A 288,358-nucleotide genomic window follows, 5' to 3' on the forward strand; every position below is an offset into this window, starting at 1 on the left:
CTCATGCTCACCATATGTTAAAGCTATATAAAGCACATAAAACTGATATAATATAAAATAATTAAATATTGTGAAATATTACATTTCAAAAAACACTTTTTTAAATTTATTCCAGTGATCAAAGCTGAATTTTCAGCATCATTACTCCAGTCTTCAGTGTCACATGATCCTTCAGAAATCAGTCTAATATGATGATTTGGTTTGGTGCTCAAGTAAAATTTCTTATGTTAAATATTGTTGAAAACAGCTGTGCTTATATATGTGACCCTAGACCTCAAAACCAGTCATATGGGTAAATTTCTCGAAACTGAGATTTATACATCATCTGAAAGTTATAATAAATAAGCTTTCCATTGATGTATGGTTTGTTATGATAGGACAATATTTGGTCGAGATACAACTATTTGAAAATCTGGAATCTGAGGGTGCAAAAAAATCGAAATATTGAGAAAATCACCTTTAAAGTTGTCCAGATGAAGTTCTTAGCAATGCATATTACTAATCAAAAATTAGGTTTTGATATATTTATGGTAGGAAATTTACAAAATATCTTCATAGACGGGATCTTTACTTAATATCCTAATGATTTTTGGCATAAAAGAAAAATCGATAATTTTGACCCATACAAGGTTTTTTTGGCTATATACCCCAGTGACTTAAGACTGGTTTTGTTGTCCAGGATCACATATGTTTGTGTGTGTGTGTGTGTGTGTGTGTGTGTGTGTGTGTGTGTGTGTGTGTGTATATATATATATATATATAATATATATATATATATATATATATTATAATATATATATATATATATATATATATATAGTGGGGAATTCTTTGTTGAATAGAAGATTTGAAAGAACAGCATTTATTTAGAAAAGTTTTTATAGCAATGTAAGCATCTTCACTGTCACTTTTGATCATTTTAAACTAAAATGCCAAAGGAAATTATTCAGTTATCAACAGACAGGGAAATATTTAGGTTGTATTAATCTTTTATTCCCATTGTTAGAGTACAGAGATGTATAAAAAAAAGTTTTATATAAATAATTACATTTGTGTAACATTCAAGCATTTTAAACCATTGAAGCACATAAAAAAAAAGTGAAAAAAAAAAGTTAAAGTGATGTGACATACAGCCAAGTATGGTGACCCATACGCAGAATTCGTGCTCTGCATTTAACCCATCCGAAGTGCACACACACAGCAGTGAACACACAAACACACACCGTGAACACACACCCGGAGCAGTGGGCAGCCATTTATGCTGCGGCGCCCGGGGAGCAGTGGGGGGTTCGGTGCCTTGCTCAAGGGCACCTCAGTCGTGGTATTGCCGGCCCGAGACTCGAACCCACAACCTTAGGGTTAGGAGGCAAACTCTCTAACCACTAGGCTACGACTTCCCCAAAGAGGTGAAGAGGTGACTAAAGAAGTGAAGTAGAACTTAATTCGCTTCTCGTTTTCTACGTTTCATACAACGTGCGAATACAGAATTGATTCCTCTTTTGCATCTTATTGAGCTTGAACGGACAAATAAACACAAAATTCTCTCAAGATAGCCGTCTCAGCAAGTATTCTGGTAAAAACAGTTGGTTATGTCTTACGTGAACGTAAACAATGGAGAAAGAAATTGCATGTGTATAGAGATGAGATCCGTGCAAATGTTCTTAAATGGACAGAAGCCTTTAAAAACCTGCTGCTGTCTGTGTCACTAATGTTAATCAAACAACAAAGATTTAATAAAGATTAAACTATATCTATTTTATACAGTGAACACTGCAGTGTTATTTTACACTTAATTATTATATTTCTGTACCTGAAAAAAACTAATGGCCTTTGTTCTATTTTATCTATGCTTGAAATTTGTTTAATTGATCATATTTTATTACTGACAGTTCACTTGTCTTTAAAAATGTTTTTTATTAGTTATGCTACTAGTTTTTGATGTGGTATCAAAGAAGAATGTAAAGTGTTATTTAGATAACAAGTGTTAATAAATAATAAATAATAAATAATAAAGAAACATTTTTTTTCTCATCCAAAAAAAAAAAAAAAAGAAAAAGACCCAATCTGTGACTCAATACGATCTGAAACATGAGTTGTGTAATCTGTTGCAGCCCTACTCTCTCGACTAGTTATTTGAAGGAAAAATACAATCACTGAAGTTTTTGATCATGCTGATTTGTCTGCAGTAAAGTGAAATCTGAAGAATGCCTGCCCGAAAGGCTACCAGGGAGTTTGAAATTTTGTGAGCACTGCATCAGGATTTTGTTGGGGTTTAATTCACTCCTAATCAGGGTTATTAATAACCTCCTCCCGGACTAAAACAGAAGCGACATCCACTTCCCAAACTCTGCCATCAAACCACATCCACACCTGAGTGACAAACCCCATTACCGCCAATGGAGATGAATCACTGTGGGTGTGGAGTGGGACAGAGATCATTGTAATTGATCATGAAAGCACACAAGCGGGGTCAGTCTGAGGTCAGCCACATACATCACCTGGATGTACACCACCACCACTCATTACTGTTGACTATGCACCTGTGAAGCACAAACACAAAGATGAGGGTTAACATACAAAGTAATTTCATGAAGTTGATTTTCTTCCATTGTAGCCATCTAATGAAATCTCTCTCCATAGACATCCGATTACTCGGCTATGGCATCTTTGACTGGTGGATTGGAGGAGATGAAGAACAGCTTGGCCAATCAGACGGGAGCAGAGCTGGGTTCCACTGTTGCAGGTCCTCAATCGTATCCACTTGTGTCTGGTAAGCAAACTACCTACTGCATACGGGGGTGAAAAAAACCTATGTAGTTTTCACAGTAGTTTTCCCAGATGCTTGCGTGATGACCTTCAGTGCTGAAATGTGTTTGAAATAATATCGCAACTCTGAAAAGAAAAGTCTAAATTGTGAGAGAAAATGTTGTAAAATGAGTAGAATGAGAAAAGTAACTTTTTTTATTCCATGGCACCAATAAAGACTTCAGAAGAAAAAAAAATCAGAAAAGTAAGACATGATCTTGTAATTGCAAGACAATGTCAGAATACTTTTTATTTTTTTTATTCCGTGGCAGAAACAAGCTTTGTTAAGTGGATAAAAAGCAAAAAAAAAAAAAAAATGCAAATAAAACATACAAGTAAAAAGTGTAAGGCTTAAACTATCAAATCTCACTGAAATGGACATTTTTTACATTTTGGAACTAAAAGGCAGACATTTTTGTCTTGCTAAGACCTTTTCATAGCTAGCAAAATAAACGCAATTAAATAATATATAAACACATAATGCATAATTTGATATCTATGTAAAAGGATTTTGAAACTAGAAAAAAAATCTAAAGTAAGGTAAAAGGTTTCCAAAACAATGTTATTGTGACCTTCTTATAGAAAAGAAAGAGAGAGAGAGAGAAATAAAAATCAGTCTCTGGAACATAAAAAAAGCCAAAGTTGATGAAACATACAATTACTATTATACATAAACCCACAAACCATTACTGTGATAAGACTTTTATTATAAAATGAAGATATCAGATGCATACTAGATTCTTTCCAGTCTGCTAACAACTGAAGTGCTGATCTGAGATCTGCTAGGCTTTCTCTGTATCATAGCTGTGCTGAATATGAATTAGAACCACCTGATTGTAGATCAGCTTGCTGTGGGCAGCTCAGAGGTGAGATGAGAGTGTTATTATCAGACGTGTTAAACAGTGCTCAGTGATTCAGATTCAGACTCTATCTCCTAAGGGACAGAGGGAGTGGATGGAGACCTGTAATTACTATAGACACGTCTCCCCCTCTCCCTTACTCGCTCACTCCATTTGGGAGCAAGGGAGTGCTAATTAAGAGCTGCTTGGACAGGGGCCCTAACGAGGGAATCATGGAATTGGGATTTGTGCACCATCTGACAAGGTAGAGCGAAACCTGTACGTCTTTACTGTGTGTGTGTGTGTGTGTGTGTGTGTGTGTGTGAGTGAGGAGAGAAAGCCAGAATGAATTACAGACAGAGCTGGTGTCATAATGGACCATGTGTAAAGACTATGGAACGGGTACCTCATGTTTGCATAATGGCGCCCCCTATTGGCAAATCACAAATTTAACATTTTATACTTTACATTTATGATGACTATCAATTTTTATCAGTTAACAAACGATATCATGCAAATCATGAATGCAGAAATGATTAAAAATATATATAAAGAGAATGATAAAACAATAACAACAACAAACATTATTTTGGGCAGTCTCTTTTGTTTAGTTTTTAGAAAATAAACCCCACCCCCCCCACACGTCCCAATAATTTTATCTCTTTTTTGAGCAAAATCTTTTCCTGTCTACCGTCTTTCATTCTTCTCTTTTCTGACAACGTCTCTCTGAGGACTAGGCCTTGTCTGTTCTTCCTCTGAAGAGTCCATCTCTCTCTCTGTCCCTCGCTGTTGCCCTGTCCACTGACCCAGAGTGGATTAGTATCCAGTCTTCACTAATGTCTTCCTGTCACCTAACATGGACAACCCCCTAACAAGGCAACCAGCAGAACAGAGAGTGTGAGACTGTGTGTGTAACTGTGTCAGGTCCGGGCAAGGTACATTTTCATTGGGGTAAGTGATCATATATATGCTTTAAATGGTATGTTATTTTTTTATATTTTTGCTGCTTCATGCATTGTCCTAACATATTCCTGAAAAGTTTAAAGGTAAGTTCAAGTGTGACAACTTGCCTCAATGCTTGTGACAGCATGCCCCTTTTTTTATATTAAGCAATATAACTGCATTTTGGCTAAAGGCATTGTATTCGAAAAATGGCAAGATTGCGAGTATCACATTGTTTTCATACAACGGTTCAATGAACAAGGTTAATATTCAATAACTTGAATTTTAGAGTACAGAGTAGACATGATGTACTTTGTCTGTTATTCCTGCACAAAGTAAAATAGTTCCAAACAGCAGAACTAACCATTGTGTGTGTCTGAACAACTTACATAAGTGATGTTTCGTTTATGAAAGAATCGGTGTTTATGGGAGAAACAGTGGCTGGAATTATGAAAATCTGCTTTAGAGAGAAGTTAACAGTATTTCTAAAACCATTGCTAGATTGTTCTCAAAGAATTCAGATAACACAGAAGTCTGTTCTTTTAAAAAAATTAAAATAAAATATATATATATATATTATATGTAGCCAGTGTTTTGTTGTAATGTTTACCAATAAATTCATCAAACATCTTACCTTTGGGAAGTGAAGACAAGTTGTATGTTGTATCCTAACTTCAAGAGGTTATTTACGATGACTTTTAAGAGCATTCTTTTTAGGAATTCAAGTTTAGTCTTTAGAACAAACTATAAGAACATTCTTAAGAAATATTTTTGGGAATACAAAATATTCTTAACCTTATTCTTAATTTAGAAAATAAGAAGAAAGCTAGCAGTTAAGAAGAACTGTGTTTTTACGAATCCAGCCCAAATTGAGTGAATGATTCAATGACTTAGTCGACATTCATTTTATTGTTCCCGAATTAATTAGCACTTTTGAATAAATCTGTTGATTCACTCAAAGACTCAAAGGTGTTCTGTGTATATATTTATAATATGCATTATAATATGAGTCTTCTTGACTGATATATGACCTATGAACACTCACATCTCATTCACTTTATAACTGCAAACATAGAACCTGCAAATTCTGAATAATGCATTTATGCAAAGTCATACAGTACTTATGTTGCACAACAACTGATGGGTAAATTTTCCTTTCCACTCTTTTCCTTTGTTCCAATCCTAACCCTCCTCTGTACCTGTCCTGAGTTATTCTTCACCCTGCCTCAGTCTCTTATACCTTCTCTTGTCTTCCCTATCGCCCTTTTTGATCTCTGATACAGTATTCAAGTTTGACTCCCTCCCTCTCACAGGCCCTACGGAGGCTTAAGCGGTGTCTGAGTTGAAGGGGGATGGATGAACTGAAGGTGATGGTGTTTATTATGATGAATGGGCTGCAGTCTACAGATCAGCACCATGTGTGGACTGAGAAATGATTCACTCTGACAGCCATGTCATGTAGCCTAATACAGTTATACATCCAAACAACAGAGAGAGAGAAAGAGAGAGAGAAGAGATAAAACGAGAGAGAATTAAATTTAGAAACTGCTAAATATTATTATTAATCCATATTCGTTTTAATGAACTCTAAATCAGCAGTTTAAAGGTACTGACAAGCGGGTCAGTTACCTGTGACTAAAGAGCTAAATTTTTTTAACTTTCAATTTCACTGACCTGATGTTCTTTTCTGTTCCTCTGAATTTGCCCCTTTCTTTAGTGAATCAGGCCTGAGGGAGACGGGCATGTACGTTGTATGCTAACAGTAGAGACAACCAGATCCTGTCATACATCAGTGCATAATTATACCAGAGGTCCTATTACCGGGGCAAAGGCAGATTTGTGATCTGACATAAAGCGAGATGGCTGTATTAATCGGGACGGTTAAACCGGATGTCGCTAGTTTACCAAGCTCATAAGATGTCATTTATCTGATTTAATAAGCTACAGCATAGATTCCTGCTTCATTCACTTTGCTGTGTGAACTACTTCTGTGTCAGCTTTAAAAATACACTAGTCTTTAGTTGAAAATTTGTTAGTAAGGGTCATAAATGTATGCACAATTTAAAAAAAGCTGTTGAGCTTTAGCTATCAAAACCAGAAATTAACATTCCCAGAACATTCTGGGAGCCATAAAAAGTATAAGCTGGGTTACCTTTGTTGGAAACTGTATTTATATACTGTATTCATTTGCAAATCGCCAGTTCTGATTCTAAATAACTGGTAGAAAACCCACATGACATGACTGCTGGCATCTTTTCAGGGAAAAAAATTCTCAGGTCTCAGGTCTAAACTCCATTGTAAGTCAGTAATATTAGTTAATAGTTTAAAGTATCAGTAATAGTTTACTGGGACATAGTGGCATTTCAGTAAAGGTCTAGCAATGCCCCTGGTGGAATATTTAAGTGTTCTGCAGATTACATCGATAAGCCGAAAGGTGACGACAAGTGAATCCTTTTATAAATCATTAATTAAATTATTAATTGTAATTGATTCATTTAAACCACTGATTTATAAGGAACAAACTGGTTTTATGAATAAGTCATTGAATCATTCAGTCTACCAATTTATTCAAAAATTCAAATTCATTCATGAACAGCATTAATTCACGTTGCTTGGAGACGAACAATGGTCAATTATCTTTTGGCTTTCTTTGGGACTTTTTTCATATGTGGAACCAAAATACACAAAACAAATGGTAATACTGGGTATGAATTGCAAACAGGATGTTTAGGCTGTTTATCAGAATCCAGTTGTTAAATCTGATGTCAGTTTCTGGATCCAAACAATTAGATTCCAAAAAAAAAAAAAATAAAAAAAAATCGGTGCTAATATACACTCACAATGTGCTGCAATACTACCAAAAATGATCCTAACCTTTATGACCGTAGCAAAATCTTAGTTGGCCATACAGTGAATAATTTTAAAAAAACATCAAAATATTGGTATCCGAGATACACATTGCAATTTAAGTTTAGCTTAAAAGGATAGTTCACCCAAAGAAATACATTTACCCTATGATTTACTCATCCTCAATCTATCCTAGATGAATACAATCAGAGTTAAATACAAAAAAAAAAAAAAGGAAAGTACTGGCTCTTCCAAGCTTTATAATGGCAGTGAATGGCTGTTGAGATTTTGTAGCAAAATAAAATGCATCCATCCATCATAAAATGTGCTCCACACGGCTCCAGGGGTATAATAAAGGCCTTCTAAAGCAAATCAATGCTTCAACAGCCATTCACTTCCATTATAAAGCTTGGAAGAGCCAGGACATTTTTAAATATAACTCCAAATGCATTCGTCTGAAAGAAGAAAGTCATATACACTGAGGGTGGCTTGAGGGTGAGTAAATCATGGGGTTATTTTCATTTTTGGGTGAACTATCCCTTTAAGGGTGTGCTATAAATGAATAGTGCACATAAATGGCTGCTGAGATCTTGGAGTAAAGGTTTGGACCTGTTAACGTTACGTCACACAACTTAACAAGTGGATAAAAGGTTAAAGCCTAGTTTACTGAACATGTATGGATGAAATTGCTTCATAAGGGGCTGTGGTGATCGGAATGAGTCACTGAGAAGTCAGATCAATAAACTCTTCCCTACGGAGTTGATGCTGTTCATGCTAGAAATGCTCTTTTTATCTTTACAGGTCGCGACCTGGCCAGCACCACGCTCCCTGGTTACCCTCCTCATGTTCCTCCAACTGGGCAGGGTAGTTACTCCACACCCTCCCTCGCAGGAATGGTACCTGGTGAGTCTCACTTGCATACATGCCTGTCAATCAGTTTTCAACTGCATCTACACAAACTTCACATACACAGAGACAGCAGTTTTAACTTCCTATCACAGGTGAGTTCTTTAGTTTTTTTTTTTGGCATATTGCTGAAGAATAGAGTGATGATGAAAATAATAGGCTAATTTTCATACATATGGCACCCTCAATCTTTCTCTCTCACCCTCTCGCTCGTCCTGTGGTAGTCACTCTTCCACCTCTGCTTTATTTCAGTTGAGGTCCCAGTGGGAGGAGGTCTTGTCTTTGCCACTTCCTGTCTCCCCCATCTGCCAGGTTGACAGCACTCCCAGGGGGTTATGGGATGGAGAGGGTGGGGTGTTGGGTGGTTGGCAGAGTGTGGGGCGGGTGGACTGGCTTTGAGTCTTCAGCAGGAGTAGCTGGACTATTAGACCCCAGTCACACAGCTGTCCCTTCTCAACATCAGTAATTTGTTTTTAATGAGAATCATCGGTGACCCTTGACTAATGCATTCATTCTCCAGCAGACTCCCCCGGCCTCCTTTCTTTGAGCTATTTTTTTTTTATCTGCAGGCCACTTCAGAATTACAGAAATACACATGAATTCTCTCACTAGGATATTCCTATTCACAAACACAAAAGCATGTAAATGGCTTTGAATACTGTTCACATGTAGATACATATGGGACTTTAATAATACAACCTGATTTTTTCCCCTTAATCCAACATCATTTGAAATTAACTGAAAAACATTTATATTTCTTATTAAAATAAAAACAGTTAAGGGGAGGGTTGCCAGATCTGTGGTTTTCTCGCTGAAACTGTTGCTGTGGGTTGATTCTTTTATGCGGGTTAAAGCTTTATAAATATAAATTATATTTGACTAACATGCCTGCACTGAAGTATTTCACCAATTTTATATTCTTACCAAAACATTTTATAAAATATAATATAATGTCATATTATTTATGGTCATTGCTCTACAGTATAAGATACTTGAAATAAGCAGGAGAATTGTATTCCAACTTGTTTGACACCCTGCAGTATTTCAGTGTCATGAAATAAGTTGTTAGCTATCAAGTGATTTGTAAAATGTGGCCTAACAAATGTTTTATGATTGGATTTTATTGATTTTATATATATTCTATAGATATATATATATATATATAGATATATATATATATATATATATATATATATATATTCTATATACATATATTACAATGCTTTTCTGAAACAAGATGAAGCACAATATTATTCACAATACACAAAAAAAGTAGAATACACAGTATACACATCCTCAATCTGGTTATCAGGATATTCTAATATTATAATTTTTTTATATACATTTATGTTTTTTTTTTTTATTAACAGTATTGGCCACTAAATGATGGTTTAAAAGGTTTATTTAATACTCATATAGACTGAATATTTAAGATTAATGTTTAACTTAATCATAGCAAAATTTAACTCTTTAAAACAACCCTCTCTTGAAGAGTGCCTTCCCTTTAAGAACATAAACATTTCCTGATAATTTACTCAGCCCCATGTCATCCAAGATGTTCATGTCTTTCTTTCTTTCTTTCTTCGGTCGCAAAGAAATGAAGGTTTTTGAGGAAAACATTCCAGGATTTTTCTCCAAATTTTTCTTCAATGGGGACCAGTGGTTTGAAGGTCCAAATTGCAGTTTCAGTGCAGCTTCAGACGGCTCTACACGATCCCAGCTGAGGAACAAGGGTCTACCCTACCCTACCCTACCTTTCTGAACCGGAGTACACAGACGAAGACCTTACCGTGTGACCTTTCCAATGCGATTACACAATGTGTGAATTTGTGAATGCACATCGCGGACCTAGTGCAAGACGTGCATTTGTGGTTAAAAAGTGCATACGTTTATTTTTTTTTTTTTAGAAAATGACTGATCGTTTCACTAGATAGGACCCTTATTCCTAAGCTGGGATCATGTAGAGTCCTTTCAAGCTGCACTGAAAATGCAGTTTGGACCTTCAGCCCGTTGGTCCTCATTGAAGTCCATTATATGGAGAAAAATCCTGGAATGTTTCTCTCAAAAACCTTAATTTCTTTGCAGCTGAAGGCAGACAGACACGAACATCCTGGATATCATGGGGCTGAGTAAATTATCAAGAAATTTATCAGAAAAGTACATGATCAGAAATGTTTTTGTGCACAGCAGAGCATTTCACAGTCTGCTTTTTGCATTAAAAATAAGCTAAATGCTTAATTCTTGATAAATGTTCTGTAACCTGTATTATGTTTTATGTTTTAGTGTGTTCTCTTTTTTAAAACAAAGTTTAAAATAAGCATCATATCAGCTAGAATTTCAATATTGTCGCATCCCTTATTATAAAATAATTGTAAAAACACTACTGTACGCTGTAAGAAAGAAAGGGGAAAGAAAAATGGAAAATGTACTGGTAATTTTCTGCTAGGATATTATCTCTCAAGTTTATAGACATTTCCTTTAAACATAAAACACAAATCAATGCAATGTGTAATTCAAAAATGGAGAAAACACAAATTCTTCATATTAATATTACATTGCATCCTGTTTTTATATACTTTTCTTATGAGTTTAAAATTTGAAAGAATGAACGCAGTCTAATCAACTAATATTCTCTTGTTTAATGTGGCTTAACCGACTAGCTAAATAACTATGAAGAGAAAAAAAAAACCTACTTGGTAATTTCTCAATATCTCATTAAAGTGTAGGGAACAAATGTGTGCTTGCTTAGCTTCAATATCAAGTGCAAGGAAACACAAGTGGAAACTCTAGTGTAACAAGACAAATAGAGTGGCATAAAAAAGCAAGAACTCTGGGATGAAGGACTGTTCACCAACCCTTGTATCGACTCTCTGAACACAGCAAAACAAACCTGAGCCAAAACAACAACAACAACAACATGTCTCTTGTCTTGTCTTCAGTCTGTCACGCTGGTGTCTCTCCCCGTTGCCACAGTGACTCGTAGGGTCTTGTCGGGTCCCCTCTTTTCAGAGCAAGATCTGTAACCTTGTCTCGTATCTTCCTCTGACTGAATCTCCCATGTCTCACGCACTTCTGGCAAGCATTTATGACCTTGTAACCCATCTCTCTTGCTGGGGAGACCCCATCCCTCTTCTCTTATCCATCCATAAGTCATTCCCCTCGCTTTCACCAGCATCTTCCCTAAACGGAGGAGAGGTAACCATGCCAACGATCCCATCTAAGAGCATGCTGAAGGTTAAGGGTAGGAACAAAGCTTCAGACTGCAATTCAGATTATCCCACTTCATTTACCTTCTACTATTTATTTATTTATTTACATTTTCTGTGTTCATGATGATACTTTGGAATTTATTAAATTCAGAACAAAATTTTAAAATGAAAAACACTTAAAAAATAAAAACTTTACTTTGACAGCTACAATCTTATGAATCATGTATCACTTTACTTTCTTATAATATACAGTATGTGTGAACCTTTTTAAATCCATGTACACAAATCTCATTTTCTGTATAATTATATATTGTATATGAAATATGAAATTACATATAAAGTCCTAAATCAAAGCTAAAAGTAAAGCTAAAATCGAAAAGTTAGAACTAGAGTTAGTAAGTTTTTTTTGTTGTAAGTTTTGGAAGACACTTGTGCACAATTATTTGATCAAAAGTGAACAGTAGAATTGTAATATTGTGAAATATAATTAGAATTTAAAATAACCATTTTGTATTTGAATATGCACATTTTTATTAAAGCTGATTTTTTTTAGCATCATTACTCCAGTCTTCAGTGTCACATGATCTTCAGAAATTAGTGCTGATTTGGATCATCAGTGCTGAAAACAGTTGTGATGTTTATTATTTTTTGTGGAGACTGTCATGCATTTTCCACATATTTTTGTACTTTTGTAATTTATTCAGCATAAAATTACATTAAACTGACAAAAAAGTATTATTAAAAAAAAACAACGTACTGATTGTGTAGCCTCACACACACGATGATGTCTCATTGGTCTAAAACTAGTCCCATTCTGCAGTTTATATATCATATACTGTATGCTCTGAATTGTTGCCTTTTTTCCATATTGTGCTTACAGTGTGAACAGTCCAATTAGAAACTTGGAAATCGTGTTTTGTGTAACTCATTTTGTGAAGTTTTGTGATTACATTTGTTGCTTGCTGAGAAATCTGCACTTTTTCCATCTTTTTCCATTTTCCCTTTATTCGCTGTACAGACAATCAGTACAAACAAAGTCTAAATGAGATAATATTAACTTCTGCTATATAACTAGCTAGCTATTCTAACCTATATATAAGAATAATACATATGGTGTTGTTGCTTTAATTAAAAGAAACTGTTGCTTTAATTTCTTGTAATTGAAAATCAATCAAAATCAATAGTGTAACATTTATGTACTCCTGATATGCTCTTGTTAGCTTGCTTACAATCAAGGTAGCATTTTGAACAGCTACATTCAGTACATTCCGATTATTTTCTTTTAATGATAATCAAAGTACAAAGAAAAATGATAAAGTTATAGTTTGAACTGCCAAGCTAAAAAAAAAAAATGCCTTGTGTGCTTGTTTACAGCTCTCAGTGAGATGGATTTATATACTTCACTGCCACTTTTATGAAAAATTGATTAGTAGTGCTTTTTCGTTTTTCCCTATATCTTCTGGATCCTCTTCCTTCGCTTTATCCCGGAGTGTATTGCTTATTTCTCCTCTCCTTTTCTGTGGTTCTGTTGCTTTCTCTCTTTCAGCAGGGGGCTGACACACAGGGGAGGGGGGCACAAAACCAGCCAGGCAGAACCGACAGAGCCAGAGATGGAGGGAAAGAGAGAGAGAGAGAGAGAGAGAGAGAGAGAGAGCTGGGGCCTCTGATTTTGTGACAGCCAGCAAAGGGAAAGTGTTCCCCAGGGAAAGGGAGAACGAGGGAAAAGAGGGAGAGAAAGAGAGAGGGAGATAAGGGGAAAACTACACTGAAGCAATGGAGGAGAAAAACTGTCACAAATCGACACTTCCACCCAGCCAATTGGACCTTTTAGGCTCCTACACAGATGTACAATCCACTCGCAAATGGAAGAGTTTGTGCAATTCTGCATGCACATCTAATACTTCTACTGTCTTTTCTTGAATTTCAGGAGGAGATTTCTCTGGCAGTCCTTATTCCCATCCGCAGTATTCGACGTACAACGAGTCTTGGAGATTTGCAAACCCCAGTCTACTAGGTAAAAGCTGAAGCACAAACATATGAACAGTGATGCAGAAAATGTGCTCTCTTAATGCTTTTAAATTTTCAATAACATTTATTATAATGTCATTTAAAACAAATAATTCAACTAAAAAGAACATTGTCATTATTTAAAAAACAAATGCTGAAGCAACTTTACATCTCTTCATAATGTTAACAGATACAACTTTATAACTCGACGAAACTTTGACGAAATTAAAATAATTTGTCCTTGTGCAATTTCATGTTACATTCTTACGACCATAGTTCCATAGTTATGATTCGTGCAAGAACCAATGGACGTAAATTTGATTTCAGGGCTTCGGTGAAGAGGGAAATTACTCACAAAGCTTTTGTACAGCTTATATTTACTGTACCATTCAAAAGTTTGTGGTCAGTAATTTTTTTTTTTTTTTTAAGAAACTAATTATTCAGCAAGGATTCATTAAATTGATCAAAAGTGACACTAAAAACATTTATAATGTTACATGAGATTTCTTTTTTAAATAAATTTGTTTCCTTTGAACTTTTTATTTAACGAAGAATCCTGAAAAACTGTATATCCAGATTTCCAAAAAAATAAAGCAGCACAACTGTTTTCAACATTAGTAATAATAATAAAAAAAATATCTTATTGAGCACCAAATCAGCATATTAGAATGATTTCTGAAGGATCATGTGACACTGAAGACTGGAGTAATGATGCTGAAAATTTAGATTTGCATCACAGGAATAAATGACATTTCAAATAAATATTCTAATAAAATACAATAGTTCACAATATTACTGTTTTTAATTAAATAAAAGCACTTTTCACTCTTACATCTTCCAAATGTGGTTTTTCAGAGTGATACCACAGAATAACCATTTTGGGTTTTCCCAAAGAACCTCGCATGTTTTTCTTAGTGTGAAAAACATTTTAATAAATCGAAAGAACATTGTATGTAATGGAAAGTTTCCATGGATGTTAAAATTTCTTCATGGAACCATCAATGCCAAAAAGAACCTTTATTTTTAAGTGTTAGGCTTCTTTCAAAAACATGGAAAAGGTGGATTGGATGTGCATGTGGGGAAAATAATAACAGAATTTTCAATTTCTAGTGGAAAATAAAATGCACTGCTTTAGAGTGCTTTAAAAAGGTTTAATTTATAGACACATTTCTAAAAGACCATCATTTGCTGTGAACTATAATCTTACTGATGTTAAGTTGTTATATATGTGTGTGCACTTTGCTTTTGTCAGTGTTCCAGCAGGAGTACGGTTCTTTACTGGGCTCAGAGAGAGCAGCTTCATCGGGTCTATTCCCTGGCCAAACCCCACAACCTACAGGTACAGAACACCCACGCCTTCCTCGGGTTAGCTTGCCAGATCTGTATGCATGCATGTGTGGTGCACAGAATGAGGGGTTCAGAAGAACCTGCCCCGTTCAGCAAACCTCAGACTGACACATCAGTCCAGAGCAAGGCTTAAAAACAGTTATATGTGTGTGTAAGAGAGAGCCACAGAGCTGACCTTAATGTTCCCAATGGAGAAGGGATTCCTTGGAGATTTCATGAGCTTTTTGCTTTGTGCGTCAAGAAAGAGACCCCGATTTGACAGAAGTTTGACAGTGTTTGTGTGAAGCGCTTGAAGCCAAAGTGTCTGTTAGGGCTACAAACCCCAGTATATGCTTTCAAATTAATTAAAACATTTTCTCAAATGCAATTGTCACTGTAGCCAAATGTAAGTCATAGCAGTAATTCATTTTTACCTACATACAATTAATTGCTGATTCAGGGTGTAAACCTGATTTACAGTATTAGTTAATCAGACCTGCTTCACAAAAACTGAAAATCTAATTATAAATGCTTTTGAAATTTTGAGACAAAGAAATATTGAGAAACTAGTCTAAGTAAGCCCACGGGCCACATACAAAGATAATAAATCTTTGCAATATTCACAATATTGCTTGATTTTACATTACCAGCAAAATAATTGTGAATATACATTATGTTGTGTTCTACTCTTTTGACCCGGAGATGATTTTATTTTTTCTGAAAATGCTAGTTAATGTTTTCACATTGAGCTAAAAACCACAGGGTAAAACAACAATACATTCTTGGGATTCTTTTACCCAAGTTTGTTACACTGGTGGTGTTCACGGTCATAAATCACCGGCCAACAAAAAATTGCTTTCAAATTTTCATTATGCATTAATAGTACCAAATATTGGACTCAATCTTTTTGTTAAATTGTTTTCTGTCAGTTAGCACAGGTTTTTTTTTTTTTTTTTTTTCTGGAACTAACTGGCCTCATTGATTTGGGTTATGCACCTCTTTTTTTAAGTGAACACTGAGAAAACTATAAACAAATAATGATTTTTCACATCTTGATATACTTCACACTCTCAAACTCTGTTTTTACAGCAACACAAAAGCTACTTTATCACACTCACATAATCTTCATTTCAAGTGAAGACAAACACACACATCCACCATATTTCTCACAGTTTCAAACTCTTTACCTCCAACAACAAAGACTAAGCAGTCCCTGCACTTCGTAAAGCCCTCATGAACGATGATAAGAAAGACATTTTATCTTTGAGGGGTCCATCAGCACTTAATGCCAACACAGACTGATCAAGATGGATCATGTGTCTTATAGAGCAGAAATGGTCTCTTCCCAGCAGAACCTGAGCTGATGATGGTGGTGTCATTTCAGATAAGAGGAAGGGTGACATGATTGTCCAGGACTGAGAAACCAAAAGTACACTGAGCTGTACACCCATCATTCTGTAATCAGACGTATTCTCAGTAATTAATTAATGTTTTTTGATTAGCATTTATCTTAATGTTAACACGTTTATATATTTATTTTTCTATCTATTTGTTTATATATATATATATGTATGTATTTTTCTATCTATCTATCTATCTATCTATCTATCTATCTATCTATCTATCTATCTATCTATCTATCTATCTATATGCATACACTACCATTTAAAAGCTTGAAATGACTTAAGATTTTCTATTTCTTTTCTATTTATTATTTATTATTTTTTTTTTTAAAGAAGTTTGTTTTTATTTAGCAAGGATGCATCATTGAAAAGTGACTGTTTTTTTTTAACTTGCACTCATCAAAGAATCTTAAAAAAAAATGAAATCAGACGATGATAAAAAAATTTTTTTTTGAGCATTAAATCAATTGAATGATTTCTGAAGGATCATGTGAGTAAATTGCATTTTTAATATATGTATGTATATGTCTATATATATATATATATATATATATATATATATTATATATATATATATATATATATATATTATTTATATATCATATATATATTTTTTTTTATCAAATAAATGCAGGCTTGGTGAGCAGAAAATATTTCTTTTAATTTTTATCTTTTTAAAAAAATAACTTTTCTAAACTGTAGTGTACAAAAACATTTTTCTTCTATTTTAAAATGAGTTGTGGTGTTTAAATTAGTAATTTAAACTGACTTTCAAAACCTGGATTATTTACATTAGTGGACGATAATGAATTTAGAGGGCCACTCAGGTGGCCTAGCTTGTTGACACGTTTGAGCTATTTAAGTGATAATCTGATGTTTGACAGATGTGTTTTTTGACATCCCATGTAGGATCTCCATACTACTATAGCGCAGCCACACGGGGAGCAGGAACGGTTGCCACAGCAACTGCCACTGCCTATGACCGCCACTGACCAGCCCGACAGAGGAGAGGAAGAACGGGGAAGGAGTGGGCGAAACGAGAAGAAAGAAGAGCGAGAATGGATTGATAGCACCCACACAAGAAAGAAAAGAAGTGTAGGAGGAGCAGGAAGGAGAAAGAAGAAAGAAAGAAGAGGTGACAATGTTTCCCTGCCAATTACAATCAATGGTCCAATCAGTAGCTTCAGCCGACGTGTCTGAATTCTGTTCATTAGTGGAAAGTACACACCCATTCACCTTTATTCCTGTGGTCTCAGCTCACACTAAATCTGTTATCTTCTGTCATTAAAGCCTTGCTTATCCTATCGTCTTTGCATCTCTATGCAGCCTGTTCTTAGAGATGATCAGGTGTGGGGAATTGGTTCCAGACAATCTACTAGTGGCAGCTTGAGATGACCTACATGCTTTCAGTTCATTTTTGAGTCATTTTATTATCTGTGTGAATGTGGCATCATAGTCTGTGGCAGACTAAAACCATGAATTGTTTTGGAGAGAACCTAACGTATCAAGTGAACGGAGATTTAATAGAGTTGGACAGAAAACTCAGGTCGGAATATTGGCATTATTTACATTCAGATTAGCCAGCGTGAAGGACAGACCCATTTTGCTATCGAGCACGGGACGCTTCCACTTGAAAATGTAGCGTACTAATCACGGTAGAGATTTTACTGGAAGGTACTGAAATCTGCCCTGATGAGAAGCACAAGAACATCTGAGCCCTCAGTTCTAATCTTGGAGCCATTTAGACGTAACAGACTCCTTATAAACTGAATTACATGCAAGTTTAGAATTAGCTGCGATCAACAACGGAACTGTTGTGTGATTCAGTCATTGTGTAATATGTTGGAAAATAGCAGCATGATTTAAATGTTTAAGCACTGTTGTCATGAATGAGAGCATCAGTATTTTAAAGACTCCTCTCCTTCCTCTATGTAGATAAATATTATTTACGTATGTACAGAATACCCCTATTCAACTGTACATTAGTAAGATTTATAGCTATTTATGATGGAGAGTAATATATATAAAATTGTGTGTAAAAGTTTACTGCGGACAAATGCTACTGCTAGCTAAAGATGTCGCCGTGGAAGACGAAGCTGGTTCTCTTTTTAAACCCCTGACGTTTCATTCCAAACACAAATCAGTTGCAATCAAAAGAGCTTGCTGGCACTGAAGCACCGACAAACTTTTGTAAATTCGCTCCATTTTAGAAGGGGAAAACCGATGCTAATTCTTCCCTAACGGGAAGTGATGTTGTACTGTCTGTATGTCCTTCAAATGGTCTCCTTAGCCTCCCCAAAGATGCTCTTCAGTAGTCCATAAGACACTCTTAAAAGCACAAAGTGACAAATCTGTTTTCCAGAAATGGCTTTTTTTTATTTTTGTTCACGCTCGTTCTCTCTGAGTGCATTTGTTTTTATTCCCTTCATCCATACTGCGCCAAGACAATGCATGAGACCAAGGTGGAGGCCTTACCAAACTCTATATGTAGCAACATCATGTCTAAGATATCCTGTACATCTATCACTTACCATGACAAGAGCTTTCGATATCATTATTGACCGATATATTGATATCTAACTTTAGATTCTAGTGGATGAGAAAAGACAAAAAGTGTGCTTTATTTAGCTATTGTCTGTGATGAGTGTTCCCAGTTTTTTTTGTTTTTGTTTTTGTTTTTTGCTTTTTATTTCAATACACTGTGCATTGCTGAGTAGCTTTCCAAAAAGGAGAACACTGTAGTTTTAGTAGTGAGTCACAAGCACCAAAACTTTGATGTGAAATAAGTAAAAAAAAAAAAAAAAAAAAAGATAAATCTATGATTATATATATATATATATAGAAGTTGATAGTTTTTATGTTTTTATGTTGTTGCTCTGGACTGTAAAGTAGTACTAGGATTACATTTGTTTGTAGATCATAAGTTGCACCTTATGCAACTCTAAAGAAACCCTTGATGCCGTTCACCACTAATGACTACTGGTGAACTTTGACCTTTTAAACTTTTAGTCAGAGGCATTATGAACCTGAAGTACACCAGCTGAAATCAAGGACAGTGCCTTTATTTTTCTACCGAGTCATCCAGAATGACCGCGAGTCGCTAAATTGCATGCATTTCATAATGAGATCACAGCTTGACCAACCAATCAACAAACCGATGCCACTTCCAGTCATTTTTAACAGCGTTTTTAACATGCTAATTTTACAATCTTATTAAAACTCAGCAAGTAAACTAAAAGTGAAATATGAAATCCATTTAAATCAATTTAATATTTAACATCCAATTAGATATGATTATCACATATATAAGATTCAATAAAAGCAAAATGCACATATTCTGAGACCCAAATGTTTTGTTTAACAGAGTTTCTGGGTATTCCTGTTGGATTAAAGTAGAGAGACACAAAAGAAACACACAATCGCAGTTCTTTTGTCCTTTGGCAGGTTGCGAATATGCCATATCTTTCCATTGACATGATCAAAAACTGCTGCACCAGCAAAATCAAACGCCCCTTTCTCTTTTCCCATCTCTTCTTATTTCAATTTCTTATTTCGACCTGCCCCATCATTGAACTCCATTTGTCTCACTTCAATCTCATTAGATCTTCCTAACCCCTTCCTCCAATGCCATCCAGATTAGAAATTCTACAAGTTGGCCGTTGATCACCTGAGAAGATTAAGGTTATGTGATTAAAATATTAATTATGTTTAATTGCACATTTTAAGTTATAAACAGCTTGCATAAAACAAGTTGATTTAATTAGTCCTATTTTTCTCATTCACTCTCATTCACAAAAAAGTGTCAAAATAAATACCTGGCTTCCAATTATACTTTAAAACAAAGTAGTTTAATCTCTAAATATGGTTTAGTAATGACTCCATATTTCAAATATTTTCAAAGGAAAGGCTGTGCGTCGTAAATGAAATGCATTGATCCACTAAACAACCCTCAATTTGTTTTCAGCGTCCCACTGTTTTCCTCACTTCAAATCAAAATATCAGAATATGTGAATAAAATGCTATTTGACTTCATTTTCCAAATAAGCTAAATTTGGTATTGATTGTATTGATTCTAAAAGTGGCATGTCCACATCAACATTACAGGTTTCCCAACGAGAAAAGCAGACTTTTATAAAACAGAGGACTTGGTTATCACCTTATTGTGGCCTTCTGTGTACAATCGGAAGCTCCTTCTGTTTCTTTCCCAAGGGGTTCATAAGTATTTTTTACTCAGTTTTTGAAGTAAAGATGAAAGATTTTAAGAAAGTTTGAAACCTTTTGACGAATTTGATAACAGCAATCAGTTCAATTCAAAGGAAAAAGAAAGAATAAAAAAAAATAAGACCAGTAACACATCTGTAGCAAAGTATTCTGTGGTGATCATTGCAAAAATATTCAAATTATGAAATAACCAACATGACAGAAAGAGGAAGGCAACAGATATTTGCAACGAGTAAATGAATGAACTGCTTCTTTAAGAAATGTGTATGTTTTTTATTGAATTTTCTAGTAGTAAAAAAATCTTGGTGTTTTTCTCTGCGTGTCGTGTGTTGTCTAAATATTTGAATGTATTTACTGCGGAACAAAATTTGCCAAAGATATCATGCCGCTTGATTTCAATCTTTTTTGTTCTTCGTGACTTATTTCTTAATTTGATTAAAATCTGTCCACAAGCTGGAAATAAGTGTGATTTGATATTGATTTTCTAATGGAATTATATTGCTATTGTTATATTATTATTTTTTTATTATGCTGATGATTTTTGTTTGTTTGTTTTACTGTTGTTCAGGGTTATTCAATTGTCTGGCATTCCTCCTAATCCTTGATACAGGGTCTAGGCTACTCTGTGTATGTGCATATGAGTGAATGTTGTTTGTGAATTATCGATTAACGTATGTTGTAATGTGAAACTAAGAAGTAATTATTTGTAAATATTGGCCATAATTTTATTGGTTCATCAGAATAAAAGTAATTTTTTAAGTTCACACCTTGTATTAGTATTGATCAAAAAAGCTTGACTTTCATCACAAGTCTTATCCTAATTTATATTGTCATTTAACACATAGAGGGAATATTATATATATATACACACTTCTGGGGGAACAACCAGAAGTTTTTATTCTGAAAGTGAACTTATCCTTTAACATGTGGGGATAATGGACCATAAGCTGTGATACAACACACACACACACACACACACACACACACACACACACACACACACACACACACACACACACACACACACACACACACACACACACACACACACAAAAAACAGCTTCAGCCCAGCTGGATACACACTCAGCTCCAGCTGGGATTTGGTCTTGTGCCAGTTTACCATGTCTCACACACTCATTCAGTAACGGTCTTGGGTCACTGCCCGAATACCTAGTTTTCCAGGTTGGCACTTGTGATATTTCGGCTCTTGGGTGCATTCCCAGATTAGGAGCACAGTGGCAGACTATGATTTCTGCAGAGCTTGAGTTTCAGCCAGATAACATGATGAATGAGCACTTCAAAGCAGAGGAGTTCCTCAGGTGTGTACATTTGTGATACAGTGGATCACCCTCTTCTAGCAGCACTTTTAAAAGCTCATTATCATCTGGAAATTACTTGCTTAAATATGCAGTTGTGTCCCACAAAACATTAGACATAACTCCCAAATTGTTTCTCCAAACTGAGCCAACAAACCTTTTATGATTTTGTACAGATATCCACTCAGGGATTACTTCAAATATAATGGGCAATTACCAAAGCAATGTCGTAAAGCAATGTTGTGTTGTGAACGCTGCTCTCCAGCAAGGAATGGTGTCCCCATCAGGCTGAATAAATTACAGATGAATTCCAATTGGTCAAAACAAGCCCGTAAAGACACAAATACTTTATAGTATTTATATAGTATATATAGTATACTTTATAGATTCCATCAAATATAGTAAACTAAAGCTGGAATTCAAGAAATTAGTTTTTGAATAGCTCTAAATGCACTGATCAATGTTTATATGTGCCTAAACTAAACCTATTCATTAAACCGCTTCATTGATATGGATTACTTTTATGATAGCTTTATAAACTTTTTGAAGCTTGAACATTTTGGTTGCTTGTGATATTGTGTTCACACAACAGCTCAAAAACAAGAAATTTATATCGGTCATTACATTTTTAGCCAGTTACCTGCTCTGTCAACTAAAATATTTTTGAACAAAGCAAAAGTGGATCACACCACAGTAGTGATGCTTTGTTCCTGAATGAATCAGTGTTTTAAATGAAAAGGTTGAGTAAATGATTCAATGACTCAATCACTTGTTTGATGCCCCATATTTACATAATGTAACCTGCAGAGTCCCTAAAATGCACGGACAGTCATTTGCACAAATCCGAATAATGTTGGACTGTATACAAGCATATTTGGAATGACACTCGGCCATCCAAATTTGACAACTGGAACTGTTGTATAATGCTGCTAAAGCGGAGTTATTTCAGTATACAGCTTTTTCAGGAACGGTTAAACTTTTCATTACGCAGTTAATCATTACATCACAGTTCCTCAAATGACATGTGCATTTAAAAGTGCTCAGCATGCTTTAGTACACACAGGAAACTGTAATAGAGAGCATACACCAACATGAAGATAAACATAATTCAGAACTGAACTTTAGTCTACAGACTAAAATGAATCATCTGTGTTGGACAAATTTTCTTTCCCTTTATTAGACTAGCTCCTTCAAGCCTGATTAAATAAATAATCATGACATTTTTATTTTTCCTGTCTATTTTATTTGCTCTTGCTCTGCGAGAAGAGTGTGAGCGGGAGAGATAGCCATTAGAGGGCCAAGAAGCCATGCAAATTAACGTCACTCACCGAGCAGCTACTTGTGTGTGAGAGGAAATGGAGGGTGCTGGTAAGGTAATTGCAAGAGTCTTATTAAGACAGAGGAGCTGACGTGCAGGTGAAGACACTTACAGGCACACACATAGACATACACACACGCTTACACGAGGACATGTTCTCTCTCCCTCATACACAAGCAAACACACGCTTGAAGAATCAGAGGCACTTGATTACTAAGAGTATTCACATGCTGACGGTCATGAGTGGGCCTTAGGGGAGACTAAGAGGTGAAAAGTCATTTTCAGCAAAGTGAACTCCCTACAGTAATTAGTTTAGAGAAGTAATAGCTCTTATTTAAAACTTTTTATATTGCTCAAGAAGTTAGCTGGTATTAAAGGTCTTTCCATATATTCTGCAATTGTATGATAAAGACATTTCCTTGGAAATTAGAAAGGATTTTGGTTGAGGGCAAACGATGGTGTTTCTGTAACGTGTTTGCAACATCAAGGTTGTGGGTTTGATTCCCAGGGAGTGCATGCGCTGATTAAAAAAAAGCATTGAATGCTCTTGAATGCACTGTAGCCTGTTTCTACAGCTGAAACAATAACTAAATAAATAAAATAAAAAATGACTAAAGTAAAAAAAAAAAAATTCTTAAAAAACACCTTTTTTGTGGCCACAAAAGTACATACAGTATTGGAATGACATCATGGTGAACATACTATTATATTTATACTATTTTAAGTACTATATTAAATCTTTGTAATGTCCCCAGGCAACTATTTCTAGTCATGCAAGTATAGATCATATCTACATAAGCACAATTCACTGCATTTATGTGAGTATGTGGATGTACTGTATTTGTTTTGTGATTTCTCCTCCTGAAAAGACTGGCAGAAAAATAAAATACCATCTACAAGAATAGGAAAAGACTCAAATACTTAAAATTATTTGTCAGTGTTACCTTTTAATAATATATTTGACAACAATAGCATCACAGATTTATTTTTCATGGTGGTACCATGTATAAAACACATATGCATTCAAGAGTAAAGAAACGGCTCACTGGCTGTCAGAACTGCAGGGCATCTTCATTGAGTGATTCAAGTTCTCCTATGCATTTTTATATGAGTGGATCATAGCCTCCCCTTAAAATGTCTCCTCTTTAAGATGCTGATATAGGTTCTGATGTCAGGTGAACATCAATTGTCAACATCAATTTCAGCCGTGACATAAGGATACGTTTTCTACCTGCATTTATGCTCTGATTTGAATGAAAACACTGCATCCGTGCAGCGTGGCTGACACAGAATAGTATACGCAGTTTAGGTTCAGTGGATATTCTCCAAAATGGCGCTTCTCCGAAGAAGAATGAAGCTTTTACGGGTTTGGAACAACATAGTGATTAATGACAAAATCTTCATTTTGGGGTGGAGTATCCCTTTAACGTCAACCTAATTTTCATTATCAACCAAAATTAAATTCTTTCCAATGGTGGACACACTGACTGTTTGACTATGAAAAAAAAGCTTTTCTGTTTGACTAAATGTAAGACTTGCACAAATGTAGTCTGTGAAATGGGAAGAGTGAGTCATGTGATGCATGATGATTTCTCTGCTCTTATTTCTAAAATGCACTCTAGAGTAAAGGTTTTCCGAACATTTGTGTGCACATTAAAGGGTTAAAACAAATGTTGATCTAATCGTCTAACTAATGCTCCAGTGAGTTGTACAATTTCCTCGTCTTTTCCTATGCCTGTAAAACTGGCACTCATGACGAGTTGGAAAAAAGAAAAGGGGAAAAAAGAGGAGAGAAGTGAGCTGACAGGCAAAGACCCTCTCATCCAGCTGTCTGACCCCCCTCCTTGCTCTCTCTCTCTCCGTCTCTCCCAGAGGGTTTGTCCTTCTGGTCTCGTCCATGATGAATGGACCTGTCGAAAGAAACTCATCCTAGACCCAATTAAAGACAGAGAGAGGAAGAGAGACAGAGAGAGAGAGAGAGCTGGGGGAGAATGAGCAAGAGTGACAGCGAGAGAGAAAGAATCCCAAACACAAGTAAGCTATGCAGGAAAGATCTGTGTTATAATTAGTCTATATTCACTTTCAGGGTATCTAAAGTGTTTCATGCACTGCACTAGACTGCTGGTCTGAATTCATTCACACACGCACACACGCACGCACGCACGCAAGCACGCACGCACGCACGCACACACACACACACACACACACACACACACACACACACACACACACACACACACACACAAACAGATATACCCCAAACAGACAAATCTCATACAATAATGTAACACAGCAACCACAGCTTCTGCCAAAATACCACAGTCACTACAGCAGGGTGTTCAAACTTGATGCCAAGGACTGCTGAAATCTGATGATCTACAGGTGATTTCTCACCAAAAATATAAAGACAATCATATTTTTTAATGCAGCATTCCTTAATGACATAATTAAGTCAGTTACATAATTTAGAAAACAATGCATGAAAATATGTAACTCCCCTTATTTATTTATTTATTTATTTATTTATTTATTTATGGAGGGAGATCACAGTGTGACTTTATTTTGTTTATTTATACTGTACTGAAGATAAAGCAAATTGGCATCATATCTGCACACTGTTTGTTTAACGTTGGATATATAAACCTGGGGAAAAAAACATTTAAATATTTTTAATTTTCATAATAAATGTTTTATTATTGTTACCAGTCTTTGGAAGGTAAAACAAAACAAAAAATAAAAGTAGGACATCAAATTCTGTAAATGTAAAAAAAAAAAAAAAAAACTTTAATAATCATATCTTAAGCTAAAACTAGAACTTTGACCATCCTAAAAATACATCTTTTTAAAAAAGATAAAAATTTCTATTTCACTTCTCAAATTTTCTTGCACTAGCACCGCATTGGGACCCCCAGGGTATCACGGACCCCTTTGTATTTTTTTCTGTTGCATTTTTAGCTAATTAAATGAAATATTAAATAAAACATTTAATAGATATATTTTTACTTTTACCTTTAGATCTCCAAGAGGGAGGTTCTGTCAGACCGAGCTAACCTATTGGAACATTTTCCCCAAAGTATAGCTAAAAGCCACACACACACACACAGACCGGACCCCTGAAATAGTCACCGGGAGCATTTTGTGCCGCTGTGAATAGAGGATTTTTCCTTGATGCTTCTCAATTTCCTCTGGCTTTTGTTGTTTTGGTGTGTTTGTTTCCTGCTTACAAGCGGAGACTGTGTGAGTGTGTGTGAGAGTAGTGTTCTGTAGCTCAAAGGCACACACAAACACACACAGCTCTGAAAGAGGTCTTAGGACTTTAACCTTGTCGGTTTAAGCTCTAATGTTACCGACAAGGAGAGAACAGGAAGTGTGTGTGTGTGTGTGTGTGTGTGTGTGTCTGCGCACATGTGTGTGAGAGAGAGACAGACAGACAGAAAGAAAGAAAGAAAGAAAGAAAGAAAGAAAGAAAGAAAGAAAGAAAGAAAGAAAGAAAGAAAGAAAGAAAGAAAGAAAGAAAGAAAGAAAGAAAGAAAGAAAGAAAGAAACAGATAGAATATGACCCAAAGAATTGGAGGGGATTAAAAGATGCATCCTTTTTAACACATCCAAAATGATTCCCCACTGTTTTTTTTTTAATAATATAAATGCCAGAATATATATAAAGACAAACATGAGAATGTGTAAATAAATTGTCCTATACTCCAAATTTCTATTTTTTTTTTCTCTGTAGGTTCTTACTCTAGCATTGTTACATGTTTTACCGTTATAGTATGCAGAGAGAGAACTACTGCAATCACCTGAGGATTGCAGCCACTAAACAAATACATCAAGATCGAGTGAGATGAAGACCTGGAGAGTACATAAGAAGGACAGATGGAGAGAGAAGAGTGAAGATTAGGGACGGGGCCAGACAGATAATGAAAGAGTGAAAATGGCTGAGATACTGAAAGGGGAAAAGGAGGGAAAGAAAGACGGAAAGTCAGAGCGAGAAATATATAGATATAAAGAGGAGACGTAAAGAGAGAGTGAGAAAGATGAGAGAAATAGAAAACAGACCCAGAAGAGATGGAGGAGATGAATGTGGAAGGTAAAATTAAAGAGAGATGGTCCAGAGGAAATGATCAGACAAAACGGACAGGAAGAGAGGGTGAGAATGAGAATCAGAGACAAGGAGGGAGAGAGAGGATGACAGCACAATTAGGGATTTTAATTCTCTGCTTGACTAAGTCCAGTCTACATGATAATGAGCAGTTTTAATGTAATAAATCTTTATGATACACTGACACACACACACACACACACACACACACACACACACACACTGTATAGCACCCACCAAGTTTACATTGATAATTTCTCTTTTCACAAATATTCCGTGCAACGAGTAAAAAGACTTGTTAAAACTATTTGTAAGTTTCATGGTCATCAAATTTCCTGGTCATATCCCGCATTATTCATTTTTTTGTCTTATATAATGTCAGTCAAAATGTCCACCTTCTCTCTAAGCCCTGGAATAAAATGGAACAATTCAATACAAGTGTGCTTTAGCTACTTGTGAGCTCCGGGTTTGACGTGGGTGCTGCCCCATCCTTCAATAAAATGTTTCACAGAATGTGCTACGCAAACCCTTAAACCCAAAAAAGAAAGTGTGGTCATCATTTCCCACTTGTATGACTGACTTTCATTCTTCAGAAGACTCTCCTGTGCACTATACAGTGCTTCATACTCCATTCCAGTAGGTGGCAGAAAAGTATCCATGCACCAACATGAAAGGGGCAATGGCTGACACAGCTGGGTTTTTTATTTAGCATTGAAATGTACAGGCCTGCTATATACTGACATTTTCACCAAGTTGGATATTTAATAAATGATCTCGTTTTTGTTCTGTCATACAGAGTCATACAGGTTTGGAACAACATGAAGACAGAAACAATCAATAAAAGCAATTTTCCATTTTAGTTTGAGTAACTCTAAGGTTGGACTGAAATGATAAGGGATCTTGTTAAAAATAATCTTTTATAATGCTGGTGCTACACAAGGATTGACAAACTTTCCCACTTATATGATTCCTAAACACTAAGAGAACAAACTATAGAAACCTTGTGACAAAGCAATGCTCTTAACTGTATTAAATGTGCATTAGTAGTGTACAGTACATTAAATCTTAGAAGTAGAATTAAAAAAACAACAACTTGCAGATAATATGAATAAATGAAATGGTGTACTTAAAGAAAGCACTATTTCTTGACTGTTTCTAACACAAAAGTACACGTTTTCTTTTTTTAAAGTGCTCTTTGTAATTATGTCAGATTAAAACTTAAAAGTACTATAAAATGTTTTAATCTTTTGGCATGCTTTCAAAAGTAAACTTGAAATAACACTATGAAATTAAACATTAAGATGCAATTTAAATTAAATAAAACATTTTCACTTTTTTTTTTTTTTCAATTAACACACATTTATGTGTCTAAAAACATTACATTCAATTCAAACTTAAGTATATATTTTTAAAGTATATCATTTCTGTAATGAGTAACTCTTTTTACAAGTATGCTAAAGCATACTGTTTTTTTTTTCCTCAAAAGGGTATCCTACCTGTAAACTCAATGTGACAGAAAAGGTGTCATTGATGTGTGAATATTATTTGTTCATGTATTCATCTATTTGCTGTTAGAAGCTACAGCCTTTGCCTGTTGTTAATATCTCTTAGTCAAGCAAGCACTAAAGATGTCTGACATTTCATCTGTTTAACTAATCTTAATTCTTGCTCTAACAGCTGTTTTTTAAATGGACAAAGATCATGTCATTGTCCTGCACTGCTGGCATATTTGCCAATAGTTGCCTCAGGCTGAAAAGACATTTTGGCATGAGAATCAAACTCTTCATTTGTTCTTCAACCACTGGAACCATTCGCCCGTTAACTAAACAACACAGCGAGTAATTTTTCCCATCGGAGACATCACACGCCGCCATCTACTGTACATGCCCATTAGCTCCGGGTCTCTGCGTGTGTGTGATGGAAACCCACATCTCTGGAATACGAAGTCCCCTAATGAACAGGCATCTGACTGCAAGAGCCATCAGTGAAAAGCAAAATTTGTTAAAACTGAAGGAGGTAATTGGAAAGTGAGCTGTCACAGTGCAGGAGCCTTCTGAATCTGTCAGATTCGTAATGAAGAGAAACATCACTGGCTTCGTTGACCCAAGAAAACACACAAAGACAAGCAGAGGACGGGACAAACACATGTTCAGCTCATTATGTTGAGCTCCTCAATGGTGTGTAAGTGAGAGTAATGCTGGAAAAGACCTGAGGACATGTGTTAGCACACTCTTTAGGGTGGGACATGCACTGATATAAAATCAAATTCAGCTTTTCTCATTTAAAGCCCATTTAAGACAGGCTACATTAAGTTACAAAGTAATTCATAAACACTTTTAGCATTATTTATATACTATTATAGTTGTCAATATTTTGAATTAGCATTTTCAGTTTTCATTTTAATTTTAGTTTTTTTTTTATATATATATATATATATATATATATATATATATATATATATATATATATATGTAGCTGTTATTTTTATTCAGTTTTAGTTTGCTTTAGTAATTTTAAAAAAGTAAAAGTATTTATTTCTGGTAGTAGCATATATATATATATATATATATATATATATATATATATATATATATTATATATATATATATATATATATATATATATATATATATACCGCAATATCAAATGAGTAGTCTTGTGATATTGAGCCATTCTGATATAAAGTGATATCACAGGCTACAGTTTGAGATTGTGTAAATAAATAACTTCCTTCCCACCTTAGGCTGATTTAATTTTTTGTTTGTTTGTTTTTTAAAGCTGATCAATAAATAGAGCTTGAGTATTTAAAAATAAAATAAAATAATAATAATTTTGATCTTTCTTTAAATGAAAATCATCATAGGTCAAGACATGTATAGGCTTCCAAGGAGCTTAGGTTAAACTTCATAAAAGAGATAGGAGATGTCTCTTAAGGAGATGTGAGAGAGATGACAGCGAGCGTCTGTTCCTGCAGCTAACCCCCACCGCCCCCCTTTAAAAAACGCTCAGCAGGACTCATTGTCAGTGTTTGTGAGTTCATCACCATATTACCACCTTACCCCCCATTAACCATCCACCTCTCCAGCAGCACACACACTTCATCTGATGTTAACAATGTAAGCACTCATATCTGTCACACTAATAGCTATTGTTATGCTGATACGCACAGTAGGACTGACACACAGGTTGCTCCCACTTCAATCATAGCAGAACACTTAAAGCAACACTTAATACATGATCTTACCAGCATGTGACATACTGGTTTTACAGACCTATACATATCATAAAATGGTGGGATGGAGGGGTTTACAACACAAATTTTAGCTACTCAACTTTATTAAATTAATATTACACAGTCAGTCTGACAGATTAAAGGGAGGCTTTTCTTGCCAAGGGCTACAGTTTTTGTCTTATTCATATATACATGTACTGGTTTGAGTAAAACGGTCTTGGACCAGTTCACTTCCAGAATAAAAATGTCCTGATAATTTACTCACCCCTATGTCATCCAAGATGTTCATGTCTTTCTGTCTTCAGTCGCAAAGAAATTAAGGTTTTTGAGGAAAACATTTCCGGATTTTTCTCCATATAATGGACTTCAATGGGGACCAACGGGCTGAAGGTCCAAATTGCAGTTTCAGTGCAGCTTCAAAGGGCTCTACATGATCCCAGCCGAGGAATAAGGTTCTTATCTAGCGAAACCATCGGTCATTTACTTTAAAAAAAGAATAAAAAATTATATACTTTTTAACCACAAATGCACATCTTGAACTAGCTCCATGATGCGCTTCCAGAAAATTCACACATTACATAATCACGCTGGAAAGTTCACATGTGGTTAGCTCTTCCTCTATGTACTCCAGTTCAGAAAGGTAGGGTAGGGCCATCTCATTTTCTCCTCCAACTTCAAAATTGTACGACATGTTTTGCCTTGTTTTTTGTAAAGGGCATTTGACTTTCTTTGCACGTTCGCTTTGAAAACACTGAGTTGGTAGTTCTGTCTACGACACAGGTGACCTTTCCAACGAGACGACGTAATGCGTAATTAAAAAATATATAGTTTTCAATTTTTTTTTTTTGAAAATGACTTGATAAGACCCGTATTTCTCAGCTGGGATCGTGTAGAGTCCTTTGAAGCTGCACTGAAACTACAATTTGGACCTTCAGACTGTTGGTCCTCATTGAAGTCCATTATATGGAGAAAAATCTTGGAATGTTTTCCTCAAAAACCTTAATTTCTTTGTGACTGAAGAAAGACAGACATTAAGATCTTGGATGAGATGGAGTCGTACACTAGCCACACACAGGAGCTACTTTTATGTTTACAGATATGTGTGTGTGTGGATTTTCCCACAAAATCAGTCCCGACCTCTCAATTAGGCTTACAGTAGTGATTATTCAGGGTAAAGCAAAAAGACGGCTTGAAAGATGGACTTATCATTTACTGCTCATTATAGTATTTAAATTTAGTTAATTTCAAACAGAGAAAAAACATCTGCAATATGGCAAATTCATTTTGAATTTGTCACAAGTAACGTTACCAACATTCCATTTTGCTTTTATTTAAAATATCGAATATTTCATATGAACTAGACTTGCTTACAGATGAAATTAGATGTAGTTTTTATGTTGCTGTGGGCAGTTGACTAGGATAACGGTAGGGTTAATAAGTCTGAACTGAGGAAAATATCGTATTTGCTATAATATTATTTTGAAATACGCCAGTCATTGATACATTGAAACAAAGATGTATTTATTTACGAGTCAGACAGACATTATCACAAATAAAAACATGAACAAAATGACAAACATTTTAAAAAGGGTAACAGATTAGAAACTTTACACATTAAAAGAAAAAGATAAAGAAACATGACATTGACACTATATCATGGAGACACATAAAAACAAATAAGATGCAATTGCTGCCATAATGCTATACGAGTACTGCTTATTGCTAAATTAGAAGGATGTACAGTATAAAGTGACAAAAATCTTTGTATTTCTATCAAGGGCAGAACATGACAAAATAATACTGTACCACCTCCTGAACATGCCAAATAATAATGGACATGGTCAAATGAAATATAAAGTAGAACTGGAGGTTTTTCTGTAATGGACATCAAACAGACTCCACCCCTTTTAACTCAGGTGGGCAAGAGTCTGCCTCAGGAGTAACATCAGACGCTGGAGGTGGACAGGATGTCCTCTACCAGGTGTTTATACACCCAGGCGTCACCTTTGAGCCGCTGTCGACGGATCCCGACCACCTCAGGCTTCTGCAGGATACAAACCTCCAGCTTGAACTGCATGGTCACCTTTCCAAAGTCTGACTGTGTGTGGCACTTCAGAGTATAGCTAACGGAAAAAGAGGACCTTATGATACCACATAACAGTTTAACTCAGTAAACAAGTTATTTGTTTAGAGCGGTGGTTCTCAACCTCTCTGACTCAAAGGCTCCGTGTTCCAAAACAATATTTGAAGGGCGCCCCTTCAGATTATATTCTACATTCTAGAACTGTTCTTCAATAAAAATAATAGTTATTGAGGGAAAATAAAAATAAATATCGGATATAAGATTTTTTTTTTTTTTTTTTTAGCATTTTAATTTAGATTTTAATATATTAATAAAATTATTAATTAAAATACTCATCATCCTGCTGAGTTGGGTTGAGAACCACTGGTTTAGCAGAAAAAAACAAAAATTTGATTTGCATTTCAGGAATCACTTAATGTAAGAGTTTAACTTACCCCTTCTGAACAAAGTCCACATTTCTCCGGTAAAATGCTGAGAATCTGATTGAGCACTTGGTCAGCATCAGTCTGACTGGTGAGTGTCACGTTGTATTGAGCCTAAAAAAAAAACAGGAAGAGTTTTTATATATATATATATGCTATGGAAGCCAATGGGGAAGCAACTGTTTGGTAACCCATATTCTTCACAATATGTTCTTTTGTGTTCAGCAAAAGAAAGAAACACATACAGGTTTGGAACAACTTGAGAGTGAATTTTCATTTTTTTGGGTGAAATGTCCCTTTAAATTGACAGTTAAACCAAAAAAATAAAACAAATTAATGTTCTATCATTATTTCACACCTTCATTCTTCCACTGACCTCAAATGAAATTCAGTCTGTTCCTCAAACAGAGCACACAATTTGTTAGGTCTAATTCATTCTCTCTCTCTCTCTTTTTTTTTTGTTGTTTCAGCCAGTGGATATGAATCAGGGGCTTTAAGCATTACAAAAAGCTGGGACAACTCAGCATCAAGATATTATTATAATTTAACCGCTCAACAACTACTTGTTTTCTTTGAAGAAATGTGGCTTCCTATGGTCTTGAAAACCTGCATATATGATGAAGTGAGATAAAAGTAGAGTAGAAAAATCATGTATATTAATAAAATCGTATAATATATATGGAATTTATATAAGGTATATACGTTTTTCTAATTATGGCAAGCTCTAAAATATTTTTTGAATTTGGGTGTAAAAAAAATACATATTAAAAAAAAATCCTTATCTTTAATCCTTATCCAGAAAATCATGAAAAACTGGAGATGTCATGGGGCCTTCAAATATTGTTGTGGACAAAGGTTGGGAACAACTACTTTAAAGTTTTTTTTTTTTTTGGAGCTTGACTATATCTGAGCAACATCCACATCCACTATTTGGAAGGGAGCAGCTTGGACATTTTGTTAAACATCTCCTTTTGCATTCCATGAAAGAGTCATCATACAGGTTTACAGCATGACAGCAAATAAATGATGACCTATCCCTTCTGAAAGTTTTTTGGAATATTGAAAAACAAGCACATTTTAGGCAATTCGAGAGAACAACAGACAAACAATACAATCTTAAAGACTAAGCGCAAATGTAAAAACGAGACGAATGACACCTTAATTTTGCGTGGTCCATCTCGAGGTCCTCTCTTTTTGCTGGGTGTGAGCATTGTAATGACTTTATCCAGGCCTCTCTCCAGACTGCCAAACACTTTACCTCCTTTCCGCTTCTGCCCACTGTCCACCTGACAGCCAGCCAGGTCCAGAGATCGAGACCTGGACATGTGGGAAATGCAGTTTAGAACATAATTGCACATTTCTATAACTGCAAATCTATCACAATGAGACAAGATCATATTACAGAATAATAGGGTTTAGTTAAAATGATAAATGACTCAACAGCAATCTGCAAGAGTAAGTGCAGCAAGTGCTGCATCTCATTTCAAATGCAAAGAATGTTTTGACATCAGGTCATACAGATCAAGCAAAAAATGGCCTGTTAACGCTAAGGGTCAAAAGGGACATGAAAAATAAAAATAATTACACTATTGCTCAAGAAAACTGAGGTCAATAAGATGATTGATAATAAAAGATTAAAAAATAAAAGATTACACTTTATTTAAAAAGTGAAAGTGTGAAAGTGAAAGTGAAAAATTTAGCAAGGACAACTGATCAAAAGTGACAGTAAAGACTTTTACACTGTTTAAAAAAATAATATATATTTATATATAATATCAACTAAATGCTGTTCATTTGAAGTTTCTATTCATCAAAAAATGTATTGCAATTTCCACAAAATTAAGCAGCACCACTGTTTCCTGTATTCAGTTTTACTGTATTACATGTGAAATGTGAAAATTTACATCACAGAAATAAATAACATTTTAAAATATATATAGAGTTATTTTAAACTGTAATAATATTTTACACTATTACTGTTTTTACTGCATTTTTGATAAAAACAAATATGCAGCCTTGGTGAACATAAGAGACTAAAAAATAAAAAAATTAGAAAATATATTTAAAAATCTCTTAAAAAAATAAATAAAAAAAACTTTTTTGAAAGTTAATGTATATTTGAGTGTCATTGTCCCAAAAAAGTAAAGTTGAAATGAGAAAAAAAAAAAAAAAAAAAAAAATATAATATATATATATATATATATATATATATATATATATATATATATAGATATATATATATATATATATATATATATATATAAATATATATATATATTTTAAAGGTAAAGTGTCAATGATGTATATAAATTAATTAAAACATGGGGCAGAATTACACACTTCACCTTTAAATCCCACAGTCCTCCTCTACTCCATTATTCCTCTCAAAATACAGAGAGTTCTCTACCTTCTCTCGGGGCTGAAAGCCAGTATATCCAGTTCTCCTTGTTGGCCGCTCTGCTGTTGGTCCATCTCTCTCCTGCGGGACACTTCTTTAGTGGCACTGCCCGCTCCTGCACACACACAGGATAAACACGTGTCACTACATGCTACATGCTGTCGCAGCGCTACTGGGAACCTGTCAGTATGTGCTTCGGGAGTTGTCTCATAGACTATTGCACGCACACACACTCACTCCATCCCCAGTGTGCACCTGTCTGTTCCAGTGCAGGAGGTGGTGTGTGACAGTAACGAGGTGGACACAGTGGATGTAGGGACATGAAGACTTTTCCCCAGACGCACCGTGCCCATATAGAGACACATGCTCAGACTTCAGTCAACTGAATCAAACTATAGATGCTAGATAAAAATGTAGATAGTCCTTAAAACTCCAGATATGCCATTTAAGCATCTGCAGCACAGGGCTGAAAGACTTCAAAAATCCAGTTAGCAGAAAACGAGTGTATCAGTGTGTAAATGAAGTGTAGTCAGCAGTGAGAGCCTCGATTACACCTTATCTCCAGAACCACTATAAATCACTATCAATGCTTTTGTTCAGCTTTCAGCGGTCATATAAATAAATAACAATAATAATAATAAAAAAATCCCAGCCCCTAGGAGTTAATAATTCCAATAATGTTAAAAATGGATCAACTGTTTTATGATTATATAATACAATTATTAAAGCAAGTGGTAAAAATTGTAAGCACATTTTTTTCATTTCTGGGTACTTTGTCAGATGTTAGTGGAACATGTTCATCGTTTTTGCAATGAACTTTGCTTGTGGATACTCTGCTAACACACCCGTGTGAACTTGAGAAGAACTGATTTCACAAAAAAAGTGAAGTTAGTTAAAAATTGTTTGCAGATGGCACTTGCTTTTATATTTTGTGAATGCAATGTCCTTTATTAGGTGTGGCTTAGATCTCCAAATACACCACCGTTTAAAGGTTTGGGATCAGATCTTTTTGAAAGATGTATCTTTCACTAGACGACTCTTTCATTTATTTGAGCACAAATACGGTACAAATAAAAACTGTGAAATATCATTATAATAATTACTTTTATTGCAAATAATTGTTTTCCATTTTCATTTATTTTAAAACATAATTTATTCCTATGATGGCAAAGCAGAATTTTCAGAATTCTTTTACTCCAACCAGCCACTGTAAACATCTTAAGTGTCACTTTTGATAAATTTAATGCATTCCATCCACTAAATAAACATATTAATTTCTTTCAAAGTAAATAAACAAATAAATATCTTATCTTTACTGACCCTTAGCTTTTCAGGCGACCATGTAAGTTAAATTCCAAAAATATGGCATATGTAAATTAATGCAGAAACAAAATAAATAATAATAATAATAAAGACATATACAATAAACAGCTCAACAAAGCATAATCTGGATTATCACAACAGAGGTGTAGACTTGCTGTGATGTTTAAGTGATTCATTATCTAGCTCACCTTTGTTTGCGTTGCTGCTGGTGCTAATGATGTTGTTGTTGGGCGTTGTCGCCACATTTCTGTTGGATTTGGTCTTTCTGCTGCTCATCGGAGTTCGGGGAGCAGGCAGAGCAAAAACATCTCCATCTGTGCCGGTCACAGCAAGATTCTCTTTATTTTCTCTGGTTCTCTCACGTCTCTCTGGCTTCTGTTGACGGGGTCTCCCTTGCTCTATGATGGGGGAGTAACACATTTCATTCCGCCGCTTCTCTGATGTTTCACAGGTGAACTTCTGAAGACGACAAACGTTTTCACAACAATTAGTAAATTAAGTTTTCAACATTATTTTAACATTATCTTTTGAACATTATTTCCTGCTAAACATTTGGTTTCATTTTTGAAACACATCACATTATTGAAGTTAAATGTGCTGAAATTAGTTTCATGTTGCCATAAAATGGATTCATAACGGATTTGGTCTTCTAATACAAAGGTTGCAAGTTCATAAACTTCCCTAAATAAACATTCGCTTCCAGTCAAAAGGAGAAACATAAGGTTTTTAATCATAATAAGTATCTTATGCTCACCAAGGCTGTATTAATTTGATTACACGGTGTTAATATGAAATATTATCACAATTCAAAATAACTGTTTTTTATTTAAATATATTTTAAGATGTATTCCTGTGCTCAAACTGTATTTTCAGCATCATTACTCCAGTCTTCAGTGTCACATGATCTTCAGAAATCATTCTAATATGTTGATTTGGTGATTACACTCTCAGAAAAAAAAAAGGTACAGAAGCTGTCAGTGGGGCGGTACCTTTTCAAAAGGCACAGCTTTGTACCTAGAGAGCCCATATTAGTACCTAAAGTGTACATATTAGTACCTAAAGGTAAAAAATTGTACTTTTTGAAAAGATACCGCCCCAGCGACTTTTGTACCTTTTTTTCTGAGAGTGTAGGTATCAAATATTAAAGGTGTTCAAATATTAATAATGATTCTTACTATTATCCATGTTGAAAGGTTTTTGGTGCTTAATATTTTTGTGGAAACCATGACACATTCTTTGATGAATATAACGTTTAAAAGAACAGCTTTTATATGAGCTTTTGTAACATTATAAATGTATTTTTCTGTCACTTTTGATCAATTTCTTATGTCTTTGCCGAACAGAAGTATTAATTTCTTAAAAAATAATAATAATAAATAAATGAGCCAAAACTTTTAAATGGTAGTATATTATGGTTTCCTCAAAAATATTAAGCAACATGATGGTTTAACATCTATAATAATACTAAGCATCACCAAATCAGCAAATTAGAATGATTTCTGAAGACTGGAATAAATGTGGCTTTGGTTTCTTCCTTAAAAAAAAATAATAATAATTTTTTTAAAAATTATAATAATTCCAACTTTATAACTTTTTAACAGTAGTGCATTTATAAAGTGACCAAACACTATCCAGTTCTATCAACACTGCAACTGGTGTTCTGCACAAAACAAGTAAGAGGCAGTAAGAGAAAAGGAGTGTGTGGAGAAATAAAAAGATTGTGGCTGTATTGGACAAGAGGGAAGAGCAGACAAATAAAGAGAACAAGGGCTAACCATGCGTGGCGTGTTTGTGGTGTGTGTGTTCTTGGGCGTGAGAGGGGTCCAGGGATTCTCGTCATCGTAGCAATCAGGGGGGAAGACCATAGAGCCGAGCACCACTGGGTGAACACCATCATCATCCTCACTGAAGCGTAGACTCTTCTTCAGCTGAGACACATGCACACAATCATACTCCTGTCATCAACTTCAGCTACATAAGCATTTACACAGCAAGCAAAACATAACTACAGTAATATTCATAAATAAACACTTTTTTATAATAAATGTAGCATATGAGCCAGCCGTTGTGCATTCACAATGCTCCTAAATGTGTGAATACTGAACTCACTTGTATGTCCTGTAGAGGAGAGCACAGGGGGTCAATCACGGGGCATTCTGCTCTCAGACGCACAGGACGGCCTTGCCGCTTTTTAGCCAGCAGTGAAAGGTAGATGGCGGTCATTTGATCATACTTCCACTGAAGAAACACACACAGAGTAAAGATATCTCTTCTGAGTGACTGCTGTATAACACTCTTGTTTATGCACTGAGATCTACTGACATCTAGTGGTCATGGCTATTAATGAAGATCACACGGAGTGATTTCATGCCTTTATTTGCAGTGGTTATCTTTATCTACTGGTTATTAAGCACTTATTCCATAAAATTTAATAAAGTTCAACATCTCATTTTATTCTCATTACTCTCACAGTTATAGTTTGTATCATAAAAGGCTATATACAAGTCAAAAAGCATTTTATATTTTTGTACAAAAATAAATACAGTTATCTAATCAGATGCAAACATGGGACAATTCACAACTGTTTGCTTCATGTGCATAATTTATTACTAAAACTGTATGTAAATTATAGTTCAAATTGTTTGGAGTTAGTTTTTTTTTTTTAAAGAGATTAATTTATTTAGCAAGGACACATTAAAGTGATCAAAAGTAAAGATTTTGAAATTGTTCAAAAAGTTAGCTATTTCAAATAAATGTTGTTCTTTTGAACTTTTAATTCATCGAAAAATCTTGAATTGTTCAAAAAGTTTGATATTTATAATTTATGTTGTTATTTTTTTTTTTTTATATTTTAAATTGTAATCACAAATAAATACTTATGAATTCTAATATTAACAAATATAATATTCATTTTAACTCAGTACCTCTGACACAAGTTGGATTGTGCGATGTCTGGATTGTTTAAAAGCCACTGCCATTTCAGTGATACAGTCTTCATCTATATGACCCAACTAAAAAGAACAAACATACAAAGGAAATTATACAGTTTGGAAGTTAAAAACTGGGTATCTGATATGTACAATTACATATGATGCATATACTGTATTCTCTACATCTAATAGCTGTGTTTAAATGTTGAGTGTCCATCAATAAACACAGCTGATCAATAAATGTCCTGATCCACGCTTGTATCATTCATCAAGAGGACTCTAATATTGAATCCATTTGTGACCCTGGAGCACAAAACCAGTCTTAAGTCGCTGGGGTATATTTGTAGCAATAGCCAAAAATACATTGTATGGGTTAAAATTATCGATTTTTCTTTTATGCTAAAAATCATTAGGATATTAAGAAAAGATCATGTTCCATGAAGATATTTTGTAAAATTCCTACTGTAAATATATTAAAACTCTATTTTTGATTAGTAATATGCATGGCTAAGAACTTAATTTGGACGACTTTAAAGATGATTTTCTCAATATTTAGATTTTTTTGCACCCTCGGATTCCAGATTTTCAAATAGTTGTATCTCAGACAAATATTGTCCTCCTAACAAACCATACATCAATGGAAAGCTTATTTATTCATGATTTACACTTAAGACTGGTTTTGTGGTCCAGGCACACATTTAACATAAGGTCATATGGATCTGTAAAGACTTTAAATGAACTAAAGCAGATATAATTTGTTACAGGGAAGAAATCAACAGGAATAACAGCTTTAATGCCCAAAACAAATGTCTAACAAGAACGATATTGGCTTCACTTGACTAACTGGATCTTGGAGGCATATAAGCAGCGTGTTTATAGAGCTGATCTTACAGGATGTTTACTGTGCCACTCCACTGGTGTGCTGTATCCCTTCATAACCCAAGGGTGATCAAGCAACTGTTTCACAGTCAGGCGCCTCTTTGGGTCCACCTGCAGGACAAGAGAATAAACTTACTAAACTTACTTAAAAACATCAAACAGACACATAAACCATGCACAGTACCTGCATCATCTGGTTCAGAAGCAGAATGCTAGCAGGTGAAAGCCAGTGCGGGTTGCTATATTTGCCTCTCTGTCAAAACACAAGCCAATATTGCACAATATGAGATCACGAGCTGTTCAAACTTGCTTATTTCAGTCACCTAGTAAATGCACGGATGATTAAATAGTGCTGGAACACAAATACACTTACAGTAATTTTTCTGTAGAGGACCATATAATTGTCATCATCAAAGGGTAGAAAACCACACAGTAGAGCGTAAAGCAATACACCCATACTCCACACATCAGCCTGAAACACATGTGCCATGAGATCACGAGTAATACACGCTTCACTTGTTGTTGCTTTCAAACATGCAGGAGATGAAACACACACAGCACACTGACCTCAGAGCCGATGTAAGCCTTGCCCTGAATGAGCTCTGGAGCCGCGTAAGCTGGACTGCCACAGCAGGTCAGCAACTCCAAACCCAAACCGCCCTAATTTACAATTATTGAAATGCCAATATTGATTTAAAAGCGCTGATACATATGGACGTATCATTTAAAACAACAAGCTGCTTTACAGCTGAAAATGTTATTATTCCTGTTTACTTTGAAACAATCTGTATTGTATAAAGTGCCACAATAAACGCATGCTACTTGACTTAAAAGAAAATATATGTAATGATAGATAGATACACACCTTAGGTTTGGCACAAAGGCCAAAGTCAATGAGCTTTAGGTTGTGATTTTCATCGATCAGCAGGTTTTCCTAAGAACAGTAAGAAACAGTCGTGTCAAGAAAACACCGTTAACGTAATAATTCACCCCTGAATGAAATACTATCATCATTTATTGTTCCAAACCTGAATATCCTGAGTTATTTTTCTTGAAGTTGTCTTTCTTATAGCTTACTATAAGTTTTGTTATAAAAGTCTTGGGATACAAGTTGGACCACACTCCTGAAGTGCTTTTGTGTCCTTTTCAAAGCCTTAAAGCATCAGTCCCTGTTTGTTGTAATTTAATGAAAAAGAGGAATGCAAACAGTTTTCTGAATTCTTCTTTTGTGTTCCACATAATTAAGTCTTATGTGTTTGAGAGTTCAAACAGCTGATAAAAGCATCACAATTAATCGACACGACTTCAGTTCGATTCAAATTCCTAACTTTTTGTTAAGTGACAACCCGTGTGTTTGTGAGAAACGAGCTCATCATTAGGGCATTTTAACTTTTAACCATTGCTTTTGACCAAGATATGAGTCCATAATGCATAATAACGCTCCCTCCAGTGAAATCTCCTGTTGTCCTCTCACATCAAAATGAACCAACTTTTGTAATTGTAAACAGTGCTTGATCTGAGCACATTTCGTTCTGATGAGGAAATAAACTCATCTACATTTCTGATGGCTTGAAGGTGAGCACATTTTCAGCAAATTTTCATCTTTGGGTGAACTATTGCTTTAAGACCGTTCTCATTTCTGTGTGATCTGTTCCTTTAAATGAAAGAACTCAGTATATGCTTAAACTATTTAAAAATGAAATGCTCTTTTCAACCAACTCACCGGTTTGAGGTCTCGGTGGGCATAACCTTTGCTATGAACATAGGCCAACGCAGAGATGATCTGACGGAAAAACACTCGGGTCTCTTCCTCTGATAACCGGTCTTTAGCAATGATGTAATCAAACAGTTCTCCTCCAGGACAGTACTGAGAGAGGCACGATACATGCATATAAGGGTCAAAGACGAAAAAGTGTTTAAGCATAAAAAAAAGTGTAATACTGCTTTAAACTGTTGTAGTTTCCCCCCCAAAAAAATGCAAAAAGTTTTCTGTTTTATTTAAGTGCATTTTTTTTTTTTTTTTTTTCAGAGCAAAAAATAAATATCATACATTTTCCCCTGATTTACAGAAGACACCCAGTAAAATGTCATTCAGTGTAACAATCTCGTCAGGCATATTTACAAAAAAAATCAATTTATGACATATTAAAAGACTAATTACGTTCACCCCAAATACTAATGAGTTGTAATTTTACATTTTTAACATTCGCCACTATCCTAGGTTTTGCCCATTTGTCAAACTAATTTAAAACACAATAAAATTTAGCATGCTCCATTCTTTTAGATATTTTAATATGTACACGTCAGAATAAGCACATCGTTTGAATTTTTGCATAAATATTGTGTTACACTGAATGACAACGTAACATTATTACAACCAAATTTTGACATTTTATTCTCCAAAAACTTTTTTGAAACCTTAAAAGTAGACATTTTACTTACATTTAATGTGCTTTCTATGGACACAAAATCACTTCTGTACATTTCTTTTGATGTGGACATCTTAACGTCTTTGACCCATAAACATACGAAGCATAATGCACTTTCATTAAGCATCAGAAGCACTTTCAAGGAAACATACCTCAAGCACCATGTAGATCTTGCTTGATGTCTCAATGACATGGTAGAGACGACACACGTGTTGATGACTGAGGTTCTTCATAGCCTCAATCTCTGTCTTAACTCGGGGCAGATCATCCTAGAAAAAGGTAACACACATAATCTTCTCATTTTCAGCATGCCAACAAGATATTTCATCTAAATCTGAAATGAATTAAACAATATCTCCATAATCACTCTTTAATCATGAAAAGGTTTATGTGAATGTAAAATTAAAGGCCAGTCTTAAGGAGAAGATCTTACCCCTAGATCTTTCTTTTCCATTATTTTGATGGCCACTTTCTCTCCTGTCAGTATGTGTCTACCAAGTTTGACTTTGGCAAACCCACCTATAGGTTAGAATGGAAATAAAACTAAATGTATGTTCTTTCTCTCACATGCATCTCAAAAGCATTATATAAAAAAGCATAATTAATGAACGTTACCTGAGCCAATGGTTTCATAAACCTCATAGTGCTTGAGAAGTTCAGAAGTGCTGTCTACAGGCATACTGAGGACACTTACAACTAAATCAAAACAGTATGTTTTTAGTTACTCTGACACATTTAAGGCCACTGATGAAGTGGCACTCATCACGTTTGCAACAAAAACACAAAACAGAAGGTTGAACCACAAGAGTAGCTTTTATATTTACTTTTCACTCTCGATGCGGGATCACTATCTTTAGAAAATCCTTTTTTTTTTTCACTCTCGATTAGGTATATACACATATACATATATACACACACATACATATATAATACTATATATATATATTTACTTTTCACTCTCGATGCGGGATCACTATCTTTAGAAAATCCTTTTTTTAATTTTTAATTTTTTTCACAAAGGTTAACATTTCCAAATATGCTTGCGTCACACAGTTAATAAATGAATTATAGTGAAAGCAGTCATAACAAAGGCTTTTTTTGACCAATATGTTAAACAACAAACTCACCAGCTGTGCTGCAATGATTCACTTTAAAACGCCGATATAAGCGAGTTCAAAACAATAAAAATAAAAGCTTTAATGTAATTTAAAAAGAGGCAAGTTACTCTGTTACTCGAAATTACATGTGTTTATAATGTGATATAAAATTAAAACTGCCGAAGTATCATTCGAACATGTTTTCAAATTTGAATTTCCCACTTGCTACGTCAGAAGAGTTTCTGTTTCCGGTTACGATAAAAGTCCTTCTGCGTTAGCGGAAGATAGTGATCACCTACGAAACGAACCTTCGAATCAGCTTCGCAAAATGAAAAAAATGAGCTCTAAAATAAGTTAACTTACTTATCAGAGCTTAAGCTCACTACATGATGCGTCATGGCATGGGATCGTGATGTGCAAAATGAGATATCGTGTGTGAAAAGTTAGAAAATGCTGGTTATTTAGACTGAATATCCATAAGCTGCGACCTGAATTCACCGCCTCCATGTAAGTTGTGTGTATGGTATATTATATTTGCATTTCATAAATAAATAGTAGCCCTACTTTTGAATTTTATATATATATATTTTTTAAGTAAGACTTCATATTAGTAATATAATAAAACCTCATATGCGCATTGGGAAATGAAAATTCACCCTGTAAAGTCATAACTGCACCTTCCGGTGAAAATGACTGTAGACTCCTCCTCTCTGGCTGAGTATGCAGGAGGACTTCTCCAATCATTTACTCCTCCTAATTTAAACCCCGCCCCTTCACGCCTGCGTTCATCTTTTGAGTGCAGCACCCATGCAGCTAGATGTCAGTGCTAAATCCATTGTCCCATATCAGTCAGCAATATACAAAAACAAAACAATTCTGACTAGTAGCAAAGTAGGCAGTGTTGATGCAGTAGAGGATTTTAAAATGTGTTGGCACTAATGGAAAAGAACGGTGCAAAGTCTAATTAATAAAACATACATTCTCCAGTCATTTAGATGTCATTTTAATTTGGTGAATACTGCATTACAACGCCGATTTTCATTGCTAGAATCATTCATTCACTCACTGGTCATTCTTTCAATCATGCATTCCTTTTTACTATTTCTACTAGTATTTCCAAGGTATACAGTATGCCTATGGCTTACACGGCATGCCTTACAGTAAGAGAGTGGATGGCAGCTTTTTGGTATTCAGACACTTAAATTACTTTGGAGTTAATTTAGTAATTTGATATTTTGTCACACACTCAAATTTGTAATTTTCCATGTCACTCTTGAAACATTTTCTATAATTGCTGTATGATTATGTGAGCAGTGTTTTGTGAATTCTGGAAAATTATAGGGGGAGGAATGACTAAAAAGGAATAACTTATCAGTGAAAAATAAATCCATGGCAGCAAACATTAAACTGTTATTTTCCCACAAAATTATGATCTAAATAAATCCCCCTTCCTGAAGTCATAATTGTAAAGCATGTGCAAAATTCAGTGTAAAATCTTTTAAATGAAATCTGCATTCACTGCAAAATCATTCATCCATAGGCTTTGGTATATTCTTCGAAAGGAACACATAATAACATTACTGGCAACTCAATTAAAAGTTGTTTGTATTTAGTAAACATTTAAAACCCAGGTGATTACTGCAGAAAGGTTTTTATAACATTCCCTAATAGACAATAGGTATAGCAGAGAGAAGAGAATATACTGTATGTGCATAACACTGGTGAAGACGGTAGTAAGAAAACCAGCAAAAGAGTGCAAATATGAGAAAGAAAGCAGAGAAAGAAGATACATTATGCAAAATCCCTGTCTATGCTTTCCTCATGAAGCAGAATAAATTACTGACAACCATAGAACAAAGACAGTTATGGTTTAAAATTACATTCAATACTTAACACGTATAACCAACATATAAATACTGTAAAACAAGCTGTGTAGTACCCTGTTTAGAAATTCTGGTCTCAGTACAGTTTTAATTTTTAGGCTAATCCAAATGGCAGGTTTTATGTTTCAATGTCTGTATATGTGTGAGTGTATAGTGCACGCTTATTACTGGTATGGCTTGGACACTGCCTCAGTGTTGATGTTCTTTACCACAACAGGGGGCTGTTTCATAAAAAAAGTTTACCAAATAAGCCAGGTTTATTTCAGTTAGTCTGACTTCTTGTCAGTTGATTTGGTTCAAAATAAGTCAGACTAACTGAAATAAGCCTGGCTTATTTGGTAAACTTGTTTGAACCACATTTGAGTTATTCTGACAGGTTTCTTACCGTTTTGGTAGGGGGGAAAATACTCAATGTAACTGTTGAAAGGTCAAAGGGCAGTAGTGTTGTCAAATGTAACAATGTTGGTAAAAGTCGGAACTGAAATTTTAAAAATGTGATGATACCAGCATTTTATGCTATTATTTTGAGCGCTGTTGTGTGGATTCTCGAACACCTCTGATTGGCCATTGTGTTCACGTGCTCAACAGATATGTCTGTGATTGGCTACAATAATTATTTTCTTTAAGAATGAACGTTTTAGTGGTTTTAGAACTAATTGTGGAACTACCCACTTTTTGGCGTTTTCGCACCACCGGAACTGGGTATGATTTTATTACCGGACTGCCTTTTTCGAGAACCAAATTAGCTCCTACTCCGGAGCAGGGTCTAAACCAAGCATAACTGGTACTACCCATGACGTAAGTATACATTGATTGGCCAAACGCATACGAAAACGCCCTCACCCGCCATAATTTAAAAAGTTGTGTAAACATACTGTAAACACTGTGTCAACTTAATTAACAAATATGATGAACATGATATGATGATAGATGGACAGACGCTGAAGTGCAGGCACTTGTAGCAAATGTAGCACTGCCAGTTGTCGTTGGAGAATATTAGTCCTCTTTTCCGTTCTTTCAATCGTTTTACGTATACATCGACATTCCATGTCCATTATTGTGAAACCCACGAGACACAACAAAAACACAGCTCTGATAACAGCGTCCTCCATCATCCTGTTGTTAACGTTGTTCTTCTTTGTTTTCGTTGTTGAACCCCACGCACAAATGACGTCGCTGTCGACCGGCTTACGTCACTTCGTAGTACAGATTGTCAGTGCAAATGCAACCCTTTAAATGGTACTGTGAAATAGTTTGCGCAAAATCGTCCCAGTACTTTAGTACTGTACATTTAGTGCTGGAACTAAATCGGTGCGAAAGGCCCTAATGATCATCGCTTCATGCTTTTCACTAATCGCTCACACAGATACTCATGGGAGCATTTGAAAGGCACGTCTATCAGTGGATCCATCTATGAGCTGATATATTAGGGATCCACTGATAGACATGGCTTTCGAACGCTCCTGTGTGTATCTGTGTAAGCGATCTGTGAAGAGCGTGAAGCAGTGATCACTGTAGCCAATTACAGACATATCTGTTGAGCACGTGAACACAATGGCCAATCAAACCTGTTTGAGAATCCACACAACAGCGCTCAAAATGCTAGCGGGAAATGCTGATATCGTCACATTTTTAAAATTTCAGTACCGACTTTTCAGTACCAACTGGTACAGACATCGGTACTTTTGACAACACTAAAGGGCAGTGAGAGTGCGAAAGAGCTGGGTGAGGCAGAAGACTGAGGTTGTTAGCGCAGTGCACTGGCGGGCCAGAAGTTTAATACTGAGATCATGACAAGTCTTTCTTTCGGTAGCACTTCCCACTAGCTCTGCTGCCCGAGCAAATTCCTGATAAGTTTTTGCAACACTTGCTAGTCCTGTAAGTGCTTGGGCATGGCGCTCCATGCACCGCTGGCAGTTAGAGAAACATATACACACACTTGTCAGCTGTACTAGTGAGTGAAAACTTTCAGACAATGATTGAAGTGTTTCCTCTGGTGTTTGCCCAACTCTGACTACGCGTTGGCATCCAGCTAAAAGCCCCCGAGCCTCTGCATGTAATCGCCTTTTGTTCTCTGAAAAGTGAGCCACACAGGTATCCCTGGGGTGCTTGTGGACCCCATCTTGGTTTTTCATAGCGCCAGCAAGAACATTTAAGAGGGTATCCACATCCCTTTGCAAAGAACGGAATCCTGTTGATGGTATGGGATATCGACGAGTCAGCAGGGAAGTGATGATATCTTCATGAGGGTCCGAAAGGAAGCAGTCACGAGCATCCAATGGAGACAGAAGGGGACTGAGCTCTGTAGATGAAGATGCAGGCAGTACTAGATGTGGGAATGAGGGCAATGGAGAAGATGGAGAGAAAGATGCAGGGGATGCAGAGAGGGAGGAAGGAGGGACAGATGTCAGCACAGCATCCCCTGTTTCACCCTGGCTCGTTCTGCGGGAAAACTCATATACAGTAAGTTCATCATCGAAGCTGGCGCTGTCAAGATCTCCACTGAAACAGTTGGTGTATACTGTATGGCAGACCTCTAAAGGTGGCTGAGCACCTTCTATTACAGTGTCACACCCCATAGCCAGTACCGAGCTGCAGCTAAGGTCTGGTTTCTCATGTTGATTTGGGCTGGGCAAGGATTTTGGCTGGGCTATAGTAGGTTTGGACTGGCAGTTTGCGAAAACCCCACAGCTAGAGGTAAAGTTATGGGGTGTTGCGCTTGAGGGTGGGTGGCTACATTCTTGTAACCCACTAGACGTTACCACACTCCAGGGTCCGTTTAAGTTCTGTGTTGTTACCACTAAGGATGAGGGGCTGAATTGGAGAGAGTTGTCTGCCTTGGAGCACATTCCAGAAAACTCTTTAGGTTTAGTTTTGGTTTTCAGCTGTCCACATGCTTTGAGGCCAATGTGACTGACCTCCCTTACCTCCTCAATGACCTCAGTGACCTCTTCAGATACTATGGTAACCACTTTTACCTCTGTAACTTCACGAGAACCTTCATTTGACGTCACATCCTCAGTTGCCTCTTTTGCTACTTCAACTTCATTTTTTTGTAGTTGTGTTTCTGAAAGTCTTCTCACAGGTTTAACATTGCCATTGGAACTGCCATTTAGCATTTCCTGGGAACGTGAAAAGTAGAGGGGAAGGTTCTGGATCTTTCCCCGCAATGTTGAGGAAGAGAGTCGCCCAAGGATGCCGGATGAACAAGGTGTAAGAAGGAACCTTTGGGCTGGTTCATAAGACGGAACACCAGAAGACAGTTCTTGGAGTGAAGGGTCACAATTATTGTCAGTTTCAATATTGTCAGATTCTGGTCCTCTGACTCGCTGGGAAAATAAGTGCCTTGATGGCCCACTACCAAAGGATGCAGACATACTCTGACTCCTGGTCCTCTCTGTTGGCTCCACTGAGTGCTTTCCCATCCCAAATTGTAGATGTACAAAACTGTTGTCTCTGTCTACATCAGGGCTTGTGGTGTATGATATACTCGGGACATGGAAGTAGGGTAAACTTGATGGGGATATCTGGCCTAGTCTTGGCAGTGAGCTGCTCTTTTGAGTCACTGAACTGCCTTGGAAAAAATCTTCCATTTGTTTGGTTCCCTTATAATCTCTTTGACCAAATAAAACACTGCTATCACCCTGTCCTTTAGACATATCAAAGAACAGATGGTCTCCAAACAGTCTCTCAACTAGACCTCCCACTGCACCCTCCTCTTGATCATTACTGCTATGGTTACTGGTGCTTCCTTTATCCTGTAGGTCCATGGGGGAGCGTACTGCTACTATAGATGGCGATGCAGTAGACATTAGTTCATTGACTGATTTGAACTCCATGGAATCTGGTTCCATCTCTATAAGTTGCTGTTTCCGCTGATATGGTTTGTTTGAGTGTGATCCCACTTGTGTATCAGTGGGATTATGTGGTCCTGATCCATTGACTTTGGACGGTTTGATGGGTTTGGATTCCAGTTGCGCTGGTTCTCCTTCAGAATCAGTTAGGGATGAGACTGTTGGACATGGACCTTGATCTGAGCATCCGCCTTCAAAACACATCATTCGGCCAGTACCTTGGTTAATTGCTATAGAACCATAGTTCGGGATGCTATTTCCATACCTGTTTCCTAAATGATCCTGTTCTGGGAATGATACCAGGGATGTGTAATTTGTTTCCATGAATGAGCGACGCTTTTTGGATCTTTTATTGAAATTTGACAATTCAACTTGTGTAACCATTTTATCTTCCTCCTTTTGTTTGTTCTCTTCTGCCTCCTGTTCACTTGCACAAATGCCATTCTCCCTCAGGCTTAGTGTCTGTAATATGGTGCTTGACTCTTCAGAATTTTCTATAAAGAGAAATATCAGCAAATTCATTTGGTGAGTATTTGTTAGCAAAACTCCACATGACTATTTTTCATATGATATACTCAATTCCTTAACTTCTACAATATGTTATAGAAATATTTTGAGAACATTTCATGCAGAATCTCCCCTATGTCATACCTCTAATCAAGGCAGTTGAGGAGGGTTTTTCAGCTGGTGTGAATCTTTCCTGAGCGTCAAAGAACTCTTCATCTGAACTGCTGTCTCCAAACCCTGGTGGGGGTTGAAAAATTGGCACTGTTTCGGTCTGATTCGCTTCCCCTCTTTCCTGATCTGGTTGTGTTTCCATAGGACCTGAAGGAGAGAGAGGTTGTGGAAGGATCCGGGCACTGTCTGGGGTAACATTGGTGCAGATATTGTAATAGTGTCTAGTGTCTCCTTGTTCAAATGTGAACACATAGTCCACAGGAGGAGGTAAGGTGCTTCCAGGACATTTTGCAGGTGACCCCTTTTCATGTTTTTCATCCTCTATTCCCAACTCCTCACAGTCCTCCTCTTCACTGGCTGCAGGGGGACTTGGTAGACATTCAGCAATATTTGAGAGTGCAGGAGAGCAAATGAATTGGTCAATATCAGGTTCACAATGGGAATCAGCAGAGCACAGGTCACTTTGGGAGTGAGAACCTTTGCTGTACGGTTGCCGTGGAGACAATGACGGTGAATAGCGATCTTCACAGCAGTAAGAATCTTTTACTGGTAAATGGCATGGGCGTCTGGTAGAAAAGTAGGTCATGAGGTCGTCCTCCTCTAGGGCATCTATAGAGTCACTGGACATGCTGGTCATGAAATATGACTCAGTTTGGTATGAATCAGATGCTTCAGATAATGGGTCATCGACAATGATGACACACTGAGGTTGTTCAGGCTTTTTCTCTTGCCCTTTGTCTTCCTTTTCTGTGCCCACACTCTCATCGTCTATTTCTACCGTGATTCCATTATTACCATTTATAGACTGATGGCTGGTTTCTTTGTCCTCCTCCCTTTCCTTCTTCTCAACCACCTCCCCTTCTTTGCGTCCTTCCTTCTCCACCTCTTCGTCTTTTTCCATGTAACTTTGTGCTTTTTCAGTTTCTTCTGGTAGCTTATCACTGGGTTTATCTGCTGTGTTGTTGCTTTTGGCAGTGCTAGCAACATGAGCAAGGAGAGCATCCACGTCTGTGTCTGAGTCGTCAGAGTCACTGCCACAGTGTGACACATAACCTGTAAACAATGGCAGAAGCACAGACAAAGTTAAGATAAATCACACTGTGAACATTTTCTTTGTCAACATGCGAACAGTGAAAACATTTTTCACATTTGCTTAGATATACAGTAACAGACAATCCCTTCCTCTGCTGATACTCACTACTCACAGTTAGTTCCAATTGTGTTTGTCACAACAATTTATTTCACACTAATGACATAAATGTCATATACCTTGTGATTTTATAGGCACTGCTAAGATTCAAGCAGTTTCCACTGTTACCTAATAGCACAACTTGCTATTTTTAGAACATTGTTACAACTAGAGTACATGAGCAGTGTGGAGTGGAAGTGGAGCTCTTAGATTCAGCTTGAAGCATGAAGATTTATTTTGTTTAAATCAGAGCAGCAATGTTTTCTCTTGCTTCAAGAGGATTTTCACTATTCAAAATTGATTAAAGCTTTGCCTTTAATCAATCTTGACCAAATCTTTGACCAAATAATTCAGTAATTCAGTACCTTCCTCTGCTGATATTCGGTGGCTCTTTGAATTATCTGACCAGGGGAACACACTGATCTGGGGGTCCACGAGAAGTCTACAGTATCCAGCAACTAGACACAATAAATCTTTAGCTGCCACTGACTCCATCAGCAAGGTTATTGGCTGAAGACAGGAAAAGTGTGACAGTATTAAAGAAAGAGAATGAAAGAATTGTACACATATGTAGATGTGAGTATGAGTATGTACTGTATTATATACCTTTATATCCTGCAGGTAGATCTTGACCAGACTAACTCTGTCAGACTCAGGTAATAGTTCCACTCTGGTAATGGAGCTGAATTCAGTTAGGGTGGTCATGATGCTCAGCTTGTGGTTGATCACCTGACTCACCCCATACTGAGCTCCCACCAACAAACTCACCACTGACTCCCTGTCCTGCAGCTAGTTAAACAGAGAGAGAGAGAGAGAGAGAGAGAGAGACAGGGAGAGTGAAAGAAAGATATGTGATAAACGAAGACTGTGATGTATGAAAGAATGGACAGCAGCAAAAAATGAAGGAAGGATGGGGGATAAACCAAAAGGGTTGTTACGAACATTTGTATTGAAACAAACAATGATCCACTGCATTCCACATCTCACATTCAGTCATCTTTACTTGACTTTTTATGCCAAGCAAACATCACTAAGTCAGAGTTATCTTAATTAACATTTATTTAAAATTATTTATGTGAAATTGCATCATTTATTTGAAATTGTAAGAATTAGTTGTGATGGTCTTTGAAGTATCAGTTAGAATGGGTTTATAAAAAATATGACATTAGTAGCTTTGTGCAATTATTTTCTAGTGAAAGTTTGTTTGTGAATATATAGCATTCTATGTATTCGAGTTTGGGATCAGTGAGAGTTTATTATTTTTTTTAAACAAATGACTGCTGATGTGTGAGTGCGAGTATGTGAAATGGATGAAAGATGTAAAGCCATTGCGTGTGTAAATGCAGGTGGAGTACATTTACTGTCAAACTTTTACTGCAGTTTAATGGATTTCATGTTCGAAAGTGGCTATTAAGACTCAGAATGCATTTCTTACCATCATAGTGGCACTAAAAGCCTTTCCTCCATAGGACTTGACTTCAGACATCTCATTCATGTAGTTCAGTCTAGCTTGATCCACTGAGATCACCTATGAAAACACATTGAAAATAACATAAATACATGTCATACTGTACTTCAATTCCAAAGAATACAAAAATAATTTTTTTTTTTTTTTTTTGGTGTGTACCTTGGGAATACTTCGGATTTTTTCCTCATGATTATTATTCTTTCAAAGTAAAAACCATCATACTGAAACTAGATTTAGTATCATTCAGTAATATGGCATGTATCAAAATACAATTTAAAACCATCACTGGCATATACTGCCACAGGTTTTTAATTTTACAGTTTACTGTATATTATGTACATGATTTACATTCTTGTAAATCATTTAAGGACACACCTTTTGTTTTGGCTCCTGAGACAGAATCTTTTTCATGTGGTAACTGATGGCTTTCTTCAAGTCCTTCTCTCTCATGTTTCGCAGTAAGGTGTGGGACACAAAGCTTTCAATGCCCCACTCCTTTTCAGACAGAAATAGTACAGAATAGAATAGTGTTACACACACTTTAGGGCTGTGCAGTACAGTGGCACTGAAATGTATGTGTTAATGCCAAAATAATTATGAGGATAATAATGAATTATCAGCATTGAATTTTTGAAAATATTGACAACTCTAATTTCATCAGATCCCTAAAGTATCAATTGACTATTAGTACTTTAACTATAATGCATACAATACACTGAAAAAAAAAATCTCTGGAATTTACATACAAAACAAGACAGCTGTGGTTGCCAAATTTTTACCAAAAAAAATATAGTAGCAAAATTTTATGTTTTATGGACTGAACTTAAATTTACATTCAAAAGTATAAATGACAACCGCCTAAAAATACAGGTGTATTTCACAAGCTAAGGTAATAAATACTAACATATAGAAGGTGCATGTAGTCATACACACAAATACAAAACATCATCGTGGTAAAACACAGCACTGAAGTAATGCAATAAACATTACTTTAACAACATATGATGTAACAAATGTACATAACTGATGAGAAGGTAAAAAAACTGAGAAGAAACAATTATTTTAAATCAAATGAAAAAAGCATCAAAAACACAGGGAATTCTGGGAATGTAAATTTTATGTTTTTTATTGTAAATTATAAGACGACCTGCTCACTTGCAAAAACTGTAAATTTAAAATTAGAAAAAGTGTCCTGTTTGATTTATTAATTTTTTTGACTGTACTGTATATAGTAAGGGAATTTACCAATAACCAAATAGTATTTTATCGTTGCATTTTTACATTCTTTTATCGTCAAAATCATGATAATATTTTTTAGTGTACTGTTTAAACATTTGGGGTTGTTAAGACTTTTGTTATGTTTTTGAAATTCTCTGAAAGGCTGCATTTATTTGATCATAAATACATTAAAAACTGTAATATTGTGAAACGTTTACAATTTAAAACAACTGTTTTCTATGTGAATATATGTTAAAATGTAATGTATTGCTGTGATTAAAGCTGAATTTTCATTACACCAGTCTTTAGTGTCAAATGACCCTTCAGATATCATTCTAATATGCTGACTTGATGCTAAAGAAACATTTCTAATTATGATCATGACTGCTGTGGATAATTTCCTTGATTCCATGATAGAAGTTCAATTTTGTTAAATTTAATAAATTTTCATATGCATTTTGATGAAAAGGAAATCCCATACATTTTCATCAAATACTTCTTATTCATATACCTATGAATACATATTTATTTTTTTAAGTAAAAATCTTACTGACCTCAAACGTTTCAATAGTAGTGTATTTACTAAGAACAATAACTAGAAAAATGCAGCAGCAAGCTTTCTTATGTTAGTGGAAACAGTATGGACACTTACAGCACAGTGTTATTGTGTGTGTGTGTGTGTGTGTGTGTGTGTGTGTGTGTGTGTGTGTGTGTGTGTACTCACATGATCGCCTTCAGTGGTGTTTTAAGGGATTGTCCACTGCTGGCTAGTTTTTCCTGAACATGTAGAGCAGCCAGTCTGAGAGCTGTATTACATTTCATCTCCACTGCAAACCTTTCCTGCAATACATCACTTACACTCTACACACAAACACACACACACACACACACACACACACACACACACACACACACACACACACACACACACACACACACACACACACACACACACACACACACACACACACACAGACAGACAGACAGACAGACAGACAAACACATTTATTCAGATGTTTAAATGGGGACATACCATAGACTTCTATTGTTTTATTATAAAAGGTAATTATGACTACTGACTAACCCCCAAAACAATCTTTGCTTTGTTTATGAATTAATTTTCCAATTGAGGCTTTTTTTAGCTCAATAAGCTCACATTTGAGGACAAACGGGTCTACTAACTAAATATACATCACAAAAATGGACTGTACTTTACATATAAAGGAATGGTTCACCCAAAAATGAAAGTTTGCTGAAAATTTTATTCAGGTTCAGGCCATCCAAGATGTAGATGAGTTTGTTTCTTCATCAGATTTGGAGAAAGTTTTGCTCACCAACAGTCCAAACAGTTCAGATATCAATTAACATTAAAGTGACTTGATGGATTTGTTTCTTACAAAACACTCAGCTTTTCTCTTCACAACCATCACTTCTAGTCAAAATACGAGTCCATTGTCTACTGGACTAATAATTGTGGATTATTGTGTTTAGGTACTGTGTAGGATTATTGTTTATAGGTGCTGTAAATTTCGCAAAATCCTTTCCGATAAAGAAAAATCTCATGGCCTGAGGGTGAGGACATTTTTAGCAAAGTTAAATTTTTGGGGTAAACTATTCCTTCAAAAACAATCTAACATCAATCATTGGTGATATTACTTTAAAATATATGCATGTTTATACACAGACACAAGCACGCACCTGTAAGTATAGATACTCAAAGGCCACAGGATCTTCTTTGAGCATGCAGGTAAAGTCTCTAGGTAGAAAGCAGACACGGAACAGACACCTGTAGTTGTGAGTCTCCTTCTTTTCAACCACCTGTCACACATAAAGAGTATTAGATATATACTGTATCTGAGCCATTTAACAATTACAGATGAGTGTAGAAAGAAGGAACTAAAGTCGTTAAAGGAACATTTTCATGCAAAGTGAAGATTCTTTTATTTATAATCACCCTCATGGTGTTCCAAACCTGTATGGAATTGTTTTTTTCTGTCAAACACAGACTCTCAAAAAATAAAGTATCAAAGTGCTCCATATGAAGAAGGATTTCTGCAGCTTCTTATAAGAAAGTCATAATCACTGAAAATCTTTTGGACTACTTTTATGACTTTTTTTAAAATGATAACTTGCATTTTCATGTGATGTTTGTGTGTGCACCTTTTTAATAATCTCTTCCTCATGCAGTAGATATAGTTTGCTGATGCTGTATTGTTGTTCCAGCACCAGAGAGAAGTGTTCAATACGGCTGATTGAGAGTTTCTCCTTCAGAGTCATCACTATGTCCTGATGGAAAACACATTTAATAAGAGAATACATGAAGCATGTGAAATTATATAGAGAACTTTAATGCACAACACTTGTTAAAGATAAGAAGACCTCCGTTGTAGGGCACTGTGACGGTACCATGGTACAGTGATGGTATTAGATGGTTATGTTTGGTACCTTGATATATATCATGGTACTGAATAATTACCATAATCATGTACGGTGATATTTACACTAACACTGAAAATTCTAGGGTTGGTAAGATTTTTAAATGATTTTGTATCAAAAATACAGTAAAATATTGTTATAATTTAAAATAATGGTTCTATTTATGTTTATTGAAAAATAATGGTTCTATTTTAATATATTTTTTAAAAATGTAGTCTATGACTGTGATGCCAAAAAGGACTTTTCTGCAGCCATTACTCTAGTCTTTAGTCTCGCATGATCCTACAGAAATCAAGTTCAAAAGAACAGCATTGATTTGAAATAGAAATCTTTTGTTACCTTTATAAAGGCCTGTACTGTCACTTTTGATCAATTTAATGCATCCCTGCTGAATAAAAGTATTAATTTAATTTTACTGACCCCAAACATCTGAATGGAAGTGAATATACAGTAACACTACCAAAAATCCTCTAGTACGGAACATGCTTGAAAAACATGTTTTTTCCATTCTACTTTCTGCTCTTTTTTTTTCTCTTTGGATGGCAATAAACATTATAAAACAGGCAATATAATTAATGCTGGCTGAAAAATAAACATGTAAGACTATAGTGAATAAATATGCCTACAGTACCTTAACAGTGGTTTTAGATTCAAATTTAAAAGCCTTCGTTTGGCCATTCTCCAGATAGACCTTCAGAACATTTGGCAGGAACAGCAGAGAGTTTCCCTGGAGGTCAGAGGTCAATATAGGATCCAAGGTCAATATAACTATTATATATAAATGTAATAATATATGTAAAATACATACAGTAGCCATGATAGCGCATATGCTATATTCATAAAACAACTGCCTGATTCAACAAAGTGTTAAAATAATTATGGTTAAACCAATTTTATCAATCTCATTATCATATTAAAAAGATTAAGCCCTCCAAAAGCTGCATACAAAAAAAAGATAAACAGTTTTATCACTGCCTTAGTTCTGTGGCGTGCCTGATAATGGGTTTGTTTAATTAGATGTTAATTAAAAACATATCAAGTCGGGGGAAATGAACATCCTCACAGCAATCCACCTAAAGAAACAGTTCATTCAAAAATAATGATAGATAATGATAAAATAATGCATTGTATTATGAAGTAATATTTATGAAGGTGCTCTATCATAAATAGTACTTATGATAAATCCACCACCTACTGTATATATATTGCAGCTATACTATACACCATGTCAGCACAGCTACACAAAGATTTTGATTAACGGTAAATTGAATATTTAATCAATTACTGATAAATTATTGACTAAGGTTTGCCCAAGACTGGGTAGACTGCCAAATGCTCTCCCTCTCAATGCCTCTCTATTGTTCTACATCTTTTGTTCATATTCTCTCTTTCATTTTATGTTTCAGTCATTTTTGTTAATAAGCACATGTGAATACTCCATTATTATCAGCTTGAATGAACATAAATGTGTCAAACCTGTGAGTGACCGTTGACCACCACCTCCTCTGCAAACCTCACTTTAACTGGGTTTGACTTCAGCTTGGCTCTCTTCTCTGGAGTTATGAAGGACGACTTTGGTCCCTATACCACATCCATAATGACAAACAGTACAATGACGGACATGTTTGACCTTCAGTGACATATTCCTTCAACACACATTCATTTCAAAATTGCACTGGCATTGAAAGATGTCTCTGCATTGACTGTGGCATACCTGTCACTGAGAAATAAAGTAAGATTTACAAACAGGGAGGAGTCAAAACTTCCTGAAACTAACTGTATTTCCTCTTTACCTTACAAAAAGATACTGAGGAGGCACCATGCTACAGAAACCGCATCAGATATCAGATAATATATTGGGATGTTATCATGGTACTGAATGATCACCATATTCAAATCATTAACATATCATAGCAATATCATACTATATGTACTAGAAAAATAGGAAAATGCATCATAAAAGTTTTCTTGAACACACACACATACATATATATATATATATATATATATATATATATATATAGATAGATAGATAGATAGATAGATAGATAGATATAGATATATATATATATATAGATAGATAGATAGATAGATAGATATAGATATAGATATGTGTATATGTTGCAAGGATATGAGAATGTTTTCCCTTAAAATATTATTGTACTTCTTATTTCTTACTATTAAAATACATTTTTTTTTTTTTTTTGTTCTCCAGACTGAAATCTTGCATATGCATCTTAATGTTATTTTAAGGCAATTGAGGGAAATCTACAGAATTCTGCTAAATAGATGTACTGTATGTAGTATAAAATGTGTTTAAAAGGGTTATTGGAAGCTGAAAGCATAATAAAATTAAACAAATTATTTAAAATAAGAACAAATAAGGGATGGGAGATGTGCACTTTACCAGGCACTTCAAATTCAGCGGAAATTTAGGGAGCTTTCTGCTGAGCTCTGTAGGCACAGATTTCCTTTGGGCCTGATTATTATAAAAAACTTTTGGTCATCATTTCTTCCTTCTGCCATAATGCAGCACAATACCACATCCTCCTGCCATGCCTCATTCGGACACAACAGAGTGTGTGTGTGTGAGAGAGAGAGAGAGAGAGAGAGAGAGAGAGAGAGAGTCTCTATAACTGTGTGCACATACACTTACCACAGTATTTCTCAGGACAGTCAGTATTATGGTGTTCTGACATTCTCTGTAAATAAATTAAAAAGAGTATGGCAGAATTACTGGTACAAATGCAGACAGAGTGACCAGATGTCCCTTTTTTCCTAATATAGTACATGTTCTGAAGATGCAGATTTATAATAAATTTGGCCCCATGAAAAACTGGACATCTGGGCAGCCAGATTCAGCTCATTTTATAGTTTCACATAAACGCTCACACCTGCAACATACCTGATGATGTCAGCAGCCTGCTCTGTAGATAGATCATCAACAGCAACATTGTTAATTTTAAAAAGCTGGTCACCAGGGACAAGCTTTCCATCAGCAGGGCCACCTATAAAAACAGACAAACATATCATGATACTGTAGTTCTGTTAATCAGTTGTACAAGGTTTAGAATTCAGTTACCAACCTGATTTGATATAGTTATGCTGTTCTGTAAGAATGTTTGTGAAAAAGTGTTAATGCTGTCCTAATTACTGGCTGTGGGGTAACCAGATGGCTTTAGCCATTCCAAGAGTAGAGTTTCCTGTAGATGAAGCTCTATGTGCCAAACGAGTCAGCCAACATGTTGCTCTACATGCAGGCAATACATGCAAATAGCTGCTGGGTCACATTTCAATCATCAAACGTATGTTCAGTCAACATTTAAAAAATGTCTGTATGACTGAATCAGATTTCTTTGCACTATTAAACGAAATAAGCTTTAACACTTTACAATAAGGTCTCATCTCTTAACATTAGTTAATACATGAACTAACTATGAGCAATATATTTTACAGCATTTATGAACTTTCATTAATATTACATATGTTAATATTCAGGTTAGTTCACGTTAGCAGATACAACTTTTGATCTTAGTAAATGAATGTATTAGTAAAATTATTCTATATAATGGATACGCCATAAAAACATACACTAATCGATTCATCTGCAGAATACAACCCAAAATATTTTATATTGAAAATAAAAAGATGGTGATTTTTACGTAACTGTACCTTTAATATGAAATTTTCTAGAAGATATAATATGATTTCACTCGAGTTATTTGAGCAATAAATATATTACCGCAGTATCCTTTTTGTACTAATGGAAGCGTGTTTGGTTGCTAATGCATTGTAGCTGTTTTATCGATTTCCATGCAGGGCTTGTGTGATGTATAATCAAAATTTAACTTCAAAATGTAACAATCTCAGCAGGGCTTTATTCAGCCTGTTTAGAGTGCTGCCTCAGATTGAATGCCTCAACAGACCTGGTCATTTTCTTCATATTATAATGAGATTTGTTCTTAAGTTCACAAGGTGCGCATTTTCCTACCAAAAAGCTAATCTTTCATAGTGGGATAATGTACGGCCAAAGGTCCCCTGCCTGTTACCCCTGTGAGTGTTATTCATAGCTAATTTGGAAGTCCCAAAGTTGCCAAGGCCACCTGGCTGAGACATATATAATGTAATATTTCATTAATAATTGATTGTGAAAGAACCTTACTACACTGTAAAAGATGATTCTTCGAATCTATTTGAGCTGATGAGCATTTTTAGAGATGATGGTGTGTGTAATGTACCTTCTGTCACGTCCAGCACCTGCGGTGGAGTGTGTGTTGAGACAGTAAAGCCATGGGAGTTAAGGGTGGGGTCAAGTGGGATCTTAACAGTGACTCTGATTGGACAGCTTCTCTGCTCCTGGGAGCCATTGTCCGCAACTTGCCCATCTTCTAGCACACGCTCTCTGTGTACAGAGAGAGAGAGAGAGAGGGTGATGCTATTTAAACACAAAAGAAAAAGAAAAGCATATGTACTCTTTCACACAATCATTCTTAGATTTATATAAATGGTACCGGCTGATGGACTCTCTGGAGCGCCGAAGCCAGCGTCCCACCACCAGCTCTACTCTGCTGGTCCTGCGAGATGGTGAGCGACTGCGGTCCCGCTCCTCCATTTAGCTACACACAGGGTGAAAGGTCACCATTGGGGCACTATTTATTGTAATGGAAAAAAAGGTAATAATTAGGGATGCACCAATGAATCGGCTGATTAAAGCAATTATTGGATGGTTGTTAAAAAACAGCTGATGATCAGGGCTGATTGTATCCTGTCAATCAAAAAGGGGCAGAAAACATTGTCAGACTGTAACTCGTACTGTGTGTGAAGAAAACTCTCATGTTGAATTTAGGGATGTTACGTGTTAAGTTAACATGACAATAACACATTAGTTAAAAAATAGCAACGTTAAACCAGGCTCTGTTTGACCATATCAGTCACCCAAAGTTCAAGCCAGGGTTGCCAGATCCACTTTTTCTCTACAACAAACATTATTGTAATGCGCCTCCCATCCAACAATCACAAAGAGCTTTGTGCTTTATTACTTCTGATAAGAAACGAAGTCTCAACTTTCAAATCCTGTACATTTTATCCCAAAATATTTGTAATAGTAGTAATATTTCAAATACCTGCATGTCATGTAACCATTACAGGGATAGTTTACTCAGGTTATAATTTTCAGTTTTAGTTCAGTTTTTGTAAATAATATTCAACTTGCACAGACCAATTGTTTTGCGTCATGACTCTTCAATATTTCGTCAGATGCCACAGGTATTAATTTTCTATTCCTTGATATGCTTTTTTTATTCTCAAAGACGGGCAGCCGCTGACTTGCATTTTATGAATCACTATTTTATGAATCACCAAAGACCACAATTTCAGCTAAAATTCTTCTTTACTGTTCTACTCAAGAAGAAATATATATATATATATATATATATATATATATATATATATATATATATATATATATTAAAAACAATGGCAAATATTCAAGCAAGCACTGTGTCCCGAGCGCTCGTCAGCGTCGCCCTGGCAACACAGCGGAATCACCGGCACTAGCTCGTCACGGGCTGAGCGGCCGCACCTGCAGCTCATGAAGAGGCGTCTACTTCAGCCGGGGAGGAAAGCAGGATGGTGAGCAATGTCTCCCGACACAGAGCCTAACTCTTTCCTCCTCTGTCACAGAGAGCAGCGTGTGACCGTCAGCCCCCACCAGGAGAGCACCGCACGGGATCCACCACTCGAGACCCAGAGAGCACGAGGGAGTTGGAGCACTACGGAGAGCACTGTCTTCACTCAGAGCACTAAGTTATTAATAAATCCACCCTTCGGGGGATTTTCTCATCCATCGGTTGTCGTGTCGTTCCTCACCCCGCCACACTGGTGGAGAATGCGGGCATAGTGTGAGGTGAACACCGACAACCGACCCCTGAGGAAGTCACCGTCACCCATTTTGTTTTCTTTTTTTTTGTTTGTTGACATTGGTTTTTTGTTCCCTCTGCTCTGGTTCCACAGGCGGCCGCTCCTCCCCCCGGCATGGAAGAGCTGCTTAAACACCTCACCGAGGTGAGCATCCGCCAGCAGCAAATAATGGAGCACATGGCCTCACGTCAAGGAGACGCCGAACGCGAGCTCGCCGCTCTCCGCACCGCCGCCCACCGCACGCCGCTGCCTGACCCCCGTGTCCAAGCCGTCCAGCTGATGCCGCGAATGACAGCGCACAACGATGTGGAGATGTATATGCAAATGTTTGAGGCCACCGCGATCCGGGAGGCATGGCCAGAGGACGAGTGGGCCAGACTTCTCGCGCCGCTGCTGACCGGGGAAGCGCAGCGGGCGTATTTCACCATGACGGCGGAGAGAAGCCGGAACTATGAAGAGGTGAAAAAGGAAATCCTGGGCCGAGTAGGCCTCTCCCCAATCTGTGCGGCGCAGCAGTTCCATGAATGGGCATATCGAGCTCGACAGCCCGCTCGCGCCCAAGCGGCAGAACTAACCCGTTTGGCCCACCATTGGCTGTTGACAGGGGGTCCCTCCGCACACAAGGTAGCTGAGCGTGTGGTGATCGACCGACTCCTCCGCGCCCTCCCCCGCGCGTTGAGGCAGGCGGCTGGCATGAGGAATCCCACCGATCTCGACGAGCTCGTGGAGGCCATTGAGCTGGCGGAGGCCGCCCAACACCGGGAGGTAGGGGAGCGAGCGCCGCCTTTTTCCCCGAAGGGTGGTCCAGGAGCGACGCTCGCCGGAGGGCACCCAGCGACCCGTGAGCAGGCCTGCGGTTCCCGGCCCCCAGGACGAACCGATGCCCACCGAGCCGCCGCGCTCCCCAGGACGGATATGGCTAGCAGGCTGTTCAGTGCACGACCCGAGCCGCCGGAGGCACCACGAGCCGAGGTGCATATCAATGGCCGGCCGTTCATCGCCCTCCTCGACTCGGGCAGCGGGGTAAGCCTGATACAACCCACGGTACTTCCGCCCATAACCGGTTCCAGAGCCCGGCTGGCGATAACGTGCGTGCACGGGGATACCAGGCAGGTACCGGCACGCGAGTGACCATCACCGCGACACCTGGTTCCTGGCCCGTCGAAGTGGGAATCTTAAAGGACCTACCGGTACCCGTTCTCCTCGGCCGGGATTGGCCGGGGTTTGATCAGCTCCTCACCTCCAGCACACAGCCTGCTAGCCGGGCCGGGGACCGCCGACGCCGGAGATCAGCAAGGCGCCCTCGACGACGCCCCGCGCTGCTGACATCGGACAGCCCGCGAGGAGGTGAGTCCCCCTCCCAAAACTCTAACCTGTTCTTTGATGTCTTCCAGCAGATAGCGGGAGGGGGAACCCTCGCCAACGAGCAGCGCGGGGACGAACGCCTCAAGCATTGCTGGTCTCAAGTGCGGGTGGCGGAAGGAGAGGATTTACAACCGGCTCCCCACCCCACTCCCCATTTCGTTGTCCAAAACGGCCTGCTTTACTGTGTCGCGCAGCGAAGGGGGGAGGAAAAGACGTTGCTGGTGGTACCGCGAAGCAAAGTCCAAACGGTGTTGGAACTCGCCCATGCCCACCCGATGGCTGGCCACCTCGGCGCTCAAAACACCGCGCAACGGATCCGGGATCGCTTCCACTGGCCAGGACTGGAGGGGGATGTCAAGCGGTACTGCCAAGCTTGCCCGACGTGCCAACGGACATCGCCCCATACTCCTCCCCCCAGCCCGCTGATCCCGCTGCCTATCATCGAGGTGCCCTTCGAGCGCATCGGGATGGACCTGGTAGGGCCGCTGCCGAAGTCCGCCCGGGGGCATGAACACATCCTGGTTATCGTGGATTATGCCACCCGCTACCCAGAGGCCATTCCCCTCCGCAAAGCCACCGCAAAGAACATCGCACAGGAGCTCTTCCTATTGAGTAGTCGGGTTGGCCTACCAGCGGAGATCTTGACCGACCAGGGCACTCCTTTCATGTCCCGGATCATGGCTGACCTCTGCAAGCTCCTCAAAGTCCGGCAGATCCGGACCAGCGTATACCATCCACAAACGGATGGACTCGTGGAACGGTTTTAACAAGACCCTGAAACAAATGCTGCGGCGAGTCGTGGCCGAGGACCAACGCGACTGGGACCAAATGATCCCGTATGTGCTGTTCGGGATCCGGGAGGTGCCCCAGGCTTCCACCGGCTTCACGCCCTTCGAGCTCCTCTTCGGCCGCCAACCCCGAGGGCTTCTAGAGACGTCGCCCGGGAAGCTTGGGAGCAACAGCCGGCGGTAGGTCGGACCACCCTCGAACACATCAAGGCCATGAGAGAGCGGATCGACAGGGTCATGCCATTGGTCCGGGAGCACATGTCCAAGGCCCAGCAAGACCAGCAGCGCCTCTTCAATCGGGCCGCCCAACCACGGGAGTTCCAACCGGGAGACTACGTCATGGTTCTGGTCCCCACATCCGCCTGTAAATTCCTGGCACGCTGGCAGGGCCCATACACGGTCACCGAACGGGTAGGACCCGTCACCTATAAAGTGCGCCAACCAGGTCGCCGAAAAGAGGAGCAGCTCTATCATATAAATCTGTTGAAGCGCTGGGTGGGGACCGGAGACCCCAGCTCTCGGCCCTCGCCACCACCTCTCCCGTGGTTGTAGGCATGGATCCCAATCTCTCCGCGGCCCAGAAGACGGAACTGCAGCACCTGGTCGGTCAGTTCTCGGATGTGTTCTCCCCCCCTGCCAGGGCGGACGACCGTCATCCAGCACGAAGTCCGAACACCACCAGGAGTTATCGTCCGGCAGCGACCCTATCGTGTCCCGGAGGCTCGGCGACACGCCATCGAGACAGAGGTACAGGAGATGTTTAAGTTGGGGGTAATTGAGCCCTCGCGGAGTCCCTGGTCCAGCCCCATCGTAATGGTCCCGAAGCCCGACGGCACCCTCCGGTTCTGCAACGACTTCCGCCGCCTAAATGAGGTCTCGGAATTTGATGGCTACCCCATGCCCCGAGTCGATGAGCTCCTGGAGACAGACTGGGAAGGGCCCGGTTCATATCGACTCTCGACCTCACCAAAGGTTATTGGCAAGTCCCTCTGTCTAAGGATGCCAAGCCCAAGACAGCCTTCTCAACCCCCAGTGGCCACTGGCAATACCGGGTCCTTCCCTTCGGCCTGCACGGGGCACCCGCCACCTTCCAGAGGCTCATGGATGTCCTGCTGAGGCCCCATATGGCCTACGCCGCGGCCTACATTGACGACGTGGTCATCCATTCCGAGACCTGGGGGGGAGCATTTAGAGCGGCTCCGGAGGGTGCTGCTGGAACTCCGCCGGGCGGGGCTCACCGCCAACCCCCGGAAATGTCACCTGGCTCTCTCCGAAGCCAAGTACCTGGGCTTCTGCGTGGGTCGCGGCCTTATCCGGCCCCAGGAAAAGAAGGTGACAGCTATCCCTCTCGGCACCGCGGCCCACTACCAAGACCCAGGTGCGAGCCTTTTTGGGGTTGGCGGGATACTACCGGTGTTTTATCCCTAACTTCTCCTCCTTAGCCTCTTCCCTGACAGATCTGACCAGGAAGGGGCAACCCGAGAAGGTAGCCTGGAGTCCGGAAGCGGAAGAGGCCTTCCAGCAGGTGAAATCAGCCCTCACCACGGAGCCAGTCCTGCGAGCCCCCGATTTTACCTGCCCCTTCCTGGTGCAAACCGACGCCTCAGACACCGGGTTAGGAGCCGTTCTCTCCCAGGTCCAGGACGGCGAGGAACACCCGGTGATCTATATTAGCCGGAAGCTGACCCCGACCGAACAACGGTATGCCGCCGTGGAGAAGGAAGCGTTGGCTGTCAAGTGGGCAGTCCTGGAGCTTCGTTATTACCTCCTCGGCCGCCGGTTCACCCTGTTGACCGATCATGCGCCACTGCAGTGGATGGCCCGCGCAAAGGACACCAATCCCAGGGTGACCCGGTGGTTCCTTGCGCTCCAGGACTTCCACTTCACCGTACAACACCTGGCGGGGACAGCCAACGCCAACGCGGACGGCCTCTCCAGGATAGGGGCAGCTTTCGCAGGTCTGTCAGGCTCCACTCCCCACCCTCCCCATATCTCCCCATTGTTCCGCAGGCGCAGGTCGACGCTTAGGGGGGGGGGAGTGTGACGTGTGTCCCGAGCGCTCGTCAGCGTCGCCCTGGCAACACAATGGAATCACCGGCACTAGCTCGTCACGGGCTGAGCGGCCGCACCTGCAGCTCATGAAGAGGCGTCTACTTCAGCCGGGGAGGAAAGCAGGATGGTGAGCAATGTCTCCCGACACAGAGCCTAACTCTTTCCTCCTCTGTCACAGAGAGCAGCGTGTGACCGTCAGCCCCCACCAGGAGAGCACCGCACGGGATCCACCACTCGAGACCCAGAGAGCACGAGGGAGTTGGAGCACTACGGAGAGCACTGTCTTCACTCAGAGCACTAAGTTATTAATAAATCCACCCTTCGGGGATTTTCTCGTCCATCGGTTGTCGTGTCGTTCCTCACCCCGCCACAATATATATATATATAGATATATATATATACATAATGCTCTACACTATTCATGCTGTTTACAGTACCCTTTAGGCTAAGCATACTGTATACATTTGTAACCCTCATAGCTGTGCAATGCAAAATGGTGTGTACAACAATATACTGGTAATGTGTGGTCAACCTCTCTTCCTCCTACAGTGGTATGAAACGTGCTCTCTTTATACTGTAGGTTCTGCATATTTTGGTGTTGGTGCAGAATTGCTTTTTATGAAGGGTTTTTATGAAGTTTATTGTGCGTCAATATCAAGTATGTCCCACCAGGGAATGTGAGAGACAATCTGGAGCCTCGTGGTCAACAAAGAGAAGGACCAACAAAGACAAAGATATAAATAATATACTGTGACAAAAAAGAGCGAGATCCCTGGAGATCATGACTCATGGTTACATTATGTTCTCAGATTACACAGGATTAGGATCTCACCTTTCATTTATTTTACTGCTGTCAACATTGTTATCAATACTGCATACAGCACATCAAAGTCGTTAGACTGCAATACTCTCCAGCACTTTTCACTTGCACAGTAGTGACCGCCTACTTTTTCCACCAACCCTGTTTATATATAAACATCTTCCCATTCATTAAAAAAAAAACCTCAACAAAGGGTTGAGCCAAACTAACCAGCAACATTACACCCATTAATGTTAAGCAAAAAAATTGTTTATAATTGTACAGTGAACAAAAAGTTTGAATGCATGCCAACTGAAAAATTGCAAAAATTAACAAGACTGATTAGATAATATAGATAATAATAGGAAATGTAACAATGGTTCTGATATACTTTAAAATTATTACTTTTTTCCCCCTGGTCTTCACTTTTTAAAATAACTAACCCATAATTTCTAACCACAACAATTCCCTTACCTAAGCAATTGATGCACAAAAGAAGGATCCCAATAGCAAAAACAACAACATGCTCTCTGAAGAGTTTCCAGAACAGTTTGCACCTCAGGCAGTTTGCATTATGAATAAGGAAAAACACCTCTTGATCATCATGCACCTGCCTTTTTTCCACTCTTCTGCTAGAAATCACTTTCTGTTCTAATCAACTATTCAAGTTATTGCATTATTGTCGCCTGATTAAATATTAATAATTTTAATAATGAATGATAATAACATATTAGCAGCTATTCTGCCTAACCACGTTGTTCACTAAAAACACAGCTCTCTATTTCTTTTTTAAGCACAAAGGCGTTGCAGGTAACATCCATAGATCCCTCTTTCTAAATCTCTCTTTAAAGCTTACACTTAAGGATACCAGATCCCCTCTCACACCCTTCCGTCTTCAAGAGGATTAAGCACCAAATATTGTTGAGTTTTCCCTATACAAATCTCATTACTTTTTCGGCACTATTTAATATATTTTATTCATGATATATGCTTCAGCGCTGTCTTAATCAATATGGATATAATGTACGTATGGCCTTTTTTCACAGCAAAATCAGGAGCCAGTGGAAGACCTTAAGATTATATTATATATATATTAAAGACAGAATTATTCAATTACAGGTAGGAGTCTGTGAACTGCTAGATCATTAGAATGGATCCAGGAATTAAATCTGTGTTATAAAATTGGGATGGGGCGCATAGTCAATGAATTTCTCAGTGAAACATTTCAATTTACTTCTCTGTCTCTGTCTCTCTGCCTCTCTCTCTCTCTCCTTCTCTCTCTCTCTCTCTCTATTAGATTAGTGGCCTGTAGAGTGGGGTTTAATTCCCCCTCACGCCCATGTTCCCTCATAAAAAAGGTCTGCTCATGCTCTCTCTCTGAGAGATAATGGCTGTACTCCATCATTAGCATGGGCAGCTAGCGCTAATGGCTAGGATGAACTACTTAACATAAGAATCGTCTACAATTCATTCACATGGGAGGATTACAGGTAGTGGACCAGTCAGGACAGATTAAGCTTACTATGTTACGTTAACACTGAGCAATGCTAAATAGCTTAAAAACGTACACTCAGTCTATCAGTTATAGGATCCTAGCCAGTAATAGATCTTTCAGCAGGCTAAAATATGCAATTATCTTACAATGTAAGAGAAAAATAAGGGTTTGTGTCTAAGTTGTGGTAAGTTACAAGCCTATTTTTAATGTAAAGGGGCATTCATTTACAACTTACACACTACTAAACATTGTTGCATTGCACCATTAAACACAGCTGAAACTTAACTCTACACATTGGCAAAATTTTGACAGAAGCCTCTGACCAGAAAAAGTTTGAATAAAATAGAAGATTGACTGAATTGCATCAATAAACTCTTGTTATCCCTGACAGTCTTCAATCCTTTGGACATATAGTATATGATAATGTTGACATTTATCCTTTATAGTTTTAAGTACAGTTTCTAAATGGTTTTTAAATATAAAAATACCTATTATGTTATTCATAATCATATAGTATTGTACTTCAATGGAAACATTTTTACCATTAGTAAAATTAATTTAAAGATAACGCAAGATAAGCTGAAATTCACTGCATTTCAACAACTTTTGCTCACGTATTTGAAGAAGACTTCTATTGGACCATTTAGGGTAAACATAATTTTTTTTCCTTAAGAACAAATGATACGTTTTTCCTTAAGAACAAATGATAAAAAGTACAGAATATAGAGCATAGTACTGAATAAAGTACAGAGTAAGTTACAAACCAGTTAGTAGTTACTCTAGTGTAGACTTTGCATTCCAATTTAAGTAAGAACTTGACAGAAACGGAAGAGGTATTGGTAATTTAATGTCTAATTTAATGGACATTTTTTTGTTACAAATTTTAAAATCCTTGGTAGCCCTTCAGGCAGGCATTCTACAGATTTTGGAAGCCCAAAATGAGTTTAAGTTGTAAAATTTAACTAGTAAATAAGAGGAATATAACTAATAAAAAAAAGATATCGGCTGAACCTCCCAGTGGACAAATCAGCATGCTTGAAAACTTCAGTGATTGTATATTTTCTTCAAATAACAAGTCAAGAGTGTAGGGGTGCAACAGATCACAAATCTCACGGTTCGGATCGTATTACGGATCTTGAGTCACAGATCAAATAATTTTTTGGTGAGCTATTATTTATTTTTTAATTATTATTATTATCATTTAAAGAACACCAAGTACTTCTTTGATACCACAGCAAAAACTAGTAGCATAACTAATCAAACATTACTAAAGACAAGTGAACCATCAGTAATAAAATAAGAACACATAAACAAATTACAAGCATAGATAAAATATAACAAAGCTACAAACATTAGCTTTCAGGCACAGAAATGTAATAATTAAATGTAAAATAACACTGCATAGTGTTCACTGTATTGATCACAGATTGATCTTAGTTAAAGTTGTGTTTTGTTGTTTGATTAACATTAATGACACAGACAGTAGCAGGTATTTAGGCTGCTGTCCCTGTAAGACCTAATGCACGGATCTAATAAATGAGGCACATGCGATTTCTTTCTGTTTATGTTCACTTCACATAAGACTTTACTGACTTAAAGCACTTAAATGTTTAAAATGACAAGACTTAGAAGCATGTGCCAATAATCATACGATCCATTTCACCCTTACAAGCAACTGAACGACGCAAATCAAGGAAGGGATTTAATTTCACTATTCAAGATGATTGCATCTTGGCAGTGATGCATTTTGGAAGTAAAACTCAATAGCCCTGGGACGTCGGGGAGCGATTTTGCAAGCCCTGCATTAAGTTTCCTTCAACCCTAAAATACAACACAGCACAATGCATTATTTAAAATCTGGGGAAAATTCCTGTGAATTCAAAAATTAATACAGAAAATTCCTTCAATTAGCACAGTGGACCCTGTTTTCACGTACTTTTTTTAGAGTCTACATACACAGAATGTTACAGGCAGACGGCCTGAGAAGTGTTCTAATTGGATTAGGCATGTAAAGGCTTGGACAGAGAGTTATTGCGTCACACACTGAGCCGATCACTGAGCCATTTACACACATGTAAACATACAACAATATGGACAGACCAGTATACACAAACACACATACACACTCCACACTTACCTTAGAGTCAGATGATAGTGTATGTTTCAATATTAAAAAGAAGAACTTTTCTGTGGACTGCATGTTCTTCACTGCATTCATTTAATCATTTGAGTCTACTCATCAATCTAAAGGACTTTAAGATTCCTCACTCTGTTAGTTTGACAGCTAACATTAAATAAACTCCTTTATTTCATTTGCTAGCTCAGGAAAACTATATGCAGTGTGAGGAATTTTGAAGTTTTTGTCCAATCCGTTTGCACTGCATTTATGTGGATGTTTCGGACCTGGACTTTTGCAGGTTAATATGTGCAAAGAGAAAGATTTAGAAGTCTTGTTTCACCTATAATGAATTCCAGAGTGTGTAGACGCTTTATTTTCTTCTTGATCCAGTGGGCCTCTGCATCAGGACATGCTGCCATGATGAAACTCCAAAGGGTCCTCAGCTCTGTCAAAGTGACACATATAATGTTATCTGATGTTTTTTAAACATTCATTCCTGTTCCTCAGCTCCACCCACGTCCCGCCTCTTTGCCCAATTTCAATTATCCGAAAGTGATGCACTGCCAAGATGGCGATGGCCAGCTCCACCTACTTTAGGCTTCAAAAATGCTCTTCAGAAACCTACGGGTGACGTCACTGACGCTACGTCCATGTTTATATACAGTCTATGGTTACACCTGAGATATTTTATCTATTTAGAATAAAGCAAAGGTGTCAAACTCAATTCCCGGAGGGCCGGAGCCCTGTATAGTTTAGATTCAATCCTAATTAAACACACCTGAACTAATGAAGTCTTTCAGACTTATTTGAAAACTGCATGGCATGTGTGGAGCAGGGTTGGAACTAAACTCTGCAGGGCTCCGGACCTCCAGGAATTGAGTCTGACACTCCTGGAATGAAGCAACTTAAATATACGGTTAGATCAAGTAGAAATAGACCCTTGCAGATTATCAATTAAAATCAAAAGCTAAAAAAATGAATTAGACATGGCCAGCAAGGCCTCATTCAAGATCTGGGGCAAAGGTACCAATGAAATGAATAGTTACATTACGGTGCAATATATTTGATGTTCAAAGCTGTTGTACTACAAAGGATTCAGCTCTTTTGGATTGTTTAAAGGATTAGTTCACTTCCAGAATAAAAAAATTCTGATAATTTGCTTACCCCTCTGTCATCCAAGATGTTTATGTATTTCTTTCTTTAATTGCAAAGAAATTAATGTTTTTGAGAAAAAAAATTCCAGGATTTTTCTCCATATAATGGACTCCAATGGGGACCAACGGGCTGAAGGTCCAAATAGCAGTTTCAGTGCAGCTTCAAAGGGCTCTACACGATCCCAGCCGAGGAATAAGGGTCTTATCTAGTGAAATGATCAGTCATTTTCTAAAAAAACCCGACAAATGCTCATCTTGCACTAGCTCGACTTCATGCATTACATAATCACGCTGGAAAGGTCATGCCACTACATGACGTGCTTGAGTTACATGAAGTAGCTCACTCATGTAGCTCAAACATTATAGCATAGTAACACCAAAGTATTGGGTTTGACTCCCAGGAAAAGAATTAACCGATAAAACTTGAAAAGAGGCAATGTAAGTCACTTTGGATAAAAGTGTCTGCCAAATATATGTACACATACATAAATGTAAATGTAACCAATCGATCAAACTGATTGACTAAAATGAATCTCTGATTAATTTGAAACCCTGTATACAGTACATTCAAGTTAATTTGCAGCATTTTATGTATTTTAATTTGAAACATATTTCATTAAAACGTTGTTGTTCATTACTGATTAAAATGTTTTTAGAAATATTTCTATTTCATTTTCTATTTAAAATTCTGATTTAGTGTAAAAAAATTATTTTGCTTGTAGAAATAAATAATATTATCTTACATTTTAAAAAAGATGTTCCACTCTTGAATAGCCTCAAGTTAGCTTAAATCTTGTAATGTTATGCTTTTTCAAATGGGTAGTTTAACTGTAATATAACTATTTTGAGTTATGGGTAGCTTATAAAGAAGCAGTTACAAAGTAAGTTCCTCAACACTGATAAAATGACAATGAAAGTCTGAGGCAGAGATTAAGAGAGAGAAAGAAAGACAGAACCACCAGGCTTGTCGGAGTCCCCTCTGAACACTTTCAGCTCCCAGCTGCTGAATAATTAATGTACCCAGTGCAAAAACAGAGAACACAGCTCTCTTTCTCCCTCTCACCCGCTTGTTCTCTGCTTTCCTTAGTTTATCCTTCTCTCAGTGCTATCTTCCCTCATAACCACAGCCTGCCTTGTCTTTCAGAGTCTTTCAGTGCCATTACTTCATTTTTGTTACTTTTGTGTCTTTCTCATTTAATCAAGTGAAATCTTTTAAAAGTGCAAAACAAAAGCCCTATTGAAAAAGACGTTGAACAACGAGAGTACAGTTGTACAATGAATGAAAGAAAAAGAGTAAATAAAATGTTTATGATTTTTCTTCCTCATAACAAATTTATCATTCAATTTTATAACGCTCTCGAATGGCAGCTTTTGATGGTTTGTTCGCTGATGTATGAGCAGATGTATATTTATGGAGTTCCCAGCACTGCATGCATCCTTCGAGCTCTTCTTAAACACTTTAGTAATCCTATCATTGCCCTTAAACTCTTCTTTCAGACTTACAGAGTGTGAAAGAGAACCACAGAGTGCACAGGCTTTAATAATGCATCTAGATAATGCTGCCTCACCACTCGCACGCGCACACACACACACACACACACACACACACACACACACACACAAGCACCACAAAACAGAAAGACAGCGAAAGAGTGGCAGAGCAGCTTGATCTTAGATAAAAGGTGAATGGAAGGGGGTTGAGAAAATGAGAAAAAGATATATAGAAGGAAGGGAAAAGAATGAGAGAGAGAAAGCTGGGAAGATGGTGAGGTTGAACAATGAAATGCTAAATAAAGACATTTATTATGATTGTATGTGCATTGCATGATTTGTTCTTTGGATTGTGGCTTAGGAGTCTGCATGGCATGAGGAGAGAGGTGTGGCATAAAACAGGAAATACATCATCTTTTCTTCTCCCTATAAAGAGCTTGAGTTATGAGTTATGGGTCATATTGATGTTCAATTTGGCTAGGTTTATTATTAAAAAAAAAATTTTTTTTTTTTTTAAATATTCATCAAAGAAATCTGATATCATGATTTCCACAAAATAATAACCAGCAAAGCTGTTGTCATCACTGACAATAAGTTTTTAATTATATTTATAATTTTAAAAAAAATAACTGAACATAAAATCAGCACTTTAGAATGATTTTCTAAGGATCACGTGACACTTTAAGACTGGAGTAATGATGCTGAAAATTCAGCTTTGCCATCACAGAAATAAAGGTTAAAATATATTACAATATAAATGCAAAGATTTGTACTTGTGTTTTGAAAAAGGAATTATTTACTGTGACATAAGTTTTATTGTATTAAAACTTACATTACTGAGATTAGTCCACTGAAAACAATCTTTAATTTATTATAGGGTAAGAGTGTTAACACTAAATAAAAGGAAAGCTTTTTTAAAAATCCAGTTTAAATGTGCCAAGTTTTTATAAATGCACTTTTTTTTTTTTTTTTTTTTTTTACAGTATGCTGGTTCCATATGGTTTTAAAAAACTTCCAAATTTTCAAGAAATGTTTCAATTTAATGAAAAAAAAAAATCAAGGTAAAACATATTTATTACAAATACCATGAATTATTAATTCATCAATATCTTTATGTTTTTGAGTAGTCACACCACATGACATTTTACAATCCAAACTAACATTGCCTTGTCGAAGTCAAATTATTTGTTATTCTAAGATGCTCATTGACCTTAACAGACAGTCAGATCACTATATTGACATCAGCGTAAAGACCACTAAACTCTATGTCAGGGGTCTTCAACCTTTTTGCAGGTCAAGGACCCCTTGGTGGATGGAGAGACAGAGCATACATAATGTTTAAAGCTAAGTGTTGCATTTAAAGCCTGGCCTATTATAAAATGTGCGTAGTTTCACACTAATGTATTTACATACTTGATAAGCCATTAAGTTATATATATATGTAGCTTAAACACACACAAACACACACACACACACACACACACACACACTAATGTACACACACAGATGGGTGACAAAATTAAAAGGACGCAAGAATGGTGTTTCATCTTTCAGACTTTGTTGCTCTGGTATATATTGGTTTTTTCATTTTTTTAATTTTATTGAAAATTATATAATATTGTGTAATATTGTTAAATATTTTTAATAATTATTTTTTTTTTTTTTTTATTTTTTTATAATTTTATTTATTCTTGTGATATTAAACCTGAATTTTAAGCATCATTACTCCAATCTTCAGTGTCATGTGTTCTTTTTGATGTCATATGATCTTTTTGTGAATTGTATTGATATTTTTTGGTTAATATTTATTATTTTCAGGATTCTTTGATGAGTTCAAAAGACCATTAATTTGAAATAGAAATATTCTGTAAAAAAACTGTTTGTCTTCACTGTCACTTTTGATTAATTTAATACATCCTTGCTGCATAAAAATATTCATTTCTTTAAAAAAAAAAAAAAAAATTGAATGGTAGTGTGTATATATGACTTACTTGACAATTTTAGTTCGACTTATTTAATATTTCAATATGGTAGGGAGAATGAAACCTGTACTTGACCTTTACCTTCTTAACTTTATATCTTTGGTTGCATGTTTGTGCATGTATGAGTTTATGTGGTTGCTAGAGTATATTCTGATGGAATCAGTACTGGATATAAACAAGCTAAATATATATACTTTATGAGTGCTCAGTCTCTACCTCTCCACAGCAATTTAAGGCCACATTACTGTCTTCGGATAGATGTTTTAATGTACAACTGTATGTGCTGAATTTATGTGTCTGTAATTGGAGCTGTCATTTGCCCTGGGGGCTTCAGTACCTCTCATATGGAGAGCGTAATCAGATCTGTTCCTGTTGGAGATCTCCCTCTCCAAAAGCCACTTAAATGAATATTGGCACAAATTGCCCAATTTCAGCTGTTAGCAGCTTGTAAAATGCTGCTCCATGCCTGAAGGCTAGATGTGCTATGATAAAAGTCTGTGTTATCGTGTAAGGCATGCAAGAGCACAGTCACATGTTTTAAGCATTAGTTTATGTGCTTGTACCCATTATTTAGTCGTAATAAGCATATCATCACTAGATTACCAGGTTTTAAAGAGGGGGCAGACATATAAGCACCGTCTGTTTTGATAAGTTTACGATTACAAGGCATCAAGAATTCACAGTTTTCAGCTGCTCCTAAAAATAACAGCATAAATGAATTATGGCCCTTTCCGAAGCCTGCCGGATCTCCTGCCTGATTTCTCCCCCATCGGTTTTTACTACATATACTAATTATTATTATTACAGGCATGTTTTGTAATGTTTGCACCCGAACAGTAAACATAAATCAAGTATGCATCAATCAAATGAATGAAGTTTGAGAAAACGTGCTGCGGATCTTGCACAATAGCGGTATTTGTACTGAATGCACTAATACCCAACTTCCTTCATGAATCATCCAGGCTGCACTAAATGAAACCTGAACCTCTTGGGCTTGCTATAACTAATGACTAATGACGGGAAATGTAAACATAGGCTAGACTTTATATTAATATGCATTTTTGCATAAGCTCCATCTCTTAAAGGAAACAATGAATTCATCTCTCACTCAGATAAACAAGGTTATCTGGCATTCCCTGAAATGCTGTAAGAAGATAATATAATAATACTGCCTGTGGGGAGAGCCTCTCTATCAAAGACAACAGAAGCGCTATTATTACAGTTTTTAACCAGTTTTTCATGGGTATTTTACAGACATAAACCATGAAATGATCGCATACAAAACGGCTTATGTAAAAAAAAAAAAAAAAAAATCATATTTTTTATGTCTATGATTAGCTACCCACTATCTATCACTTGATGGCAATCTAAAAGACATCTCTAAAAAGCTGATAAAGCGTAGTGAGGCTGAGATGAAGGTGTCATTGACTTAATTCCTTTTAATCTGTCAAATTCACCTCGTCCCGTCCGAGACGCGCCTTCACCTTCATAACGTTAATGAACAACATTTACATGCTCTTTATTACTCACCTTACACCAAGAGTAACATTTTCACGAACTATCCATCGCCTTGCGCCGACAGAAGAGTCACTGGGCCGGTAAATAAATAAAGTGAAGGCGGTTTAGTCCGATGGGAGTTTCACAGAGAGAGACAGTTTACCCGTTTAATCTGCTTTCAGCGCTTGATCAGCTCTCTCTCTCTCTCTCTCTCTCTCTCTCTCTCTCTCTCTCTCTCTCTCTCTCTCTCTCTCTCTCTCTCTCCTACCTTTAAGATTGAGATTCCTGGAGCTTTATACGCTACGTTTGTCAGCCTTTTTACACACAATATTGTCAAAGTATCAGTGCACATTATATGAGAAATACGTTTGTCAGCCTTTTTACACACAATATTGTCAAAGTATCAATGCAGGATTCCTGGAGCTTTACACTGAAACGCTATTCATTGAATTTATAATTCAGCCTTATTTAGCACAAAACTTTATTGTTATAATTAAAATATTTAGCCCTTAAAACTTTAATTTTTTTTTCATGTATCCAATGTTTTTTTTGGAAATTTAACTTTTAATAGTGCCAAGTTTTTATAAATGCACATTCTTTCTTTTTATTTATGCTGGTTCCATATCACTGAAATAAAATGATTCATTGAATTTACTAAATTTTTTTATGGTAAGTGGTTGCAATCAATTTATTTTAGCTATATTTAAATAACCTAATTTAGTTGGTTAACTTTCAACAAAATGTGTTTTTTTAATTGTTTTTTTTTTGATTTGTTTGAATAAACTTATTTTGTTGGTTATTTTTTTTTTTTTTTTAGTAAATTCAGTGAATCATTTTTTTTTTCAGTGTATGGTTTTTACAAACTTTCACATTTTCAAGAAATGTTTCAATTTAATGTCATGTGGTCAAAGCATCACAAAAAAAATTAATAACATTCTTAATCTTAATCTTAATCAGTTACACTTAATCAAAAAGTTTCAACAAATACATTTTTCAAGGTAAAATGTATTTATTACAAATACCATGAATAATTAATTCATTAATATCATTATAGGTTTTGAGTAGTCACACCGCATGACATTTTACAATCCAACCTACCACTGCCTTGTCATGAATAGTCAAAATGTTTGATATTCTAAGATGCTTATTGATCTTGACAGACAGTCAGATCACTATAATGACATCAGCATAAAGGCCTAACTAAACTTTATGTCAGGGGTCTTCAACCTTTTTGCAGGTCAAGGACAAGCACCAGACCACAGGAGCCAGACGAGTCCTCTGCACAATCTGACCTGTGTTGCAGCCTGAAATTAAACCACGCCTTGCTGTTTTCGTCTGGACAGAGGAGAACTGCCCACCCTGACTGAGCCTGGTTTCTCTCAAGGTTTTTTTCTCCATTTCTGTCTCCGATGGAGTGGAGTTTTGGTTCCTTGCCAATGTCTCCTTTGGCTTGCTTAGTTGGGGATGCTTGACTGATTGCACAGACACTATCGGAAGAGAGCCGAACTGGATGATGACATCATTGCATCATCAATGAACTCACTTTAGCTGGAAGAATGACTCTGTCATTGTCTTCTTCTATAACTGACAAAATATTTTCCTGTTTGACACCGTAAAGCTGCTTTGACACAACCAGTATTGTATAAAGTACTATACAAAAAAAAAAACAAAAAAACATTTATTTTATTTTGTATTTATTTATTTATTTTTGAGACAAACATTCCTGACTATACCTGTGCTGCATCTGATTTTATAATTTTTATGACCAAAACTAAACCCCCCCCTCTGAGATTAATAAAGTTACACTGTATTGTACCGCATTGTTTTGTGATGCCTTTGTATCTTAGACATGTAAACCTGTACGCTTTGTATAACATACAGTCCACCAGATGGCGTTGAGCTCTCTTCAAACCCAGAGCGAGAGGAAGAGAAGCAGAAACGGAATCGTGTGAGAGGAGAGAGCTGTCATGAAGTAGAACAGCTGGGCTTTTAAAGGGACTGGACTGCGTGCCCCGATCACACTACACTGAGGTATTTCAAATCTATACACATGACAGAGAACACGCGTGTTTAGCGCACGGGAACAACTTCATCTTCCTATTATAGGCTCAAAGAAGAACTCTACACAACGAAACTAGAAGTGAACATTTAATATGCTCACTCTAGCAGCTAATGAGCTAACTGTAAATAAACCTATCCGAGTAGAGTAAACAGTATAACTTAAACGATAAAAATAACGAAGCGAGTTTACACTATATATATAGGTATTTCAGTTATATCTACTCTGGATTTTCTGTTTGTGTATCATTGTTTATCAGCAGATTATGGGAGTGGGCCTGCGTTGAAAACGTTTGTAAATAACACATTCAGGCTTGCTGCATTGTGCGTTAATAATGAATCACGATACAAAAGAGATAATTTATTTTTACAGATATTGATTATGGTAAATTTCAATAGAATTGTGGATTATATAAATAAACACACTTGTAGGTTTGAGTGTTAGTAATCGCACTGGTGAAATCCTCGTCTGTAAAGTGCATATCTGTATGTATCAGGCGCGAGATCATTATATAAAACAATCACTAGACTGTCAGTCAAATGCATGGGAGAGGAAGCTGTGTTATTTATGATGTGAAGGGGGAGGTCTGATTGCACACGGTGTGCTCTGCAGGTAGAGCCTCTGGGAGGCAGGAGGGAGAGGTCAGGATGGCAGGCGCTGGGGCTAACCCTGCCTGTAAGATCATGACCTTCACACCTACCATGGAGGAGTTTAAGGACTTCAACCAGTACCTGGTTTATATGGAGTCTCAGGGAGCTCATCGTGCAGGACTGGCCAAGGTTGGTATGTTTGTATGTTCATGCATGTGATTGATAGGAAAAGTGTATGAAAAGATAAAAGAGAGATGGGCATTATTTATAAGAGCTCACAACTCTAATAAATAAAATGTAGTCCTCTAACTTTATATCTCAGTTGTAGACTATATAGTGCAAATACAATAAGAGAGTGGCTTAAAGCAGATTTGAATGATTTCCACAGGTCATCCCACCCAAGGGCTGGAAGCCACGGCGCAATTACGATGATATCGACGATTTCATCATCCAAGCACCTATTCAGCAGATGGTCGCTGGCCAATCAGGACTCTTCACTCAGTACAACATCCAGAAGAAACCGCTCACTGTGCAAGAGTTCCGCAGACTGGCCAACAGTGACATGTAAGTGACGACACGCAGAAGTGCATGCACATATCAGGCTTTTAATCTACTCCAATGGCATTTAAACACAGTTTGTGCATGCAGTGTATATTCTGTTCTTCTTTTTACAGTACTCCACCACAACCTACAGTCTAGGTTATTATTTCACATTACCCAGAAAGCAAAGCAGCGCATAGAGGACAGTGGATGTATTAACTAAATAAACAAAATAGTTTTGAAATGTTGTATTCTGGATTTCTATTGCACGCTGTAATACGATTCCTTTAAATGATAGATTGACCTATATTCGTTAAGGCCATCTGGAAATGTGTGATTTACCTACTAGTACTGCACACCTCGCTACCTGAACTATGAAGATCTGGAGAGGAAGTACTGGAAGAATCTGACATTCGTCTCGCCCATCTATGGTGCTGATGTGAGCGGCACGCTCTATGATGAGGTGAGGATGCAGGCGGAGCACAGCTCTTGTCCTCTGGACATCCAGAGTAACATACCTCAGAAGATCATGTTTGCCTCTTATTTCAGGACATTGAAGAGTGGAACATCGGGCACTTGAACTCAATCTTGGATGTGATTGAGGAGGATTGTGGAGTGTCCATTCAGGGTGTAAACACACCCTATCTGTACTTTGGAATGTGGAAGACCAGCTTCTCCTGGCACACGGAGGACATGGACCTCTACAGCATTAACTACCTGCACTTTGGGGAGCCCAAATCCTGGTAGGGTCTGCTGTGGTTTTCTGTGTTTCTCGAGTATGCATAGATCTTGTTGGACTTCTTTTTTCATCTACCTTTGAGGACCTGGAATTCTGCCATTTTTAAAAAATAAATAAATAAATATACCAATTTTACAGGTATGCCATCCCTCCAGAACATGGGAAGAGATTGGAGCGTGGAGCGTAGGTGCTATAGGAATTTTAAAGGACACCTACAGTGACTTCTTAGAATTTTAAATAGGTATATATATAATATATATTGACTTCTATAAATATATATAATCTTAATATTTATATAAAAATTTTTTTTTTTTGCATACTTGCTTGTATCCAGTATATCTAGGATGACCGTACATCCTCTTTTTTTGGAAATGTACTGGCCAGGATTTCTAAACTGCCTAAAATGTCCAGGTTTTGGCTTTGTTTATCTGTGGTTTTCATGCTTGCTGAGGGTAATGATGACTGAAAAGTAGTTTGACCGATAGCGTGCAGGCATTGTACATAATCATCCAGTTGTGGTGTTCGGGAAGGTGGGAACTACAGAGACACACATAATGTGCACATATACTTTAAAAATGAATTTTAATAGGAAAACAAACCCCGGACATTTTGGGCAATTTAAAAATACCGTCCAGAACATGTCCGGGAAAAAGAGGGCTTGTGGTCACCCTAAGTATATCTAGCTAATCTACATATCAATATTTCCTCTGTGTTGTACTGGGTGTGATGAATGTGTCTTTGTCTTTAGGTTTCTTTCCTAACAGCTTTAAAAGCTGCGAGGCCTTCCTGAGACACAAGATGACACTGATATCCCCGTCTGTACTGAAGAAATACAGCATACCATTTGACAAGGCAATTTTCAATTTTCTAAACTTTTTTAGTTTTGAGTATAATGTTGTGTCTCAGTTCTCCTTGTATGTAAATTTGATAATAAACCAATATATTATTACAGATAACACAGGAAGCGGGGGAGTTTATGATCACATTTCCGTATGGTTACCACGCTGGCTTCAACCATGGCTTTAACTGTGCTGAATCCACCAATTTTGCAAGTATCCGGTGGATCGATTATGGAAAAGTTGCTACGCAGGTACTAAGCTTTTCCTAATATATATCTGGCACCTTCATGTTGCCGTCATCTACAGCTGGTGAACATTTGACACTCTTTGTTTTTTTGTTTTTTTTTTGTGGGAAATCTGTCCTCTTGCAGTGTACATGCAGTAAGGACATGGTGAAGATCTCCATGGATCCGTTTGTCAGACGATTCCAGCCGGATCGCTATCAGGCTTGGACACAAGGCAAAGACTCATGTCCATTGGATCACACCCTGGCCACACCCAGCACCACACCAGAGCTGCAGAGCTGGCTTCAGAGGCGGCGCAGGAAAGCTCCCGCCACCACAAGGTGTTAGCACGGTTTAACAAGGGGGGCCTTCAACGGTCAGTTTCCTCTTTTAGGTCAACTGCTGTCATGAAGGAGCAACAGTGTGAAGACATTTCAATTTATTTAAGACCCTTCACCCAGAGACAGATGTTTGGAGACTGACTCTATCGCCATTTGAAGTACTGACCAGTGTTGTTATTGTTAACTAAAACTATTAAAACTTTTTTTTTTTTAATTGGAATGAAGTTGAAATAAAATAAAATAAAATATACATATTAGATTTAAAAAAGTTTGAACTTAAAAACTTATTTTTTTTTAATGTTGCCTTGGAAACGAACTGAAATATAATACCCTGAAGTAACTAAAACTGAAATAAAATAATGCTAAATAGAAATATTTAAAAGAATGACAAAACCACAACAAAATTACTAAAACTTAAGCTAAAATGGAAACTATATAAAGGCTAATTCAAAATATTAATATTATAATAGTATATTACTAATACTATAATAACACTGGTACAGACATTTTTTATTGTCGTAGTAATGTATTAAGGCACAGCAAGTAGTCTCCGTCTGAGCAAAATATTACAAAATATTTAAAACCTTTACATTATAGTTTGAAACATAGAGAGCCATGTGATGCCAAATATCCAAATGTCTTCTCTATTAGCATAAATGTTTTATTTTTAATAATAAAAAAATATATTTTATGCAGATGTAAATCACTATAAGAGATTAGGAGGGAAAAAATGCTGTTTACTGTGGAAACCCATTTCTGCCAGTGAATATAAAATAAAAAAGGTTTTTGTGACTTAACTCACAATTATGACTTTTTCTCACAATTGCGTGACAGAAACTCTCAGTTGCATGTTAAAAAGTCAGAATTGCGAGATGTAAACTCACCATTATGACTTAGTTAAATGTGATATGACTAGTTATAAATGTGAGATATAAGCTTGCAAAAGACTTTTTGTCTGAACTGGACTTAACACTCAACTTCTAGTTTATGTTTCACAATTTCTCAGAATTGTGAGATGTTAACTCACAAATGCGAGATAAAAAGTTGCAATTACCTTTTTTTATCCTGTGGCAGAAACAGGCTTCCGTAGTTAACTGACAGGCTTAGTTTCACAATCTTGGAAAGTGCGTGATTCATCTTTATGTATCAACAGTTTCCATTATCCACGCACATCCTCCAAGCGACTGAAGACTGTGGACACTGCACCAGTGAAGGGGGGCAGTCGGAGGAGTAGAGGGGCAGCTTTAACATCAAAAGACAAGGATAAGGAAGACCCTGTGAAACACCAGAAAGAATCACAGAACTCAGGCCAATTAAAAGGCTAGTATCTGTGTTATTTTTGTAAGCTCACAATACATTCCACAAATAAGCACTGCTGCAAATAAGCATTTGCATTTGTTCTCTAATTCAGAAATACATGTAAATGCATTTTCATATTTATTTTATGTGGCATTAATTTCTTGAATGCAATATGTAATTTGATAACACACTCACATTAAGGATAGATAACATTTCTGTTAAGCCATATCAATATCAGACTGCATTTTGTTTTAAATAAGTCCTAGTTCATCAAAGCACTGCATTTTTGCTGAATGCAAATGAACACTTGTGATATATTTCAGTTCTGATATAATTTTTGATTGGTCTGTCAGAAAAATTAAAAAATAATTCTATGCATAAATAAAAATAAATTGCACACTATCGTTAAGGCCAGTATAATATATTTTTAAAGAAATTAAAACTATTATTAAGCAGCGATGGATTTAATTGATTAGATTTGATTGATTGAAGTAAAGGTAAACACATTCATAATTTTACAAAATATTTATATTTCAAATAAATTCTAATCAATCCTGAAAAAAAAGTATCATGGTTTCCACAAAATTATTAAGCAGCAGCACAAATGTTTTCAACATTGATAATAATAATTTCAAGTGGACCAAATCAGCTTATTAGAATGATTCATGGCTGCTGAAAATTAAGCTTTGACAAAACTGGTATAAATAACATTTTAACATAATAATATTTCACAGTATTACTGTTTTACTGTATTTTTGGTCACATATCCTATCGGAAATGTATGTGCAATACCTGTGTGTTTATATCTCAGAAAGCCTGTTTTATTATTTCATGACACTTGTTTTGTCTTATTAGGGCTCACTGGTCCATGTCGACAAATGTGTGTTGTTAAAGTAACAAGAGTGGAGAATGACTTGCTTGCCCACTCCTCTAGACAAGTCAAAGATGCTTCCCCCGAGCGACTCTCAAGCCCTGCCACATCCAGGCAGAGTGACCCCGACCCAGGTCACTCAAGCTCCCAGACGTCTTCAGATTTCGATGAAGGTCAGGTATCCACAAACACAAGCTCTACCGAACAGCCTGGACCTGAACCAACCTCAGAGAGTGATGTCACTGAGGATGTGACTCTGAACTCAGAAAGAACTACTGAAAGCCCTAATCAAACATTAAACTGTGAATCTGTCCCGGAAACAAGTGCTCCTTCTATTCCTGTGACCCACTGGTCGAGACTTAACTCCACTGGTGCTGCGGTTTTATTTCCGGAAGCTGATTTCCGACGAGATAAAATTGAAACAGAAGAGACAGTCACCGATATCTTGACTGAAAGCAGCATCGATTGCGGCACATCAGCACTTTACAAGGAGCAAAGCTCGATCCGTCTAGACTCGGCTCAGGATTCAGAAACCTCAGAGAACAGAACAAACCCTGAAATCCAGACTGCTCAGTTTAGTGAGATGCCTCTTTTAATGCCCGAGCTCACAGAAGAGAGAGTCAGTCCTCAATCCCTCGCACCTGAAATGCCCTCGCTGACTCTCGCTGTCCGACCCGACACTACAAATCACAGTCCGAGCGACAGTGCACCTGTTCTCCATCTGGAAAACTCGCCTCCTGTTATAACACATGATGCGGCGACTTGCTCTGAAAGAGCTTGTCACGACTTGCCCTTCGTTGCACTCCAAGAAGGCGTAAACCAATCACAAAACACAACCTCAGACAGCTTTATAGCAAAACCAGCATGTCCTTTCTTAGTTCCGGAATGGGGGGCACCAGACGAGTCCAAACGGGAAGGACATGAACACATCTGCCCATCCACAGACCAGAACACTCAAAATGAGTCCATTTCGCAGTTTAAAATCACCACTCACGTAGCAGACGTGGATTTAATGGACGCTCGGGACTCTGAAATGACTGATAACTCAGCAGAAAGAAGTCTTGAAGAGCAGCCAGGCTCTCTCACATCCTTCCAGGGCTCCTTCATGGAGTCCAAAACCTTCACCATTTGGAAAAACCTCAGCTCCCAGAATCCCGCAGTGCTCATTGAGAGCCTGCAGCCCGAGCTGGTGGTGGGTCTTACCACATGTGGGAGCAGTCTCACAGACTATGCTCACGACTCGCCGCCCTACACCATGTGGTCCGAATCAGGGTGCCAACAAGAAAAGTTCCCTGACTCTCCAAACTCTTCATCATGCACTCAGACCTGGACCAACCTGGAGCCCATTCCCATGCAGTGCTCTGGTGCAGACATAGCTGCAAACGCACCCCCAGATCTGAAGCAGCAGAACGTGGAGTTGGAACCGGCTAAAGCGTATGTGCTCGGTCAGCAGGCGGGCTCTCAGGAACCTCAGGAGGAAGAGTTCAAAGGTCAGGAGTATTACGAATGTGCAAAGTCAGAGCATGATGGGTCTGTGAGCGACTCTGATTCGTGTGAATCAGGAGATAAAGGTGCTGACAGCAGCAGCGAATCCAGCGAGGAGAATGCCATGAGTGACCCTGAGTATGTGGAAACGGGCCTGGAGCCTGGGGAAGTCTGTACAGTGAGTTCTGGTGCTACACCATGACAAGCAGTACATCCTATTCTATATAGTTCTGAACTTCCGTCATAAACAACATTTGACCGGGGTGACAAGACATTTTTTGCTGATCACTTGGTTTCCATTTTAATCATCTGATACTTGGATGTACTTCCCTGCAGTAAAATCACTATGGTCAAAAATTTGACTTGAATGTTAAATAACAAATGTGTTCTGATTGGCTTTTGTTTTGTTTTCTTGTTGTTTTTCTACGCTTAACTAAACCTAAACGAAATTTTGCATAAACATTTTAAGCAACTCGTATACAATCACATATACAAAAAACATGGACACCAATTTTTTTATATACAGAACAGGTCAAAAGTTTGGAAACATTACTATTTTTAATGTTTTTGAAAGAAGTTTCTTCTGCTCATCAAGCCTGCATTTATTTGATCAAAAATACAGAAAATTTTTTTAAAATAATTGTTTTTAAATTTATTATACTTTAAATTATCATTTATTTCTGTGATGCAAAGCTGAATTTTTAGGATCATTATCACATGATCCTTTAGAAATCATTCTAATATGATGATTCATTATCAAAGTTGGAAACAGTTCTGCTGCTTAATATTTTTTCAGAACATGTGATACTTTTTTAGGATACTTTGATGAATAAAAAGTAAAAAAAAAAAAAAAAAGAAAGCTATGTTTTTAAAGAATAAATATTTTGTAATAACAATATACACTACTGGTCAGTAATTTGGGGTCAGTAATTTTTTTTTCTTTCGTTTTTTTTTTAAATAAAATCAATACTTTTATTCAGCAAGGATGTGTTAAATTGATAAAAAGTGATAGTAAAAAAAATATATTAGAATATATATTATTAGAGTTTTTTTTTTTTTTGAATAAATGCAGTTCTTTTTAACTTTTTATTCATCAAATATATTAGACAGCAGAACTGTTTCCAACACTCATAATAAATCAGAATATTAGAATGATTTCTAAATGATCATGTGATAGACTGGATGTTACATGTGACACTGAAGGCTGGAGTAATGATGCTGAAAATTCAGCTTTGTATCACAGGAATAAATTATTTTTTTAAAGTATATTCAAATAGAAAACTATTATTTTAAGTTGTAATAATATTTCACAATATTACTGTTTTTCTGTATTTTTGATCAAATAAATGCAGGCTTGATGAGCAGAAGAGACTTCTTTCAAAAACATTAAAAATAGGAATGTTTCCAAACTTTTGACCTGTACTGTATATATATAATTTTCATATTTATTGTTTTTTTATTATTGTTTGTGTATATTTTATTATTTATGTTATGTTTATTTATATTTAATCTATAGAAAGTTCAAACAGAACAGCATTTGTTTGAAATACACTTCTTTTGTAACAATGTGAGCCTCTACTGTGACTTGATCATTTTAATGCATCCTTGCTGAATAAAATTATCAATTCAAATTTTTTTTTCAATCTTACTGACCACAGACTTTTGAATGGTAATGTATATTAATTTCCACCTGTTGTGAATCCAGTGAAAATTTCTGTACACATAAATCAGAGCACTCACTCACTTAATTGCTGTTCACCTTGTTAAAGCATTAATAAATGTTCACATACTATATATACGCACACACACATGCACAATAAAGGTAGCAACAGTTTTTATATTAAGTGCATCTCTCTCACTGACCACCTCTTTGTCTCTCTCTTATTTTTGCTCTCACAGTATCAAATGCAAACTGTTAAGAAGACAACAAAGAGCTGGCGTCACCCCCTCAGAAAGCCCACAGCAAGAGCAGTGCCAAGTGCTGTTAAACAGCAGGCTGCCAGCGATGATGGTGAATATTTAACCGCTTTCATTTCATTATGAGCAATAGACACTTAAGATTAGGAATCATTAGAGTAAATATTTATTTGTGTTTGTGTCTCAGAGACTATAGAGGAGTGTGCGACTGAAGAAGAGGAGCCGGAAACTGAGGAATGGGCAAAGCCTTTAGTGCATCTGTGGCAACACAGAAAAGCTCATCTTCAGTACGAACGAGAGTACAACACGACGGCAGCTAAAACCACTCCACACTGTGCTGTCTGCACCCTTTTCATGCCATACTGTCAGGTAGACAGATACTATGTACTGATTTGTGCGTGTGTGCTTTGTGACACACACGTAATTCAGACTCTTGTTTTTGCTCTCACAGCCTGATAATTTAGAGGAGCGAAGGCATGATGTCTCGACGAGTGCTGCCACAGAGTCTCAGGGGTCATGTTCTCAGGAGGCGAGCTTTAGATCACGACCTCTGATCCCTGAAATTTGCTTTGCGTACCAGGAGGGCCCATGTCCCTTGAACACACTGTTGGAGGAGGATGGATCCAGTCCTCTTGTGAGCTGCAATAGCTGCTGTGTTCAAGTTCATGCCAGTACGTCACTGAGATCACTCAACAACATACATAACACATGAAAAAAAGACAAATATGATGATTGCTTGGCAGTGGACCACCTTTATAAAATATTATTAAAAATGTAATATTAAATTACACTACCATTCAACATTTTTAAAGAATTCTTTTATTTTATTTATTAATGCTCTACTTAATACATTTGTGGTGATGCTTGTTTTAAGATTCTTAAAATTCAAAAAGTTCAAAAGAACAAAACTTATTCAAAACAGAAATATTCTGTAATAATTTAAGTCATTACTCTTACTTTTTTTTTTTAATTAATTTAATATATCCTTGCTAAATAAAGTGTTAATTTCTTAAAATAAAAAAAAACTTTCAAACACAAGTAAATATATTTTAAGATATTATTGAGTTATACATTTTAATTATTTAATAATTAATCATTTAATAATTATAAATTATTAATTTCCTGTATAAAGAACCATTTGTGCTATATGACAAAAATATTGGTCATTCATTTACTTTTTCTTTTTTTAGTTTGACTATGATTTTAACCTAAATTGAACCTAAATTAATTGCTAAATTAAATAATTGTCTTTTGAATTTCCATTGTACTGTAAGTTATTTTTTTTTTATTGTATTATTTTTACTTTTTTTTTTTTTGTATTAAGTTGTTTTTTTTTTCTGTTACCATGTTAGATGTATAAGCTGGAGGAGAAACATTTTTATCTATTTATTTATTTTTTGTATCATGCCTTTTACAATAAATATTGTTACAAATCAATTTAAAAAAGGGCTGTTAATTTAATAAAAGAGTTGCAACTAATCTCATGATTTATGACTTTTAGAAAGCATAATTAGGTAAATGTGTTGATACATTTAAAAATTAATATGTTAAGTAAACATACACACACACACACACACACAAAACAGTTTGTCATAATATAAAATGTAACAGATTGTTTTGATTGGTCCACAGGTTGCTACGGTGTTGCTGCTCATGATGTCGGTCCAGTGTGGACATGTGACCGATGTGTGAGCGGAGACCTGGCAGCTGTATGTAATAATGCAAACATTCACCGTTTCTGCATCAGCATTATTTATGGACTAGTTAAATTTTCACTTGCCTGTCTGTTTGTGTGTTATATACCAGGGCTGCTGTTTGTGTAACCTGAGGGGAGGTGCATTAAAAAGAACCTCAGATGACAGGTAATCTCCTGACTGAGTAGGGTTTTTTTTTAACACACATTCTCTGGTGTTTCAAATACCGAAAAAGAGTTTGGTCAAGCTAGTGTTCTTAGTAATAGTATAATGTATTATGTATTATACATGCTATAGATGGGCCCATGTGATGTGTGCTGTGGGTCTGCCTGAGGTGAAGTTCATTGATGTGGTGAAGAGAGCTCCTGTTGACATCAGTGCCATACCTGTACAGAGATATAAACTGGTCAGTAATAAACACACACACACACACACACACACACACACACACACACACACACACACACACACACACACACACACACACACACACACACACACACACACTCGTAGATAGTAGAAAGTGCAGAAGTCTTAAAAGCCCATCAAAGCTGAGCAGTTTAATGTCTTTTGACACACCAGTGAAGTACTAAAACTAAAATGAAAAATGTTTAGACAAAGTCTTGACATTCTGTTATGTGTTATCATCTGTGTACACTATCGTTCTCTCTCTCTCTCTCTCTGTAGAAGTGTATATATTGCCGGAACAGGATAAAGAAGCTGTCTGGCGCGTGTATTCAGTGCTCATGTGGTCGTTGCCCGACCTCTTTCCATGTCACCTGTGCACACGCAGCTGGAGTTCCCATGGAGCCTGATGATTGGCCGTATGTGGTTTTCATCACCTGTCACAGGCACCAGTCTCGGAGCTCCAGTGCTGTGCGTATATTTTAATAGGTTGTGTTTAACCATCAAACTAAAAACAAGAACACCTAATAATACACTATGAATAGATATTTTTCAAAAAAAGGCTTGTTTTTTTTTTTTTTGTTTATTAAAATAGATTTTGATTGTTTTTTTTTTTTCAGGGTTATATTATTTGACATTTGAAAACCTTGCCATCTCATTAAAAGTCTCATAAAGATATACTTGGCACTTGACATAGACTACAGTCATGGGATTCTGCAGCGGTCCTGACTTTGCTATGCAATTTTGTTTTATGGTGGTCTTGTCACGTGACAAACTGACTTAGATTATAGTTAGTTACTGCGATTTCATTTTAAAGATTTTGTCTTTTGAAAAAATGATACCAAACTACTTACACTACCTTTCAAAAGTTTGAGGTAGGTAAGATATTTTAAATGTTTTTTGGAAGAATTATCTAATGCTCATCAAGGATGCATTTACTTACAAAACAAAAAACAAAAACAACATAAATACTGTGAAATATTATTGCAGTTTAAAATAACTGTTTTCTGTTTGAATATATTTTAAATGTAGTTTATTCCAGTAATGACAAAGTTGTATTTTCAGCATCATTACTCCAGTCTTCAGTGTCACATGATCCTTCAGAAATCATTCTCATATGTTGATTTGCTGCTCAAGAAACATTTGGAATTGCAATTACATTTGTTTTTTAGGATTATTTGCTGAATAGAAAGTCTTCACAGTCACTTAAAACAAATCTTGCTGACCCTAAACTTTTGAACAGTAGTGTAAGCACAACTTTTTGACTTTAATAAAATCTGAAAACTTTGAAAAGTGGCATGCCCATGACGATATGAATTGCATGTAATTTTGTTTTTCAATTAATAAAAATCCAGACAGAGAAAATGTCATACAATTGACCCACTACCATCAACATTTCTTTCTCCTCCCAGAAATCGAAAGTTAGCAAAAGTGAATTAGAAGTGGGCCAGACGGTGATCTCCAAACACAAAAATCTTCGTTACTACAGCTCACGTGTCACTCAGGTCACGGCCCACACATTCTATGAGGTCATGTTCGATGATGGCTCGTTCAGCAACGATACATTCCCTGAAGACATTGTGGTGAGTGTTTCTATCACTGCTAGCCATTAGTTGTTCTAATTAATATCTTGTGGCATGTTTGCAGTAAACTGAAGCATGAAAACTACATACAAAAAATACAATATATGCTTGCAAAGTTGTCAAGCTCTTATTTTTCACAAAGTTTGGTGTATATAAGCACTATGTTTTTAGTCTCCCATTCAGAGATTTGAGAAAAATCTGTTCTTTTTTACCCCGCAGAGCAGAGATTGTGCCCAGCTTGGGCCTCCTGAAGTGGGGGAGGCTGTTCAGGTGAAGTGGCCCGATGGGCTTTTTTATGGAGCCAAGTACCTTGGCTCTAACACTTCATATATGTACCAGGTGAACACACACTCATAATCTCATTCTCTCAAGTACTGCTGCTCTACTGCTACCCTAATAATCAGCCATGGTTTGTCCTGTGTTCTTGTTTGGAGGTGGAATTTGAAGATGGATCCCAAGTATTGGCGAAGAGAGAGGATATTTACACACTGGATGAAGACCTGCCCAAAAAGGTCAAAGGTCGTTTGGTGAGTACTGGTTTGTAAGTTTTTTTTAATTGGATAATTCTTTATTTGTTTAAAACTCTTGTCATCATTTATACACTCTTTTACGTCATTCCAAATCAATAAGACTCGTTGTCTTCAGAACACAAATAAAGATATTTGTACATTTCTCTTCAGAATTTTTAATGTTCTCTTCAGAATCCTTGGATTAAACCGCTCGATTCATGTGAATAACTTGTACGACTCTTTGAAGCTTGAAAATTGTGATTTCTTGGACTTTCAATCGATGAACAAAAATGAGGAGAAAATATTAAAAATACCTTTATTTGCGTTCTGAAGATGAATGAAAGATGTTTGGAATGATGTGAGGGTAAGGAAAAGATGACAGATTTTTTAGTTTTAGGTGAACTATTCCTTTAATACCTTCTACGCTACATATTTGATTGATTTACATATTTTGAATTGTGTTTATATGTTGGTTGAATGCGAATCCGTAGTTGGCAAATACTTGACCTTTTGTGGTTTTCTTCAAGAGTGTTGTTTTTTTTTATGTGTGCTTTGCAGTCCACGGCGTCCAGCATGCGTTTCCAGGATGCATTCTTCACCACACAAGGCGAGAGGAAAAGGCGACGCACACCGAATTCTCGCTTCCAGACGGATTACATCGCCAATATTAGCCCTCGAACCTTCACCAGGATCTCAGAGACACGCAGTAAAGCAAACTAATGGAGGAATGCAGAGCTCTTAAATAACAGAGGGGTTTGAAGATTGTACATCAGCGAGATCATGATTTTTAAAAGTGACAGAAATACTGTGGTCTCATATGTCAGGGACAAGAATGTTTTTCTAAATTAGAAGATTTTCCTGTTATATTTCAGAGGTTTTTCTAGCCTCAAATGATATTCTGTAGCATCGTAATCTTGTAATTTCCTCCCCAACACAGCTGAGACTAATTTCACCTGCATGCTTGTTTTGTAAATGATTTGTCTTGTGTCATGCACCATTCCTAGTCACTGACACTATTAGCATTGAGCTTAAAATGGTATAAATACCAAATAAAAAAAAAAGTTGCTACTGATGTCCAGCAAAGCACATGTCACCTTTTACTTTAAATCTCGATCTTTTTATTTATTTGGGCGTTTATTCTTTCTTTTCTATGTGATGCTTACAGCTGTTGAAAAGATTAAAGAGATTGCTTTGTGATCTGTGCCTCGACTTCAATTGATGAAATGCTTTACACTTTATTTTTTATTTATATAGCTGATATGGATTTATGCAAATGTACTGAATATAGCTCACAATATCAATAGGATAGTTTTTTGGATAATCTTGCATGATCTTGTGTCAGATGCATAAACACAGCCACAATGTTAAGACTGTGTCTTGAGTTAACCAAGATGTAATCAGTCGTCTTACTTTTCTTATTCAAACTGTGCCAATCTACCTTTTTGTAACTGGCTTTAAAAAGTTATGATCAGTCTCGAAGAAAACAAATTAGATGACTAACTTTTTACGACTAGTCCAAGCAGTTTATGCAGTTATATGTATATTAATAACAATTAATTACATAAAGTATATATATTTCTGATGGTTAAACTGTAAAGATTCATGCGTAATAACTTCAAGCCTATCTTTGCCTGAGTTTGATACAGAAGAGACGTTTTCTCATTTATTATTATTTGTATTCTTTCTGTGTGAATGTAAAACTTTTAGGTGTTTCTCGATGACAGTATAGTCAATGTGGCCACAGTTGCATCAGCCCCATCAAAGCCAGAGGTGATCATGAAAAACAAAAGCACAATTTTATTTACATCCGATGGTTTTATTAGATTTTTTTGTTTTTGTTTTTGTTTTGTTTCTCTGACTGTGTTCCTAGGATGAGTGGTTGGCATGTCAGAGAATCTGGCTTTATCTTGAGAGTATTTTCAGTGCATCCAGAGGCACTTGCCTGCTGAGTCTAAGATGTTCCTGCAAGTGGACAAGTCCTGGAAAGAGATCATGAGGAAGGTCAACCGTCTGCCACACAAACAGGTCTGACAGCGTGTAGCTCAGGAAATGCACATAAAAAATAAGCAATGTAATGTCTGCATTAGATGAGCACATTTATATTTAAAAAATAAAATTCAGGTTTAGTGGCAAAATAATTTTATCTGCAATTTAGTGCATCATAAAAATGAAAGCTGTAGGTAAAATGCAACAATGAATGCAATGACAAATGACTTTCATCAGTGTTGCCCCCTACTCTGTCTCCTCAGGGCTTCTGGATATTTTCCAAAATAATAACGCACTCCTGGAGCGGATACAGAAATGCCGAGGCTTACCTGGAGTCCAAAAGAGTTATCTTCCCAGGGCTCCTATGCACACGCACACACTCACAGCAGTTTCTCATCAGAATGCTGATTTCTCTCAGTGCAGTGCTATGACTTCACTTGCTTCTCTGGGTGGCTCAGGTTCTACTTCCTGTTTAATGATGAACTGTTGGAGATTTTGGCTCAGACGCAGAACCCTCAGGCTGTGCAGCCTCATCTGAGGAAGTGTTTTGATGCAATATCCCAGCTGGAGTTCGCCCTGCTTTCCCCTGGAGAGGGTGAGACTGGTGAAAAAATACAGTACACTAATGACATCTTAACCATGGTGTTGCCTGAAGGAGAAAAGGTGAATTTCTTTTAGTTTAGTTTAGTTTCTTTCGTATATGACAAATTCAATACCAATAGAGTCAGTGTACCTTTGGCTACTTTGTTTGGTAACACTTTATTTTAAGGACCAGTTCTCACTATTAACTAGTTGCTTATTAGCATGCACATTACTAGCATATTGGCTGTTTATCAGTACTTATAACACTCATATTAATGCCTTATTCTGCATGAGCATATGTTAGATCCTTAATCCCAAAACCTAAACTTACCAGCTACCTTACTAACTGTTAATAAGCAGCAAATTAAGAGTTTGTTCAGGGACACTCTTAGTTAATAGTGAATATGTGCTCCCTGTGTTACAATTTGTTTACTCATTTTTATATATATATATAAAAAAAAAACTAGACCCTTCTTGTGGTCAGTGAATATTATGACCATTTAATTACCTATTTGGAAAGGAATAGCATAACAGGAAAAGACGGCTCGTTTTTTTTTTTTTTTTTTTTTTTTTGGAATTAGATTTTTAATTTTCCTTTTTTTTTTCCAGTTTATGGCTTCAGTATTTTTTTTTTTTTTTTAAGTTTGACATTTGTCAAGTATGGTAACCCATACTCAAAAGTGAAAAGTGAAAGTGGTGACATTTGGTGGCACACACACAGCAGTGAGAAGTGAACACACCGTGTACACACACCCGGAGCAGTGGGCAGCTATATCACACACACAGCAGTGAGAAGTGAACACACCTTCGGGTTACAAGTCCAAGTCTCTAACCATTAGGCCACAGCTGCCCCATTTCTCCTTTATGTACACACCAGTTTATGGCTTCAGTATGTACAGCATTAATTCATAAAGAGTTGATATGACACTGCCAATGTCTTTGTACTTTAATAAAATATTGTTATTTTGTGCAGGTGGAGTTGACCATCTCTCAGCTCAAGTGGTGCAGGGACATGGACAGCTGCCTAGAGGGAGATCATGACCACTATCAAGCATTACAAGAATTTGAGCTCACCAATTTTGAGGTGACAACATATAGTTTTCATAGACCAAATGATGTATCTTCATATAGATGTCTTCATTCCCTTGCAAGTCTATTACAGTTTAGTATGCCTAGTACATTCATTTTGTTTTTACATACTGTATGTGTGTGTCTGTCTCTATTTATCTCTGGGTATGTGTATAAATAGAGACTGAATGCTCTTGCTGCTTTGGTCTGTGGGAATTTGCCCAGTCTTCATCGGAACATCATCACAGCTCTCATCAGCATATATGTGAATGCCAGAGACATCATCACAGAGCTTGTCAAAGAGAAGGTTTGTGTTTAACATTCATCTTATCACACAGGGACCAAGAAAAATGTGGTCTTTAACTGCTCAGATGGACTCGACTATAAGGTAATCTGTCTCTCTGCCAGTTCAGCTTCTGTTTTCTTTTTTCCTCATTAATGTTTTTAAGCATCTAGACAACCAATATGAGATAAAGATACTTGTGTTTTCCTGTAATATTAGAGTGAATTCATTGTATCTGTCACTAGGGGGCAGCAGAGCCTCAATGCAGCTCTCTGTACAGTACATGAAAAACACTGTAGACATCTATCTAAGAGCTTTACCCAGCAGGCCTGCTTTATTTATGGCCAGTGTTAAGTGTTTGCTGGAGGAGTCATATGTCAGAAAGATTCTTACTAGGCCTTAAAAACAGTCATAGTCATTGTTCACTGTTTGTCTTTTTTTATTACTGTATATCACTGGAACATTATTTTACCATAATAGCTCTTTCTGTAAATCATTCCTTTGCCTACGGGTTTGCTGTGGTTCAGTACATGGGGGGCATGTGAGAATGACATACTGTGGAGCAGTATACTGTTTTTAAACAGTATGATATCAATTAATCACTACTGCTTCATATTTTCATCTGCCATTTATCTACAGGGGTTGGACAAAATAATGTGAACACCAGGGGAAAAGGCAATCTTACTTCATTAAGTGTTTTACCATTTGCCTTTAATACAGTTTCCAGCCTTCTTCGAATAGATTCATACAACTTTTGAATAGTCTCCATTGGAACGTTGTATATCAGAGCATTTGCCAATTCCTGCAGAGATGTTGGAGGAGGGAATCTTCTTATTCCTCTCTCTAAAACTGCCCACAGTGGTTTGATCATATTCAAGTCACAGTTCAAGTGATTGAATTGTGGCCTATGTCAATATTTAAGGAGCAGAGTGACCAGAGGCCAATATATATAATACAGTTTCTTAATATGTACAATATGTACACTTGTATAATGAAATATCTACTCAAAGGGTTACTCTAAAATATCTGAAAAAAGGAAATTTAGGCAGCTGATTTGAATTTTCAGTCATGTTATAGTACATTTGAAACTATAAAAAAAAAAATTTAAAAAAAAACTTTTCCCCCTCTGGGGAAACCTTGAAAGGATTTATCAGCCTGACCATTTTATCAATGTAGCAGATTTATCATAGTCATTGTGCTAAAGACAATCATATATCGTGGTTTAAGGGGTTCACACAGGATTTGTGTTTAAAAATGTGAGGCACCTGGCAGTGGAATTTGTCAGATTTGTCAGTATTTTTAAAGATTTCGTGTATACGAAACACTGTTACGCAAGAAAGATTTCAGACATTGTCTGACAATAAAGTATATATCTATCTTATATATATATATCTATCGAACTTGAATGCCGTGTTTTTAGAACACTGTGTTATGTATGAAACACTTCAAAAGGAAACACAAAAGAAAATACTGCACAACTCTCATGCATTACCTTTATGTTGTAAAGTAATTTTATGTTAAGAGGGTTCAATATTCAGTTTGCTGCAAGTGTTATATTGCACTTGTGTGTTTAGATGATGGGGACGTTCTTCAGCGGTTTGGCTCAGTCTGGTCACTGGTGCTGCTTTGACGAATTCAATCGCATCAACATCGAGGTTCTGTCAGTCATCGCTCAACAACTCATCAGTATCAGAAACACAGAGGCAGCCAGGGTATTGCACACACAAGCACACACACACATGCATTGTCATCAGGTATACAGGATATGTGCAGCTGCATGTGTTTAGATTGTGTTTGTGTTCTGCAGCTACCTCGGTTCATGTTTGAGGGGAGAGAGATAAAATTGGTGATGACGTGTGCTGCTTTCATTACTATGAACCCCTGTTACGCTGGCAGAACTGAACTCCCTGACAACCTGAAAGCCCTCTTCCGACCCATAGCCATGATGGTGCCCAACTATGCTCTTATCGCTGAGGTGTGTGATTAAACTACCTGGTCTGATCCCAGTAATGATGATAAATCACACTAGGTGAGAAGTAGAGGGGTCAGAGATGCCGCATCTCATCTAATACGTGTACTCATTAAAAGCTTTCGTTTGTTCATGTGTGTGTGTGTAACTATGAGGAAACTAGTGTCATACCTATGAGATTACAAGTTTGTGAATTTCCACGATTGGTCGTAAAAATTCATTTAAAAATGTGTAAAGTGATGAAATGATTGAATTATTAGAAGTAGAGCAGAGCAGAGGTAGACATGTAGAGCAGAGGTGCCAAACCTTTTACTATGAAGGGCCAAAATCCAGCTTGATTGGCCGAAAGTAAATATTGTATTAAATCCAACTGTATATCTGTCTAGCCCATGTTACATAGAAAAACAGTGAAAATGGAATGCTTTGGAAACTGGTGTGCTATTACTGCAATATGCTATTTGTAAATTTTCACAACTAGTTGGTTGGAAAATGTACTTTTTACTTCAAAACAAACTTACAAAATACAAAATGACTGAATAATTTGGCTCATTTAGAGCAGAGGTGACCAAACCATTAACTACAAAGGTCCAAAAATACATGTTACTTGGTAGAAAGTAAATATTGCATTATATCCAACTATAATTGAATTTTCCTGTCTTTCTTTTAAGTATTATTTTGTATGGTACTATAATTGAATTTTCCTGTACATTTTTTGTTTTTTTTTAATTGTCTATATTTATGTAAAAAAAAAATAATAAATATATAAAATATATATCTAAAAAAATAATTTTATATATATATATAATTATTATTAATTTTAATTTTTAGTTGATTAATGATTTTAATAAATTTTGTAAGATGAATAAGTTCACTTTTTTTTGTAGAATGAAAAAACAATTTTTTTTAGTTAGGGAAGTGCGCTGTATTCCCCAAACAATACACTATCCAACAGTGGGAAGTGGTTTGGAAAGAAGAGTTACATGAGTCCTATGAAGTCTTTCAATATTAGCATGTCTTATCTGACAGCCGTGGCAATTCTCCAATATCTTTAACCTTAAAACCTCTCTCTCTCTCTCTCTCTCTCTCTCTCTCTCTCTCTTTCCCTCCCTCCCTCCCTCCCTCTCTGTCTCTCCCTGAAGGTGATCTTGTACTCTGAGGGCTTTGAGTCTAGTAAGACTCTTGCGAGAAAGATGACTCAGATGTACAAGCTCTCTCAGCAGGATCACTATGACTTTGGCATTAGAGCCGTCAAATCTGTGCTGGTCACGACTGGGTAAGGTAGATCTCTGTTCTGTTTCTACAGGACAAACACATTTTTACATTACTAGCATTAAAGATTTTGGGGTTGGTACAATTTTTTTTTAAAAAGTTTTTGAAACAACTATCACCAAGACTGTTTTTATTCAGTCAAAAACAACAGTATTCATGCTGTGAAATACAATTACAATTGAAAATAGTGTAATTTAAAATGTAATTTATTCCTGTGATGACAAAGCTTGTATTTTCAGCATCATTACTCCAGTCTTCAGTGTCACATGATCTTCAGAAATCATTCTAATATGCTGATTTGCTGCTCAATAATTATTTCTGATGTTGAAAACAGTTTATTTGAAATCATTTTGAAATATTTTGTAAAATTATATAATATATAATCAATTAAATGCATCCTACTGAATTGATTTTTTATTTATTTTTTTTTTTTATTTTTTTTTTTCTTGTTGATGACATTTGTTTGATTGTTTGTTAATGACATAAAACAGTCCTGCAGGCTTGGGGTGTGTTCATTTAGGGTTTTTTTTTTTTTTTTTTTTTGGTCACTGTTGTTTTCTGACATGTTTATTGTCTTTGCTTTATAAACAAGTCAGATTGAGCGTTGATTTGCACATGCTCAGTCACTGTCATGAATGAGCCAGTTGGAGTAAAGGCCAATAAAATACAGCCATGTAACACTAAGCAGATAATTTAGGCCCATTTGGCACGACTGTCATGGCCAACAGCCAATTAGCCCTGGTCTCAGATCAGCGGCTGTACAGCTGGAACTCATTTGTATTTTCTTAAGTGCGTGCGTGTGTCAGCATCACGCCACTGGCACATTTTATTAGTTCTCAAGTTTTATATATGCAGCATAAATTCTCTTTAGAGTCTCTTTATTTCATTGTGTGCTTCAGTGATTCAAAATGTCTGTCTTTAAATCAGTGTGATTTAGGCTGACAAGAATATATGAACAGCTAGGCAAGTGTGTTTAAAAGAGAGAGCAAATGTGAGATCCATATTCTGTGTAAAGCACTGATACAGATTGTTTAATATTCTTTATGATTCATACTCATTAGTGGTGCTTACCAAGGTATTAATAAGAACTCAAATCTTGTGTCTTGTTGCGAGATGTGAAGTGATCAGCCCTATGATTTTTGGATGGTAGACATTATAATGTGTGAAAAAAAGCCTTAAGACAGGAAGCAGCCACATAGCAACCATCTAGAAATGCCTTAGCAACCACCCTAGCAAAACCACCTGTGACATCCTAATACTGTGGTGGGCAAGCGCCACTTACCTCACATTTTCCACCCTAGCAACCACATAGCATTGCACTAAAAGCACTCACACAGAGCACTCACAGAACACAACTCCCATTTTCTTCAGAAAATGTAAAATTCTTGTTTGATTTGTGAATTCCATCTATACTAAGATCTATTGTGTGATTACCTGTGTGTATGCGGTGTAAAATACAGAGAGTACAATTTTTTGTGCCGCTGGCAGAGGTGGAAAGAGTACAAAAATATTCTACTCAAGTAAAAGTACCATTACATTAATGAAATTTTACTTAAGTACAAGTAAAAGTACCAGTCTAAAAAATCTACTCAAGTAAAAGTAAAAAGTAGCTCGTTTAAAATTTTACTCAGAGTAGTAAATTACTTAGTTACATTTTAACAGTGGGAGGGAGGCAAAAATGGGACAGGCCAAGGGTGTCGAATTCAGTTCCTGGAAAGCCACAGTCCTGCACAGTTTAGATATAACCTTAATTAAACACACCTGATCCAGCTAATCTAATAATTTAGGCTTATTTGAAAACTACATGTGTGCTGGAGCAGGGATAGAACTAAACTCTGCAGGGCTACAGCCCTCCAGGAACTGAGTTCCTGGGATAGGCCTAATTGTTTTTAATTAAAGGAATCAGTTATTTAGAATAATAAGACATTTGGGCTGTTACCAGGCAAATCAGTATCAACAAACTCATCTTTTCAATGCAGAGGAAATGCAGAAGCTTCATCAGAAGTGGCATTTAGGTGTATTTACACACTGTTTAGAGCAGGACAAGAATGCATTTAACCTGCAGTTACAAATGCATGAATAATGTTTTGATATACAAGACCATAAAATGTTGAATACTCATTGATGATAAGAAATGATAAGAAATTATAAAAAAAAAAAAATCGAAAGATACTTTAAAATGTGAAATTAAAATGGCCAGTATGTGTCAGCAAAGTTACTGTTACTAATAAGTGAGTCATTGCGATTGAACCGAATCATTTAAACGGTTGTTGATTCATTCAGGAACGAAAAACACTGTCATGTTACTCAGAGACGCCAAAAACTGTGCTTTGGTGGCTGTGTTTGGAATAATTTTTTTTTTTGTTGTAGAAATAGAGCAAAAACAGGCAATATGGTGTCTAAAACGCAAGTCTCTTAATGAACTTGTTTACTGACCTGTTGTAAAAAAAAAAAAAAAAAAAAAAAAAAATTAATATATATATATATATATATATATATATATATATATATTATATATATATAATCATGATGATTTTTGGAGGAAAACGACGGCATTCTTTGTGTGATTTTGATTTGTACTATATGAAATGAAATAAATATGTACATTTTCTGCCCCTATATCTTCAATTTTGTGATCATTCTAAATGCATTTTACAAGACTGAATCACACAGTGAAAGAACGCACTATAATGCGCGAGCACATCATTAAAACAACAATTATGATATTATCGCAGACGATATATATCGCACTCCGAGCACAACTGTCTTTTTGGCTAATTTGTGCAAAACCTCTTGCTAAAATGTCAAAGCTGCCATTTTTAACCACCACTGCAATGACGCAAGTATTTAGCTTACCTCTATATGCTTGCGAAGGGTTGATGTCGAGATTTTAGAAGCTGCTAGTTTGGTCTTCCTATAAGCACAGCTTACACTGCATAATAAAGCATAAATATGGCCAGGGGTTTCACTTCATTTCCTTCGAGTTCAACTTCAGAATATGATGGGGGTTTTCGTTTTTAGCGGTGTCTGCACCACACTAACGCCTGTTTTGTCTTCTGCATCTTTCTTGTGATTTTAGCGCCAGTTTGCCCTCCTGCCCATTATTTACTGCAGTAGTTTCCAGGGGGCGATTTTTTTTTTTTTATTATTCAGTAATTAATGTTTTAAAATGTAGCGAAGTACAATACTTCAAACAAAATATACTTAAGTAAAAGTAAAATTACAGATTTTAAAAATTACTTGAAAAAGTAGAAGTACACAAAAAAGCTACTCAATTACAGTAACGCGAGTAAATGTAATTCGTTACTTTCCACCTCTGGCCGCTGGTTGTGTGTTCATGCTCACATTTTCTGAACTACAATTAATATATTATGTGTGTGTGTGTGTGTGTGTGTGTGTGTGTGTGTGTGTGTGTGTGTGTGTGTGTGTGTGTACCTGTTTAACCATATTTTGTGGACAAATTTGTACTCAAAAGTGAGCAAAACCTGACAAAATAACCAAAAACCTCCATTTGGGGATGTCCTCATCTGTAAAACTGGTATAAAAATAAAGTAAACAAAGTTTCTTTGAAATTGAGGGGTAGAGTTAGGGGTGGGTTTAGGTTAAAAAGTGTATAACTATCTGTATTTAAAAACAATAGAAGTCTATGTAATGTCCCCATTTAGATTAAGTAAACGTGTGTGTGTGTGTGTGTGTGTGTGTGTGTGTGTGTGTGTGTGTGTGTGTGTGTGTGTGTGTGTGTGTGTGTTCAGGTCATTAAAAAGAGAAAACCCTCACTTGAGTGAGGATGTTGTGCTGATCAGAGCTCTGCGAGACTCAAACCTGCCCAAATTCCTCAAAGATGATGCAGTGCTTTTCAGGAGAGCACTCCCTGTGTTTACAACACGTACAGCTTTTAAAATGTTTTTGAAAGAAGTCTCTCATGAAGTCTCTTATTAAACTTTTGTAACATTATAAAATTACTTTACTATTACTTTTGATCAATTTCGATCAATATTTTCTTACTGAATAAGTGAGAATGAGTATACATGTGCCCAGATGTGAGCTAAATCTGCCAAAACCTCATTTCGGGATGTCCTCATTTGTAAAAACAGCATAGAAATAAAGTAAATAGGGTCTGTTTAAAAATGGCATGTGGAAAGTTTTCTGTAAGGGTTATGGTTAGCACTGTTATTTTAGTATCAGTGAGATGCTACTATATTTTTTTTATTAATATTTTGAATCAGTTTTTATTTTAATATTTTCCATTTTCATTTTTTTATTGTATTTTTTGTGTTTTTGTTATTTTTAGTATTTTGCTTTTTTTTTTTTTTTTTTTTGCAAAAATACGTCTATATAGTTTTTATTTATTTGATTTCAGTTTTAGTTGTAACAGTTTTATTACATCAAAATGAACTAAATGAAAATGAGAAGTGTTGCCTTGGCAAATTTTATTTTTCATTTTATTTTATTTCACATTTATTTCAAGTAGCAAAAATGTTTTTATAGCTTTGGTTTTATTTTCAGTTTAAGAGGTTATCCATAATAACTCTGTTGTCTTTGAAATATACTCATTTAGATGTGTGTGTAAAATAGCTTTATTTAAATTTTCTACTGAGTAGTGTAGTCATTTCACATGAACTTATGATCTCCACCATGAGGGGGAGCCACCATTATGTAAAATATCTTTATCCATCTCATCTGAGCGTGTATTATTTGTTAAAGCAACATTCATTTCTTTAGCTATTAACATCTGGACAGGTGTTTTTACTATCGAAAAATTTATATTTTAAGAGCTAATTCAGTTCAATTCAGTTCAAGTCCAAATACTGTATATGTATGTGAATCCCTGACTCCCTCTTTTTCTTCCCTAAGTGGCATCTTGACAGACTTCTTTCCCGGCGTCACCATCCCAGAACATGACTACAGTGTCCTGCAGTCCACCATTCACTCATCCCTGTGCCAGCGTTCCCTTCAGCATCTCCCAAGCATCATAAGCAAGGTCATCCAACTCTATGAGACCATGCTGGTCCGCCATGGAGTAATGCTAGTGGGGCCCACTGGAAGTGGCAAAACCACTGTCTACTGTGTGCTGGCAGACACCTTGGATACCCTGTATCATGCTGGCCACCAAAATCCCTTCTACATAGTTAAGACCTATATGCTCAACCCAAGGTCAGTAAGCATGGGCGAGCTTTACGGGGAGGTGAACCCACTGACGCTTGAATGGCGGGACGGTCTTATGGCGATTTGTGTGCGTGCAGCAGGACTTCAGTGACGACCACAAATGGGTGATCAGTGGCGGCCCGGTGGATGCACTGTGGATCGAGAACATGAACACAGTGCTGGATGATAATAAGATGCTCTGCTTGGCCAACAGTGAAAGGATCAAGCTCACGTCTTCCATAGACATGATGTTTGAGGTGAGATGCTCAAATGTGCTCATGCTCTCCCTGTTTGTTAAATTCAACAAGCACTTTCTAATTTTAATTAGAGGCTAGTCACACACGCTTACATGCTATGCCTTCTCAATCAGGTTCAAGTTGTGGCAGTGGTGTCTCCTCCCACAGTAAGCCATTGTGGGATGGTGTACATTGACCCAGAGGAGCTTAAGTGGATGCCGTATGCTCAGAGTGTTCACACTCCTTTACAATCACTGTAGCATTAGAAAGAGTTTTAATTAATAGTTTTATAGGAGGTGCACATTTTGTATGTGGTTGGATGTAGAATGTCTTTTAGGTTGGTTTTTAGACCTGTAGAGCTATTACCATCTCAGAAATGTATTTTTTAGGTTACAGAGCCTATTCGTGCATATCTGATAGAGCTGTTTGAATGATATGATGTGAAGGGCCTGCAGTTTGTATCAAAGTACTGTGTGCAGGCCATTGCACAGGTGGACATCAATAAAGTCATAACCCTCTGCTGCCTGTTGGAAGCATTACTGTTCAGTGTTGGAGCTCCTAACCTTAAAATGGTATACTGCATATCAGCTTTCATCAAAATGAATCAGACACAGGATTCTAACATATTTTAGAAAGCTTCGTCAGGATGTCTAATTGATAATGTGATCATGTGAAAAGAAAGCTGACAATGTGCAACAACGCAAAAGAAAACCCAGCAGATCTACACTACTGTTATTATTATTATTATTATTAATATTATTATTATTATTATTATTATTATTATTGTTGTTGTTATTATTTTATTGCTTTTTGTTTTTTGTTTTTTGAAAGAAAGAAATTAATTTTATTTAGCTAGGAAACATTAAATTGATCAAAAGAGACAGTCAATCAAAAATATATATAATGTTACAAAATATTTCTGTTTCAGTTTAATGTTGTTCTTTTAAACCTTTTATTAATCAGAAACCTCTCATGGTTTTCAAAAAAATAAAAATAAATAAATAAATAAATAAATAAAATATGAAGCACCACAACCATTTTCAACATACTGTAGATAATAAGAAATATTTCAAATAAGCATTATCATGATTTCTGAAGGATCATGTGACACTGAAGACTGGAGTTATGATGCTGAATATTCAGCTTTGCCATCATCAGAATAAATTATATTTAAAATATATTAAAATAGAAAACAGTTATTCCAAATTGTAATAATGTTTCACAATATTACTGTTTTTACTCTGTTTTTAGTAAGCATTGGTGAGCATCAGAGACTTCTTAAAAAAACAAACAAATAAACAAACAAACAAAAAAATCATTTTGACCTTAAATTTAGATGCTACTATGTATTCACTGGTACAAAGACCCTTTTATATTGTGTGAGAAAAAAAGTGTTATAATTACAATCTTATTTAGGAAAAAAAAAAACTAATAGAGTAATGTTACATATATAAACCTGAGAAGAAATTTGTAAAAGTGCAAACATACATTCTTTTCTAGTCCATTACTCCATTCCCACTTGTCCCTGAATGTTTTGTTTCTCTGAAATATAAGGATTCAGAGAGGATTTTGAACTTGAGTTGCTAAGAGTGCCAATTTCAAGTTGGATCCCATCTTTGCAGTGTGATGGTATCCATCTGTTTGCTTTGTCTACTTGCTTTTGTGTGCTTTGTTGTGTATGTATTTTGCAGGAGGCCAGTAAGTTGAACAGTATGTTGTGTCAGACATTTGTGTTCTGCTGCCTGTGAGCACTGGGGGGAAATTTGATTGACAGCCACTGGGACACATTTGACACCTTCGTCAGGCAGCAGTTTGAGGGCAACAGTGATGCAAAGGTACACTTTATATACAGTACATTAAAATACATCTGAGATCATTTTGATTAAACTGTGAATTATGCTTACATTTATCGAGTAATGTATCAATAAACATAATGGGGACTTTCTGTTTCATTCCCTTAATTTATGACAGTCATATCAGCTTCCTAATAGTATTTTGTTCAAGAAAAAACAACATTATGTGCTACAGGATTTAGAGGAACATGTTCGGTTCTTTACAGATCTACAGCCATAATGTTTCAGATTTTTACATAATCCAAAAGGTAATGATTTATTTATTTTTTGCCTAATCCATCATAATGCTTTCTCAGTGGCCATACAGTAGCTATTCCTGTTAAATAACTGACGTGGAACACTGAAGACACTGCAAACCTCCTCTAGGCTTTGACCCTGAAAAGAGCACATTAACCTGACTGAGAGGTCATCGTAAATTACTGGTTCAGTTCTTTTTATAAAGACAGCTATGTCTTCTCTGTCTTCAGTGTCTGTTACATTCGTAAATATGACTGTGGAATATTTCATGAGAAATAGATTGAAGGAAAACAATATGTCCCAGCCATTTATATAAGGATGAAGGGAAGGTGTGGTATTTATTTCAGAAGGTCAGAATGCAGTGGAGAGTGTCATTATTAGTATTCCACAGAGTGAGACAGAAGGGAGGAGGGGAGGAGTGGAAGAAAAGGAGGTGGTGAATTTGTGATGAACCTGGGTGCTAGAACCAGCTCTTATAATAAAGGCTCCAGAAGAAACCTTTATTAGACTCTAGTGGGTTGGCAGCATTGCTATTTCTGTTGATCATACTTATTTAAAATAAAAACTTTTGATTGTTACATTGAAGGACCCAAGCTATGTTTAGAGACCAGAATATCATAGAGTGATCTTTTGACTTTGGCCACTACATAGCGACCAGCCAGAAGACCCCTAGCAACCACCTTACTATCTATCTATCTATCTATCTATCTATCTATCTATCTATCTATCTTTTTTGATTTTTGGCGATAAGTAGGGAGAAGCCTGATGTGTCTTTCTCCGTCCGTCCGTCCGTCCGTCCGTCCGTCCGTCCGTCCATCCATCCATCCATCCATCTATCTAGTTTGGTTCTTAAAAATAGTTTTTTCACAATCTATTTTCTGACTTCAGAGAAGATTACGGCTAGGGTTAGGTGACTACTACCATATGAACAACTTTTATGCTGTTTTGTGGTGTTGGTTTAGGACCTTGCAGCTCCTGTCCCCATTCACTTTCATTTCATGAAAAAGAGCAGCTTGGACATTCTGCTACACATCTGCTTTTGTGTTCTAAGGACATTCTAAATGTCCTATAGTACATATTGAGTGAACCCTCTCTCTCTGTAACAGTTGCCCAGTGGCGTTGATTTGTGGAGTGTGTATGTGGATTTTGATGTTACATTTTTAGAGCCATGGGAGAAGATCCTTCCCTAGATCATTCATCATTTCTTTGAGATGCTGGTACCCACCACAGACACGGTGAGGCACGGATATCTGATGGAAAAACTGTTATGTCAATCACTTTGTCCTGTTTACAGGCATCACTGGAGTGGGAAATGTAAGGCGGGTGTGTGTTTAATGTGATGTAAGTGTGTGTGATGCAGCGAAATGTTCCAGTGTTCATCACTACAAATTTATTTTAATCAAACTTATTGTGCATTTTAGTCTGTGGTGGCATGGGCATTGTTGAACAGTATGCAGGAAAAGGCAAGTTATGTCCCCATCTACTGTACATCAACTTCTCAGCTCAAACTTCTTCAGCTAGAACCCAAGAGATCATTGAGTCAAAACTGGAGAAGAAGAGAAAGAATATACTTGGTAAGGGACATTTGGTTATGATTAGGGTGGGTGTATAATCTGCCATACTGAAAATCATCTGTGTGTTACTGTATTTCAGGTGCTGCTGGCTAATAAAAAGATTGTGGTGTTTGTGGATGATCTGAACATGCCAAAACTGGACAGTAATGGCTCTGAGCCACCTATAGATCTGCTCAGGCAGTTCCAAGACTTCCACAGCTTCAATGACAGAGAAAAGTTCTTCTGGAAGGAGATACACATAATCAACAGACACTTACAAATAAAAAATAGAATGATGTGTCATGTTTTTCTTTCAGAGATATCAAAAGATTTGTCCTTGTTTCACTTCACTGGCCAGAATTGGTAATCAAAAACTATTTCTTATTCATAACCGGTTATTGTTTAAAAGGAAATAAATAAACAAAAACAAAGTTCAGTTTCGTTCAATTCTTGAAGGTCAGCATACTTCATGCAAACACTGGACAGAACACTAAAGCAAACATATGTAGCAAACAAAGCACAACCACTGTCTAATTAATGAACAAATTACTTTTATAAGGCACTTTTTTAAATAAATCTGCTTCACAAATCGATCTCAGTCCAATGAGATATTTTTGAATAAGTCTAAAGGCCAATTCACATAACTTTAATGATAACTGAAAATAATGATAACAATAAAGTTTTAATAATCATTCTAATTTTATAAAAATAGGAAAGTCCACAACGCAAACCTTAACAATGACGACACCGAAGAGCGATATCGTTGCATATGATTTTGTCCAACTTAAAAAAAACATTGACAGCCAATCAAACTCTGTCCTGCATTTGGTCTGGATGCTAAACTAAGTGCTATGCTTATTTTTTCTTGGTCTAAGTTGGTCTTAATGACTCACTGAATCGATCAGAATTTTTTTGTCATGTCAAACCCATAATTAACTTTGTTATGTGTATTTAATCAAGCATAAATCTGATTAAATAAAATTATGATATATATTTTAATACACTATATACATATATGTATGGTATCCGCAGTTGTAATGTTGTTTTGATATAGCACTGTATAATTAGGATTAATTATTGAGGGTCAGGGGCCGGGTGTACTGAAAGAGTCATTAATAGAATCATTAAGGAATCCGAATTGTTAACTAGAACCAGAATTTTTACTTTCCTTAAGATTCCCATCCCTAATCCTGCACATCTGCTCTGAGATCAGTAGTTTGCGCAGAAACCCTGAGGGACCACATTCAAATTTTATCAAGCATTTTAATCGTTAAACATTTTCTTACTTTCCGCCTCACTGTGTTTCTCTATGGGCATGGAAAATAATGTATGTTGTAACGTTTATCATATAATGAGTGGGACTAATGCTTGATGTTTGAAGTAGCTGCTCTCATTGTAATGTTGGCTCACCTCGGGAATGATGCTTAATTATGCATTTTTCACACACCAGCATCAAGTAAACCCTGTGCTCGTTGAACACACACACTCATACACACATATAAACAAAGATAAAAGTGCATAGAATAAACAAGGAAAATTATGCGATTTGGCAAGGTTACAGAGAAATATGGTGATCTGAGATGTTCTAGTCAACCTCAATACTCATCCATCTCAAATATGAGTTACGATAAATAAAAGACAGAAATATGATGAGAAACAAATCTGCTGAGGATTAAAAGAATGATTTGTGAGTCTCAAATGAGTTTTGCCCTTGGACAAACTCATTTGGGTTAGTGTAGCTCTTTGGTGGCTGAATATGACACTGCTTTGACTTTGACACAGCAACATTCCCTGAATGATTTTTCTGTCATTTGAAGAGTAATTGGTCATTAAGTTTTCCAGCTGTCGTGAATGCTCCCATTTTAATTTGAGTTTTAATCAATATTACAATAATTTCTTCTAGTAAAGGTTTGATGAGATCAGTGGAAGTGTCAAAAAAAGTTAAATGATGTCCCTTGGATATTTTTTCATATGCATTTATTCACTATCTTCTCTTTCCTTCTCCTCCCTTAAGGATTTGTGACCGTAGCTGCAGCCTGTGCACCTCCTGGTGGAGGTCGAAACCCCATGACCCCCTCATTTCATCCGCCACTTCAGCATGCTGTGCCTTCCAGCGCCCTCTGAGCAGAGCCTCAAACAGATTTTTAAGGTCAGCCATATGGTAGCACTCATTTTGAATGAACATTTTACTTTTAAAGTCAACTTAATAATCAGAATTGACCCATTTACTCTATTTTCCTAATACATGTTCTCAGTCTTATTACACTTGATTCACTGGTACATGTTATTCCAAATATAAGACATATTTTGCATTTGAAACAACTTTTCTTTTTGATTAAAATTATGATTTACCCTCTAACCACCTGGCTATATAACATCCAGTCACGTCCTTCTGGATGAAATCAAGTCCTGCCCTACTTTTTTCTAATTGAATTTCCTGTTTCACTCGTAATTATGTCACATATGTATAACAGTCAAAGAGTTGCCAACGCTGTTTCATCATGTTGACTTTAAAGCTGTTGCATGCTGTGCCTAATGATTCTGGAGACATCAAAGACTGAATCGGCCCGTTGACTTGGAAAAGTCAATGATCTTGAGCTGATTTAAACTGTGTTCCAAAACCTGGTGAGCTGCCTACATAGACAGCATATTAAAGCTGAAAGTATGCTTCACTTGTATTTATTGGTGTTTGAAATGGTAGGCAACATAACAGCAACTGTTTAAAGTTAAATGCCTTAGTGATGGATTTGTTACTTACAAACACGAAGGAAGTGACGGAATGCTACATTTCTCTTGATGACCTGAGGGTGATTAAATTTTTTGGGTGAACTATTCCTTTAAAGCACAGCCACTAAAACGACCAAAGCACAGCTTTTGTAACCACTCTTGCAATCACCTTAAATTAATAAATAAATTCACCGTGTTTGAATATTGTTCAGTAGACATGACCCTTCATCTGAGTAATTGGGCGTCCTCATTAAGACAACCCACTAACTAGTCGAGTTTTAAAATATGCAGTTTTCCACATCTCTAGTAGCTTCCTATATGCAAAGTTAATGGCAGAGCTCATTAGGTATTTGAACGGAGCTGTCCTAGGTACTGAAAAAACAGCCTGAAAGCTGGAGCTGTCCATGGTTCTGAACTGAAAAGAGCGCAAAAACTGTTCAATGCTGGAGCTGTCCATAGTAGCAAAAGCCTTCAGACATTTCACGCTTTGAAATATTACTCTCCTAAGCTCTATATGTACTCTTATATGTGCATGTTTGTAGGCAATTTTGGGTGGTTTCCTCACTGAATTTCCCATAGCGGTGAAGCAGGCAGCTGACAGCATTGTGGATTGTTTTGTTGACTTCTATTTGTATTGTTGTGTGTGAGTGTTTGTAGATCGTCAACAGCAGCATCCACAATGCTGTCAGCTGCCTGCTTCACCGCTATGTGGTGATTTAGTGGGATTTGGCTGGTGTAGGCAGCAGGTCTACACTCATACTTCTACTGTGTAGACCTGCTGCCTACACCAGCCAAATCCCACTACGTTTTCAACCTTAGAGACCTTTCTAAATCTGTGCAGGGCAAGAAACACACAAACAAGTGAACAAAGACATACCTACAGAGACATTGAGGACATTTGAATTTATAAAGACTGTCATTCATATACTTCACGCAAATAATTTAAAACCTGGTCAATATCATAGTGCTTTCAAAACAATACAACCTTTAACAATTTTGGAGCTCTCACATGACCAATAAAAATGCTTTTTCGTAATTTGAAAGGAACCTTGTGAGTTGTTAAAATGTTCTTTTATGGTTTAGGACTTGTCTGCAGTGTGATTTATCAGAATGATCCATTTATTTTTGTTTTGGCCCCAATCTGTCATTTTTTTTTGCTACAGTAAACATTAGTGTCCTGAACTACTCCCTTTGTCCAACAGGAAAATACTTCAGCATAAACATAGAGCCGATGCACTTTGTGAATTAGCCCATCATTTTTGGAGATTTCATCGAGGTAGAAGTGTTTTGGGGGATTTTCGTGATCCATTTGCATCTGAAAGTCTGTCACTGTTTTATATTTTCATTGCTTTCTGTGTGTTTACATTCAACTTTAATACAGTAGCATAGTCACTTGTATAAAGGTTGTTAGGAAGAACAATCACTCGTCTTTTTGATTGTCCTTTTTTATTTAATGACAGTGCTTAGTAATTATTATTTTTTTATTATTATTAAATGGCATATTGTAAACACTGTTCAGGTTGAAGCAGACAAGTCTGACTGTGTCTATGAGATCTAACAGACATGGAGAAGATTCGCCATGTGCTGCAGGACTACCTGGATGACTACAACACAACTTTTGCCAAGGAAACCAAGCTTGTGTTCTTCCAAGATCCAATTAAACACGTGTCTAGGTACGCAAGCATTCTGGTGATCACAAAAGCAGGTGTTCAGATGACCCCACCATTCAGGCTGGGCATCTGGATCAGTTTACTGATGGAATGTTTTGATCCTCCACCCAATTGACCTTCTTTTCTTGCCATTCATCCCTTCCCCTGTCAACAGAATCGATCTCATGATTTGCCAGGAACATGAAAATGTCCTGTTAGTTGGTATGGGTGGCAAAGGAAAGAAATCTCTAACACGACTGGCTGCTCACATGTGCGGTTACCGCTGCTTTCAGATTAAGTTGAGCCGTGGTTATAATTACAAAAGCTTCCATGAAGACCTGCGTAAACTTTACAAAATGGCAAGCGTGGAAGGGCAGGACATTGTTCTTTCTCTTTACAGACACTCAGGTATAGCCAAAGAGAAGTTTGCTGATAAATAGCTTACACTATTTTGTCTGCAAAAAAAATTAAATAAATAAGCAAGCAATCAAACATGAAGCTATATATCTATCTATATATATATATATAGATGATATATTAATATGGATATATATCTTATATATTATTATAGGAGTATATATATTAGTTTTTAGGAGTGTTATTTTAGTATCATTGCGATACTGTTAGTTTTGATTAATAATTTGAATAAGTTCTTATTTTTATATTTTCATTTTAATGTTAAAGTTTTAGCTATTTTGTTGTGCTTTTGTCATTTTTAGTCATTTTTGTTTATGACTTAATAGTCTTTATTAATTTTACTTCTGCTTTAGTTTTAGTTATTTTAGTGCATCAAATTAAACTAAATTAAAGTGAGAAATGTTATCTTGGCAACTAGCTGAAATGGCATATGTGTACAGCAGAAGATTTTGTACTCATTTTGTATTGTGTCACACAGTAGCATCAGTATCCATGACATTTCTGCTCCATTCTGTCCTTTCAGCAAGGACAACAGCCATTGTCTTTATGTCTTCAATGTCAATTCAATGCCAGTTTACATTGTTCTTTTTAATATTTTGATTTTTTTAATGATGTGACTTAAACTAAGGTTTTGTAATATGGAATGTTTACCCTAGTCTAACCCAATAACACACCTCTCCGAAAGCCTCCTGTAACCAAATCACAAGTTTGATTTTATGTTATTTGTATATTGTGGTTGTTGAAGTGGGTTTTTATATGTTTTGTGTGGTATGTGTGTTGGACATTATGTCATTTATGTTTTGACTCCCTCTGCCAGTACTGTCTCTTGAAAGCAGAGACTGCTCCAGTTTTGTGATTCAGCATACAGGCTCCGTAGCAGTAATGACCCCCTAAATTATTACATGAACAGTTCTTAACGAGACAGATGCAAGCTGGTGCTATAGCCAAGAGATAGGTGATGTGAGGTGAGCATTTGTGTGCCCATCTGTAAGGCTAATTACTAATGGGAACCAGAGTGTTTAATTGAATAGGCTGTGTTAAATGTCATTTATTTGAGTGTTTGCATATGAAGAGAGTAAATTCTCTTCAGTGTTTTCGATAGATAGTCACTCACTGTTGAAGCATTGCTTTTCAAACTTGCCCTTAGAGGGTTTTTGACCTTTCAGTTTAAATTCTATACCTGAAATACCCACGAGTGTGTGTGTTTATTCTGGATTTAACATATGAAAAGAACAGTTAACACAAAAAGGATTTTTTTTTTTTTAAACAAAATAATTTATTCTCCCATATGTCATAAAAGCATGTACGGAAAATATATATACACAATATATACATTATAAATAAATATATATACACAATATTAGATTTTCACTACACAATTATCATGGGCAAAATAATTATTTTCACTACATGTTTTTTATGGGTAAAATTTTTTAAAATTAATAAATAAATCATGTGATATCTGCATAAAATGTTTAAAAATAAATAAATAAATCATGCTATCAATCAAAATAATTTTAAACTTTGTTTATTTTGTGTTTTCCCTTCTTTTGGCCAGTGGATAGAGCTCTTGTTATGATTGCTGTGGGAGAAGCGTACAAAAAGAACTTGCGGTGGATTACTACTTCCTGTGGACTGGGGTGTTTAACACTCCATCATTTTCCCAAAAAACTCCCACATTGCTGATTTTTTTAGAGCGGGTGGTGTCTCGCTTTCGTCTGTCATTTTCTCTGACATGATTTTGTGCAGCAGTAGTAGCTACAAACTGCATTATCCTATTCTTTTTTATTCTATTTTTTGACAGGTGGCGACCAGCATTAAGGTGCAGTTCCACCACCTTTCAACCAGTAGTAGTATTAACATGATATCAATAACATAACATGATCAATGACAGTGATGTTGTTTGACCATGCAATTTGCTTTTCTCATCTGTTTTAGATTGTGGTGGAAGAGTTCCTGGAGGACATTAATAACATGCTGAACTCTGGTGAAGTACCAAACCTCTTTGAAAAGGATGAACTAAAACAGGTGCTGGCTGCTGTTAGCCCCAAGCATCTCTGAGGGAAACAGGTATGAGGTACATGATAGAACCAAAAACCCCCTGATCTCGCAACATGACCATAACCAAGGCATCTAATCAAGTGCAGAACATCACTATACATCCTCAGCTGCTCTATCTTTGTTTTTGTCTTTGTGTCTTCAGGTCTTCCAGTTCTTTATCTCTCATGTGCATGAGATGCTGCACATTGTGCCGCATGTTCCCTCGCATGTTCCTCGCTAGTAAACTGCTGCACCGTTTATACAGGTCAGAATCCACCTCCTCTCTTTTAAAACTCCCTATTACTTTCAGACAGAACATTTTCAAATCAAAATCAATGAGCAGTGAATTCATTAAACACATAAACTGCTGCGCCTGCAAACCCCTGCGTTCTTTTCACATACAGTACCACCCGCAACCAAACTTATCCGTGCAGTGAAATAGTGCTTCACTATGCATATTTAAATTAAGTCATTGTTATTCTTGTTAGCGCACACATTTCCTCTCTATGAAATCATTTTCATATAGAGGAAACGTGTGCACTAAAAAGAATAACAATGACTTAATTTAAATATGCACAGGCACAGCACATATTTAAATCATTGTTTTGCATCATTTGCAAAAATCAGTGCTATTTACAGAAAACAGGTGGTAGGCAGAGTTTTAAGCGGTTGTTTTTACAATGCAGTTGTGTCATGCAAGTAGCATTCAGCAATCGTTTTTTGGCTTGTTTGCTTAACTTGTTTAGTGAATTTGATGCTAAAACAATGGATAGCATATGCAAACAACACTGTCAGTGGGTGCAGTTAATTCTTAGTGAATTCCCCTTTAAGTAACATGAAAGAAAATAGAAATTCAACGAAACCTGGAGGCATCCTAGCATTATTTTTAGCCAATTTTTCACCAATGCATCCTTACTGCCCCCCAAATTTTTGAATGCTAGTCTATCTCCTCAACAACTTTTCAAACAATTTTTAAACTGTCTCTGTATATCTATCACACTATGTCTGTCACACACCGAATAATTGTGTTGCAGGAAAATATACAAATGAGTCTTCAAGTGACCTGTCTAGTTTTGTTCTACATTAGGAATATGAGCACATTCTCCAGGACCAATCTGTCCAGTAATGGCATGGGACTTTGATAAGAGAAATTGCTACCCCAGCCCCTAATTTACATATTAAAGAGCCACTTATGCCAGACTGGCAGCAGTATACCATGATGATAAGGAGCAACTCTCATTCTTGCTCATGTATGTACTTTAAAAAGACTACTTATGCATTTCGCCTTCACTCACCCCTAACAGTCCATCACTTCAGTTCTCTGTTTTCACAGTATTCATGGTTGGGAACAGGGTACATGTCAGTAGCTGATTTGCTTATTTCTAAGGACATGATTTTTGACTGGTGTTGGTTCAGGCCCTGAGAGAGAAAGAGAGAGGGAACGGCCAAAGAATGCTAATATGCATTGTGCTATCTAGAGCTAACTTAATAAAAGAGATTATGCAATAGTCTGTTCCTTGAATCTGATTGGTTGAGCGACGTTCCAAGAGTGCTAATATAGAGTAACTCCATATGAAGTTTTATGCATGAAAATAGAGTAGAAACACCTGATGTAAATGGTCACTTCTCTTCATTATACCTTTTTAAATGAAAGTGGTGTTACTATGTAAATAAGTGGTGCAATGGGGATATCACAATTCGCATATGCTGAAAAATTGTAATAATAATAAAAAAATTAAAAATAATTATGTAAAAAAAATGAATAAAATAATGATCTACAGTGAATGGCAAAACAAATACATATTTTCAGCAAATTTATCAGCAATGTTTACATTTAAAATAAATATTTAGTGAATGGCAAACAAATACATATTATAAAAAAAACTTAAATTTTTAAACTTTCACAACTTTTGTAATTAAATTTCACAGTTATTTCACAAAGAAACAGCAAACACATTTTATTAAACTTTTTTTGAAGTAGAAACGAAAATAGTTTTTTATAAAAGCAATAGGCATAAGTAAAATACACCACAATCACATATTATATATACATATTGTATGTGATTGTGGTTTTAATAGAGGTATGTACTATTGCTATTTAAATACTATTTCAGTTCTTTTGAATTTTATTCTACATATATATTAATAAGTTTATAATTTAACATAATCCATTTTAGAACACTTAATATCAGATTTTTTATGATTTTCATCAGATGTTATGGACACAAATGGCACTTCTCTATAAAATTACTCGGAGGCAGTGATGCAAACTGGTTCTAAGAAAGAGAAGGGGCTTCAGGTCTTCACACACATACAGACACTGTGCCTCTATCATTCAGTCTCTCTTTAAGTCAAGTCTCCCTTTTTTCATATAGCGCTTTATAAAATACTGATTGTGTCAAAGCTGCTTTACAATGTTAAACAGGAAAAGCGTGTGCTGGTAATGGAAGAGGACAGTAGAAAACAGATATTTTATCAGTGAAAGTCAGTTGATTGTTGATTCAGTGATGTCATTGTCCAGCTCAGTTCAGTTCTCTTCCAGTAATGTCTGTCCAGTCAAGTCAACAATGTTGCCAGAAATGTACTGCCATTCTTCTGTTTTGTTCTCTTATCTAATGAGACGCATGTTCACTGACCTGTTTGGTTGAGAGGGGTGTTCTGTTAATTACTCTAAAGTGTGTGTGTGTGGTTTGATTTTATTTGTTGTGTTGTGTTTGTTGGTGTGATGAATGGCTCTGTGCTGGTCAACTGCAGCTGCTCATTAGTGTTACACGGCGAGCCCGTATGTTTGTTCACTCTGCTTTTATTTGCTTATTTGTTTTCATCAGCGTGTGTTTGTTTACTTGTATACACACTCACAAAAACACAAACTCACACTCACCTCACATAGTTCAAGGTGACCACTATGGTTCTTGCAGAATGAAATGAAAGAATAGTCTATTATAATGTCTTCAGTGCAATCTGCATACTGTTTCTGCATTCAGTTTGTGGAAACCAATACATTACACAAGATGGAAAAGGGAAATTAACATTTAAAGGAGTAGTGCACCCAAAAATGAAAAGTCTGTCATTTTTTTTTAAATATCTTTTCAAATTTAATAATATTTTTGTTTGTAAATTTGTTTCGTGGCAGTCATTAAGTTTATTTTTCAGTGGCCCCGTGAAGCACTGCTTTCTGTGTCCCAGAATGTGGACTTTGGTAGTGAGGAGATGAAGCAGTGTTTTTCTGAGATGTGTGTGGAGATCCATGTTAGTGTGACTGACATGCCAGAATGTTTTTACTCCGAACTGCACAGACACTATTACACCACGCCCACCTCCTATTTTGAGCTCATTAACCTGTACCTGAGCATGCTGGGAGAAAAGAGACAGCAGCTGCAGGCGGTGAGGAGACTGAATGAGTGATGCAAGATGCATAAATTATGTTGTTACACCATTTCTTAAGATTGAGGACTCTATGTGTCAACTGGATGATATATTAAAGTAAAGGACCCATTTGAGCTAGATTTGTATGTGTGAAATGTAATGTGTTTGTCTGCATAGGCTCGAGATTGCGTGAAAAATGGTCTTACTAAACTGCTAGAGACAAATGAACTAGCTGATAAGATGAAGCAAGACCTCTCTGCTCTTGATCCCGTGCTTGAACAGAAGTCGATCGATGTCAATGCCCTCCTGGAGAAACTCGCTGTGGAACAAGAGAACGCTGACCATGTGTGTGTATTACTCATAATTCGACCATTCCTCTTCTGTTTTCATAGGAACTCCTGATTTTCTAATTTTATTTTTTTTATTATTGTCTACTGTTGTTGTTATGTGTACTTTTTGGTATCCAAAAAAAATTTAAACATATATTTTTTTTGTTATGTGATCAATAATACTTTGAAGAAACACATCTTCTAACCATGAACATTTGCCTGTAGGTGCATAAGGTTGTGAAAGAGGATGAAGCTTTAGCTAAGGTAAAGGCAGATGAGACTCAAGCCATTGCAGATGATGCACAGTGTGATTTAGATGAGGCTCTGCCTGCACTCAACAGTGCCAACAAGGCCCTGAATGCCCTGAATAAAGCTGACATATCAGAGATCCGTGTCTTCACCAAACAACCAGACCTTGTCATGACTGCGATGGAGGCGGTGTGCATCCTGCTCAACAACAAGTGATTTCCATCTTTATATTATATTATATTGTTTTGCATAAAGTGCTGCAGGAAGGAGTCCTAAAACCCAGAAGGGCTTTTTTGCACCTATGCTTTGTCTTCGATTGATTGTGATTTTTTTGGGTTTTTTTGGTTGTTTTCATGAAATATTGTCTGCAGAGCAAAATCCTATTATATTATATTATATTATATTATATTATATTATATTATATTATATTATATTATATTATTTTGTTTATATTATATAATATAGCTTTATTATATTTTAAATTGTATATTAATTTTTTCATTTATATACAGCCTGCCATGTGAGTGGTTATTATATTATATTAATGTTTTCATAATATAGCTTTATGCCATAGAACAGTAAAACTTTTTAATGGTGAAAAAATGACTGCATGCACATTTAACCCTATGTTGCTCCAGGGGGACTGTGCAGAATCACATTTAATCCAGGATGATACGGCTATGATGAGACACCTGTCCTGCTCATGCCTGCCAGGCTTGCAGAGAAAAAAGCACTGCGCTGCCATCGCATCGAGCATGTGATAGATAATAGATAAGAATTATCTAATGAAATCTAAATTAGCAGAAATTATTGTTTTTTGACATTTACATTTACAATGGCACAGATGTGATTTCAAAGCAGGTTGATGAAGTTTTAGTATTACATCTTTTTAGGTGTCTAATCTAGCTGCAGAAAAACATTCTCCCACATCATAAACCCCCTCTGGCTCTGAGACCCACTACAGTGTGATGTGCTGCATATTAACATCAGATACTCTGACTGTGCGCATCTGTGCTCTTTTCACTCAGTCATCAATCTCACCCTTCTTCGTCATCTCCTTACTTTCAGCATCATCATCATCATCTGCAGCAGAGCTACTTATTATTAACTTTATAAGACAGCAATTTAATGGGTGTTTTTAAATGTCAAAACACAGACTGAACAATCTGTGTTCCTGTCTTTCCACCTCCGCCTCTCTCTCTGCATTTCTTTTATCCTTTTAATTGTTCAATTTGCTTGTGATATTAAACCTGTGCTGTATCTAAGAAACAGATTAGTGGAGTCTAAACTCAACATGATTTATCCTTTTAATTGTTCAATTTGCTTGTGATATTAAACCTGTGCTGTATCTAAGAAAAGATTAGTGGAGTCTAAACTCAACATGAATTCATCCATATTTTTACCCTTCAATTTAATTTTATATTGATATTTTATGGTATTTTTGCATTAAACATCCAGTTTCACTGTGAAACATTTAACATTACAGATTGAAATGTGTTGTGAATGGCATTTCATATTGACTTTAACACAATGACTTGTAATACTAAGATTACAGTGTGCAGTTCATATGTTGTTTAAAATTAGAGACTTTTAATTGCTCTATAATAACATTTTATATGATTTTAACATATTAACTCCAATACATAATTAGACACCCTTTTCGGGTGTTAAATATTTATGAATTAATTTCATGTGATTTGTTTTGGTGTGACTGAAATCACCTGTGTTAAATCATCTGTTATTCTAATCGCCTTTGTTTATAGTTCCAGCTGTGTACTCATCCTGCTGGTGTTAAATCTAATAATGTAATTAAGGGGATGGTGAAGAGGATGTGGAGGTGTTGTAATGATATGATATGATATCAATGACATGATATATGGATAATTTATATTGCATTATGAATGTGTAACTGTGCATTGTTTGCTGTTAGCATTAATCTGATTTGTTTATATCAGGCCGAGTTGGATGCAACCATGTCCACCCTGAAAGAAAAACAGAAGAAACTACAAGAGGTGGAGAACCAAATCAAAGTTTTGCAGGAGCAGAGAGTCCAGTGTGGCTGAGAAAGACATGCTGGGTGAGAGAGAGAAAGAGAGAGATGAAGAGAGAGATATAACTTATTGAATTTAATGAAATGTGTTACTGAGGGCACTAAATGATAATACTACAATAACAGAAAGCAAGAAATTGTGTTGGGGCCAAATAAAGGGATTTAAAAAATGGATAATGGAATAGAGTAGAAGATTGAAGAATGCTATTTTGTGGATTACTGTACAAAGTGGAGTCAATTAGATTTACATTTAAAACAAAATAAGAGTGCTTCAGGGATGATGTATTTTTGCAGGCCAAAACCAATGGGGTTTTTAAATTTGTTTATGTTTAAATGTCATTAAAACAAGCTGAAGATGTTTTCACATTTTATTCTACATGAAAATGACTTTCATGACTTTTTAAAGGTTTTACTTATCGTTTCTAACAACTGGCTAAATGGGACTGCAGAGATTGCCAGGGGGACTTTAAATTTCACACTGAACAGGAAAAAAATGATCTGCTAACTAGTCCACTTTTACAGATTCGTTGTGCTTATAATCATGCTCTTGCAGACTATTCTTCCTCAAACTTTGAGAGAAAATGTGGAAGACTGTAAGAGTTGTCAGAAGCTTAGTGATAGGGACGCTGAAGTCATGCAACTGTGGTATAGTTCTTTTAAAGCCTACATTTTGAAAGTTGTGATCATTTGTGAAGATAATCATCACGAATAAACCTTGAAAGAATCATAAACTTTAGTTGTTCACGGTTTCTACAATAATCCAATGAAAAGCCCAATGGAAAAATTCTATAGGGTTTTTATGTGACGCTAACTTCCCTGCAGTGTTCTGTATACAGTGTGGGTTTAGTAATTGTGGAATTTTATGTGTATGTGTGAATTTCTATACATATTTTTGTTGTTTTTAAGTATATACAAAACTGCATATTTTCATGTCAACTAGTTGTCAAAACGTCTAGTTGAAGCCTAGACGAGTGCAGAGGTTTTATAAGGGACTGTTAACATAAGATACACTCTTGTTTTTAAAAACACATGGTACAATTATAGACACATTTTTTATACTTCTATATAGTGAAGTATTTTTAAAGTGCCACACAGGATGCGTATATGAATCTGTGCATGTTTATGCATGTTTGTTTGTGGGTTGTAGCTAAATCCAGGGTTCTAACCGAAGCACGTCTGGGTCGGTCGAGAAAGTTAACATCTACTCTGGGAGACGAGCAGGTGCAATGGAAGGAAAGCATTACTTTCTTTGAGCAGGATATCCACAATGTCATTGGAGATGTGTTCATCGCTGCAGCATGTGTTGCTTATTATGAAGCATTCACCTCCCATTACAGGCAATTGGTAGGGCATTATTAGATCACACATCTTTTTTCACTTCATAACGTACCCTAATTATAAAATGCCACTGAGTATATTACATTATGTGGCATTTCTTTAAAGTCAAGCCTGTCATATTCTCTTTCTCATGACCTATGTCAAACGCCCACCTTACCAAACTGTGACACATCAAAACAGAGCTCCCCTTCACCTTACAAACACTAACACTTGTTTCTGGGAATCGTGCATATGTTTAATGATTTAGTGTCCTGTAGCTTATAGATCACTGGATCACACACTGTCAAAAGTTGAGGATCCCAATCAGTGACAACTTCAGTCTTATCAGCATTCTAGGAGATCTCTACGAGATCCGACAGTGGAATGATATCCGCGGGATAATGTCTCCACAGAGAATCGAATGCTTGTGTTGCGGGGACGCCGTTGGCCACTCATGATTGACCCTCAAGATCAGGTGACCTCTAACATTTCCAAACCTTCTATTAATGCTGTTTTCCAGTGCCTTAGCAAGGCAAGCCACAAGAACAAATTCTAATTTAATAATTAAATTTATAGTCTTTTAAATAGCAATAAATAGCGTTTCCTGCCCACCTCACATAACCATTAAAACTAATTAATTTCTCCATGAAAGGGTTAAGTTGGATCAGTTCATTCAAAAGCAGCTTATTTTCAGGTTGAAAGGAAACTAATATGTTTTTTTTTTTTTTTGGCAGCTGCCCCACACTGTTTCAAGATGATCATTATAGCTTACCACATGCAAACTTGACGGTGGCATCAACATTTATGACAGCCCAGCTACTGCAGCCAAAGCAATGCTACCACAGTCTTATGACCGGCTCAGGTGGAGGCACTTCCCTCAAGCACTCTCAATGCTTAATGTAGACATTTTAATGTAATGTAGTTTAATACATCCTTTCATTTATTTAAAAAAGAGATACAGTAGATCTATTCTTTATGAATTCGTGTTTTGCATTTTATAGCCTCTGTGTCATCAGGACACAATGAATGTGTCAGGTGAAGGGCTTCTTTAATAGCGGAGTGTTGTTCAGTTGGTTAGAGATGTTGTCAAAATGGTACGAAGAACAGCCTTCGCAACCCAAACAGGAAAACAACCAGCCTCCCTGCATTACCATACAAATATCTTTCTCCCATTCCAGCCTCTCCGTTTTCATTACTGTCGTCCGGTTTCAGCATGTTTGCCTGCCGTTTTCCTTTTTTCCTCCGCTCTTTCTTGTCATTTGTGCTTTACTCTCTCTCCATCTGGCTGTCTCTCTAGGGAGACTTCTGTCTTCTGGAGAGACTGAAACAGACATTCAAACATCAGTCTGTCACACATTTACATACACACACATACCATGACACAAACACTCTACACTCAACTCATATCTACTTTACTTAGTGGCATTGATGCTTAGATTCCAAATACGCATCTCACACACACACACACACACACACACACACACACACACACACACACACACACACACACACACACACACTCACAAACAGCACACTTCTATATAGTACAATATTCCATTTCAGCAGAATCTGATCCCAGATTATTTACAAAGGGATGTCTGTCACATACTTTACATCTGATAAAGACATTTTGCTTTAGTCTTTTTCTCCATGTCTATCACTGTCACACATACACACATACATACAGTATACTCATGCACACAGGATTATTTTAAAAGAGAAAATATAATGTAAAGAATTGTCATTATCTTTATCTTATCGTCAATGATGTGACACTATCTAATAAACGAATTACATTAATAGCTTATTTTTTAATTTTAATTATGTGTTAATTTATTTACATTAACAATACATATGTTAAAATACATAAACAATGAAATTAATAAATACAAGAATTGAACAGGTCTTCTAGAATGAGCATGTAATTCATTTCTAGTTTTCATTTTGATATTTTATTTTGATAATTAACATTTTGGGGCATGCAACCATCATAATGAAGAAAAGAAAAGCATGTGGCCAAAAAAAAAGAAAAGAAAGGTTGAACACCTAATGGTATTAATTAATTAATTAATTAATCATGACATTAGTAAAACACTTAAAAAGCACAGTATGTACTCTGACATGTAATCAAGTAGAAAGAAAATATGCTATTGCTTTTTAATTGATGGTTACACCACACGCAGTGCAGCCTTTCACATTTTGTATATAGGCAAATCACTGGATACGGTCTAAAGAGACAAAGAATGGTCTAAAGACTTCGTATGTAGTGGTGCCTGGCTTCTTTTGTACACAGGTTAATGGTAGCATGCTGGGCAGGAGAAGGTGTCCTTTGGACTCTTTTTAGACTGATGTAAATACAAATGCATTGCTTAAATAAGAATTTAAATATTTATAGTTGTGAGGAGCTGATAACTGATATCTGATTGGCTTTGAATGGTTTAATTTGGTCTTGAATGATTCTGAGGTGAGTTTATTAATTCTGACACTTGCCAGATGTGATTTTCTGATTAATCTAGTTTTAGTCATGTTTGTTTTCACTGCTGACAACTGAGGCGTATAGTTTTCCCCCAGCATCTATTTTTAGATCAGTTGTAAGAACAGAGATTGCATCTGTATCATACCAAGAGATCTAACATAAAAATGAAACTGAATGCTGAATATTTATCATATCTGCAAATCATGCATTTCATTCACATTATTTGTGTGTATACAGCTAAAAGAAACTCTGGACCCTGCTCTGGAGCCCATTTTTCTGAAGCAGACATTTGTGTCAGGTGGAAGAATATTGATTCGTCTGGGAGATTCTGACATTGCCTATAAAAAAAACTCTGTTTCTACATGACCAAAATGGCCAATCCCCACTACCTCCCTGAGGTGAAAATTAATTTTTTTGTTTTGATTTCATTTAAAATATGAGTATTTGTTTTATGCAACATTTCTCTGTCACCACCAGTAAAAAGAGAATCATTCTTCATTCCCCACAGTCTTTGTTACATGTAATTACAGTCAATGTTTCATTAGCAGCTCTATGTTTAATTCATTCTCTCAAAATGGCAGCGGGGATTTTAGAAAGCATTCTGGGGTCAAGGTTGACACCTGTTTAAGGTCAACTAGATTTGGCACTATAGCAAAGTGGACACGGCTGGCACTAGGCCTTCACATATCTGTTGTGGCACCACCTTGCACACTAATCCCTCGCTGGCTCCATGCCATACCATTTCTCGCTGCAAAATTCTGGGGTGGATGCAGATCAGCGCCCACCTGCCAAGAGACAATGCCCTCGCAATCATAACAGACAGGGCCACGGGCAACGGTGCTTGCAGTAGGCGGAGAGCACGGAGACAGATACGGTTGCCTGTCAGATGGGGACGTGCCGTTGTAAGCTCCAGCATTAGAGACAGGACAGACCTGTCATTTCAGCTTTTATTAAGGGAGATGAGCTGTGCTGACAGACCTGTCTGGACTAAAGGAACATTCTCACAGACAGACAGCAAGTACGAAGCACATAGGGCCAATCAAAGCACAAAGTGTGCCTCTAGAGGATTTTTAGAGAGGAAAGAGAGCCGCATCTCTTTGGGGATATGTTTTGCAGATAACGCCAATCATTATTTATATGCCCCTAAAGAATACATGTTTGTGCTATTTAGAACTAGGGGTCATATCTTTTTTTCCTGCCTTTCTTTGAGTTGTCATCATTGTGTCATTAATATCTAAATGATGACAAGGTGATGAACATTTAGAAGCTATTTGTGTACAGTAGCTTGCTTTCCATTAAAGTTGGTGCTACTAGATATGTAGTTATGTTTTGTCCCCTTTAAGTTATACATCCATAATTGTTTTGTGACTTATTTTCTATGTCAGGTGTGCATCAAAGTGACCATCATCATCTTCACTGTTACCAAGTCTGGACTGGAGGATCAAATCCTCAGGTAATCCTGTGATTTAACTATTCAGATTCAATATGAAAACATAAAGCACTTGAGATGGTAAGGTTGTTGTTTTTTTGTTTTGTTTTTGTTAATTAAGGTGGAAAAAAATTATCTGCTTGGGCTGTGCCAAAAATTCTACACCTAATTTGCTGTTTCAAGTCAAAAAAATCACTTGTAAAAAAAACTGTAACATTGTGAACTATCATTACAATTTAAAATACTAGTATTATTAGAATATAAATGCTGTTTAATAAACTGTTTTCTGTTTTAATATATCTTAAAATGTATCCTGTTTCAAAGCTGAATTGTCAGCAGCCATTTGTTGCTCAAGAAACATTTTGGTTGAAAACAGTTGTGCTGTATTTTTATGGAAACCGTGATCATGTTTTCCAAATCATTCTCTGACATATACATGCAGTTCAAAAGAACATTTATTTTAGTTTTTTTTTTTTTTTTGTAATAATGTAAGTCTTTGTGGGCACATTTGATTTTTGATTAATTTCTGTCACAGAAAAAAAAAGGCAAAAAAAAAAATTATTGACCCAAATTTTTAAACTATAATGTAAATCCACTAACATTCACTTCAGTTTAAATGTATTGCAAAAGAATCTAACAAAACTAAAGTTTGTTCTGAAAAGGTCTTGCATAATTTGTTTGCAGAAGCCACTATGTTTAATAATTTATTTTATTCAATGACATTAATTCCTTTTAAATGTCCAAACTCTTTTTGTTGCCACAGTTTATCTAATAATTGTCACAGAACCTTTTTTCCACTATGCTAATGACTGCTGCTGCATACGAAATGGAGAGGTTTACTTCACAAACAATGCAAATGTCACAGCCAACTAAAAAGATTATGTGTTCATTTGGGAATGAGGGCTGACACATTTTAAACCATGGCTTTTCTTCTGAGTATAAGAAAAATAAATGTCACATCATAGTCACTATCACTAGCAACTCAACATGAGCATTTTACAATATTTTTGAATAATTTCTGTAAAATTCCACTTGAAACTATAGAAACATATATAGAACATAATGAAAGGCTGAGTGGGAGGTATGGATAGATTGATAGATCAACGAAAAGTTGGGCCGGCAATGAATTATATATCCGTCTTAAAGACAAAAACAGCTCTGTCTCTGTCTGACACCTCTGCTACTGTCTCATGCATCTGATACTGCTGTCAATGTGAATGGCTTTACAGCTCCTTTTGCATTTTAAGAGCTCTTTATAAACACATCAAGCTATCAAGTCATTACTTTTGTCTCAACACTTAAATTTGACATGAGGCAAATCTGCTGACAATTTATCCTCTCTTCTCTTGCACAGATGACATCTCAGGCCATTAAGTCTCGGCTGGTGGAGGCAGAGATGACAGAGGAGATGATCAACGCAGCCAGAGAGAAGTATCGCCCTGTTGCCACACGTGGCTCCATCATGTACTTTATCATTGCCAGCCTGTCTGAGATTGACTCCATGTACCAGTTCTCCCTAAAGTACTTTAAACAGGTAATTTCAATCTAGAGCAGTCATTCTAGAATATTATTTTAGGATGTTATATAATAAAATAAAACCCAGCTACATTATGTTTATATACAGTACAATACTATTAAAAAGTTTGGGGTTTGTAAGATTTTTAAATTCTTTCATTAACCCCACTAACCCAAACTGATTTTCCAAAGCCATTTTCAGTGTTTTAATGTATACATTTTGTCAGTTTATACATTCCCTGGAAATTCCCCTAAAATTTATTTGCAGTTGTACATCAACACTATTGAGTCAGCAGAGAAGCACAAAAATCTGAGCATGAGATTACAGCTCAGACTCTGCTGAGAGAGAGAGAGAGAGAGAGAGAGAGAGAGAGAGAGAGAGAGAGAGAGAGAGAGAGAGAGAGAGAGAGAGAGAGAGAATGCTTATGTATGTGAGTTCTTATTCTAATTCTGTAGAAGGCAATTATACTTCTACAAGTCATGAATGCGATTTAATTGTGTTAATTGTGTTAATTGTTAGACTGTAGAGTTGTTTTCTAATTTTTCCCTTTCCTCAGGGGCCTGCGCTATCTGCCCCCATTAAAAAGGCATCTCTCAAATGCCCCATGCTGTTACTGTATATTGTTTTAGTGTGCATTGAAGCAACATGTTTTTGCATCTTTTCCAGTAACCAGAGTCTAGTTCTGTTCTGTTGCGAAGGCAAGCATCTCTGTTGTCTTTGCTCATTGGGCATGGCTTGAGCATAGAGATATCCACACAAACCCATTAAAGGGATAGTTCACCCAAAAATAAAATTTTGTTATCATTTACTCACCCTCATGTTCTTCCCAACCTGTATAAGTTTCTTTCTTATGTTAAACATAAAAGAAGATATTTTGAAGAATGCTGGTAATCAGACAGCTGATGGTCCCCATTGACCCCCATAGTATTTATTTGCCTACTATGGAGGTCAGTGTGGACCAGTGACTGTTTGGTTCTTCAAAATATCTTCTTTTGTGTTCAGCATAAGACTTATACAGGTTTGAAATGACATGAGCTGAGTAAATTATGACAAAATTTTCATTTTTGGGTGACTATTCTTTAAAACTTGATATCTCATCCAGTACCATTGGGGACAGGAATGATATCTGAAATCATTATAGGATGTTAATATGGTTTAGTCATTAAAAAAAGAGAAATTCTTAGGGGAGAGAAATAAGAGAAAAAAGATTCCTAGTGTAATAATCAAATATACTGTGCATCGATTCTTCTAACTAATTTTCTTTGGATGATTTTTTATTTCAGTCTGCTCCAATGTTTGTTCTCAAATCAATAATGACTTGTTGCTTGATCAAAGTCCCTTATCTCAGTTCATGCTGTTTGATGGTTTTATTAGTATGATGAAATATTAGTTTCAGCCTTGTGCAAACACACACACACACACACACACACACACACACACACACACACACACACACACACACACACACACACACACACACACACACACACACACACACACATTTTCTGTTCATAACACTCCTGCTTCCCACTGCAGGAATTGCCAGAGAAGCCAGAAGTGCCGTGGTTTTCTGATTTTGCCTGGGAGACTTGTTGTAACCTAGATGCATTAAAAAGAGATGATATCCACACCTATTTCTGTCAAACTGGGTACATTCTTCCTGTTTCATTAAAACATCACTGGCTTATACTTGAAAAGCATCAATCACAAAATGGAAATCAGGCAGGAACTCACATCGTAACACTACTTTTCACTCTCTATTTTTGCAGGGAATCTAGAGGTCACAGTAAACCCTGAACAGTGGGACTGACCTTCCTCCCTTCTCAGAAGACATACCCTCTGAGAAACAGCCACAGGTCAGAGGTCAATGGACCCAGTGGTTTGGGGCCTTCCAGAAACTTATCCTCATCAAGAGTTTTATGAAAGAGAAGGTAAAAAAAAAACATCTTTTGGATTTGAAATTGTCATTACTATATGCCTAAACAGTTGCATTAAAATGTTTCTAAAAGAGCAAAACTTACACTTCGGACTTTTTTCGAGTTTGTATTTTCTGTTTCTGAGTTGAGATCTCACAATACTGTATTGTTATCAGCTGTATGCATAAATATGGTATAATTTAAATTTATTTTAAGTATCTCACTCTCTGTGTTTTCAGGTTGTGTTTGCAGTGACTGAGTTTATTATCATTGGTTTGGGACAACAGTTTGTGGAGAATCCCCCAGTGGATCTTGCAGCCCTGTACACTGACATGTCTCCTTTCATTCCCCTGGTCTTCATTCTAAGCACGGGCTCAGATCCAATGGGAGCGTTCCAGCGGTTTGCCAATGAGAGAGGATACCAGGATAGGTACATTTATACACCCTGTTTACTCACTTCCAGTTAAGTGACACATGTAAATACATACTTACATGAATGAATACTCAGAGTATTGTACGTTAACTTCTGCTGAGTATATCCATTCATATTGAATGTGTAATACTTGGTTCATATAGCTTACAAACTGATCTCCTAAAAATATAAAACTTCAGTATGTGATATTTATGAAGAGGGTTTCTTTGCTGTCATTGTTTTCTTGCAAGAAAGGCTTACAGTCTTCATATTCTGCTCAAAACTGGGGTACCACAGGGACCAGTGCTTGGACCTCTATTCTTCTTCAGCTACACTTCACTTCTTCAAATCCCATGCTTCTTTTAGTACGGCTGTGCTCAGGACATTCGGCAGTACACATCATTTCCTCCTCCTGTGCGTGTGCCATGCCGACATGTCAAATGTGATCACCTCAGCAATATTTGTGACGAGTTCTTCTTCCTCTCAGCCATGACATCCCTCACCAAATCTCTCTCTGTCTCATTCAGAGGTCACATAGTCATTGCCTCCTGGTGTGTATCACCACTTGGTGTCATCCTGGGTGACACACTCTTCTTTAAGGATCACATTATGATAGTAGCAGCCTTACTTGACCACTACTTTAATCATTTTCTCAGCCAGGTTGTCTGGAATTCTATTCTTGTTTGCCAACCAGCATCTGCTGTACATCTGCCATATTGCTAAATTGGCACCAAAATTATTTCGCTCAAATAGTTTTTAACCCTCTGTAATCTTTTCATGTCACGCCTCTGCTCAGATCGTTTTCTGGCAGCCAGAATATGATAGAAATAAATTCAAGACCGTTTCGAGCTCACACTGCTGCCAATTTCCTGTACTCCCATTACTTTCAGTCTTGCAATAAATCGTAAACCTGAGCCTGGATGCTACTATCGGTCGCTTCTGCTTGCCAACTATGAGAACAGGAGATACATTAGTCATATTCCAACAAAGCCACAAGAAACACATTTTCAAAATTTTCACCTACTGTCAAGGACTTATACTAGTTTTGGATAGCCAAGAAACACACTGGTTATTTGAGACATTCTTGGGTGGCTATTTGTGGCCAGGATTTTATTGCCTAAAATATCCAGGTTTTGGCTGTTCGCACATTGCAGGTTGATCATTGTGTGACATTCATGAGAGCTATATGGCTATTTTTGCTATTGATACTGGTTTGGTGTCTTTTTTGATATGTGCACATCGTCAACTTAATGAACAAACACATGCGCATATTTGCATCGCTTTGATCGTTCCCTATAGATCTCACCTTCTCATGTGCAGTCCCACGATTGGTTGATTATGTCCAGTACCTGCATGTTATTGGTCAAACTTCTTTGGGTGTTTTAGGCAATATTAAAATCCTGGCCAGGACTTGTCCAGTATGGACGGTGCATATGGCTACCCTACCAAGAGCTATTCTTTAAATAGAAAGAGACCCTTAGAATGGCATGTAAAGCATTTTTATTTATTTATTTATTCATTGTTTGTTTGTGTTGAGGTGTCATTTAGGCCTAGGTGTATGTGAAGTAACTGTAGCAATAACAATCATTGACCTGACAAACTTTGGCAGATGCAGTACATACAATATAAACATAACAAATAAGTTATTGTGGTTTTCTTGTATTGCAGGGTGAAATCAATCTCACTGGGTCAGGGTCAGGGGCCTATTGTGGAGAGAATGATTATGGAAACTCTGAAGACTGGAAACTGGATCAATCTGCAAAACTGTCACCTTACTGTGTCCTGGATGCTGGCAATGGAGGAGTTCATCAAAACCTTCACTGAACCTGGTTGGTTTATACAGTATGTGTGTGTGTGTGTGTGTGTGTGTGTGTGTGTGTGTGTGTGTGAGAGTGAGAGAGGTCTTCATCAGGGATACCTACAACCTGCAAGAGAGTTATTCATTGTTTAATATCAAGTTCATTCAGAAATCATTCCAATATGCTGATTTGGTGCTCAAGAAACCTTTTCTTCTTCTGTTTCTTCTTTTTCTTTTTCTTGCTCTTGAAAATATTTAAACGTGAAACATTTTTCCAGGATTTAAAAAAAAAAATTCAAAGTGTTAATCACATGTCCATTGTAAAGCTATTTTGTTGTCCTGTTTTCTGCTGTCCTCTTCTTGTACGGCCTTTGTAGACACTGTTATCCATGAGGATTCAGACTGTTCCTTAGCTTCATGCCTACTAGTGTGTTTCCTGTCACTGTATTGCAACATTCTGTCAAGGTAACACAAGAACAAACACCTGCTTAAAGTACATACATACGTAAAAGCCATAGGAACTGATAGTCATAAAGTTCTATGAGTGCTCACAAACAAGTACTGATTTTTCAAGAAAGCATTCACATGCCTTTATCTCATTTTTATCTCCCGGAGAGGAAAACATACATCAATGTAGAGCGTCGTCTTCACGCGCCGATGGCATCCATATGCTGATGACATGCACATATTTTACTGTTACACGTCATTCATCCTTCTAGCACTGCGATATGTCTGTATGTATATCAAATTAAAATTTTAGTCACACTAACGCAGTCACACACTCCTGCAAGAAGAAGATAACACTTCACAAGGAGGAGCGCTTTCATATTTTATTCTCTCTCTACCTAATACATTAACACCCCTGTGCTCACGTCCCTATAAATTAAACCCCAGCTTTACCAAATCACTGGAACCAATAGTAGTTTATAAGGCCTTAAACAATGTTGCTTTATAATGCAAGTGCACTGACACGGATGTCTTTAACCAGCTAGACTGTATAACTTAGTTTATGAATTTTAGCAGTCCTGTTTTGTCTTTGACTTTAATTTTAGTTTTGTTGTTAATATGCCCGTGTTGCCAGGGAACTAATGAGCTTTTGTTATTGTGATGATAGGTTACTATCGAGCCCCCGAAGGGTCTCCGTGCCAGTGTGAGATGCGCCTTTACTGAGTTCAACAGTACGTTCTTTGAGAAACACATCCTTGGCAGGAAATGGAGGGAGGTCATATTTGGAGTGTGTTTCTTCCACGCCATCATTCAGGTCAGGGGTCAAGGGTTGAAAAATCAGTCTGTAGTCAATGATGGGGGTTCTATTCAATTTGAATAACCTATAGAGATAATAAAGTTTAGAAGCCTTATGGGAAGCCTTATGTTTTTCTTGCCATAAAACACGAGCAGGTCTGGTGTGGAACACTATTGCAGTTTTTATCATTAAATAAAAACAATTAGATGGAAACTTTGCTCGTGTGCAGCTTATACTGTATTTGTTTCAGGTTAACTTTTAAATGTTTTTTTTTATTTCTTATATGTCTATGATTTTATGTAAGAAACTACAGCTGCAAACTACTTATTTTGTGTTGTAATATTATTATTCCAGTCATCAGTGTCGCATGATCCTTCAGAAATCACTCTGACATCCTGATTCTAGATCGATGTTAAAAATGGCTGCGCAGTGGCAGTGGTTTTGTGTAAACCATAAGAGGATGCTTCTTTTTTCTAGTATTCTCAGATGTGTAGAAAATCCAAAAGAACGGCATTATTTGATACAGAAATAATTGTAAAAATTATACATTAATCTAGTTTGAAAAAGTGGCCAATAACAATAGATACTCATGAGGGCTATATTAATTCACATCCTCTAAATCATTCACTTATTTGTCTGTGTATGTTTTTCTATGTATGTGTGTGTATGAATGAATGGATTATTGATTGTTTGTATTTGTGTGTGCATGCATTTCACTGCAGACTTCGTTCTGTACTCTGCAGAAGGCAATAGCAGGTCTAGTGGTGATGTCTGAATAAATGAAGAAGATTTATAACACCATCTGAATAACCAGGTTCCTGATCACTGGTCTAATGCCACTTACTCATCTCTCAAACCTCTCGGCAGCTGGGTTAGAGACTTCACCCTGCGCCCGGCATTTATAGAGGTACGTCAGTGGAGTCAAAATTATGACACTAGTGTTTCCCATTATCTACGCCAGACTGTGGCAGCTAACTTATTTGCCCAACCCAGATTCATAATGAACTGAAAATATTTTACACTTCTTATAACATAAAAGATTTCTAACGCTGTGTTTTGCAAGTTGCTTTGGCAACACATCTGTCAGTCGGACTAAAATCAAAACTGCATACGGCTTAGTACAATTATCATATCAGAAATGTTCATGTAAAACGTTAATGCAGTAAATGCTGCAAAATCCATCTCCAGTTTAATTAGTTTAATAATGATAATAACGTTGTTATTATTATTATATATTCAAATTATTTGGCTTCTTATAGTGTGATTGTGCTGAGACATTGAGTACACTTTTAAGTCCAGGTACAAGTCAGTGTACTAACTTTATTCATTTGTTTTACTTTGTTCATTTTGGTCACTGAAAAATGTCTGACAGACACCAGATTGATGCATTTAACTTTAAAATGTATAAAACTGTCTTAGAAGGGTGCATGTCCCTGGATCAAGCTAGAAGGTCCACCCACTACAGTCTCACAAAATCCTGTAGAAAACAATGTGAACATATTTTAAAATCTTTACATTTTAAAAGCTTGCTTATTTAAAATTTCATATATTTTGATGCATCTAAATCTTGACTATATTATTCCTGACTAAGGCATTAAAATAGTCTCTGGTTTAACTCACTCACTCACTCACTCACTCACACACACACTTTTTCCCCCTCTGTATTCAGGAGGTTCACCCTCATTGTACATGGACAATTTCCTCTGGGTTGTTGATTCCAGTAAAGGCCAGTGATGTATGAGCTTGTGTGCTGTTGGTATTATAGTTCATGAATGGAGCCAGAGGGGCTCACAGCCGTTCCAAACAACACACTCTGACACTCAAGCTACATAAACAACTACTATTTCCTTACTGTGTACTCGCTTCACTGTCTGATGCACACATATGGTCATAGTTCTCTTGCAAGGGTTGATGGGCACACCCAAACGGTTATCTCTGCCTGGATGTGCTGTTCCGTGTGGCTGGTCTGAGTGCTGCGTTATAAAACACAGACACGCACGATAAGCTCATGTTAATATGGATGAATATGTTTTTTGAAATCACCGAACAGGCTCAGCATATGTAACTGGACTAGTTTAAATTTCAGCAGTGATGTAAGGTACACTGCATAATATAAGCCCACCATCATAAATGAAAAAGAAAAGTCTTCTAGCGTAATACGAGGAGGTGAAAAAGAACATGCATAAGTGCTTATTTATCTGCTTGGAAATATCCTGATATTCTCCTCAGCAGTATGATTAGAGGGTCTTTGTCAAGGTTGTGTAGGTAGTTGTGTCCATCAACTGTAACCTTCAGCAACCCTCTAGTCACTAATTCATTCAAATGATCTGAATTTGGAAATGAGACTGTCGGCTTTATCTTTGAGCTGACTTCTTTCTCCCTCAAGTCGTGAAAAGTTGAGATGTTTTCCTTCTTGTTGTGTTTTGATTGACCTTTATTCTCCTTTTCATTTTGAATTGAGAAAATTGTGAAGCACTTATTGCTTGTGTGCGTGTGTGTGTGTGTGTGTGTGTGTGTGTTTGTGACATATCAGGACACAACTTTGTATAATGACATGGGTATGACACAGGTATTACAAGGAGAGGGTGACTTATGAGGACATAACCCATGTCCCCATTTTTCAAAACGCTTATAAACCATACAGAATTGGTTTTTTTTGAGACAGTAAAAATGCAAAAAAGTTTCCTGTGAGGGGTAGGGTTGGTGTAGGGCAATAGCACATACAGTTTTGTAAAGTATAAAAACCATTACGCCTATGGAATGTCCCCACAATTCACAAAAACAAGCATGTGTGTGTGTGTGTGTGTGTGTGTGTTTGAGCAGAGTTGGATTACAAGCGGTCAGCCCAAGTGGTTTTGGATTTCTGGATTCTTTTTTCCTCAAGGATTCCTCACAGGTAAGTAACAAGTTGAATTACAGAGTTGGTTTGTGTGTCTCGTAGGTGCAGAATAATGCACGCAAATACAGCCTGCCCATAGATGAGCTGAATTTTCGTTTTAACATGGTACCAGTGTACAGAGACCCGATCAAACATGCAGGGATATTTCAACATATGTTTTATGATATGACTACAGCAGACACTTTAGATAGTTACCCCATGAAAGTAATCCCATGATAAAGGGATACAAGTTAATTTTTTTCTCTGAAGTCCATTTTTTTAGCATGAATAACAGTCATAATTTAGTTTTTCATGAACATATTCTTCTTTGGAATGTTTGGGCTTGACTTATGCTCCCCTGGGCTTCATTTATTTGATCAATCATATAAAAAAATCATATTTTTAGCATCAGTACTCCAGTCATTAGTGTCACAAGACCCTTCAGAAATCATTCTAATATACTGATTATCTGCTCAAGAAACAGTTGGTGATGAATAGAAAGTTAAAAAGAAAGTGAAAGTGACTGATGTATGAAATCAATATTTTGTGGTCTGCTTTATAGCTTCCCACCATGGAGGATGGTGTGTTGGTTCATGGGATGGTCATGGATGCTTATGGCTGGGATGACACATGTGCTGTCGAGAGTAATGAACCCCATGCTGTCTGTGAGCCCTCTACCACACGCCTCTGTACAAGACCTCCGCTCGTGCAGGAGCTCTGTCTACTACAGGTTACTTTACGACTTCATCTTAGTTCTTCTTGAACTTCATTTTGTGTAAAGTTTAAATAGTTATGCTGTTAAAATAAATTAATAAAATGTTAATTGTAGCTTTAAATCTCACAACTGTGACTTTATTTCATATTTTAAACTTAATAAAATTACCTCACAATTGACTACGTTTTTATTTTGAAGCGGTAACATGCTTCCATATATTTACCTCCTGTCTGTTTTTAAACCACTAGTATCAGAGCTTTGAAATATTATTATTGTCTTTTTGTATATTTTTGTTCTGTCTATCAGATGTTGCCATCCAACCAGCCCAGTGACTACTGGATCTCAAAAGGGTCTGCTCTACTCTGCCAACTCAATGAATAAGCAAAGCTGTATGCTTTACTTCTCTCCTTTCTCAACAGAGCTTTTAGTGTTTTTGAGCATAAGTAACATTAAGGCCTTTAAAAAAAAAAAAAAAAAACATTAAAAATGGATTATAAAACAGTTGTAAAAGAAACAAAACAGGGTCCACAAAACATGCCTCATGTACAATCTATAGAAAGTGAGAAGTAAATGCTAGAATTTTTTTTTTTTTTTTTTTTATTTTTTTTTAATAAGAGTATTCATGAGGTTTTTTTTTAGTTTTTTTTTTTTTTTATATATTTATTTTATAAAATGATGTATTTTATCAGTGTTTACATTTTTTTTTAATACAACAGAGCACAGGACAGAATGAAGTCACAAAATAACAACACTCTGATTATGTGGACACAAGTGAGATTTGAATATACTAATAACTGTAATATTTATTTTTTTAAAAAGATGTCAGAATGATAAAAGTGAGTTTCAGAGCGTATTAATTCTACCATCAACATGTGTTATTGTTGCTTTGGTAAGTAAATGTCAGTTCGGTGATGATTTTTAATTCTAAAATAATATTAAATGATAAAAATATTACTAAACCCAAGAAATGAAAAGAAACTGTGTGACTTCCAAAGGGATTATGGGACTGATTATGTTTGAATTTCAGCATATAAACTTCACAGACACATTTTTAGCTGTTGTGACTAACAGTGTTTGCACACTGAGAACACATCTTTACACAAACCAGCCCTCAATTGCTCAATCCACATACATTATATAAAGACAAAATATCACCCGAACAGCTTGTCCAAGGGTCTGTATTTTTGTTCGAAAAATCACATTTAAAAAATACACAACTTTGTCAATTTTTTTTTTTTTCATTTTTATCAGAATTATTGTAACAATAGTTCATGTTGATCTCAGAACGATGAGAAGAGGAAGGAATCGACTTTGGTGGTAGACACTTCTCACACTCAATCGCGTGGTGTTTCTTTAAAAACAAAAGAAAGTGTGATGCTTTGCCAATTATGTGAAGTCTTTCGAGACTGCCTCAATGAAGTTTGGCGCAGACATGAGAATGGTAAAGGTGCAGATGATGGAGAAAAGTGAAAATGCCACCAGGCAGAGCCGATCCACGACTGCTGCCGCAAATTTCCACTCGCTGCAGATGGCCTCGGCTTCATCCTGGTCACGGAACCGCTGAGCGATGTACATCACTTCCACTAGGATGCGATGGATCTCCTGTTCGCCTGCAAACATCCTTACTGCCTCACGCTGTTCTTCGTTTGGTGACCCGCCGACTCTCCCACCGCTGCAAGACACACCAGAGTCGCTGCTGGCAGGGCAGCATGCGCTGTCAATGGAGTGGAAGCCAAAGTACAGGTTCATGTGACCATTGGTGGTGGAGTTGGCAGAAGGCGGCTGACCGGGCATTACTCCCATCTGAATGCTGCTGGCACTGGCGTGGTGTGCTGGAGAGTGGTCATATTGGTAGCTGGCTTTGCGTTCCTCACCCGGCTTCTTCATGCGCAAGAACCAGGCGCACCAGTTGAGCAGAATCACACGTACCTAAGAAGAGCAGGAAGAATGTGCTAAAAGATGAAGCCCTCAGATGGGAGCATGAGGCATTCCTGTCTTTATAATGATGATATGCTGTATGAAGTCTGTGTATTTCATTAGCTTATGGGAGAAAGTGTCCACTAAAGGTTTCTTGTGTTTAAAGATTTAGACCTGCTTCAAGCAGCAGGTGCGTCCCACTGGACATGAACCAAAAAAGAAACACCAGCCAGCTGAAGCTAAGAGCTCTTTTCTTCTCATAAGAGTAGCAGAGGAGACATTAAACTTTAATACAAATAGACCTCATTACCTCTCCATGATGCCAAGTCATTCCACAACTCACCTACATTTCGTAAATTCAGGGTTCAGGAGATTTTCTCAGATTTTTGTCAGAAGCTATTTTATTTAAGTTGGATTTTTGTGGATGCAGCACTGGTTGTTTGAATGGAAAGCAGTATTTTAAGTTAGAGATTATACAACTGTTGGTAGCTTAAAAAATACTGCAGTAACAGTGTGCTATGATGTGAAGTGATTTCATGAACTTACACTCTTAAAAATAAAGGTCCTTTATTGGCACCTTTAGTTGCATGTAGAATCTTTAACATCCATGGAAACTTTCCAATGCACAGAAGGTTCTTTATAATTAATTTTAATGAATAAGTGGCCCTATTATGCCATTTTTAAGGTTCCTAATATTGTTTTGGGAGTGTCCTACAATAGGATTACATGCTTTTAAGCTGTTAATAATATTTTTTTTGTTTTTTTCAATATATGGGTTTTATATCACCTCATTTTCCAGCGATTCGTTCGAAGCGGTTCTAAGATTCAGTCTCTCTAAACCCCTCCTTTCCTTATTTTGAACACTCGATAGAAAATATAAACTTAAAAATTATTTACCATACTCTCAGGTTGTGATTCAGTGGAGCCAGCTGGTCCAAATAAACAGGGTACTGAGCCATCTTTCAAGAGCAAGTGTTTTGTGAATCCTGTGCTGAACTCCCCGAGATAAGAGAAGCAGTCGTCAGTTAAAGTCGTCGGGTCAAGATGTTCACAGCTGGCCAATGTAGAACTTATTCGTTGCGTTGTTGAGTTTAGGTCGGGACTATGTAGATGTTTGTATTGTTTTGGGTTTGTTTGTGATGTTAGTGGTATTTGAATTACTGTGGACTATTTTTTTATTTTTTGTGTTGTTTTTTTTTTTTGGCTTTGCAGATCGTTTACATTCACATACAGCTGCAGTACATTACACACTGCATCAAAGGCAATATTTGAAATGGCATAATAATAGGGGTAGTTTATGAAATTTTGACTGAAAGGTTCTTTGGGGAACCCCAAATTGTTCTTACGGCATCATTGCGAAAACTTGCTTGTTTTTTTAAGTGTAGGGTGGATGAGGAGGAAGTCTGAAGGCTGGAATAAACTATACTATTTTTGCACAGATTTTCTACCAAATTTGCAGTTTGGAGGAGCTGACACTACTTGTCGAAAGTCAAAGTCAGTTTTATGCAGTTGGAGTTTATCGTGCTATGTCTTTATACTGTGATTGCATCCAGTCAGAGGATATCAAACATGTTTGATATTTTGAGGTCATTTTAGAACACATGTTGTTTTTCATTTGTGCATCTCCACATGTTACTGTGTGAGTCTGTTGTGTCTGTTTAATTAGTTATTTTAGTACAAAAATGAGAAATGTTGCCTTGGCAACTAGCAGAAATATTTTAAATCTTTAATTTAGTTAATGTTTATTTTATTTTAAGTAATGAAAATGTTTCTATGGTTTTCGTTTTAGTTAACAGTAATAACCACCATGTTTTGAGATCATAGTCCTGCATAATATTTTTTTCATCTGCTTAGAGTTTTTACTCACCCATCTTGGCATCTTTCCACCTTGTGGATCATGATGATGAAACTGCAGAATGAGGACGGTGACAACAACCGACAAACCCACAATCATCATGGTGCTGGCAAAGTACTGAGCTACCGAGCCAAAAAAGACACAAGCATTTAAACCTGCAAGCTGTACTAACACCTCATCAATGGCCAAAATGTTCTTCATGTGATTGAGTACATAATATGAAAATCCAGCAATTTGGACTTACCTATGAGAGGAACTGAGTCAGAGGTGGCCGGCATGATCTCCGCCACTAGCAGCATGAAGACCGTTAATGACAAGAGGACAGTGATACCTGATGGACGGGAAAGTGGAAAACTAATGGCATTCCTTCATGCATAATTGTGCATAAACTTTACATAAACATTTTGATAAAAAAAGAGAAAGCTTTATGGTTTTTACCAAGTGATATCTTTTCTCCAGAATCTGCAGGCAGCAGGAAGACGAGCAGAGCCAGGCCAGAGATGAGCACACAGGGAATGAGCAGGTTCAGACCATAATACAATGTTCGCCTGCGCATCGTTACTGTAAAAGTCACGTCAGGGTATGGCTCCTTACAGCACTCATAATACAACTCATTACGCTTCCCAGGGACCCCTGACAAAACACAAAGGAGCACATTCAGATTTATTTTGTACAGCAGCAGGTGTTTTCCACAAATGCAGTATACTTTTTATGAAGCACTACAGGCATAAATCCCATGTTTAGATATTGTCATACTCTGTATGTACATACTATATCTTTGGTCTCAGAAGTAGACTCTGTAAGCCAGGTATTGCCTCATTTTAGTAAAATATGATTCTGTAAGCTGTAATAATGAGATTTTTTTTCTTAACAATGACATAATATCTCATAATAATGAAAAACTTTCTAGAAATTACTAAACACCTCAATTATGAGAAGCTTTCTTGTAATGTTGAATAAATATAATGAGAAAAAAGTCATTATTTTGTGAAAACAGCTCGTAAAAATTTGAAACTTTCTTGTAATAATGACTAAACATCTTATGAGAAAATAAGTCATAAGTATGAGAAAGTTTATCAAGAGATGTTATTATGAGAAAATTTGTTATTGTGAGAAACTAACCCATAATTATTTAGGGTTTTTTTTCCTGAATTTTGCAAAAAAAAAAATTTTGTACATTTATTTTGTCTATTGAATTTAGATTTATTTTTTATATAAAATACATTTCATAATTTCAAAATCATGTTTTTTAAACAGAATATAAATGTCTCATATTTCGGTTCGGTGAATAAAAATCTAAATAGCTAATATTATATTTAGTTTAAAAGGCCAAGGTCAATGTGTGTGTGTGTGAGAAACTTCCTTTTGTTAGGTTTTAGATCCTATTGTATTTTTTTATGCTCTCTTTGTTAAAAGCACCAGCAGAGTGGTTTAAGGTAAAAGCTAAGGCAGGACTTCAAAGTGACCCTTCCACAACAGAACTGAGATGAAGACCTTTCTGAAAACAAAGGCTGTCAGCCAAGACGGGCGTATTTGTGACAGGACCAAATCACAGACAGGATCTTTATGACCTTTAAAGTGCATAACCTCCAAAACTTTGTTGAATCTAAAGCAAACACAAGAACCAGCCATTATTTGTTCCCCGTGTCTTGTCTTTGATCTGTGCGTGCACAAGACTAATATTTACTTTCCATTTTCCTAATTTTTGCAATGCAATCCGCTTAATCCTACGGTGCTCTCTAAAGTATGCATGCAATTCAATAATTCTGTGCTACGCAGTCAAACAAACCCAACCCTAGTTTTAATGATATGAAACACAATGATGTTGTCATATAATATAACACAACCCAAAATAAACATTATTTCTACCAGTTGCAAGAGTAAAGGGAAACAACAACATGACACGTTGCAAATGAGACAGTCTTGATCTGTCAGGGTCAGACAGCCCTCCTCTCAAATTGATTAAAAATGAAATCAAAATTGTAATTAATCAAACTAGGTAGGCGGAGGAAAAGCTTTCATCAGGATTTCACGCTGGCCAGAATTGTCATGGCACTCAGAGACAATCACATCAAAGCAAATTGCTGGTTTGAGTCATTTAACTGATTACAGAAGACCTACCTGAGCGATGTGGTTTGTGTGCGTTTCATGGGGGAGGGGTTTGCAATCATAGTTATGCAAATTTGTGAGATGAAATACATGAAAAACCATCTAATAGCACATATGTAAAGATTCTTGTTACACATCATATATGTTTACACTTCTCTGCAACAGGCTGAGCAGTTGGTTTTGGCTGTGTGTGTGCAGCGTGTGACTCCCTGCAGTGTTAAAGATGCCCGTTCACAGACTGCTCATGTCACTGCACAACCTTGGCACGCAACTGGCCATTGGTGCCGGCCAGAATCAGTGCCAAAGCACTGCCAACTACCATCAGGACCCCATCTGTCGAACAGACCCTGGGTCACACTGGCATTGAAAGTGAAAAATTGAGAGACTGAGACAGAAACAGAGGGATTTAAAAGCCAAACGTGATCAGATTATGAGATTAGAAAAACTGTGCCACACAAAAATTCATCTCTAATATTAATATTTCTAATATTAGTGCAAAATTACACGATTACAAGAATTTAACACATTAACAATGTTATATAATTTATCCTGCTACTATGGAAGCTTTCCACCACTAAATATAAAATAAAAAAAATTAGTTGTTACTTTTTATAATTTTTTTCTCAGAATTGCATGATATAAGTTGCATGCAATTGCATGATAATTGCGAGTTATAAAGTCAGAATCGTATGATATAAATTCTGAGAATTAAATCAGAATTGCGAGTCATAAACCGTCAGTCTTTTTTCCCCCCTCAGAATTGGCAATTGCAAGTTTATATCTGACAGATCTGAGAAAAGAGGTCAGAATTGCGAGAAAAAAAGAAGTGCAAATTTATATCTCACAATTCTGGGGCTCACAATTTTTATCATTTTAATCGTGAGTTTATAACTTGTAATTCTGAGAAAACAAATGTCAGAATTGTTAATTTTTTTTTTTATTATTCAATGGCGGAAGCAGGCTTCCATATGTTACAATGAAATGAAATTGCATAGAAAAGTAAATGACCTTGTTGTGATTGACAGGATGTTAAATTCTGTCTGTGCATTTCATGTCTAAATCCATGAAAACAACAGAAGAAATGCTCTCGTGAGAGTATGAGTCAAGACACTTTCTTTTTATTTTCCACCAGAGAATGGACATAAAGAAGAATGTCTTTCATAGACCTTCTGTACCACATGTTAAATGTGTGCTCCCTGCAGTCCAGCACGGAGGATGAAATTATCATCTCAGCATTCAGATGAGCCAACAACACTTTCACACTCTTCCACGTAGATGCAGGGGGGAAATTATCAATAGTTTCCCTCCAGGCAAAGAAAACCATTCAAACACACACAACCTGTACTGAGCACACACTAATACATTACACACTCGAAACCCCCAGATGTGTGAAAAGCAAACAGATCTATAGCATTAACGAAAGAATGTGCGAGTCACGGGTGTTTGTACTCAATGCTTTCATAAAAATGGATTTGTTTCCTCACAAAATGCTCACTATCTGAAAACACCAGAAACTATAAAACATTTGCATTACTTGAAATAAAATAAACATCAACTAAAATAAAATAAAATATAATATATAAAGACAACAACTAAAAACAAAAGATGGAATAAAAAAAAACATATAGACAAATAATAATAATAATAAATGACAAACTTTATTAAACTACCTGCAGACAGATCCTCGCCTCTGCTTGTTTTCTCCAGTTCCCGCAACATTACAAGATCACTGAGCTCCACCTGGAGAAAGCTCTCTGTTATACCCTAAATGTAATGCCAGGCACTCTTACCCACTAAATCCCATTCTCCATTGGGGATGTATGTGGAGATGTCCACTGCCTGCATCTGCAGGTCCAGCAGCCAGCCGTTATGAGTCCAGGAGCCAAACTTGAGCTCACATTTCTGTATATCGAATGGGAACCAGCGCACATCAATGTAGCATGTACTCTTTAGAATACCTGCGTAATTACACACAAACACAGACGTATCAACAAAAACAATAACAGCAATAGAGAAAATCATCTTGAATTGTAATTGTATGAATGAAAATTATATTAACTATTAACTATACCATATATCACACTTGTTAAATCTGCAAAACTAACTGATAACAAACATATTTGTGTAGAAACAAAATAATGAAGCAAGTTCTCTTTTATTGTGTGATTCAGCAAAGTATGGGTTAAAATTCTGGGAAACACTTTAATTTAATGACCAATTCTCACTATATAGCATGTATGTATAATATTACTAGCGTATTGGCTATTTAGTAGTACTTACTGTATAAAGCACATATTAATGTCAAATTCTGCATGAGCATATTTTAAATACCTAAACGTAACAACTACCTTACTAACTATTAACAAGCAGCAAATTAGGAGTTTATTGACGCAAAAGTCATGGTACTATTAACAAGCAGCAAATTAGGAGTTTATTGAGGCAAAAGTCATGGTTGATCATTTATTTTCATGTTGGGAGATAACCGATAAATGATAGATATTAAAAACGAATTTGTCTAAATAAAGAAAAAATGTGCATTTTAAATGCATGTGAATTTACATCAAAATATTTGAATGTACAGAATGGAAATAGATATTTATTTAGATTTGCTAAAGATTATATAACATTGTAATTAAATTATTAGGTCTTTTAAATATGCCTATTATCATTAAGTAAAGCTTAAAAAAATAAATAAATAAAAAATAAATAAATAAGGGACAAAAACAGAATTACTTGAACAACAAATTATAATGAACAAGAATTATAATATTATAATTATAATAAAAGTATATCAATAATACTAAAAGAACAGTGGTTTTTAAATTTACTTGAATTGAACTGAATATCTAATATTAACCAAGAAATACTGTATATATATTATAAATATAAAAACTCTAATATTGGTCAGTGATCAAATTAGCACCAGTAAATTGTGTATCCCTATCTAATCTCTTCAGTTTAAGACAAAAGCATATTTGTGTGGTTGATACAGTGGTAAGAATAAACTGTACCTGGTGGTATGTACTGACAAGCACCTGATGCATTAACCAGGACGTTTGTATGGAAGGTGGCATCAAATCTCTCATCAGCACTGTCGAGAAATACAAAGTTCAGTCAGAATATTTTAGCAACTCTATTCCTGAAATGTTTGCTGCCCTGTAATCTTCATCAACTAACACACATTAGCCAATCAAATACTAGTTATTGTCTTTACACAATGTGATCGGTCAAAATGACCTTAAAATTGTTTTGATCCCAGTAGCTCTCTGTAGAATAATATATGTGTCCATGTCCTTTGTGTTTCTCCTTCCTCCCACAAAAATAATATTCTGTTGATTAAAATGTCCAGTTCAATTGGCATTGTGGATACAAGGAGGCAGTCCAGAAGTTGTATTATTCAAAAACCTATTCATAATTAATCATACATACCAAAAGTACCATCAGCAATATGATTATGAAATGAAAACCAGGTCAAATCTGAACAGGGAGAGAGGGATTTGATAATACCTTTGTAAAATAATGTCATAAATCCTCAATGACATTTAGGACTGTTTAGTATGTAGGAGGTTGAAAACCAGGTCAAATCTGAACAGGGAGAGAAGGATTTGATGTCATTTAATTTTTGGACTGTGTTATAGCTTGTATTCGGTTTCTGTAGTACAGGGAATTGTACACAATAAGCATTTTATATATATACATTGAGTAAATTTTTACTGGTCTACTTTTGGCACATTAGTCATGTTAATTAGAATTAAAATGGACTGTTTATATTTTATTTTATTTTAACTTAAAATTAACAATTTCTCAAAGTTTTTAAACGCAATACTTATTAGTAGTCCTTTAGTCCTTTTTATTGTTTTTTTTTTTTTTTTTTTTGTTTTTTTTTTTTTATAGTTAAAATTTTTATATTGTGAGTTTTATACTTTGTCATTTCTATTTTGTTTTGTTATATTTGATGTGACCTTTCAGCAGCATTGCCAAGGTAATAATGTCTCTAATCCTTTCCATTTCTCAAAAAGCTGTCCTTTTCATGGTGGTTTGGCATATGACAACCTGCCAAACTAAAAGAAGACTGCCAGGCTAACAGTCATAGTTATAAAAAAAAAAAAACAATATCTCACATTATGACAAAGAATAATTATTTTTACACACAAGAACCAGCCAGCAAATTATCACTTTGCCATACAAATCACCTGTCATGCTCACAATGATGCCTTTGCTCAACATAAAATATCCATTACATCAGGGATTTGATCTGTGTACAAGTAATTCAATGGCTATTCAGTCAAGATACAGGCAGGTGAGCATTCAAGTCTGCAATAGTAACGGAAATTAGCCCATTACATGCTTTTCAGGACAATTAAATACTACATGTTTGTATTAGGGTAATTAGATGGTTATTTAGTGAAGATTAATACTTACACTTGGCATTAATTATTTATCTGGAAGGGGCGTTATAATTTTTATTGCATTAATTCAACATACAGTATATAAGCCAAAAAAAGGCGGGGGTGGGGTGGGGGGTCATTTGTAATTAGTTTTGTCTTCCAGTTTAAAACTGTTGTAAAACAATCTTCATTTTTGCAATTCCATGCCACTAGTGATGATGAAACTGCTTACAGCTGCTTTAATGTCGTATCTGCTTCCCTTAATCAGATTTGACATCTCACTGAGAGCAGTTTTAAAGTGAATGTTCTTTAGCTAGTAGCTGACGTCATATATTCAGTTTTAAGGTTTTCGTGGACAACAGGTGGTTCATTGTCTAGCTGAGAGAAGCAGCATCTCTTTGACCATATCCTCTTGCCTCTCTGAGATAACGTGAAATTGACAGCTTTCCGTTGTGCACAGAAGCATTCTCCATCAATCTTCAGGCTAAAACAATCCACACAGACACATACTACTGTAAATCATCAGATTCATCCAAATTACTAATCCAGTCTATTCTAAAACAAATAACATAAATCAATGGATGATCACACATTCTTTCTTAGATTCTGTCCTGCACTTTTACATTAGATTGCTTAATTGGCACAGATGTCTCCAGTTTAATGCACTGCACCACATCCACCCTCATTGAATATTGCATCTTGCCTTGTCTTTAGAGGTTTATCCTCTTTTGACTCATCCTCAGAGTCAGGCAGCAAAGTCAGCATCTCTTGCATGTTCTCTTAATGTATTCATCTTGATATGGCCTGATGTTTTAGCTAATGTCTCCTGCAAACAGGATCAATGTTATTGGCTGAGGGATACAAGTGGCTATGCACGATATTTTAAGGTGCGCATGATCTGGCAGAATTCAGAAGATGTGTTAAAAGCTCTTTACATCTTTCCCTCACATGTTGTTGTAATGCAGCTCTAGGAAGATGTGACACCTGTCAAGCTACGATAAAAGACATTTGCTTAATGCAGATTTATGAAGCCTGCCCATAGAGAAGGCAATTACTGCTGTCAGTCACTGACACAAAACACAGCTCCCATTTCTTTCTATCACACAGGCACATTTAGCTGCAATTCTAATTATCCATGACAAATGTGTTAAATTAAAACCAATGTATTGTAGATATTATTATGCTATTGTTAGGATGGTATTATTAACTAATATGGTGGAAATGAACTGTTTGCAGACCAATCTAGACTAATTCAGCAATGAATAAAAGGGCATGCTGTTCATCATTTGGACACATTGCTAAATCAACTGATAACTGTACTAATTTGGTAGATACAGATCTTCAATTTCTTTCCTTCCTCCTACATACTTTTTGCTCTTCGAGTCAGTTTTCTTGTGAATGGCAGATGTTGCAAGTTTCTCCAGTATTTTTGCTATCATGTCATACGTTTATGAAGGATGTTCAGAGTCAGAAATTATGTCATTTAAATTAATTCATTTAAACGAGAGACCCTGGTAAAAAAAACAACAACAACAACAAAAAAAAAACATTACCATTCAACCTGGTAATACAGCTGGATATCCAGTTAACATGCAAGATATTCATTACGAGTCTCGTTAATGTTGTACCATCAGTGATTTTGAAAGGAAATCAGTGGAATTCTGAATGGTTTGAACCCCATCAAACACATCTTTCACTAATTTACAATTCCTCTGGAAAGCCAGATGTGTTTGCCCTTATCATAATTGTTTATTTATGTATTTTTTTTAACACTTTCAAGGATGCAAAGTGAAATGTTCTTAGTGACTTGCCAAATGTTTTTTATTACATTGTCTTTCAAGCCCAGTAATTTTTGTCACTAATTAAATCATCCAGCTGTAATCTGCTCTATAAATGAGTGTTGCACACAAAATCTGGCACACAATATGTTGCTGTAGTTCTGAACCAAAATGAAAGCTCATTTTAATTATTGTTGTACTCAATCCAGATATAATAAGCCTGGATTAATACTCTTTATTAATATACAATGCCAAGAATGCACAGTCCCAAGCTCTTTACACACTATTCTGTGATGTGAAAGTCCCAGCAAAACAAAATGAGGCCCTGGTTGATATGATATGATATAATTCAATATCTATGATTTAAATAATAATAATAAATAACCTTATATCTGTCCTCTCTCAGCACACACAAACACAGTTAACTTACAGCATGTTTTACAGTACAGATGAATGGCATTAAGTATGAAGTGAGAGAGTGTTTACACTGGGATTTACATTGCAAGTACACTACTGTGGACAATACATTAATATATGTTATAATTATATGTTATTAAAATAATGTTATAATATATTATGTATGTAGTATATTTTGTGTACATCGGCACCCATAGTTCCATCTGAATATAATTTTGATGTTTTTTTTAAAACCTGAAAACAGTAGCACTTAATGTCCAAAAAAAAAAAATCTTTTGTGCATAAATCTGCTTGGTTTGCTATTCAGAGACATTAGTCCATACTTATATATATATTTCATTTAAGTGTACTATATAAACTACTTATTATATTTATAGTGGAAGTCATTAAGGCCCTACAAAGGGTCTAACTGCCAGACCTGAAAACCGATGTAGACCAAAGTTTGATATCACAGTTCCAACATTTGCTGAAAGTGGCACTAGATTTATAGTGAGTCATAAGGCCCACAAATAAAGTATCAGCTGTATTCTAGAAAATGTTTCTAGATAATATGGTCCAAAATCAAACATGGTATTTTGAGAGATAATATGAGTCAACAAAATCAAGTGCCAGCTGTATTCTAAATGTTTCAGAACAGTTATTCAGCACACACTTACATTTCATCTCTGCCTGAAAAAAAAAAAAAGATTATTTTACTGTGCTAAATATAAAAAAGTGAGCTTTTAATGCCCAGTATTTTTTATGCCTTTACCATTTTATCTTTAAATTGTTACTTAAAAGTTTTATTATGACACTCTGACTTCCTGTAATTAAATTCATAATTCAATATTATGATCAAACCTTTCTCAGTGTAAATGTTTTAATGGTTCTACTGTTGTCGGCAGATGGATTTGTATTAGTTTGTGAGTTATGAAGGAAAATGCAAAAAAAAAAAAAAAAAAAATACAATTGCCTTCAGTGTCCCCTAATGCCAATTTACAATGTGTAAACTGATGCTTCACTGCCTGTCTTCATTGCCTGAGCTTTCAATTCAGTGGTGAGAGCAACTAGAGTGAAGTATGATGTTATAAAACTGAGTGCATTACATATCAGTTCAGACTTTTATTCAGATGGAACAGATGGTGACTCGAATCTACTGAGTGTTGACACAAGGCTTGAGTTTTCAAAGTCCACCCAATGTATAATACTGCCTAAAGGGATAGTTCACCCAAAACTGAAAATTCCCTCATTTACTCATGTTCATGTCACTGCAAACATAAATGACTTTCATGTTCTGTTGAGATGTGTTAAGGAATGTTCATGCTGATTTTTCTCACAGTGTCCTTGTTACACGTTAAATATTCTTACAATAGTAATAACAGTAAATTGTGCATAATTTCAAGCAACTATAACCCTAAACTAATCCTTAGTCCTAACCCTATAGTAAGTACATGTTAATTAATATTACTCTGTGTATATTAATCTATAATTACACTATAGGACACCTTAAACTAAAGTGTAACCACTTGAGGTACTAATTAGTATCTTTTATCATACCGCTGTTGCTGCTGTCTTATAATAATCCACTGGAGAGTGTTGTATGTGTGTGTAGATGGCAAAATCACTGATCAGCTTCTCGTGGCTTATTGCTTTGGTAGAATAAGATGTTTATTAGGCAGTTTAAGAAGAACACACTATTGTGGGCTCCAAGCAAACAAAATGTTATAAATGTGACTGTGTCCAATACCTGTTGTACAGCAGAATATCTGGTGTCCAGATCTGATTGGACGGAAAACGCAGGGTCTGAACACCAGGGTAGTTATCAGGGTTCCAGCTCAGATAGATATCTGTCCATGCCTGAATACACAAAACATACATCAGATTCAGCATCATTAAAATGCTTGATTGTTAGACACAAACATACTTTACACACACACACACAGACACACACACACACACACACACACACACACACACACACACACACACACACACACACACACAGCACACACACACACACAGCCAGAAAACACAACAACACAATCACACAGCTGGGGTCTTTCCAGGGTACACACATGAAAATAAGAAAAATAAGGAAATAAGGACATAAAACACATATAACACAGCGGAAAGACGCATGCATATGTTATACACTAAACTGTATATAACACAACTTGTTTGAACAGTCTCCAAAAATCACTTAAGTGCCAATAATTAAAGTTAAATATAGTCGGTCAAAGTCAAAAAATGTACTACGAGTAATGTGTGTTGACATCTCAATTCTTTGTGCATGAACTGCACCTGATCCCTCTTCAGAGATGGCCCCTGGCTATATTTTTTCTAGCCTAAAGTTGCCTCTCCACTGTATTATAGGGCAGATCAATATGCAGTGCCACACTGGATTTAGAGTAATATTATATTTTTTTCCAAAGCTTTATTAAGCATCACACAAGCAGTCTTTCTTCTTATAAGCAACAGAAAGCACACTACTATTCCATTAAATTAATTTAGAGATGCCCTCAACTGAGAAAAGGCAAACAAAACATTTCATTCTGAAATTAGACTTGCTGTTTTTATAACTGGAACTACGGCTGTCACAATATAAAATTTTTCACTACAGGATTATCGTGGCCACAAAAAGTCACAATAACGATATATATATATCGTTATTGTGAATTTTTGTGGCCACGCAAAAAGTCACTAACCCTAATAAATAAAAAACTGTGTTATCAGTCAAATTCATCTTTTGACCAGTGAAACACATCATTGCATAAAAAAAGAACAATTACACTATACAGAAGAGATGCTAACCATTTTTAGTTTACAACAGCATCAAAGTACATTTTATGAGAATAACAACATTTTTACTCCAAACGAGTGTTTTAAATAACTTCCTTTAATGAACTGATTCTTATCATAGAATGAGGCAGAAATTATATTATTTTGTAGTATTCTATACACTGATAAATGCCATGTCGATTAGCATTACTGTATAAATATGTATCCTTATGACATTACCTGAGATGGCTTGAAAAACACAGATAAACCATCTACTGTACATATTGATTGTCTTCATGTGTCATCAGATAAAACATTTCTTTCTGCATTTTACACAATAGCTGGGTTCCTACAAGAAAAAAACTCTTGGAAATTTTGGTAGAATGCATATATTTTTTATTTTCACATTTGTCCCTCTTTATCTCTTTTATTACACAATTCTGTCATTATAATAAGACCTTTAAACTATTTCTGATAACTTGTGTGTGTGTTCACTGATGCACAATTAACTGAGTTAAAACAACAGGGAGAAAATCATGTTTGTTTCATCCTCACAGATCACATCAGATCAGTCAGGAGGAAAGAGGAGTTTCTGTCCTACACATCTGTGTGTGTGTGTGTGTGTGTGTGTGTGTGTGTGTGTGTGTGTGTGTGTGTGTGTGTGTGTGGATCAGATGTCCCTGTGTGCTTTAGTGAGCATATTCCCTGAGGCGCTGCTTCTCTCTGCGGACACGACGGCTCGCTCGGCACTGACATCATGATAGGATCAGGGAATGCACTTATTTCATAGATGTAATGCAACACAAACTTACATTAAAACATACTCTTTCTACACCATGTCCAATAAAAGCATGGGAAGAAAACAACAGATCAACTTTCTTCCCAATATTACATGCGCAGTTTCATGTTTAAGCAAAACTGAAGATTTAGAACCAATAAAAGATGAGGTGAGAAGTTTTTTATTTTTATTAAATTTTTTTTTTTTTTTTTTTTTTTTTTTTTTTACACAATTTAGTATTTGTGTATTTGGATGGTTTTTTATATTTTGTATATTATAATTTAATATTCTATTTTTTTAAGATAATGCCACAATTCGACACTTCACAAAGAGGTATCTAAATTAACTGGTTATACAAGTCAAAAATATTATTTAACATTGAAACCAACCTATATTTATACCGACAAAATACATTTTTATAAGTTAAATCAGATAGAAATAGTTAAGGTAACAATTTCAGGTTACCACTTGGATGGAAAGCGATTCAATGCTTTTTGAACAATACTTTTTACCTTTTTATCATGCATAGACATGAGGAATAACAGGCAGACAGAAGGTTTAAGCAGAAAAAAGACTGCAGTCAATAAGACCTCTTGGAGTAGGCTGCAACAATGCAACTCCTATTCAAAATCAGTTCTTTAAGTCTGCTTTATAATACATATATAAAAGCAACTGAGGTTTGTAGATGTTGCTATACTACTTTGTGCTAAAATTTGAGAGATCTAGGACCAAAACACACCACATTCGAGTCAGTTTGTGGGTGATCATCTGTGCAAGGTCTTTGTCTAAGGCACTTTAAAAAAAAGCAATTGGTCTGAATGTTGGGTTCAAAATCAGAGCGGCCCCTTTGTGGAAAATTTCTTATCCAGCTTAATTTCATGGTTAAGTGCTCAGTTGGCTAAACTCATGCATTATGGCTGATGAGGTCAATAAAGGTGAATTAAAGATGAGCAATGTTTCAGAAATATAGAAACACCTCTCAACAATTAAAACTCACTGTTGGCACCAGTCAGTTTGAGTATTCACATTTGCAAACATGCCTTTCATGAAATTTCACACCTGCCTGCTTTTAAACTGATTATGTTTACCAAAAAGATTTAACATGCTTATGCTTTGCACCTTTAGTGGGCCTCGGCATTTTAGCAATTACTTTGGTTTGTAATGTTTCTCAGGAATATATTGGACAACATTGCTCATTTTAAAGCACTCTTTGGCACCAAAAACTGTTTATCAACCTCATGGAATATTCATGCTTTTTTATGATGTTCATTTAAGTCCTGCGGTGAAATATAATATCAGTGTTTGTTTTTACATTCTTCTGAAATTTGTTTAATACTCTATTCTATTGTTTAAAGTGAAACAAAATATATGCTGCATAAAAATGCAGACCAAAGAAGGTGCAACAAAGGATGGCAGTCATGTACAGACTGATCCTAATGCAAACAGCTATGTTAAGTCAGAAAGCCCATTATAAGTCAAGCTCCCAGACATAGACCTGGTCCTGCTCCACTTCAAGCTGTTATTTTAGTTGTAAATCTACCTGATGTGACCAAAGGGCATGGTATTAAACCTAGAAGCCATTGAAATGTCGTTATCTTGTTGCTCTGAGGTCTGAAACCTTTGTTTGTCACCTGTGAGCCATGTGACTGGAACACCGTATTTAAATTTCAAATAATTCTGCTGTGGTTTTTGCTTTCCGGGGTGATGGCTGAACAATGAGCATTTGAGGAAGACGTGCCACTGAGGCATAACTGAGCAAGACAGGAACACAGTCATGTTTAAAACAAGCCAAATTTCCATTAGACTTTCAAAAATGATGACGTGACAGTATAATGGGAGAACATGGACCACTTTGTAGTAAATGAAGGACAGAAATCATAACATCCAAAATGACATATATAGGAATGGAAGTCCTACCTTTCAGTTAAAAAAAAAAAGTTAATTTACTCTAGAATTTACTCTAATTCAGTAAAGTGAATGCTTTACTAGGTGAGCTACTGAGCAAGTTTACTACAAAAGAAGAATCATACATATGGTACATATGATGTAAATGTCAAAATATATGAGCAAGTCATGCAATATGGTGAAGTGCATGGTTTTGAAGACTTACTTTGCAAGGAACTATGTGGAAACAAGACTTTATTAATCAATACCCGGAAATGTTACCAAAATGACGTACTTGCCTTATTACACACACATGCACAGGGTACAAAAGGAAACTCACCAGCTGTAGCCAGGCGTTGGTTATTAATACCTGATTTTTTTTTTTTTGTGGTGGTGAAATGGAAGGGGAGAGAAGAGGTTATTTATTATATGATGAGGTAATTGATGGATTGTTTCTTAATGATGAAATATTCTTTTTTCTGGATCTATAATCCCAACCCTTTCTATGAACAAAGACTTGTATTCGTTTTTTTTTTTTTTTACCCTCTGTGTACCATTTGCTCTCTATCTGTCCCTTTCTCTCTCTCTCACACACACAACCGCAGACTTTGCCTTGTGGAGCATTTGAGATAAGGCCAAAAGAGACCAACTATGACACCCAATGAATAGGAGCAATCTAACCTTAAAGCAGTTTCACAATGTGACAGTCACCATTACAATACAGATCTCGCAGTAAACCTCTTGAGCTTTAAAGCTTCACTTCGACATGGATCGATCTGTGTCAGAATCTGTGTGTGTGGGTGTGTGTGTGTGTTTGTGTTTGTTTATGTGAGCTCTAGAACATTCAGCTTTGAATGATCAAAGACGTTGGTTTCATTCTGAGAAGTGTCAGCTCTCATTTCCTCATATTTCATTCAGTTTGGACCAGGGATGATCCACAGTGTCATCAATTTACCATTAGATATTCTAGTTTCTGGCTTCAGCTACAGTTCAATAAGTAACTGCCTTATACAAACAAACCATCAGCTTCACAGGGGTACCAAATAAAGTGTCAACACTGTTTTAAAGATACTATAATAGAATGAATAAGATAAAAAAAAAAACTGTTTAGGAAGTTTAGGGAACCTTCAAATACTAAGAGTGCTGTAAATGTAATTCTGAACTGGAGAGTTATTGACTCTATAAATAGATTTAAGTGATGAAGATGTATTTCATTGAGTTACATTTAACTTACATTTAAGTCACCTTTGCGAAAAAGAGACCACATTAAGATACTTTTAAAAAGTGATTAAAAAATTATTTACTAAAATATACTTTAATGTAATTTCAACTGACACCTGTAGGTTTAATATTTAAATATATTTAAAATTTTGTAATTACATTTGTAATGAAGTTGCAATTTATTATATTTAAAATATATCACTATCAATATATTTTAAATATAATAAACTGCAACTTCATTACAAATATAATTACAAAGTCAATATTATTAATTTATAAATTAATATTTATAAATTAATATCAATATTATAAATGTGATAACACACTAGAATTTAAATAATCAAGCAGTAAAAACAGTAAAAATTAAAACTTTTAATTAAAGGTATTTTAAAAAGTGTGTTAGGAAACAGTCATGAAAGTGACATTTAAAAAAAAAATATATATATATATTATTTTAAGCTTATGTACACTACAAGTCCACATTCCATACAATTAAGAACACTTTTTTTCATAAGGGCATTTGCTGATATCTCCATCACCTTAAAATATTACCAGGATGTTACAGGATTTAAAAGTCATTTGCTACAATAAAATATTGTATTAAGATTATGATACAACCAATTACTCTAAAAAAATACTGTTTATGTAGTTCTTGATTGTGGGGTAAGAGTGTATTTGAAGACATTACTGCAGTAACTAGTGTTCCATTTGACTTGGAATTTGGACCTTATTTACATTTGATGAACTTTCTCCCAGCTAATGTAATTACAGACTAATTAGTTGCACTGTAAGCTGCAAACTGTAAGCTGTTAATCATAGTCACATCATTACTTGTACTTATGTGCAATTTTGTACTTTACAGTTCATAGGAAATGTTAATAAATAAAATTTTGAATAAATAATTAGGGGTGAGCTATTTGGGATGTTATCACCCGTGAACATGTGGTTGAGTTATTAACTAGGCATGCAAAAATAACAGCATACAAACTTGCCAGCGTATTGCTGTGAACACTAATACAGTTAATCTGCCAATACACAAGAGATCCCTGTAATGCACAGCTAATCATTGTGATTTTAATCACTCAGTGTTTCATCACAGTCTCTTACTGTAAATGGTTTGCATTTCCTTTATTTATTAACACATTTAAGATTAAGAGTTCATAAACTGCTTATTTAGTGCTGATTTTGTAGAGTGGTGTAGTGTAAACCAACCTTTTTTTTTTCTGTAACATCATGACTCACTCATCAACCCGTTCAGACTGTATCACAGTCAGTAACCAACAATGAGTTTAACTAGTCAAGAGTTGCATCTGCTTTTTGTACAGTGAGACTGTCCACCACAACTATGTGAATGAACACTTCTACAGTACCTAGAGGAAATGAGACACATGAAAACCTGCGGTAATGAGCATTGACTGACTATTGTGATCACACTGAGATAAAAGGGTGTGTGAGCGTTTTTGCTCTGTGAACCGATAAATTTAATCTTTCATATGGAAAACTGTGAAATGAGCACGCATTGCAGATGACAGGAGATTATGCATAAGTATGGAGGCTTTTTAAATGGAGAATATAATAATAACTAGCAATATGCACTCGATAAGAGGAAGTGAACAATGGAGCGGAACTATGGAGAATTGGAGCTACTATTCTAGACCCTATCTATCAATACCCTACCTCTCTCTATCTTTCTCACTCTGTGTACACCACAGTATGCGGGCAAAGCATGCATGATTTTTGCTTGGAGCGAGGAGCATTTTGGAAGGCTTTGAGTGTTCTCACTCGTTCGAGGATTGTATTAATCATGACCACAACATGTTAGCAACTCATAATACAATAAGTAGTCAGCAAGAATTTCCATGTGTTAAACACAATGTTAATGTCAGAGGTGTTACCCAGTGGGCTGTTCACATGCTCTGACCTCTTGCGTGATAGTGCTTGTGTGCAGGTGTGCAGTTTTTAAACTGTTCTACCCTTTCTTAAACTGTTCTGTTAGTAACATAGAAAAAAACATATACTGTATATAATAGATGTATATAGATGTATGGATATATATGGATTCCTACTGGATTTCGCGTGCAAAAATGTGTCAAGCAACAATAAATGTGGCTGCACATTAATAAATATCAGAATGAAAGCATGATAGAATCTGTGAAATATTAAAGTAAAAATAATCAAACTGTTTTTGTAAAATTTAATGGACGAATGCAATGCCAAACACAAGGTTTGTAAAGATTTGAGATTTGTTGAGGAAGTAAATGACGTGCTGAGAAAAAAACATGAATTTTCTTTTCACTTTTGGAATAAAATCCAAAGGTGGGTAATTTGTCTTCTCAGATGTGTAGTCAAACGAGTTAAGAAAAAATTTAAGATGATTTCAGATTTGATATACAGAAAATGTAGAGAGGTATCAGTGCAAATTTGTGATATACAGTAGAGAAAACAAAGTTTTTTTGTGTGTTTTTTTTTTTCTTTTACCAGTGAGCAGGGAACAAGCTTGGAATGGGAAATGGAAAACCTTAAGTTGAATGATTACAGAATGCTTTGAGGATTGGAAATTGCAGTCACTCCACTCATATATTGCTATGTACTGTACTGCTCGAGACTTAAGTTCAAGGTCTTATTCTTGTCATGGACTCTTAAGCATTTAAAATCAATCTTGACTTGGATTTTAACAAGTTTGGAATCTGACTTATTCCTGATACCAGTGGAAAAAAAAAGTCAATTAATTAATAGAACTAGGTCGAAAATATTGATAATAAACGTGAATGAACATCAGAAGATATGTTGAAAGAAACAGGACAACTTACTGAACTGTATCAGCTCAATAGTCCAATTTAATAGTTTGTGCTATGTATTTGACTTCTGATTAGCAATATATTGGTCTCAGTAGGTTGTATGGATTGCATGCACAGCATTTGGTTACATTGTTTGTAGGGCTCATTAGCAGTTTAATATTTATTGAGCCACGGAAATTGTGAAACATCACTTTTTTAATAATGCAGTACTTTCTCACAGAATCTGGTTTGTTGTGTGAACAAACTGAAATTTAAATCTTTATTTAATGTATGTTTGTTTATGTGTTCTTGTGTGTGAATGCAAGTGTGAACATGTAAAAGAGAGAGACAGAGAGAGAGAGTGCATGCAAATGCTGACCGATGTTGTGGAAAAAATGTTGTTTCATTTCAGTTTTCATAGAAAGTGACCCTGTTTGAAAAATAAACCCACTTCTGGTCTCAATCTCGTCTTAGACTCGACCCTCGCCTGGTCTCAGTCTTGACTTGGACTCAACCCTTTTTTGGTCTTGGTCTGGACACAAATGAGCTTGTCTTAGCTACAACACTGGTACTAAATATGACCTGTGAACAGATTGGTCTTTCCTGCTACTGGCTGTCTTGTGGTTAGAGGATGCCAGGCGTTGAGTGAGACAGGACTGTACAGTATGGAGGCTGGAGGACAGCAGGATGGAGGTCACAGGTTCTCCGGGCAGATGGTGAGTGTGAGAGATTCCTGCCCTGAATTGAACCTTCCCTCAGAAACTGCTATCTGCATTCCCAGAATTCACATTAGCTGTCTGCTGAACCATTATGAGGACATGTAAACACATACACAAATCTAGTACATGGTGTTTGACCTCCACAAGACCTCTTTTAAAGGAAAGTTCCTGGTTGAGAACAAGATAAACATTATTAACAGCTTGTTTGTTATCACAGAAAATGAACTAAACTTGTCCCTTTGCCTTTTTTTTTCTTAGTAGCTTATAACTGTGGTTACAGTAATGCTCTTACAACACAAGTAAACCGGGCCAGTGCTCCAGGAGGTTTAAAAGCGGAAATGTGAACCTCATATTTTTGTTAAAGCACTCACATGAATTATTCAATAAAAAACTGTTTATGATTTGAGCTGTACATGCGGAAATGTGAACCTCATATTTTTGTTAAAGCACTCACATGAATTGTGGATGAACATATGCATACTGTGTCTCTCACCAGAGCTGCTGCTGGACTACGGATCTGATGTCTGACTGTACATTTAAATAAGACTGCACGCCAAAGTTTTAATGTATGTAGCGTCACGTTAGAAAGTGAATGACGATTGGTCATTTTACTGTATTTTTTTCTGTCAGGTGCTGGCTTTACATCTCAGTGGCTTGTCTTAAAGAGGAAGCACAAATGCACGATATGGTGTCATAATCCATTTTGAAAAACATCGGCTACATGGAAAGACTTTACCGATGTTTAAAAAAAATACCAAATACCAGCCGATATATCGGCTACAGCGATATATCGGTCGACCACTAGTTAGGAGTTACTGACTCTTATTAACCTAAATAGCCTCTTTCTTGTTTCCTATTTTGGTAAGTATATACAAATAATCGACATTATGTGGTCGATTCACTATTCACACACCCTCATGACAACATGGATAATGTTTAAGTGTTGAAACAATGCTTATTTTAATGTTAATTGTCTGACATGCTGACCCAATACGTTGATTGTTTTTTGTTTTACCATAAACACAATTTTTCCTTTTTTTTTTTAAAGATTTTTCTATGGTAAACAAAACACCCTAAAAATCTGTTGTAGGGTCTGTCCACAGAGCTGGAAGAATATCAACCCTGTCTGGATTTGAACCTTCCTTATGATTTCAATTCTAGATCATTAATTGTTTGGCTTCCACTCCCCTATCAAATTCCAAACTTCTGTATTGTCTTCTAAAACTACAAGCTGTTTCCAATTAAGCCACTTCTGATACAGGAAAGTTTTCTTCCACATAAACTCTATTCCATATTGTAACATAATGGACACACTGCATTACAAATCAAACAGAGGCCTTTTCTAATGCCAAGGATTCTTCAGCTTTTGTTTTTCACAGTCCACCTATGCTCACACTCATAACCCTCCCGGCACTATGGTGATGTAGAACGGTGTGGCAGCTGCCACCCCCAGCCCCCCTTAGCTGATTGCGAACAACTCATGCGTTCACAGTTTCACAGCATCCCAGTCATAGCCTATGGGCCTCTTGCCATCTGGGGCTGCACAAGAGCCACGCCATGGCAGCCATGATTGAACACGCAGGATAAACAGATATTTCATAATTCACACATGGGTGAATGGAGATAGATTTCAGCCAGGTGACGGGGCCTTTGGGACCGGGGATATGGGACAGTCAGACATGCATACTTTTTTTTTTTTTCCATTTTATTTTTTCTCAAGTTTTTGTTTACATAAAGGATGTGGTTAAAAACCATTTAAATTCAATTAAAAAAAAATCAAAATATAATTTGACAGTTATTTTCTATACAACATCTAGTAGCTTCACAGAAATGATACACTTTGGCCTTCAAATCTTTTATGCAATCTGCATATATATTTAATGGTCATCAGCCACTTCACAGGATAATCTGTCATACAAACACATTCCACTCTTGATGTACCCATATTCCAGGATGATAAAGTTAAACCGCATGCTGTTAAGTGAAATTCAAGACTCTTGTAAACGCAAGGATGGTGATAAATGCCTTCGATGGCCTCACAGATTAGCAGACCTCAACCTCATTAATCCTTTAGGGTAAAATCTAAAGTGCAGAGCATGTGTTTTCATTGATGTTGCAATATCAAACTGCACATGGTTATATACCAAGAAGCACGAAGCGGATTAACCATATGTATACTGAAAATGCTTTCAAGAAGTAAGAGATGCAGCACAATGGTTTGAGAAAGACTGAACTAAAATAGTTCTGAAGATAAAAAGTACACTGTCTACTTAATAATCCTTTGATATTAATTTGTTTTTCATATATTTTGTCCACTTTATTCAATGCCTACATACTTATGATATGCATAAACTATCAAGAGCAACAGCTACTAAGCCAAAATTTAATCTTATTCATGTTTCATGTTGATTTTTTCATGCTCAGGGATTCCTGCTTAGATGAGACACCAACATATGTAATCATCTGGCATATAAAATGGGCGAGATAAAATGAAAAAGGAAAATGTGTCAGTGTCTTCAAAAAGATTTCCTAGAGAGAAACTTTTCACCTGGAGTTGGGTTCACAAAGCTATCTTAAGGAAAAATAATCTTCTAAACGGCATCTTTATATTGTCCAAATAGTCCAAGTGTTAGAATATTTTGTATTGCTCTTGATATAGGATAACCTCCAATTTGTCCTTTATCCTATTTGTCCAATCTCCAAAAGTAAGATGTTATATGAATTTATTGGGTTGCTTCAAAATAATTATTGTAATAAAACAGCTACATATAATGATTTGTCATGATTATGCACGACGTGACTTGCTGAATTCGGAATTCAGTAAGAACTCCACTTTTTTAAGTTAAATTATCTCGTAAGTTAAAGCTGTTTTGTAGAATATTAAGTTTCTAAATATTGTAGAAACGTAATTTTCTGTAAAGTTGCTTTGCAATGATTTGTATCGTAAAAAGCGCTATACAAATAAACTTGAATTGAATTGAATTGAATTTTGTTCTGTGATATTAGTGGGGGGAAATGTAGTTGGTTAAGTTAAGAAAACCCTAGTTTTAACAATAAAGGGTTTTCTTAAATTAAAGGGTTTAGTACAACTTGGCAAAAAGCCCTGGTTGCCTTCAGAAGTACAAAAAAACGTATTTAAATTATTAAGAGCCTGGTGAAAGGAAAACAACATCTGCTAAGGAACAGAAAACAAACATTTTCATTAACAGCACAGTCCCCAAGTGAAATGGTGTGCTCATGGGTCCAAGCAGGTCAGAATATTGTTAATTGTCAAGTTAGTTGGACTTCCCATAGCACTTTGATGAAAAAAAAAAAAAAAAAAAAAAAAAAAAAAAACAAGCTGAATAACCTCAAGTGTAGTTCATCACATTCGACCTGAGATCCATTGTTTTATGATTATAGGGGGATAATAGGCATTTGGGGATTTTATAGTCATATTTAAACTATTGTATTTTGCCTGTTCTTCACAGGAGTGCAACCTGAATCCTCATTTCAATTCAAGGCTTTTCATACTTTTTAATTTGATTTTGATGGTGAACCATATAACAAGACCTTCATCAGACTCCATATACAGTCTTATCAATCAAACTGAAATAAGTGGATGCAGTAGTAAAGGATGGATCCAGCTGCAAATCACCCCTGAAAACACTGGGAAGTGGAATATGCATGGTGTGATGAATCATGAAAGGAAGACAGACACTCACCACGTCTATGATCTGAAGCAGTGTGAGTCCCAGCTCCACCACTATAGGTGCAGAATCATTGAGCACAGGCCTTTCCAGTCTGTTATAGCTCTCCATCAACTCCTTATACAGCTTCCGCTGATATTCCCCCTGTAACGAGTCTATAGAATGAAAGAAAGAAAAATTAAATTTCATCATTATTTACTGACTCTCATGTATTTCTAAATCTGTATGAGCACAAAAGACATTGAGTAATGTACTTATCACTCTTCCCATGCAGTTATAATTACAACTTCAAAAATGAAGAATCATCAAATATTATAAGATGTTTCATATGATTTGTGTGTTCATGAGAGCTCATGAGTAGCAATGTTGTATTTATGAATGAATTCTTTTAAGTTGGATCTTTTCAAAGAGTCATTTGATCTAGTTCACAAAACATATGTTTATGACAAATGTTTAATTGCTCAACAGAAGGCAAAAATATCACTGAATAACAATACAAACTTTGGACTGTTCTTCACACAAAGCTGTCATGCGACTCCATAATAAGGACAAATACAAGGTCCTGTGGACCACATTCATGATACTTTTATGATCTTTGATGATAATTGCATGGCCATTATAATTCTCCCTTTGTGTGTCATAATGGTTTGGAATGAGTATAAATAATGACAGACTATTGTTAACTAATTCACAGACAGATGGTTCAGAGTTAAATTATTAATTAATCGTTAGACAGATTTGATTTCCACATGGTCTGATAAGCAACTGAGTACTGAGACTAATACCCTGAGAGACTTTGCTGTTGTCCTATAGATAAAAACACATGGAGACATTCTGAGAGAAGAAAAGAATGCGTAAACCTGCAGCATATAAACAGGATAAAATATTCATAACAGACACACACCTTCAAAAGATGGACTAAAGTGCCCTGACGGAATTTGCTCAAATGTAAAAACACAATGAAATGGAGAGATGAAACGGAAATTTCAACAAAATAATGAATGACATAATATTAGCAGTCCAGGATAATTCAGTGTGGATAATTGAATTTTCTTGGAACATCTGTGATGATCTCGATGTTTAGATTCAATATGGTTATGCTGTTATATAAGCAGAATTTCCTTCATAAATTAAAGGAACGCATTCGCATTCTAAGCGAGAGGCATCATTCACACACTTCTGACTCATAATGCATATGAGGAAATTAAGAGCAGCGTATGTTCTGTGTATCAGACTGTGCGTGAGCTTGAAGCTATGATGGAGAGACAGAGCAAACCATATGCATCTCACATAAAATCTGTTCAACATGAATCAAATTGTGAATGAATGCACTGATGCAAATTATTAGCATTCTGATGTAAGATATGCATCATATCTATGTCAAACCTGCCTACCAACAAATATGCGCTGACTTTAATCTCTGGGTACACATAAATCATCTCTATTGTTTTTGAAACAACAGTTCAATAGAAAAATGTCAACTTTGATGCTCAAAAAGATTATTTTTTTTAAGAATCAATCTGTCAAATTATTTTTGTTTTTGGAAGTGTTTTTAGATTGGTATTGTCTATTAGAAGCCCTTATTCGTTTTTATTGTAGCAAATATATATATATATATATTTTTTTTTTTACTTCTCTATAAATGCTTGTTACATTTGGCCTTAATTAAATTTATTATTTTTGTTAATGTCAATTTGTCAGTTCATGTTTACTTTCACAAAAAAAAAAAAAAAAAAAAAAAAAATCATAAATAGAATTCAAGTTAAAAAATTAAACAACTGAAACAAATAGTATTTTCTTGTAAAACAACTTTGAACAAATATTTTACTGTGTTTTAAAGGACAGTGAGTTTATTGCTGGCTACATCTTCATCGATGATCTTGGACTTTATACTGAAAATGAACTAATAGAATGACTTCAAATAAAATGTTAAAATACGCTAGAATACAAGATAAAAGAACTAATAGAATGACTGAACTAAAAAAAAAAAAAAAAAAAAAAAAAAACCCTAATTCTGGATCAGAGGTCAGAATGTCAGTAATGAGTGACTTCTAATCTTCAAGACACATGCTTTTTAATAAACCAAGTAAAGTTGCAATTATCAGTGGAAACATTTTAGTAGTGCAAACTGGCTTTTTACACTTCTTTGGTACATACAAACCGATAAAGCAGCCAAACCTTAAACGGGCAGATAACACAAGAAGCTGCTTGGAAATAGAAATCGGCTAAGTCATTATTAACTTCAGTAAGAGCACACATGGCCCTTCCTTTTAATTACCACTGAACCATATACCATTAAACATTCTTTCTTGATTCAGCATTCTGGCATTTCTAATGGCTGGGATTGTAAACACCCAGGCTAAAAATGTTGCTTTGAAAGTTTACTTTCTAAAAGACTGGTTCGGCAATAGTGTCACTCACACACACACACACACCAAACACACCGACAATAAAGCGGCAACAGAGGATTTAACACTATGACACTACAGGATTACAGCCCATGACAAGAATGACTGACAATCTTAATGAGGTCCCTACTGCGAGGAAATGACAGATTCCATCAAAGGCAACACATTAATTTCTATTTTGTTCTCTTATATAATCAGTGCAATCTGGGACTTTTTTTGCAGTTCTTTCTGCCGTATACTTTGATTTCACCCAACTCTTTGGACTGACAAGTAGAAAAAAAATATTTCTTTACCATTTAAAAACAAAAACATACATATCATGCCCGCATTGGATATTTTACCACTTTTAGTGTGCATGGTGCCTTGTAATTTTATGAATATAATGTCTTTGGATGTGGATAAAATTAAACATTAAATAAAAATGAAAAATCATCCTTTAAATTTATTTAAAGCAATTAAGTGAACAGTAGAGTGCTTTCTTACCCACTTAGGTACATATTTATGTGTAATTTCATAACTACTTGTATTATCTTTGAAAAGTGCACTGCTGAATTTACTGACAAGCATTATGGTAAACTATTTTTTTCTATTGAAACTATTTAAATATATATAGTACACATTTGTAATGATGAAGTTGCAATTTAGCACATTTATACAATTATTTTAAATGTAATACTGACACTACAGTTAAAATAATAAAGCACTGTACACGTGCTTTAGTATATTAGTCAAAAGTGTGGGCACTTCTATAAAGCATAACAACAAATTAATAAAACAATTATTTAAAATTCACTTTACAGTAAACTTCATAAAGTTACTATGTTCCTTAAGTACACTTTTAAAGAGTGCCCTTTGTAATAATGTTAAATTAAAAGTTTTAAGTACACTTCAGTGGCCTTTTATTTAATTATTATATAATAATGACATAATAATAAAAAATATAAATAATAATAATAATAATAATAATATAAATAATAATAATATAAAATATAATTTAATTACATTATATGAGCAAGAATTTGAAGCGCACTGCAAGTGGCCATTCAATACAATTAAGTGCATATCTTTTTCACAAAGACAAAAGAATGCAATAGACAAAATATGACTGAGATCACATGACAACCCTGATACACTGCACAAAATACATTTTCTTACTTAGTATTTTTGTCTTGTTTTCCATTACAAATATCCAAATATTCTTAAATCTAAATACATTTAAGGAGCAAAATGAGTGAAGTGTTCTGAAAAATGTATCCAAATTGTTCAAAATTTGAAAAAATATGTGCTAATGGGGAAAGAAAAAATAATCTTGTTTTAACCTTGAATTATGATTGTTTTTCTTACCACACTGGCAGATATTTTTTCTTGTTTTAAGCAATGAAAAATAAATATATATAAAAAAAGACATAATTGTAGCATGCTGTATAAGCACATGGTGAAGGAGTATAATCCAAAACAGAGTCTTTAATAGAAAATTCACAAGGAATGTAATCAGGCAGAACAGAAACAGGTGAGGGTCTAATTAGTAACTAAGGGAACAAACTAGGGAACTCATGAGACAAACGGAGAATCAAATGAATAACGATGGAAACTAATACTGACAGACTCAACTCAGAAATAGAAACGAACCATGATAATAATATCTGAAGTCTTAGATGTTTCTTAATGTTTAGAAATTTATATGTGAAAACAAGACAAAAATTTAAAAAAAGTTCAAAATCTTTTTTTTGCAGTATAAGAATTGAGATGAACAACCTGCACAGATGGACCGCTGGTAATCACCACTAGTTCTATGTCAGTCAGAAATGCTGTCCGACTTGATGTAACTTGTGCCAAATATTCTTTCAGAGCCAGATGCACCAGTTGCTTCTTAACAATCGCACAAAAGTAAGAGGGGAAACATGTTAACTCTGAATGTGTTCGTGTAATATATGTTTTGTGAACACAACACTCTGAAATTGATCTCTGTAGAGAATAAATTTAAATCATATTTCTGAAAATAGGTTTTTAGTAACACTACAATGGAGAAACAAAGACAGATTCTGGTGAAGCCTAATAAATAAATTGGACTACTTGTTCTACTGTATGCACTTAATTGGTCAGAAAGAATAATGCTGATATAGATTGCTGATCCACATGAGAAGTGAGATTTGTCTGATTTGCCTGCTCTTTTTTCCACTCCTCCCCAGACTGCAGCCGTCTACTCTCATTTATACTGAAGGCGAGGCATTTGGCATCTTAAATGAGTCTAGTGTTAACATAGACTTGCTTGTGAAATGTACACATCAGAGCTTAGGTGTTCCAGAATACCCTAATTCATCCTAATGGAATGGGTAAGGCTAGGGCTATGCAGTAGCTGGAGAATGTGATTCAAATGCACATTTCAGGTATAGAAAAGACTGTCTAAAGATGGAGACCAAGAAAGACATACTGTGACCAACTCTATCCTTGTCACCTTTACAGCACATAAAAGCCTTTAAGTCACGTTCATTAAATTTCATTACTTATTTAAAGCCTTTTTCCCCATTGGTCATTACTATGTATGTGCCGTCATTGATTAACCCTCTGTTGCCCTGGGGTAACTAACCCATTTTCTCAACTTCTCAATCACATCATGTTTAAAAGATAAATAAGGGTATAAAATAGCTACTTACAAAGGGATGACTAAAACCAATAAAAAGCTATTTTATGGTCACACTTCATCCTGGTCGACATTAAAAAAATTAAAAAAAAAAAAAATCTTGCAATGCAAACTCTATAAAAATTCCACATTTTATTTATTTTTTTCATTTCCATTAAAAATCCAATAAATAAGCCAGTGTATTGGTTTCCGTCATTTTGAGTATTCTGACATCAACACAAATTAAAATTTAACATTGCTGCCATAATTTGTGTGGTGGAAGATTAATAATTCTACAAGAAAATAATTAGAAACATTTAAACCATACATAGAAATAAACACAAATCACTAAGGAAGTGAGTAAATAAAAAAATAGCTGAGGTGTAAAGTCAAGGCTGCAGCTGTGAAACACAACGTGGGACAGAAAGATATAATACATATTTAAACAGACTGGAACAAGTATGTGTCACTTCAGCCTGCCTGGGAAACAAGCCCTCGCTGAATTTTTCCTCACATTTGTGTGCTAGAGTACGGCGCTAAACCACAAATAACAATCCAGGAGACTCCAGAGGGAGACGGGTGAGTAGGAGATCAGCAAGCTCACAGAGAGTCTGAACCTGACAGTGATGGTGTGCTGGGTGATTTATTGAACTTCATGCAAATGCTGAAACATAATAGCAAAGAGAGCTCAATGGATGCTTTGTAACAGTGAGACTGCTAAAAAGAGAAAGCTGAACATAATGTGAAAAGAGTAAAAGATAACTGAGAATAGAGAGAATGTGTTAATTCAGTGTCTCAGCTGGTTTTGCTTTAAGATTTTATATTGGGCATGAAGTGGTGACACAATTGTTTATTGTACAACACTAAACAAAATTGTCCTTAAAAGTCAAACTTTGAAATATATTATTATTAAAACAACAATATATCAGTGTTATTAAAACAACTGTGACAACAATATTTTAATAATAATAATAATAATATTTTTTTTTTTCCTTTTTCAAGGGAACCTGTATTTAATGCATTGTATTATTTATTAATTTTTTTACTTTGCAAAGGTTTGTTAATGTTTTTTTTTTTTTTTTTTTTATTGTTTTTTATTTTATATATTTTTTTTATTTTTTATTTTGGACTGAGGGTATGTTAATTATATTTTTGTTGTTTAATTGTGTGGCTTTTGGTTAGAATTTTATTTTGTGCATGATTAGACGATTATTTCAATTTTATTATTTGCATTTACAAAATATTATATACTGTTTGACAAATTTGGGGGTCTTTACCCACCAGTCAAGAACCATTGTAGTTAAAGAGAAAAAATGTACATACTGTAAGTCTGAACGAGGAAAAAAAGAGAATTTAAGAGAGAAACAAAGAAATATTGAAAAGACAGACTTTGTTTTCCTTTTTCAATTTCTCAAGCTCTTCTTTCTCTGAAAAAGGATCAGACGCAGATGTTCTTTGCTTGTGTTTGTGTGTGTGTGTGTGTGTGTGTGTGTTTGCTTACTCACAGTCCAGACCTTTTATGGGGATTTATGTCAATCCAAGTATGATTATGGCATTACAAGTTAGATCGAAATCAGAAATGCTGTAAATTACTCTTCTTCTCCACTGAGGATAAAGAGCAAATCTTTTTATATGGAAGCCTCTTCAGGAACAAGATATTCTTTGACTCAAACATCAAATCATCTGGTCTAATAACACATCAAGTTTCATCTCATGCCTTTGGAAAAAAGCATGTGTGGAAAAAACTAGGAGACAGAGAACATCCCTGTGGAATAAATGGGTCAGCTCACTCTCTGTAGGATTGTGTTATAGTCCAGATTAGTGATGAACATCTGGCTTAAAATCTGAATGGCTATCACACCACTCTTTCCCTGATGAAAAACAAGATATAGAGGGGGGGAAAGAGCTAAACAAAGAACGCTTTCCTAATAAATTCATTAATGGCAGTACTGGGCTAAAAGTGGACAGAGGAGAGACATCAGGGCTGAAGAAAGACACTAATCCTTTATTCTCATGCTCTCTCTTGTGCCTAAATAAGGTCACATGATATTTAGAGTTTGAACTATTAGCTTTACTACCTTTACAGTACATTAACTTCATCACTTTCGGAAAAGAAAAAAAATGATCACTTTCAGATGTTTCAGCTCTGGCCAAGATCAAGGGTAAGGTGCTAGAAGCAGGGCTGTTGATCGATTTTTGAAAAATCTACTAATTAATCAAAAAGATTTCTGTAATTATTCGCACCTAACATGGCAATTGTTGTAATCATAAATAGTATTTATAATATTTTCACACTGACTTTCCAAATTAATGTGGAAACAACATATTTTAAACATTGGTTTATGTACTATGAATGAAAACCAGTATTAAAAAAAAAAAAAAATCAGGGATGCCTTTATTGAATGGACTTTGTTTTATTTATTTATTTATTTATTTATTATTTATCATTTATTAACAATTACAGAATACTAAATAAGTAATGTGCGTTACATGACCTATATTTTCAGGCACATTTTTTGTTATAATCATTGTTTATAAATGTACACCTTGATATCAAAGTTATTATTTTTTGTATTTGGTTGTAATCACTCTGAATCTACTGCTAAACTAGTAAACTGGTCATTAATATTTTGAGGTGGATATCAGAAGCTACATTTAGGTAAGAAATTGTGCACTGATATCCATGCATCTTCCAGACAATATTTCTGTACAAGAATAGGTGAAAAAAGAATAAACCCTCTAAAAAGTTCTTAGTGGATCCAAGCATAAAACGTTTGGGAACATCTGTTCTACAATGTAAGGCAAATCAGACCTTTCCTATCTTGGCTGACTACTGCAATGCTTTTTTCTACATGCACAATCAACCTTTGAAACTCTTTTCTTTGTCTCACTCTACTGGCTGCCAGTTGCTGCTTGCATTAAGTGATGACTGCATACAGAAGAGTAACTGTATGTGCACAAAGAGACACAAAATGTCTCTGCCAAAACCTTTCCTTCAATATACCACTAGTGGAATGTTTTTGCCAAATCCATCACATCAGCTAAAGACTTCAAAATGCACTTGTTACTGTTAATGCTCTTTCTGTTGTCTCACAATATCTAATGCACACTGTAATAAAAGTATGTTTTGAAGTTGTAAAGACATTTATGGAAGCCTGTTTCAGAATCAACAAATATAGTAAAATTTAAAACTGCAGCCCGTAACTTTTATTGATCCTTTTTTGAGAAAGTAGGCCTAGATAACCAGCCAGTGTTCAAAACTGTCTCCTTACTTAAGCCCGATTCACAACAGTAAGCTTGTAATAATGTGTTCTAATTTGATTGCTACTGGTCGGTTTTTGAGGGAAATATGTGCATGCCGCCGTTCATCTTTGCGTCATTACGTCACATCTGTAAACATAAAGAAGGAGTCCCGACTAGTAAGCTATATCGCATGTGAGGATGCTGCAGGCGGCGGATCATTTATAGCTTTTTTCTCACAGCAGCTGGAATAATTAAACATCATTTTGATGGCGGATTGTAATCCAGAAAGGATTATGTGTTAATGAAACATGTAAGTGGCTGAAATTAGATTACATTCGAGTTTTAAATGCATCTGACTACAAATATGAGGGATTACACAAGATTTGTATTAAAAAAAAGAGAACCAGTTCTAAGGAACATTATTTTGCCTTTTGGGTTAATGTCAGATGCTCTATCATCTGAATCAAGCAAATCATTGCATCATTGTTCCAATACCTAGTGGAAAAGCTTCTAGATGTGTGGAAGCAAAGGGATGGATTAATGCTTTTTTTTTTTTTTTTTTTTTTTTGCTGTGATTTTTGTAATATTTGTACAGTCAGTGAGGTACGTTACTAATGTGATAATGAGGTCATGGTGCACTGTTCTATAGGGTTCAAGTCTGGGTTTTATGGGTTCACATGTTACTGATGCGAAACATATGACTGCCATCTCTCATGCTGAACATTTTCTCTCAGCCAGACAGTGTAAGCTGCTGCTGTATGAGATTTTAAGGTCATGGTATAAATTCTAACCCTCCATGATAGCCAGGAGTGTGCTGTGAATATTGTCAGAATGTAGGATAAAATGCCATTTCTGCCAATATAAGGAAAATGCACATGCTGTTTTTGTGTCAAGACATCAGACAACAGTGGTCCAGGAATCCAGGGCGCCTTGTGTGCAACTGTACCTTTTAAAGAAATCTGCAAACTCAGCCTTACAATATTACCATAATTGGCACAGAGCTGACCAAAGTCATAAACTGAAGTAATTTCGCTGAAATACTAAGGGCAATGGGTGAGCATGACCTCTGTAAACAGTTTTAAGGGAATCCCAGACCTTAAATGGCAAGAAGTGAAAGCCACACACACTGAATGTCCAGACAAAATCAATCAAGGAGCTTTAATCATGCTCTAGCCGTACGGGAAATTAAAGGGCACCAAGAGAGCACCTTCATGTACCAGTAACGGAATGTTACTTATCCAAAAAGTCACAAAACAAGTTCTCTGCTTGACAGGTTATTATTCCGAGCAGTTCCAGGTCCAATGCTAATATGTAAGAGCGGTGGATTATACAAAGGTAGTAATGTTCCAAGAGTTCTGATTTAATACAGTCCAACAGCAATGGGACATTTCACTATTTGTATCAGTCTGCATGTCTGTGTATACACACTAAGGTTGATGCTTTGGTTACTTTTGGAACTATTTTCTGTCAGCTAAGAGATATACGAACTAACTCGCCAATTTTTAGAGTTAATCAATATTAAATGTCATTCAGGCATAACATCACTCGGGCGGAACAGATTTATTGCGCGAGGCGTTAAATGAAAGTATCGTGAAGAATTCTTGCATACAGTACGAATTAGCCACCTCGTAAAATATGTACGAGTTGCCGTGAGATCGGGCTGTTAATACCCTAAACTTATAGGTCATAAAGCATTTATTTCGTCCCGTCTCACACTGGCGTGTTAGCGAGCAGATATAAGGATTAAAAAAAAAAAAAAAATTATTAGAACAATATCAATGTACGAACTCAAATGGGGAACAATAAAATGCAAGCAGACCTAAGGATGTTGTGCGGTATTTTTGTGAGTGCTCATGCGTCAGTGCGATCGTGCCAGATGTTACGGGGTATTAAGAGGTCGAGATGCTGCAAGGCAAATCGCACACAGACACTCTTACAAGCTGCTCACAAAGATAAACACACTTGCTCATATTTTTATACAGTGAAATGACCAATCCTCGCTTTAATAACTCGTCTTACTTTACAACAACACCGAAGTAAAATAAACTAATTTAGATATGATGCACCTTCACGGAGTTTACTTTTTACAAATCTACGTACATTTTATGTTAGGTAAATAACTTTAACATAAGAAGAAAAAAAAAGAAAATAAATAAGCCTACCTTTAATACAAAATGACGTCCATATAAAAAATCCAAGGTGTAGAATTCCAAAATATTTTTGATTCCGCATCATTCCTGTAATGGGAAGTTGTCCTTATACACACAAGCCGACGAAACTTTAGTCTGTCAGCATCTGAGCTTTGTGCTGAGATAAGTAGCACTTGCGCTCTCTCTCTCTCTCTCTCTCTCTCTCTCTCTCTCTCTCTCTCTCTCTCTCTCTCTCTCTCTCTCTCTCTCTCTCTCTCTCTCCCCCTTTGCTTTAATTTCTCAAACACATTTGTGGCCGCAATGCATAGGCATTCTGTTTATAATCAGCATGTTATGTCTTTTTCTCGGGTTTAATCACTCCCAGACAATTGAGTCTCATCACTATGCATAACACTACATAACCGATTTACGGCACTTGCACCCGTTCTTGTATTATGCGTAAAGACGCCATCTGGACACGATATAGCATTTCACTCACTTGCTGTGGATAATATGCTGCAAGCGCAACATGATGCTTGTAAAATCTACATTTAAAGTATTGAATCCGCGGGGAGATTTAAACACCTCTTACTGAGCAGTGTTCTTCATGGATCATTATTTGGTTCAGTGAGGATTTATAAATATGAGCTTGGAGCTTGAGCGCATCATCAGGTGTTTTTGATCAGTGCACTAAATCTGAAGTAGGCATATTACACTTCTCTCGTTCATTATTTTAGAGGTTAAAGATGTGAACTATTAATCCGAAGGTCGCTCTTTTAAACACTGTTAAGTTTAATTCATGATTCCTGTCACTATTGCCATTGAGCAAAGCACTTAATGCCATGTTGTTCACAAGCGTTGGAATTTTCCTGTAGTCCAAAGGCTGTAGTCTGGTACTGTTTGGATAGCGAAAACTGGTCTAATTGTCACACTTTTTACTCCAGTGAATATTTTTCAGGGTAGCTTTATTTTTGGAAATCAGCTCCTGTATATACACCTTGAAGTCTTGACTGCAAAAAGTTATTTAATATTTTCAGCCTTATTGCCCAGGGAAAATAGTGCACTTAAAACGTGCTGACACAATCTAGGATAAGTTGTCACAATGGGAACCTGCTGTTTAGATAATGATTTGAGAAGAATAAAAAATCTGACTATTTCTCTTCTGATTCAAGCGAGATGACTTTTTTCACTGGAGAATGCAATATTATGGATAGAGTATGGAGTGCAAATGTTTTCACAATATAAAGAATAAAGTATAATCCTGCCATGTGATAAACAAAAACCTGCTTATCACATATTATAAAGGTTTAAACGAGGTCTCAGAGAACACCACAACATTTCCGAATCAAAGGAAAGTGTAATGTTTCAATTTCTCCAATCAAATCTATTTTTCTAACCTCCAATGATGCATTTTATGGCTAAAGGAAATGTTCAGTAAATTATATTTGTATTCCGCCGGATGCAAGATTTCCATGGCTGTAGGCTATATGCCAGTAAGGATAGATTAAATGACCTGTGACTCTGACAAGAAAAGACGAGAACAGTAGCACAAAAGTTAGTTCATGCTCTCTGAGTGGAGCTGATGGTGCATGAGGCACCAACTGTTCTCTGCTCTCGTCTGATGCTGAGAGACAGTTGTGCAAATTTTGTGGATGCCGTGAGAAGTGGGAGAGGTCATATACCAGTGTCTGCCACCGATGGGGTTTTGGGGACTGTCAGATTCAATGTCTTGCTCTCTCATTCATAGTCCTGTGTGAGAATGAACGTCTGCTGAGGCACCAGTGTGTGATGAATCTGTTTGCAATTCATGCAATTCAAAGTGCAGCATACTGTAAAAGCATATGTGCTCTGAGGGCCAGTTTAATTTTGCCAGCCTGTAACATCATTTGTGATGATGGTCAGAGTTTTATTTTGAGAGATTGTTTTATATGATGGGTATAATTTGAGATTTTTTTTTATTTATATGGGTAAAATTAGGATTTTTATTTATTTTATATATGTTACAAAATCATACTTTCATAAGAACATTTTATAATGTTATAAGTTCAGAATATTTTATATTAGAACACTTTAGATTGATAAATGTTATTGATATGGAATACTTCAAAACTATTGGTGTGTAATAGATAATAACCCCACACTAGAATGTACCCCCAATTAAAGAAATGAAATATTACAAAACAACAACAACAACAACAACAAAATTATATTATTCTAAATTCTAATACTTTTTTTTATTTTTATTTAGAATGACATTTTAAGCATCAAAGGAAATGGGAAAAGTACACCTCATAAGCATATGAAGTACAAGGAGAGAAAGAGAGACAGGAATGATAGGAAGTATTACAGGCTCAGATTTATATTAAAGGACCCTTAAAACCTCTGAGTAGACCCTAGTGGGCACACTATCAAGGTTTCCATATCTCTCTCTCTCTCTCTCTCTCTCTCTCTCTTTCTCTTTTACACTCTCACTCTCTCACCTTTCATTGTATGAGAAAGAATATGAGTGTTCAGAAGATTGGAGCTGAAGCTCCGAAGATTGGAGGGCAGCAGGAGAAGAAAAAAAGCTGTAGAAAAAGGGAGGAACAGAATTGAACTTTTCTGACCCTCAGTCAACTCAAAGAGAAGAGATGAGGAAATAACAGCTTAACTGCAACCCTGATTTCACTTAAAGTGAAATGCATTTTTTTTCAGTCCAGAGCACACGGTGTATTTCTATATAGATTTATAAATAAAGACATTACACTGAGATGTGTCTGTGTTAATACAGACTGACATGGTGATGTCCCTTCAGATTAATTGAGTTTGCTACTTTTAGCAGGTGACACCGATTCCTTTTCAGCTGTCATGTTACCACAGTAACTAATTAGTAAGTGACACACTGGTTTCTATGTGACGTGAAGTTTCAACATACTATTTAATCACTCAAAAACACTTGAATAAAGCATCAGAATATATAGAGAAATATAATTCAGTTCTTGAAGACATTACATTAGAACTGGACAACTCGGGAATATCAGTCATACCCGAACAGATCAAGGACAGGAATGAGAGCAGAAGGTTAGTTTAACTACTTCTGAGAGACTTGCAGTGTAGTGTTTTATCTTAGTAAACCACACAAGTTTTATTTTTAACCAGATTCATTAACATTCCTTCACAATGGATGCTAGTCATAAAGATTAACATTATTTTGCTCCAGTGTCATTAGAGTGGGATATGCTGCCATCTGTTGGCAACGAATGCCTTACTTTGTATTTATTTTATTCTTTGTGAAATCTCAATGCCTATCTTGTTAATTTTGTCATCTCTTCTAAATGTCAACATTTAATCAGTCAAAACAGTTTTAACAGGTTAATCGATGTAATTTTGTGTCTCTGGAAAATAGTGATCTGGGACATTGTATTAAGATTAAATATCAAAGTATTTTGTAATAAGGGATCTGTGGACACATTCATGTTTTTAGATTTATGGAGTTAAAAAAAAGTTTTTTTTTTTGAAGTGAAAAGATAAAATTAGACCCTTAGAAACTGGGACAGAGGGCAGCAAATGACATGTTGTTACTTTGTGTGTTATATTGTGTCAACTGTAATACTTATTTAATGGGTTTATTATTCAGTAATTCCATGAATTAGATCTACATTTCAGACTGCATTTTTGTAAATCTTTGCTGTTCATTAAAACCTATAGGCTAATCAAGGGGAATCATTCAGTTTGAACTACAGTGCCATGTCTTTATAAACATAGAATAACTGTACCTTTCAGATCATTCACTTTCTTTTCTTTTCTTTTACCAGGATATATATATATATACATATATATATATATATATATATATATATATATATATATACACACACACACACACACACACACACACACACACACACACACACACACACTCACATATAAATACACACACACGCTTGTTTTTGTGAATTGTGGGGACATTCCATAGGTGTAATGGTTTTTATACTGTACAAACTGTATGTGCTATTGCCCTACACCAACCCTACACCTAACCCTACCCCTTACAGGAAACTTTGTGCATTTTTACTTTCTCAAAAAAAAAAAAAAAACTCATTCTGTATGGTTTATAAGCGTTTTGAAAAATGGGGACATGGGTTATGTCCTCCTAACCCTAGTGACAGGACTCGTGAATTAAACTTAACAGTGTTTAAAAGAGCGACCTTCGGATTAATAGTTAACATCTTTAACCTCTCCTTGTAATACCTGTGTCATACCCATGTCATTCTACAAAGTTGTGTCCTAATATGTCACAAAACCATGCGCGCACACACACACACACACACACACACACACACACACATACACACACAGTTTTGGGATGTTATGAGGTTTCTGAATAAAGACTGCTACAAGCACCAGTTCTGTCACACCACGTAACATCTACACTATTGAATTATTCAGGAGGAGATGAAGTCAGACTACTCAAGAGCTGAGGTTGCCTGTTTTAAGTTAGTTTTAATTAAAAGACAGGTCACATATGCATTGTCCCCCTATTTTTGACAGGTGAAGACTGTTGTGGCATCCTCTAAGACTGCATTATGCATTATTAGAACAATGCATCCATCCATTTATTATGTAAAAAATGTAAACCTAATCTACTGTGATTTGAAACTATTAGGAAGCCCTGAACCTTGCATACAAAATCTGTTGCACAGGCCTAGAGCCTCATCTACATCTCTTCAAGTTTTAATGTAAATCATCTTTGAACACTGGAAAAGCGCTTTATAAATATAACTTATTATTGTTCAAGTTTCTCATCCCATCATAGCAGTTATATTCCATTCCATTACATCCCTGTAAAAACCTATGGTAAAACCTGTTGACTGGTTGATGGTGAAAAACTGTAGTAAGTGTAATGGGACTTCATATAATTTTCCTGTAAAATAATTCCACTCTTATATTTACAGTTTTTGTAAGTGAAAAAAATAAGTAATCTTTATACAGTGAAAAACTCTAAATAGACATTCTCAGGATGCCATGTGACGATGGTTTTCTTTGAAATAACGGTTTCTTAGTTGTTATTTTTTTCTTACCAGTTATATACATTAGCATTTTATGTTATTAAATTATTATTGCATTGCAAATTAGTACATATACACACTCTAAAAATGATTGAAATTGTAAATAAAACGAAGATTATTAGGGTATGTTTACAAGACAACACTATTTCAGACTTTCTGCTTGTTTTACGTGTGTTGCCTGCCGTTTCTTTTTAATTATTTTAAAATTTACTGGCATTTTTTGGAAAATTGTTTCAAAGTAAATTCTATACCACCGTTAAATAAATTATCTTTGATGCAATACAAAAGCAGCATTCAGGAATGTAGAAATTAAATGCATACTCATTCATGTACACAAAAGACAACATGAAACGATATTCATTCATATTCGTTCTGTAATCAAATTCTGAAAACCAATAATACAAGTCATTAGAGAGGAAGAGCGTACACTGATGAATCATGTACAATAAGATTTCATGTTGACTTTAATATATGTGTCATCAGTATAATCAATAGTGAAAAAGAATTGCTTTAGAGAGGAACTAGCATGATGTCAAACAACACTTTTCTTGCAAATGTAAAATGAACTGGCCACTTTTTGTTAGTGAGATGAAAATAAATGGGGTGACAGTTTTACAATGTCTTTGTCACACGTCACATGTACTTACTACAGTAATGATAGAAAATTGTGTATTATTACAAGTAACTAAACCTAAACCAAACCATAACCCTATAGTAAGTACATGTTAATTAGTATTTAATTGTGTAATTACACTATAATAAGGACAGTAAAATAAAGTGAAACCAAAAGTATAAGCTATCAAAAGTGTCCATTTGACCTGAATTCCCTCTACTATTTTTGCATTATTAAACTAGTCTCCAAAGAAAAGGGCCAGGTTTCTGGTTCTCCCGAAAACATTATTTTAAGAAACCCAAATAACACTAATTCATTCAATGCTTCCCGTGCAAAAAGCAAAGCTATTCTGAACCATAGAGAAATGTTTCTGATGTGACACTGCGGTGAAGAGTAAAAGACACTTGCCCAGATCACTGACAAGGTTGATTACATGAAACACGTGATTGATTTTGTACAATTAGACATTCAAACAACAAAAAAACTGATGACATCTCCATTTACTGACCAGTGTGAAAGAACAGAAATAAAGAAGGGTGTCACAATAAAGTCCTTGCTAATGATGCCAAACACAAGCTGTGATCTAGTAATCTCTCCCACTCAATCAGCAACAGTATCTCCAAGGATTTAGGGATAAGAATGTTTAACATGTGGTGTAGACTTCATCCTAAAAGCACAAATGGGAAATATTGAGATTTATATAAACCCATATATGCATCTGTGTAAATGCCTTTTTTATAAATCCCAGATTGTGGAAGATTGTAGATACATTCACATGCACTTTGTATTATGCATGGCCTCATCTGCATAACATTTACATATGCATACTGTCATCCAAAGGCATGATACTACATGCATTTACCAGTACTAAAAACTAAGACAATAGATGACAGACTGTACAGTAAGCAACACCTGTCCCAATAATAGAGATACTATTATAAGTGCTCATAATTACGAATTACAGAATAATATCTGCATAGTGAAAAAAAAATGTATTTACTGCATACAGATTGGATTTTTAATCTGGTGAATAGGTTTGTTACCTAGTGACCGGAATCATAAAATCTCACTGTAAAATATTACTTAAATGAACAATGACACAAATAAATAAATACATACATACATAAATACATGAATGAATGATACCAAATGAAATGAGAGGCATAAAAGATGCGGTTACACCTTTTACATCACAGTAAAGTCAAATTATTGAAGATCTTTAAAACTATGACCCCTTTCGAGAGATAACACAGATCCAAACAACCCCAACTTTATAAGCTGCCTCTTAGTTATGTGTTAAATGGGCAGAAAATTCCTGAACTTCATTTCAGCTGAATTTTGCATTTTTTTTTTTTTCAGTCTAACTTCTGAACACAACATCTAGGAAGGAGAGCTAGGAGTCGAATTTGAGGAGGATTACAGATGTGGCCAGGTCAGAAAATGACTTTTAGAAGGATTACTGTGATGTTGTGGGAACTACATATATTTCAAAGGGGTCAAAAGAATGTTGTTGAGGGTAAAGGAGATTTGGTAGGCTGTTTTTTTATGTGCTGAGGTACATATGCAGAGCTGGGGTGAAGATGAGGATGGTCCCAAGCACAGAAACTGTGAGAAAGACCCAGAGGAAGATCCGGTCCAATACCTGAGCCACAAACTTCCAGTCCTGAACAACCTGAGAGACAAACAAGACACAAACACACAGCTTGTCATTAAATTGCTTTTTCACATTTCATAAATGACCTCTAACATTGAACTGTCCCAAACAATTAGCATTAGGGGGCCTTATAACAGGATAAATATTTGCCATAATTTGCACTACTTTTTTATTGCACAATTGCATCTTTGACCACTTTTCAATCAATAAAAAAAAAAAAAAAAAAAAAAAATATATATATATATATATATATATATATATATATATATACTATATATATATATATATATATATATATATATATATATATATATATATATATATATATATATATATATATATATATATATATATATATATATATATATATATATATATATATATATATATATATATATATATATATATATATATATATTTAAAGCTGTTTTATTTATTCCAAATTTGAAAATTTTCATGTAAATCAATACTTTTCTAAAACATTATTAAATTCAGATTTTATTTTGTATTTTTAAAAGAGAAATTCCAAATTGGCTTTCTTTATCCTTGTGCCAAATGCTTTTCTTAATCTACAGTATTTGTCAATTAAGTTGAACCAATGCCATTAGACACAATGAGCTTTCTGAATTTTAAGACACACCCCCTAAAACACATTACATTTTTAAAAAGGTGCTGTAGTTAAGAGAAAATCTTGCAGACACAGATGCATTTATGTAGTTATATTTAATATTATGTTGATAAAGTATGGCTTCAGTTCCGGCTAATATCTCCAACAACTTTTGCCTTTGTAGGTGTATCAAAACAGTGTGTCTTTGTGATGGACGCTTTTGAAACTGCTTCAGGACGCTTGGAAACCTTCATGAATCTTTTGTTTTGTATCAAACTTGCCAAGTCATGTGATTTACGCAAATGAGTCTAGAAGTTAATAATACACTACACTAATACAAACACTACAAATAATACAAAAAACTTCTGCAGCAGACACTTCTTTTTAAATGGTATTTGATTTTCTTTCAGATTTTCTTTAAAACTTCAATTGATTGACTGGAGTCGTGTGGATTACTTGATGCCATGTCTTGTTTTTATCAGCTGTTTGAACTCTCATTCTGACGGCACCCATTCACTGCAAGAGGATCCGTTGGTAAGCAAATGCTAAATTTGTGTTGTGATGAAGAAACAAACTCATTTACATCTTGGATGGCCTGAGGGTGAGTACATTTTCAGCAATTTAAAATTTTGGGGTGAACTATTTCTTTAATAGATCAAAGTTTCAAGAAAAGGATTCGAAACAGTGAACCATTTGCAAAGCAATTGTTTTAAATGACTCAGATTTTAAAGTTTGTCTCCTTATATTACAGTTTAGAATTGTTTTATTGTTACATTTAAAATTTTTTACATAAATGGAAAACATAAATATTTGTAATTTTTTCTATTGTTTTGTCAATTTGATTTATTTTTATTTTTAAATTCAGAATTTGATAACTGACTGCTTCATTGTATTTTTACTCTTAGTCCTGTATAGATAGTGTCCTGAATGAACAAATAATTACTTTGAAAGTTAAAAAAAAAAGCCTAAACACCTCTCTGATGAAGTGTTCCTTCTTGATGTGTCTGGAAATGTAGTGCACTGAGTGAGTGGCTTTCTCCAACAGAGCAATCCAGGCCTGGTTCTCATCTTCCTTTAACCCCCCTCGACCTCCTCCGGCACTCTTCTGTTGCCCTTTTTTCATCCCTCGTTTTAGCTCCGGGCTCCGCAGCTCGATGTCTGGGTACTGATAGCGATCAGTATGTCCCCTCATGCAGAGCAGTCTGGGTAATCTCTGGAGGAAAAGACTCTTAACCCACGGTGCCATGGGATGGTACGTGGCAGAAGAACGATGATGGACATTGATGACAAACACAGTCACGATAATCGAGAATGTGACGAAGATCATGATAAAAAGCAGATACTCTCCTATCAGAGGAATGACTTTAGAGGAAGATGGAATGATCTCTTCAATGACAAGAAGGAACACAGTGAGAGACACAAGGACGGAGGTGGAGAGGGACAGCTTTTCTCCTTCATCCGAGGGGAGGTAGAAGACCAGAACCGTGAGAAACGACAGACCCAGACATGGGATGATGAGAAAGAGTGTATAAAAGAGAGGAAGACGTTTCAGAATGAAGGAATATGTGACGTAAGGATAGGAGTAAATGCCGTCACGCCGACTGCCCCTCTGGCCGGTGGCGTTGAGTATTTCCCATTCGCCATTGTCAAAGAAGTCTTTACGGTCTACATATGCGTCTAACAGGGTCAGGTCCACCATAGTGCCATCGTACGTCCACGATCCAAACTTCATCGAGCAGTTCTGCCTGTCGAAGGGGAAAAAGGTGACATCCATGGTACAGGAGGATTTATAGCTGGCAGGAGGAGTCCACATGATGGTACCATTAAACCTTACAATGGCTTTGGTCATTAGAGAACCCTCGAATCGGCCATCAGCACTAGGAGAGATGAAGAGAGGGACACATGATATTACCAACTATATTATTATTATTTTTTTATAAAATGTGAGTTGTGATTGCCCATGCTGGTGGAGACTGACTTTTCATATTCATCATACACGCTCACATCTTTTGTCTCATAAAAACATGATTGGTAAGTTGAGAGACCACGTGTTAAATCAAAGGAAGTGAACAGCAGCTGTTTTTTTTTTGTTGTTGCTTATACTTAAGGCAAGTCTAAATAGTATGCAGGGCACAATGATATGAATATTTGGGAGATTAAAAACATAGTGTGTCATTTCAGATCAAAGTGCACAAAAAGAAACCAAGATGCATTCAAATTACACAATGTAACAAAAAATTAGTTTGACTGTCAAACAAAACTTTCACGGGTTTATTTATACAAAAAAAAATGTATGAAATTAATACATGGTTTAAAATATGGTTTACTTCTCGTAAAGGACAATGTCTGGTAGCCAGATAGTTTCTGAGGGCACTCTGATGGATGTGATTCCACCATAATCTTCTGGATTCCACCGAAGCTTATAGTCTGTCCACTCCTACAGGAAAGAGACCAATCAGGAAAATATTTTGGGACATTCTGAAAAAATTAAAGCAAAAGATCTTTGAGTTACCTGCCACAACCAGACATTTGTGGTCATTAGTTGATTCTTTTCATCCTGAAATGAAAAATAAAGAAAATGCACAATGAAAGGTGATAAATATCTATAGCTGCTAAAACAATTTTAGTGCATCCTACATGAGCTTGGACCACATGTCATGTGTTGAATAAGCCCAATGCAATACTTCTCTCAAAGCCTCTAAAAATCTCTCACCGTTGACCTACTTGTGCCATACAGATGATTAACTTAACTGTGCTATTTATATATGCAGCTCAGTAGATAGTATCCTATGTCCTTTGTTACATGAAATTGAAATTCAGACTCTGAATAGGAACCAATAGACTGAGACTTATCTGTTAAGGAATGGTGTGAAAATCAATTGTTCCCACAGTGTTCAGTGTTCCACCAGCCAGAAAATTCGCACTGCCAAAGTCATGACAACAAAAGTGAGTGCAATGTAGTGTTGATTACAGGATACGACCATTAGGTGGCTCTGCAGAACTACTATACTTAGATTGTGGCTGAATACAAAAACAACTGACTTGCTCCCTCCATGCCCAGACTAAACTGGCTTCAAACAGGATTCCAACAAAGCATTATACTGTCACACTAATTATTTTGCTTATGTCTGAAGTGAGCTTTGACATAATTAAGCAAATTTAATGACTTTTAAAAAATATATGTTTATAAAAAATGCAAGAGCCATGGAAGATCCGATTTTTAATCTTTTCACCAAAAAGTTAAAGTGAAAAGGGAAACTCAGGATCTTCGTAAAGCTATGCTTTTCTGAGTTGTTAATTAAAGAAAAATGGCAGAAACTGGTTGGTATTGATCATAAAAGCTTTCAGTGCTGATGGTATAATTTAGTACATATTTTGTGTGCTTTAAATGCAGAATGGTGGTAATACTTCATTATAATACAATAATGATAACATGACTTCATGCATGTCTTGTTGTAATTGGGTTTTAAATTTCAAACTTATAAGTAGAAAGGTCCTGAGAGGACTTGAATGCAGCAATATTATGAGAAACATGTTCTTGTGAAATTGGAGAAATTAGAGTGAGTTCATTATACTTTCATTACAATCACTGTGAAACCATCATGTAACTTTCAGAACTTAAAACGTCCTCCCTAGTCCAAAAAGACAATCTAATTTTAAAAAAATACCAAAAAGGCATGAAATCCAGTGCTACATGTTAGAAATCTTAAACATTAACTATATTTACACATCAGAGATGCCTATTCAGTGTGACTTGCTCTGTCTAGTCACGATATAGGAGGATAGTACAGGCGTACAGTAGTATATCATTGTTTTCTTAAGCAGCTTAGGTTCTTGATCATTTCAGCCCAAATATAACTGTTTGTGCAGCACATTTTAGCATGGATTGTTCTGTGAACATGTTACAGTGTAAAAGAAGGCACTGCTAAGAGGCTGTTATTGAAAGATGGGGCAGTTAAAAAAAATTAAAATAAAAAAGCTATTCTGGAGCTATTTTATTAATAAGTCATAGATTTATTTCTATTTTATATTTACAAAATTGAAAAAAAAAAAAAAAAAAAAAAAAAAACTGAGCTCCATCTTTCTGTGGTTCCTATAAAGTATGTACAGGAAATTGATAATTCATAGTTCAAAGATCAAACATTTACACATCATGTAGAGTTGTTAACCTCCCACTATTAAACAGAGACAGTCTGACTGCAAAATCAAGGGGAGGCGTCACATGCAAATACGCTCATACAGTAAGACATAATTACGCACACACTTCCTGTACAGTGCATTACTGCATGATTTATGGGCTGGTGCAGGTCTGACTCAGACTATGATGTGATTTAAAGAGATCACACAGAAGTGAAAATGTGATTATTTTTGAATGGTTTTTTTTTTTTTAATAATTAAAAAAATATATATAGCTTTATTCTTGCAGTTGTTGATACTTATTTTAATTATCTTTTATGTAAAGCATTCTGAATTACCATTGTGTATTACATGTGCTATATAAATAAACTTGTTTTAAATAGGCTTTTTAAATAAACCAAGATTTTTAAATAAACCTTGCTGTTCCAAACCTGTGTCCCATTAAAAAGAAGATTTTGAAGAATCCTTCCGCAGCTCTTCCCATGCAGTGACCAAAGGGCTTAGTCGGTTTTCTATGGCTAATTAACATAAATATTTATGTAATAATTATAAAATTATTTCTGACAAAATTATTTGCTGCCACCCATTTTACAGAAATAGGGTTTGAAGAATAATGTGTCATGGCTAAAATATCGGAAATATTGGAAATCAGTTGCATAAGGTCTAGCTGCAAAAGTATTTCAATGCACCCAGACCTGAAATTTTATCTGAAAACTGCACACATTTTACACAAGATTTAAAGTGTAAGCATAGTCCTGTATAAATCTTTCTGTAAAGTTATTATGCCTTTTTATGTAACAGAAGTATACTTTGTTATCATCAATGCAATATCTTTCTAAACAAACTTAAATATGTTATTACGTTATTAAATATGTTAGATTTTATATATATATACACTTATATTATATAAGTGATAAAACTGAGAATTCTATCATCATTTACTCTCCCTCACATCATTCCAAACCTTTTTTTATTATTCTTCCACAGAAGAAATAAAGTCATGCAAGTTTGGAACAATATTTTGAAAAATATTTTTTGGATGTCAATGGTAACCAAACTCTTTGAGGACGAGTAAATGATGACATACACACACACACACACACACAAATGCATTTTCAATCAGGTTCTTGAATGCTCAGCATCAGCAGGATCAATAGAGTGGGTCACAAGTAAAGAGGAGGACAGAGAAGTGGAAGAATGTATAGAAGGAAAGACAAAGTGTGATACATTAGGTTGTCATGATGATGTGTTTGGGCAAATATAGTCTATAAAATATGTTCTGAGTTGCCATTCTCATATGTGACCCTGGACCACAAAACCAGTCACAAGGGTCAATTTTTCAAAACTGAGATTTATACATTTTATGTATACATGAATAAATAAGCTTTCCATTGATGTATGATTTATTATGATAGGACAATATTTGGCTGAGATACAACTATTTGAAAATCTGGAATCTGAGGGTGCAAAAAAATCTAAATATTGAGAAAATCCCCTTTAAATTTGGAAAATTAAGCTCTTAGCTATGCATAGTACTAATCAAAAATTAAGTTTTGATATATTTACAGTAGGAAATTTACTAAATATTTTCATGGAACATGATCTTTATTTAATATCCTTATGATTTTTGGCATGTTATTAGGGTTGTATATAGGTTACGTATGTAACCCTAGTTCCTCGAGGGAACGAGACGCTGCGTCGAGCGCTTTGGGGAACGCGTCTAGCGTGAGCGACTCTGAATATCGTGTGAAATCAGTCCAATGGAAGAGCGTGACGTCACGGGCGGGGTGACGTAAGCGACCAGGAAGCTATAAAAGCACATGCCGCGCAGCTGGCATCAGCTTCGAGTACCAGCAAGCGCCGGCAGGGGTGCCGGGGGGTATGGCTCCGAGACGCAGCGTCTCGTTCCCTCGAGGAACTAGGGTTACATACGTAACCTAGAGACGTTCCTCTTCAGGAACTCGAGCTGCGTCGAGCGCTTTGGGGAACGAGTACCAACGCTGCCAGACTCCCAAACCCCTGCCTAGTGTGTATCCGAAGAGCACAGCTTAGGACGAGAGGACGGATGCGCCTGGAGTGACCGGCATGTCTAGGCCGTAAAATTTTGCAAATGTAGAGGGCGTGGACCACCCCGCAGCGTTGCAGATGTCCAGCATGGATACACCTGCCAAAAAGGCCTTGGAGGCCGCCATACCCCGTGTGGAGTGAGCCTTGGCTCCCAACAGCGGGGGACGACCAGAGGACTCATAGGTGGCGTTGATAGCCTCGACTATCCAACGACTAATAGACTGCTTAGAAGCAGGAGAACCCCTCTTGGGGGGACCATAGCATACAAGCAATTGGTCTGTTTTTCTCCACAGGGCAGCTCTGTGGACGTATGCGTCCAGTGCTCGAACTGGACACATACAGTTTAGCTTCTCTTGGTCGGGCTCCCGAAAGGGAGGAGGACAGAAAGCCTGCAGCGCTACAGGTTGTGGTGTGACAGAGGGGACCTTAGGAACATATCCCGCTCGAGGGTATATGAACGCTTTGGTCATGCCAGGTGCAAAGTCCAGATATGTAGGGGGCCACTGAGAGGGCCTGCAAATCTCCTACTCTCCTCAGAGAGGTAATGGCCAACAGAAAGGCGGTTTTTTAAGTGTCAGATGTCTGTCTGAGATATCTTGAATAGGCTCAAATGGAGGTCTGCACAAGGCCTCTAGCACCACAACCAAGTCCCACGGGGGAATACGGGACCGTACTGGAGGTCTCAGCCTCAGCGCACCGCGGAGGAAACGTGTAACTAATGGGTGTCTTCCCAAAGACTGACAATCGAGAAGGGCGTGGTAGGCCGCAATGGCCGCCACGTAGACCTTCAACGTGGAGTGGGTCAACCCTGCAGAGAACCTGGCCTGTAGGAACTCCAGAACTGTACCGACTGGGCAGTTTACTGGGTCTAGCTGGCGGTTTTCTGCACCATGAGGTGAAGAGTTTCCACCTCAGGGCGTACAGTTTCCTCCTCGTTGAGGGAGCTCTGGATTGGAGGAGGGTCTCAACAACCTCGGTTGAGAGACCGGATGCTATGAACTGCGCCCCCTCAGGGGCCACACCCACAGCTTCCACAGCTCCGGGCGAGGGTGAATTATCGTGCCCTGCGCCTGTGAGAGTAGGTCTGTCCTGATCGGTATCTCCCAAGGAGAGCCGTCGAGGAGCGAGACCAGATCTGCGAACCATACTCGGCCCGGCCAGAAAGAACGGGCTACTAACAATAGACGGACCCCGTCCCGGCGTACTCTCGCCAGAACTCCCGGGAGCAGAGCAATAGGGGGAAATGCGTACAGACGAAGCCTCGGCCAGGTCTGTACCATAGCGTCCAGTCCCAGGGGAGCTGGATGAACTAGAGAGAACCAAAGGGGACATTGTGCTGTCTCCTGAGTTGCAAAGAGGTCTACTTGAGCTCTGCCAAAAATTCTCCATATCTGCTCCACCACCTCGGGGGTGAAGCTTCCATTCCCCGGGCCTCGGCCCCTGTCTCGACAGTATGTCTGCTCCCACATTCAGTTTCCCAGGAATATATACTGCTCTGAGTGAGAGGAGTTTGTCCTGGGACCACACAAGGATCTGGTGCGCCAGCTTGTACAAGGGGCGCGAACGCAGACCTCCCTGGTGGTTGATGTAAGAGACCACCGATGTGTTGTCGGTGCGCACCAACACATGGTGATCCCTTAGGTCTGGGAGGAAGTGCTTCAGTGCACGATAAACTGCTAGCATTTCTAGACAATTGATATGCCATGTCAGATGGCGACCGCTCCACAGACCGCGGGCAGGGTGGCCACTCATTACCGCACCCCAACCAGTGAGGGAAGCATCCGTCGCTAGTGTTACACGGCGACCAGGAGCTCCCAGCACTGGGCCCTGATTCAAGAACCAAGGTTTCTTCCACATGTCTAAGGCACGGAGGCAGCGCCGCGTGACCTTGATAGTTCGAAGTGGATTGCCCCTCGGGGAAAATCCCTTGGTCTTGAGCCACCACTGTAGGGGTCTCATGTACAGCAGGCCAAAAGGTATCACGTTGGACGCAGCTGCCATCAGACCCAACAATTTCTGAAATTGTTTGACAGTGAGTGAATGGCCTTCTTTGACTCTCTCGACTGAGATGAGGATCGACTCGATACGAGCAGGGGACAATCGTGCCTGCATCGTGGTCGAATCCCATACTACGCCTAGATAGGTGGTTCTCTGAACTGGAGAAAGTACACTCTTCTTGGCGTTCAGTCTCAGACCCAGCTCCCCCATATGTGGGAGAACGACATCTCGATGCGGAGCCGCAGCCTGCTCTGACTGAGCTAAAATCAACCAATCGTCGATGTAGTTGAGAATGCGGATGCCCTGCATGCGCAGGGGGACCAGAGCCGCATCTACACATTTCGTGAAGCGTGCGGGGTGAGAGTGCGAGGCCAAAGGGAAGTACTCGATATTGGTAAGCTTCGCCCCCGAAAGCAAACCTCAGAAACTTCCTGTGTTGTGGAAGGATGGATATGTGGAAGTATGCATCTTTGAGATCTATTGTGACAAACCAGTCCTCGGATCTGATCTGCGCTACAACATGCTTGATCGTGAGCATCTTGAACTTCAGTCTCATAACTGATCGATTTAAGACCCGCAGGTCTATGATCGGACGCAACCCCCCATCCTTCTTTGGAACTATGAAATACCGGCTGTAAAATCCGGATTCCCTGTCTTGAGGAGGGACCACCTCGATGGCCTCCTTCTCTAATAGGGCTTTCACTTCTTGTTCCATAACCAGACCCTGCTCGGGGCCGACTATCGTCGGAGTAACCCCGTTGAACATCGGCGGTGCAGAGCCGAACTGAATACGGTAACCTTTCTCTACCGTGTGCAGGACCCATTGAGATACATTTGGCAGTAGTTTCCACGCTGGCAAATAATCTACTAAGGGAATCAGTCTCTCGAGACTGACCTCTGGTGTAAGAGGCCCCCGCAGGGGTGGCGAGCGTCTCAGCCCCGCTACGCGCACGGGCGGAAGATACTGAGAATGATGCTCGCTGGGGACCGCTGCGCCCTGGAACACTGGCAGGGTTGGCAGACCGGCCCCCAGAGGGCGCTGAGGCGAGACGGGCACCGTGTAATGCGGTGTGCACCGCTCTACCCCAGCAGAGGCTGCCCTCTGATGCCCTGGCTCTCTGGCGTCAGGGCTTCTTGGCCGAGGCCTTCTTAGCATCAATGACTGCCCTCAAATCTTGTTTGGGCCTCGAAGACCTCGGCCGAGAGCGTCGCTGAGGCTCCCGTTCCCTTTGCGGGGGAGCACGAGAGGCGACGCTCTGCTTTTGAGCCTCTCGGTATGTGGAGCTAGGGTGCGGCTGGGGCATCTCCCACCCAGATGCCCCGAGGGAGCGACGAGGGAGGAATTTATGGAAACGCCGCCGCCTGTTTGCGAGCCTCCTGAAACCTGTCGACGACAGTGTTGACTGCGTCGCCGAACAGGCCAGAAGGCTGGATCGGGGCGTCCATAAGGCAGACCCTGTCCCGCTCTTTCATTTCTGACAGGGTCAGCCACAAATGCCTCTCCGCAGTCACCATAGCTGCCATGGACCGCCCAATCGCTCGGGCGGTCTCCTTGGTGGCGCGGAGGGAGAGATCAGCGGTCCTTCTGAGCTCAGTGATGTCATCGGACTTGATCTCCTCTCCCTCATCAAGCTCCTTCAGCAGGTCAGCCTGGTACGCCTGTAACACCGCCATGGTGTGCAGACACGCACCAGCCTGACCTGCTGCCGCATACCCTTTGCCCACCAAAGCCGAAGTTGTTCTGAGCGGCTTGGAGGGCAATGCCGGGGCCTTCAGAGACGATGCCGTACCGGGGGACAGATAGCTCGCGAGCGTCTGTTCCACCCGGGGCATCGCTCTGTAGCCGCGCTCTGCAATCCCCACTACATTGCCGTAGTAATCTGAAGAGGGGATATACAGGCGGGCTGAGAATGGCCTCTTCCACGATCTAGCGATCTCTTCATGTAGATCGGGAAAAAAAAGGAAGGCCCCGGCAAGGAGGTGGCTGACTCGCCCGCAGAAAGCGTTCGTCGAGTTTGCTTTTCTGCGGTTCGGTTGTTTTCTCGGCGGGCCAGTCAAGACTCAACTTGGCCACCGCACGAGTCACCACCTCCAAGAGCTCCTCATACCTAGGCGAGTGGGGTGGTGAATCCCTGTCGACAGACTCCACATCGACCTCCTCGGAGGAAGAGAGGCGGAGTGTCGATCCCTCTCCCTGGGTGGAAGGAACCGCAGAGCGTGCTTCCGACTCCAGAGATTGGGCGCCGGATCTGGCAGAAGTGGAAGGAGATAGGGACTCGCCCGTCTCCATTCCCTCTGTCAGATCCACTTGCGAACCCCACGAGTGCAGCTGCCGTTCTGCCTCGGCAGAAGCGGGGCCAGCACCGCGGGGAACGCTGGCGAAGGCTCCCTCCTCAAAGAGAGCCCTCCGGGAACGAAGCAGCCGCACCGACATCCTGTCACAATGCGGACAGTCGGCCCCCTCGAGAGCCGACTCGGCATGCTTCGAACCCAGGCAGACCACGCACAGACTGTGTGTATCCCCGCTCGTAATGTAGCGCGGGCAGGGAGGGACACACAGTCTGAAACGCGATCCGGATTCGCCTTTGGAATGTTTAGATTTCGCCTTGCACTTGGACATTGCTTGGAGCTCTACTGGACAGACAACAGTAAATAAGACTCACAAGACAAAATGACATGCACACACAGAGCGCTTGCTGAAGACGCGAAGCTGATGCCAGCTGCGCGGCATGTGCTTTTATAGCTTCCTGGTCGCTTACGTCACCCCGCCCGTGACGTCACGCTCTTCCATTGGACTGATTTCACACGATATTCAGAGTCGCTCACGCTAGACGCGTTCCCCAAAGCGCTCGACGCAGCTCGAGTTCCTGAAGAGGAACTATAATTTTGACCCATACAATGTATTTTTGGCTATTGCTACAAATATACCCCAGAGACTTAAGACTGCTTTTGTGCTCCAGGGTCACATATTTTTCCTAAACTAATCAGTTCTGTTAATAAGAGAGAAAACAGGCTTGTCCTTTAAAACTGCAAACCACTTTAGCATTGTGACATGTTTCTAAGTGAAACAGATTATTAAACGTGAAAAAATATAGGCACAGCATTCCAGAGGAAAAGAGAATTTTCAGATTTCGACTAAAGTTTACAAAGACAAACTATTTTTTCTGTGGATTAACTCACCACATGACTTGACAAGTCACCTTTATTTACAGTGTGCATTATATAATACAGATGTTTTCAAAGCAGCTTCACGGTATTGAAAAAGGAAACCCAAATTCTGCTGTAAAGCAGCTCTAAAAAGACAATAGTGTCATTATTCAGCTCCAATTCAGTTTAGTGTTGATTTCATTTAATTCAGTGATAAGCACTTTGTGCAAGTGCTTTTGGGTAAAGGTGACTGTGCAACAATAAGAGACAAAAACTCTGCACATAAAATATATAATCTGGAACATCAAGTTCTCTTTAGACTTGCAGGGTATTTTCAACAGCAAAGCAACTGACAGCATTCAGACAGCTGATTTTAAGTAGCTTCTGAAGAAGTCAGTAGCCTAGGGATTCACATAATTTTGCCCCGCCTCTTGCATGTTTACACGGTGTGTTCCGTAAGGATGCATCATTGTTTGTGTGCTATTTGTTTAGGCATTTGGTGACTTTGTTGATGATCTGATGTTGCAGTGCAAATGTGTGTGTGTGTGTGTCTCACCACATCCACCAGCTGCGAGATCTTCAAACCAAAGCGAACGGTAATCGTGTCGTTGTTGTGAAGGATAGGTCTCACCCACTTCTGATATCCCCGAAAAAGATTCCTCAACAACGTGTCCTCCATCTCAGCCAGTGAGACAAACTCCTCGGGAGCTAGAGAGATTAAGGCTGGATTAATTTTAGAACAATTAAAAGGAACTAAAATGACACAAGAGCCTCCGCTGGCATATGGTGATAAGGTAAAGCATAATCTAAAGCTACCATGCTGATTACCAGTACTGCATAGGCCTATACATACACATACTGTCTCTGCCTGGTTATGTAGGCTGTAGGTTCTCATTTGATTTGCCATCTAGAGAAATAACACATTTAATTCAGAAACACTCTCCCACGAGTGTTAGATGAGCACAGAGTCATGAAGTGACAGCTGGCCCAGGCTCCTCAGAGCTCTTTCTGCTGATGCAACCATTGCTTTGACATGATGACCTCAGACAAGCACACTACAGAGAGCATCAGGACAACAAGATGAGCCCACACACACATTCACTCACATTATTGATGACACACACATATACTGACTGAACTATGTATCATAGGAGTACCACAAAGAAAATGTATTAAAAAATTGTTTTTTTTTTTTATAAATAGATGCATTTAAATATATTGAAAAGTCTTGATTTAATTCATTTAGTTAAATTAAAATGTAAATAATAAATTGCTAAATAATTTTAAATGCAACATTTAAAGAGTTAGGTCACCTAAATTGAATATTCTGCCATTTATTCATGCCATTCTAAAACCATAAGACAAAGAGTTTTGTTCTTGTGCATTTATAAATGTTTATATGTGAATAAAAACCTAAATCATTTAAAGTGATCATGTCTCTTCAGAGGACTTGAATTAAACTGCTCGTTTCATATGGATTGCTTTTACAATGTCTTTATGTACTTTTGGAGGCCTAAAAATACTGATTATGTAGACTTTCAATTGATGTAAAAAAAAAAATAACATTTGTGTTTAAAAGATGAATGAAAGTTTAATTTTGCATCAGTTTATAAATGTAGGTAAAGGTAGGTTCCATTAAATAAAAATTGAGTGTGTGCATTTGGAGGTTGGGGTTGTTCATAAATGTCTTCTGAAAGGTACCCTCCACCATTAATGGCACAGCAATCTGTGCTCCACCACATTAATGACATTTTTACAGGATGTTACGCCCATCATTGCTGAATGACCAGCGCTGCTTCCTTCCTCAGCGCAGTCTGTCATGCCCTGGCAAAAGGTTTCTCTGCTTGGCTTGGGAAAGCTGTTTTTCCTGCTCTGCAGGGCCGTGGATCTTGAAACAGCAAGTATATGAAATTACATCATAAATAAAGACCGTGTGCAGGGCAGGCCATCTATCCTGGGTTTATGATTCAACCAACCAGGGTGTAGACAGGGACGTGTAAATCAAAAGACAATAAAGGGGAGGAGGGTGTATGAGAGAGTGTGAAAAACAGACGGCGTGTGTTTGTGCATAGGGTTATGCGTTTGTGTGTTAGGGTTATGCGAGAGGTTGTTGCTTCTTCATTCATTGTGTTAATGAGTTCCTTTTCTCCTCAATAGAAGTGAGATTACTGCAAATTGCATCAGGATATTCAAAGCCACTTTAATGTACCACACAAGGAGTAAAAAAACTCACTATGACTAATGCTCTCAGTCCAAGGACATCTGCATTCATCTGTTGCTACAGTGTATTATATTGACTCTATAGGTAAAATAACGTTATTTCCCTCTTACAGTACCAAATTTAATATCATGAAAACCTTGGATTTATTTGCATATAGGTGGTGACCTTATTAGTCACTGGCCGCAGATGTAAACAGATGACCTCCTGTCCTCCCCGACAGCAAACCATCTGCTCTGGTCTTTTAAGGGTAAAAGGTAAATTTAGGGTAAATTCAAAAGCTAAGCATGCTCATGTCGTTACGGATTAACATAATAACCAGCCATATTAGAATTAAAAAGTTACTTGATATTAACTCCTTGTAGGAATTATTGTATGAAATTAACATCACACTCGTAGTCAAGCAGTTGTAATGAATATCAGCATGAGAATATTATTAAGCATATGCTATCGCCTAAATAGGCCTTGTGTTACAGATATAAAATGCAATATCAAATTTCTTTTACAACACAACTGCAATTCAGTTTATCTATGAATTCCAAGCAGTTTCCCCTTGATTAAACAACTTCTCTCACTTCAGTGAGCAGAGAGGGAGAGAGAAAGAAAGATGTCAAGGCTATGTCAAGTAAAATAGATGAAAATCCAGTCCAGCGGCTCCATTTTCAGATTAAAGCTGCAGATGAAGGCTCTCATTGCCTCACCATTGATAAGAACCCCCAATATCTTCACACAATGCCAAACCCAAACAAAACACATTTTCTTGCATTAATGCTTCAGTGTGACACTGTTAACACATGACAATCAATGTGCTGGTGCCTGTTAAAATCTTCTCTTAAGCTGGTCCAAAATAACCACGATGGAGAACCAGTAAAAGTGCACGGTTCGGTCACGATGTATAACTGTGAGCTGGTCGCACGCGACACTCAGAGAGCCAGTGGAGGGCGCTAGAAGCCAAACAATAAGCGAAAATTAAACGAGGCGAATTTCTTTTGTATCATTTATTTGTTGCATTCATGAACGCACAAGATAAAACGTCTTATAATGCTTGAATGCACTGGATTATTTCTGATAATTTATGAATTCGTCTAAATTAGGTCACATATAGGCTATTGGAGCCGAGAGCACTTGCAACATTTCAGTAACTAGTAATACAATAAGTAAATAAATATGCAACTGCACACGGAGAAATGCAGGAAAACTCTTAAAGATCATCCGTGTCAAGTGCAGTAGGTTACTCACCCTCTATCGTTGCATAGGCTACTGCCGTTACGAGCAAAAGACCGGAGATTTGTAACTTCATGCTGTCTTTCCCGGCTCCAGTTCCTTCATGCAATGGAATTATTTCATGCTGTTTGAATAGCGAGTCCCTGTCATCGACAAAAGGGGGTATACTGTTTTTTTATTCACATGGCCGGAAACCGGGCCCTTTTGAAAAACGATCAGATTTTCTGCAACCTGCTGTGTGATAAAGCTATAAATTAATCATCAGCGGAGTGGGGGTTTCAGCCAGCTCCGTCCGAGACGAACACAAGAGGAAGACGCTGTCGCTCCCCCCGTGATGTCGAGAAAGATGCCATTCGTTCGCCGAGCAGCTGCAGCGGAGCAGGGCCAGATGAGCGCTAGAGAGCGTAAGGGGAGGGGATAAACATACCGACGTCTACAAAACGAACATTTACTCTATCCTCCTGAGAACCAGAAAAAATATTGTTGTTGTTTTTTATCTTATTACATAGGTTGGAGCATACGAAACAAATGGGGAGGGGAAAAAAAGAAAAGAAGATATTTTATTCATATTTCATTCTATCTCCTTTGTAGATGACGCCCAGGACTAATTAAAAAAATAGACATGAAAAGGCATGTATAGGCAAAAACAATGTTTTATTTTTTCATTCACTTTTCATTCACTCAGTTTTTAGGTTTCAGGCTATTTTAGCCAAACTTTGTACAAAGATGAATCTCAACTATGTTATGAAAGATATAACAGAATGATTTGATATAATACTGTACTTTATGGAATATGTGCGTATAATATCCATAAACTGGTATTCCTATTCTATACAATGTATCTATACATTGCATATAATTTGCATATTAATGTGTTCATGTGTTATTAATGATTTCATGAGCTGTGTCCTAATGCACTATTTTTTTATATTTGAAATGCTGCAAATATGTCTTCATTATAAATGTACTGTAAACTAATATATTTGGTATATATTTATTTTTAAACCATGGTCTGCCTGAATACTCAATTCTGATTGGCTGGCAGGTATGCATTAAAACCGTTTAATGCACAGGTAGTTCCAAGTCAGTTTAATCACTGTTTTATAGTAATGCGCTGCTTTCATTGAGGCACACAAACACACACACATCACATCGCAAGAGAGAGAGAGAGAATGGGGTCAAAGATCACGCTCCATACACAAGCACTCAGGAGCACAAAAACACACACAACTCTCATCTCTCTCTCCCTTTCTCTCTCTCGATTGGTCGATCAATCGATCAATAATTAATTCAAATAAATGTTATAATTCATTATTTCAAATAAATGTGATCTTATCACTGTACTTCATTTCTGTCTCAGATTTGAAGCGAGCAGAAAGCTAGAGCTAATGAACTGTAACTGATGAAAATAACCGTAATTTTTACACTTATGGTCAAATATTATGCTGTACACATCATAAAAAGCTTTAACTTGTCAATGCTGGTAAATGACCATGGTATAAGAAGGATAATGCACGACTAGCTGTACTTTAAATTATTTTAATGCACTCCGCAGAGGCAACCTTGACCTCCATGTCATGCATTAAAATCACTAGCCATGGATTATCCCTTATTTAGAAAAACTCAGTTCATTAAATTATTATTTAGTCAGTTTGTGCAGGAAAGGAGTACATATTAATAATAATACCTGACTAAAAATAGCTAAAGGAAATGACAAAAAAAATCACAGTTCTTCTTTAAGAATAATGTTTTATTTTATATCTTGCCATCAAATTTATATCTACCCTCATAATGCGATTAAGGCAGTACTTGAAGCTAATGCAAACAAAATACTGTGATTATTTTAATGTGATCATGCTCATAATTGGAAAAACCCTACCCATAATAAAATATGCAGAGTACTGACAAAGTGTGCATGTGTGCTGCAGATGGAAAATTAGCGATGTTCAACCACAGCTTTGAAAATATGCTGGAATAGAAAAGGACAGATATTATTTATTTTTTTTCCCTTCTTTTTTTTACAGCTCTCCATTCATTTAGTGTTTACCACTCCTAACTTTAGAAACAGGGCCCAGTCAGGAATTGTATTATCATTAATATGGGCTGCCTGAAAAATAAAATCTAAGACACGGCCAAACACTTAATATCCATGTAATGAAATAAGAGATTAGCCTGCCAGCTGGTCAAAGATTTAAAAACAAGATAGCATGCTAACACTTGGCACACTGACTAGTTAATGGAACAATCAAGGTATAGAATGATCATGTAATATATATAAAGATTATATTCAGTATATATGTGTAAAAGAGAAAATAGATTTTCCAAGACATGAAACACAAGAACATAAAGGTAAAATAGACAACTTGTACTGTAATGTCCTCACAATGCTATAATATATACATAAAGAAAGACAAACCATGGAAGTGCATCTTGCCACAAAATTAAAAAATAAACAAAAAAGGCAATTGCAACTTTTTATCTAATAATTCAGATTTTTTTTCCTCAACTCGGAATTGCAAGAGATAAACTCTCAAATCTGAGGGAAAAAAAAGTCAGAATTGTGACATATAAACTCACCAGTTTACATCTTGCAATTCTTTGGTTATATCTTGCAATTCTGAAAATTTCTTTTCTCAGAATTCTGTTTACATTTTGCAATGCTATTTTTTTTCTGCCTGGAAATAAAAAAATGAAAATGGCAGTTGCGACTTTTTGTCTCACAACTCTGACTTTTTTTCTCTCAAATGCATATGTATGATTCAAAAATCAGACTTTTCTGAGAGAAAAACTAGTCTATTAAGTCTTTTTTTTTTACCTGCAATTACTTTTAACTGATTTATTAATTAAAAAATTTTTTTTTATTTTTTATACCATGGCAGAAATAAACAGAGGGCAACATGAGAGAAAAAAAAGGAAAGAGAATGAAACTGCGAGAAAGAAGAGAGGTCAAAGAGACATGTGTTTAAAGGAGCATGCTGGGTAAATCTCCCATAACTAATTAAGACTCTCCGCAGAACAGATCAACAGAGACCAGCAGGGGTCCTGGTACGCACTTACACCTTTATACAGAATGTATGCTTGTGTCTGAGAGTACAGTACATGTGTGTGTGACAGTGAGCAGGTTTGCATGTGTTTGCCTGCTGGGCCGCGAGGGAGCCTCATACTGATGGGCAATTGCAAACCAGAACACGCGTCGGGCATCAACACACTAAGAAAAGGAGGTTCTGATTTTTGATGTGTGAAATGTGAGTCTAATTAAGCATGAAAAGCTCATCAAACAGCAAGAGAATCCAGCACCTGATCTCTCCAACACATTCTGCAAAGCTCATCTTCATGCTTGCAGACAGAACATTACACAGCAGAAGTTCAGCTACTCCCATTCGTCTATCAATCTGTTATTTCTTTGTTTAACCAGAAAAGGTATCATTGATCCTGTCAGAACACATTGAACTTAATTAAATGACAAGAGAGATCGAGAGAGTGAGGGAGCTTTGTTTGTACACAACTTCAGTCGGTTTAAAATATTTATGCAACACAAAAGACTGTTGCTTTCACCAAGAAAGACTGAGAAATGCAGAGACAGACTGGCCAGAGCTCTAGCTGAGACAGCACTTTAACAGTTCATCTCTTCCAGTCAATGCTGACACACAGATGACGGAAATGCAGCATGCATGCATGTGAAGGAGAAAGGGAAAATAAATAGAGATGTACAGAACACTATAGCTACAAAGCTGTAATAGCAAGAGAGTTATTTGCAGGATATTGACAGATTCATGACTTGATGGACTTCTTTATCCAAAAATGAAAATTCTATAATAATTTATGGATATCATACCAAACCCATTTCTTTCTTCTATGGAACACAAAAGAAGAAACCTTGAAGAATGTACCTATGAATGACAATTATTAATGGGGACTGGAAGATTAAAGCTTCAAAAACTATGCAAAAGCCATATGACCTAATATCAGTCCATATAACCTAATATTCCAGTTGTTCTTTATACATATGTGCTGTTTTACATATGTGTGAAAACAGACTGAAATTTAAATCATTATTCACTCATATAATGCTCACCTCTATATTCTAAGAAAAGTCTGTAAAATAGGGCACATTGTACTGTTAATATGAAGGAATTTTCGGTATTGATTTTTCACTGGTGCTTTACCCCTATTTTGAATTACACATTGCATTGCATTTTGTTGTTTATTAGGGTTAAAGGAAATGTTGGTACACTTAATGGATAATGTCCTGGCAGAAAATGACCAGTAACCTTTCAATTTTTCTACTGATTTCTTTTTCAGTGTAATATACTGTTAACTGGAGATTACTCAAAAGGGTCAATGAGACGAACTCAAGTATTGAATCAGGTTTGTGAACAAAAAAAATTAGAAGGGTTTTGAGAACTGGATCAAACCTGAACAATACTGAAAATATGAGAAGAATGATTTTCTTCGGAAGGATATCAGAAGATTATTTTTCAGAGAATGATTCAGTCAAAAATCTGACATCACTACTTTGCTCAAAAACGAATGAATGTGCCACTGAGAGCTTGGGCTGATATCAAGATTTTTAGTAAATTATAACTTAAATTAAAGTCTCTTTCCAACCTTAAGCTCTATCACACAAATTAAGAAGACTTTGAATATAGCACACAAGTTGTTTGCAACATTTTTATGATACTTTTTGAAGCTTTAAAAAGCTCTGTCCCTATTCGTTAGAATAGATTCTTCAGAAAAGTTTCATGGAAGAAAGTCAAACGCTTTTTAAATAACAATTAATAAATGATGACAGAATATTAATATTGGGGTGAATTATCACTTAAACTCTCTATTATTACATATGATGAGTTTCCTCACCGTTGTTCCAAGCCTAATGATGTTTTAAAAAAAAATTAAAAAAGGAGATCATTTTAGTTAATGCACAGCTCATCATATTCCCTCATTTCTGCACAGCTAATTAAACATATAATCATCAAAGCTGGAGTTGATTCTCATAAAGCCAGCCTGCAGGGCAGTAAACAGTTGCCTTCACCACAGTCCATCCTCACATGAGCTTATACAGCAAAATTAATGAGAAAGAGAGAGTCCAACAAAGCAAGAGCAGCAAGAAAAACATACATACAGTACACATCCACACATTTATTATAAATTTATGAAACGTCTGTTTAAATTGCATATAAGAACTCATGAGACTAACGATGACTCAAGTCAGGGTCAGGGGAACTGATGCGAGAACACTTGTCATAAAGCATTAGCTTTCACAGAGTGAGTGTGTGCATGTACATATGCTGCAGTGGCCAGACGCAGCAAGTGGCTGTGGAAAAAGAAAAAGTGACAGGGATGAAGGGTTTTGATGTGAATGTATGGACGTGTCATACAGAGTGCAAGAAGAGTTAAAGTTCATCCACAAATTGACTCACATTCATGTTGTTCCAAACATGTGCGCACTTCTCTTTTCCATGGAACACAAAATAAGTGGGGTTATTTTGGTCACACTTTAGTTTGGGAACAATTTTCACTATTAACTAGCTATTGACTCAGACTTTTGCCTAAATAAACTCCTAATTTGCTGCTTATTAATAGTTAGCTAGGTACAGTAGTTGTTAAGTTTAGGTATGCGGTAAGAGGTCTAAAATATGCTCTTGCAGAATAAAGCATTAATATGTGCTTTATAATTAGGCTACTACTAAACAGCCAATATGCCAGTAATATACATGCAAATAAGCTTCTTAAGATTCTTTAAGTGGTCCCTGGTGTTTCCATTTGATTAATGTGTATTTATTATAGCAATGGTTAGCCTTTAGCATCACATGCAAATTTATAAGATATTTCTGCCTCAGACGGTAATTAGAATTCACTTCGGATCACAATCAAAAGTTATTTCAAACACTCATTGGTGTCTAAAAGTGACTTTTCATCGAAATATTGTTTAAAATGTCTTAAATGTTGAGGTTAGCTGCTGCTCGCCTGATATGAAAACATGGGAAGTTAGCAGCATGCTCTTTTGGTTTGATAGTGGAAACACGGCTAATGAAAGCCAGCGCTGATTGGAACTTCATGGACAAAGTTTTAATTTTGGGGTGAACTAGTCCTTTAACATCAGTCAAACTGATCTTGATGCAGTCCTACTGAAGAAATGACCTTTTTGACATGTGCTAAAACACAAAGCATTTTAACATCTAAACCTATAGGAGGTTTGCTCTTAAAAAGCAAATGTTTTAAAATATCTGGAGCATTGGGCAGAATTTCAGTTTGTGTATTTTCTGTTCATACAGCTGGTGCTTTACTGCTTAGCCAGCTGTGACTGTGTTCATGTAAAGGCAGGTGGAAAGGAGAGAAAGCCCTCCAAGGAGACCTGGGCACTGTGTGTGTGTGTGTGTGTGTGTGTGTGTGTGTGTGTGTGTGTGTGTGTGTGTGTGTGTGTGTGTGTGTGTGTGTGTGTGTGTGTGTGTGTGTGTGTGTGCGAAGTGGAGGATGAAGGGATGTGGATTCTGGCAAGGGATGCATTAACTCTTGTGGGTATCATGCCAGTGTTTCTAGAAGGTTCTTTTCAAGCAGTGTGCAGAAGCAATATAGTCTTTTAGATTGCTGTCTACTTTTGCTGTCTTCAGTGAAAACATTATTCATGCTCTTAAGCATCATATTAACTGTACATGATTCATTATCATAGAATTCAATCTAAAAGGTCACCTTTCTTGACACAAGAGAGCTTTGATAGGAAGTTATGTAAGTAAAATCCTTTATGTAAGAGTTAGTGATCCTTGTAAGCTTACATTTATCCAACTCTTTGACAGCTGCTGAGAATAGGGAGGATGAGAACGCAAGAATCTTGTGGAAAGTTAGCACACGTGGATACTCAAGGGTAAAAGGGCATAAAAAGACAGGTGAAAACAAGGAAGAAGGCACAAAAAAACAGTACAAACTAAAAGTCTCAAATATAAAACCGAGCAAAAAAAGAACAGATCACAAACATCCTGTGTTGCAGCGTCAGGATGAATTCACTGAAAACTGAATTACAGAAACAGCACTGACCGTGCTGTGGGACGTGGCCAATTGAATTCAAAATCCATTCATGAATTGAAAGATAGCCAATTCTTACATTTTGCGGTAGGCCTAGTTAGTTTCTAAAATAATTTGATTTAAGAATTTCCACAAACCAAGCCTTTAGTAGACTGGAAATGCAGTTTGTGTTTCAATAAAGTTTGATTAGCAGCTGTTAAATGGTTAAATGGTTTCAGTAAGTCTATACACTGGTACTAGTACAAATGTTGTTAGTTCTCCATCATCACATTACATCCGTTAGATTTAGATTGTCACTGTACTGTACATTTACAGACAAAATGGGGTGGCAAGAAACAACATGAACTGTTCAAACACATGCAGTCTGTGGAGAGATGTGAAATCTGAACTGCGTGATGAGACGATTTTCTGCTCCAGTTGCTGCAAAGGCACAGAGCGCAACGGTGTGGCTGCATTAAAGACACATGAACTGCTCCGCCACACCACAACACTGTCCCGAAAACAGGACGATCACAAACAGCCTCTTACCAGCTCACACTGATGTCAGTGCAAGACGTTAATACATGTTTTTAGTAATGGACTGTACAAAAGTATGCAAGTGTTTATGATGACAGATTTTATCATTTGTGATTTTTTTACAAAAACAACCATAGGCACCAGCCTCACAGTTTGTTTATAATTATTGCTAATCCATTAAGGGTATTTACTGATGTAACTGTGATGTAGTCATAGTCTTGATGCAGAACTCTATATGTAAGCAATGATTAAAGGTTAGTGGATGAGCTAACGCTGTGTTTCTACTTATTTTTATTGAAAGTGTCATGAACAGGTTCAGAGGAAGATGAAAAAGGTTCAAACAAGTTTCCACTAATTTAGGTAATCCAAATACAAGAAGGTAATGTAACAGCGTGACTACGCACAAACAACACCAGACAGCACCTGAATGAAAAGGAGGAACTTAAAAACACAGGGTGATTGAACTCAAATGGTGAACAGGTGATGACTCGATAATCAGAAACCATAGTAACAAACCAGGGGCGGGAAACTGGAACAAAGGACCACAGGTAATAGATAGAAACAAATAAAAATGAAACCAAAACAGGCAGTTTTCTATGCGAATATATTATAAAAAGTAATTTCTTTCTGTGATGCAAAGCTAAATTTTCATCAGCTTCATTACTCCAGTTTTCAGTGTCACGTGATCCTTCAGAAATCATTCTAAAATGCTGATTTGCTGCTCAGAGAAACATTTCTGAATATTATCAATGTTGTAAGCTTAATATTTTATATGTGAAAAATATGTCACCTTTTTGTCAGGATTATTTGATGGATAGAAATGTAAAAATTCTAAAGGGTTTTTTTTTTTTTGTAATGTAAAAGTCTTTACTGTCACTTTTGATGAATTTATATATATATATATATATATGTATATATATATACCGTATATATATATATATATATATATATATAAACTCACCCCAAAGTGTGTGACAAATGTATAATATACCTATGTCACAAGGTGACGATCTTTAGGGGCGGAACCAAAATTCGGGAAGTTTGGTTCCGCCCGGAAGTGTTTCCGCCCGGACCGGAAAAACAGAACACCGGAATTTCCGGTAGCGCCGTAAGAAGGAAAATCAGGGAATTCGATGCACCTGTGCCTAGTTAGGGACAGCGGTTGGTGATTGGAGGATACGCTGGACAAGGCAGTACTTAAGGCCAAGTTATTTCACAGTCTGGGCGCTCTTTCTGGTGTATGTGAAGCACTGTGTTGTGCCCGTCTTGGTGCGCTGCTGGCGGCTGTCTAACTCTCTCTCTCCCTCAGGCTGGAATTGTATGATTGTGAAGACATCGCGAACCTTAAAGGTTGAGAAGTGAACGGATTATACGGCGAACTGAGACGACGTGAAAAAGGGGATTGGAAGCGGTATTGATGTGAGTACTAAGAGCCAGTCGAAAGTGCCCTGTATATTGACCTGGCGTTGTGTAGATCTCTCCAGAGAGGAGGAGGGCGGCCCTACCCCTAATATAGCGTGGTGGGAGAGCCGAAGGAATACTTATTGAAGTAGTCACAACGACGACATCACTAGCTAGGCCGCATATTCCATCGCCAGATCCGAACCAAGCGAAGTGAAGGAAGACGGGTGTCCTTTTCGTACACTGAGTGTGGTGGGTGAGTCTTCATGCTGTGAAAACCTATAATTTTGACGTGGTGCTGTATATTGCTGTGGGCTGCTGTGTATTGCCGTGTGTCCCCTGTCAGATAAACCCCCGCCTTCACGCACTCCGTCGCGGGAGGACAAGGAGACTGCTGGTTCTAGCCTAGTTCAGTACAGTATATGTTGTGAGCGTGCTTCAGATCTCCGGAGATAGCACAGTACGCTGTGTCCAGCCCAGAGGTGAGAGCCATTCAAAGCAAACTAACTGTGCTTTGCGTCCAAGTTGATACCTGTGGAGAGGAAAAGGAAAGAGAGAGTGAGTAACACAAGGAGAAACAGAGGAAACCTGTACTTACAGTACGCTGTGTTCAGCCCAGAGGTGAGAGCCATTCAAAGCAAACTAACTGTGCTAGTGTGCCCAAGTTGATGCCTTGGAAGAAAAGGAAAGAGAGAGTGAGTAACACAAGGAGAAACAGAGGAAACCTGTACTTACAGTACGCTGTGTTCAGCCCAGAGGTGAGAGCCATTCAAAGCAAACTAACTGTGCTAGTGTGCCCAAGTTGATGCCTGTGGAGAGAAAAGGAGAGAGAGTGAATAACACGAGGAGGAATAGAGCGAACCCTGTACTTACAGTACGCTGTGTCCAGCCCAGAGGTGAGAGCCATTCAAAGCAAACTAACTGTGCTAGTGTGCCCAAGTTGATGCTTGTGGAGAAAGAGAAAGAGAGTGAGCACCCAGAGAACGAACTGTGTGAACCAGTACTTACTGTGAGCTGCAATCAGCGAAGAGGTGAGAGCAAAACCAAGCCGAATTAACTGTGCCTGTGTGTCCCCAGCCGTTGCCTGTGGAGAAAGAGAAAGAGAGTGAGCACCCCGAGAACGAATTGTGTGAACCAGTACTTACCGTGAGCTGTATTCAGCGAAGAGGAGGAAGAAGGAGGGCGCTACGGATACCTAAGACTCAGGCCGGGGCCCGAGTCCCACGCCCCGGATCCCCGTGGCCCCCTTGCTCCCTGACCTCTTCCCGGCCATAGCCCATCTGGAGGGCCGAGTCAGAGTTTAGTTTTAATTGCCCTTTCCCTATTCCCCAAGCTATTTTTAAATATTTTAAATAAAGATTGTTTTATCACTTACTTGTTCTCGTGTTGTTTGGCCATTGGGTTGGGTTTGGGGACCTCCTCGAGGTGGAAGTTGAGAAGGGGTGTGGCTTAGTCAAAGCATAGCCAGCCCCTGGGTGTGACGGATTTGGCGTAGTCGGCAGGGTCTCCACCTCGAGTTGAGTAACCAAGGTCGTCCAATGACCGACAACGCGGGGCCTTCAGCCCAACCCCGTGCCATGCCCGTTTTTATGGGGAGCCCCTGGATTCAAAAATATGGGGGGACAGAATCCGAGGTACGATTGTCTGAATGGAAGGCTCAACTAGAGTACCTGGCCGACCTACAGGGCCTTAGTGCAGCCCAGCGGCTTCAATTTGTGTTAAACTCCCTGGATGGAGAAGCGCGGCGAGAGGTGCATGCCGCCCCCGAAGCCGTTAGAGCCAACGCCCAAACCGTGTTCCAGTTCCTCACTGAACAGTATGGTGACCACACCCCCGTAGCTGTCCTTCGCTCCCAGTTCTTCAATTGTAAGCAGGGCCCCCGCCAACCGATTAGAGCTTTCGCCCTGAGGTTGCGAGAGCAATTCGCCCGACTACAGACCCGTCGGGACCACGGGTTGGGAGATGGAGAGACTCTATTGCGGGACCAGTTTCTTCTGGGGTTGAAGGAGGGTCCGGTGAGACAGAGCCTACGTATCCAGTTTCGAAGGGACCCGGGTCTTACGTTCGAAGATCTGAAGAAAGAGGCACTGGCCCTGGAAGGTGATGAGACTGAGGTGAGTGGTCCCCCAGTGTGTGCGGCCGTCAGTGAAGTAGCACCAGCACAACCCGGAGGCCCTGACTGGAAACAAGCACTGAAGGCTGAACTTTTGAAAGATGTCCGCGATCAGATGTCTGAACTGTCTAAAGCCCTCGTAGGAGAATTGCGCCAAGGACGGGCGCGGGAGGAACCACGGCCGGCGCCCCGAGACCGAGTGTACTCAGAGGGAGGCCGAGAGCCGTTCAGGGCGCCCGAACCACTTTAACCCGGCCCCGTTTTGAATGGGACGAGCAAGGGCGACCTATCTGCAACCGCTGTGGCAAACCAGGTCACTATAGCCGCCAGTGTGGGCCCCGCAGGGCGTCAGAAGGGGGTTTTTAGGTCGGCCGGCCACTGTGGGTCGTGTGGCCGGGACCCCTCGAGAAGACCCTGGAAGAGGATATGGCTCTAGGAGCAAGATGATTGGGCGTAGCCCCGTGGCGAAGGTGAGAGTGTGCGGCAAGGAGATTCAATGCCTGGTAGACACAGGCTCCAAAGTGACGTTATTTGCTGAGAGTTTATCCGAAGAAGTGTTTGGGAAACAAGGGGCACCAGGGGCGGAGGCCCCCTGGCTTACTCTGAAGGGCGCAAACGGCCTCGACATCCCATATATTGGCTACCGATTGACGGACCTAGAGGTTCACGGAGTGATGGTCCCCCAGAAAGGTGTGTGATTATCGTGCAAGACCATTGTCTGGGTGCACATCGAGCCCTGTTGGGCATGAATGTCCTCGCTGATTGCTGGGAAGAGCTATTTCGGGCTAGGCCCGTATCGAAGATACCACCTGCAGAGAGGCCCAAGTGGGAGTGTGTGGTAGCTGACTGTCGAAGGGTGCAAATGAGCCAAGTCCGCAGAGAACAGGAAGAGGTAGGAAGAGTGATGTGTCGTTTTGCTTTGTCTGTCCCCGCAAAAAGTGAGGCTGTTGTGTGGGCGTGAGTACCGCCCCGAAGAGCGGGCCCAGAAGAGTGGGTGCTGGTGGAGCCCCATGTGGATTGTCCACAAGTGGAAGTGGCCCGAGGACTAGCGACGGTCTGGCGGGGGAGAGTCCCCGTGAGGATACGGAATGTACACCCATACGCGGTGCAACTACATCGGCACCAACGATTAGCCCGTCTGACAACGGTTACACCCCACCAAGTAAGGGAAGAGAGGGATATTAGTTTTTTCGTCAGGTGTGTGCCCCACTGTCATCGAGGTGGCCCTGACACAAGTAGACACCCCATGGGGTGGTATGGAGAGGAGTGTGCCGAGCCACCTGGCGGGTGAGTCATTACAAGGGGAGGATTTAGAGCAAGCACAGACACAGAAGTTACAGGCCCTCCTTCGGAGATGGCAGCATGTGTTCGCCACCCACGATGAAGACTACGGATGCACCCAGGTGGTACAACATCATATACCTACCGGGGATGCAGGGCCCAGCCGGGAGAGGTATCGCCCAATTCCGCCCACTTTGTATACCGAGGTACGTACACTCCTGCAAGGCATGCTGAAGCAAGGAGTTGTCAGGGAAAGCAGCAGCCCGTGGGCGGCCCCCATAGTGCTGGTGCAAAAGAAGACGGGGGCTTGGAGATTCTGCGTGGACTACCGTAAGCTGAACCTCGTGACTAAGAAAGACGCTTTCCCCTTGCCACGGATCGAAGATTCGCTTGCCAGCCTCACGCAGTCGGCATGGTACTCTACCTTAGATTTGGCCAGTGGCTACTGGCAGGTGCAGGTGGCCGAAGCAGACCGGGAGAAGACTGCCTTTACAACCCCGTTTGGACTATTTGAATGGGACCGGATGCCTTTCGGGCTCTGTAACGCTCCGGCCACCTTCCAGCGGCTGATGCAGCGGTGCTTGGGAGGTCAGTTAATGGAGTCAGTATTAGTTTACCTGGATGATGTGATTGTCTACTCCCCAGATTTTGATTCACACCTGAGGCACCTCGAGGAAGTCTTTCGGGCCATGGAGAAGTACGGATTGAAACTACAGCCCAATAAGTGTCACTTACTACGGAGAGAAGTCAACTTTCTGGGCCACGTGGTCAGTGCGGCTGGAGTGTCCGTAGATCCTGGAAAGGTATTGACCGTGAAGGACTGGGAGGCCCCGAGGACAGTGAGGCAAGTGCGATCCTTTTTAGGATTTGTGGGATACTATAGGCGTTTCATAAAGGACTTTTCAAAAATTGCTAAACCCCTTAATCAGTTGCTGGTTGGCACAGGTCGTAACCGGGGCCGGGGGTCGCCCAACGTAGACTGGGATGCAAATTGTGAGTTGGCGTTCCAGACATTGAAGCAGGAGCTGCTACAGGCCCCTATCTTGGCATACGCAGATTTCACAAAACCATTCCTTTTGTATACAGATGCCAGCAATCTCGGGCTGGGAGCGGTGTTGGCTCAACGGCAGGACGGAGTCGAGAGGGTCATCGCGTACGCCAGCCGGAGCCTCCACCCAGCCGAGAGGAACGATGCGAACTATAGTTCTTTCAAATTGGAGCTGCTGGCGTTGAAGTGGGCCCTAAGTGAGAAATTTAAAGACTACCTCTGGGGTGCCAAGGTGACGATCATTACAGACAATAACCCATTAGTACACTTACAGACGGCGAAGCTGGGAGCCGTGGAGCAGCGGTGGGTGGCCCAACTGGCCAACTTTGACTATCAACTACAGTACCGACCAGGGCGTGAACACACGAACGTGGACGTCCTCTCAAGGCTGCCCGAAGCGGAAAGCCCCGGAGGGGCCAGCCCGGAGGAGGGCTATATGGTAGGAGCAGTAGAGGCACCAGGCAGCAGACAAGAGGCCGTGCCTGAGAACTGGGGATGGGATCCCCGTCGGTGGAGGGAGAGACAGGCCAGGGATCAAGATGTGCGGCTGGTAAGAGAATGGCTGGAACAGGGCCGACGGCTGACGCCAGCGGAGAGGTTAGCCCAGACGGATACTGGGAGGAGGCTGCTGGGGCAATGGGACAGGCTGGAGCTGAGAGATGGCGTTCTGTGCAGAAGGGTCAGTGACCCGAAGTTGGGCGAAGAAGTACGCCAGATCGTGGTACCCGCAGATGAGGTAACGGCGTTAGTTTCGGCGTACCACAACCAGTTGGGGCACCAGGGACAGGAGAGGACCGTGTCCCTGCTTAGGAGATTCTTCTTTTGGCCCGGGCTAGAGGCATCGGTGCACGCCCTAATTCAAGCTTGCCCGAGATGCATATTGTTTAAGTCCAGACGGGAGGTCCGAGCGCCAATGGTACCCATCCATGCGAAGGCCCCCCTTCATATCATGGCTATGGACTTCTTGACACTGGGTCGACCACGAGATCGCTACCAGAACATCTTGGTAGTGAGGGATTTGTTCTTAAAGTATGCTTGGGCTATCCCCACCCTCGACCAGACTGCAACCACCACCGCTACAGTTTTATGGCGGGCCGTCTTCCAGACGTTCGGATGCCCGGAGTTTCTGCACTCCGATCAAGGAGCCAACTTTGAGTCCAGGGTAATTAGAGAACTATGCCAGTTGTACGGTTGCACGAAAACTCACACCACTTCGTATCATCCTCAGGGGAACGGCGGCTGTGAGAGATTCAATCAGACCCTATTGGGGCTGCTGGGGACCTTGGACCAACAACGGCAGGACGATTGGGTGAGTGCCTTGCCAAACCTCCTACAGGCCTATAACAACAGTATACATAGTACTACGGGTTACGCCCCCACTTACCTGATGTTTGGCAGACACATACGAATGCCTACTGACCTGGTCCTAGGAGTGACAGCCGACCAAGAGGAAGCAAGTGTAACGGAGTGGGTGGGGCGCCATCACCAGCGCTTGCATTTCGCCTACGAGCAGGTGTCGAAAAGGATACAGACGGCAGGAGAGAAAAGTAAGCGGATGTATGATCGGACTGCTAGAGAAGCCCCTCTACTGCCAGGAGAGAGGGTGTTGGTGAGAGATAATCGGCGGCAGGGGAAGGGGAAACTGAGTGACCGTTGGGAGGCCCACCCCTTATGTAGTCTGCCGGCAGCAGAGGCCGGGACAGCCGGTCTATACCATCCGGCCAGAAGGGAAGTCAGGCCCCGACCGTGTGGTGCACCGGAACATGATTCGCCCATGCCCTAACTACCCCGAAGCCGTGGAAGAAGTCCCCACGGAACCTGTACCAGCGGCCCCCTGGATTGAAGGTTGGGCTGTGGTACCAGGGAGACCCGTGGTGGCACCACCCCCGATCGCCCCGAGAGAACCAGAAGCAGCCCCTGAACAAGCTGAGCCCGATTCACCAGTGAGACGATCCCAGCGAGAGAACCGAGGCCGACCCCCTGCCCGCTATGGGGAGTGGACAGCCCGAGGACGTTCTAGGGACTAGAACGGATTGGCGGGGGAGGATGTCACAAGGTGACGATCTTTAGGGGCGGAACCAAAATTCGGGAAGTTTGGTTCCGCCCGGAAGTGTTTCCGCCGCCCGGACCGAAAAAACAGAACACCGGAACTTCCCGTAGCGCCGTAAGAAGGAAAATCAGGGAATTCGATGCACCTGTGCCTAGTTAGGGACAGCGGTTGGTGATTGGAGGATACGCTGGACAAGGCAGTACTTAAGGCCAAGTTATTTCACAGTCTGGGCGCTCTTTCTGGTGTATGTGAAGCACTGTGTTGTGCCCGTCTTGGTGCGCTGCTGGCGGCTGTCTAACTCTCTCTCTCCCTCAGGCTGGAATTGTATGATTGTGAAGACATCGCATGCGAACCTTAAAGGTTGAGAAGTGAACGGATTATACGGCGAACTGAGACGAAGTGAAAAAGGGGATTGGAAGCGGCATTGATGTGAGTACTAAGAGCCAGTCGAAAGTGCCCTGTATATTGACCTGGCATTGTGTAGATCTCTCCAGGAGGAGGAGGGCGGGCCCTACCCCTAATATAGCGTGGTGGGAGAGCCGAAGAAATACTTATTGAAGTAGTCACAACGACGACATCACTAGCTAGGCCGCATATTCCATCGCCAGATCCGAACCAAGCGAAGTGAAGGAAGACGGGTGTCCTTTTCGTACACTGAGTGTGGTGGGTGAGTCTTCATGCTGTGAAAACCTATAATTTTGACGTGGTGCTGTATATTGCTGTGGGCTGCTGTGTATTGCCGTGTGTCCTGTCAGATAAACCCCCGCCTTCACGCACTTCGTCGCGGGAGGACAAGGAGACTGCTGGTCCTAGCCTAGTTCAGTACAGTATATGTTGTGAGCGTGCTTCAGATCTCCGGAGATAGCACAGTACGCTGTGTCCAGCCCAGAGGTGAAAGCCATCCAAAGCAGAGTAACTGTGCTTTGCGTCCAAGTTGATACCTGTTGAGAGGAAAAGAAAAGAGAGAGTGAGTAACACAAGGAGAAACAGAGGAAAGCCTGTACTTACAGTACGCTGTGTTCAGCCCAGAGGTGAGAGCCATTCAAAGCAAACTAACTGTGCTAGTGTGCCCAAGTTGATGCCTGTGGAGAGAAAAGGAAAGAGAGAGTGAGTAACACAAGGAGAAACAGAGGAAACCTGTACTTACAGTACGCTGTGTTCAGCCCAGAGGTGAGAGCCATTCAAAGCAAACTAACTGTGCTAGTGTGCCCAAGTTGATGCCTGTGGAGAGAAAAGGAGAGAGAGTGAATAACACGAGGAGGAATAGAGCGAACCCTGTACTTACAGTACGCTGTGTCCAGCCCAGAGGTGAGAGCAATTCAAAGCAAAAACTAACTGTGCTAGTGTGCCCAAGTTGATGCTTGTGGAGAAAGAGAAAGAGAGTGAGCACCCAGAGAACGAACTGTGTGAACCAGTACTTACTGTGAGCTGCAATCAGCGAAGAGGTGAGAGCAAAACCAAGCCGAATTAATTGTGCCTTTGTGTCCCAGCCGTTGCCTGTGGAGGAAGAGAAAGCGAGTGGGCACCCCGAGAACGAACTGTGTGAACCAGTACTTACCGTGAGCTGTATTCAGCGAAGAGGAGGAAGAAGGAGGGCGCTACGGATACCTAAGACTCAGGCCGGGGCCCGAGTCCCACGCCCCGGATCCCCGTGGCCCCCTTGCTCCCTGACCTCTTCCCGGCCATAGCCCATCTGGAGGGCCGAGTCAGGGTTTAGTTTTAATTGCCCTTTCCCTATTCCCCAAGCTATTTTTAAATATTTAAATAAAGATTGTTTTATCATTTATTTGTTCTCGTGTTGTTTGGCCATTGGGTTGGCTTTGGGGACCTCCTCGAGGTGGAAGTTGAGAAGGGGTGTGGCTTAGTCAAAGCATAGCCAGCCCCTGGGTGTGACACCTACATTAGTAATTTTTTGTTCTTATATTTCACTAGATTTGTTTTCTTATACTTAAAGCACCAAAATTTTTTGTTTGTTTTTAAAATTAATTGTTGAAGACAGAAAATATTCCAAACAATTTATATGGTGCTTGCACTAGTACTCAATTTTCAGTCCTTGAGTTTCAGAGATTTTCTAATGAGCAAACAAATTTGTTGCAATTTGCTGCGAATGATAAAACTCAATTAAGGGATTCGGTGTGTGATTCTAAAGGACAGCAGTGTATAACAGTCGAGAATAGAAAGTGAATACTAAAAGGTATTTCAAAGGCATGAGATAGAAGTAAAACCATTGCAGAAACTGAAAAAAGGTACCAAACAATTTCCAAGTGTTTGGAAACCCCACTGAGCCCTGTTGATGCAACTGTCAGGAAATGTAAGTTACATGAAACAAAACAAACGCTGCCTAGAAAAGGTCAACCTTCAAAACTTTTTGCGATCAAAGAAAGAAACATGTGAGAGACACAGCCACAGATGATCACTTTGAAGGAGCTACAGGGTTCAGTATCAGAGTTCAGACTGATGTTGCACGAGTAAACCACATGAATCTGTCTACATAACACAGAGATCGGTGTGACACTAAATGACCTGGTGTTTGTCAAAAAGCTTAATAATGACCTAATTGCAAAATGAGAAAGATTTGATAATCAGTGAGTGCATTTTAAAGCTTCTATATTTTTCTGGCACAAATCTATGTGTAAAGCATAGTGGCCTAGTGGTTAGAGAGTTTGACTCCTAACCCTAAGGTTGTGGATTTGAGTCTCAGGACAGCAATACCATGACTGAGCAAGGCACCGAATTCCCAACTGCTCCCTGGGTGCCGCAGCATAAATGGCTGTTCACGGTGTGTGTGTTTTCACTGCTTTGTGTGTGCACTTTGGATGGGTTAAATGCAGAGCACGAATTCTAAGCATGGGTCACCATAATTAGCTGTATGTCACTTCACTTCAGTCTTCAGAGCTGCTTTTCATCATCAGGGACTGTGTTTTATTAAAACTTTTTTTCTTTTTCTTTTTATCTGCTTCAGTCTTATACAAACTTGGGTGTAAATCTATCACCTGGATTGAGGCTCATTCACTAATAATTGTAGAAGTTGAGTAGTTATACTCGATTACTTGCTACTCAAAAGTTATATATTTGATATTTTAACTGTTTTTTGTGAATATACACTGAACAAAATTATAAATGCAACACTTTTGTTTTTGCCCGCATTTTTCATGAGCTGAACTCAAAGATCTAAGACTTTTTCCATGTACACAAAAGGCCTATTTCTCTCAAATATTGTTCACAAATCTGTCTAAATCTGTGTTAGTGAGCACTTCTCCTTTGCTGAGATAATCCATCCACCTCACAGGTGTGGCATATCAAGATGCTGATTAGACAGCATGATTATTGCACAGGTGTGCCTTAGGCTAGACACAATAAAAGGCCACTCTAAAATGTGCAGTTTTATATTTATGATTAATATAAAAGTATTTTCTGTCACTTTTGAACAATGTGATGCCTTCTTGCAGAATAAAAGTATTAATTTCTTCAATAAGAAAACATCTCTCTGAACCTAAACATTTGAATAATCGTGTACATGTATAGAAAAAGTTATCATGTTAAAAAATTCATAGCATGACTCACAACAAGTGCACAAGTACATTTGTTTTCGCCCTTGTTCTAACCTGGATTAATAATGATATTCCAGTGAGGAAGAATATCCCTGCAGTTAGTAATTTGTAAGATAATTTGTTCCAAGTTAAAATAACTACTTTTGACTTTTAAGTGCTAATCTTGAGTGCTCTGATACAAAAATGAGAACAATATTTTGATGTTTTTGTTAAGTAAGACTTAAGAATCTGAATACTTTTGCATGATGTAACTTTGATGTTTTCCTGCATTTAGACTTATTCTATGTTCTGAATGTTACACATGCAGTGATGCATACTGTACATACTGACGCACACACACACACACACACACAGAGAGAGAGAGAGAGAGAGAGAGAGAGAGAGCTGCAGGGCACAGTGAGAAAGTTGAAGGATTAGAAAGAAAGGGTGTTTGAGGGAGTTACTTTCACTAGATTCACCCTGTGGGCAGATGAATTGTGCTGCACAGCTCCTCAAACACGTTTGCTGTGTGTTTGTGTCATTGTGTTAGTGTGTGTGGGGGAGCTGAGTAAGGCCTCTGTGCCTGAACTTTGTGAACGTCAATAATTCTTTGATTTAACTATCAATAGCAGCAGGACTTGTTCAGTATAAATAGACACGGACAGCTCTATTATATATAAAAAAGACAGTTTACAAGAACCCCTCAGTCGTCTTAGCTAATCATATAGATTTACCAAGATATTACAAGCTTAATTTTGTCGTTTGTTATGTTATTCAATGATGATGGCTTGTATATGGAAGACAGGTGCTAGTTGTCACTTTTTACTGCAAAATTAGGTTTATTTTTAAAGTCAGTTTTCATACAGTCACATGCCGTTTCAAAGTTACTGAATTGCTGCACAAAAAAAAAAAAAACCTACATTGAAAAAATTTTGATATTCAGTGGTCCAATAATAGGGTATGCTAAATTCAAACAATTATGAATAATAAATCAATTCACAAAACAGCTAAATGTAAAAGAAAAGAGAGTGACATGTTAAACCATTTTTGTCCTATACAAATATTGTATTAAATACATTTTATGAATTCATATAATTTAAAATACATGTGACAACTTGCTCCAATAAACTGACATTTTTTAATGCAATTTTAAAAACCTTAATAGAAAAAAAAAACATGTCTGATTGAACTTTTGACTCAAAACCTTGCAGTTACTTGGACACTTACACTTGTGACAACTAGCCCCATGGTCACTTGTTAAGAAATAAAGATCTCCTCTGTAAAAAATATCACATTAAATTTATAGTAAAAAAAAAAACTTGAAGCTCTAGAAATGCACTGTAAAAATATACAGTTCCAAACTACCTGAACTGCCAAACTCTGCTTTTATCATATAATCACCCTAATAATACAGGTGGTACATAAAAAGTACGATACTAAATTGTGATGATTATAAATAGGTTATTGTAAATGCATAAAACATAGCAAAAACTCATATATGGATGGTGCACAGGGTCATACACACAAAGACAAAATACCATCAGGGTAACACATGACACTAAAATAATGCAACAAACATTAACAGAAAATGTAACACAAAAATCCCTAATGTAAAATACTGATAACAAAAAGAACCAAAAACCAAACTATTTAAATTAAAACATAATCATGTGATATAATCTCATAGGAATGTCCTTTTATGGTTTTTCACCTTAAATATATGGCAAATATTAATTTAGTCAAAAACCATACATTTGATAGTGCAATTTTAAGGTATTTTACAGTTAACCAATTAACAATTTTGCGCTGTAGCATTTTTTTGATATATATGTTCGCAGTGCGTGTTTGTTACATATAATGGGTCCACAGTTATAAATCTCTCATGTATTGCTTCACACAGCATTTCAACATTAGCATGCAGCTGGCCATTACAAATGTAGCCTTGTTCAGATTTGACTGTTTTGGAGCACTGATAAAACAGAATTAGGACACCACAGATAGATAGCCTTGGCCTAAATATTTTTGTTACATACTATTTTCAAAATAACCTAAGGACTGTATTTTGTTTTTCATAAAGTGTAAGTTTAGGGAACCTGGGTTTTAAAATAGCATTAATATCATTTCATGGAGCATATTAAGCATTGACTGTTATAAACAGAAGACTGGAGTGTAACACATTTTTCTTCTAGCTATACAGTATGTGACAGCTTTGAAACAACCCTGTCTCTGCATTCAGTACTGTACTGTATATCTGTCATGTTCTCAACCTCGTGTCTGAAGACTGCAGCATTGACTAATACTGACAGAACAAAACTATGGCTTATTTACACTTGCTTTTAAAAAAAGAGCTTTATTAAAATGTCAATGTTCACATAAAAAACACTGACCTGCAGTGCAGAGACGTAATAAATTACATGCTGTGTCTCCCACCAAAGGTCATTCAGTCATTCACAACACAGTAAACAGTACGTTTAGAGGCCTGTAATCATGAGGCTGCACTTCTGAGTCTCGGTCACTATGTAAGTGGCATTTAAAAGGCTGTTAGTGTGTTAGAGGAGTTGCAAGGGGCATGTGACTCATCGGTAACACGCTGCTAATGAACAAAGTGCTCCATGGCCAGATAAAAGCACTCTGATTGTGAGAGAGCAGTGAGCTGAGCTGCACTGCTTTAACAGCAGGGGGTGGGCGAGATGAAACTGAGACTCAAAGACAGAGAAATACAGACACTCTCTCTAATGGAGCACAGGAGAGTCGTTTGGGACACTGTGAATACTATATATATATATATTTTCAAATCAAAATAAATTTGAGATTTTCTTTGTTTTTTTGTCAACAGCTGATATAGAAGTATGCCAGGACCCCATCAAGGATAATTTTTCTGTTCCTAACATATATATACATATATATATATAATAAAATTATAATAAAATATATGTTATATCATATGTACGTATTTGAATAGAACATTGGTGAATCAACGTATAAAAAGTAGCAAAAAGGTTTGTTTTTATATTTATTTATATTAAATATCAACAAAGCAGCATGTAAAAAGTGGTTTTTGAACAATTTTTGATAAAACTGTGTTTCGATAAAAGGTAAATATAAGCCGATCAGGTCGTCGATGGTTGCTGATGTCGCCGGTAGTTTCCAAACTCTTGATTTCTCCATGCCCTTTGTTTTTCCTATAGTTCTAATTGACTTCCTCTTTTCTTTTAGCATCCAAATTGCTTGCTTTTCTTTCAGAGTCGGCTTCCTCGTCTTCATCCTGGTTTGTGTGTGTCATCATCGAATGCAAGACTTATAATGCAGAAGCAATGGATATAACTGATAAAAACACATTCCCTGCTTTTAATATCTGAAGAATTAATGCAACAGGACACAGCTGAACACTTAGAAAGACCTGTGAGGTAACTGTTCCAATACTTATGCTCACATCAGATAGGGACATGAAACTCTAAAAGTGCTGATCTTCTTAGCTGGTAAAACATCTTTGTGTTTAATCACCCAGTAATAAAATGTGACATTCTGTAGTTTTGTCTCATATTCATCTTTTAATGATATACAGATTTCTTGACTCCACAGCAAATAGAACAATTTTGTATATATATATATATATATATATATATATATATATATATATATATATATATATATATATATATATATATATATATATATATATATATATATACCCTACTCACCTGTATTTTGAACAAAAACATAAATGTAACAACCCTAACATCACAGCCGTTCAAATGCTTTCTGAATAGCAGCATAACACCATAATCAAAGAGCTTTATGATGATAAAGAGCTGATTCATGAGGGCTTTTCTTGCTAGTAAAACTAAAGCTGCTGTGTGGCTTGGATAAGCATAGCCTTACCAAAGCTCTGCACACTAGGATGAATTATTGAGTGATAGCCTCTTCCCTTTACTTCCAGTTGACTTGACTGAGACGCGTGTGAGTGAATGTGCACACAAGTTTGCATGAGCATGTGCTCTCTTCCTCATATACTCTTGCTGGCCATAAACAGATATACGCATAAACACACTGCTTTATGTTTCATATCTAACACGAATAGGAATGAATGACATCTGTATGTGACTGTGCATCTGTTTTTGTGCTTGTGTGAGTTGGACTGTAAACCCTTTACACTAAACACACAAGAGGCTGCAGCAGATGAACCATCCAGTTTTTGGAACACACAAAGCTTTATACTTTGTGTGTGCCAAAAGCTAATATTCTTCTAATTTTTCTAATTTTTTCAGAAATGACTTCAGTGATGAGTACACTGCTTTTAGAATGAGTGTTCGCATTGATTTATCTGTAAATCATCCTTGATAAAGCCTACTGAGAGATCCATTAGACACTTAAAAGCTCTCTATCCCTCCAATGTGCCTTTATGTGCTTGTGGAAGACAACAAACATTCTTCAGCTCTGCTTTATACGCCTGTTAGGAAAAAAAGAGAAAGAAGTAGCAGCATAAACACAAAAGACAGTGGGAGTACAAGGAGCACCTGGTGAACAGGTGACATTAAAAAGTTTTCATTTGCACTATTTGAGGATGGCCCTACACAAACTCAAATACATAGATCAGTGCAGGATTTTGTGCTCTGCGAGTTAAAATGAGGTGATATCCTTGAAAGACTGGCAGTGACAAGATAAAAACCAAGCCAGTCAGTCAAGCTTAGGAAATGATTCTGCATGCCTGATCAAAACAGGGAAGAGAGAGGATTTTATTATGTTGTTTGGAGAGAAAGAGAGACAGAACAAATGTAATGCCTCACTGCTTATACAACTGACTGTCCTTATAGATCCCTAAAACTCCCTAAAAATGGCTTCTTATCATGTGCCACTCCTTGAAAATATCACAGATAAAATGGGGATTAAAGAAAGGACAGTTCTTACACAGCAAATAAATGCTCCACTTTTTAAACCTCTCTCCATTTGATGGAGAAATATTTATTATTCAAAAATAGATTCAGCTTCTTGATTGTCTACCTCCATTGGAATAGTCCCAATGGATACTGTAGCTGTAAACTTTTATAAACCATTTCTATTTTGAGAACAAAGAGGGATACATCTGTGTGCTTCTGTGTGGTGACAGTGAAGCCGATTATTAGTGGACTAAACAGGATGTGAAAGCATCTGAACTCACAAATCGAGCAACAATTCTGCTTTTCAGGCCCATAACTATCATATTTAAAACCTGTGTGATAGTTTTGAACACCATAGTAAGCAACACTTAATGCATAATACAACTCTGAGGTATGATGTACACACACACAGAGACATTTACTTGCTATAATTGCTATCTATATGGGAACATTCCACAGACCTTTATTGTTTTTATCTACAGCTAAATACCCAAATAAGCAAAAAAGGAAACTTTCTGATATATTACACACACACACACACACACACACACACACACACACACACACATATATATATATATATATATATATATATATTTATATATATATACACCATTTTTACAAATAAGGATTTCCCCAGAAAAGTGGTTTTGTCAAATTCAACTCATATTTGTCTTTAAAAATGCTTAAGTTTCATACTCGTTTGTTTTTGTATCTTTGTAGGCACTTCCATCCCTTTCCCCTCTCAGAAGCCTTTTTGCATTTTTACATATTAAAATAGGTTTATTAACCAGTTCTCCTCATAGGGACCATCAAATATATAGCTGAGGTCCCCATAATATAGATGAGCTCAGGTTTTACTGTTCTAGTGGGAGCCACAATATAGGTTTAACCTGTTCATGCACACACACACACACACACACACACAAATACACGCACACACATTTCCATGTTTTATGGGGACATACTATAAAATTAATGGTTTTTATACTGTAGAAACTGAATTTTCTCTCCCCTTTTTCTAAACCTACCCCTCACACAAAACTTTCTGCTATTTTAGATTTTCAAAAAACTTAATTCTGTATGATTAATAAGCTGTTTTCCTCATGGGGACCAAAAATATGTCTCCACAAGGTCAAAATGACTAGTATTACTGTCCTTGTGGGGACATTTGGTCTCCATAATGTAGGGAATATCACGTACACACACACACACACACACACACACACACTAAATGAGGACATACTGCAGATTTGAACATATTCAGCATTCTTAGAATAAAAAGGTACTTTATTTATGAATCATTTAACTTTTAAGGGCATCCCCAGAATTCCCCTAAGCAAAGTTTGTCAGATTTAGCTAATTTCTGAGAACAATATTGTCTCTGAAGCAGCTAACTAACATAGAGTTCCTTGGACAGACACATACTACAAATAGGTCAGTCCACTATAAACCAACCTGACAGCAGCAGAATCTATGTTTGAGTTATGATGGTACCGTGTTGCTGTAGGAAGCACTATGATTGGGTCTCTAGTGTTTAATGTCATACTATGATGACTAGCCTTGAGTTTGGCGTTAATAAGAATCCCAGGTCTCTCACTATGAGATGACACAATTTAATCATCTCGACCGAGGACTATGAAAAAAAATCCAGCAGAAGCACAATAGGTAGTCATATAGAAAACCATCCTATAGGGACTCTCATACACAGTCTAGGTGTTTTGCTTATCCATGTCCTGTTCTGCTATGTCTCTTCACAGTCATGTGTCGTGTTGATTTTTAGTGGCCGCTGTCCTTGGTGCTGAACAAAGGCCTTTAACAAAGTGACTCAAGTGTTTGCTCCACTACAAAGCAAACAAGTCAGTCTCTCCTGAAAACATCGTCTTCAGACACACTAGAACCACAATTTAAAACTTCAGGTTCAATGTCAGGGTTAAAACAAGTTCAGGATAAACCCTAGAGCTCAGCTAACTGAATGTAAAATGCTATTGGTGCTGAACGCTGCATACAACAAGCTTAATCAAAGAATTTGGATCAGGTGTGAAAGCTGGTAAAATGACTAAAATTTTTACAGTAAAAAAAATACTTGTAAGTTATATTGTTATTTGGTTGGAATTCTATAATTATATGTATTTTACATTAAAATACTGTTGAGACATTTTTGGAAGTAAAAAAATAAGTAATCTTATAATTCACAGTGAAAAAACGTAACCTGAATTTCCCTTAAGTTATCTAATAAATCTAGCATTTTGTACAGTGATTACTGACTGTTTGATAAATTGATTTGTACCTTTTTTGATAAAAGAATCTGCTAAATGCTTAAAGGTAATGTAAATGTAAATTTAAGTGTGTGCATAAATATGATGATGTTTTGTATTTGTGTGTTTGACACTGTGGACCTATTATAAGTATTTATCTATAAACTACTTGGAATACACTTTGATGATTCTTCATGTAGCCTTCTCTTTATCACTTGTGTTATTATAGTGGTTGTCAGATTACAGTGGTACAAAAAAAAAAAAAAAAAACATTTTTGTTGCAGCGTGGGCTTTTTTTGTAAATGATAGTTTTAAACTGTACATTTACAGGTGGTTCTATAAACATGTTTATATTTTCACTATAATTATTCTGGCAACCACAACTGAAGGTTTTTTTTTTTTTTTTTTTTTTTTTTTTTTTTTACAGTGTGAGCTTTGGATTTACATTTAGGCATTTGGCAGATGCTTTTATCCAAAGCAACTTATATGACCTTGGCATTGCTAGCACCGTGTCCTACTGTTAGAGTTACAAGAAAACTCTCAAAAAAGATCATAAACTACAGGAACCTCAGTTCCTGCTGCCTCAGCCCAGTTACACCAGCGGGTGTATTTGTTAGAACACAAACAATACACTCTGGAGAAGGAGGCTTTTCTATTGGATTACAGACTGCTGTTGCCGTGACAAAAGCTTCAGATTCCATATATAGTGACAAGGAGGCTATAGCCTGGACCATGGAGAGCAAGGCACACCACAACAAAGAGCTAAAAAAAAACTATAATAACAAGAGTAACAATAATATGACAACAGCACAATGTTGACCGACTAATCCGGGAAGGACAGAAATGTGGTATTTTGAGGTAAGCCTGACCTCAGAATTTAAGCACTGCAAAATAAGAGAACAATATCAAAACTACTGTCCTCTAAGAGAGAGGAAGATAAATGTGTGCAATTTATTGAAAGATAAAGCCACACATATCCAGTGTGGTAAAACAAAAACAAACTAACAAAAAAAAAACAGGAAAAACTGACAAATGGAGAGGAATACAAATGCAAAAACATGCAAATGCACAAACAAATGATAATTTTGGATATGGTGGCACATCCACAGTAATCAGTATAATGAATCAGATGAACACACAGAAGGGAAGAGGGTAAGAGAGAAAGAGGTTTTGAGGAGCACTCTTACGCAAAGTTGAACTTAACTTGAGAAAATGAATTTGACGTTCATCTACTTGAATAAACATGCACAAACAGAAAACTCTGATCGTTCATGTTATCTTCTCATGAAGAGACATGAATAAATACATTTATTATGATCACTGAATAAACACAGATCGTGGACTATTATCCGTGTCCCAAATTCCACTAGACTGCAATATGAGAGACAACAACAGTAATCACTACTTGTTTTTACCTGTGTGACTGTGTGAAAAAAGTGTATTGCATTTTGTTTTGTGTAAGCAAGTGCCAGACAAAGCATTTCACTTACACCCCAAGTGTTATAGATATTATGCTTTAAAGTGTGATTTCATATACGCTGTGATTTTCCATACACATAAACCAAGGCAGAGGTGGTGCATTTTCCCCTTTATAGTCCTCTAATGCTCAAACAAATGCAGTAATTTTCCTGCATTATGCTGTGATTTTTATAAAACCGATGATAAAGTGTCTGCTGCCTGAAGCTAATATATCAATAAAGAGCAGTTGTGTGCAAAATTGCAGATTGAAGGAAGAGGCTTCTTTTGTTTTACGCCAATTTCAGGCAAATGTTGGTAATTAGATTTTTTCCTTACATCAGTCGGAATGTAAACAGAATAATCTTTCTTTGGAATTGATGCATTACAAGAGGCTTTGGAGCTACAGCCAAATGTTGGCACATATCAAAGATGCTATTGCAGTCTGTATGCTTGAGATGGTATTGATTCAACACATTCTGCTGATATAAAGAATACAACAGACATTCTAAAAACCAATGCAGACAGCACAGTCTTTCTATAGTGTTTCTACCCTATTACATTTGTCTTTGGATTTTTTTTTATTTATTTATTTTTTTTTTTGATTCTCTCTCAAAGGATGGCAGTGTAGAAACTTTGAGTGCCCTCAATTAACCATTTACCATTTTTGAAAAATCATTATCATGTGGTGATTTGAAAATGGAATTACAAATGAATTGCTGCAAGATTAATGTGCATTAAATATAATATACTGGAAAAATTATTAATTTATTATTCGATTTATCTAATGCTATGTTTTCACAGCTTTTAGAGCTCCTCAGCTCCTCTAAAGTAATATTGAAGAGTTTTAATTTTGTAGTATATGTAAATATAGCACATAATTCATCTTTGCAGACTGACTTGCTAAATCACTGTACTTTGCTGCATTTAAAATGCAAAAAATGTCATTTCCACACCATAAACAGTGCTACAGGATTATGACTGTGCTAGAATTAAGTCAGATCGTCCTGAAAGCGCTTTGACACTCAGGAAATTATTATAAAAAGGAGCTACTTCAAAAGACCTAATACTACTAAAACCAGTCATAAAACCAGAGGCACTTTCAACCTCTGCTATAGCAGCCAAACCAAGATAAGCATGTGCGTTTCACAAACATACACCACGTTTGCCAGACATGCACCACATAAATACACTCATTGCTTGCTGAGTTTGACACACAGGCAGTAAGACAGAGAAGATAGTGTGTACAACAAAAAATAACTTTTATTTGAAAGACATCTGTTTTTTTTTTTTTTTTACAAAAGTGTCTTAAGCTGACAAGTGAAAGTGGAAAAAAATTTAAATGGTGACATTAAAGAGGGGATTATGTATCCGGTAGAGAAAGAGAGAGAGAAAGAGAGCATGAGTGTGAGAGAGGGAGGGAAAGCAGTCATTTTAATTGCCTACACAGAACTCAAAACAGTTAAGGATTAAGACATTATGGTCAATACAACTGCTTCAAATAAAAAAAAAAATCTTCAACATGCAGTATCATAGGAATGAGACACACTGAGAAATATAAAAAAAGATTAATTAATCTCATTCTAAACAAATTATTTGTCATAAATGGCACTCATTTAGTGATTTTTATTCTGGAGTGCAGCCATACCACCACTCTAGTTAGCCACTAAGTTATTTATAGATCACCCATATTCTTAACTAATTTTGTCCCATAATCACATGGCTCAGTGTTTATCCTTGAAGATTTTGGTGAACTAATCTACACAACACATTTTTTGTGCTTAAACTGGATTTCCTCTATCCCCACCATCACTGTCTTTTGCAGATTTTCCTGAGTGACTGTTGAGTTGAGAGAAGATGGCCATGTTGTTTGGTATATAATGCCACATATCATGTGTGTGTAATCAGATATTGTAAGTGAAATTTCATTTTGAGTAGTGGACACAGAACACCAATCAGTCTGATTGGTCTTCTTATAGACATTTTAGTGCTTCAGTATAGATGGTGATTAGAAAGTTCACTTGGAGTCACTGATTGTTAAAAAGGCAAAATGCAGTCTCCAGTTGATTAGTGGCAGAGAGCAAAACAGACCACCTGATTATTTTTTTCTGCTGTGCAAGTCACCAGTATATAGTTTTGTTGAATTGATGGAACACTTGTGAAACTAATTAAATATGGAGCATGTCAGCAACTCAGATAATGATTGGTTAGAACAGGCAAGCTGGCATAGTTAATTATGAGAAGAAGCCAATCAGAGGTTGCAGGAAGAGTCCCAAAGTTCCCAGCACACACACCAGCACAAAGACCCAAAGGAAGATGCGGTCAATCACCATGGCAACATACTTCCAATCATCCTCCACCTAAGAGAGAAGGGGCACACAATAAATAGAGAAAAAGAGGAGAGGTGGAAGGTTAATAAATGAAAGAAAAGAAAGGTTAGAGGTAACAAGGAAAGAAAATGAGAGAAAGAAGGAAAAATTGAACATGTCAAAGCAAGGTAAATTGAGGAGAAAATGGCAACGAGAGGATGAGAATGAGTGAAAAGCAGGCCCGCTGACTGTCCAGAATGCTTTACTCACACTACACGGGGATAAGCTAAATTAGATTGTGCTACTATAAGCAGAGCTATGTGAAACATCTCCACATATTCAGGCACTGGGTGCATTACAATGCTAATGTGATTCAGTAGTGAGGCTCTGAGCCAAGAGTGAAGATGAAGGATGAAGTGGTGAGACTTTCCATATCAAAGTGTGATGTCTCCACTGAGGGATCTAAAGCACTTATTGCCAGTGAAGCACTCAGTAAACATTTCCACTGAGAGTAGCTGAGTCGTTTCCGTAAGCTTATGCTAGATGTCTGTGATGTATAATCTGTCCTTATGAGGGCATTACAACCAAAGCATGACATGATGTTGGAATTTGAGTCATACACTAAGTGGACGCTTCCTTCCAATTGGCAATGTGGTTTTTTATTATGAAGACATTATGATATGTGAACAGACAAGCGGATCGATCAATGACAGACAAATTACTTTTCCCAGAGGGAAACAAGGTACAACACATTGACTATTGGAAATCAGACCAGAAATGCATCCCTGAAAAGCCACTAACACAGTGATACCAGGGACTTCTACCGAGGGGGACCCCTCTGCCAGAACACGACCGAGACTATTTGTAAAAATACAAATGCATACTCTAGCACCGGTAGCTAAGGTAGAGTGGGGCTGTGATATGTTGAACATTGTTCTCCTGCTTCTGGGACAGGAGTTATGTATTCATAGTTATATATAGTTGCAACACATTGACTACAGGACCAATTCTCACGCCCAGTGAATCTAGCAAATATAGAACAGGAATTAATACGACAGCTCAGAAGCAGCCATCCCACGAGTTGAATGACTTGCACTCCCTCAGGCTGTTACATGCCAAGAGATAGCCTCCACAATTCAGTGAGAGAGATGTTTCTTAGGCTGCACAGTACAATGACCCGGACTGGCAAAACCAACAATGAGTTGATCCAACAATCTTAAAGGTCTTAGACATATAGTTGAATAGTTAGTGTGATGCACCTCACACTTCTCAAGGGAACCCCATGGATTTCCTTATGACATGAAAAAAAGTTGTGCTAGACTTTCAGATTCAAGAAAAAGTATAAATGATAAAGACTTTTCATAGAGAGGGCTTTACCATTATGAACTGCAGATACAACACTGTGCCCACAACACTGACCTCAAAGCCCACAGCTCTGGTCAGGGATGCATAACTTCCCCTTCTGGTTGGCTGAGCAGATCTGTACGCAAATAGGAAACACCAAGGCTGTTCTACTAGAATGTTGATGATGTTAGCGTACCATGTTTTTGACGGTACAGAAAGAAATGCATAAATGAATAGCCTAGGGCCACTGATGCACAGATGCATCATTTCCTAGAGAAGCACACTGATCTGTTATGGATAAAAACATAGGACATCTGACATTTCTGCATAATTCGAAGAGACCTATACTGGCATAAGAGATCTGTGTGCAACTTTGACGATGCCAATCCCTGACACAGGGTCTTCCCCTGGAAAAGAGGTCCAGTTTGCTGAAGTGCAGTTTGCTGCCCAGCTGACACTAATGTGACTACTCTCTGATGTGACAGAAAAAGCTCTATTGCATGTGGATTCAAGTTCCATGTCAAGAAATAAATAGAATGAAATAGAATAGAATTTTGATGGTGTCTTTATCCAGAGAGCACAATTCCTTATAATCAATGTGTTGTACCGAGTGGATTGACTGAATGGGAAAACTTACCTCTTTGGCTTTGTTGCGGCTCCTCATGTTCTCAGCAATGTACTTCACACTCTCAATAGCCTGTTTGATCTCCGGTGACACCACTGAGAAAGCCACAACTGTGTTAATAGCCTGTGTGCTCAACTGACGATTCACTTTCCCACAATCCCCCTCGACTGCCTCTTTCATTGGGTGACATGGGCATCCCCCTTTCTTTCCTTCTAATGCTGCTTTCCCCTCTCCAAATTCCAAAGAGTTCATTGCTCCCTGTTGAGATGCACTGTTTTTCCTCTTCTTTCCCTCCCCTCCTCGTCCTCCTCCAGTCCCGGACGAGCCCCCGATTTCTAGTCCTCCTTTTCCAGAGGACTCTGATAGATCGAGAGGCCGGCGCATGAGCATGATGCGGGGTAAAGCTCGGAGGAAGACGGTACGGACCCAGCTAGGCATAGTGTGGGTCATAGGGGTGCGATAGTGCACATTCAATACAAAGACGGTGATGACAATGGAGAGGGTGACGAAAATCATGGTGAAGAGAAGGTACTCGCCTATCAGAGGGATCACGAGTGAGGTGGATGGGATGGTTTCCGTAATGACAAGAAGGAACACAGTAAGAGAGAGGAGTACAGAGATGCACAATGTCACTTTCTCACCACAGTCTGATGGAAGGTAGAAGACGAGTACTGTCAGAAAGGAGATGAGGAGGCAGGGGATAATAAGGTTGATAGTGTAGAAGAGGGGCAGTCGTCGTATGTAAAAACTGTAGGTTATGTCTGGGTAGATCTCTTCACAGCAGTTGTACTTGATGTCATGCTTATAACCGGGTGCATCGATGATCTCCCACTCTCCACTCTCCCAGAAGTCTTTAAGGTTTACCTTTGAGCCAATAAGAACCAGGTCAATCTTGGCCTTGTCATAGGTCCAGGAACCAAACTTCATAGAGCAATTCTGATAGTCAAAGGGGAAGTAAGTAATGTCCATAGGGCAGGATGATTTGAAGATTGCAGGAGGGACCCAAGTGATGGTTCCATCATATTTCAAAAGAGCTTTGGTTTTGTCCTCCACCAAGAAGTCCCCAACGGCACTGTGTCAGAAAAAGAACATTTGAATGTTATGACTGCTGATGCGTTCATAAATTAGCTGTTATCTCTGACCATGTTCATTTGGCTTCAAATAAAAAAGGACCTGAAAATATCCCAAAAATTACTACAAACCTAGATTCATAGAAGTTGCATGTTAGGTTGGAAGACTCGACTCACTTGTTGTAAAGTACAATGTCAGGCCTCCAGATTTTATTTGATGGGACTCTGATGAACTCAATTCCATCAAACTCTGCTGGTGACCACTTCAGCTTATAGTCATTCCATATCTATGACGAATTCACAAAAAATACATTTTTAATTTTATTTTTAAGCCATGACCTAAAGATTAATACACATGCTCCAAGCTTTGGTGCCCATACAAGTGAAACAATAATAATCTGGTATTTACACTTGTGTACATACATCATCTGTGCCGTGTCATTGCCTCTAAAAGTCTCTGAGTGTGTTTTTGTATGTGCATCTCTCCATCAGCAGAGAAAAAAAGAAAGCACATACTGTATTCTGCTTGAGCAGGTATGTTGTTAATTTAAGTTTTTCATCAAATGTGTAGGATTGTATTTGCAGAGCTTTTGTGGTTTGTTGACATGTCAGTGCAGAGATATGTTATTAGGCCTGCGGATCTCTCTGTGTTCAGTGATATCGAGCATCTTGCTATCAGGCATTGCACAGACTTATTGTACAATACTGCAGGGCTTAACAAAAGCACATACACACTCTCAGAAAAATCCTGCAATATTCATTCAAATCTAGACCCCCCCCCACCCAACCCCTTCAAAACATAATCCGACTAAAGCAACACACTCAGTAACAATATTACACAATTTAATGTACATAAATCACTCTTAACAATCAACACAAAATGCTGATTTAAACAGTAAATTCAGCATTAATGCTGCAGCATCTTGTACTCATTATTGTAGCACTGAAATATGTAATACACTGTATGTATAACCAGACATTCTCATAGAAACCCTGTCACTATTGAAGCACAAAAATTACTTTCAATATGAAATAGTAAATAAAAATATAGCACTTTTTAGACATATAAAGGAAATTTTAAATCAAAGTTCAGATGATGCATGTTTCTTCATACTTAGGGGATGAAAAATAGGTTCACTAAATAAATAAGTTCAACTAAATAATTAACTAAATCTTTGCTGACTGTGAAATAACTATTCATAACAGTAGTTTATTTTTTCTGCTGATTTTTAAAAACAATAAAGTGAAATGTTTGATCTAGTAAGACTAAACTCTTTTTGCTCATACAGTATATTACCATCTTTTTAACCTCTTTCTTTTTTGTTTGTTTTTGGAGATAACTACTGTGCTACCTTTGAGTTTTCCATTATTTCCATAACTTTTCTTTCCCATGTTGTCCTGTTTCCACCTACTCGTCTGCTCCATGTATACAATATATCTAATGTATTGCTCCACCCCTGCAATACTCAACCCCATTTTCTTGTTACATTCTTACCAACAGCAGTACAACAAGACATAAAGAAGATGAGCTGCTTGTGTTAACACATTCACAAGCCCTACATGCTGCAAACAGACATCACTTACATGTCTCAGCCAGAGATTTGTTTCCATGATCTGATTCACTTCATCCTATAGAGAGGAAGACGCAGGCAGAAGCAAAGACAGAAACAATCAGAAAGAAATACAGCCATCCTCTATTATTTAGAATGGAACATGTTCTAGCATTAAAATCAATACAGTTCTTGTCTAATGGCAAAGAGAGAACTGACAAAAACGGAGGTTTGGTGTACTTTCATCTACTAGCTTCAAGTGTACTGTATGCCATTCATTACAGTATTAACAGCTCCTGCATATCCACAAGAAAACATCTGAAAAAAAAAGAAAATTAAAAATTAAAAAAAAGAAAAATTGCTTTTCAGGCACATTTTCTTTAATCCTGTGAGTGAGTGAGTATAATCTATAATCCAGGATTGTGTTCTCTAGAGTGGTGGGTTATGGTTTGTTAATCTCTCAGGTGTCTGTCTCCATGAAGCAAGAATAAAGGTGTGCTGATACTCTTGGCCGCTTTCCCCGGGTAAAGTGGAAATTTAATCCAGGAGTTTTAAGAGGAGTGCTGATTTGTATGACGCCGGCGAAAGCACAGAGTCTGCACTACTTCCTGTAACAGTGGGGCCCAAAGGCTTTTAACTCAATTGCTCTCTCTGACCACAGTAAATGAAACAAAAAGCCCTCACAACAACTGAAAACAGCCCAGAATTCCACTTACAGAAAGCCACCTGCGGAGCAAATCCTCTTTTTTCCATTTTGGAAAAAAGACCTCACACATTATTCCAACATTTATCTTTAAAAAGGGATCAAAAGTGCTTGTATTTGTTTGAGCTTAAACTTGTACACCTTAATTAATGTAACTAGAATCCTCTAATTTTTGACACAGTTGTCTCAGCTTTACTTTTTTCCACAAGCATAATGCTAAAAAGTATGATTTGTAATGGATGTCCAACAGAGTTTATTCTTTAGAAAAATATTCACTAAAGATGCACAAAAAATAAAACTCTGGCCATTACTGATAAGTTCATGTCATGTCAGATGAATAGTCATCATTACATTTCTATATATTTTTAAATAAATGTTAAAGTAATAATAAAAAAAATAATAACAAAAAAAAAGTGTTTTAAATGCAACAAATGAATTTAGGCATCACAACATTATAATGTAGTATGAGAATATCTATTCATATTGAGATTTGCTAAAGATTACATTTAACAGTATAATTCAATTCTTTTAAAAGATTTAAATAGACATTAGATGATGGAACGTAATATAAATGTAAAAATAAGGAAAATGTGAACAACATGAACAATATCCAGTATTTACCAATATCAGTAATAAAAAAACTCTAATGTAGGCTAATACTTTTTGGTTAATAATTTTGGTTTAAAAAAAAAATAAAAAATATATATATATATATATATATATATATATATATATATACACATATATATACGGTGAAAATATATTACGTAACCCTACTAATACTGACTGCAATTCAGACCTGTAAACATTTTAACAGGCTTACATCTTATCTCAAATGCAATTTATGGACAGAAAAGCAGGTTAAGGTTTTGATACAGTGGACACTGGTTTTCTTACCACTTTAACAAGCTGTGAGATGGAGACCTCAAACTCCACAGTGACGGGGTCAGACACATTTTCCACTGGCCGAATGAACTGATTATACCTCCTGAATAAACGACGAAACAGCCTGTCTTCTCCTTTGGATGAGAAACATTCTAGACAAACACGCACAAATAGAGATAAACACACACATAGGAATAGAAGTAACTTTAGTATGCAGTACACTGGGTGGGACCTAGGGATTGACTTCATTTATAATAAAGTGGATGGCGAAGTGGAACTACAGAGAACGAGACACATGCAATATAACATTCAGCATCGGCAATGTAATGCGCTATACATTAGCAACAGCAGTTTACTGATATCCGTCACACTATCCATTGCTGTGTCAGCTATATTTGTATAACACAATGCAACAAATTTGTTTGACAAATTTTTTATGGTTCTTCTTTAATTCTGTGGTGCTGATTATTATTGTTCTATTTTTTTATGCAGCATTAATATTTTGGTAAATATTTAGGTCAGGTAAATTTTAGAACTTCAATCATTAATTATGAAACATTGATTTAGTACAGATAAGTTTTTGTACTAATTTTGTACGAAGTTTCTGTAACATTCTGGAATTTTTCTAGTACTTTCTGTAACATTCCAGCTATCACAGACAAAAATTATCCAGCTTACACTTCTGAAGTTTTGGATGACTCATTTTTGTTAAACTGTTGTTGTTAGCTCAGTATTATGCATGTAGCATGTCATTTTTCATGCATGAGTAATAACAGATAAGCTTGTATAAGTGTCAACATATGTTTTTAGATTTCATGAGCACTGTAAATGTTTCACAAAATGTAATGTGATTTTCGTATTCAGCGTGTCAAACTTCATACTGTATATATTAAAAATAAAAACCAAACAAAACTTTTATAAAAATGTGTTTAATGGTGCAATAATACATTAAGAAAAAATGTGGTGTTTTGTGTTTAGCTGTACCCTCACTCTATTTCTTATTTTACAGTTTAAATGTGTGGTTTTGTAAATACTGTATGTGAGTCTGTGTACTCTGTTGCTTTTAACACATTCCTAAGGGTCAGAGCCGATTTCCTACCAGACACTCTAAGAGCACCAAACATAGCTCTCAAGGTTAAAGGTCATCATCAACTATCACCAAAGAGACCAGGTGTAGTCAAGTGGAAAATAGGATCACTTTAAAATAATGCACTCTGATGGAGCTAGACAAGTCTGAAGGAACCATACAGAACACCGGAAAAGTCAAGAACAGGTTGGGGGCGAACTTAAATGTAGAGATTTTCTTAAAATCGGGTATAAAATTACACTCCACAGGACTACTAGTTAGTTTGTCACTTTGAACTTAACTTGCCTGCACCAGTTTCTCTTCAGACAAGTCTAATAGGATACTGGTTGAAAGTGTAGTCACATATGATCTTTGACTTTAGTGAAGCAAAAAGTACAAACAGAAGCAATGTAAGTTACATCATTTGCTCACTAATGGATGCTCTGCAGTGAATGGGTGCCGTCAGAATGAGAGTCCAAACAGCTGATAAAAACATCACAATAATCCACAAGTAATCCACACCACTCCAGTCCTTCTGTTAATGTCTTGTGAAGAGAAAAGCTGTGTGTTTGTAAAAACAAAACAAATCCAGCATTAAGGCATTTTAACTTGAAAAAATGCATTGCCTGTTGTCCTTTCACATCCAATTACACCAATATATTTGTTTAAAACTGCTTCTGCTCTTAAACTGTGCTTGATCTGTGCATATTTTTCTCCTGATTCATAAGTGATGACTTTCACTGAAAAATGCAGTATTATGGGTATTGTACAAACTTTTATATTATACAATATTACTGTATACAAACACTCAGCTTGATGGACTGGAGTGGTGTGGATTACTGTGATGTTTTTATCAGCTGTTTGGACTCTCATTCTGATGGCACCCATTCACTGCAGATGATCCACTGGTGAGAAAGTGATGTTATGATACATTTCTCCAAATCTGATGAAGAAACAGTCATCTACATCTTGGATGGCCTGGGGGTAAGTAAATGTTTAGCAGATTTTCTTTCTTTTTTTTTTTTTTTTTTTTTGTTGAACTATTCCTTTAAGATTTAAGTTAAGAATTTTAAGATTTATGCTATCCTCTAGCTGTCATGTAAAAAACAAGACAAACAGTAGAAACAGTATACTGAATTTTATTATATGTGGTTTAAAGAAATAATATAATGATAATCAATGACATTATGTAATATAACTGCAACATAAATTGACAGTTGCCTTTTGTAATTCATTGTCATTTGCAGTTATGACCTCTATAAACTTCTTGCAAAAATGGAATAGGTCTTATATAAAAGTCAGTTGCCAGGAACTTTAAACACCCAGACACACTCATACACTGAGAGTTCAGTGCTGCTGTCTCATGCATGCATGGCTCTTGTTTTACTTTCCTCTTCTAATTACTTCAACTAGTTAACTCTCCAATGGCCCCTCTGTTAATGGGGTTAGCCAAGGGTAGCAAGGCCCTGCTTCCATTAATTAAACAGACTTAACCCTCATTCAAATTCATAAGATAGAAAGTGGAGAGTTGAAGTTTAGAGTTAGCTTTCTGAACTCCATCAAGCTTAAGATAAATTAAAGTAGAGCAGTGTCCACATGGACCACAAAGTCAAAGTCACAAAGTCCAAGATACTATTAAAAAATCTTACAATTACATCAAATGGATTGCATTTCAGTGCCCAGTTCACATGAAAATGTAAGAATGGAGCAGAGATGACATTGAACACTTTACTAAAATTAGTTTCTTAGAAAAAAATAGAGTACCTGAGATTGTGCATATCCCGCACTTCCTTCATCCTCTAACAGAGATTTTATACATTATGGTCTACTTTTTTTTGTTGTTGTTAAATTTGTATTCGTTGTGCACAGGGTATGATGAAACTCCAATAAGACACATGAAAAGGTTTTGAAGGTTTTGTTAAAGGCACTAGTACCTAGGGATTGGCAATGTATGAAGTATGTAATACAATGATTTTGATATACAGGTGCTGGTCATATAATTAGAATATCATCAAAAAGTTGATTCATTTCACTTATTCCATTCAAAAAGTTAAATTTGTATATTATATTCATTCATTACACACATACTGATATATTTCAAATGTTTATTTCTTTTAATTTTGGTGATTATAACTGACAACTAAGGAAAATCCCAAATTCAGTATCTCAGAAAATTAGAATATTGTGAAAAGGTTCAATATTGAAGACACCTGGTGCCACACTCTAATCAGCTAATTATCTCAAAACACCTGCAAAGGACTTTAAATGGTCTCTCAGTCTAGTTCTGTAGGCTACACAATCATGGGGAAGACTGCTGACTTGACAGTTATCCAAAAGATGACCGCTGACACCCTTGCACAAGGAGGGCAAGACACAAAAGGTCATTGCAAAAGAGGCTGGCTGTTCACAGAGCTCTGTGTCCAAGCACATTAATAGAGAGGTGAAGGGAAGGAAAAGATGTGGTAGGAAAAAAGTATAAAAGCAATAGGGATAACTGCACCCTGGAGAGGATTGTGAAACAAAACCCATTCAAAAATGTGGGGGATTCACAAAGAGTGGACTACAGCTGGAGTCAGTGCTTCAAGAACCACTACACACAGATGTATGCAAGACATGGGTTTCAGCTGTCGCATTCCTTGTGTCAAGTCACTCTTGAACAACAGACAGCATCAGAAGTGTCTCGCCTGGACTAAAGACAAAAAGGACTGGACTGCTGCTGAGTGGTCCAAAGTTATGTTCTCTGATGAAAGTAAATTTTGCATTTCCTTTGGAAATCAGGGTTCCAGAGTCTGAAGGAAGAGAGGAGAGGCACACAATCCACGTTGCTTTAGGTCCAGTGTAAAGTTTCCACAGTCAGTGATGGTTTGGGGTGCCATGTCATCTGCTGGTGTTGGTCCACTGTGTTTTCTGAGGTCCAAGGTCAACACAGCCTTATACCAGGAAGTTTTAGAGCACTTCGTGCTTCCTGCTGCTGACCAACTTTATGGAGATGCAGATTTTATTTTTCAACAGGACTTGGCACCTGCACACAGTGCCAAAGCTACCAGTATTTGTTTTGAGGACCATGGTATCCCTGTTCTTAATTGGCCAGCAAACTCACCTGACCTTAACCCCATAGAAAATCTATGGTGTATTGTGAAGAGGAAGATGCGATATGCCAGACCCAAGAATGCAGAAGAGCTGAAGGCCACTATCAGAGCAACCTGGGCTCTCATAACACCTGAGCAGTGCCACAGACTGATCGACTCCATGCCACGCCACATTGCTGCAGTAATTCAGGCAAAAGGAGCCCCAACTAAGTATTGATTGCTGTACATGCTCATACTTTTCATGTTCATACTTTTCATTGCTGCAGTAATTGTAGGATGCCTCATACGTTTGCTGTACATGTTCATACGTTTTTTCATACTCTTGTTTCATGTTCATACTTTTCATCCTTTCTATGTATTGGTCTTAAGTAATATTCTAATTTCCTGAGATATTGAATTTGGGATTTTCCTTAGTTGTCAGTTATAATCATCAAAATTAAAATAAATAAACATTTGAAATATATCAGTATGTGTGTAATGAATGAATATAATATACAAGTTTAACTTTCTGAATGGAATTAGTGAAATGAATCAACTTTTTGATGATATTCTAATTATATGACCAGCACCTGTATATATATAGGATCTCTATTTTAAACTTCAGTTTCAACAATGGTTTTCACTCAAAAATTTCCACTTAAAATGTAAAACAAATTTATATATTCAAATTACATTTTCTTCATTTAGTGAAATCCAGTGTGGGAAACACATTAGTTTTTATCAAACATATGGTTCATTTAAAATGAACTCTTTTAAAGCCATTTCAGAGCAAATACATAAATGTCAATATATACTAAATATCATAAAAATGCTAAATATAAAAATATAATATTGATATGATTTTAACTATATTACCTGTCCTTATATTATCTAAAGTACATTAATATTTCCATAAACGGGTTCACTGGAGATGAGAGAAACACACAAGCAGCAGCAACGGTGACTAAATTATCATCTGTGATAATATAAAGCCATGTGCAAGTCACTTGTGAACTGCTGAGCACATATGTCCTCATGTAGAAGTAATGAGAGAGAGAGAGAGAGAGAGAGAGAGAGAGAGAGAGAGAGAGAGAGAGAGAAACACTTTTCTCTGTTCTTTCTCTCAAAGTGAGCGGGACACTAAGTGTGTTTCTCTGTCAGTGGAGGAAAAGCATTACAGATATAATCAGACAGGTGAGCTGTTCTTGTTGCCCAGGGACTTGAGCCTGCGGCAGCACACACACGCCTGTTCCCCGCAGCAGGCTGTGTGCTTCTGTGTGTGTGTGATTCTGTGTGTGTGTGTGTGTGTGTGGGTGTGGGTGTGTGTGTGGGTGTGTGTGTGTGTGTGTAAGGTGCTGTCAGGACATGCGTCACTGTCTGTGTATGTGGTGCGTATGTGTGCACTCGCTATCTGGAACAAAGAGTATGGAGGACATGTGTGTCTGTATGAGGTTGTGACTAATTCCGAACGAAGGAAGAATGACACTAAGCCACCTGGAAATCATATTTCCAGCACTGTCATCCATTCTTTAAGAAGTAAGCTTCTCTGATGGTCTTGAGGAAAACTTAGGGTGATCATATTCTAACATAATTACTTCTTCTCTCAGTTCACCCTACATATGAACTGGCGCTCATATCACACTGAAACATATCAAATTGTGCAACCGCAGGGTCCTGGGGCTCCAAGACCTTTGACATCATCTATATAAACCAGCCTTAGGAAGACAGAAGAAACAGAGGTTGCAATGCTGGGATGAGAAAGAAAGAAAAAGAATGGGAAACAATTTAAAATGTCTTATGGACAGAGGGGTTTACCTCCCACAACTGCTCTCTCTGCTGGAACCTCATTGATTTCTCTCCTCAGCACCAAAACACAGATGTGAAGCTATAGAAAAAGAGTGCTTGAGTGGATAAAAGAGCAATCCTCCCCAGAGGATGTTCCTCCCCAGAGATCTGGGTATCTAACATTGAATATACTGTATGTGTAAAGCCTGCAGTATGATTTTAAGCACACACACACACACAGTTGATTATATAGTAATATTCTCCTGTATATTGCATTGTAACATCAGGTGTGAACAAACATGTTAACAAAATGCACAAACTACAATAAATATTTATAGTACTATATATTATTAGTATTATACTATATTTTATAATATACTATATTCTATAACCATATATACTATTATACTATAAGTTATTTTTGCAGAAAGTGGCAAATACAATAATATAAATATATGTGTTTAATATATCTCATGATTCATATTTGTGATTTTCTTATGACAACACTACATGAATACGGATCACAAAAGAGGCGAGGCACTAAGTACCTCTAAAATATCTACCTGTTTCTTTTATTCAGGCAGATTTAAAAAAAATATATTTTTTAAGGTATTATCAATCCATTTCTATCATGACAACTCTCTGAAGATTTTAGCATTGTAATGGATATGACCGTGTTAATGTATTTGGTCTTGGTGGAATAGATCTGCTACGTTGCTGCTGCTGTTGGTTATTGCTGTTGTTGTAGATTATTGTTGCTGCTGCAAAGCAAGTACAGGAACTTGCTACTGCCAATACATACGCTGATATGGTGCTGTGAGTATTTAAGACATACCACTGCTGCACAAATAGCATATAAAATAACCCATAGCAGATCTATACAGGTGGAGCTGGGGAAGGTGGAGGGTTTCAGAGAAACTCTGATAGCGCACTGTGAACTGCTCTAGTGAATGCTAACCAGCCATTTAAATGTAAAGCAGTAAACTCGTAGGCTGCGTATGCATTATAAACCAATCAGCTTGTGCCAAGTAGTTTAACGCTGTGAATATCATCAGTTTGTGTTAACGACCCATCAGCCTGCGCCATCTGTTTCATGACAGAACTTGGCATTTGTTTGTATTTTAGTTGCTTTGATTTTAATAAGTTTGTGTTCTGTAGTGGCCACCATGAATTAAAGCAGTGGTTCTCAAGATTCAACTTAAATGTTTTAAAATAAGACAAAATGTTTAAATTGAGATAAAAAAAAAGTTCAACTTTTCAACAACCTTTTTTATTCTTTGAAGAACCCTGGTTCCCACTGTCTTGCAAAACATAGATATTAATTAATAATAAATTAATGAAACTGCATGACTTTTTGAGCATTTTAAAAATGAATATGTATTTTTCTATTTATGTCAAGCTCAAAAAAAATTATCAGGTAAAAATGGTGAATAAAATATTTTTTAAACTGTTATCCATTAAATCACAAACAACAGGAAAAATCTCTGGGGGCTTTGAATGTTGTGGAAAATGGGGGGCCTTTGAATCAAAAGGTATATATTAAAAGGTATTTGTTAATTGTGCATTTTAATGGGAATTTCCTTGGTTGTACTACATTTAAAATAAAACAATTATGCAATGTTCACAAAGAGACAGAGAGAGAATGCTTACTAATAAAATTTAGTGTGTGTGATAGAAAAGTTTCTAAGTTTGTAATAATAATTCAATTTTTCTTTAGTCCTTTAAACTTTAAAAACATTCAGATTTTTCACTTACCTACAAAAAGCCACTGGCTTACTTTGTAAAACTACATGCATGGTGTGTCTCAGAATACCTCATTTTTGGGGATGCATCAAAGGGATTATATAGCTCAACATCTAATCCTAAAAAACTGAGTTTTATTGATTTTGTGTCTAACTCTGCAGCATGTGATAAAAGAAGAATATAATAAAAATAAACTGTCCAAATCACAAATAATATGAGTAAAACTGTCTCTCCCTTGCTCCAACATAGCGCTCACCAAAACTTTATATTTGAATCTCCTGAGAAACCTTTCCTAGACCCTCTGGTGTCTTTTTCCAAACATCCCCCTCTTTCTCTCTCTCTCTCTCTCTCTCTCTCTCTTCCCTCCTCCTCACTACAGTGGCCTTGTGATCAGTCCAGCATGGAGAGAATGCTTCAAGCGAGAATGACATGCAGCTGGAGGTGAACACAAGTTCATCCTCAGACAGCTCCTATTTTCCAAGCTCAGAACAGCATAAGGAATTCAGCAATGTGAAAACTCAAGCGGTGTGTGTCTTTTGAGTGTTAGCCAGTTTCTAAGTTTATCCCCTAAATATGTGACTCACTCTTGACTGACACGGTTGCATGGCAGAGACAAAAAGTGAAGCATCTGGTTGCTTATTTAGATAAAGGTTTACCAGCTAACCCAAACAAGAAGAGAAGGAACTTGCAGCAGACACTTAATGCACGACCGAACGTGTACTTGTTGCTAACTTTAGGTAAACAGCTTTCTGCTTTAAATATTTCAGCGCTCTGACGCACATGCGGATGTTGACGAAAGTGGAAAACGAAGCGAATAACTCGCATTTCATTACAACAATGCCACTGGGCTCACCCGGTTTCCTTCTGCCGATGAGAGGCTTTAAAGCGATTAAACAAAACTGTGCTATCGTGCTATATATTTAGCAACAATTGTGCTATAAAATAGCCGTCGGATTCCGCGCTGTTAGTGTCTCCAGAGCGAGACGAATATGCGCCCGAAACTCCGCGCGCACACCAGCTGCGTGAAGAATGGATTTGACTATATTAAACCGTAACGCTTTGGCAAAATCGTTATTAAGATTTTTATTAAGAAAAAGAAACCAACTAACCTATATGCAGATACGAAGTCAATGCCACAGTACGCCAACAGACTAATTACCAATTTAAACGCACAAACCCAGACAGTCAACTTGTGCTGCATTATTTGCATTACGAATGGGATGTGATGATTTACCTAAAAACTATGCCATGAATTATTCATCACCGTGTGGTTCAAACTTACTTTCTTACGTGGAACACAAAAGGGGGTGATTGGCAGAATATTCGTGACTGACAACAATCAATTGCCATTACTTCACTTTTTTCCTCTATAATGCAGTAAATAGTATCATTCTGCCTAATAAATCTCTTTGTTTTCACACAGAAGAAAGTAAGTCATACGGGTTTTTAAAAATATAAGAGTGAATGGTAAACTATTGCTTTAAAACACACGAGAATTGAGAAAATGTGCTTAAATAAGGAAAGTAGTCCACAGGTAGGACAGTAAAGCATGATTGTTCATTAATTCACGACTGACTATTGTATTGGCTTTTTATACTTTTTTCCGCTTGATCTCAATACCATTGGGGTCAATGGACACAATTTGTTTTTTTTTTTTTTTTTTTCAAAGTTACTGCATTCATAAAATGTAGCCTATTAATATCTTGCATACAGTGGAACTTACCTTGCGTTATCAGGACAATTAAAAGAAAAAACAAAGTGACTCTCGCCGCAGACTTCATCGAGCGTCGCAGGTGGGGAGCGTGTCTCCCTTTCCAAAAGAAAGCAACAAATTCGTGAGAAGGAGCAAACTGTAAAAAGGATGTTTGTGGATCCCGGTTGAGTGGCTGTTTGAGTTGTGCTTTCCGCGAGCAGAAGAAGCGCGTGAGGTGGATTTGATTGTCCCTCCCCCTGGGCGCGTGCATACTTCCCCACGCGTGTCTCCAAGCAAGTGTCATTAATGAGACGCACAATTAGAAGGTCTTTTATACAGCAATTTAAATAGTTGTTGGTGCAAATATGACAATTCTGTGACAATTCAACCTGATGTCGTTCACGTCCTGCAAGACTGTATGAGAGCACAAAAGGGGGCATTTTGAATTGCATTTCCAAACATTGGAAATGAATGGTGACTTAAGCTTCAGAAAGGATGCAAACTCACTATAAATGTAGGTAGTCAATGTACACTTGCTGTTTTCTAAAACCATAGCTTTGTGTGATTGAACAGTCCGAAAGTGAAGTCTAATTCGTGAATGAATCATTTAGATCGGTTCTGTGAAATGGCTCAACCGATTCATTGATAAGATCGACTCAAAGCCGTTCCTTCAACTGGTTCGCTCAGAAATTAGAAATCACTCGTCTTTCTCATCAATGCACCAACATTTTCAATGAATAAAACTTAAATTTTAGCTATTGTGGTTCCAGAAGATTTCATTTGAACCACTTTTATAATAGACTACTGTACTTGGTGTCTTTTTTTTTTAGGCTTGACATCTTCAGCTTTTAAATATCACTTTAATGATATAGAGGAATTAAAAGATGAAAGGCTTTAATTTGTGTAAATCCATGTTTAACATTTAAATGTAAACCTGTATATATATATGCCAGAGAGATGTGCATGGCTCAGCAGCTGTTGTTGTGTTATTATTTTATTTTATTGTGTTTATCTGTGTATGTGTGAAAGGGACATTTTGATGTTTCAGCACATGTGCATGAGTAAAGAGACCTTAAAACCTACAAGCATCCATGTGCAGATGCCTACACACAGAGAGATGAATACACATCTTACATTTAAAGTCTAAAGTGGATAATGATAGGATGAACAAAAATATAATGTTCATGTCATCTGTCAAAGTGCTAATAGCAGTGTACATTCTCACAAATAAAATATGTGTAAATCTTGTTAAATGTAACGGCTGTCTGCATTATCCAGGTTGCTGTCTTTATCTCATTGTTTATTGATGGAGATTTCATTTTATGGCTTATGCTTTCTCTCTGTATGTGTTTCAGATTCAAACTTGTCAAGAAATAGTTTACCCAGAAATGAATATTTGCTGAAAATGTACTCACCCTCAGGCCATTCATGAAGCTGAAGAGTTTGTTTCTTCATCAGAACAGATGTGGAGAGATGTAGAATTGCATCACTTACTCACAAATGGAAGCTCTGCAGTAAATGGGTGCCGTCAGAATGAGAGTCCAAACAGCTGATAGAAACATCACAATAATCCACACCACTCCAGTCCATCAGTTAATGACTTGTGACGTGAAAAGTTATGGTTATAAGAAACAAATTCATCAAGACGATTTTAACTTTAAACCATTGCTTCTGGCTAAAACAGTCCGTCATATGAGTACATTTTCAGCAGATTATCATTTCTGTAATTAGTGTAATAACAGGACTTACATTGCTGAACATTAATTATCATAGATATGTACACATAAAATAAAGGTATTCATTTATAGCATGTCCCATAGCATATAGCATATCTTGTCGATATGGCTGGGAGTTTGTATGTGTCAGATTTTCATTGAAATTCTTTCTTGGAAAACGATGTTCTTAATTTGAGTATAGTTTGGGCACCAGGTTAAGAAGTATAAATCTATTTTTAACTCATTTTGTGTGCAGTAGGAGAACAGTCTGTCTTCATCTGGTAGCTCTCTCTCTCTCTCTCTCTCTCTCTCTCTCTCTCTCTCTCTCTCTCTCTCTCTCTCTCTCTCTCTCTCTCTCTCTCAGAGTGTGTGTACACTAGAGGGAGCAGGTGCAGCAATTTGGAGTCCTGTATCAGTCTTTACACAATCGTTTGTTCAATCAGGGGGTTTTGTCTTTTCCCTCATGCACTTATTTTCATTTCAGTTAAACAAATAAGTCCAGATTTAGTTTAGGTAATTATTTCAGCAAAATATGTATATAAATAGTAAACTTAAAATGTAATTATACAGTCTTCTTCATTTTTCCCCCATCCCCATGCTTTGCAATGATTTGTATCGTAAAAAGCGCTATACAAAATAAACTTGATTACTAAAATCACAAACAACATTTTACAAAACCTTTTGTAATTATATGCATATGATTTAATTTAATCATCTGTTATGTACTAAACTGCAGTACTAACATAACACATTCATTTAGATACATATATTTGGATAAATAGCAACTACAACAGCAGAAAAAAAGTGGTCTGTCTGTGGATTTGAAATGGAAAATAGGAGAGAAATGTGTGTTGGTAAGGGATCACTGTGTACGCATGCAGAATGGTCAGTATTTTTTCTATACTTCGGAAGAATCAGACCATTTTATGCCTACAGCTCTGCCGCTGTCCATGGTGCTAAAACATTGATTTGTGGTCAAAGTGGTGTCTACTGAGCCCTGTGTTTGAAGAAGCATTTATATGTCTGTTAATATAAACTGACTAGTACTTTGGGGTTGGCGTGTACTATTGATGCTTTAAGCTGTCGGCCTTTATGATACTTATAATATTTTCAGATTTTTGCCTTTAATTAGACAAGAAGGTGAGTGGTGACTGAAAACAATTGGACATGACACCAACCAGCATCCCTAAGAGCACTGCAGCTCTGTCTAACGTCACAATACTGACAACACAAATCTAGTCTCATTATGCAAAAGCACTATATAGTTTATCAGGTTTAGAGTTTAACAGTGTTGTTATTGTTAAAGGGATGGTCCACTCAAAAATGAAAATTGTCATTTTCTCACCATAATGTTGTTCCAAACCTGTCACCTGTAAACAAGATGGTAACCAACTGGTTCCCATTCACTTGCATTATAGACAAAAAAATGCAATGGGAACCGAAATTTCTTCCAAATATCTTCAGCAAAAAACAATTATGCAGTTACGCAGGTTTTGAGGGTGATTAAATTATGTCTGAATATTCAATTTTGGGTGGAAACCCGTTTGGATAAAACTGTTTATATAATTATGAATATAATTTTAATTATTTTTTATATTGATTAAATAAAATGCAAATTAAATTCAATAAAAAACTTATACTTAAATTTAAAAAAAAAAAAGTAAAATGTTGCTTTGGCAACTAACCAGTATAAGTACTAAAATTACTAAAACTGAAACTGAACTAAAAATAAATTAAAGCTTAAAAAGAAAGATTAAAATAGTAATAATAATAACTAAGACAAAAGCATATAAAAATACAAAATTGTGAACTAGAATTTAAAGGGGACATAACACACACAGTTTCACCCAATCTCATGTTGATCTTGAGTAGCTATAGAGTAGTAAAGCATAGTTTATAGCTCCAAAGAGTCTTTAGTTTTATCATATTTATAAAGGAAAAATACAGCTTTCTGATTCTCTCCGAAAACAGCTGAGCTCCTGGAGGTGTGCTGTGGGCGGAGCTAAAGAGTGACGAGCACTTGCCCGACTGCCAACAAAACACAGACATTTGATGCCGTTTCACTTACTGTCTGCAGTTCTGAATCATGACTGGGATCTTTAGCTGGGGCCGCTCCATCTTTCAGTATCAAACAATGTGCAAATCCAGCGCCGAACTGGCCCTTGTTTATTTTGTTAATAAAACCTTTGTCAACAAACACACTTGCAAAATGTTAAGCATGAGAATCCAAGTCTTTAACAGTGTAAATACAGTAACTCAACATGCATGAAATAACATTAGACCTCCCCTCTAAATAAAAATGTAATGTGTGTGTGTGTGTGTGTATATATATATATATATATATATATATATATATATATATATATATATATATATATATATATATATATATATATATAGGGATTAAAGGAATTGGTCAATAAATCTGTATAAAAATATGTTAAAGGCGGACAGAGTGAATAGGCGATGTGTCCATCATAAAACTAAAATCACACCATGATTTTTCTCTTTCCTCCTTTCCTCTTTTCTCCATCTTTAATTCATGGCGTCCTAAAAGCAAGCCATGGTGAGTCACAGAGCCATTAATGTCTCACTCTTCTCTCTCAAATCTGTGTGTCTGCTTTTCCTGTCTCTCCATCCGCCCTACCATGTCCCAAATACTCTTTTAAAAGCTTCTGCTCTCTTTAGAACAGGACTGGCATCTTCTAACGCATATTAAAAATAGAAAAATAAAGTTGCATTCCCCAATAGAACTTTTATGGCCTTGTAAATTATTCACCTCAGACATCTACAAAACCTAGATGATTATACCTGAGTGCTTTTATTCTTCAGCGGGAATATCTGGAATCACGAACCACGGTGCACTGCTGGCCTGGTTTTGGCTAGAAAACCAGAAAAAGTAGGGACCATCATCACAGCCTCAGACAAGACAAACAAATCCAATTGCTGCTAGAAAACCAGAAAAAGTAGGGACCATCATCACAGCCTCAGACAAGACAAACAAATCCAATTGCTTCAGACCCTCGTTATGGTTGCTTTTGGAAATGAAATCTATATTTAATAACAGGTGTGACTCAAACTGTCTAAAATATTCCATCACTTGCTCATCAATAGTGCTCTGCAATGAATTGCTGCCGTCAGAATGAGAGTGAAACAGCTGATAAAAACATAACTCCACAACATGGCTTCAGACCCTCTCAGACAAGAAAGATGTGTGTTTTTGATTAAGACCCTCGTTAACATACCGTTTTTAAAATCGTGATGGTAAATGTTTTGTGTTTGTAATAAACAAAACCGTTTTTAAAATCAAACTAGTCCTCTATAAGAAATATGTACAGATCAGGCACTGGTTACAAGTGAAAAAGGATAAAACAAATATTAGTGGTCGATTTTAAGTGAAAGAACAATTTTCATTGGAGGAAGCATTAATGAATTATGGACCAGTTTAGTGAAATTGTTTTGTCAGATGTGTCTATAGTGAAAATGTCGTCTCACCTGAATCATAATTTGGCTGAACAATTAAATATTAAAAGTAAAAAAGATACATATTAGTTATAAAAGGTAACATCCCAGTGACAGAAAAGTAAAAAAGATACATATTAGTTATAAATACGTTTTAGAATCAACAGATAAAGCTTTAAAAATTACTACAGTACATGTGATCTTACACATTTGAGTCTCTGTATACCTATATATCTTTTATGTCATTTTTAGCTGTGAATGTGTTTAAATTCTTCATATTTGTCAATCTGCTAATCTTAATCTGAGAGAAGTGAATCGCTCTGACTCTCTGACGAGAAGTGTTTTAAAGCATAATATGTGGACTGGCTGTTTGCTACTGATGTCACACTTATCATGTGCACATGGTCCATATTTATTCATGAACTTAGGATCACAGCTTGAGCTGACAGGGAAAGTTTGCATCATGGTCCCAACAAACACCCAAATTATTTCTGAATAACAAATCACTTTAGCCAGTGGAGAACAACATTACACTGCAAACATGCATACTGAGACAAAGACAAATACAGTCTTGCAACTACATAATACAGTGACTCTGAGTCCTTTGCCTCAAGTATCGCCAGACTTTAACCAGCTTACAGGAAGCACAGAGGCCACCATGACTTTTACTGGCTGTGACAGTCAAAGGATGAAGTGGATTTCCTCTTTTTGTCTCCTTTTCTTCTACCTCACTCACTCTTTTTCTTCTTGCCATGGGCTACTGGAGAGAACCAGATCACCATGAAAGGTTTATGGACAGTGAGGCATATGTAAAGAGATGTGCTCATAGTGACTTGCATGAGTTTGTCTAGTATTTTTTTTAATGTTTTGTTTTGGCTTATCTTAAATGTATCCTTCATGCAAAAATTTAAATTCTGTCATGTTTTCCCCTCATGTCTTTCCAACATGTATGATTGCTTTCTTCTGTGGACAACATGGAACAACATGAGGGTGAGTAAATGATGACAGAATTTTTATTTTTGGGTGAACTATCTCTTTAAAGGAGGAAGAGAGAGATTACAGTTGAGCAAAACATTTAGTATTTCTTAAACTTCAGCCATTTATATATTTCATTTTTACAACATTTAAAACTCCTTTTTTTCTTTCTCACGTTTTCAAATCACAAAACGTGCGTTGAACAAATTTTGGCTTCTGCACTTTTCAAGTGTGTTTTTGTATAGATTTTGTTGTTACACCCTTTTCTCAGACTGTGACTTTAAATCTTAAAATATGATAACTTATGGTAAATATATTAGATATATTAATTGTATATATTAATTTTATTAAAACTAAGCTATTGCACTATTTGCAATGAAAATGATTTACTGTATAAAGAAACATCTACAAGTAAAAACAATTTACAATCAACATGTAATTTTGTCAAATTATGCAAAAGCTGTGAAAATTGTCATTTATGATGCTAAAATTCGGTGTATTTTTGATGTGTAAAATTCTAGCTATGAATTTAGCTTAGGCAAGATATAAATGTAGTCAGTCATTTTATTATAAAAATGTTTGAAATGCCATTCCCATCACAGAATGATATTAAAAACAATCGTTTGAGATGTGGTGGAAATAATACTGGTAGAAATCTCTAAAAAATGGTGAAAAAATTCAATTAAATAAACCATTTAAAGATTATAAAGATAAGTCACAAGCTACACCCACATATGCATGACATTTAAATGGAGACATGATTCATTTTGAATTTGAGTACATAATACTTCCTGAATTAAAATAAGGTTTTTTTTTTCAATCAAGCAGCAATACTGCAAAAGGGCAGCAATTATCCAATCAAAGCAAGCCTGTAAATTTGACCTTGTGATTGTAGACTAAAGAGTCCTAATAGAGTGTCCTTGTGTGCTGTTTTGAAATGACAGCTATGTGTGGTTAGTGTTATTTTTAATCTTCAATGGCAGCAAGAGTGATCAAACGCATGCACAGTCTCTCCATAAGCCTCTGGGGACGTGCGACCTTAAGACAATATTTAATGAGAGATATCTGGGAGAGGCTCACAAGCTAATGAAATAATGTGTGTGTGTGTGTGTGTGTGTGTGTGTGTGTGTGTGTGTGTGTGTGTGTGTGTGTGTGTGTGTGTGTGTGTGTGTGTGTGTGTGTGCGCGTTGCATAGGTTCCTCAGATTACCCCTTTCTACTGGTATTTATAGTTTCCTCTGTCACATGCTTTCTTTATTTTTTCTCTCTTTCTCGTCCTCTCTCACGCTCAACATTTTAAGATGGGCAGTGTTCCACAGCAAAACAACACGCAAAGAGCCGTCTGGCAAATCTGCAGAAGACTGGTTTGACTAAAGGGCCAAGCAGTTTGCACTGATAATTCTGGCGAAACAAGCCCAGAAATGCAAACACTCGACCAAAGCAAACATTCTGGAATAATCTAAAGAGCTCTGGAGGCTTTGTGAACTTTTATACACTTAGTGAGAGTCTTTAATTCCTTTTATCATCTATCTATTTTCTATCAGCTATCATCTATCTATGTTTACATTTGGTTGTATTTTTACAGAAATTTCTGTATATTTTGTGAGAGTATATTTTCAAACATAGTTTAAAAAACTATTAGGTCAAACTATTGCAAGTGATAAAAATGTAATTGTGCAAACATAATATAAAAATCTAACTGTGCATTGAGCCAAAAAGTTAAAAACAAAATAAAAAGAAATCCCTAAAAAAGTATGACCTTGTTTCAAGGTCATATCCCCAACACACAAATTTATACTATGTTTAGATATTAAACACTCATAAATCTGTATTCTTTGTTATTATTATTAGTATCATCATCATCACTTATATTGTATTGAAAACAAACAAATGCATCCCTCCTTTCTCCACATTTCTGAATGCACCAGTGCATATGTGAGAATCTGACAGTAAATATGAGAGACATCGATATCTCAGCACGCTATAGGCATTTCTGCTGATCAGCAGCATTGCAGACAACAGCAACCGTCTCTGCTGAGGCAATGAAGTTTCCACCATGTTAAATCTTCCCCCCGACATCATCGCTATGGGCAGCTGAAAATATATGTGCAAATAAAAATAAATAAATATATAAATAGGCCTGACAGCTCTCAACTCTGGACAAATAACATATTTCATGGATTTTCTTTCATTCCTCTTATTTTACGGCCACAGTTCTCTCATATCGCTCTAATTGTCTCCTTATTTCAAATCATTTTTAGATTTTTTTTAAATGCATATTTACCACAGGAACAGCTTCTTGTGATGCTTCTCAAGATGTTATGAATACATGAAAGAGATTTAAACAGTACATCATGATGTTTTATGTCCACTCTGAGAAGTGGAGAGGAATACTATAAGCATGACTCTAAAGAATTCATTTATGAACAACTGAAGTAATGAATGTCATTCATGGATACACACACATACACACACTTGGAAAATTTCAAGGGTGAAAAAAGAAGAGAATAGTTTAAATTTCTAGAGAAAAGCTAAATTGTGAAGGTGAGGACAGCTTTGAAGCATTACGGTCTGCTTTTGGCCTTTGTCTCATTGGTTCAAATGCTGATGCCAATTTTCTCTCAGATGGTTAATTTGTGGTGCCTTATGGCAGGGATCCAAGCATTGCATTCTCGCAAATTCAAGGATCATTAGAAATACATTTAGGCATTTTCCTAGCATAGTGAGACAGTTTTCGGTAACAAAGGCTACATCCAGATAGCATCACTACTTACATTGTAGGTGCATTTCAGTAAGAACACCAGTTATTCCTGCAAGACAGACCTTGAAAAAATCTCATATTCCATTCGAATTCTAGTGCTTTAACTTTATAAAGCCTACTACTGTATCATATTTGATACACAAAACTCTGATGCCTTCTAAATTATCTCTATGATCTAAACTTTGTGCACAAACTACTACATGCCTTCTGTCGTCTGATTGACGGTTTATATATATTTGAGGTCTCAAATTCTGAAAAGTTCCCCCTTTAGGTTTTGGTATGCATGCCTTTTTGCTGTTAAATATTTAATGATTTTCATAAAGTACACGTAAGAATAAATGTTATATTATTAGTAGTATTTCAAATTGAGCACTTACTGGACTGAACCAAGGTTTACTTGATTATCCATATATTATATTTTATTTATTTTAGAGACATCATGTTACAATCAAATGCATGTTTTGAGGACTGATTATTACTACATCTCTTAATCATTATTGTTTTGCATTGCATTATATGTTTTTCAACTGATATTTATATGCATACACATATATATATATAATATATATATATATATATATATATATATATATATATATATATATATATATATATATATATATATATGCATTATTATTCATATATATATATTTATATTATATATATAATTGTATTAATACTATAGGTAATTTTAATAATGTAGTTACACATTCATGGTAGTATTTAAAATGATAAAGCTCTACCTTTCGTCATTACCACTTGAAGGATTTATCCCTCTACAGGGAATATGAGTGACATGGGGAAGGCTGCTTTAAAACGGATGCACATCCATGTCTTAGTGGTTTCCATAGCAATGGAATATTTTCCATGCTAATGTCAGAAGAAAGATTAGCGAAAGCATCTACATTCATTATGCTACCCAGTGCATGTTACTGTAGTATCAGTTAAAAGGGTAAAACTTATACGTGTTGATACCTCAGACACATAGACATTTTCAAAGAGATAAGCACTACGGTGTGTATCATATAATATATAAACCAAATATCAATAATGAAAGATTGTCTACGAGGAATCGTGCATTTGTGTACACTTGTATATGGACACTCTCAATTCAAAGATGCAGTATAAAAATTGAATGTGCAATAAAAGAAATACAAAGAAACAGAAAATGCAGAAATAAAAAAACTGCTCACACATGAAAAGCAACACTGAAAGAAATGAAGGAAAAAAGATTTATTGCATTATTTTTATAATTACAATGCTTATTTTGAAAAGTCTATTGATCATACTTTTGTGATGGTGAAGTGGTCAATCACAGCATGAAACTGTATTTTTAAGGCAATTAAAATGTGATTCAGTTCCGGAAAACCACCTACAGCCATTAATCAAACGTTCATATCAAATAATACTGAGTGAACTACAGTTTGTGTCAATGCATTTGTGTGAGGTCAAGCAAGAAGGAGAAAAAACGTCTTAGAAAATTAGTCCTTGCATCAAGGTCTCTGATAATCATCCTGCTCTTGAAACCCTGTAAACCTTCTTGAAAAAATATAAAAGTGAACACTACATAAACCATATAAATTTTATAGTTTTACAACAATTTGGCTGCAAAGATGACAGCTGACAGCTATAATATAACGCTATTATTGTTCAAATGAGAAACTCTTAAAGGTGCAGTATGTAATTTTGAGCTAGTAGTTCAAATAAGTACTTCAGTCCAAATTCAAAATATTGTTTCTCCGGTCCCTCCTCCTCAGACTCGACGCTCAGATTGAGAACATGCAACAGGAACAAACGCAACTGACAACTGTAGCATTGCTTTTCAGAGAAACAAGTATGTTAAGCATGTTTCCTAAATATCTGAAAATCTTTTAAGGTATTTGTATGCTTTACTACAGTCAAAAAATTAAATACAGCAACTTTAATTAAAGAAACAGGATCATTGGTTTATAGCTTTGAGACTGTTTGTCATGTGACACACAGAAGGAATTCACTATGAAGGATCAGAACCAGCAGATGTGTTTATCTGCATCTAAAGGAATTATGCAAATTGAGTAATGGCTTATTTTACGGCTGATTATAACACTCTACTCCAGTTAATCATCATTTGATAATTTACTGCTACCATGAGCAGTAGAAAATGTAAACAAATATCTGTTTTACATACATAGTGTTTACAGCCAGCTTTCTGTGGGCAATAATAGCGCAACGTTAATTGTACCAGACACACAACACTCACTTTTTGAATACACATGCTATAAGAAGCCTAATTTGCATAGAAAGGCAGTTTGCAAAAAACAAAAAGAATTAATACAAATGCACAATGCTGCTTAAACTGTATTGCGGGTGGTTTGTGTATAAAATTCATAAGTTTGCGCTGAAACACCATACGCTAATGCAACGGTTTAGTGAATTCGCCCCACAATGGTTCTGTTCTGCTGAACATTAATGTGGATATGTGTTTGTGATATGTCAAAGCTGGTACGCCCCAAAGTCACAGGATCACACAGCAGATATTTTAGAAATCCCCATATCTGCAAATGGGAAAGAGAAGAATATGATGGGAAAAGGCAGGGAGGGACAGAGAGAAGCAGAAGCATCAGTAAACTTTAACACATCGAAGGTGACACTATTGTTAAATGCAGAAGAAGTTTACCAAACTCTGGAAGGCACTTGCCTCCAACCACTCCTCTATCATGAATTAAAGAGAAGGAGTATAGAAAGAAAGACGTGACTCACTCTTCCTCTGCCACGGGGATGTTGTAGCTCTGAAAGAGAGGCTGAACAAAGAGTCCGAGTGTGCCGACGACACACACCAGGATAAAAATCCAGAGGAAGAGCCGGTCGATCACCATGGCTACATACTTCCAGTCCTCAATGATCTGCAAGAAAAAAACTGACCTTAAACTTACTTAAATATTCATTACCACTACATATATTCATAGACATGGGGGAGGTCCATTAATGATTCTTTTAGTATTTGATTTAATTTACAAAATATGTGACGATTCCAATAATACATAATTATAAATATATGCTTACACGTTACAGTTTTAAGAGGCAGCATAATTTTAATATAATAATTTGCATATTAAACAGCATATAAAATTTAAAAAATTGTACTGTCAAAATTCATAATATGCATCTTGAACTCTTATTGATAGTTGTAAGCTGTGTGTGTTTGATTCATTAAAAAGAACCGACTCATAAGAGTCATTTGTTTGGGAATCAGATTACACCGATTGTGCTGCATGTTTTTTGATTCACTAAAATAAACCGACTCATAAGAGTCATTTATTCGGGAATCAGATTACACCGATTGTGCTTCATGTTTTTTGATTCACTAAAAAGAACCGACTCATAAGAGTCATTTGTTCGGGAATCAGATTACAACGGTTGTGCTTCATGTTTAAAATACAAAACCACATCTCACCCCTTCATCATCATCCTCAAACTTCATATGTTCTGCAATGAACCTCACACCCTCTATGGCCTCATCCACATCTTGGTCGTGCCTGACTTTCACTCTCTGCCTGAACTCCGACCCCTCAGGGAGGTCGCCGACCCTCCAGGCCCCGCACACATGCCCAGGGTCATCACTTAAGAAGAATGAGTCTCCATCCAGATGAGATGAGAATGATTTCCGTTGATGTTTCCGTCGAAACCTTTCCCGTACATTAGACTTTCCAGGCCGTCGCATCAGAAGGAAAGCAGGAAGCTTATGAAGAAACACACGCTTGACCCACTCGGGCATGTGGTGTGTTGATGGAGAACGGTGGTGCACGTTGAGCACACACACGCTCGTCACAATAGAAAATGTGACCAGCACCATCGTAAACATCAGATACTTCCCTATTAATGGAACAGCCAATGATGTTGGTGGAACGATCTTCGATATCAGCAGCAGAAACACAGTAAGAGCCAGAAGAACCGACATACAGAGTGTTATCTTCTCTCCACAGTCTGAAGGGAGGTAGAAAACCAGAATTGCGAGAGAAGTGATGAGGACGCATGGAATGATGAGGTTAATCGTGTAGAAGAGAGGTTTGCGTTTAATCACAAAGTCGTATGTGATATCCAGATATTTGAGGTCATTGGGGTCTTCGTTTTTTCTGCCAGGGAGCGACACAATATCCCATTCGCCGCTGGGTGTGTAGTCATCACGACTGGCAAAATCAGACGTCAAGACAAGATCGAGTTCTGTGCGGTCATAGGTCCAAGAACGAAATTTAAGCGTGCAGTTCTGTTGATCGAAAGGGAAGTTACGGACTTCTATAGCACAGGCGCTCTTGTAGATGGCAGGAGGGAGCCAGAAAATATCCCCAGTGTTGGAGACAACGGCATTGCAGTAAAATGATACTTCATATACACCATCAGCACTGTAAGAAAAAAGAATATTATAAATATCAATCAACTGTATTCTGTGTATTCCTAAAGAGCAAAAAGGAAGTTACACTGGGAAAATGTATGCAGTTCTAAATGCATTCTACATTTTTTCTATATTTATTTAAATAAGTTAAATGTATTCTGTGTATTCTGTGCAGGCTGTATAGTGTGTATGTTTATATATATATATATATTATATTATATTATATTTGTATTTTCTGTAAATATATTTATACAAAACAAAAAAATATGTAAATAATTTTTTTTTTCTAAATAACATTTATTTTCTAAAACAAATTAATGTGTTAAAAATGTGCTGTTATACCCACTATTTAGACAAAAATTTAAGATGCAATTTTATTTATTTATTAGTACATACATTTTTTACACAATGATTGTGGTTAATCTCATGATTTCATGAAAATTAAATTATAAAAATATCAAATTTATACATTTTTTACACAATGATTGTGGTTAATCTCATGATTTCATGAAAATTAAATTATAAAAATATCAAATTTGGTTAAATGACTAAATGTAAAGGGTTAGGTGTGTGTGTGTGTAAATGTGTGTGTGTGTGTGTCACTTTGTGTGTGTGTGTGTTGTGTGTGTGTGTGTGTGTGTGTGTGTGTGTGTGTGTGTGTGTGTGTGTGTGTGTGTGTGGTTAACTCAATCCATAGCCCCCATTTAAAAAAAAAAAACAAGTATATGAGATGCTGAGAACGCCTCTTCATCACTCACAGTTCCTGATTAGTATGCATTAATTAACAGATCTTTAATCCAGGATCTCTCTCCCTCTGTGCCCTTGAAAAATTATTAGTGTACATCTTTTCAATTAAAATTATCAAAGAAGTACAATGCTAATTTTAGCAAAGGATTACATGCACCAGTGTCTCTTTACATGTAGAAGTACCTCTTAAGAAAATGAAAGTCTCATCCCACCCAATTCATCCATTTAAGCAATGAACATGCGCAAATGCATCCCTTATTTTTATCTACTAAAACAGAGGTTATATAACGCATATTGCTTCCACTAGGAACAACCATCTGACCTAGATCAAACACTTTAAACATTTTGCTTGTCATTCATATTTTTTTTCTTCGTTCTTCCGAGCTTCGTCAAGAGCGTAGACGTGAATGACATGAAACAACAGCAACAAGGGAGGAGACTGCTCTTACTTTTGGCATAATTATCCAGTCTTGTGGAACAGTGACAGCTTGCTTGTTGTATTGAGTTTGACACTAAACACTGCTGTACATCAAAGTCTCACAACATCCCAAAAGTTTACAAGGCCCATGGCCTTAATAAGAACTGAAAAAAGCTGCAAAAATGAAGTTAGTGTGGTACTAACTAACTGTTTTTCTTTTCAAAGCTACTGCTCCAAGCTATTCCAAATAAAACATTAATTTATCAAACGTTATAATACACATATAAGACTTGCGTAACTATACTGAATGAAAGTATGTATCAGTGCTTAACAATGAGGATGTTATATTATATATATATATTTATATACAGTTACATATAATTTATAATCATATATTTATAGCAAATATAAATAAAATAAATTGCTAAAAATAAAAATTCTTTATTTTGTAGTGTGATCAGTGAAAATAAACATCTGAACTTTTCAACCAATAGAAAATCATACAGTCATATTATGCTCATATTGTCATTCAAAATATAGGGTCAGTACTATTATCAGTACTTTATTTTTTAGAAATTAATACTTTTATTACTTTTAAAGAAAATAATTGCACTTTTAAATATTAAATATTATAAAAAGTGACATTAAAAGTGACTTTTTTTCTATCAGTCAAAGAATCCTAGGAAAAATTATGGTTTTCACAAAAATATTAATAAAAATAATTGTTTTCAGAATGATTTAGAATGATTTCTGAAGGATCATGTTACACCAAAGATTCACTGAAGACTGAAAATTCAGCTTTGATCACAGGGATAAATTACATTTTACAACATAATCACATAGAAAACAAGTTATTTTAATTTGAAATATTATTTCACAATATTTCTAATTTTTCAGAATTTATGATCAAATAAATGCAGCCATGGTGAGCAGAAGAGACCTTTATAAGAAATTAAAAATTTTACTGAGCCCAAACTTTTGAATACACGTCTTTAAACAATATATATGTGCTAATGGTATATAAATGCACTGGTCACAGTTATGGCATACTTGTTATAGAGTACTATATCAGGAAGCCAGATGTGCTGTGATGGTATTCGTAGTTTTTTGATGCCCTCATACTCATTCGGGTCCCACACCAGTCTGTAGTCAGTCCACTCCTACAGAGAGAGTAAAATGTGGTTAAAATTGTTCAAATTGGGTGAGACAATGTACCAGAATTGATACCAAACACATTAAATGCATTCACTTGGTTAAACAGGATTTTCCATCACTTTTAGAAATGACCTAAAAGTGAACTGTAATTGAATTACAACTCAAATCTGCCACACGCAGTGAGTGCACTCATGTGTTTGACAGCTGATTTGACTGTGTTTTATAACACTATCCAGATGAGTGCACAGGCATAGCAGGTGAGCGTACCTGAGTCAGCCACACATTCGTCGTCATGATTTGTTCCCTCTCGTTCTATAAAAAGAGCAGAACATTGCATGTAACAGCGAAAAGTGAATAGATGATGAGATCAGGACATGACACAATCCAGACTCTAACCTGCAATCACCCGTGTGAGCACTAACACTGAGTTCTATCCGGAAACGACACGACAGGGTTACAGCATCACTGTCCTCATTGACAGTGAAAGTCAGTCAGAATTTATTTGCTCTTTAATATACAGCTGTGTGAAGTGTGAATGTACCTTAAGTCTCTAATGTGTCATGGGTATGTTACTGCTGCACCACGGCTCTAATGCAATTGTGTGCTTGTGACATTAAATACACCATTTATACACACACACACAAACACACACACACAATTGTATGCAAAATGCCTTAAAAATTAATTATTGAAATATCAAATATTTTAACTTTATTTAAATATTAAATATTAGCTATAAAGTTTGAGTCAGAAAGAAACTGATATTTTTATTCAGCATTTTTATTTCTGTTCATCAAAGAATTCTGATGGGAAAAAAACACTTTCTACACATTTCTAACATTTCGAAATGTTTCTCGAGCAGCAAATCAGCATATTAGAATGATTTCTGATGGATCACGTGACACTGAAGACTGGAGTAATGATGCTGAAAATTCAGCTTTGACATTACAGAAAAAAAAATCTAAATGTAAAGTAGAAAAGAGTTATTTAAAATTGTAATAATATTTCACAATATTACTGTTTCTTATCAAATAAATGCAGCCTTGTTAAACGTAAGAGTCTTCTTAGCATGCATATGACTATCATATTGGCTGTTTATAAAGCACATATTAATGCATTATTCTGCATATTCTGACCTTATTTTAGAGCCCTAATCCACCTCATACCTAAACTTAACAGCTACCTCACTAACTATTAATAAGCAGCAAATTAGGAGTTTGTTCAGGGAAAACATTTAGTTAATAGTTAATATGTGTTCCCTATTCTAAAGTGTAAAGTGACTCCACACTTTTAAACAGAAATGTATCTAACATTTATATTTAAGACATTTAGCAGACACTCTTACAAAAAAGTTTCATATACAGTATATGTTAGGTCATGAGTTCATATATATTTATAATGCTGATATCACACATATATTTTAATAGCTCACACAAGGCAGGTGTGTTTGTTTAGAGTTGAAGCTACACTCTGTGAAACAGTAGACCTCGAGGGCCAGAGCTGCCCACCTCTGCTCGAATATATTGTGTTTGCCGTGTGTGTATACTGTATGAGACAAACTTACCACACTAATGAGCTGTGCAAGAGAGACTTTGATGCCAATAGTGACCTGCTGACTCTTATTGACCGCAGGACGGATAAGTTTATTGTAACGCTCAGGACCGAGCAGAAAATCTACCAGCCTCTCCTCAGCATCAGCAGCAAGACACCCTAAAATACACAAACACACACAATACATGCTAAATGCCTTTTTTTTCTGTTAAAGGTGTCATATTATTAGGAATTGTTTGTGAAATTTATTGGCGATTTCTGTGTAATATATCTATAACTACATCTATCTATCTATCTATCTATCTATCTATCTATCTATCTATGTATGCATGTGTGTGTATTTATGTGTGTGTATATATATATATATATATATTATTTATTTATATATATATCTTTTAAGTTTTTTAGTGTATTACTGTATGTTTGTTTGTTGATAAAAGAAAGTATTTTAGTGACTATTTTTGTGATCAATGTGAGTGTGCTGATGGATTTTTGACATAGAGACATACGATTTTCACATTTTCCTTGATCAAAGATGTTGTAAAAGTAAAAACAGGTCATTCAGAAATCCTTGGATTTCTGACATTTGACTTCAAAAGTCTGGGCTGCACATTTCTGAGCAGATTATTGTGTTAACTGTATCTATAAATTACTATAAATAAACTAAATTATGACTGCTTTGCCAAAAAAAAAAAATAATTAAATAATAATAATAATAATAATAATAATAATAATAATAATAATAATATGAAGAAGAATTAGTGAATCACAACAGAGAAAAATGACATTTAAAAAAATGTGTATAAACAATTTTCACCCTGAAAGTAAAAATGGCAAGTAATACATTGTATCAAATGTGAAATTTTGAAGACGAAAATCTGAAAGTATTTTCTGGTAAAACATACTCCAATAATCTTGTCTTATATGATCCCTTCTAGACTGTTCTAGCTTTGCATCTAGTGTCTGTTTGACAAAACCTTTTTAAATGGTCTTTAAATGTCAAACAAACATCAAAAGACATTAAAGTTATAAAGCAGTGCTATCTCCTACAGTTTTTATAGTTCTGGAGTTTTTGAGAAAATCATGAAAAGGTCAGAAGTGTCTGCTAAGCTGCATGTAATCTGCTTTCACTGCAGAGCAAAAAAACACAAACATGTCAGAATCATTTTTCTCTGCATCTTATCCCATCATAACTCATAAGCCCACCAATGCTGTGGAGGGGGTGTGCTAATGACATGGCAAAACAATGACTTGCCAAGCTGGTAGCAACACACACAGACACAGACACACACGTCATTTCCTCCCCACTGCATGTGGGATAAGATCTCCAGTGACTGCGCTCCTCCTCTCAAAACAGAATACTGACAAACACACACACACACCTAGTTCCCGTCATGAATCCAAGACTGTGTCAGACTCAGCTGGTATGATCTGGGAAGACACACACACCTTTGAGCTTCTGTGGCTATGCTGAGCTTTAGTCATTTTGCATGACTTGTCCCTTTAAGCAAAGCAAGGTCCTGATCCACTTCACATCAGTTTATGTGTGTGTTTGTGTGTAACTCAGTCCTCCAGGATTTTATACCCATGCAAAAGGCTCTGGAAAGACAATCAGTCCGTGACTATATGTGTGTGTCTGATCTAATACCTCTAATCTCAGACCCATCTGTGTGTGACCACCATATCTAGCTTAATGCTTCATCAGACAGACAAAACATCTGCAGCAGCATCTGACTCTAATATCCATTTTATTGGTTTTATCTATTTGCCATTCTTTCAATGTTTATATGAGCTGGAGTGGATTCAAATGCAGTAATAGACAGTACCAAAATGCGTTTACATGCTCGTTCTTAAGCCGATTATGCTTAATAAGCTGACAATGCACGTGGTCATGTAAAAGTGGTAACCTGTTTTCTTTTATCGGAGTAAGGTCATAAATGGCATAAGCATAAACCAGTCAACACAGGTAGTTTTTTGCCTTTTACCATGATTTTGCACATCATGTAGGCTGCCGCTACTGAAACTCGAACCTGCTACCTTTGTGTTACAAGTTTGACTCTCTAACCATTAAGCCACAGCTGCCCTGATGTATACAGTATCTTTGACTAACAATTTATTGACGCATAAGGCATGGGTCAATCTGAGCACTGACACTGCTGCTGTGTTATAGGGTGTTAGCCAGCTTTATATCATATTACCTAAAGTAGAGTGATGATCTTTAATTTTTTTTGATGTCATCAGTGATCTCATATTTACTTTTGAGCCTTGTAGATCATTTTCTTTTACCAAATTGTGCTACTCTTACATTAAGTAGGATAGTCCTTATATCTCTTTTGCTGCCTGTCTTCAGGTACACATTTTAATGCAGGTTTATACTTTTAAGTGCAGACTTATCTGCCTTATTTTTCAACGTGGAAGTAAGCCGTTTTCTGTGAATGTGCCAGACTTCTGGTTCATTAGCTGCTGTAGGGAAATAAGGAGAAGAACAACAACATGCAGGAAACGGTAAAACTGTTTGCACTACAAACCAGTGTGCTCATGATTAAGATAATACATTAAAATAACATTTTAAGACACAATAGTTTGCTTTTCAAGCTGCAGAACAAGCTGTTTTGTACAGCTAAAAATAGCTGGAAGTGGATGACACCGGAAGCCAGACACATTCATCTTACAAATGGCCGCGACCGCTCTTACGGGAAAAATAAGGTGGATAGAAAGGCTGAGTAAAAGAGACACACAGACATGCACAACAACTCTTGAAAGAGCTGATAATTAAAGATGAAAGATATCATACTGCTATAATTAACACACTATGTGTGTGTTTGTGGCTATTCAGCTAAGCTGTGATTTATGTGCATGTGACTGAACTGCTTGTGAAGAGGTTGTGTGTTTTTGTTATGCTTGCTCTGATGTTAATGGATGTCAGTGGAGGTTAAGTGCTCTCATCCCTCACATTATGTATAGGTCTTATTCCACAGCACTGTATAGTACTGTAATAACATTACACAGGCATAACCATAACCAAATGAGTATGTTCTGAGTGTGTTGGAAAATAACTTACCTGTACTGTTTACTCAAAGCTCTAAGTCTTACCAGTAATTCAATGGCCAATTCCTTGACATCATGGTTGCTGATTTGCACCTTTGCTTTTTACCTTATGTTTTTTTCCCCAATGTGCTGATGTAATTTAATGAAGATAGCAAATAAATCCAAATTACATGATATCTTTAATAGGTTATATCTGCACATCGATCGTAATCCTGTATTTTCGAATCTGTTACATATACAGTTGATCATTTTAAGATATAAATGTTGACAAATATATAGTCTTTCTGCCTGGTTGTGGACACTAGCAATCACAAAGAACAATATTTCTGAAAAAAAAACCACAATGCTTGTTATAAAATTAATCCAAAATCAATGCTTCTACAGAATTTCAGTATAAGAATCTAACTACTATCTATGGACTCTTAACAGTTTGGTGATGTTTGATTTAATTTAGCATGTAACTACAGAAAACATTTTATTTCTAAATGTATATTATTTATTGTACATTTATATCACAGTGCTTTGTGCATTAATAAAAAAATAGCAAGTGAAGTTTTTGTCCATTAATGTTGCATTTTATGTTTGTACTGTAATAACATTTGCTAAGGCCTTCCATTTACCTCTGTTTATACTTCCTTTACTTTCATGTTCTAAAACTGGAAATATGAAAAGAGTCTATGGTCATATGGCAACTTAAAAGTGAATAATCCAGCTCAAAAAACATCTTAACTTCAAATGTTTTTATACACAGGTGCTTTAAATGTTTATATATAATCATATATTTGTCTAAACCTACACAGACATATGGCATATGTGGTTAAATAATAATAATAATAATAATAATAATAATAAAATACAAAATAAATAAATAATCAAACTTGCATGGAACACAAAAGAAGTTATAAAGAATGTTCATGCTGTTCTCTTTTATGAAAGTGGATGGGGACCAAGTTCCGTCAAGCTTCAACAATTACACACACACACACACACACACACACACACACACACACACACACACAGAAAAAAGGATCATAAAAGCATCAAAAGTAGTTCTTACAACGCAGGAACTATATTTCAAGTCTTCTGGAGCAATATGGTAGATTTGCAGAGCATAAGATTCAAACTGTGAAAAATCACTATGACTTTCCTGAAGTTTCAGAAACACGGAAACCCAAAGAATAGTATTTGACCTCTTAATAAACAATGGACAAAATCTACTTAATCAACAAGTCTTCCACTATGCACATGTGTCCCACATGAACTCATGCATGCATTAGGAGAGAGAGAGAGAGAGAGTAAATAACACCATGTTACCGATGTCAGTAATAAAAAAATAATAATAATGCATGCTTAGTTGCTGTGCTGCTATTTCTGAATATCTGCCAAACAGCTATTTGACAAACCATTATAATAAAAAGCATTATATAAATACAAGTATGCAATAGCTTCTTACTTGTCACGCAGAGCCAAAGTAGGCAGAAACATATAAGCCACTTTGATGCCATCACGGAGACCATTACTCTCTCTCTCTCTCTTTCTGTCCCAGGTGAAGGTTCACAGTGATGTCCAGTCCACGGTCACTATCACCCTCCAGAGTCCCCCGTCCTCTCCAGGACGGGCGCTGTGGTGCTTTACCCTAGCCGAGGGTTATTCTCTGTGCTCCGGGCTTTACTCTTTCACTCTCAGCATTCAGCAGCCGTCTCTCAATCATCGACAGATGTTTTGCTCGCGTTAAGACAGTGTAGTGCTACTCCAGTGCGCCGAGAAAAGCGCGAGCCCGTCCACAGACTCCGGTCATATTACGCGCGCTTACATTTAAAGCGCGCTTAAGCCTTTCATCAGGTCAGTACGCATGTCTTAACGAAAAAGAAACGCCGGTGTTGCGAACATGTTTCCCAACAACAAGAAAACAAATGACAGTAGACTCCGGGTCCAGGAAAACTTTTAAGCGATGAAGCGCGAGAACTGACACGATGGGACTGTTCGATCTCCCACACACGTCTGCTTTTTAAAGCTCACATACTTAGGCAATGGCAATATTGTTATATTGTTGCACTATCATTTAATGTATTCCTGGCTGAGTGATCTTCAGATGCAGTGCAGGGATCTGTGAGAACAGTGATACATTCTCATATGGGACTCCAGAAGAACCATGTGACAGATTGCGCCATTTCTGTGCGAGGTACAGGAAACAGTTCATAACAGGCAATTTGATTAAACATTTAATATATTATAGAAGTTTCATTTTTTTTCTATCTATCTATCTATCTATCTATCTATCTATCTATCTATCTATCTATCTATCTATCTATCTATCTATCTATTTTATTTCCAAGGTTTATTTCCACTTTTTTTTTCTTTCAGATGCAGAAGCAGATGCTGTTAGACCCTATTTAGGGGTCATCTTTCATCTCAGTCCACCAAAAATCTATAGCCTAATGAACTTAGTCATCAGCAGACTCAAAAATATGATTATTATTAGCAGGTTCAATAAGCTATGTTAGGTTTTTACTCTGAATTCTCCCCTTATCAATCATTAAAGGGTTAGTTCACCTAAAAATAAAAATTCTGTTATAGTTTCTGTTATCAGGTTGTTTCAAATCCATAAGTCTACTGAATATATTTTTTTACGAAACCTGAGAGATCTCTGTCCCTCCATTAAAAGTCTATTCCAACTTTGATAAAAACGTTTAGAAATATTGTAGTAATATTTTACCATAAGGTCACGTTAGCAAATGCATTAACTAACAATGAGCAAAACATTATGTATTAATCTTTGTTAATGTTAGTTAATAGAAAAACAACTGTTCATTGTTAGTTCAGGTTCATTAAATAATATTAAGTTAATGGACAACTTTTGATTTGATTTGATTTGATTTGATTCCATTAGAAGCTGACCCACATATACCTGCCACAGAAATGTCCTCCCTTTATCTACTTTCTATTATCTACTGAAAGATTCTATTTTAATGTCATCTTAAAAAGGCTGTCAAGGAATCTGAGCCCCCTTAACACCAAAAACCTTTCTGGGTGACACTAATTATGGTTCTGGCTCACTTCTCCAGGTGAGTGGAGACACAACCAGTGGGGGAAACACTTTCTAGCACCATTTTAGACCAAGCTTAAGTGTAATATGTGTGAGTGGTATAATTAACATTTTAAGGAAACAAGGGTTCAGACCCCTTCTTTTTGTTTTCCTTTTTTTTTAAACATCAAATTGAACCTGAACCTGAACTTAACAGAGAGTGATCACCAACTGCTGAATAATAATAATAATAATAATAATAATAATAATAATAATAATAATAATAATAATAATAATAAGGGATAACTTTTGTTGCATACCAGCAAAACAATTTTCTCATAACATGAGGGTTGGCAGATGATGATATAATCTGATATAAAGCAAATAATCTGCATAACACTTGGCTCACCAAAGGTATACATGTGAATGGTGATTTCTGAGACAATGATGCCTTTCTTTGAGTTATAGTTACAGTCAAAAGGTGCATGTATAAGATATCATTCATTTGAATAGTCATAACGTTTCTGCAGATGCCTGCTCTTTCTCTCTCACACGCACACTGACACACAAACACAAGGAGAGGCAGTGAGGTTAGAGCTTTAAAAGGCCAGCTTCTGCTTTCCACAACCGCAGCAGGTAACCTGCCAACTGTTAAAAGCAGAATCTTGTTCACAGCATAGAAAAACCTCCACACTGCACACACACTTTCATATAGACTCTACAATAAATACAGACTGATTATGTTTCATTGTGTCATCGAACACTAACATTTGAGACACTCATTTTAGTGGGACACCTAGTGTATATATTGATATTAATGTTGAAGCTTATAAAGATGTGTAATGTGGCAAAACTGAACAAGAACTGATGTCTTTGGCATCCAAAGGATCTAATCCATAAACATGTTTGGAGTCATAACCCAATTTAGAATTGGCCTCCCTCAAGAGGATGTTTTTTTAGAGTAGTTAATACTATAGAAAAATGATATACTGTAGAGATTCCTCAGCTTATTATTGTGTGGCATCCAGAAAGACACATCTGATAATGTTTTTTGACATTTTAATGGCATGGTAAAATTTATAATTATGTTAATTATGTTAGCATTGGTTTATGCATACAATATCATGAACCAGCAATTAATTTTATAGCATTTATTCATGTATAAATGTACTATTATTCATTGTTTATACAACTTAGATGTCAAATATGTACATAGAAATTATCACAATAAATGCAGTGAAAGTATTGTGGAATAACTGTACTTACACAAGGAAGTACTGAGTAATATAAGGTACTGTAACTACTTGAACTTAATATGGGTTAAGGTTGGGTTAGGGTTAGGTTCAGGGATAGTACTTAGTAAGTAGGGTTTTGCTGTGTACTTACACAAGAAATTACTGAATTTGTAAGTAGGTATTTAATATGTTTTTGATCAGTATTTTAATATTTTTGTGTTATTTCTGTGCCTTATGTATTTTGCTGCTTTAAAAACACATACAGATGTTTCACACTGAGTCATTAAAATTTCAATCAAATCTGTGGCTGCTATATTAGGTGTAGAGGTGGTTTATGACGGAGAAGTGTTGCGTAAATTGTGCTCTCGCACACATCCCATTTACGGGATGATGGAGATTCCAATCTGTCATAATGGACTTGAATCACATCTCGCCTTGTGTGGCCCACAGTAAAAGAGATTGACGGGCAAATAGGTGTGAGAGACAGATTTCTGTAATATCTGGGGGATGAGTACAGATTTAAGAAAGGGTAAAGGATGATTCAATAGATGTGCCATTTTTATACTTTTTCCTGGAGACCACCTGTTGTCTAAGAGAGGTGATATTACAGTTCTGATCCATCCTCCACTTCCAACCCTCTGGCAAACAGACAGCTGACACTTTTCACAACATTTCCACAACTGTCACTGATACAAATGTGTACTGTGTTCAAGATCAGCTGAGGAGCGTTAATAGTTTAATGCAATTTGTCTTCAGGGCACACAAATACATGTGGCAAGTGGGCACCACATACAGTATATAATGCTTGAAAGTCTTGGAACATACATAGAGTCTTAAAGGGATACTCCACCCAAAAATGAAAATTCTCCATTTGCTCACCCTCAAGCCATCCCAAATGCATGACTTTGGTTCTTCTGTGGAACACAAACAGAGATTCTTAGAAAAATAATTAATTGCTGTGAGTCCATACAGTTCAAGTTCATGGGTCCCTTATAGTTGACGTTTCAAAAACCATGCAAAATGAACACAATAGCAATTCTAATATGACCCCAGTTGACCCCAGTGTTTGAGAAAATAATTCTTTTTTAACTAATTAAACATGAAACCACTGGTTCCCGGCCAACTGCCGAATGCAGTTTTATTAAAGAGTTCATAGACGTAAACATCAACATTTGCACAACCAGAGATGCAGAAGGACCATTCTTCTCATCAGCATTGATTCATCAGCTGTTGTATGGATTACTGTTGAGTTTGTTTTGCATGGTTTTCGAAACATCAGCTTTGAGGAACCCACACTCACTTACAGTATACTAGAGATTTTTCAGCATTCCACAGAATAAAGTCAGACATACATCTAGGGTGACATGAGGTTTAGTAAATGATGCAAGAATTTAAATTTTCCACTGCACCCTTTCATAGCAATAGTGTTCGCTGATGGCAGTGGCCTTTTTCAGCAAGATAATGCATCCTGCCACACTGCAAAAAATTGTTCAGGAATGATTTGGGGAACATGACAAAGAGCTCAAGGTATTGCCTTGGCCTCCAAATACCCCTTTGGACAGTGATCAGTTACCAAGAGGTCTACAATTCACTCTTGCTTATAAGAGTAGTATAGAATTTCATGTTCGTTGGGTAATTATATGTAAACTGTGTGTTTCACTGCACCTTTTAAAAAATGGTGGGTGGCAGTTTTTTGTATAGCATGCGTTCAGCCAATCAACTTAAAGGGGTCATATGATTCGATTTAAATTTTTCCTTTCTCTTTGGAGTGTTACAAGCTCTTGGTGCAAAAGACTAAAGTCTCAAATTCAAAGAGATATTCTTTATCAAAGTTAAGACTTTGCCACGCCCCCCTAAAACAGCTCATTCAAACATGCCCCCACATGTCTGCATCACTATGTGGAAATATTTGCGTAATGCCACCCAAATGTTCACCAAAGAAAGAAGGCGTGGTTTCAGTAACTGCAGTTAGTGTTTAAGCAGCCATGTCAGGGAGGTGCTGTGTGTATCTAGGAGAAAGCAAAAGCACTTTATTTGGCCTTCTGAAAGTAGATGCATTTATTAAGCTTTAAGATTACTTACAACAGAACAGCAACGTATTTTATGGACGACCGTTTCGTGAACCTAGGAGAGGAGGTCATTCTGACTTTGCTACGACAATCTGGCGCTTCTGAATCAGCTACTGTAAGTATGTTTTGCTATTAAAGTATTTGCGCATTGTGTGTGTGTGTGCACGAGCGTGTGTGTGTGTGTGTGTGTGTGTGTGTGTGAGAGAGAGAGAGAGACAGGGTCACACAGTGGAGTCGGCTGTCTTAACCGTCTGTGGCTTGTGTACTGCAAACACATAGGAGCTTCATCACTGTGTCTGTCACGGGACTCTGTTCCTCTTTCGGGCTTGAACTGATGGTAGAACTGAGGACATTATTAACTGTCTTTACATTTATTTTGAAAGAAGAAACTTGCGATTATGGAAAGGGACATTATATTTTCAACGAGTGCTTGTGGTGTTCGGCCAGTCACAATGCACTGGGTCAGTTGGCCAATCAGAGCAGACTACGCTTGTCAGAAGGAGGGACTTTGTAGAAAACTACTCTTTTGAGAGAGGCTGGGCATAGATGACCTACAATAATGTACAGTATTTGAAAAATAATGTGTTTTTTGAACATTAAAGCATTGCAGCATATCCTGTTACACCAAATACACAAAATAATGATCTTTAAAGAAGCATCATATGACCCCTTTAAATGTACGTCACTGGTAGTTGATATTGTGCTGAGTTAGACCCTACTCTAAAGTAAAATTTAATGGACCAAAAGGCGTTCCTGCATCGGTCCAAGTTCATGCAGTGCAAAGACACCAAAAGGCGAGTACCTCCACCACTATGAAAATGTTCCTCTGGTATGGAAACCCCTTACTGTACAGCAAGGGGTAAATCCAACCTTGTTCATGGCGCAGTCTGTTGAGGTCCATCTCAAGCAACCCAAATTCTTACTAGCTCCCATAACATAGTTAGCCAAATACTAATTATTGGACTACTAAACAAACACACTGCTATGGTTACCATCTCCGGCAAATGATTTATGATCATGAGTGTCTGTTTATTGCCCCGACTAACTTGAGGCAACTTTTGTGATTAAAGAAATGTTTGAAAATCTATTATGGCCTATATATTTTTATGTTAAAAATTAAAGAAATGTTTGAATATATATTTTTTCTTTTGTATTTTTATGTTAAAAAACACCCATAATTTATTTGGATAGCATGTTTTTGAACCCATAATTTCTGTTTGTTTTAAGCGTGTTTGAAAAACAGCTGTTTTCGTAATTCTGTTTGGTGCCAATAGTGCCACAGAAATCAAACACTTCCAATTTTAAAGCCAGTCATTTCATGATGTGTGTTTCCACTCGTTGAATGTGATTCTGCTCATTCAGCTGTATTATTTCATGAAAGTGTCAGCAAGACCATAAGGTCAAAGACAACGGAAAGCTTTTGTCCTGACCGCTGCATAATCAAAGGGTCAAAGGACTATCTCTGACACTGTCTGTCATTCACATGCATATGCAAATATACACCCATACCCACAACGTATTTCCTGTCATAGAAATGCCAGCTTTGGCACTGCTTTGCTTTCAATCTGACTATTTCAGCAATATATTTTACTAGCATGCGACCAAGTATAGACACTGGGCTGGGGGTGTATATTAATTATTTTTTTTATTTTATTTTTTGACAGAATTACTGCAAGTCTGAAACTTTTTCTCTCTCTTTATTCCTCTCTTGATTTTTAAATCTTGAATAAACTGGCATTGTGACATCATCCCATGGCATTTCTCACAGATTTTGTTCACCCTTAACAGAAAGTACATGATTATTGTTGAGAGTATTCTTCTCTCAAGTCCCCTTGAACAAAGCAAAGGACAAAAAAATTAAATCCTTCACCCAAGGTAATAAAAGCCATTACCCATTACTCCAATTAGGTAGGGTACTTTTTGTTGTTTGTTTTGCCGTCAAAGTAGCTCTCTTCAGGTAGGGTACTTTTTGTTGTTTGTTTTGCCGTCAAAGTAGCCACATACAAGTCTGTCATGCTGTCATGTAGTGAAAACAAGTTTTTTTCTACAAATAATAATATTACAAAAAAAAAAAAAAAAAAAGTCTTTGGCAAGTGGGCACCACATATTACACATTGACAGTTGACAAATATAACTGATTAATTATGATTCTTAAAAACACTGAAAGAGTAAAAATGACAGTCTATAATATTTTGTAAAATTCTCCCAGCCATCCTCACACAAAAACTCCTTGATTGTGCACAAATCACACATATAATCACATATATTGGATTCAAAACAGCAAAATTCACGAACAGGCAACATCTTTGGGGAACAATAAATTTTGTACTTAATTTTTTTTATTTATTTATTTTTGGTAATCAAAATTCGACTGGGGAAAATGCCTCCACTAAAAGGCAGAGAGGACGAACTCTCCCTCTTAAACAAATGAAATGCAATATTTTTCCACGTCTGTGTCCATGTGCTGGACACTTTCTTGTGGCACCATCAGTGTTGCCATGACATCATTTCACTGTGAATCCAGTGCAATTAATCACATCTAAATTATGACTCAGGTGATTGGCTCAAAAACCTGTATGTGGAACTAAGCGCACCTGAGCAAAATTGACCCAGATGCATGAACTGCATAATACATTATACACATTTTTACTTTTACCTAGTTCAAGTCACTGAAGTGTACTGTGTCTTACGGTCGTCTGTAACTACAGCCTTCTAGTGGTTAAACCAGCTGAGCTGTAGATTATGGAGCTCCTTCACAGAATCCAGTGGCTAAGGGATTACGAGAGAGCTGATCAAAGGCATTCTAATCAAATCCAAAGCACACGATTTAAAGGTTATTACACATTTCCTGTCCCTCTTCCACAAAATACTAGTTCTTCTGAGGATATTTTTTGTCACTGAAAATTCATTGGTTTATTTCAGCATTAAGCTAAACCATGTGTTTCATCTTTACCTCCTCATTAAGAACAGAACAACAGAAACACAGATCATACATACATATGGCCCTGTTGCCCCAGTGTCATTTCACAGTAACGCTGCTCTCTTCTCACCTCATTGGCTCTCTGCTGGGAATCTGTGCTAATTTGTTGTCTCCTCTTGCCCAATGGGGACGGATGGAGTGTGGCAAATGTAAATGCAGTGTTGTGGAGTTGAGTCAAATGTCAAGCTCAGCTGCACTGCCACATGCTCTGTGAGTTTGCAGCATCTGTGCACATGGCACTCTGTGGATAATGTGATTATTCTAGCAACAGTGAACACTGTGGGAGATAGAGAAACAGAAGTCACACAAAACCATGCACAATTTCAGACTGAAGAAGATGAAACACTGTGGGAAAGATGGGTTTAAAGGCTGAAGCAAGAAAGTAACTACTTAAAAACTGCTTCAACAGTATTCACAGAAATATTAAGTTCAAGTGCTAATTTGCTTTGCAAACATATGGAAGCCCATAGGAGGTAATTGTGACTTTTTCTCCCAAAACTCTGCCTATTTTGTACATAATTATAAGAAAAAAAAATCTGAAATGTAAGATAAAAAATCACAATTGTAAGATATGAATGTGCAATCATGAGGGGGAAAAAAGAATGGAAAGATTTATACTCATAGTATAGATTTGCGAGATACAAACTCAGAATTATGACTTTTTATTCTGATACTCAGTATCTTGCGCTTCAGACTTTTGTTTTTCTCTTAATTCTGAGTTTACATCTCACAATTTTTTTTTTTTTTTCATAAAATTAAAAACTTAAAAGCAGTTGCAACTTTGCATCTCAGAATTTTTATTTATTTTTGCTATTGCAAATTGACACCTCACAATTCTGACTTTTTCTCAGAATTACAAGTTTATATATAAGTCACAATTCCCGTTTTTATTTTTATCTTGTGGCAAAAACAAACCTCCATACAAACCCTACTTTGAATCATGACAGATTCATGAAAATGATGGAGAACTGAAGTGATGGGGAACATGAAAAATAAACACTCTAATAAGGACCTTTTCCTTATTAACAGGGTTCTCAGGAATGAAAGTCACCATAGTTGGGTAAACTTCTATTGTGGTGAACGGAAACTACAACAAATGTTCCAATTGCAAAATAATAATAATAAAAAAAATAGCGTTTTTATGCTGATTTACAACCAGCTTCATAAATGTGCATCCAGTAGTCACATGTAAATTTCACTGCATCCACCATACTTTTTCTGCATTACATATTCTAATATTCTAATGTCAAATATTGCAAGTATTATTTATTTAGCCATTATTATTACTCTTCTTGGCCAGCTAAATGTTTTTAGAACTTCTTCCTAAATACTGGCTGAATATTCTATATCTATCTGTCTATTGACAGTATACATCAATGAAATATACTTCGTATGCTGTATCAATAAAAGCAATATTAAACCCCTACCTGACTCAAACACTTTTGTTCATATTAAAACCTAGTTAAAATGCTTGTTTAGATAGACAAGTATAAATCATGGCTGATTATGTACAGTAAAAAAAAACCCGCACACAAACACGCTGCAGAGTGTATAGACTGTTTAACCAGTCTAATGAGTCTGAACATTCACTCATAGGACAGAGCCAATTAAGAAGAGATTTAGTCCCCTTGAACAAACCTTGTTAGTCTCATTATCTGATTTTTATTCATGAGGCTGTCTCATACACATAAATCATCTGATCAAGAATTATTAGGATTCAGAAGCATTAAGTTAAGAATATCAATTAAAACCCACTTGATCTTCATTTCAAACACTTTAATAAAGTTTCAACTTAAGCAAACATCTTGGATTCAATTAAACACTTACATTTAAGGTGTTTTTTGAGGCATTTTCCTCTCTCTTTCTCAGCAGAGGTGATGTATAATCGCTTTAGTTCTTATATTACTGCTGAATATGAGAGCTCCTCTCTGCACTTATTTTACTTCTGATTAGTTTTGTCTTCAGCAAGTGAAATGCATGCTTGACCGGGCTGAGATCAGGTGATTGAGGCAAAATATTCCACTTATTTAACTTCAAAAACTCCTTTGCAGTATATGTTTTTGGTCATTGTCCACTTGTACAATGAAGTGCAACCCAATCAACTTTGCTGTTGACTGTTGACTGTTGATTTGGCCGCTCCTAATGTTCACGGCGTCTCTATAATGGATTTGTTTAGTTTTTAAAGCCTGTTTCTTAATGGCATGATGTGGCTTCCGAACAGCTTCCAAATGCAACTGTATGTACTTGAGGTAACACCCAAAAGTAGCATCACAAGTCCAATGGGATTCATCTGGTATGGGGCATATAGTCAGCACAGGCCAGTGCAGCGTTAGATAATTAAATATGTTGAATCAGCCTCCCTAAGTCTCTTTGACTGACACATGAGGTCAGTATGAAGCCCTTAGGTGGGATTAGATTTAATTAGCATCTCTCTCTCTCTCATCCTCTGGAGTCAGCGAACTCAAACTTACTCATTAAAAGCACTGACCAGCCCTTTTGTTTCTGGACGGTGAACCATCTCAGAGTTAGATTCTGCCCGAAGAGACAGGACTGTGTTCTTATTGCCCGTTCATCTCAGCTCAAACCGGCAACGGCCACCAAATCATGAAGTACATCTTACATCCTCCTGGACACTGGGGTGCAGAATGTGTATTTGGTGCTGTAGACATGAAACGGAACACGTTTTCATTAGATAACACGAGGGAAGATTAGCTATTTTTCAAAGATTTTGAAGCATTTATCTTTCACTATCCATCAGATAGCACTACATGGTTTTCCAGATCATTTTTATTTTTATTCTCATTCTAAAGGTTAGCACAAAAACATATCCTTTCTAAACTTGTGTTTTACCATTTTAAATAAAATGTGTCTACAACAACAACAACAACAACAACAACAAAAAAGTTTAAAACGATTTTTAGAAGTGTCTTTGCCTTTATTTTGGTTTCATATGGTTTTGAAAATGTTAAAAACTAATTGAAAAAGTGAAGAAAACTTAATGATTAAAAATGTAATGAAATGTAACCATTAATAAAAGTAACATTTAAATAAAAGTATACAAACATTACATTTTTACAAAACTTGAAATGATTAATTAATAAATAGCATTTTGGGATAACATTTTACAACCTTGTCATTAAAATGTACATTTTCTGATGTTATAAGACTTGTTGACCTTGACAAGGTTTTTTTTTTTTTTTTTTTTTTGAAGAAATAAAAATAAAAGATTATGCCAAAACTACATTTTCAATTGTATTCCTTTGAGTCTATTTTCTTCATTGTGATGTCAAGACCACTGTATCACTTATTATTTTTGACTTTATGCACCTCGAAAAACAAAAAAACAAACATTAATACAAAAATTTAAAGCATGCTCATCTTAGAAGAGTTATTTTCAATTCACTGTTTGTATGAAAAGCATTTTTAATGTTTAATAGACAGGAGAACCAAAGAGCTTCACGTCATGACCCAAATGCTCCCAGGAGCCCGTATTTATTTTCCAGTGTCTCTCTGATGTCACTGCACAGTCTGTCCCCGTGTCTGTTTCATGGCTGTCTGATTTTGGGGGCAGATTGCATAACAAGAGCAGGCATGATGCATCATCCGGATTCTTAATCGAGGAGTTTTTTGTAATCTCAAAGGCTAGAATAAACCTTGCCTCCAGACTATCCAAACTGGTCCTTTACTTATCTACAGTAACACACACACACACACACACACACACACATACACACACACACACACAAACACAGCCTTTTCTCACTCAGTACCCGCTGCTGTCTCCTCATGGCTTCAGCCTCAAGGGCAAAGAGGAATGAATGGCAAACAGAGAAAGATACTGAGAGAGGGGGAAGACTGGTTCAATCAAGCAAGATTCTTCAGAACTATGCACCAGAAAGGTCATTCTTCATAAGAAACAACTGAGAGCTTGCAATATAAAAGCAGAATAATTTTTTTTTTTTTTTAATAAAAATAAAATAAGAGGGAGTTTTAGATTACTAACAAATGTGATTAGAACTTATACAAAAGCTCAGGAGCTGAATTGTATATTAAAGGGGTCATGAAATGAGAAAATCCCTTGATCTTTTGACATATAAGAGGTCATTCTATTATAAAAACATCCTGTAAGTTTTGAGATCTGAAACTTTCTTGTTAGTTTAAAAACAGCTTATATTGAAGACAATCTGCCAAAACTACAGGTTGGGGAATTTATGATAAACCCCGCCTCTGCAGAAGATCAACACCTGCTTCTACATCTCTGCCTGTTCAGCCTCGCCCATCGATTCACTCATGTAGTATAAATAACTAGAGAGGCAAACGATAAAGGTGCTCCAAAGACAACAAGATGCAGTGCAGTGCCATGTTGTGGAAAAACAATCTTTGCATTGCCTTCCTTCTGATCCCAACATTAGGAAAGAGTGGAGGAACTTTATTTTTAATGAAGATCCAGACCGCGTCAGTAAGAACTTGGTCCTTTGTTCAGGGTTTTCAGTAAGATTGAAACTAAAAGAATATATTGAATCTGACAGTAATGTTGCACCACACAAGTGTGTGACTGTTTTTATTTTGTGGTCATTATTGCTTTGTCTTATTACAGATCGCTTGATATGTACTGACTGAGTATGTATGTGTTTTTAACCTGAATAACAGCAGTGTCCATCTGTCACAACAAACACAACTGTTAGTCAATCACAGCAGTGGGCGTTTTCTTCCGAGTCTACAATCCGCCAAGTCTATTCAAACAGAGCTTTCGGATGAGAGGGTCAAAACAGGACAGAAAGTAGCCTATTACTTCTAAATGATGATGTTTTTTGATGTAAAAATGATAAAATTATAAGTGGCCATCAGAGTACAGTACAAAATAATAAAGGCAGTTCATGAACCCTTTAATATAACCATAAGCATACTGTTAAACTGCTGTGTATCTCACACTTACTCACAATTACTCAGACACAGATGAAGTTTTTCTACCAAAAACAAAGTAGGCAGAAAAGAGCTGCCATAAATACAAATGTTAACCTATATTCTCTAAATTAGTTCATTCAGATGAGAAAGACATGCGAAATGTGGTGTCCAGGACTGGAATTGAGAGCCACTGATCTGAAGTAATGAAACAGCACTGAAGGATCAGTCATGCTACAATGACGCCATCTAGTGGCTATTCTTACATTCATATTACACGTCATTACTCATGTATGAAAATGACATGCTACACTGAGCTAGCAACAAGGTTAACATAAACAGTTAGCAAAAGTCATCCAAAACTTCAGAAGTGTCCGTTCTATGATTTTATTTGTCCCACAATGTTCTGGAATGTTCCAGAAAGCAATAGAATATTGCAGAAAACTCTAGAATGTTCCCCTCCTTGCAAAAGGAAAATATAATTTCCTAATTAATGGTAGAAGTTCTAAATATTTACAAAAATATTAATGCTACGTGAAAATAAATAGCACAATAATGGCAAAATTACTATAATTACTATAAAAAATTTAAGTGAAACAAATTTTTTTTAACGTTGTGCTATTGTACAAACAAATCTAAATTCTGAATACTTTGGAGAAAAATCCTTAAGGTTAAAAGAACCAGTAGTCTACACCTGAATGACCGGCTCCAATGACACTGGGTACAGCAAATAGAGAGATTCTTCCACAGATATCCCAGCTCGTTGATATGACTTTGCTGACCATCTTTCCAAGTATGTTCCTGTCAGGTATTATGCAATGAAGCTGAAACTGTGTTCGGAGAGTTGGCAGGAGGGTGATACACAGTGGTGAAAGTGGCAGAAATCCATCAACGGCAGCTTTTGAGGCCTCCAAATAAACAGGCACTTTGAGAACTTAATAAGCACGGGATACAACATAAATTGCATGTTAATAACACTAAATGGGTGCATTAACAGCATAAATATCATACAAAGTAATTTTTCAAACAGACACGCACAAACGCATGTGGATTAGCAAACTCTGGTTCCCTAATTTAAGTCAGTCATAATGTGCAATTTACACTGAAACAGCAGTTTCTCTGAAAGGCCAGTTTCACACTAGGTGCAGAAGAAACACTCATGTTATCAGGTTAATAACGTACCCTTGGGGTCAAAATATACCATCCTTATGGATTCCGAAGTATGAATCTGCATCATGTCTCACTGAATGTATTGTATGAATCTTCATTTTGTCTATTTCATAAAAACAGAAGAAAAAAAATTATGAGAAAAAAAAAATGACACCACTGCACAGGGACAACGAGGCATATGACTTTCAGCAAAGGGTCCATCATGACACTAGATGACCCCAAATCACCACTTTGGATTTTTTTTTTAATAGTTTATTTTTTATTTTATCTTAAATATATACAAACATGTTTAACTGTTAACAGGGGCTCCAAGACAGGTTTGAAAAATATGTTTTTTTTTTTTAAGATTATTTGAATTGTTAATGTTTTATGCCTTCATTTTATTACCAAAGTTTTTTAAAAAAAAAATACAGTTTAAAAATAATAATAATACTAATAATAATAAACATTTAGGATCCGGTTATTTAAAACATTTTAATAAATTACTGTTAAGACATACCTTTTTATTCTTAAAATTCATTGAAACCATTAAAACAGAAACCAGAAAAAAAAAGAAAGAAAATAGAAAACATAGAATTTGGGGAAAGTAAAACATATGGGAGGAGAGGGAAAAACATTTCACAGAGCCCTAAAATGTCAATTTTGTTAAACGTTTATAAAAATAAAACTGCATGTTCTTCGGCTCTGCACAGATAAATGTGGTTCGATGTACAACACGTCATTTGAACAAAAGTGCCATACCTTTTGCTGCTGTTTTGACTTATTGAACATCTATGTTTTTAAATAAATTAAGTAAAAAGTTTACATTAGGTCATTAACAGACATAAAGCTTGCTAGTGTGCTGTGAGCATATGTTATAATGAAAGCATGCAACAGTTAGAGCGTGTTAGATTTATTAATTCAATAAAACATCTTGTTGATTAAGAAAAAAGGCCATCTCTGGGTATAGCTTTTAAATTCATTCATATCTCAAGTGAGCCAATGTTGATGCACGTTTTACTACTGACTCTGTCGCTTTTCCCTTTGGTTTGTAAATGCTGCTCTGTTTGTTTTTTGTTTGTTTTTTCATAACCAGCGATCGTCTTTCGTTTTGCATGGCCCACGGTCAATTTCTCGCTCGTTGTAACAAACTTCTAGCTTTATCTATACCAAATATGGGCCAGCTCTCCGTTTACTCTCTAAACTACAGTATTATTATGGCACAGGCATGCTTTTTGATTAGTCTACTAAAATGTAATTTAACCATCAAAAAAGGAATCCAGAAAACTTGGGGGATACATATGTATAATGTGTATATGTTTATGTTTATGTTTATGTATATGTATATGTATATGTATAAGCTATGGGGTGCACATATTCAAGCATACTGTAGCTACTGCATCACTGATTGAGATTCCTGGATATACACTGGTGTAACAGACCAAGTCAAGTCACCTTTATTCGTATAGAGCTTTATACAATACTGATTGTGTCAAAGCAGCTTTACGGTGTTAAACAGGAAAATAGTTTGTCAATAATGCAAGAGGATAATAACAAAGTAATTTTTCCAGCTAAAGTCAGTTCATTGATGATTCAGTGATGTCATCATCCAGTTCAACTCTCTACCAATAGTGTCTGTGCAATCAATCAAGCCTCCCCAACTAAGCAAGCCACAGATGACCACCTTGGTTTGGCAAGCTAGCAGGGGAACATCCTTTTTAAAACCATTGTGTAGAGTTCCACAGTTCAGTTCTTTAATAAATAGACAGTTTAAAAAAAAAAAAAAAAAACATTATAAATGTAATCACTGTCACTTTTGATCATTTCATGCATAAATGCATCCTTACTGAATAAAAACATTAATTAAAATAACTGATCAAAAACATTAGAACAATATTGTGTATACACATCTCAGAAATAAACTGCATGTACACCACACAGTATTCAGCAACTTCCGACTGTAATGTCTAAACGAGAAGTTAAACAGTCAGCCAGTGATGTAGTTCCAGCATGGTATGCAGAGGTGTAAAGAATACCTGAAAACCATGAGTAAAAGTACAGATAGCTTATAGTGAAAATTACTCCATTACAAGTTATAAGTCACCAATTTTAAAACAACTTGAGTAAAATTCTTAGAGTATCTGATTTTTACAGTACTTAAGCATTTTACTAAATATAGGCTCAAAGATGCAAAGAGACATGCCAGTGAAAAACAAGGAGTTGTTGATTTGTGAAGAGAGATGCTTATTTTTCAAAACCAAAATTAAACTCACCTCAAAAAAAAATAAAAAAAAATAAAATTTAACCTTCTAAAAGGTCTCTGAAGTATGACGGATAAATAAAATAATGTTTAAAAAAAAATGTAAAAATTCAAAGGCTTCTTGCTATGAATGTGCTGGTTTGGGCCTCATTGTCAGCTGCAGTCATGCCCTCATCTCATGTATATACAACACCTGTGAAGGAACTCGCATTCATGTAGCCTTGTTGACAAGTTTGTATAAGTAAGGGCAAAATGCACAAGATATAGTACTTTACGTGCCCTGTAGTTGGCGATATCACTTCTGTAGCAGAAATAAACTGCTGCAGAAATAGCTAGGTGCCATGCAGGAATTGCAACTCATTACAAATGTAGTGGAGTGAAGAGTACAGATACTTATTCAAAAATGTAGTGAAGTAGAGAGTAAAAGTGGCTAATACCTTTTGATACTCAGCAAAACTACAGAGTATCCAAAAAGATACTCAAGTACAGTAATTACATTTACTCAAATAATTGTTATGTCACACACAACACACAAAAGCAAATTACCCTTCTCAGTCTTTTTATTTTGAACATATGCCTCCAAGCTTATAAGTTCACATTACATTTCTGCTAAATGTTGCCCCCACCAAAAAGTGCCCAAAATATTCAAACTTGAATGAGGTAAATCAACAAAAGCTAACAGAGGTTTACAAAGAGCATAGTAGTTGCAGATTGATAGGAGAGACAAAAAACAAACAAAAAAAAGAAACGGTAATTCACAGTCAGACAGGCAGGCAGTTTGTGAAGCGTAATACTGTGCTCTGTATAGTAAGTGCTTGAAGGGTTTTCCGGAACTGCTCATGGTTCAGGCTAAGTGGTCTGGCTCCTCTCAGGCTTTGCAGAGAGCCACAGCAGAGAAACGCACCTCCCCTTTCTCCCGTTCTGTAAACTCACGACACACCCTTGCCGCATCCTACAGAGAGATGAAGTCAGTTATTTAGTCACGGGAAGATGACTCATTGTTTTAAGATGCTTAACATGCTACAGTTGCAATTAACCACAAACACACATGCTTAGGAAAATGTGTGCTTACCATGACGAAGCTTCCTGGTTTTGTCGGTCCATGATTCACAGGTCCATCAATTCTACCATCTGAGGCAACAAAACACCCACTTTATAGCTCATAGTCATTTAAAAATAATAAGTTTAAACTTAAACGCAAGTCCTCGGCACAGAAACAGATGCTGCAATACATGTCATCCACTTACCCAGCTCATAAAGCTGACCATTCACATTGACAAATGTAATGAAATGGAAGTTAACTTTGTCTGGCTCTGGCTGTTAGAATAAGGGAGATGGAGGGAGAAAAAGAAACAACAATTTAACTTAAATTCATTACACTTAGTGTTTGTGTATGTCATTCTTGTCTTACTTGACACAGTCCTTCATCAGCAACTGCATCATGAGATTCCTGGATGGCCTGAATAAAACAACAACTAGACTTTAAAAACACAAATTAAGCCTGAATGCATCGTTTTAATTAAACACCAAAAACCATGTAAAATAAAAATAGTACAATAAGTACATTTTCATTTATTTACTTAGGAAATGTAAGTTGCACAATAGTACCACCTACTGGAGGTCAGGAATACTGCACCAATATTAAAATAAGCCTTAGAGTTACCCCTACTTTGACATTTCTGAAGTTAATCTTTGTTTTTGGAAAAGATTGTGGCAAATCACTTTTAATACCTTATTTTGTTCAAATGCTTTGGCTCTTTCTGCAGCAGACATGTCTGAGGTGTCTTCTAGAAGCTTCTTCAGCACAGAGTCACTGTCTAAAGACAAGAGGGTGCTGAATCATGAATCTGCCTCTCTCATCAATCTAAGTGTGTCAGTTTGTAACTTTGTATATATGCATATGTAACTTGCGGCAGTTTGGATTAATTTTATAAAAATAAACAAAATTATTTTAATATAAAACATTATTTTTCAAATCAACAAGGTAGCTCATTCAGCATCAGAAAACGTGCATGAGCAGAAGTTCATGGCACATGTCTCCACTGACCGAAATCAATACTGTCCTGGTTGTTGGCCACAGCATGCACCAAAGCCACAGTTCCACAAGAGTTGACCACAGTTTGTTTCAGAAAATATACACCTTTAGAGTCGTCAACAGACTGTTTGGAACGAAACTCCTCATGCTAAACACAAAGAGAGATGTCTATGTTAAAGTTACATAACTAATACAGTAAAGATACTTGAATATAATGATTTGAAATACTACCAATAAGCCAAAAAAAATAACATTTACAACTAAAATAAATTTGAACTTCTCAGTTATAATAATACTACGCAACTTTGAGCATCTAAGTTTTTCACATATCGATTCCTCACGTGAGAGATGACCACGCCCGCGTTCACGGGAATGCTTTGTGCGTGCGTGCGCGCGCGCGTCCGTACGTACGTACCTGTTGCGTTAAAGGGAAGAGCAACATCATGGCACAGCAGGGCGAGGGCACCCCTGACAGAGACTCATCCTCCAGACCCAAAACATCCACAAAACGCCAACTCGAGCCCACACCCAACTTACTCAGCACCTACACAAAGACAAATAATAATAATAATAATAATAATAATAATAATAATAATAATAATAATAAATCATATTATTCTTAATAATAAATCATATTATTCTTAATAATAAATCATATTATCCGTTATCTATTCAAATCAAATCAAACAAAATCAGTGTCTGATATATTCAAAGTTTGAAATGACCATGTATTATATACGACTAGTATATCTGCTACTTGTGATATTATGCAAATTATTTTTTTATATATGCATGCTTATCAAATTATTGTGTTAAGCATGCATATAAAAATGATGCGTGTCATTGTTATTGTGCATGGCAGGTGATAATGCGTGTGAGCCCACGCCCTTTCATCTCAAATTCGGGTGCGTGGGAGTTGAGCCCCAGACGCCACAGACCTGTCCAGCAGACAGTCTCATCATCATCATCATCATCATCATCATCTCATCTTATGACTCAGCGAACGTACCTTATTCAGCATCTGAAAGCAGTACAACGCACAAATATGTCGGTCATGATCAGTCATGAGAAAGCGAAAGCATGCACGATAAGTCAGCTAGCGAAGCTAAATCATCAAAAAGCGTTAAACCTCAGGGTTTATTTCCATCGGTTTCCACTCCATGGTTGCAGAGGCTCGTGAGTGTCACTCCTTGAGATCTGAAAGGCGCCGCCCGAGAAAATACAAACCAGACTGAAGGCGCACGAGGATCATATGCGACTGGTCATATTCCATTTGCACAGACCGGAGGGGTGTCCGCTCAGATAAACGAGCTATTTATGCATTTCTGGCACACTTATTCACCCCGCTAGAGAAACGTTTCTGTATATTTAGAGTATCGGAAAAAGCCAACGCAACACGGAAAAGAGAGAATGCCAAAAATGCCTGGGTGGTGGTTGAGATTCTCCAGCAATAGATCGGTCCGCCGTCGGCCGCTTCTGGAAGCTACCACTGTTCTCCAGCTCTGATGAATCATTTGATTTAAAAAAAAAAAAAAAAAAAAACAAGGACTTTTTACAGTCGAGTTAAGTATGGGTCAATATGAATTGGCTCGAAACTGCATAAATCAGAACTGAAGGACTAAATTCAACTTTACCCAACTTACATAACACTTTACTTTGAGCTGAGTTCTGATGAAATAACAGCTGATGACTTGCACTTTTTAAATAGCTCCTGTTTCAGTGTCTGTGAAATCCAGTTTACACACTCAAAGAGATTTGCAATATTGATCACTGTCATAATTTGACATGATTATTAGATTAATTTTTTGAAGAATGCCCTGCTGACTCTTGATATTGAAAGAGAATGGGGATTGAATGACAAAAGAACACCATAAAATGCTTAAAAGTAGTAAAGAGCTACAAAGTGTAAATTCCAAGCATTCTAAAACCATTTATTCAATCTCAATATTCACTGAAAATCTCAGCAGCTGGGGTGAAAGTTTGGAATGATTCTGGGGGCACACAACAATTTTTACATTTAAGTTTTAAAATGTATTGGGCCATTAGGGAGAAAATGTATTACATCGTTTGCTCACCAATGGATCCTCTGCAGTGAATGGGTGCCATCAGAATGAGAGTCTAAACATCTGTTAAAAACATCACTATAATCCATGCTACAGCCCATTAATTAACTTTTTTTGACTAGGAAAGCTGTATATTTATAAGAAATAAATCCATCATTAAGATGTTTTAACTTTAAACCATCACTTCTGGCAATCATCCTTAATAACGCTTCCTATGGTAATAAAGTCCATCACCTGTTGTCAAAATAAACTGACATATTTGTTTAGAACTGCTTTGGACTCTTTTAACTTGTGCTTTTAAAGTGTCTGAGCTTTGCATATTTCTCTTCTGATTCAGATGAGAATCTTTTCACTGAAGAAAGTAATATTATGGATGCAGAGAACATATCATATTTTAGCCAGAAGCAGTGGTTGGAAGTTAAAACGTCTTAATGATGAATTTGTTTATTATAAACATTCTTTTCGATTCACTAGATGTTAACTGATGGACTGAAGTTGTGTGGATTTCTAGTGGATTATTGTGATGTTTTTATCAGCTCTTTGGACTCTCATTCCAACGGCACCCACTCACTGCAGAGGATCCTTTGGTGAGCAAGTGATGTGATGCTAAATTTCTCCAAATCTGTTGAAGAAACAAAACTCATCTGATGGTCTGAGGGTAAGAAAATTTTCATCAAGTTTCCATTTTTAGGTGAAAAATCCCTTTAACGGTTTCATCACATAATTATTTATTGACTTCACAAGACCTGATAGTGAATGGATATGGACAAATTTTCCTGTACTTTTATGATGCTTTTGAAAGCTCCTGTCCCCCATTAATTATAATTGCATGTAAAAGGGACAAGAGCATTATTGAAAATGTGATGGTAGAGACAGCTGCATGGCTTTTTAAGTATTCATCAGATATATCGGCATCTGTCTTTTTATAACACAATGCAGTTGCAATTGTGTTTGGGCTTGAAATTTGATCAGCAAATCTTGCACGCACCCACGTGGAAATGATCAACAATGGGTTACTTTCCAAATAAAATATTAGATGTGTGTAACGTGACACCCATCTTTGTGTGTTTGAGTAGACTTAATATGTTGCCTGGCATATAGCTTTTCTCTGTTTGTCTTATTAAACAGCGAGAGCACCTGTTGAAACAACACTTTGTTGACCAACAGGGTGGGGGACCACCGCACCACATCAGAGTTCACAAACCAGCCTCCTGGATGGAGAAAGTTGATGTTTATAAGTTTGAATAATAACTGTTTACATTCTTATAAAAATGGTTCTCTGTACTGTAATCTTCTGCAATGCCTGGTCCTCAGATATGATTCATTGCTTTCGTATGCACAGATATGTTGATATATAAAAAGAAAGCAGAAAAACACCACTACCCATAAGTCACAGCGTCTGGCTGATTTGCCAGGGTGTGGCTCAACACATCGAGTTTAATCCTCCTACTAGCGTACTTGATTCCTCATTCCTGCTGCTGCTCCGGTCTGTAGGCTATTGCAGTCATCTACTCCTAAACTAAAACTCTTCTCTCGGTAAGCGAATGGAAACGCACTAATCCTTCAACTTTTCCTACTCATGTTTCTATAGAGTACACAGGTACGACCCTACCTGTCTGAAAACATTACAACTTTTTTCCCCTTCTCAATACTTGATAAATGTGCTTTTAATTATTTAATAATCACATTGCATTATATTCACATCGATGTTTATTACTGCACAGTTACTTTGTCATTTTCTTTCTCTTTCTTCTTTTTTAGTTTCGGACTCGTTGAAGTATTACGTGAATCTCAAAGATGGTAAGTTATAGTTTACTGCTGTACAGAAAGTCTAACACCATTTGTAGTCTGTTTTAATTTTGAACACGCCTTTGTTTTTGAAGACACTTAATGTTCTGTATAGATTTGCGACATTTCATGTGTCGACGCCCATAATATTGCGTAGGGAAGGAAGAAAAAAAAAACATTGTTTAAAGGGGCACAGGAGCCGTGTAAGTCCGTTTACTTGTTGCATTGCTGTCAAACTCTTACTACAGAATGAAACGATGCTTTGTCATTATCCTGCAATATAGGCGACACACGATGATTTTGGAAGCATTATTAAATACATATGAATCTAATGCAAATGTTTAGAAAAAAAACAAAATATTTGTAAATGAGAGCATCGATGACTCACTCGCGTGAGCTGAGCCACCCGAAGGGCGTTTCTGTCCGTCTCCCTCGGTTTCTTCACTCTTCTATCCTCTTCTCTCCTCCTCTCTGTTCCTCTAATTCACCCCATTCCGCTGAGTTCAAGTAAACTGTTGAATTATTTCCGCTAACGTGGCGGATAATAATAATATTTCATACAGAACAAAGTCAGCAATGTAATGTTTTGATGCTATGGTACTACTCGTATCAGGCGCTTAGTGTCAATATGAATAGAACCAGGACTGAAAAACTGAAATCACTTTTCATTCATCAATACCTAAGCTGCATATGCATTGTAAAATAAATTAGTTTTAGCTGAACACTCGCACGCTTGTTGCTGCAGGTAAATTAATATTGCATTCATTTCCTTATATTTGGATATGTCGGATATGTTTGTTCACTCTATTGTTTGGACAGAGGCTGAGTAACATGACTCCAACTGACAGTTTTAAGTAGGCTACTAGGACAAAAAGGCTACAGAACTGAAAAAAGATAAATGTTTATTATGTATAAGGAGGAGTAATTGGATTAATCTGTTCAGCATGTTAAGATGTATTCAGCTAAATTTTGTTGTGATGCCTTGCTTCTGTTTTGTCAGATATTTTCAGGGAATTGTCTTCACAGCCAGATTTGGAATCTTATGGTGTTGACAATCATATTTAGCTTATTTTGTGTAAAATATAAACTTAATGAAGTACAATGGTTGAAATAAAATGGAAAATAGCAACACCATTACCTAAAATGTAAGGGGAAAAATTAGCCTGTGTGATATTATTAATGAGCAGAATAATGGCACTATTGTCTTTTGTGGAGCTGCTTTACAGCTGAAATTGAATCTGTGGGCCTATTATAATGGATTATTTTCCAGTTTATTATTGATGAGCTCATTTAAAACAATCTGCATTGTATAAAGTGCTGTATAAATCAATGTGACTTGACAAAAGTGGGGACATGGGTGTAAAATTTTATAAAAAGGTATAGGAAAAGTTGTGGGATAGGTTTTATCCCATGTTTCAAGAATCTGCCAGTTTTTGCTTAAATGTCTGTTTTGCACAGATTAAATCTATAACGCGTGATGTTGCCATCATACACAAGTAGGATTCTGTTCTGTTTGGGGCTGGATTTTAAATGGATGGCTCCTGATTCTTAGATGACCACAGAAAGTATTCAGGCCTGAGTTATTCAACACATTCCTGTGGCCGAGACATTAACGAACAATACATTTCCTCTCACGAACAACAAAATATCATTCTGTTTATCTAATAAAAAAGCTGTGAGTAGTAAGTAAAAGCTGTTTGGCAGGTCTAAATCAGATGCTGTCTGCAAGTTTATACACAATAAACATTTTGCTTATTGGTCAATTTCTGGGGGCTTAACAGCTTCTGACCTTTGACCTTATATAAGACATATATTATGTATTATTACATTGTATGCATTATAGCATACTACCCTTACCACAGAAATATATGATAAAAAAGTATATATATAATGCACATTTCAGAATCCCATCCGGGTACTTTTTGCCAAATAATTCAGACATACTGTTCTTTTCGCTTAATATATAGAAAGGAAAGTATGTGATTTTGAATGCAACCTACGTCTTTCTAGGGTTAAATAGGTGAACTACAACGGCTACGTAGAAGCATAGCAATTCGAGATTGATTTGCAGTATGTTCTGTGCTTGTGTGCATACAGTGAGGTTCAGAAAAGGGCTCTAGTGTGTATTTGTTTTAATGAGGCCTTGCTGAGGGCTTTTGTCAGTAGTGTGGTTGTCACCCAGAGGACTTAACTGAGATGAGAACAAACCAGTGTGCCTGTGTTTGTGCTGGTATCTTTTCCTGTGACTCCTTTGATCCACAGACAGATGGAGTTTGGGTTTTCTGAAGGTGGAGTGTTTTCTGTGTTCAAGTTTATGAAATTGTGTGAAGGGTTTAAGAAGTGTGTGATTTTTCCCAAAAGATCACATGATCAGCATGATCTTTGACTGTATTCTCGCAAAATCTTGGGTTACATCCGTTGGTAATTATTTCTGGAATCTTACACAACTTCCTGAATTTGATTGGTGGTACAGTAGGCCACAGCTTTAGGTCTCAAACAGGATGCAGATAAGAAAATCTGAACAATACTTTTTAAAAAGGAAAAAATGTTAATTTATAGATGTGGTATAGTATGAATTGTGTCCAGTATTCTGGTATCATCCCCCTGCCTCCCACACACATAGACCGCAGAAGATTTGT

The 288,358-nt window shown here is 36.9% G+C and overlaps 10 protein-coding genes and 1 pseudogene across 23 annotated transcripts in view; 4 read left to right on the forward strand and 7 right to left on the reverse strand.

Annotated features, from left to right (window-relative positions):
* The window catches only part of LOC109110053 (paired box protein Pax-5), a 48,583-nt gene extending 27,314 nt beyond the window's left edge, over positions 1-21,269 (forward strand). For all 3 annotated transcript variants that reach the window (XM_042711174.1, XM_042711316.1, XM_042711241.1), the window contains exons 7-11: positions 2,641-2,770; positions 8,235-8,336; positions 13,476-13,562; positions 14,808-14,894; positions 17,194-21,269. In XM_042711174.1, the coding sequence (XP_042567108.1) occupies positions 2,641-2,770; positions 8,235-8,336; positions 13,476-13,562; positions 14,808-14,894; positions 17,194-17,276 (489 nt within the window). In that variant the 3' untranslated portion in view covers positions 17,277-21,269. The remainder of the gene's footprint in view (positions 1-2,640; positions 2,771-8,234; positions 8,337-13,475; positions 13,563-14,807; positions 14,895-17,193) is intronic.
* A 10,779-nt stretch (positions 21,270-32,048) lies between these two features.
* LOC109093017 (maternal embryonic leucine zipper kinase-like) lies at positions 32,049-44,733 on the reverse strand. The gene is given in 19 exon segments (XM_042711400.1): positions 32,049-32,593; positions 32,988-33,008; positions 33,010-33,089; positions 34,133-34,292; positions 35,383-35,488; positions 36,885-37,155; positions 38,472-38,624; positions 38,806-38,934; positions 39,621-39,707; positions 40,518-40,616; positions 40,690-40,758; positions 40,879-40,977; positions 41,073-41,165; positions 41,371-41,439; positions 42,229-42,372; positions 43,087-43,203; positions 43,368-43,453; positions 43,550-43,630; positions 44,688-44,733. Coding segments are annotated over 19 exon segments (2,055 nt in total). The 5' UTR covers positions 44,701-44,733; the 3' UTR covers positions 32,049-32,415.
* A 2,663-nt stretch (positions 44,734-47,396) lies between these two features.
* On the reverse strand, positions 47,397-77,625 carry LOC109057548 (FERM and PDZ domain-containing protein 1-like). Of its 2 annotated transcripts, none has more exons than XM_042711527.1 (17): positions 77,452-77,625; positions 71,635-71,739; positions 61,269-61,373; positions 60,996-61,159; positions 59,663-59,765; positions 59,414-59,459; positions 58,234-58,338; positions 57,389-57,484; positions 56,482-56,607; positions 56,020-56,139; positions 55,045-55,182; positions 53,479-53,601; positions 53,071-53,163; positions 52,242-52,424; positions 52,001-52,145; positions 50,420-51,499; positions 47,397-50,262 (listed from the first exon to the last, which is right to left on the reverse strand). In XM_042711527.1, the coding sequence occupies exons 3-17, from the start codon at positions 61,367-61,369 to the stop codon at positions 47,609-47,611; spliced, it is 5,277 nt and encodes a 1,758-aa protein (XP_042567461.1). In that variant the 5' UTR covers positions 61,370-61,373; positions 71,635-71,739; positions 77,452-77,625; the 3' UTR covers positions 47,397-47,608. The 2 variants fall into 2 exon arrangements, with proteins under 2 accessions (XP_042567461.1, XP_042567418.1); XM_042711484.1 differs by having other exon boundaries at positions 61,269-61,406.
* Positions 77,626-79,306: 1,681 nt separating this feature from the next.
* Positions 79,307-93,710, forward strand: LOC109091288 (lysine-specific demethylase 4C-like). 3 transcript variants are annotated; one of them, XM_042711686.1, is made up of 22 exons: positions 79,307-79,449; positions 80,090-80,256; positions 80,456-80,631; positions 80,956-81,070; positions 81,157-81,350; positions 81,485-81,523; positions 82,084-82,198; positions 82,299-82,436; positions 82,557-82,750; positions 83,904-84,070; positions 84,905-86,583; positions 88,305-88,416; positions 88,510-88,691; positions 88,774-88,993; positions 89,955-90,031; positions 90,129-90,184; positions 90,314-90,422; positions 90,704-90,892; positions 91,834-92,004; positions 92,224-92,343; positions 92,439-92,531; positions 93,072-93,710. In XM_042711686.1, exons 2-22 carry the CDS (start codon positions 80,125-80,127, stop codon positions 93,231-93,233), a joined length of 4,440 nt encoding a protein of 1,479 aa, XP_042567620.1. In that variant the 5' UTR covers positions 79,307-79,449; positions 80,090-80,124; the 3' UTR covers positions 93,234-93,710. The 3 variants fall into 3 exon arrangements, with proteins under 3 accessions (XP_042567620.1, XP_042567520.1, XP_042567570.1); XM_042711586.1 differs by lacking the exons at positions 79,307-79,449; positions 80,090-80,256; positions 80,456-80,631; positions 80,956-81,070; positions 81,157-81,350 and adding an exon at positions 91,594-91,668 and having other exon boundaries at positions 81,490-81,524; XM_042711636.1 differs by lacking the exons at positions 79,307-79,449; positions 80,090-80,256; positions 80,456-80,631; positions 80,956-81,070; positions 81,157-81,350 and having other exon boundaries at positions 81,490-81,524.
* A 520-nt stretch (positions 93,711-94,230) lies between these two features.
* On the forward strand, positions 94,231-137,602 carry LOC109108358 (annotated as a pseudogene).
* Positions 137,603-137,947: 345 nt separating this feature from the next.
* Positions 137,948-174,096, reverse strand: LOC109107928 (neuronal acetylcholine receptor subunit alpha-7-like). Of its 4 annotated transcripts, none has more exons than XM_042711773.1 (10): positions 173,944-174,096; positions 163,525-163,665; positions 155,445-155,488; positions 151,412-151,521; positions 146,114-146,193; positions 144,893-145,060; positions 141,432-141,626; positions 141,238-141,324; positions 141,006-141,115; positions 137,948-139,150 (listed from the first exon to the last, which is right to left on the reverse strand). In XM_042711773.1, the coding sequence occupies exons 1-10, from the start codon at positions 174,014-174,016 to the stop codon at positions 138,608-138,610; spliced, it is 1,551 nt and encodes a 516-aa protein (XP_042567707.1). In that variant the 5' UTR covers positions 174,017-174,096; the 3' UTR covers positions 137,948-138,607. The 4 variants fall into 4 exon arrangements, with proteins under 4 accessions (XP_042567707.1, XP_042567837.1, XP_042567771.1 ...); XM_042711903.1 differs by lacking the exon at positions 173,944-174,096 and adding an exon at positions 167,074-167,154; XM_042711837.1 differs by lacking the exon at positions 173,944-174,096 and adding an exon at positions 167,263-167,363 and having other exon boundaries at positions 137,949-139,150.
* A 5,218-nt stretch (positions 174,097-179,314) lies between these two features.
* Positions 179,315-197,052, reverse strand: LOC109088217 (neuronal acetylcholine receptor subunit non-alpha-3). Of its 2 annotated transcripts, XM_019102391.2 has the most exons (6): positions 196,639-197,050; positions 193,738-193,889; positions 184,345-184,389; positions 184,160-184,269; positions 182,806-183,709; positions 179,315-181,243 (listed from the first exon to the last, which is right to left on the reverse strand). In XM_019102391.2, the coding sequence occupies exons 1-6, from the start codon at positions 196,697-196,699 to the stop codon at positions 181,115-181,117; spliced, it is 1,401 nt and encodes a 466-aa protein (XP_018957936.1). In that variant the 5' UTR covers positions 196,700-197,050; the 3' UTR covers positions 179,315-181,114. The 2 variants fall into 2 exon arrangements, with proteins under 2 accessions (XP_018957936.1, XP_042568052.1); XM_042712118.1 differs by lacking the exon at positions 184,345-184,389 and having other exon boundaries at positions 196,639-197,052.
* A 28,178-nt stretch (positions 197,053-225,230) lies between these two features.
* Positions 225,231-242,278, reverse strand: chrna6 (cholinergic receptor, nicotinic, alpha 6). Of its 4 annotated transcripts, none has more exons than XM_042712272.1 (7): positions 242,044-242,278; positions 232,671-232,810; positions 231,290-231,388; positions 231,105-231,149; positions 229,698-229,807; positions 228,463-229,522; positions 225,231-226,532 (listed from the first exon to the last, which is right to left on the reverse strand). In XM_042712272.1, the coding sequence occupies exons 3-7, from the start codon at positions 231,314-231,316 to the stop codon at positions 226,407-226,409; spliced, it is 1,368 nt and encodes a 455-aa protein (XP_042568206.1). In that variant the 5' UTR covers positions 231,317-231,388; positions 232,671-232,810; positions 242,044-242,278; the 3' UTR covers positions 225,231-226,406. The 4 variants fall into 4 exon arrangements, with proteins under 4 accessions (XP_042568206.1, XP_042568302.1, XP_042568243.1 ...); XM_042712368.1 differs by having other exon boundaries at positions 231,311-231,388; positions 242,044-242,277; XM_042712309.1 differs by lacking the exon at positions 242,044-242,278 and adding an exon at positions 235,489-235,711.
* A 9,879-nt stretch (positions 242,279-252,157) lies between these two features.
* LOC109088160 (neuronal acetylcholine receptor subunit beta-2) lies at positions 252,158-264,473 on the reverse strand. The gene is made up of 7 exons (XM_042712428.1): positions 263,667-264,473; positions 259,179-259,324; positions 257,882-257,926; positions 257,510-257,619; positions 254,359-255,304; positions 253,665-253,807; positions 252,158-253,459 (listed from the first exon to the last, which is right to left on the reverse strand). Exons 1-7 carry the CDS (start codon positions 263,728-263,730, stop codon positions 253,444-253,446), a joined length of 1,470 nt encoding a protein of 489 aa, XP_042568362.1. The 5' UTR covers positions 263,731-264,473; the 3' UTR covers positions 252,158-253,443.
* A 15,902-nt stretch (positions 264,474-280,375) lies between these two features.
* LOC109071129 (ubiquitin carboxyl-terminal hydrolase isozyme L1-like) lies at positions 280,376-283,145 on the reverse strand. The gene is made up of 9 exons (XM_019087598.2): positions 282,998-283,145; positions 282,878-282,889; positions 282,284-282,412; positions 281,881-282,016; positions 281,565-281,650; positions 281,245-281,292; positions 281,081-281,150; positions 280,906-280,964; positions 280,376-280,785 (listed from the first exon to the last, which is right to left on the reverse strand). The coding sequence occupies exons 1-9, from the start codon at positions 283,028-283,030 to the stop codon at positions 280,702-280,704; spliced, it is 657 nt and encodes a 218-aa protein (XP_018943143.1). The 5' UTR covers positions 283,031-283,145; the 3' UTR covers positions 280,376-280,701.
* Positions 283,146-285,336: 2,191 nt separating this feature from the next.
* Positions 285,337-288,358, forward strand: part of anxa5b (annexin A5b) — a 6,736-nt gene continuing 3,714 nt past the window's right edge. Inside the window, exons 1-2 of one of the 2 annotated variants that reach the window (XM_042712575.1) lie at positions 285,337-285,467; positions 285,693-285,731. In XM_042712575.1, coding sequence (XP_042568509.1) covers positions 285,729-285,731 — 3 coding nt within the window. In that variant the 5' untranslated portion in view covers positions 285,337-285,467; positions 285,693-285,728. Of the gene's footprint in view, positions 285,532-285,692; positions 285,732-288,358 lie in introns of both variants that reach the window. The other variant, XM_042712653.1, reaches the window with a different exon arrangement.

This window comes from Cyprinus carpio, chromosome A1 (genome assembly GCF_018340385.1).
Source record: "Cyprinus carpio isolate SPL01 chromosome A1, ASM1834038v1, whole genome shotgun sequence".
Taxonomy (NCBI): Eukaryota; Metazoa; Chordata; class Actinopteri; order Cypriniformes; family Cyprinidae; genus Cyprinus; species Cyprinus carpio.

Bases quoted from the DNA above. Each gene is read 5' to 3' on its own strand.
- LOC109057548 (XM_042711527.1), bottom strand. From the start codon at position 61,369: ATGGAGGAGCGGGACCGCAGTCGCTCACCATCTCGCAGGACCAGCAGA. The intron at 56,608-57,388 runs GTACTGTAGGCA...GTTTTCCATCAG, and splicing joins AATCTAAAACCACTGTTAAG to GACATAGTGATGACTCTGAA. The intron at 56,140-56,481 runs GTGCACACACAA...TATGTGTGACAG, and splicing joins AGGAAGAGATTATTAAAAAG to GTGGTTGAAAAGAAGGAGAC.
- LOC109091288 (XM_042711686.1), top strand. From the start codon at position 80,125: ATGGCAGGCGCTGGGGCTAACCCTGCCTGTAAGATCATGACCTTCACA. The intron at 90,423-90,703 runs GTCAGTAATAAA...CTCTCTCTGTAG, and splicing joins CTGTACAGAGATATAAACTG to AAGTGTATATATTGCCGGAA. The intron at 92,344-92,438 runs GTGAACACACAC...TCTTGTTTGGAG, and splicing joins ACACTTCATATATGTACCAG to GTGGAATTTGAAGATGGATC.
- LOC109107928 (XM_042711773.1), bottom strand. From the start codon at position 174,016: ATGATGCGGAATCAAAAATATTTTGGAATTCTACACCTTGGATTTTTT. The intron at 163,666-173,943 runs GTAGGCTTATTT...TTCATTCTATAG, and splicing joins GACGTCATTTTGTATTAAAG to ACTCGTTACAGGGGGAATAT. The intron at 146,194-151,411 runs GTATTGGACACA...ATTTCTCGACAG, and splicing joins GATATTCTGCTGTACAACAG to TGCTGATGAGAGATTTGATG.
- LOC109088217 (XM_019102391.2), bottom strand. From the start codon at position 196,699: ATGAAGTTACAAATCTCCGGTCTTTTGCTCGTAACGGCAGTAGCCTAT. The intron at 193,890-196,638 runs GTGAGTAACCTA...TAATCTCTCTAG, and splicing joins AGCCTATGCAACGATAGAGG to CTCCCGAGGAGTTTGTCTCA. The intron at 181,244-182,805 runs GTGTTTAGGCTT...TTTGTCTCTCAG, and splicing joins AGGAACACTTCATCAGAGAG to GTTGTTCAGGACTGGAAGTT.
- chrna6 (XM_042712211.1), bottom strand. From the start codon at position 242,101: ATGAAGTCTGCGGCGAGAGTCACTTTGTTTTTTCTTTTAATTGTCCTG. The intron at 229,523-229,697 runs GTGAGTCGAGTC...TTTCTGACACAG, and splicing joins GACATTGTACTTTACAACAA to TGCCGTTGGGGACTTCTTGG. The intron at 226,533-228,462 runs GTAAGTTTTCCC...CTTCTCTCTTAG, and splicing joins GCCGCAACAAAGCCAAAGAG to GTGGAGGATGATTGGAAGTA.
- LOC109088160 (XM_042712428.1), bottom strand. From the start codon at position 263,730: ATGGTCTCCGTGATGGCATCAAAGTGGCTTATATGTTTCTGCCTACTT. The intron at 257,620-257,881 runs GTACGCTCACCT...CTCTCTCTGTAG, and splicing joins CGAATGTGTGGCTGACTCAG to GAGTGGACTGACTACAGACT. The intron at 253,808-254,358 runs GTGAGATGTGGT...TTTTTCTTGCAG, and splicing joins TTGAGGATGATGATGAAGGG to ATCATTGAGGACTGGAAGTA.
- LOC109071129 (XM_019087598.2), bottom strand. From the start codon at position 283,030: ATGGAGTGGAAACCGATGGAAATAAACCCTGAG. The intron at 281,151-281,244 runs GTAAGACAAGAA...TTATTCTAACAG, and splicing joins CTGATGAAGGACTGTGTCAA to CCAGAGCCAGACAAAGTTAA. The intron at 280,786-280,905 runs GTAAGCACACAT...ATCTCTCTGTAG, and splicing joins AACCAGGAAGCTTCGTCATG to GATGCGGCAAGGGTGTGTCG.